General features: G+C 38.7%; 2 protein-coding genes and 1 long non-coding RNA gene across 3 annotated transcripts; 2 read left to right on the top strand and 1 right to left on the bottom strand.

Annotated features, from left to right (window-relative positions):
• The first annotated feature begins 49,887 nt into the window (after window positions 1-49,887).
• LOC126761523 (uncharacterized) lies at window positions 49,888-157,138 on the top strand. Its single transcript, XR_007667371.1, has 3 exons — window positions 49,888-49,930; window positions 108,330-109,149; window positions 157,066-157,138. It is a non-coding gene; the product is annotated as an uncharacterized LOC126761523 (long non-coding RNA).
• On the bottom strand, window positions 64,708-65,879 carry LOC126761521 (uncharacterized). The gene has a single exon (XM_050477810.1). The coding sequence runs from the start codon at window positions 65,810-65,812 to the stop codon at window positions 64,829-64,831; it is 984 nt and encodes a 327-aa protein (XP_050333767.1). The 5' UTR covers window positions 65,813-65,879; the 3' UTR covers window positions 64,708-64,828.
• Window positions 157,139-232,508: 75,370 nt separating the features above from the next.
• On the top strand, window positions 232,509-235,377 carry LOC126762120 (uncharacterized). Its single transcript, XM_050478643.1, has 5 exons — window positions 232,509-232,873; window positions 232,977-233,069; window positions 233,948-234,101; window positions 234,456-234,589; window positions 234,798-235,377. Exons 1-5 carry the CDS (start codon window positions 232,672-232,674, stop codon window positions 235,253-235,255), a joined length of 1,041 nt encoding a protein of 346 aa, XP_050334600.1. The 5' UTR covers window positions 232,509-232,671; the 3' UTR covers window positions 235,256-235,377.
• Window positions 235,378-253,022: the final 17,645 nt, after the last annotated feature.

Genomic DNA, 253,022 nt, shown 5'->3' with positions numbered 1-253,022 from the left:
AAGGTATTTCCGCATACACCAGCAACCAGCAACCAAACAACAGGCTAAAAACGAACAAAGCGCGATCGATGCTTCTGGCTGGGTGGCATGCCACAGTAATGATGGTGGGCCACTTCGCATTGCATCTATGAGGCCGGTAATAGATAAAGCAAGCGGTAAGCAAAGCTTGTGTCTCGTCCTGGTTGACCTTTGTAAGTGTGGGTACACAATTGAGGGAATGTGTGATTACTACACACACCGCGCAGATGATGCAACATTTGCTGCCAAAACAACAACTACCAAAAATAACTGCATTTTTCATAAATCTTACTGCACTGCTAACTAGCTTAGGCAGCGATTTCCAGTTGGCCGGCTTTGTTTGTTGCGCGCATGAAAAATGACATGTCTGGGTCAATGTCAAATTCGTGGCATGTACTTTACGAATTGCTTATGGGAGGCACTTAGTGGTCAAATTTGAACAAAAGCAAGTGGGCTTTAGCGTTACGCGAAGTTTTAACTGCGAGTGCCTTATGTTTCTGGGTTGGGAACACTTTCTTGATCCTTTGCATTGACTTCACCACGTTGTTCTACTTTGCCACAATATGCATCATAACTCATAGATTGTACAGTATGGGTGGCCGGTTTTAATTTATTACTATTTTTAAGCCATTTGGACGGTTGAATATTCTGATTCATGTTTATATATTCTGACTCACGCAATTTGTAATACCAGCTTAAACTAGAGCCAAAGGGACCAAAAGCCGTATTCAAATTTTTAAAGTCTCTCTGATTTTGCAAAGCATTTGTTTACGTTGAGTCGAGTCAAAAACCTTTTGTTCACATATTGTGTCAATGACTCCTTTGTTTACATTTTATGAGGTCAATGACCTTTGTTTACATTTTATCAAGATCAACGACTAATTTTTTACATAGGGGACAATAAACTTGTTGGTTACAATTAGACAAGTCCACAACTTCTGTATACATTTAGCCGAGTCAACAACCTTTATTTATATTTGAAGCCCCAGACCCTTTTGCTTACATTATATGGGGTCAATGACCCTTCTGTTTAAATTTTGTGAGGTCAATGACCCCTTTACGGACATTTTAAGTCGATGAAATTTTGTGTACATTTAGCCTTCGTTTATATTTAGCCAAATCAACAACCTTTGTTAACATTTGGGGTCACTGACCCTTTTTTTGACCATTGATCATTGGCCCCTTTGTTTACATTTGGGGTCAATGAACTTTTGGTTTAAATTTAGCGAAGTCTACAACCTTTCTTTACGTTTAGCCAAGACAACATCCTTCCTCTATTACTTACATGTATCACCCCATATTACCAGTATCAAGGCTTCAGTATTCTCAAAATGTTGTTTATATAGCCACAACTTGTAAGAGAGATTTTATGTTCCCAAACAAATGTGATTTTTTCCTAACTTGGCAGCATTAAAAGCCAAATTTAAAGCTGTTGTAAGTTCCTACTAGAAATTTTGAGCTTGATTATGTATTTAGGTATTAAAAGGTCAGCTCAAATGCTGCTCACTTGGCAGTTGCGCTGATATAATCATATTTAGTTGGAAGATCTCTGACACCAGTCGCAAGTTTGATCTCTCCAAACGATCTGGAGATTGTCTTTGCTTACAGGAAGTGCCTGCGAATTTCTACGCAATCTATTTCACACCACACCCAATCACTCAACGCAAAGTCTGCAAAAAACCTGGCAGAAATTGCGAGTCCATTCAACATAAAAATGGATTACTAATTACGGCTGTCTTGCAAAATCTCACATTACTAAGTATACAATTTCGATGAACTCGTTTGTTACCCAATAAGCCCCGGATTGATAAGCTGCACGCATACAAAGTGCATATGCGCACAGGCAACAATGCGTTTCTTTCATTTTTTTCAGTGTGTGTGTGTGAGTCACGTTGGTTGCGCACGAAATGCAGGTATCTCGTAACAAAAGAGACGCACATTCGATGACAGGTGCTGTTTAAGTAGAAAATTTCGCCAACTATTGCAGCGCATACATAGATTTACATTACAATAACAACAAAGGAGGCTTACTACAACATGTGTTGCAGCATTTGGAGGCAATTGTAAGCAGAGCAAAGGCGCATACAATTTGATAAGAATGCGAATGTAGAAAAGAATTGTAGCAGTAATAAGAAAGGTGTATGCAAAGACAAATAAAAATGCACACATTCTCACATACACATACATATACATACATAAATGTACAAAGTTGAGTTGTGTTTGCCAGCAGTGAAGGCAGCGCCTATAAATATTGAGCAAATGTGGAGATTTCTTTTATTTTTACGAGAATTTCGCAAAGCAAAAGGCAGGTAGTTAACTGTTATGTTAGAAAATGTTTGCATGTATGAGTGTGTGCCTCGCTTGCACACTGCATTCATACGAAATTGGCCTTTGTAGTGCATTGGCAACAATTACTTGCTTAAATAGCATTTACTTGCCGCACTTTTTCAACTCTCGTTTGTGCATTGTTGTTGTTGCCACTCAATTTCGGGCTTGCACAGCAGCGTTGTGCGTGTGATTGCCTGCATTTTTCTGCCTTGCTGCTCTGCTTTCTTCAACAATTCTTCAATTTCTAATCTTATCCCACGAGTAATCCATCAAAAAAACGTAAAAAAACGTAACAGCAGTGGCAGCTAGGGCTACATGCTAGCCATAGCCATCTTTTCTTTTTCAATTACAACACACACAATTTTTGGTTGGCATTGTTGCAACATGCTGTATTTGTTTGTGTCGTTTTTATTACAGAAAATCTTTTTGATTTCCTTCCAATTTTTTTCGATTTCAGCACAACAACAAGCATTTTCTATGCAACAGGAAGTAGCTTTGTTGCTGCATTCACTCGTTGTTTGCCGTTCTAAGTAGCGCAGCCCACATGTCAAATCTACTCGTGTTGCATAATGCAGAACAATGCAAATGGGAATGCAATGGCAATTAGAAAATTTAAAAAAAAAGAAAAAAATATTAAAAAAAGAATTTTAAAATTACAAAAAAATAAAATCAGGAAAAACGTTAACTTCGCTTGCAACAAAGCTATAATACCCTTCACAAATAACGAAGTTTCTATACAAGATCTTGATTCAGATGGTTCAGCTTGTATGGCAGCTATATGCTATAGTTATCCGATCTGAACAATTTCTTCAGAGATTGCATAGCATCCTTAGGTAATTATCTATTCTCAATTTCGTAAAGATATCTCATCCAGTGAAAGAGTTTTCCATACAAACACTAGTTTCCGATCTTCCATTTTGTATGGCAGCTATATGTTATAGTGATCTGATCTAATCAATTTCTTCAGAGAGGACATATTTTCTTTTGAAAATAACTCACCCACAATTTCTTTTAGATATCTCGTAAAATTAAAAAGTTTTCCATACAAACCTTTGATTTCGATCGGTCAGTTTGTATGGAAGCTATATGCTATAGAGATCCGATCTGAACCGTTTCTTCGGGGATCATAGCACTTTCTTGGAAAGTAATCTCTTGCTAGTTTCATGAAGATATCTCGTAAAATAGAAAAGTTTTTCATACAAAGACTTGGTTCCTTTTGTTCAGTTCGTATGGCAGCTATATGCTATAGTAGTCCGAATTTGGCGGTTCCGACAAATGAGCAGCTTCTTTGTGAAGAAAGAATGTGTGTAAAATATCAGATCGATAGCTTAAATACTGAAGTACTAGTTCGCGTATATACAGACAGACAGACGCAGATAGCTCAACCGACTCAGTTCATTTTTCTGATTATTTAGATATATATTTTTCAAGGTCCGGAGACGTTTCCTTCTTTATCTTATTTTAAGAACATCGTGGCAAACTTAACATACACTGTGCAGGGTATAAAAATTAAAAAAAAAAATAGAAACCAACAAATCCATAGCATTTACTACAATCAAAAAGACTTCTATTGCAATTCTAGCTGGGAAATTCGATTAGAATAGCTAAATGTTGCCGCACAAATTGCTGCTGCTATTCTTTCCGCACTTACAATACACTACATTTTCTTGTTGTTGTAGATTTTTTGCATTTTGTTGTGCTCTTGAATGGATAAGATACAATTTCATCCAACTTAACTTAGGCTTAGCAGTAGTAGAGCGGCGTGAAGGGGACCTTTGCATGCGCTATCAGCGCCAATCTCAAATCCAAGTGGGCATGGCTCGAGCATGTGCGCTACGCCCACACTTCCGTGTTGCAATGAGCGGCATGCGGCGGCACTGAAATAGTAAGACGTATGTGAAAGAGTAACGAAATTGTTGCTTTTGCTCCATTGTTCGTCAACTTCTATGCCAATTTCTATGGTAAGGCAGCAAAGTGCAGTTTCCTTGTAATCTCTGCTGTTTTAGTGCAAGTTATAATTAATTTTTAATGCATAGCGGATCTTTCTTAGTTCACCCTTTATATACTTTCCGAAAGCTTAATTTTGCAACTGAATGAAGAATTCAAAAAAATCTCGTATGCGCTATAGAAATTATGAAGAAAGTAGGAAAGTTAAAAAAATAACAAAACAGAGGATTGCGAAAATTATAAAAATTTCAAAGCAGCGTATATCGAAAAAAGTAAAAAAAAATCTCAAAGCGAAAGAAAGAAAATTCTGCTAATAATGCGTTTAAGCGCTCAAATTTCATAATGCGCCCTTGATGACGACTTTTCTGTGTGATTATGCATGCGAATCAGCAAAACTTGAATGCCATAAGTAAACAAGAATACTAACATACAACATGTGACTAGGTGTGTGTTCCTACACACATGTAATACAATTATGAAAATGCCCTGTAGGAATTATATAGAATTTTTTACGAACTTAGCTGATACACAAACCATTTGCCCTTTTGAAATTAAGGATAATTGAACCAATTTTAATGTTATGCGTATTCTCTTTTCAACTGAAGCGTAGCATAAATTATAAAAATACAAAGGAAGTATTAAGCTATCTGAATAGGAATTCTTGCAAATACATACTTATATCGTTGGTTTGCGACTTGGCTAGACTATTCGCAACTCTAGCATAAAGCAAAAAATGAAGGAATCGCTAAGCTATCAGAACAAGGAATATATTTGTGTATACAGATAGCCAGGCAGCTTTGAACTCACCGCAGTCGCTTAAGGTTTCGTCAAAGTTAGTGAGGGAATGCCTTGATCTTTTAGGGAATTTAACAACCTATGTACTATATATCCCGATAACTCTGCAGTGGGCTCCAGTACAGTTCCAGGGCCTCCAAAAGCCTAAGTGCTTCGTCAGACTGACACTCTACCTACCTACCTACCTTCCCATATACCATATCTCTAGGTTATGCGACATCTGAAATAATTTTCATATTTAGAAAGATTTTCATCATAAGATAGGCTTTGCCTCCACTTTCCTACCGGACAGCTTCGCTTAATTATGGTTTATATGCGCTTCTTCAAATATGCAATTCTTTTGTAGCTTTCTTTGCAAATTTTTCTATGACATTTAGTACGGCATTATTGTTGTTTGTTTTTGTAATTTTTCTTATATTTTTTATTCACATAATTTCTCATACATAATCAACATCTAAAAGTGCATAAGTACAATTACGCGAATAATATGCAATTTACTTTTGCTTTGCTTTGTTTTATTGTCTTCTAAGGTGACTCATGTTGCATGCCAAATAACTGCAACAATGCAACACTACAATTACAAACCGTTCAACTTAGCAATCCGACAAGTTTGTCAGCGCAGTTAGTCATTTGGTGGGCTACACAGTTGGGCGAGTGACTGACTGACTGTTGACTGTCTTTCAGCCGAACAGCTGGCTCATCAAGCGTGTGCGCTTACGTCAATGGCAATCGTATAGCATGTGGACTGAGGCTATAATAAATATAAATATATATTTATACATACATATATACATATGTATGTATGTATGCATCTCATATTGGCACACAACACGTATGACAATGACCGCCCGTTGTCATCGTCAAGTTGTTGCAATTTAATGGAAATTAACAAGTGTTTTTCTTTACGCTATTCTTCGTTTTTTGGTCATGACATTTTGCAAGGTTTGACGCTTTCGTTGTTGTAGTACGAAGTAATTGCACTTTTGATAATACACTGCAGAAAATATGTTGGCGATTTGGAACTGTAGAAGTAACCAAACTACCTGTACCCTCAGAAATATAAAAGACGGTAAAGTCTGCTGATTAAGCAATTTTCTAGTTTAAGAGAATTTAAGCGACTATTTTATCGACTTCAGTGAATGTAGTATGTTTCAAGGGTGCTGAGCCGTTGTTTTGATCGTTCAGTTTGTATGGTAGCTATATGCTATAGTAGTCCGATCTGAAATTTTTTTTTGGAGCTTGTAACGGTATCTCTTATAATAAATCATGCCAAATTTCGTGAAAATATCTCCTAAAATATAAAAGTTTTCCATATAAAGACTTAATTTTGTGCTCTCAGTTTGTATGGCAGCTATATGCTATAGTAGTCAGATCTGTATAATTTGTTCGAAAATTATACCGTTGTCTTGGACAATACACCATGCCAAATTTCTTGCTGATAACTCCTAAAACAAAAAAGTTTCCCATACAAGCCTTTGATTCCGATCGGTCAGTTTGTATGACAGCTATACGCTATAGTCATCCGATCTAAATAATTTTTAAGTATATTACGTCATTACTTCAAACAGTAGCTCATGTCAAATATCTTGAAGATATCTTTTCAAATGAAGAAGTTTTTCATACAAGCATTTCAATCCTCTCTGCTTGTATGGTAGTATGGCGCTTCCTTTCTCACAGTGCACCCGCAACTTTTCATTCCCAACAATTAAGCGTTTGCAATAAGCAACATGAGTTTATTTCCCTTTGTTTACCGTAATGCAATGAGTTCTATGAAAGCACAAAACAACAACAACAAAAACAATTAAAACCAAACTAAACTAATGATTGTCGCTGATCGCTTTCTGATTACAAGGAAAAAGTTGTCGCAAAAATTGCAGAAAACTGTAAAATAAGCCAAGTGATAAAGCCAGCATTGAACATAAGTATATTTGTATGTGTAGGTACGTTTGTGCAGTGACATTGCATGTCACAGCTTTGACAAGCAATCAATTAAAGCTAATTCGCGCTGAGCGCAATGACAAATTATTGCAAAATTGAAAAAATGGAAAGGTAACTGAGAAGAGTTGAGCGCACTAAGTGGTACTGTTCTTAGCTGTAAATGATAATGCGAGAATGCCAAAGAGTGCAATTTCACCTAAAATGGAATTTTTTCAATAAAAATTAGAGGAAAAAAACAAATTTGAAGGAAACGTCGGAGATCCTATAAAGTAGATATAGAAATGATCAGCGTAGTACCTCATTTTTTGAGTTATGTAACTGAAATTTTGCACATGTGTTTTCTTCACAAGAAACTGCGTATTTCTTGGAATTGCTGATAATGAGCCATCATAACAAATAGCTGTCTTACAAACTGACCCATGAAAATCAAGTGCTTGTATGGAAAACTTTTTCATTTGGCAAGATATCTTCAAGAAATTCGGTAATGGGTTATTGTTTATGGCAATTCTACAATATCCGCAAAAATTATTTAAATCAAAGCAATATAACATATAGCTGCCATACAAACTCTCCTACCAAGCGCAAGTCATTGTATGAAAAACTTTTTTATTTGAAAAGATATCTTTACAAAATTTGAAAAAAAATATTATATAAAAGACTACTATAATCTGTATAGATTTCTTTGAAATCAGACCGCTATAGCATATAGCCGCCATACAAACTGAGCCATCAAAAAAAAGTGCTGTATGGAAAACTTTTTAATTTTAAAAGATATCTTCACGAAATTTGGTAAGAATTATTGCTCGAAGCAACACTATAATCAGCGCAAATTTTTTTCAGATCGGTTTACTATAACATATAGCCGCCATACAAACTGACCCATCAAAACCAAGTTTTTGCAAGGCAACTTTTGTGTTTGTAAGCGTATTGTAGCTTCCTTGCAACTAAACTTAACTTTTTTTCCACTTTTTCTTTGAAAATCACATTTTTGTAGCTTGATCTTGCTTTTCTGGAACAGCGGGGTGCAATGACTCAGCTCTTTTATGCACCCTAATGCAGCCAATATGTGGGCTATCCCTTCAATTAACCATTGCATTTCTAAATTTTGTTTAACTTGCGTATATTCAGACAAAAATGTTGTTTGAAATAATTTTAAAACCGTCTTGACACGAAATCGTTCTAATTCGCTCGCTTATCGCGCTATTTAATTAGATGATTTAAGTGCAGTTTGCCGTTAACACACAGCCCGCTTGTGTGAAGCTAAGACTCTTGCTATGTAAGTGTGCGTATTTATTAGCACTATCTAAATATTGCCTCAATTTATTGTGTGTAATAAAAGAAAAGTTTCAATTTTCACTTATCAGCAACAACAAGCGCATGTGTGGAGTGTGGAGACAGACATACATACATATGTATATGGACAGACACCCCCCACATGCATGCAGTTCGTACTCGTCAGAGTGTACGCTAGCAAGTTTGTTTTTGTAAATGTGGCAAGGCATAAATATTTTAGTAATTGAAAACAACAACAAAATGCACTAGGAGAGATAGCTGGGGAAAACAGTATCCAAAGCGTTATTATTGTTGTTGTTTTTACATTATTTAAGCTTAAAATCGATATCGAATGCTATATCGCATGTTTTTGTTGTTTCATTGTATTTCACAGCTATTGCTTCAATTAGTTTGCTGATAAATCCAATTAATCCCTTGTTTAAATAAATTGTATTTGTAGTTGCCGCAACTGTTTGCTGTCTTAAGCTGTGTTTGTGCAAATAAACAAATAAGTAATTTGAGACGAAAAAAATAATTTTATCGAAATTTATTCACTCTAAGTTCGGAATGAACCAATACATTTACCTATGTATGTATATGCCCGCACAGTCACACTTGTGAAATTCTCTTTGTATGGCAGCTAAGTATATGTTTTAGTCAGCCGATCTGTACGATTTCTTCGGAGATTACCTTACTGGCATAGATACTAACTTATGCCAAATTTGGTGAAAATATCTCTTCAATTGAAAAAGTTTTCCATACAGGTACTTCTTTGCGATGGTTCAGTTTGTATGACTGCTATATGTTGCAATGATCCGATCTGCACGATTTCTTTGGAGAATACATAATTACCATAGGAAATAATACAAGCCAAATTTCTTCAAAATATCTCTTCAAATGAAAAAGTTTACCATACAAGCACTTTACTCCGATCATTCAGTTTGTACGGCAGCTATATGCTATAGTGATCCGACATCGGCTGTTTCGACAAATAAACAGGTTCTTGGGGAGGAAAAAACATGTGCAAAATTTTAGTTCGATATCGCAAAAACTAAGGGAGTAGTTCTCATATATATCATTCCTTGATCAGGGTATAAAAATGTGAGGCTATTTCTCTACAATTTTCAATTATTATCGTTTCAGGGTTCAGAACTATGTGTTTCCTACTAGAATGTCGTCTTAATTGTAGAAAAATTTCGAACTAAGTATAAACACCTAAAATGGTATAATGATGTCCCTTCTTTCTTGGTAAAAAGCTTTAGCTTGCTTTAGACTTTTATAGTTAGATTGTGGCTTGGAGAAAATTGAGGCATTGGTCAAAATTCCAAATGAGAGGTGTAAAAGAGATTAACTTACGGTATATAGAATTCTTATGACGATCAATATTAGAGCTATACGCATCATAAGAGAGCCTCTGAGAATGCTTTCATTCAAGTCTATGTTTGAATAGCTCAAGAATCAAGAGCTTCTGAGAACGCTTTCAATTCAAGCCTGAGTTTGGGTATTCCAAGTATCTGGAGTCTCAGAGAATGCTTTTATTTCATGTATTTTTGGGTAGCTCAAGCATCGATAGCCTCTGAGAACGCTCTCATTCCAAGTCCATTTTTGTGTATCTCAAATATCGACAGCCTCTTAGAACGCTTTCATTTCAAGTCTCAAGTATCGAGAGCCTCTGAGATCGCTTTCATTTTTTGCTGAGAGTACTTGTATGACTTTCGTTATGCCTAGTTGTTAATAAGCGAACATTAACCTCACTTCCTGACACTGATTCCACTGTTCCACTGTCTCTGATGCCACTTGGTAGCTCAGCTAGCGCTGCGAGACTCGCTGTCTTGCTGCTAGTCCACACATTTTACCACCGAAGTTGAAGTTTACAATATGTGCCTGCCAACACATGCAACAAAATCACTGCATTCTGCATTTATTTCGGTTTTACAATGCAGTATTATGCATATGCCATGCAGCATAACGGTAATATTTCAACTTTGCTTCAATGCGAGCAATGAAAAATGAGCAATGAGCAATTCGGTGAAGGCCCGGAATTCGGCGTTGTCATTGTGTCTGCCGAGGCACGCATAAGGTCTGCCAGAAATCAGAGCATTTACACACAAACACAAGTGTATACGGGGCAAGCGAGTTGGTGCAGAACGGCATCTTCTTCCTGTGGCAGCCGCAAGGCAAGCAGAGCGCGGAGACGTTGAGCCGGCAGCTGTGCTTGTTTGAGGAAATAGCCGAAATGCAGTGATGCATTGCGAGAGTGAGAGACAGCGACAGCGGCCAAGGAAACTCACATGCCACATACGCATATATGAAAACCTTAATGACGCGCTGCACTGCAGCGGATGGGTGGTGGGGAGCCGCAGCGTTGGCATGCAGGCGGCGCGGCTCAAGTGTTGCGCAGATCCTTTGTCGTTTAACGGTTGGGTGCGCGGCGCGGAAATATTAGATGCATTCATATACATATATAAATATATTACACACACACCCACACCTACATATATGCGCACACGCGTTGCAAGCAAATCAAATTTACTCTCGTTTGCCTTTTAATGGCTTTGTATGCCCCAAAAATAATTGTTTGTTGTATTGGCATGCCAGTCGTGCATGGCGGCAGCGTCAACAAATACAACAAAAACATATACACTTGATAAGTAGCATGTTGCAAGTAACCAATGTGATGTGCTTACATATGTTTCTCAGTACTTTGTTGCACAAGTGACGTGGCAACATTGAAGTGCTGTTTGTGCAACAATATAACAACATTAGTGCAGCACAATTGATTGAAGTGTATAAAAAACAACACAAACACCAAAAAAAAAAACTAAAAACACAACAACAACTTCGAGAAAAAATGATTAATTGCAATTTCGTATGGGGCATGTGTTTTTCTTAAATGTAGCATCAACTACTCCACTAACTAACAGCGCCAGGCAGTTGTTGTAATTATCGTTGTTCTTGTTGTTGTAATTGTTGCACCGTTTTGCTGTTTTGATTAATTGAGTTTTGCGCCGATTGAAAAACGATTTTTTCGACAGCAACTTTTTCCACTAAACGTCAACTCTTCGGCTCACACACACACACACACGCACATAACTCACACGTGTGTGTCTGTGTCCGCTTGCGCTTGCGATTTCAGTGTCTTAAGCTGGTTGCTGATAAATCTCGACGCATTACTCGCGTAATGGGGTGCCAATTTCAACTCGTTTGACGGCAAATTTCTGGTAATTTATTATAAACCCAAGCAGCCATGTGAAATGTGTGTTGGTTTTTCGATTCTTTTTCAATTTTTCTCCTATTTTTTTATTTAAACCTTCTCCTTACGCTCATTCTGCAACGCAATTGAATCGAATCGGTGAGCAATCGCAGGCAAGTACTGGTCTATTAAGCGTGTTTTCCTGGCTGCGAGTTGTGCCGCAGTAATGAATTGAAGTTGTAATTGAGTTAATTAAATCGATTTTGACTGATTAAGCGTATGAAAGTAAGTTAGTTTTAATGAATCTTGTTAGTTTATGAAAAATGTGAAAAATTTCTGGCAACTAGTTTTAATGGCTTTTCCGCTTTGGAACGATATAACGATTAGTACTTTATATAAAAAGCAAGTCAATGAAGGTTTAGCACTGTCTAGTGGAGTTACATGGACGGTAAATAGCAGTTTACTCCATGCTAATACTAATTTCAAACACCATTAAGAAGCAATTGAATTTCTTGTGAAAATAACTATGACCTGAACCTTGCGGTTTACAAAAATTCTTTAAAATCATAGGGACATATACTCATTACACCGCGAACTCGAGTTTATGGCAATAAACACTACTCATAAGTCTAAAAATTTACCGAGATGAAGTTAAACCTCAATTAATTGTAGATTATGGACGCGCTTCGTTGTTAATCATAAACATAGGCAGTCTTTTTCCGAGAGGGCTTCCCCCTCATGTGACCTTTGTCTTGACAGATTGTTGTTTCTTTGTCCTACCGACATTATCCCATCTCAGCGTTCGTCTGGTCCACTCAAGGTTGTTAAACAGATACTTCTCAGCCTGTCTGATCTTCAGAACTTTGATTGCCAAGCGCCGATTTTAGATTCCCAGTTTGTTTACGATAACTCGATCAATCCAGCAGAGGATGCTCTTCATAGTTTTGATTTCCAAGCGTCGTTCCGACTTTCGCTGCCTGGCTTGTATGTGTACCATGAATTTAGCAGAGGATCCTCTTCAGAATTTTGATGATCAAGCGTCGGTCTGACTTTCGGTTCTTAGCTGGTGTGTAACGCCATGAATCCAGGAAAGGATCCTCTTCAGAATTTTGATTGCCAAGCGCCGACCCGACCTTAGATTCCCAGCTTGTTTACGATTACGCCATGAATTCAGCAGATGATCCTCTTCGGAGTGTTGATTGCCAGGCGTCGGTCCGGATTTGGCTTTCTAGCTGGTGTGCTACGTCATAGAAAAGTAGCAGTTGTTGCTATTATTGTGACGACAGAAGTTATTTAGAGTAATAATGCCGAATTGACAGTCCTTGGTCAGATAAAAGTCAGGGTTCGTTCCAGTTACTTAGATTCGACTGTCGTGGAACCTGCTCGAAAGATAGTCGCCTTTAATGGTCCAAGGTTGACTCTCACAAGCACAAGGCGACGGTTGAGGTACCTCTTTATGAGACTTAACGTATAGAGCCGACCAGCGTAAAGCTGAAATCTTCTCAAATAACACCTAACACATCAATTTAATGATGACGTGGAGGCAAGTAATTTGAGGCGGTTTTAACGGGATGGAGGTAGTCGCGTCATTACCTACCCGTCTCCACAACATACATAATTTGTTAACAAAATGCCTCAACTTCCAATCCAGGGTTCAAACCGAATCCGAAAGGTTTTTATAATCATCTTCCATATCAAAGCTAAGGTCCAGTTGAGGAATCGGTAAAACAGTGCAGGCTATATGTCATTTCATGTTACCCAGGATACATCACTTGGAAGCTATCAGCGCTACATCCATAAAATAAGAAATAAGGGATCACAGTAAATAATCATTTAAGGTTTTTGGGTTTACGACGGTCCGTAAACTGCAAATGTAAAAGGGTTTCTTTCTCATATCACTGATTCGGTATTGGACTGTTAGAAAATATTTTTTATGAAATAATATTTGACTTATGTGTAGAAGAGTTGCTCTTTGCTACTTTCAACATTAAATGTATATCCAATAATACTACGGGGCAGATAGAACCCATGTTTTTCCTAATGTTGTTAGGTTAGGTTAAGATGTCGATCTTAACAGGAATCTCACTTTAAAGTTTAGAACGTCAGTCCGTTAAAAAACGGCAATGTTATTGTCGACTAAGTCTCCTGGTTCGCCGAAGAAAAAACTACCGAGTTGTTTCAGCCTCAGTCTTGTAAAGGCTAGATATTGGAGGAAAAAATGCCTGGATGTTTCCATCTCCCCCTCCTCCATACTATTTTGACAACTAGCGTCCGACAAGACATTTATCCTTACCGCATGAATGTCTATTTGACAGCGTCCAGCAAGAGCGATCCTAATGTTAAAAACAATAAATTATGAAATTGTTTGAAGAAAAATTTCGAGGCGAATGTTTTTTTCATTAAAAAAAAGTGAGGTTAGTTTCCCAAACGCAATTTTACATGTCACTCACGTACGTTACACCACTTTAATGATTATATTGAAGGACCTAGCAACGATAATCTTTAACAAATCGAAATGTATATGCCAACAGCTAACGAAATTATTGGCTTATCAACACGATCACACCTCTAAATTACAATTACAAAGTGCCAAAGGCGAAAGTAATTCCAACTCACTTTTCAAAGATCACTGATATGAGAGCGCCAAATGTCCTTTTTGTAGCGTAGTACCCTTAAACCGTTTATATCTGACCCAGCCAACAACATGCGTGTAAAGATAGCTGACCCTTGTTGTTGGCCATAAACACTTGAGTCGTTAGAGTCCCAAAATTCCTAATAATTAAGGCGAAAAATATTTAACATTTTCGTATATTTACTTTTACTGCAACAGTTAACCTGCTTTAGAGAGCCATAATTCATGGCGAAACAAACAAAAAAAACAACAAAAACATTTGTATCAAATAAGAGAATCAGTGCTGCACTTGTTCGATCCGGTATTTTGTTGCAATGTTGTTTTTATTGCGATCTTTTGTTGTTTTTGTTGTTTTGTCTTATGACATTTTTGTTTTTGTTGTATTTTTCATTTGTCATTTTATTGTTGTTGTTGCATTTTTCTTTTCTCATTTTGTTGTTATTTTTGTTTCTCGCCACTTTTTGTTGTTGTTGTAGTTGACTTTCGTACTTTCGTACTTTTGTTGTTGTTTTTGTTTTTCCCTCGTCATTTTTGTTTTTGCTGCTTTCAAGCAAATTCTATTTGGTCTCATTCGTTGCAGTTGTCCACTACGCCAAGCCGTTTAATTTACGACTATCTTGCAACACTCACCCCTCACCTCCGCACCCTTACTTTCTCCACATTTTACCCTGTCCGGTCGCAGAGTAGACGATTGAATTATGCCTTCTGCTCCAACTATGGAACACTTGTTGTTTTGTCTATCGCACTCACCGCCGCTGCAGCACTTCGCAGCATCAGCGCAGCACTTCTACCTGTGCGCATGCGTACCAGTTATTTTGATTTTAAATTGGATTTTAAAGATACACATAAACGTCGTAGATCGATGTAATAAAACTGGAAGATTTCCCTTTATTAAAACCACTTCAAATCGAACGGGCAAATAAATAAAATCAAGCAAACAGAAAAAAGGGGAAAAAACAACAATAGAGAAAGGTAAAAGTGCCGGGGTCGGGCGGCCGCGCAGAGTTAGAACAACAAAGATTGTGGCGAGGACAAAAACAAAGTATACAGAATTGATACACTCAACAGCACCAAACAAGCGATCATCTACATAAAGCGAACGATGATAAACAATAACAATGACTCAAATAAATTAGAAGCGACTTGAGCGCAACAAAGCGGGAGAAAGAGTTTGGGAAGAAAAAAATATCTATTTTTGGAGAAATACATTTAAATGAACGCAGTCATGGCAAAGAGAAGGGCAACCAGCATTGCATTGTTGTTGCGCTGCAAGTGAGTTGCACTTCGGTGCGCTTGTAACTATGTTGCAACACATTTCATCACGTACACGACAGACTTTTCGGACCGATTCATGCATTTCACGTGAATTTTGTAAAGAAAACAAATACTAAATGCAAGAGCGTACATATTTTAGAATGAGTTGTAGAACTTGTGATGCTGGAGCAGAGTATTTGGGGCACAGTGGTATCGTAGTGGCGCAAATTGCTGTGATTAAGTTTAAGTAATTGCTTAGATGATAAGTAGGTACTTGTGGATAAAATATCCAAAAAAGAAGTAAAAATGTTGTTAGCGGAAAGACGTTGATTCTTGGAACTGCATGGACCTCGCCAAGCGCTGGTCAATAACCAAAAATTGTACGTCCGTGAGACTCTTCTGGTCCAAAGAGGACCTCTTAGCAAGGTACATCTCGCCGACATGGTAGGCACACTGACCAGACACTGTCCACATCCCCACTTTACCTGACTATCAGACCGCTATTGCATTCATGTTAAAAAGGAGCTTGAGTGTGTTGTTGCTGCGAGATGATCGGATTACCGTTGACGATGTGGAGAGGGACGCATTACTATGAAGCCAGCGGCCAGAGATAATAAGGTCAGAAGTAGGTGGCAAGACCGTTGGAACAATAACCGAATACATCCGGTACTTAACTTTCGTTGAGAGCAACCCAGACTTCAGATTTTGTCTGAGTCTGGGTTTTCTGTTTACTCAGACATTAGAAATCTTGAGGGCTATGAGGATTAGATGGACTGTTAGACGATTAGATGTTATCGATGCGATCTCCACGGAAACTTATGTCTGGTATTTCGGGGAGTAGAAGTCTGTTGCTGGCACTGACATGAGTCGCCTTAAAACATTTGGATACATCCTCCAAAGAAGAGAAAGAACCAAAAATTATATATATTTTACCCCTAAATATCTGTTTAAATTATCTGTTACAACCTTTGTTTTAAACGTTTATTTTAACCACGTTTTCGCCCATCACAACCCACGGTGCCTACAGTGCCAGTTCAAATATTTTGGGCGGTATTTGTAATATATGACCGATGTGTGCGAACGATCGATAGTTTAATCAGTTGAAGAATAAAACTTCAACTTAATGATGCTCACCTTGGCGATAATACGCTGAACGCCAACAACAAGACCAGGCAGTAGATGGAAGGGGATAATAATAAAGCAACAATAAGCTACAATAAGCGCGATATCAACAGACAAATGCGAAGGTGATAAACGAAATCTCAAGCCAATATGCTTGTGGAGCATTCTGTGGCGCTGTTCGGTTACTATTATACAACAACAGCGTGTTGCAAGGAGAAAATCTTATTTATATGCGCTGTCAATGAAAATGAACGTTGTCTGATATTTAACTGGAAAATTGTGGCGCGGCCTTCCACTAACTGCTGTTAATTACCAGGCTTATACGATCGTCTCTTTCTTCTTTCTTCTTGTTTTTTGTTATTCTAAATTTTTTTTTGTGTACTGAAATTTAAGATGCCACATAGATTTGGCTGTTCTTATCGCTTTTCGTACAACTTTCGGTTTGTATGTTTATCCAGTTTTTTTCTTTTGTGTGGAAATTAAATTAAATTTGATTTTAAACAGCGAATTTAGTTTGAATTCGCCTATTTATATGGAAATTTCCAACTGCACGATATCGAATTGCATTTTTGGTGCCGGCAATTAAAGCGAATCATTATAAAAATGTAATTTTTATAGTCACTTGTATGAATTTGGGTGAAATTTAAAAGGCATAAATGCGATTTCTCTCTGTGTGGGAAAGTTTTTGAACGATTTTATGAGTTTTTGTGGAAATCAAGGCATTTCGCTTGTGCTGTTAGATTCTGGTGAGAACTCGAATGCCAAAAATATAGTATATATGAGAGTTAGAACCAGAGATTTTTCACCATACTTTTGAAAATATTTGGACTTGGCTTGACGTATTAAAATCCTGACCCCTCACATTCGTTCCACTTGCGCTGACGATTTTCTTAATCAATTTAAGTTTAAAAGCAACCAGGTTCAGGTTAAGAGACCGATCCTCATAGGAATCTCAATTAGACAGCTTAGAACTACAGATTATTGTAGCGATTTCCTTTGCCAATTTAAGTTTAAAAGCGACCAGTCTCAGGTTAAGAGATCGATCTTAACAGGGACTCGTTTAGACAATTTAGAACTCCAGTCCGTTGTGGTACTTAAAATTCCTATATAACACATCATAAGACTCCTACAAGTCGACAAAGTGCCTTGAGACTATCACAATTTTTTCGGGACGGCTGATGTCAGCAACGATTATGTCTCCTAGTTCGCCGAATGCAAGTGATGTCGTGATGTTTCATCCTCAGTCTGGCAAAGACTGGACAGTGGAGGATAATGTAAGCTAGTTGTTTCCTCCTCCATACTGGCTTTAACAACTTGCGTCTGTCAAGATTTTTAGCTCCCCTTCCAACGCTCCTAGCTTCGAGCCATACGTGAGAAGGCAAACTGCACTGAAGGGTTGTTTAAAGCCTTGGGCCCCTTGAGGAACAACTCAAGTCTTGAAACAGCAGCAACACATGGAATACCACAGAGTTACTTTGGAGTAGTATTGATGGTGGACAGACCAAAGCCTGCTTACGTCGAGGCAAAAGGCGACTCTTCTACAGCGACTCCTCGCCATCTTACTTCGGTACTTTCTAGTACTTCAATGAACAGTACATATTGTGAGTTAAAAAAAATAATTAATTCCAGTCTGGTATTTTTTGGCCGCTTAGTTATTCAAACTGCCTCTACAGCTGTTTACTTAAATAATATTCCAAAATATTATTTTCCCATGCGTTTAAGTATAACTAATAAATATCAAAACAACTTCAGACAAACTTTCTCACACAAAGGCACACGTTGCAAGGTAAATTTACAGATATATGCATAACTATGTGAACCAACGTGGCTATGAAGATTTTAAAGCGCTGTAAACCTGCTGTTAATCCTTTGCAGGTATGATTTGCATTAAATTCCCATTGCCGTATATGTTCGTCGCACACACTTACTTGCATCACTTGCATTTTATTACCAAACACATCCTTGCTGCGCTGTTGCATGTAAGGTGAGCGCGTGAGAAACCGAAAATGTGACAGCTTGTGCTTTCGTTCGTTTTACATAATCCTTTGCTTAAATCATTACATATGCGCCACAAGTGTGTGGATAAATTAATATTTGCAAAATATGTTTTTGTCATATGTGGCACGTTTGTTGTAAAAACATATGCAGTATGCTATTGTATATATGTGTGTGTAAGTGATAACTCAATATTGAGATTTTGCATGTGACTAAGTTTTTGTCTCAAGTCTTCTTCACTGTGTGGGGATTAACATCTTTTCTCACATTTTGACTTCTCAGTAAGGTTATGTTGGATTTTTTACTAAGGTGCTTGTTGATTTTTCATACAAGTTAGTTGAATGTTATCGTTTTGTATAAATAAAATTGGGAAATTTGAAAAATATTTCTTGGACACCTTTTTCTGTTTGAAAAATGTCTAAATTTTGACTTTGGTGCTGATAACGGGGATTTCCTTGAAACATTTTTCTGAATGCTAAACGAGTGGCTGTTGTTATTTTAATAAGAATGCATTTTTCAGTACGACTAAAGGGTTCCCACACATACGCTCATAACTCCGAAACTATTTGCCAGATCAACCGCAACTTTTCGAAGAATATTCTCACTTATTCTCGATACACATGCTAAGTGTAAGTCAAGCCATATGCGATAGCGAAGTTATGGAAATCGCACATCAGATCATTCAGATCCCCGACAGGGAGAACTTTAAGGTTAGCGGATGAACTTGGTGTCCTTTGTTCAGGTAAGAATCTTATACCGGCTCATAGAAAGGGAACTTCAGATCCTCGCCAACTGGGCGGAGGGTCACGGCCTAACAGTCAATCCGGAGAAAACAGAAATCTGTATTTTCACAAGAAGGACACAAATTTAAAATCAATCTTCCCTCTTTAAGGGGCAGAAATAGCTCGCGAGCTTTGTCAAAAATCTCGGAAAAGCAGCTTAGGAGAAGATATTGACGGCAGGGTTTCCAATGCTCTTCAAATCGGGAACTCCTGCAGAAAAGCAATCGCTTTAGAATGGGGTTTGCGATCAAAGGTTCTGTAATCGACAATTCTCGCATGGTCTACTGGCTCCACGCAAGTGTTAACCGCCTCATCCTAACATATGGTGCGGGTGCGTAAGGTGGAAGACCTTATCGAAAAAGGAAACAGGTGCAACGGGTCTGCTAGCTGGGTTTTATGGATACAGTGAAAACTACGTCAACTACGGCTCTGAAGGTTATCCTTGACATCCAGCCAATACCTATAAAGATAAGGTTTGAAGCAATTCTTACGGTCAGCCGGCTCATGATTTAAGCCATTGGGGTCAAACTCGGCATCCCTTCGGGCATAGTATCATACTCGACCCTGTTAATGCAGTCGTGTTAAGCAGCCGTTGCCATCGAGAAAAGGAAACACAAGAGAAAAATATTGGACCAGAGGTTCTGTAATCGACAGTTCCAATTGCGAAATCTACGTATTCAATGACGGATCAAAGAGTGAAAGAGGTACAGGAGCGGACTTCTTCTGCAGTAATCCGTACACAGAATGCAGATTCAAGTTTCATCACTAAAATTCAGTGAGCTTAGGCTATAACCCGCAAGTCTATATATCATAGTGGATAGCCAAACGTCAATTGAGGCCAAACGAAGCGCCGATACTATAGTATATCTCATTGCGTTAGATTATGCATTTCATAGCTAAACTTTTATGTAGTAAGTAAATTGGTTAATATCAACGGAGTAACCGGTCATGTAGGATTAGAAGGAAGTGAAAAGACAGATGTTCTAATCGGCTTGGGGCAGCTAAAGACACAATTCTACAATTCCCCAGGCCATTCAGCTCTTTTAAGTGTTGTTTGAAGCAATGGACGCTAGAGGAACACCTCAGGTCTTGGAGCACAAGCGGCACGGAGCATACCACGGAGTTACACTGGGATAGTTTTGATGGTGGACTTTTAGGTCTGTCTGCTCCTACTGCGAGGCAAAAGGGAGCTTAGTAACAATGTGAGGTTCATCATAGCGCACTTATCATTAATTTCCCATCTTCAGAAAATGGGAATAGTGAATTCTGCGGAAACATGCGCTTAGGATGAAGAGACGCGAATGCATCTCCTTCAGCAGGATAAGACCAGACATATTCCACTGCTGCCAATACTCCAACTTAATAGATGTTGGGCAGCAGGAATGGAAAGGTATCAGGATTTTAACAAATCCAATGAGCATAAGGCTTAATTGGGCTGGCGTTGGAGAGTTCAAAGGATCTAATGATCCATCTCTTTTCAACCAACCAACCGAGCTAAAAATAATTTGATCACTTAAAACATCTCCGTCTATCTCACCAAAAAAAGTATAGCGTGTATAAGGTCAGAGTTAATCGAGAGCACTATATCAAGGACACTATGCTCTTGTGAAATCAGATCAAGAAGTGTTCTAGAGTTTATATTTTACGTAGAAAGTTGCTAGATTTGACTAAATTGTGTAAAAAAGTTAGTAAAACTCTTTGAATTCTGTGGCTAAACGTACTAACAGAAGCGCCAACCAGCATTACCTTCAAGTAAAGGCTGAATAAAAGCATAATTGAGCACTAACAACGTGCAACAAACGAAATAAAGCGCTTAGCCTAGCTTAGCCCAGCTCAGCCTAACACAAGCCCCTTCAGTAGTTGCGCTTAATAGTGTGTTGTTGGAAATTATAGCTACACTTTAAATTCCATTAAACTGCAAATGTGTTAAAAGCGCTGGAAATTCGGTAAACATAAATTACAACTAAAATTGTGCAAAAAAACAACAACAAACAATAAATATAGGGTGCAAATACTAACGAATGATTTTATTTTTTTAATGTACTAAGCGGCAAACACCTCTATATAGCTGCATATGCCTCAAATTGATTTTTGCATAGCTTCCCCGCCCGCCGCCGCCGCCATTGCCGCCTAATAACAGGCAATATTTGGCGAGCAATTTTCACAGCACACACCAGTGCGAGTTCACACGGGGCGCGGTTCAATTATATTTTGTGCATAAATCAGTGGAAAAGTGCAAATACACACACTGATGCACACACACACGCACATATATATTTACTTAGCAGCGGCCAGGTAACAGCGAAGTGCAAATAAAAGCGCCGTGGCTCGCAAAAGCAGCATTCGCCAATTGGCGAAAAGTGGTTACTACATAAAGTACTAAGCAATAATAATAATAGCAACAGCAACAATAACAACAGCGATGCAGGCATTCTTTCACTGCGCGCCAATTTGGCGTTGAAAAAATTATGACGAAAATAAATTCGAAATGCGAAAGCTTACAAGCGCATGCGCGAAGTGCAGAAATAACGAGAGTGCTGATAAGGCACGGCCACAATCGCTCTCACTGTGTGTGTGTATGTGCGTGTTGTTGCAGGCAAACGTTGCAAAAGCCGCAAACAAGCAACTGGCTGCAGTTGGCAGCACTTACCGCTCGAAATTCGATTACAAATTCGATTATTATTCCTGTTGCAGTGTTGCAATTTTTTCTGTTGTCTCTTTGTATGCGTGTGTGTGTGTGTCTGCTTGCTCGTTGCATATGCGCTATTTTAGTGCTTGCAATTTTCCGCGCATGCGCAGTGGAATTTCTTCCATTTAACACGTTTGCGCATGCGCAAATCGTTTGCATTAGCATGGATGGTGGCACAGTGTGTTGTGGCGTCAATATTTAGCGTTTGAATTGAATTTTTACTTTTATCAAAGTTATATGAATACATTTAATAAATATTTTAAATAAAAAATGCAATGTCTTAAGGACATAAGAAGTTAAGTGTCTACAAAATTGCGTGAAAAAAATTTTTTGATGAAAAAAATCCCAACAATTTGGTTATGTGAATTTTTGGGAAAAAATTTGAGGTTATGTGAAAAAAGTTTGTAAAGAAAAGTTATAGAGCTTTTTATTACTCACAACATTGCCATATAACTTTTTTAAATAGGACTCGTAGTTTCGTCACAAATCAAGATAAGCAATTCCCAACCCTTAAAAATTCAGCCACGCCTTAGCTTTCCTTTTGCCGAACACCGATTGCTCGTAACACATTTTTCTCCTTGGTCTAGAATGAATAATAGTATTTAATTTCACAGTTTTTGCTGCTATAAAGCGCAAGTCCTCAGCACTGTGCGCCTTACTCCAAGTGTAGACACTTACAACATACATCTGGATACTTATACGAATATGTATGAGTATAAGCATGAGTGCCTCCTCACTAGCCATGCGTTCATGCGCAGTTGACCGCTTTTGTATGAAATTTATTGCGCTGCATGCCAACAATTTAAACTGTCCAACGGATATTTGGCCAATATTTCCAATAAATTTTGATTTTCTGCAACTAGTCAAAGCGGTGCGGCGCAATTGTCAAAGCTTTCAATTGTATGGGAGCGTGTAAATTTCCAAACATTTGCTGGCACAAAAGGCATTTTGATTTCATTACTGCAGCTTTCCTGCTACACATTTCATTTAAATGTCAATTTGCTAAACTATTTCAATTCGCTTTTTAAGTTGTTTACTCAACTTGGTTGTTTTCGGTGAAATGCTTGAGTTTGTTTTGCGGTTATGTGGTTAGCCATTTATTGGTTAGCGAAATTTATGAATGGGCTTACAGACATCAATTTACATATATAGATATATTTTGTGTTGAGCAACTAGTTCACAAATCTACATTCGAAATTTAATTGCATAACCCAGTCAACAAAGTTCTCATGAATCAGAGAAAATATGGTTGAAGAATACAACGAACAAAGCTGAAACTTTTTTGAAGTAAACCATTAAGCGTCCACATTAAATGTGAAGCCAATAACTGCTGGCTAAAGTGGTCTAAAGTTGTCTTAGGTAGTTTTTACAGTGGCCTGCAACAGCAGAAGCAATCTGCGGGTGTTATACAGTTGCTCAATTCAGGTATCACTGCTACAATTCCTGCAAAAACTACGCTACGTTTTTATAAACAAAGCAGGAAACAGCGCTTGCTTAAATTTGTCTTCTAAACTAATTTTAGTTTCCTATAATTCTGCTATAATTTTTTTTTATTTAAGGCATAATAAAATATAATTTATATGTTGGTTATTGTCACTTTTGGTCTTCTAAACGAATTTTAGTTTCCTATAATTTTCCTATAACCCTTATTTTCACTTAAAAAATATACTTTATAGAAAATTCGGTCGGAGTTTATGAATTCCCGCTGGTATTTAGAATATATTTTTGGATGCAACTTTAATTTTTTTCCACCAAAGTTCGCACTTCCGTGCTCTAATTAAATTTCATTCGCAAATCTTATTGAAAACTTCCCTCCAACCCTATAATTTTTGCTTGCTGCACATAAAACTTGCTCAAAATATCTATCGGCATCGAACGTCCTTTCACTTTTCCCAAAAAGGTAAACTCATAGAAAAACCTGTGAACGCAACAATTTCGAGTTTAATAATGAACAACATGGCTCATGCGTGGCACGCTTGGCTCTTTGCCACACACATTCGCTATAAATACATATGTGGCGGTATTTTTTTCACATGCAGCATACTTCGTTACGCTGTGCGGCACCGCGCCGCGTCGAATGCGATAAATCAAACATTAATCAAATTTTAAATTGATAATTATGCTGGGCGATTTATGGCAAACCATTGGCCGTCTGCGCTGCGATAGACAGCTGAATGGACGCTGCTTAAATATGCAAGCGCATATGGGTTTTGGCAAAATTTAATAAAATCATAACTTTATACCTATACCTCAATGTATCTGCATCGCTTGTATCTCCATGTGTGATTATGTACATACATATATATACGTACTATTAAATGTATACATATTTTGTATATAGCATATGCTTTGTTATTGTTTTCAGCTGCTCTTTAGTGTTTGTTTTCGCTTTTCACTTATTTATTGCCAAGTAATGGCTCGTGATTAAGCGCTGATTGAGCGTTGGCCATGTGAGTAGGCGCAGGCGGTGCGTAACTAATAGCAGAAAAATGCGCTTCTTTACATCAAGGTCCATATCAGATGTATTTTAATTAAAGCGAAATTCAGTGACTAAGGCTTCTAATTGGTTGGATCGGTTAGATAGAAGAAAAAATGTTGAAAAATTTAAAGTTTGGTTCTTCAATTGAATTATGTTACTTCTACTTTGAAGGAAATTTTACTATAAATTTTTTCGCTTTTATGAAAGCATAGTAATGCAGCTAGGATTTTTTGTGGCTTTATACTAAAGCTGCACGGAGTTGCAGTCCACAGGCAAAGTTAAGCCAAACAGGTTAATTCAAAACTCAGGAAGATGAAACCTTTTGAAAGCATCGCTCAGAAGTCTAGACATTGATCGGAAGTAATATAATATAACTCTAGTAACCGCACTTCGATTCCAAAATATAACATAATTATAATTTAATTGATAACTTTATTTAATTAAAGTGCCAAAACTAAGTACATATCTTATATTATATTATTTCTTAAGCATAAAAAATTATAGCAAATTTATAGGAAACTAAAGTTCGCTTAGAAGACCAAGGGCAAGTAAGACACCATAAGTTTTGCTTTTCACAAAGAACGCTTTTTCAAAAAATTATACACTATAGGAAAATTATAGGATAATAAATTATTTAGGCGTATTAGCCCTTTATATACATACATATATTGTAGATAAAAACTAAAAGAAAACTGTATTATAATTCGAATATTGCCTGAGTAAGAAGCTATAAACTCACTCTATCGCTCCTATAATATACTAATAATAAATATTAAAAAAATTATAGCTTTTAGGAAAATTATGGGCAAGTAAGGCGCCATAAGTTAAGTTTGCTTTATAAAAAGGGCGCTTTTTCAAAAAATTATAAATTATAGGAAAATTATATGATAAGAAAATTAAGGCACTATAGCCAATTATACGTACTGTAGATGAAAACTTTAGAGAAGACTTTGTTATAATTACACTCTTCGAATATTGAACGAATAAGAAGCCATAAACTCACACTATTATTCCTATAATATACTATCTTAATTTTAAGGTCTGATTTTTTGCAATTAGAGAGTACTTCGTAACAATAATTTAAAAAGTGCGCTACTATAATTTTTTTTTTATATAATAAATAATAGTTATGTGACCATAGGTACTATAGCCGACCACGCACAAATATTGTGTTTATTTATTTCTTCGCGTGTAACAAGAGATACGAGTAAGCTCAAATTATTTTCAATAAGGGACGTGTTTGAAATCAATTGTGAATTATGGGAAAATTATAGCATACTTAAATTAAAGTGCTACATTTTTTAAAATAAATTATGGATTATAGCACACTAAATTTAAGGTGCTCTAGTCAACCAGACAAAAATCTTAAAGAGAGCCAAATTTTATTTTCTTTTCTCGAACATTGGGCTTGTCAGACTCATAAAAACGTTCCTATAATATTGAATTACATGACATTTTTGACCACTTTATGGGTACATGTGACAAAAGAGGTAGTATTTCAGTCAGCATTGCTCAGTTTAAGGGTTCTTGGTTGCTCAAATGAGTAGCGATTATTGTCCTTGAAGTATTTTAGACATTTTTTGATCAAAATTTTTTATAGTTTTCCTCATTTTTTTCCACCAGAATTGCTTGAGTGAGCAGTCAAAAGTATTATATTTATAATTGTAACCTAAAAATTGCTCTCAACCATATTTGGAAATTCGCAAAACGACATACTTGTCTGAAAATATAATTGATTTTTTTCTGTTTCGCAATTTTGTTTACAACTTTTTGCAATCTGAAAGTTTTCCCACCGGGAAAATCGTAACTCCACAAATAACTATATTTATTTTGGTATGTATGTGAGCGCGCGCTCCTTTTTGTACGCCTACCCGCCATGGTGCGCCATGCCACGGCTGTGTCTTAGGCAGCGCGTATGTCTGGAATGCCAATAAACTTTTTTAATTAGACAGTTTTTGAAGTTGTCAAATGACAATTACATATGCGACGAAAGAGCAGAAAAAATTTTAATGCACCGCAGCTTGTACGCGCCACACACAAACGCACCCATGCGCCAGCAAAAAACGACAGAAAGCGAAAAAAATTGTCAAGCAGACACACAACGCACATTTGAGGGGGTAGAAATGGCCACAGCAACGGCACTTAGACGCCAGTGAGCGCCAGGCGCAAACGCAAGCGGACACAGTTGTAACAAACAAAAGACTTAAGCAACGAACTCGTTGCTGGCATTGTTGGCGCTGTGCTTGTATGCGTTGCTGGTGAGTGCGTTCGGTGCGTTGGCTGCAAATGCAGCGCATATAAGACAACAACAATGCATTGTAGGCAGATTAACAAGCTTTTGTTGTCGCTTGCTTGATTTGCTGGCGGTTGTTGTTGCATTTGTATGGCACTAACCGCGTTTGACTGATATTTTTCGCTTTTATTGTCAGCGCGTTGGCCACAACAATCAAAGCGCATGCGTACAGCTAAGCATACCTACAGCGCTAATGGTGGCGCTGTGCTTGGTGATAGCACTGTTTGTCGGCGGTGGTTGTTGCTGCTGCTGCAGCGCATAAAAAACACCCTTTCTTTTGTTTTTTGCCTTATTGCAGGTTTTTGTCATTTAACTTTCAACTTGACCGCTGCATTATGTTGCATGCAACAAATCTGTGTCATGTTGCCATAGTGAACAACGGCGACAACATAGACTGACAGCACAACAACAATTGCGCACCGACATCTGCGCTGAAAAAGGCGTTCGCGCGCTGAGCCATGCACGGTCAGGCAGTCAGTCACAGTCGATCACCCAAGTCACCGGCGAATTTTTTGCCGCGCCGCGCTGTGGTGCACTTGTTGGTGCGCACGCACAAATGCACATTTTTTTTGAAGCAACATTGTTGCTGAAACATTGCTGCTCTCGAATGTCGCGCAATCACTGATCACAATGTCAATAAAACAGATATTCCATAGGGAGCCGCATTATAAGCACATTTAAGCCACAACCGCTAACTTATCGGGCGTAAGCAACAAACGGGCGGGAGCCAAACACGCAGGCAACAAACAACAGCCACAGCGACAACACAAAAGTAGTCAACAATTACCGCAACAACAACAGCAAAAGCTAATTTCGGTTCCTACAAATGATGTACGCAGTGCAGCTCGGTGATCGCTCAGCAAAGCGTTCGTCGTTGATCGATGGTGTGCGCCGTTTTTCTGATCGAACGTCAAAATGTTTATGATGACGCTGATGCGCAGCGCCGTTACTCCGATCACTGTGCGCGTTGTAAGTTGTGCGAAGCTGCCTGAGTTGGTGAAAAACTTGCCGATCGCTGTGTTGATCCTCGCACCGATAATCGTTGTGATCAGCGCAAATCTGTCTGCGCTTATTTGCTGTGTGCGCGCCCAGCAGCGACTCATCAGTCTTAACTTCATAATTTCTTATATACTAAACGCGCCCACTTTTTGCCATTTTCCTTGTATTCTGTTGCTTCTTTTGGTATTTAGCTCGATTGCGCCGCTCGCTTTGTATGCGACGCATGCGCAATCGCCTTTGTGCGTCCGCTAGCGCTGCATTTTTCTTTTGTTTTTGTCCAAATCAATCTTTTTATCTTCATCTAACTGTGTCAGTTCTGTACCCAGTTTATTTATTTGCCGCCGTCTTCAAATAGTTGGTGATATTCACTTGTAATTTAGCGAAAATCGTAGTCAATAACTTAACTTTACTTAATTTAACTTAACTTAACTTAACTTAAAATTTAACTTAAGACTTCACATAAGACTTAACTTAATTATCTTAACATAACCTAACTTAACTTCTAAAGTCGAATTAAAGTATTGTAAAAACAATTAATTGCCTTAACTTAACTACTCTCAACGCAACATATCGTAAAATCAATTATTTGTGCCTAACTCAACCCAAGCTACATACATATGTACATGTAACTTAACTTATGTAACTTCTAGACTCGAATAAAATGTTTTAAAAGCAATCAGTTGTACCTAATTCGATCAGCTCAATTTAAATTAACACCAAATTGAGTTAAGTTAAATTAAGTTCACGTTGCGGTTCACGTAACTTAATTTAACTTAACTCAATTTAGCTTAATTTGACTTAACTTAACTGAATATAAGACCTTACTTAACTTAACTTAAGACTTAACTTAACTTACCTGAAGATTTAACTTAAGATTTAACATAAGACTTAACTTAACTTAGCTTAACTTAACTTAAGTTAATTTAACTTAACTTAAGACTTAACTTAACTTAACTGAAGATTTAACTTAAGACTTAACATAAGACTTAACTTAACTTAGCTTAACTTAACTTAACTTAACTTAACTTAAGTTAATTTAACTTAACTTAACTTAACTCAAGATTTAACTTAAGACTTAACACAAGACTTAACTTAACTTAGCTTAACTTAACTTAACTTAAGTTAATTTAACTTAACTTAACTTAACTTTACTTAAAATGCTCAACTCAACTAATCTAAACGTAACTTGGTGCTTAATTTTGCTCTAAACTTAAACAAATTTTGACTCTTATTACTTAATTAGTTCAAGTTAGTTGCTCAATTGTCTGCTTTCAACTGATTTAGGGGATATCTGATATATCAAATCCTGTATCACAGTGCTACAATTCTCCATAGTGAATAAGTATTTATGAATAAAACAACTTGTAAGAAATGTCTTTGGAATAAGGTGGCAGCATTGGTACACACATCGCCACAAAAATATTGTTTCAAATATTTCAACACTGCAAGTTCGTTGCTTAAGTCTTTTGTTACAAATGAGGCAGAACGCCTTCTGACAACACTCTTATCTAATCTCTCCAATCTATCGCCCTTGTCGACACCCACAAGTGCGTTAAATTCGAAGCTATGCAGCATTGATGCCGCACAAAAGCAACAAACACGCTAAGAGCTGATTTGCTGGCCGGCAAATAGAAAGCGACTAAACAAAAATTGAGCAACAAACAACAAATTGAAGCTACAATTAGTAGCAGCGCGCACATAACCAATACTTTAACCAAAAGACAACTTAAAGACGAAATGGATGAATAAATATGAATGCATTAATTAAGCGCCGTTTATTAAACCAAATCAACTCCCACAGACTGCTTCAACACAAAGCTGCATAAATACGGCTGCGAAAAAATATTAAATAATATACATATATATAAGTATCTTGAACTCAAGATGCCTGCAATTAGCCGCCGCTACAAGTGCTTAGCTGGACGCTGAATACAGCTCAACTGCGCGCAGCGCCCAGCAGCTGGCTGGGAGCGTGAGATTGGGTCAGTTAAATCCACACAAATCTTTTGTGATTGCCAGCACAGTTATATTTGTATACCCGCATTGTTGTTGTAATATTACTATTACTATTTTTAGACAAAAAATGCGCATCGATTAGTAAATTTGTACGCATAATGCGGCGTTAATCAAGGCGCTGCGGCAAATAAACCCGCGGTGGAGACCAGAAGGCCGGCCGACGCTGGTGAGGCGCACTTGAAAGCCCGCAATGACAGCAGGGGGCGCTGAATACACGGAAAACGCAGCAGAACTAGAAATTTGTATGGGCGGAGTATTTAGAAGAGAAATATGTATATGAAGAAGCGCAATTGGCCACTGTGTTGCAGCGGCACCAACGACAGCAGTGGCGGCTATTTGTGTAAATTATGAAAATCATTCGTTGCACTCGCTACAGTTTGATTGTGGCAATGATAGGCGCGTTTATAGCGCAATCGCCGGTGCGCATGCGCAGTGGGGGACACTTTGCGTAGAGGCGCGCGCGCGCGATGTAAGCGGTGGTTCGTTAGTGCGTATTTACTTAATTTCCTTAACCGTTCTCTGCCGCATTTCGTATGCATAATTTCGTGTGTTGCAATAGAAAAACTTAATTTGTTGCATTTCTATGTCGGGAAAACAACAACTGTGAAAAAGTCAGCGCGTAAGCAACGCGTCACAACCAGCGTGGCGGCGCGTAGCGGAGTTCGAAAATTAGCCCTTTTGCTGTTGGCGGCGTGAAGCGCTGAAAAAGATCTGGCGATAAAAACAATTCATTAAAATACTTCATTAACGCCTTTTTTGTAACAGTTTGCGTTATTTCATTTGTTTTTGTATTTCAGTTTTTGTTTTCAATACTTGCCGCACATCCATAGCGGCTCACCTGCAACAAGCCACCGCCATTGCTGCGGCGCGACTTCAAAGCTTTTTATCGACCGCCATTTGCCGCGCGTCATTTTACGCACACATACACCTACATGCAGAAATATTCGTGCAACACTAACTTGCCACATATGTGCACAAATATTTACACCTCTCAAGCTTGCCGCTTTGTGGCCATAAATGTGCTTTGTGCTTATAGTTTTCATGCCTTTCGCCAATCATAGCGGCTTTCGGTCGCCGTTGCATCAACATTGCTGCCACACCACATAATTTTTCGTAATTTCGTTGCCATATTTTTCATTATTAATTTGGGTATTGCATTTTATTGTCGACGCAGGAATGTGTAATGCGCGCGCATTTAAGGCTATCAGCTGCCACAATGCAACAGCGGCGACATACCACACGACAACCAGTGTTATTGTATGCTGGTTGTTGTTGTCATTTGCCGCGCGCAATTATGTCACATCTTCGGTGATTTCGTTTGAATGACTGCGGTGTTGCACACGCATTTCTGCAACAAATTGTTGCCTGCCCTTATCTTATTTATTTTTGTTGCTGTTGTTGCTGCTGCTCATTTTGCTCGCCCTTTAAGCGGCTATTGCGCTTTTAATTGAATGGCATTGACGCGCAGAAATATTTCATAAACGTTAAATAATTGCAAATGTAACGTTGTCGCCCAATCTCATTGATTAGTGTGTGTGTGTTTGTGCTTGTTGCAACACTTTAATGCTGGCGACAATGCGTTGGCTGGAATTTGCTGCGCATTCTGTGTTCTTATGAAATAATGTGCGCGTTGATGGAAAGATGACGTTGAAATGCGCACAGTCGAGCACTGGAAAAAATATTGATAGAAAGCAGAAATATTGAGTTCCCAACTTGCAACAAGCTGCGCGGACAATAAAGCTTGCAGATAAATAAATATAAGAGTAATATAGGCGGCGTTGAAGATCTCTGAAACTATTACTTAGCTGATTGAAAGTTACATTTTCTGTGGCACAAAAGTTTCAAGTCCTACCTATATCAAATGGAATTATTGAAAAGAAAGATGGTAGCACTGATAGCCATATAAAGAAACAATAAAATCATAGAAATCATCTCAAAATGTTTTGATATGATTAGTTTCGGTTATACTAACCGTCTGCCACGCCATATATAGACCTACTGGTCCTTCTTCTTCCTCCCCTTACGCGGTTATAGCCAAGGTTTTCTTCTTTTCCTTGAAGATCAATTTACGATCAATTTAGCAAAAACTTAATTCTAGTTACTGATTCATACCATTAATGAAACGTTAATTGATCGACCTTACATAAATGACCTAAAAGTGTGATGATCACCAGGATCTTCACGATCAGTTAAAAAAACTGATACTAAATGGAAACCTTATCTTTGATCTTTGTATGGAATAATGAACGTCACAGGCTTGTAAAACGATCGAATTTACAGATACCATATAATCTTTAAACTTTGAGGATCACCACGATCCTAACGATCAGTTCCGTTGAAACTTGAACAGTAGCATATTAGTCGATTTTTCGCAAAGAATCACATAACTTTATACCGCAAGGAGTTTTTTTTATATGGATCCAATGAGAAGATCATAGAGATTGAAGATCACCAAGATCCTCAAGATCAGTTTAACAAAAACTTGATACTTAAAGGCCTTCTGATCTTTGATCTTTATATTGTATAATGAAAGGTATGCAAAAGGAACGAACATACTATAGAAAAGAGAAATTTTTAAAATTTAAAGATTGCCACGATCCTAACGATTAATTCAGTAAAACCTTGAACCTTAACAAATAAGTCCAGTTTTTGGAAAAGGATTACATAGTTGTATATGCCAAATAAGTTTTTTATATGGATCTATTGATATCTGAGATCGAAGTTCACTAAGATCGCTGCGATCATTTTAACAAAAACTTGATACTGAGAGAAACCTGGTCGTTGAACGTTATATTGAATAATGCCCGTCAAAGGTATGCAAAACGATCTTGAATAATCAAAAATTGAAGATCACCACGAACATAAAATACCATAAATCTTCCTCTAAAGTTTTCACTCTTAAATCCGACTTATCAGATGATGTCCATGCCTCCGAGCCATATAGCAGGACGGGAATGATGATGGCCGTGTAGAGTTTAGTCTTCGTTCATCAGGAGAGGCCTTACAGGAGAGGAGTGGACTTACTTTTCAATTGCCTATTTTGATTTCAATACAAAGTCAAGTATGTTTATACCTTTTGGAAGTTTTTTGCATCTACAATCTTCCAATTGAATGCACTATGCCCGCTTGATCAACTTCATATTCGTGATCTGTTGATCTCGATGACACATTGCGATCTTGAGCCAACTTATTACCTCTAACAGTTAAACTAAAACTTGGAAAATTGTTTATGTTACCTCAATTTCTTTGCCGAAAACTTTCCTCATGAATTTCGTAGAGTTAGCCTCATAACTACTCGAAAATTTCTCACAGTGTTTAATTGCATTTCTCAAAATTAAATATCACACCATAAAATATCCTGCAAGTGTCAATATACAGCAGCTATATTTGTTTGCCACCTTAAAAATGGTGAAAAGAATTTGTTGGCGAGATTCTAAGAAAATTATTGACGAAGAATTATTTTTTGTGCGCAAAGGGCAGGTTTTAAATATTTTTCGTAACAGAAAATTCAACAAAAAAAAAATAAATTAAAAAATAGTTGAGGCAATTAGTGTTGAAGAAACTTGCGATTTAAGAATGAAAAAAAATATTGAAGTTAAAAGTCGAGCGCTTGGCCTTCGTGCCTAGGCTTCAGCGGACGATCGCGCCGAAATGTAACAGTGTAAACAAACTCTATTAAGAATCTGTAGCGAATATATGCTTTGCTATACTCTTTTCTAATATATTCGCTTTCATAATTATTTCTTTTCTTTTGTTGCTTGTGTAAAGTGGACGCCGATGTGATAGCTACTAACAAACAAACACTCTACTTCATAGAACCACACCTTTGTCTAACTACTTGAATCTTAAGTTCACATACATTAATATGTATAGTATTTATATATAGTATATATACCATATATATATAAATTTATATATACGCTATGTTGACATGCCGGTTTAATGGTCCTGCATTTTCCAATTAATTCATCAAAACAGCATTGCCAATAATTCTTAGATTTGTCGCCTCAACGCCGGTTTCTTACTCGATTGTACCGCACCTACTCGCGCCACCAACTATATATTGCCACTTGACATCAAAATGGAAGCTTTCTCAGTCAATCGTCGAGGCGCACGCAGATAGACAATCATTGTTGCTTGCGCGATCGATCGCATCGTTCGTCGATCGTCAAACGTCGTCAGAAATCACAAATGTCGCCAGTTTGCATGACACACAACGCTTTCACATCGTCAATCTGTTCATACTGTTGGCGATGACAAAATACTTAAGTGCGATTCGTGTACGAATGCATAGAAATCACATTGACGATTACGACGACGTCGTCGACGGGCGCGATCAGTCAGCGCCTCCACCAACGGTTGGACGTGTAGCAGGCGAGCGAGCAATGCTGCAACTTACGTATGCTGTCGGTACGTTTGTCCGTCTATAAAAGTGCCTGTTGCTGCGTCGCATAGAAGTGCGACTGTTGCTCTGTCTGCTGCCGTTTATATGCCTGGAGCTTGCTGGTGCTCGGCTGATGATTGGCGTGCTCGCTGCAATGACATTTTGGTCGACTTGTTGCCTCGCAAAAACAGCAGGAATTTCAAGCATTGCTGTTTTTGTGTTGCAAACTATTGCTTTTGTTGTTGCTACCACCAATAATATTTTCGTTTAATAGATTTCCTTAAGTAGATTGCAATGGCGTAATTGTGGTAAGGCAGCAGCAGGGCCGGTAAGCTATTAAAAGCGAGCAAGCGCTATACAGATCGGATCCTTCCAGACGCATAGTTATACTATGTGCTATAAGTATATGTTGGAACTGTTTGCATTGCCTATACATTGACTCGTTGATTGCTCGCGTTCGTTTGATTGCTGGCTTCACCATTGCATCTTGGCTCAGTGCTGTTTGCTTGCAGCGTCGTTTAGACTCTTATCATGATTATTCATAAAGATTGTTACGTACGTACGTGCTTCGCACAATTTACTACTTTTTTCTCATACTGAACTCACCGAGAACATCTTAGATTGTTTTCCCTTCAATCATACATTGCAGCACTGCTAATTATGTTTGCGCAATGTAGTTTGGCATAGCCAAGAAATGTTAGAGATTTTAGTTGCTAAATAAGGATCGAATCTCCTGCCTCAACTATGGTATTAACTCGTTGAGAATTATAAGCAAATAATGTAGTTGAAGAAAAATTTCAATAAATGGCCCGTTGCTCACTTTCAAAGTTTCTAGCACTCGAAATAGAATTCTGTATCTAGAATCAGTTGACAGTCCTATCCATTTGTATGTCTTGTTACACTCACTATATACCGGTCTGGGTTCACTCCATCCATAAGCAGGCCAGATACTTAATCTATCACGAAATTAGTAGTTGCTATCACTTTGTGTATAGGGCTGAAGCGAAAATATGGTTCGCTTAAAATATCTTTCGCATTTTACTAAAGAAGTGTCTGAAAAATTAAATTAGCTCACATATCCTGAGTTAGAAGCATGACTAGTTTCACCAACAGAAATAACTTGGATTTACTTAGATGCTTAAATACCAGGAACTGAATTTTTATGTAGACATTTTTACGGGGAAAAATAAGAGATTTCGGACAGAGAATGACAGAGAGTGAGAAAAGGTCAGTGGCAGTCGTGTCTGAAAGCGAGATATACGGGCTATGAATGAGGGAGTTGTGAGCAGGATTTATTGAATTGATAGAGAGGATCTATTACAGTTGTCTCTGAAAGCGAGATATGCGTGCCAAGGGTGAGAGTGATGTAGAATAGATATCGGGGAAAGAGTGGTCTGAGGAAGTCACTTCTGAAAGTGAGATATGCGCGCTACGAATGAGAGTTAAAGAAATGATTTATTGGAAAGAGAGAGAGAGGGAATCTGTTACAGTTGCCGCTGAATGCGAGATATGTGCGCTAGGATTGAGAGTGATGTAGAGATGAGGTATGGAAAGAGAGAGAGGAGATAAACGCGCTAAGAATGAGAGATTTGTGAAAAGCTTTAGTACAGAGAGGGAGAGGATCTGTTAGAGTTGCCTCTGAAAGCGAGATATGCGCGCCAAGAATGAGAAGGATGTAGAGATGGTGTATGGGAAAGAGGGAGAGGATCTATGACAGTTGCCCCTGAAAGTCATATATGGGCGCTATGATTGATAGAGATTTGTTTCTTCCAAATAATAGCCTTTCAGACCTAGTTTAGTTAGGCTTGAATTAAAATAAAATTAACCAGTATCACTATGACTGATCCAGAGACTAGCAAATGCTTTGATATATTGAGAATGATATTTGAATAGTTGAATTTTGTAACGTTTTCTAAATTGTATATTAGAAAAAGGTCCGCGGAATATTTTCTCGAATAAGGAACCTTGTTTGGTATAAAAAGAGTCTATCGAGTCGTACTTATAATTTCTATTCTTCTTTTGTAAGATGTTTAAAAATCTATAGAGAAGTGTCAGGCTCATTGTCAAGTGCAGAAGGGTACATACAAACATTTCACTGGTCAGTAACCCGAAACAATGTACATATATATAACAGTATGCAAGGAGTATTCCCTACTATACTGAGCTCGCATATCGTACGCATGCGCAGTATGGAAAGGTATGCGGATGAGTTGACGTTTATTTTGACTGATTGCGTGTCAGTCGCAGGCGGTTTGGGAGCACCGAGAATACGAAGCGTATCCCAAAAATGCATAATTCTTTGCATGACGTAATCAATGCGGCAGGAACACTCTTTTCGGCAGATAATACAAAAGCGTAGAATGTGTGTGTGAAAAGATAAATAAATTCAAATGATAAAGGTTATACTCGAAGCAAATGTGCACAATAGAACGCTTCAGTGAATCGGAAAAACGAAATGTTTCCACGCTCGCGCGCCCCGAAAGGGCAAATACTCCAACTGGACAATGGAAATATGGCTGAAAGCAAGCATCATTTTTCGAATGTTTCGATGATGAGTTTTTTCTGATGATTAGTTTTTGTACTTTTTTATTTTTATTCTTTTTTTATGAAGAGTTATGCTGTTGTTGTGTGCTGAGAAATTAGGTAAGGGCGCGTAGAACGCACAGGCAGTACGTCAAAAGCGCATCAAACTCAAATTTTTTATATAAATTATGGCTTGTACATATATGTATGTGTGTGTTGTTGAATGAAAGGCTCAGAACAAAAGCGAGAATTCAATAGAAAGCCCTTTTGAGCACAAAAAATATAAAAAATATAAATAAATTGTAAGCAATTGTTTTAATATCAAAGCAAAACGTCGAAAAGGGTAATGCACACTTGTAATTGCGCTTTTGATGGAAAAAATTCCGATTTCAAACAAGAATGTTTGGTTGCATGCAACAATGAATGAAACATTAGGGGGTGCATAGCTTGTAGACAAGGCATAATTAAATGTTATACAAACTGATTAGTTGGAAATAAAATGTTGAATAAATTGATCGATTGACTTTTGTGTGGGGAGAATGAGTCATGTAATGAAGAGTTTTTCTAATTTTTTAAACAATTTTTTCAATTGTTTCCTTCAATGGGTTTTTTATAATTTTTGTTTTAACTATTTTTCTATTTCCAAATTTTTTTTTAATGTAATTTAATTTTTTTCATTACTTTTTCCTCAGAAGAATTTTTTTTGGTGTTTTTTTTCAAACACCTTTTTCAGCAATGGTTTTTTGTAATTTTTATATTTATATCTTTTTTGTTCCGAAAGTACTTTTTCATTGCTTCGTTTTTCAGAAATATGTTTTTCTTTATTGGTTTCTTCTATTTTTTTAAATTTTTAAATATTTTTTTTTAAATTTTGTTTTTAATATTTTAAGGTTTTTGTTCAAAAAATTTTTTTCTATATTTTTTTATTAAATTTTTTTATAAAAATAATTAATTAAATTTTTTTATAATATCATAAATAAATAATAAATATTTTTATCATTATTAGTTTTTTCAACTTATTTTTAAACAAATTTTATTTTACTTTTTCTGATTATTTCCTTTTCAATTTGTTCATTGTTTTCTTTTTAAATATTCATTGTTATCAATGTTATTTTTAATTAAAAAGTATGTTTTTCAAAAATAGTTTTTTTTATTTTTCTATTAACTAAATTTCTTTATACCTAATTTTTGCACAATTTTTCCGAAAGAATTTATTTTCAAAAAAAAATTAATTTGTTGATATTTTTTTTTAATTTTCTTATGTTTTTGTTCAAAACTATTTTTTTGTAATTTTTTTATGCAATTTATTTATTTATTTTTTCATTATTTGTAGAAAGTATTTATTAATTTGTTTTTTAAAAATATTTTTTTATGAAAGGTTTTTTCAAATTATTTTTAAGTATTTTTCTTTTAATTTCTCCCAATATTTGCTTATCACTTTGTTCGTTGTTTTTTTTCCAAAATATTTGTATTTATAATTTTTTTTAATTAAAAAGTATGTTTTTCAAAAACATTTTTGTTCATCCATGATATTTTCAAAATTTTTTAAATATTTTTATTTTCAATTTTTTTCCAAAAAAAAATTTTTTATTTAAAAAGTATGTTTTTCAAAAATAATTTGTTTTTTTCTTCAATGGTATTTTCAAAATTTTTTATATTTTTATTTATTTATAAGTTTTTTACTACGTTTTTTCAATATTTTGCCGAACATTTTTTTTTTCGAAAATTTTTTTCCAAATAATTTGTTCATCAATGGTATTTCTAATTTTTTATATTTTTTTTCGTTATTTGTTTTCCAATATATTTTCCATTAATGATTTTCTATTTTCAAAAATATATATTTTTTAATTTAATTTTTTTGTTTCAAAAATATTTTTCTTCAAAATTTTTTTTTTGTTCTTTCCATTACTGCTCCTTGCTTTTGTTTTTCCTCCACATTCAGGTAGGTCTCACTAATTCCTCCATTCTCATTTATAATTACCTGTGTCACTGTTGGGGGTTGCACCAACCTGTCAGCTGCTCAATAACTTTCTAACAAATTTCCAAATTATTTTCAAAAACAAAAATGAAACGATATTTCCAGGGTAAAAGGGTTAAGCGAAGCGGAAGTTGTTAAATTGTTTAATAACTAATAAGTCGCTGTAAATGTCATCATCAGCACGACTGGCGGCGTGCAAGGGTTGACCGCTTAGCCTGCTATGTGTGTGAGAATAATATATTTTTTATTTTTTTGGAAAATATTTTTTGCTGCACAAGCAAAGCGGCACGATAATTGCCTAAAAGCGCAGTTTATGACACCAACTGGCAATTTGTACATTTTTTCCGCGCCACACTGACGGACACGCTGTGCCGCTGCGTAGGCGGGCGTTGCGTGTTTACGCTTTTATACAATTGCTTGCTGTTGTTGGTGTTGTCATTTTTTGTTATAACCCTTTTGTCAGCGCTGGCTTGTTCGCAGCTTTGTTGTCAACAAGACATGTGCACATGTTTTACGCTCGACACAACAACAACAACACAAGCTAAAATGAAGTTAATTAATTTTTTGTCACTGCGCTCTGCATACACACACATTTCTTTGTTGTTTTGCGTGTTTTTTTAAAACTGGCGTGTAGCGGCAGCACCGCGCAGGCGCATTTATATGGTTGAGTAGGCATGCGCAGACATATTTTTGTAGTTTGAGTACGGAACTGAAGGTGTATATGCGCTTATTTTCTCCAATTGTCTTTTTTACATTTACATATGTCTGCAATTTATTAAAAATACTTTTTTTCTTTTCAAAAATGTACGCGCATATTTCTTGACTGCCCGTGAACCAGTACCAGCTGCGTCACTTTTTGGACGCACAGCAATTATAATTGCTGTCTGTACTCATCTTCCTACACATTGAAAGTATTTTCACATTTTTGTACATTTTTTTCGGAATTTTTTGGTAACATTTTTTTTTTTAATTTTTTTCTTTGAAAATTTTTTTTTTTAATTTTTTCTTTCAAAATCTTTTCAAAAATAATTATGAATCACCGTGTTTAGACATATGAGCAGATACAAACATGCCTTCTAACATTCCCATATACAATGAACTCATGTGCTCGCGCTCATTCACTTATTTTGTCAGCTTCGCCTTGTCAACGCCTCGCGCCTGCGCGTTTGACAAATGAAGACAAATTATTGCTATACATTGTACTTAATGTTTTACTATTACTTTGTAGCTTTTTGCTTTTGTTTGCTTGCTTGTGTTTCGTTGAAATTCAATACTTGCGCGAATTCTTTGCTTTTTGTTGCTTTTTCTCACCCATTTGTTGACATTGTCACCTTTTGTGTACATTTTGTCCACGCTAATTTTTGTGTAATTCAAAACTCAGCGATTTTGTAGGCGGATTTCCATTAGAGAAGGCGTGGAAAATTAATTGACTTTAGCAGATTTCTATTTTTTAACTAAGTGAAGTAGAATATTTCATTTTGCCCTCATGAATAATGATGATTTTTATCTGACGGAGTTGAAAAATGTTTTTTTTTTCAACACAATATGGTTTTTTTTTCAACAACAGAGGAGCTTAAACGTCATTAATGTTTGATTTCTCTCGTGAACAAATTTTGTGGTGTTCCAGTAAGGCTTATTAGTTAAATAACTGGGTGGTCTCCTAGGTAAATCATTAACAAAACCAATGGAATTGATCATTCAATCAACTCAAACTGACCTACCATTTACCTTTACTTCACTCAAAACTCTTTTCAGTGTTTTCGATAGCTATGCGTTCTGACGCTAATAATCTAATATTTCTCCCGAAAGCCCTCAACGGCTGTACGATGTGTGTTCGATTCGCCACTTTTGAAGTTCCGATGATTTTAAATTTTATTAAAACCATTTGCCGACGTGGACTTTGCGTTCTTGAGCCCTCTTGAAATAGTAAGTAAAAGATAATATCTCAAAGCTACATATATGATATTCGGCTGGGTCGAGAAATTCCCACCGAAATCCTCCAATACTTCGATTGCATTCTTACAATTTGCATCACTGCATCGCGGAACCTTTTGTTGGCGTTTCGTCTCGGCTCATACACCTGCGAGGGATATGTGGACAGGGTGTAACCGATGGAGAAAAAACAAAAAAATGCTTTTAGAACAAACTCGTAACCGAGTTACGATTTGTAGAACAAACTATGTTTACAAATTCAGCCCTTGCGGAATTTAGACCATGATTTCTCGAGTATGAATCATCAAGTTCACTTGATAGAGTAAAAAAACAGCTGTCAAGCACACATTTATTGACATATGGAGATTAAATTTCACCACTATTAAATTAGCAATCCGTGAAAACTTTTTTATCGATTTCGTTTGCGATCCCAGTTTATAAGGACCTGTCCGGGTCAAATTTGATCATGAGTGTTTATAGAGAAATCATTTTCTTTATTTGCAGCACTAAGACACTACTAGTTTTATTACAAATATCGCGCTTCAAATTAGTTTTGTTGCAACAACCTACCTAAAATATGGCTGCAACAACGTCCGTTGTTAGCTGTCATCAAGAACTTGCGTTTTATTGTAGCCAACGCTACTCGTTACTTGTTTTCGCTGTTGTTCCTATGCTTTATATGTATTTACCAGTGTATGTTCGGCAACAACAACGCGCTAAATATGGCAGCAAGGCATGCAGCAAGCAGCATGAGTAGGTTTGGCGCGGAATGGCAAAGCAACAGCGGCAACAAAAGCAATTTTCACATCCTGAAACGGACGGCAAATGTAATAAAGAGCGACCGCCGGAGAAAAAGCGCACAAAACAAAGCGAAAAAATCACGGAAAAAATAAGAAAACGAAATCGGCAAGATTGATCAGGTTTGCCACGTACACGATCGGCGATCAGCGATCAGCAAGCGCGGCGATTGCGTTAATGTGATAATGATGATGATAACGATAATGACGTTGGCCGCTCCCTTGCCGCTTGCCATTGCTGCGTTGCTGCAGCAACAGAAATTGATTGCAATTATGCGGCGCGATCGCCAGCGAACACATGGCGTACCGTTGTGGTCGCTACAGTTGTGTGCGTGCACGTTGCTGTCTGAATGGATGGCTGCGCGAAAGAGGCGCAAATGTGTGTTGCGCTTACCACCGTTGCTCGCGAAAAAAAATTAACGCTTCAACTGCGAGCAGCAACAACAATTTGCGACAACGCCAGAACATTGGCTGCGCGGCGCGGCGGAAAAAAGTGATCGTTAAGAGACCAAGCAAATAAACAACGCGGAAAAAATTACACTTGTTGCCAATGTGAGTAATGATGCTGCAAGAAAATAACAATAACACTAGCAACAACACCGGCATTTGCCCATATCTGTTGCACAGGTGCATTCTTGCGGCCATCAACGTAACTTAAATCGTCTTTATGTGCCACACTCTCGCCTTCTATCAACGCGCAGCATAACTTTGCCCGCCACAATCGTCTCAGCGGTAGCACCTCGTCGTTGCTGCATGATCAGCGCGCTGGCTTACTGCCTGGCTTTCTTCCTCTATCATTTTCGCGCCTGCGTTCTCGAGGGACAAATTATGTTGCAATGCGTAGCAGTGGCAGCGCCCCAATCCATGCTGCAATCATCACGTCCAATGCAACCATAAATACATTCATACATATGTATGTGTGTACTGCGGTTGGTGTTTACAACATTTGGCTCACCCAACACCGGTTCTCGCTATTGGTTGTGTTGTGCGTGTTGCATTTTCAACAAGCACACATTTAGTTGTTGCCGTCACCTTGTTGTTACAATTCTTAAGCCGCAAACGCGATTTACGATTTATGGCAACGAAATTGTCGCATAATTTGTGTCAACAAGATCAACAATCAGTGATCGATTGGCTGCTATGTTTAGCGCTACTTAACTGATCGCCTGGATCAGCCGCTTTAGTTGATTGGCTGCGGCGGTTTTGGGTAAACAGCGCCGTGTTACTGGCAGTAAAGGGTTATGTGGAGTCTTCTCAGCAACTGTATTGTGTGAACTTCCGGTTTAGTCATTGCAAACATCAGCAAGGTGGGCGATAGTGTAGATTTACTTTTGTGTGCGTCGCATGAAAGATGTTACAGAAGTTGCTCCAAAACTGAGTAGCCGTATTTGAGTTAGCAGAAGACATACCAAACCCGAATAGCCATCAAGGAAATGCTGCTTAATTTTTGAATTATAAAATATATATATTACAGTTCTTTAATACCGAGACCAAAGCGGAGCCTCGGAAATAGTCTACCAAACTACTTGCTTATATAATTCGGAGAAAGCAGATTTAGTAAATGTTTGGATCTGTTCACTTATTGCGCTTTCCTATCGATACATCCACGCAAACCAAGAAAAATTTAAAATGAAGTTTTGGTAGTCTCAGTTCTTTGATTTTAGACCTATAACGAGCACTGATTGGTCAGAAACCAAGTCTGTTGGATGGTAGTCTTTGTATACAGTTTATTGCTTCATTTAATATAACTTTTGATTTTCTATTCTCAAGTATTGGATCGAATATTCTTGGTTGTTTTCGAAATTTGTTTTGAGCTTTGTCTAATAGACGATATTTTCTTCACTTGAAAGTTATTTAAGAGCTTCCAGAATGAGTTTCGCTTGCTCTACACTCACTATTTCTTGTGGGCCGGAGTTCTTATAAGAGAAAATTTTAGTTTTTCGATCAATGCTAAGCAAACCTGCTATTTATCGAAGAGCTCACAGCACTTTAACATTCGGAATTATTATGGCACATAGTCTTACTAAGCATGTCTGTTAGTCTACAAAGTGCTGAAAGCGGTTGTTCTCTAGAGAAAACTCTGGAATATGTGTTATAAAAAGAAGAATGTTTTGGACGACCGAAAGTAAACTGATAGAGCCGGAATATAGAGAGAGGTTGGAATATATCTTAATACTAATAGGTAGAAAGAAGATAGAAAAACTCCAGCGGCTCGTTTTGCATGCCCCACAATGTCACTAACACTCCTTTCACAATGATTCGAAGCAATTCTTTTCCGAGAACTACCGTTCAGTGACAGTGATAACGGTTATTCTTGTGTTTACTCTCATTCAGGGTCTGGAAATTCGCAACAACAGCAACAGCTAGTATGGAACTCACACTGTATTGGAGTTCGGGGCATAAATAATTTCATGAAAAATAACAGGTCGATTGAAAAGATCCTGACCTACCATAGTAAGACACATTTTTGTGACATAACTTCTTTTTTTGTATACAACATACATATGTTGTTCCATTCAAGGGTGATGCACTGCTTATAGCGACCCTCCAACTTTTAGATACCAGTTTTGTAGTAAGATTTGTTCTTTGTTTCGAAATAAGCTTCAGTTTTGGTGATCAGCTTTTCATTCGATGAAAATTTTCTCAATTCAGTGAGCATTCTTCTGAGGTCTGAGAACAGGAAATAGTTGCTGTGGGCCAGAGCTAAAGAATACGGTATATGCGGAAGCTATTCGAAGCCCAATTGATGGATTTTTGGTGAAACAGCACTTTATTTTTCTTCACTGTTGATGGTCCTTCATTTTCCAAGGTAATCAGTGAAAACTATTCCATAACTTCGTATAATCTTGCCAGCCGACTGCTTTGTTTCTTTACGCTTTGGAGCGGGCTCATGGTGTGCAGTCTATTCGGATGGCTCTAGATTGGACTTCGGAGCTTCTGATTCAGCAAGCAATCTAAGTCATATCTGACCGCTGCCTCACTCTCTCTCTTGTCTATTTTTTCACTTGAGCTCTCTTTCACTATTATACAAGTTGGTGAAATAATTTACTTGATTACTTGATTATTTATACCTGGCTAGAGCTCATAGTGATGGACAAGAACAAAAACTGTGACTTAAAGGGTTCCAGTCGACAATCCGTCAGTTTCTTCGCTAATTTCAAATAAATGGATTTCACAAGTTGTGTTCTGAACTTCTTAAATCCTTTCTTATGTTTTATATTCGAAAGATATCGCACCGCTCAATCTGACTACTTTATCGTATTCAAGGGAGTAACTCAGACTCTCAGACTAAGCATTAAATTTATAAAGGTACACACATGTCTATGTGCTTAACTTGTGAGCTCCTTTTATTACGCGCCTTGCTGCATTTAATGTGCTCACATGCAAATACTAAAATTCAGTTGTCATAAAAATGCTTCATCCTTCAACGATTCGTGGAAATGTGAAGTGAGGAATTGCCTTACGCCTTAACATACACGCACTCAGCGCTCTAATTCGGGTTTTCGTGCGAGTTTTGTGAGTTTTTATTGCGGCGTAGCCTAAGCGACAGGCAGGCGTAGAGATAAACCTGCTAACACAACAATAAAATCATAAATGCAGTTAACGAATGACTGGATCTGCGACTAATTTCACAAGGATTTCGGTTTTCGAGGTTCAAGCGCGGAGTGTATGTGTGTTTATGCCTATCTCCTGATATATGTGGCATAAAATATTTTTACGACTCAATTGCCGCGCAGAGCTCAGTGCTCAATTGATGTGCTCGCAAAGCAATTGAGCACTCAACGCACAGTAGCTGCAAGTAATGGCAACAAAGGCGGCAGCGCCCTTTCAACTGCGCCTATCTGTGACTTCCTAGGAACTGGCTAAGCGCTAGCTCTTTCGGATATTTCCGCAAAGTAGGCAACACCCAGCGCACGTACACAAACATATATTATTGGTAGAATGGCTACTCACTCCTTTCATGCGCTTGTGAAAATATCTCCTTTGTGTTTGTACACTTTTGGCTGCGTAATGACGCGCTCCTGTGACTTCTGACTAAACTTCGCTGATAACTCTGTGCGCGCCGTACCCTTTTCTTCATTTCTGTCCCCCACTTTGTGCCAGCGCGCAATTAACACCAGCGTATAAGTTGCATTTAATGGCGGTATGCGTCATCGCTGTGCAACATTTGCTGTCACTGCCAAGTATAGTAGACACTAACACACACACACACACACACAGCCTGACATTAGCACAGTTATTACTCGCTTGATGCGCCAAGGTCATGCGTCTTTATGTTGATCCGCTATGTACATACATATATTGAGTGGCTTCCATTTGCGCCTCATAAACGCGGCAGTGTTGCATGCCACAAAAATACAGCATATACTCGTATAAACACTGCTTAGTGTGGGAATGCTTGTATAATTGCTCAGCGCTTGTTGTTTTTGCTATTTCCAAGTCTTTTGTTCACTTTTGCCTTTCGCCATTCTATCAAGATTCAAGATATTCTCTGCTATTTTATGACTGTAGCTTCATTAAGTCACTTTTGTTCCACTAATCAGTTGTATTACTGTGTTCTTGCCGCATTTTCGGCTACTGCTTGTGGCAAGGCGCGGTTGCAAGTACGGCGAATTTGCGTTGGTTTTGTTTATACAATAGATATGTCTTAATCCTTTGTTGTGAGTATAAGAATTATATGAGAATTAGTTTGTCGAAGTGAAGGTAAATATAAACCTTCAGGTTTCAGCAGTTCTTCACTGTACATATATACATATATGTGTATGATCACCATTTTCTGTTAGATATGGTAAACCAGCATAATTAATTCTGGAAAATATCATGCTTTTACAAAATTTTTCAGATTTTTTAAAAATGTTGTGAATGCTTGGTTCTTTAAGATTCAAACCGAGCTCCAGTCGTTTTGTTCGCAATTTGCCGCCAATTCGAGATACCGAGCGCAGCCAGGTCCTTCTTCACCTGATCTCTCCAACGGAGTGGAGGTCTTCCTCGTCCTATGCTTCCACAGACGAGTACTGAGTCGAATACTCTCAGAGCTGGAGTGTTTTCATCCATTCGGACAACAAGACCTAGCCAAGCGCAGCCGCTGTCTCCGTGTTCGCTGAACTATGTCAGAGTCGCCGTAGATATCGTCCGGCTCATCGTTCCATCAGCTGCGACACTCGCCATTACCAATATGCAAAGGACCATAAATATTCCGCAAAACCTTTCTCTTGAACATCCCTAAGACCGACTCATCTCTGATGATGTCATTGTCCATGCCTCTGCACCATACAGCAAAACGAAAATGATGAGGGAGATGGACTAAAGTTTGGTCTTTGTTTATCGAGAGAGGACTTTAATTTTCAATTGCCTACTCAGTGCAAAGTAGCACCTGTTGGTAAGAGTGAAGAAATGACTGGACAATGGCTCATAGCAATGCTATATATAGTTGTGGTAGAGGCTTCGTCAAACTTTCTATCTTTTACTTCTTCTTTCAATGAAGAAACGAGGGACGAAAAAGTTTAGCCCAATTCAAAATGTTAGAGTATTTATAGAATAACCCTTTTCATTGCTATAAATATTCGTGAAGATTAATCATTATTTGTCAGGGAGCGAACGACAAGAGAGGGAGAGTCAGTCTCAAGTTTTATCAAATCCTCTGCTGAGTAATAGAAAAGTGTTCGACTAATCAGTGCGATGGCCGTTAAAGCGGCTTATTCAACCGAACTGTAAGGACCCGTAGCTCAGCTCTTTAAATACCCGATATACGACTCGTGTTTACAGTTTCACTAGAGGCTTCGTCATTCCTAGAGGCTTTTAATGCTTAGTTTTCCTTTCGACGAGATGAAGCACCGAAAAAGTTTAGCCCAATCTGCCTGGGAACATATAGAATAATTCCGTGTATAGCAGAAATATTTTCGAAGATTTACCGTTATTTGTCGGAGAGCGAAAGCTACGAGAGGGAGTTGATTGAAGACTCTCCTTTGTAATATTTATTGTAGACGGGTACAAAATGACGTAGGTCTAACAGATTTTAGTGGACAGATACAGCCTGGGGTTGCACCGCGCTAAAGCTCTCCAAAATCGCTGAAGGTAGTACCTTAGTTTTTGACACATCGATTTGAAATTTTGCTCAAGTCCTTTTCTTCGCAGGAAGTTGCTTCATTTGTCGGAATCGCCGACCATCGGACCAGTATAACATAAAGCGGTACTACAAATTGATTGATGGAAATCGTTTATTACTTTTATGTACTAAAGTGTCTAATTTTTACTAATTCTTTATGCTGAACAGCTTTCTTGTTACAAAAATATATTCATGATAGCATCTTCAGCCTTATTGGTACTGATGGCAATGGCATCCTCTCTGATTGCTTCACAGACTCTTGCTTAGATTTTTTCCACCGATTGTCGGTAAACACTCAAACATTTCCACCTAATTAGTAATACAACTAAGTCATTAACTAAGGATGGGCGGCCACTGATGCGCCGTACGTGTACCATTTGTTGTATGCAACATGATACAGCTGTCTTTTGTGGATATTTAGTGGCAACAGGTGTATAACTCAGAAGCATTAAATGAGCAGCATTGTAGATGCAACGATATGCTTGCTGCAGCGCCACAACACCAACTCGATGCATGGCTACACTACGAGCCTTTGATGAAGTGCTGCAACAACGACGTGCCACAACTGATACTGACCGTCATGTTGCGGTGGCAATGGAATCTTGATTTATTTTCGGTTAGCAATCATTTAATGGAAAAAGTTCAGATTGCGACCTCTGCTATAATTAAAGAAAATTTTCCAATTATAGCTAACCGAAACATAAAACGAAATTAGTAGGAAAATTAAAAAAAAAAAAATACAAAATAAAAATAAAAACAAAAGTAGAAAAGTAGAAATGTCTTAAAATCGTGTAAAAAGGTAGACTATAAAATATAAAAGTACGCGACCGACGCTCTCGGGTTGCATCCATGTTATGGGTCACTACGCGAACGTGTTGCAATTGCGGCACATGTAGCGAACATGCCACAAACTTACACTTTAAATATACATGTGTATGTACACACATAGTATGTGCGTGCTGTTGCATGTTAGTGGCAAGCAATTCACAAATTAACACATCTATGACGAGCTGCTGGCGGAATAGTACGGCAATTTTCCTCTCAGTTTTGCTTTGCAGCCTGTCTACGGCGCTGCTGCAAGTTAGCTGCTGGCTGTCAGCAGTCACCACCTTGCAAGGACGTGCTGAAATGCCTTGGCTGCCTACCGCTTTGCTATTTATGTTGCACGAGCGGCTATTTAAAAGAGTTAGCCGTGCAGTAGGCGTTGCACGAATTTCATTTATTATATTGAAATTATATAATTCGGACTAAAACTCCAACTTGCAACAAATAGCGTGTTATGTGATCCATTTTATGCTCATACATTTATGCAGAAATTTTCGAGCAAATGTTTTTTGTATTTTCAGCTGTATTTTGCCTAAAGGTGTTAACGCGCGAGCGGCTGACTTTCAACGCTTGCAGCCTCTTATTACTACAATTCATTGGCAGCAGCTGGAAATTTAGACCATTAGCGTTAATTGCGCGAGTCTCACACAAGTCTGCAATAATAAGTATTTGGCAGGCGTTTGTTGCTGATTAATTAGTAGCAGCGTTGAAAGAATACCCGCTCAAAAGTGAGCATCGATCTAAAGGAGAACAATCAGTCTGATTTTTCTATATTTTTTCATTTAAATGTTTGATATAAATTTGTGCGATGTTTGGGACCAGTTGTAAATTATTTTTGATCTTAAAAGGATCACTTTGGCAACGATCAGTTAACTAACCTATAGCCGGTAAAACAAAATGAACCAAAACATAAATGGAGAGAGATGAGAGTTTCAAATAGAACCTTATCACCCGTAACAATATTTTTTACTTCTTAGTTTTCGTTTAAAAAATTATATTTCGCGAAAATCGGAGGAAGAAAGAGTCTATTCTGATGACCTATCCGTTATTTCCAAGTTACTTTTCAAAACCCAGTATATTTTTAAACCTGCTGAGTACTTCTTCTGTGTTTTTTCCTCTGGCGAAGAGCAGCAGGAGCTTTTCTTCAGGAAGAACTTAAAAAACTAAGCTTAAATCGCGATTTAAAATTTCCAACTCGAGAAAAGGGAATTTTCGGAATCCATTACGACAATATCCAAAATATACGCAAAAATCTGTTGTTAAGCCTAAATAGGGATTTAAAATTACTATTCCCGAAAAAACTGTTTTTAATTAGAGGAAATTATCGAGTTTTTGGTAGTATTTCTGGTAAATTAACTTTTAAATCCTCAAAGTTCGAACAATCAATGAGGATCGTTATATTTTTTCGAAATTTTTTTGAGATTCTAAGGTCCCGAAAGTGGGTCGTTAAACTTTAATCGGGTTTTAAAATTACCAATCCCGAAAAAACGGGCTTCTTCATAATTTTAATCATTTAATGTAATGTTTTTTATTTCTAAACCTGCTGATTACCTTTTTCGTTTTTTACAGGTGTGATCAGCTGAAATTCACAAAAAAATTGAGCTAAATTTTTTTGTTTTCGGTATTATTCCAGGTAAGTTCACTTGTAAATTTCCAAACTTTAAATAATCGATTAGAATTGGAGAATTTTTGACCATATTTTATTTTGAGGTTTTAAAAATGCAAAAGTCAGTTGTTAAACCTACTAAGTCGTGTTTTAAAATTACCAATCCCGCGAAAACGTGATTGTTCGTTATTCAACGTAATATGTATTAATAATTTAGTGTCAGAACGCAAAAGTCAGTTGTTAAACTTAATACGGATTCATTTCGACATTTTCGATTTAGTTCATTTGCTAAATCGGGATTTAAAATTGCCAATCCCGAAAAAACGGTATAACAAAACGGAATTTTTTCGGGATTCATTGTAATATTAATCATGTAGTCGGTTTGCTTAATAATTACCTTACTAATAAAAAATAGTAAAACATTTTCGGGATCCCGAAATTTTCAGACTGCTGCTATAATTTTTGAGATCATTTTAAAAAATACAGCTTTTGTAAATGCAGCAACAGCCATACATTTGAATCAAAATCATCTGGATTTTAACTTTAATACGGAAAACGGAACTTTTTCGGGATAGATTCATAAATATTTATAATAATTGTCATTTTGCTAAATTCTTTACTAAGTAAAACAAGTTTTGGGATCCCGGATATTTTCGGGATCCCGGATTTTGTCGGGATTGATTCATATACATATTTATAAAGAAGGTTTGGCTATTAGAGCTGATTTATAGATTTCATAAAATTATATTTTTGAATAAGCTTTGAAGAGTTCTTTTAGTTTTTCCAATCTCTGCAATCGAAAAAGTTATGAATTTTCAGTTAATGTATAAGGAAATCAAGAAAGCTCGCTTTTTTGTGTATGAGAATCTTTATTTTATATCTATATGCATATAAAGGTACCAATAGTGTTGCATATTGAAATTTTCAGTGCATTACAAGCAATACTGCGCCATTTGCTACGCCTTGATCCTGTTGCGATTAAGACGATTACGGCGAGTGTGTACAATTTGTAATGCGAACATGACTTGAATTTTATTTAAAACCCCACCACATAACCTAAAAGGCGCAGTGCGAAGACAATGCGGCGGCGCAAATAACAATAAGGCAATCGCTCGCACACACACACATACATATGTGAAGTGGAGTAGTTTTTATTAGCAGCTTCGTAAGTGTTTGGCGGTTTATGGGCTTTGAACTGAATTTTATTCAAATTTTACATATGTACGTGTAGCATATGTAGGTCTGTGCGTGTGTTCGTGTGTGTTGCATGAACTGCTGACGTACATGTGTGGTTCTCATAACATATAAAGGCGCTGCCTGCAGACAAATATGCATGTGCGAGCGCGTAATAATTAGTTTGGAAAATGCGTCAGCGAAATGGAGCGATTTATTATCTGACACGTACACCTTTCAATCAACACACACACATATACATGCATATTTATATAGCGTTATAAAGTGTTGCTGCCTCAGCTGGTGATTTAAATACCTGAAAGAAATTTTACTTCAACTCAAAATGCCAGCGCTACAAAAGGTAAACAAACCGCATGCAACGTGCCACATACAAAACATGTTGCCGTCCTATTGTCTGTCCAAAAGCAAATTTTGTTGTGGCATTGATTTGCTTTCTTTTTTAATTTTGTCTTTTTTATTTTTTATTCTTCATGCTATTAGAATCAATTAAATGCATTTTATTAATGCTGTCAACAACAAAGCGTTCTGACGCGATTCTAATCGCCTTAATCTGCATACATACACAAAAACACATACCAAGCTATGCGAACACACACACACAAACATACATTTCATTAGCGCGCTGCACGTCATTCAGCCTGTCACCTAATTTCTTCACCTTCCTTTCGCTCAATATTCACTACGTGACTTTAATTTTGAGGCGCTTGCGGCCGCGGGCTACCAGGCTTCCACGCTGTCTCTTTTATCAGCGCCACAGAAAAGGTAAATCTGGTGCACGAAAATAAAAATAAAAAAAAATATTTAAATTTTATTTCCAATGTGAAGGATTAGGTCTACTGAATCGCACGCAATTAGTTATGGTGCTGGCGTCGAAGGCAGGAAATTCGCTTTTAGGAAAGGTCAAATTCACCGGATGCGCACACCTTCACTTCGTGCGTCCTTTAAATATTTTTTTCTTCTCAAGGAGACACACAGTCTGTAGCAAATAACGAATTTATAATTAAAAATCCAAAATTAATAGTGCAAAGGTCACTTCCGTTACGGAAAGTGCATATTTGTTGACTGCCTTGAGGAATAGAAGCGCGAGGAAATTAATTTAGGTTAGTTTTTGCTAAGAAAACATTTATTTGTAAGCTAAAATATTTTTTTCTAACGACGAAGACATGCAAATACCATAAACTTAAACCCGAATAATCGGGATTTGAAAGTAACGGTCCCGATAAAACGGGATTTTTTCGAGATTCATCATTGTAAAAATCGCTTATTGTTATTTGTAAAATAAAATACATTTTATACTTATCGGGACTTGAAAGTACGGGTCCCGATAAAACGGGATTTTTTCGGGATTACTCATCGTACAAGTCGTTATTGCTTTTCATAACCTAAAATATTTTTTTCTTACTATAAAAACAAACTAAAGCCCTTAATTTAAATTCGAGAAATCGGGATTTGATAGTAGTGGTTCCGACAAAACTGGATTTTTTTCGGGATTCCTCTTCGTACAAGTCGCTTATTGCTACTTGTAATCTAAAACATACTTTTCTGATTGAAAATATTCCCAAGCCATAAATTTAATACCGAGAATTCGGGATTTTCAAATTAACGATCCCGATAAAACGGGATTTTTTTCAGTATTCATCATTATTTAACTCGGTTAGTGTTATTTTGATGAAATATTTAACTTACGCAGAAAATATAAACAAAATGTTTCGGGATCCCGACATTTTTTACGAAACAATCACAGCATTTCGAAGCAGATTTTATATTTGACTCGAAAATGGAGAACAGCGCTGGTGTAGGGATATCTTGCCCAGATTTTAGGCATAGGGCAATATTTAAAGATGTCGCATCACTGCAGTATATTTGAAGTGGATGTGGAGCCAATGAGATTGCATCTAATGGATCAGCAAACAACCCCAGAGTCAACATCTACGTCTACACTCAAACAGCAATCAAAGCTTTAACCACGTTTCGCATATCGGCTAGAAGTGACTTGGAGAGCTGGGCAGCAGTGGAGAGCGCCGTCAGAAGTAAGTGGCTTCACTTCAGCTGGGTGCCAGGTCACAAAGTCGTCGAGCGCAATGAGATAATGGACAAGATTGCCAAGAGTGCTATACGGCTGACACCCGGAAACGCGGTCAACGTTGAAAAACTCAGGCATAGTCTATGCGACGATCTGGAGAGAAGCATGGTAAAGAACATCAAAATACGACGGAACGATCATTTGTAAAAGTAAGAAAGATCGGAAGAAAACAACTGTTTTGATTCAACTTCCACCGCTAATGCGACATGCGACTCTTGATCGAGATGCTCTGGTGTCTGTGGCAAAAATGCCCAGCATCTAGACACAATTATTGCATTGGCGCGACGCAACGAATTAGTGGACACATACGCTACACGACACGGCCGGCAGCAACGCTTTAAGTAATTCGCCATGTGGCAGGAATTCGTTGCATGTACGTCGGATGCCACAGTGCAGAACAATGGCCAAAGCGAAGGCAACTGAACTAAAAGTGCCAATATAAAAAGCGCGCACATAAACAGTGCGACACCGCCATGCTGCAACGTCATAGTACAACGCTGACCAAAGCCGCGCGCGGGGCAAGCAAGAAGCACTGCGTCGAGGTCGCGCGCCTGCGTGTGAAATCGCAAGTCAAGCATCAACGAAATCGAAATTCTTCGAAAATCATTGAACACAAAGCAACGGCGAACAGCGTTGCCGAAGATAGAGGCAGCATAGAAAGCGCGGTGACGCGGGGAGCGCATGTTGAGATTCTAAGAAGCAGAAAAAAGCGTCCAAATACCGCAGACGAAATTGAAATTGGAATTTCGTTGCAAGCCATGCTGTGTCATCGCGCTTTTTGCTTAGCGCTATTAGCTGGCGACGGCGACGGTGGCTATGTCGGTGTTGGTAATTTCTGCATTCATGCGATTCACTTTGTGTTGTGCGTCTGGCAACGCCCGGCACATCATCAGCATTGTTGCTGGCGTCGCACAGGTGGTAGGCATGCGTTCGCTGGTGGCAATGACAATGACAATGAAATTGTCACTCATTGTCGCACCTCTTGCAGTGGCGGCGCATGCAGTGGCGGCTGGTCCCCCTCAACGCGCTCTTCTCTTTAAGCTGTTCACAATGAGAAAATCGCTTTAGTAATTTAACATTACGCGTCAGAAAAATGCATGTACGTAAGCGCGCGGTCTCCGAACTACTCAAACTCCATCTAGCCTATCGATTCTTGTTGCACATTGCCACCTTTTCGTTTCAAATTTTAGCTTCTTAATTTATTGTTGCTGAATTCCGCAAGGCAGTTGTTTACTGTGGCTGGCAGCTGTTGCTGCCGCGACAACACCGGAATCCTTAATGCATTTCGCACCAGCATTTTTGCTACTTTTTGCTTGCTCCTGTTGTAACCTCCTTACCTCCTCTACTTGCATTCTGCTGCACTGGTAAATGATGGCCACGAAATGTTCTTATGTTGTAGTGTTGAGCTCTCTTCCAGCATGCGCCGGTCTCACCCGCCACTGGCATGCAAGTCGTTGTTTTGTGTGAGATTTTTCAGCTTCACATTGTCTATTTTTTCACTCTATTGAACTGTATGTTTGGCTACTGGATTTTCTGTGGCTTGTATTGCGTCTATTCCGACAATTCTCCTGCAGTCCTACTTGTGAGGATATGCCGCCTTTTGCTATGCGTCCTTAGTTGTTATTGTTTCCGTTAAACGATAACTCGATTTTTTGTAATTTGACCTTAGAGGTTTCCAGAAAGTTCTTACAAGCTCAGAAGATCTCTTACCAGTTTGTGTTGCTGTATCTCTTGGTGGCATCCAACATTTTCCTTAGAAACCTTAATAAAAGCCGCGGATGTAGCTGCTGCTACTTTCTTTCACTACTCGTGGGGGACGGCTCCATCTTCACTATTGCGGTCCTACACTCCGAACTCCATGCAGTCAAGTTTTTTCATTACGCTAAAAAGCGTTGCCGTACCAACCCGTGACTTCTGGACAAGGGAGGATTATTCTGCTTGCTACCTTTGCCACTTCGAAGAGGATTGGGTCTCGTTCGACCGTCTGACGCTTTTACATCGTCTAGCACCATTTTGATTACTCAAGTGTGCAAGCATGCTGCTCTGATACCTGACGGTCTCACTTCAGCTGCCATCACAGTGTCCTTAACGTTCGGGAACCCCATGCTCCCATTATTTCAGCAGAAGTTCTTCTACTAATGCTGGCGATTTCTCCTCTTACTTCCGTCTTACTTTTTGTTTTTGTGGGCACATGTATGTCTCCACCTGTGATACGTCAGCGGTTCCATGATATTGCCATCACCCGTCTCGGTGGACAGTTTTATCGCCCTACCATTCCACCCAAGAGACTATTCGTTGAGATCGGTTTCAATCCCCTATTTATAGTTATATTTTAAGTTTTTGTTTAAATTTATGTTTTTAAGGTGGTCGCCTTATATGAACGCGAATTTATCTTAGTTACAGGTCAAGGCGAAGGTTATTGAACGCTCTTATAAGGCAGTTCGTTCACAGCCGACCGGCACAAAGAGGGAACCGTCTCAACTGCACCTACCAGACAAATTTAATGTTGACGAAAGGAGAACCTACTCTAAGGCCTGCAAGGGTTTTCATGGGACAAAGACGTCCTTGAAAAAAACCCATCAGCCATTTCTGTAGAGTGTCACTTCATACTCAGATGGTAGAATACCTCGGCCACCAGCGCAGGTTTCAATCAATGCATCTAAGAGTTTTAATCAAGGTAGTTGTCGGGCAAAGGGTCTAAAAGTCAGTAGAAGTCGAAAGGTGGTAGAGATCACAGGTCATTAGGCGTTACCCCAGATGCACCACGTTGGCGAACTTGCTCTACATCACCAACCCTTCAGCGATACTTCGAGAAAAAAATTTTGGAATATGCCTCGCAATCACTCTAGAAATGTATTTTTTCTCCAGCCATTTTCGGGAAGTCGCTCGATTTAATGTTTTCCTTAAACTTTGGAACGTCAAAAACTTATGTTTTATATATCATAGGTGTTTTGAAGGGTTTGAACCTATAAGTACCTAAGTTTTATGCTCGAACATAGTGTCTTTGTCTAAGGAGTATAACATTTTCATGTTGTTGTTGCTGTAGTAGCGACAGAAAACATTCCTGAAGTAATTTGGAGGAGTGATGTCGAGTTGACAGTCCGTGGCCGGATAAATCCGGGTCCGTTTCGGTTACTTCGACCCGACTGTCTTGGGAACAGCTCACACTGCTTCTCTCTCTTCCTCTTTCTCTGCTTCTCTCTAATTTTCCAAAACATTTACGTGCACCAAGTCTTCGGCAATAATTAATTACCAAATAAATATTTATATTCGTGAAAATGTTAAATAGAATTAATGATAATGCAAGCATGTACCTTGCGTCTCCCAACAACGCACAAACAAACACTCTCTCATTGTATGAGTGAGTGTGAGAGTACACCGGCGCATATTTAATTTACACAACAATGCACATTTAGCATATCTTTGCCATTATAAATGCGCATTAAGTTTCGGGAATGCAAAGTATGTTGTTTGTTTGCACATTTCCAGGCACACACACATATATAGGAGGGTGAGTGTGTGTGTGCGTGGCAGCTTGTAGTGCGAAAACATATATTAAACATTAAAATCAGGTGTTGGACTAAGCAAATGCGATTTCAACAATGTGACAAAAGTGTAAAATTACCCGCAAAACAACAAACAAAAACAAAGCAAACACCAAAACAAACAAACACACACACATATGTGAGTATAAATGCATGTGAGTGCGAATGGCAGCGAGTGCTCAGGTGAAAAAATTAACATCACACGGGAACAAACAAGCAAATACAATTTAACCTTGCTGTTGCCGGTTTGCGGATACACAAATACACGCGCGCACGCACGCACACACACCAATACATGCAAATGTGGCAAGTATATAAATATTTATGCGTTCGTACGTGTATTTGCTTTTAGCGCGCCCGCGTGGAGGACAAAAAATTACCCAAAACAAAAGTGTTTGCTTGCCAAAACTACAACAACAGCAACTAAAGTGAATACGCGCAACACGTACGTAAGTGTATGAAAGGCAGCGCTGCTACGCGGCATAAAGAATTTTGTCAAAAAGCATTTGCAAGCTCATTAAAATGCCACGCAGCCAAGTGAGTAGCAAAGAAGTTGGGAGAAACGCCAAAGCAAACAGATATACGAATAAATGACTGGCGGAAAAAATTCGCAAAAAACAAAGAAAACAACAACAAGTGCGTCGTGCAAACATTTGAACGGCAAGCAGGCCCTTACAAGCGGCAAGCAAGCGAGCGCGGCAGGCAGCGCGCCAGTGAGTGAGCGCGTCGCGCCAGTCAGTCACTACGAGGTAATAAAAAAAATTCTTAATCAAATATTTAACACGTTGCATTTGCTGCAAATGAAACGAAAATGAGCGAACAGCAGCGGAGCAAGTAGATGGCGGACGCAGGCAAACGCAATGGCCGCGCGTTCACGGGCGCAAAAGGGCGCGCGGCGTGGCGCGGCGTAATGAAGCCGCATTAAATATTAGCGCGGAACTCAAAGGGGTGGGGGAGGATAGGCAGCGATACAGCTACGCGCACCAAAAAGCTGTACGAGCTGCAGCGGTTCCCAGCCGCGTTAGCAATGCAGAGAGTTGGCAACACCGCGCGCCACCAACCGACGCACGCAATCAATTGACGCATACGCGCAGCGAATGTCGCGAATTATTTGGAGCGTAAATGGAAAGCAGGTGCGAAGGCGCGTCAAAGGGCAAAGGGCGCAGATATTTCTATATAAAACTGTGTATATGTATATATATTTGTCTTCAAAATAAAAATCGCACTTTAATGCCGCGTCACTGTACGCGTTTATAGGGTTTAAAGGTGCCAAATTGCGTGCATTATGTGCAAGCTTGTCGGTTGGTTAATTTTGTTTAATTTCTTTGCTGCAACACTTTTATTTTACTTTTATTATATACTCGTGGTGGCACTTGCCACTTGTAGCTCAGTCGGGCGTTTTATTTGTATTATATCCTTATCTTTTATGCGCGCTTTTCAGCATTTGAATGAATTCGTTGTGTAAAAACGAAATGAATTGAAGCGACATTACATTTTATGGCAGCACATTCAGATAAGTGCGCAGAGAAACGTGCGAAATTATTGAATATAAAGCGATGAAAAGCTCCCAATTGAATGCAACAGTTAAAACAGAGGATTCAAGCGAGAAGTTGAAGCACATGGTAGACATGAGTTCATCCATTAAAATGTACAAGATTTCCTTCTGCTAAATGTTTGGTTAGGTCAACCGAGCTATCAAGCCGAAATTTACTTAGCATTCAGAAGCTTGCGGGATTGACCTTGTAAGTTCCAGGAATTTCTTTAGAAGCGTGAATGCCTAAAGCTTTCTTCGGCTACAGTATAGATAGCACTTCTTTTAACTCCGGTGGAAGCTTAGGGTTCTCTTTGTGGATTGTTATCTGGTCGCGTTGAGTGGACTCAGTAAGTAGCATGATCCTAAAAGTGATGCCGGCGGTAGCTTAGCTACTGGCAAGGCGTCCTAAGTCGGTAAGCTCGAAGATGAGTACCAAGCTAAAGCAATCCACATAACACAGTTTTTCTTCGAGGACGGTGGTAGCTAGTCTGTTACTAGCTTAGGACTCACTAAGCATTCCCTCGTAACTAGTTTATGAATGCCTAAGCTTGCTATAAATGGTATTGAGTCACTTTGTGATAAGACTAGCATGGGAGCCAGACACGAACTGCTAGGGAACTGTAGAGCTGACGAGCTGGCTGGAAAGTAAACTCACTTCCGCAATCAGCAGAATGGAACGGTTAAAAACGCCGCTGTTCTCGTGCATTATGCCACTGGGTAGCTGGGCCAACGCTGTAGCAAGATCCATTTGGTTCAAAGCGAAACGCCAGAGGATTGCTGTCCAGGTGAGATCCCCATATTGAGGAACAGTCAGCCATGGGATACGTTTACGCATCATCACCCCTTTTCAGAGGACTTTGCGAAAGCTTGGCCAGCGTTAAGCTATTATTAGTTCTTGTGCTGTCGCTGGATACAAAGGAGATCGCAAGAGGTCTAGCAAGTGTTTCTTTCCTACTAAGTCTAATCTTTTTGAAAAGTTGAAAATCTTAGCGTATTCCATTTGTTGGAATTCTCTGGAAGAAGTTGGTATCAATACTTGCTTCTTCATTGTCGTACCTTTCAGAAATCAAGGCTTAAACAGCTTGGAGCTCACACTTACAGGCATTCCTCTGTGCCCTTGGGAATAGAAACGCATAAGCAGAAATTTATTGGTTCCAAGGTCCTTTATAGACTACTCGAGATCTCATTAGAAGAGTTCTATTTCCTGGATTGACAAAAGATGGTATATTTTAGTTCAAATGTGGTCCTCAAGATCAGCCAGCCATGGGATAAATTGATACATCTGAAGCTCTTCTCTCAGTCATGAATACAGAGGCAGAGTGCTTTCCCGAAACTTTACTTTTCTACTACAGATGTAATTGGTAATTTTCGTAACAGCGAATCCTAACCATAACGAATTCACTCAATCGGAAAACTTATAACCTCTCAGTTCTTTTGAAGATCTCAGTAAAGGTTCTGACTTCTCCTTTAGATATCTTGGGAACAACCCGAGTGTCTAAGTACCGCCTTGTAGCACTTATTTCTAAAAAATAATAAAAATATCTGTATACTTCTGAGAATGCGTGAAATGGATAGGGCTTTCAGATGCATTCTGCGAATGAAAAACAAATCTTTTTCCAAATTTTTATTGCAACAAACAAAAATTTACATTTATCGCTGCCACTGTGGCTGCCGCTTGCTTGGCATTACATTCGCACGCCTCTGTGGCATACTAATGAGACAGCAAATGGGCAACACCCACCAACTAGCGGGGGACAAGCGCTGAAAATAACTACAATGCGGCAACATTAGTCACTCAGTAGTTGGCAGTTCGCTGGGCCAAAATTAATGTGACAGTTATTTTCGGTTTTACCATAAAAGAGGGCCTCGAGCTAAAAAGCCGGCATGTCTGGCGAAACCTCCTATATATAATATATGTATATTATATAGCGGTAACACAGTCCATATGTGAGCATTCGCAAGGTTGCCAGCAGATATGACTTTTGCATTTTTATTTGCAATAATAAAGTTGTTTTTCGTTGCTTGCAAATTGTTTAACGATTCCTTCAGCGTTGCCATATCGTCGTTCATTTGCTTTTTTAGTATTTCCTTATTTCTTTTAATCACCTTCATTGTTGTTGCAAATATTTCGCGGTAAATATTATTTGCGTTGGTGTTGGCGTTGGCTTTGGCTTTGTCGCTGCCGCTGCCCAGCCCACGCTTTAGCATTCATACATCATTGCACACGCTCGCTCACGCACGCCTGCCTTACAGCGCTGGCTCGTTGCAAGGTTTGTGATTTATTTCCCATATTCGTTGAGGTATTTTGTATTTGCCTTAGAATTCTTTGAAATATGCCACAATCTAATTTGTGCATCAGCACTGCTGTCAGTAGTCATAAAATAATTTTAAACAAGTTGTTGTTGCCGCATAATTTGAGTGATGAGAGGTGTGGCACTATTTAAGACATTTTACATGCCGGCCGCTTAGACCTTTCGCTTTGGCAAGAGTGTGGTATATGTCTCAAATACTATTATATTTCTCAAAATAACTATAACGGGAATCAAGAATAACGCCCAGGTGAGGTAATCTTCATTCAGCAGGTCATAGAAGGCTGTAGAGTGCCACTGAGACACTTCGAGTGACACTTCAACAATGAATAAACCGCTTCTACGGATTTGTTTGAAAAGTTTACTGGTCAAAGATCAGATTTCCGCTAGCTCCGAACTCCACCAAGGAGCTTAGCTTTTTTGTCTTTCTGAGTTTTCAGAGCTCAGTGGCTTTCAAAAGCTTTCGTATGTACTCGCAGAGCTGAAAATCTCGATGCAATCGTCAATCATGCACGCAGAGAGGAAAGAGTTCTTACATGTTTTGCAGCTGGAAGAGCAGGTGGAAGCTTCCTGCAATGAAAATTCCACTTTGTGTTTCTAACCATTTGTCAAATGACCTCGTAAAGTGAAGAGGGGAAGCTTAACACTAGTCAATTAGACTGAGAAACCGAAGAGGTGCAGGGAACTTAACCATCCTAAGACATCCACAAACCGTATAATCAGATGAATGAACTCATTTTAAACACCGAGTAAGGATAGGTCTCTTAACCCTACAGAAATGATATACATATATAAATGATCAGCAAGACCAGCTAAGTCGATTTAGCCCTTCTCTCCGTCCATCTGTATATATACGAGCAAGCCGGTTATTTGTTGGAACGGTCGATATCGGACCACTATAGCATACAGCTGCCATACGAACTGAACGATCGGAATCATGTGCTTGTATGGACAACTTCTTTAGTTTAAAAGATATCCTTAAGAAATTTTGCAAAGGTTATAACCTAAGATAGTGCTATAATATCTAAAGAAATTGTTCAGATCGGATCACTATAGCATATAGTTGCTATACGCACTGATTGAGAATCAAGTGCTTGTATGGAAAACTTTCTTATTTTAGGAGATATCTTCAGGAAATTTGGCACGAGTTTTTATTTAAGACAGTACTATAATTCTCAAAGATTTTATTCAGATCGGATCACTATAGCATATAGCTGCCATACAAACTGTACACACTTGTATTCTTTTGGAATCTTTTGTATTTAATAAGGTGAGCGCAAATGCTAAATGTGAACCAAGGCAAATAGAATTCTCATTTATTTATTTATTATTTTTTTTATTTTTGGCTTGCACGACGCTGACAAGTGGGAAGCGCAGCTGCGTCATCACGACTTTTGCACGAAAAATTTATTTTTTCCACATATTGCCGCGAACTGCAACAGCCATAAACAGCGTTTCTTGCATTTTGTTGTTGCTTTCCTGCGAGCCTTGTTGTTGCCTGCATAGTTAGCAGCAATTTTATTGTTGCCGCCGCCGCCACCGTTTCGCCAATCGCTTTTATTTTTCGGTTAAATCAATTCTGCACGCGGTTGCATTGAACCAGAAAACAAACTGTTTACTGTTGTTGTTGTTGTTCGCTGCCGCTTCGTTGACAATGAGAAAACCAATAAAAAGTACTGCCACAACACAACAATTGTTTAAGTGGCTCTGGCAACAGTTAAATTGCATTTACGTTACGTTTACGTTGCTCTGAATTGTTTGCGCGGCACGTTGAATGAATGAAGAATGAATGAAATTATTGCAAACACGTCGCTTTGATTTATTGTTGCAATGCGCATGAGTAATGGCGCAAAATGCGCAGCTTATGCAAATTGTCACACACACACACGCACACATTATATTTGCATGAATATTTATCGGTTTATACTAAAGTGGAATTGTCAAGGATTCTTACATACTTCATCATATACTTATATGTATCTGCATACATACTAATTTTCGTGCTGCAAGTGTTAAGAAGCCGCAGGCTAGGCTGTCGAAAAGTAGGTGACTAACTGAAAGTTCACAGTGGTTGTGACTTTTTGACAGTGTTTAGTTTTTGGGATGACACTTTGATGATCTGGAAGCCTAACAACTTTGTTATAAGAACGGAAATTTCATTCTTCGAGAATTTGTTTCATAATTCTTCACTAACTTATGAAATATTAGAATAATAGCTCGCTTTTACCCCCACAAGCAACGAGAACCACAGAGGCTGTCAGAACATATCGCCTTTCTTTCTTTTTTTTGTACTCTCTTTCCTCTATGTAATAAAATTGACAGAGGCTGTACGACCAGAACGTCTATCTTCCTTTCCCTATTCTCTCTTTTTATTCTGAGTATTAGAATTGACCGTTTCTAAGGACCTTAACATGATTTCAAAAGCCAATGAAATGAAATCACAACCTCTTTTTCAATGATGTCTCATTTACCGTCAATTTAGCTCATAATTCTCCCTTAACTTATGAAATATTGGATCAATAGCCGGCTCTTTGCCCACAAGCAGCGAGAATCACAGAGGCTGTCATAGTAAATCGTCTTCCTTCTTTTCTGTATCTTCTTTTTCCTCTCAGTCAATTACAGTTTCCATGAGCTCAAAAGCCAATGAGATGAATTCTCATCCTTTTCGAGCGCCAATAATTTCTTCCTTCTGACAATCGGTACCGGTTGGGAATACTAGGTGAAGTACAGTTCTAAGATCGCTATGAAAATGTTCCTCAAATGTGTAAGTTATTTCCTGAGCATCAGCATTATGAATCTGAGACTAAACTGTACTTGCTTCAACCTCAATATATCTGACTTGGGTTCAAATAACTGTCTGTTGGAAAGTTTTACAGCCAGAGTACACATACGGTCCAGGTACGGCTTATCCAGTTTCATCGAGGAAGCTTTACAGCCAGAGCTCACATAAGGCATATCCAGCTTCGTCGAGGAAACAACCTTCGAAAACTCATCTCAAGTCCTTACACTACTTATAGCCTTCTTAAGATAAATGCTTATGCTTGGTATTCCAACATTTTCAAACAAAATTTTGTTAAAAATTAATGGAATTTGCTTCACTGTACAATCAGTTGTAAAAATTGCATATGCAAAACGGTTAAATGCCATTATCTGTTTCTATAATGTCACATAATAAAATTGGCGGAGCTTACCGAACCAAAAAAAGACACAGAATCAAGGCGTCCATCAATTGCCGGCTGGCCAACTGGCAAAGGTAATGAATGTGTTTGTTTTCACGTTCGATAATTTATGAGCGCAATTGCACGAAACGGTTTTATTGATTAAGACAATACCGAATTGCAAGACGCTACAGATGCAAATACAAAATTGCATTGCATACCTACAGACCCTGTTGGAATTTTTTTTAGAAAAGAAGGTATAAAGAAAAAATGCATTTAAAAGCAATCAGAAGAAACAGTACATGTCCCATAGCTTTTAGACGTAAATAATTTTACCGAACTCAACCGAACCGTGGTTATGGAAAGCATGCTGGACCCGAGGCTCAATTTCAGGCATCAAGTCGACTATCATAGCGTGATAATAGCCGTTATTGACGGTTACGGTCCCACCGGTATCGTTCTTGAAAAAATATGGACCGATGATTCCACCGGCCGACAAACCACACCAAACCGTTGCTTTTTCTAGAAAAAATGGCAGTTCTTGAATCTCTTCATATTACTCTTCGTCCCAAATGGGACAATTTTACTTGTTTTACTTTACGTGGCTCTCACCGATGTCCCTTTGGAAGGTCGAGGTGCTTCTGTTCTTTCTCAAGTTTTATTTTCTACGCTTTCAATTTAAGATCTCGACGTAAAATGCGCCGAGTCGTTCCATACGCCAGTCCGAGTTGCTGCGAATGTTGTCGAATCGACTCTCCATGGTCTTCGTGTACACTCAGCTACGGCTACTATATTTTCTTCACCGCGGATGAACGTGGTCTGTTTGACCGAATATTATCCAATAAAGGATGCTGGGTCTCAAGATGATGTAGGAAGATTGGACGATGATCGTCCTAAATCCTAGATTTGAGTTCATTGGGTATTCGTAGCGCTTAGGAATGGAATCAGGACCATTCAATCTCACTTATCTAAGCAGCATTATCTTATCATCATTTTTATTTCGGCCTTCACCTTTATGTTGAATTTTCAAATTTTTACATATAATTTACAAAGAGAAAACAAAAACTAATACTATTTGTACATAGTGATGCACTACAGACCACTAAACCAGCAACGCCATATCGCTTATTATGATGCTTTTCGTCAGCTTGCCACTCTTCTTCATGCCAAAGACTTGCATGGAGTCCAACACCTTCGTGCCACTGCTGACCACACCGAAAGCCACACGTTTGCCATTCAATACCTGCAACGGCTTCAGACTTATGGAGAACTTTAAGGCGTCCTTATGCAATGCATCCTGATTGTCCAATGAGAAGGCCAGCGTGCCTGGCCGATTATGATCCAGTGCACGCATGTCATACTCAATGCGTTTCGGTTTGATTTTCTGCTCTTGCGGTATCAGCAGGCAACAGTCCAGCCAGAGTCCGGGAAAGAGCCGGTTAACTAGTATGCGATTTTTGTCTCTGTTGCGACAGGCGCGCACAAAAGCCAACACCACTTGCGGGCAGGCCTCCGTGTACAGCTGTATGGTGATGCGTCCAGCCGGTCGTAGACCCTTCACGTAGAAGTCGAAATAGATAACGGGTCGCAATAGACGCCGCAACTGTGAGTAGGGTGGCATTTGCAGTTGGCTATACTTGGCCAAGATCTGTGCGGGCACGACGAACTCTATGGAGTTTTTACGCACATGACGCAGCAAATGCGGTGCCACGTGTGTGTCCAAGGTGGTGCCGACCGTCTTCAGCATTTGTCCGAATTTCGCATTATCGCGCTCGATATAACGGTTGCGCAGCACTATTAAGGGTATGCGCGATCGCGGCGTATGACCCATGCGATTTTCACGAAATGTATCCAATTGTCCGCCAATGCGTGAGATCATGTTAACGCTGCGCAGCAATTCGTTATTCATGCGTCGTATGCGATCGAAGGCATTCAAGTCGTCGCGCAACTTCGATGCGCGCAAAACGTCTCTGATATTGAGTTTCGGCGAAACGTCGTCCACGCGCGGCTTCACCAGCAATATCATGTTCTTGTAGTTTTCCAACTGCAGGCGGCGTTTCTTCTCGGACAATCTCATGCGTTGCATTTTGGAAAATTATAAATTTATTTATTCGAAAGCGGTGGAGATTTGAGAAAATAAATTTAGAAAACAAATGAAGTTCGTCTAAAATTAAAAGGGTAATTTGCTATTTGATTGAGTCAAAAGTGAGTTTTTGAAATATTTTCTTGCCTATTGATTGATTTTGCTGACAGAGTTCCATTTTGAAGGCGTTATTTTGTGTTTTAGGTCTTAAATTCAAAATAATTGAAAAATATACACAGGGAGATGATCCGTGATTGTAGTTGGATAGAAGAACGTCAGCATATCTAGCTATAATGTCATTATAATTAATATAAGTATCGATATTGTTGGCTTAGTCAGAAGGTTGGGCTTCTGGACTTTGTTCTCTTAAGTTAACTTGAATGGGTCCACTTTAAAAGTGATAAAGGAGCTTCCAATTCCAAAACAATTTCCCTATTAAGTTAGACTTTCTACTTTATATTTCTCTTCCTCTTCCAATGAGTTCGTGTATCTTCTAAAAGACTCTTTAAAAGCCTTCGTCCTCTTAAGTTAAGTTAAGACTATCGACTGAATGGGTCTGATACTGTATTTTTCTCTTCCACTTCCATAGAGTTCGAATAGATTCCAAAAAACACTTGAAAAACCTTTGATTCTTTAAGACTCTCGATTGAATGGGTTCGAAATTACATATTTTTTTCCTCTTTCAGAGAGTTCGAGTAGTTCCCAAAATACATTTCAAAACCCTTTGTTCTCTTAAGTAGAACTTTCAACTGAATGGGTTCGAAATATATATAAGAGACATTTTCAAAACCTTTGTCCACTTATAATAGACTGTGGACTGAATGGGTTCGATACTATATATTCCTCTTCCGCATCCGCTTCAAAGTCTTTGTTCTCTTAAGTTCTCTCGACGGGATGGGTTCGAGACTATATATTTCTCTTCTTCGTTTAAAGAGTTCGAGTGCGAAGCAATTTCGAAACTTTGAAGAAATTTAAAATTGTTTCAGTAAGTTCCAATAACTTAGGGCTCTAAAGAAAGCTTTTACTGATATAAATAAAGATCTTCATCTAGCAATTCTCGTCGGGTTCCAAAAGCTTATGGGCCGTTCTGAAGGAAGCCTCCGCCGTTATAAATAAAATTATGCATCCAGCAAGACTCAGCGGGTTCCAATGGCTCAAGGGACGCTCTGAAGAAAGCCTTTGCCCAACAAAAACCAGGAAGTCATTCAGAAGGTCCTTTACATTGTTTTTTATTTTATCTGGAGCATTCTCTTGCTAAAATTTCCGAAAGACTTCTTGTGGTTGCATTCATATTTGTAGTTTATAACGCAATTTTCGAGCTGTGATGAATTCCGAAAGTCTCTGCAAAGTCAAAAAATAACATTCTTTGCACTTCAGCAAACCTAACATCCTCTAAAATATTTAGAAATCTCCAAAGGGTTCGTAATTATTCAATAAATACTTAATAGCTTATTTTCAAGCGATTAACACAAATTAATGACTGTGACTTTGTCGCACACCTAAAAGAATTCATTACGTGCGCCGACTTTTAGCGTTCTGCCCGTCGCATATATCACGGCAAAAGTGGACCCATGTCAACCGTCGCTTTATTGTTTGTTTAGCGCGTTTCTTGGAAGGAAGCGCCGCCAGTTTGGGTCCATAAAAAAGGGGTAAAAATTCATTCGCGCTACGTCAGCGCTAAAGAACGGCGACGTGAGGCGCGCTTCTGTGCTAAGCATGCTTAGCATGATAAATGCGAAGATATCGCTGATTGGAAGATAGCATCAAATCGCTGCAGCTCGCCAAGCTACAGCGCAATACAATTGAGCAATTCGCGCCCGGCTTTTGTGCAGGCACTTTATCATCTTGTCGCGACGTGCGAATTTGAATAGCATAACTAGATTGCGAACTTTTTTCGGCGATTGGCTTCTTAATATTTCGCCAATGCTGTAACTATGTATGTGTGATTGTGTGCCTTTTTATTTGCGTTTGTTCTCAACTTTATGCCGTAACCGCCAGCATTTTTCGGCGAACTCACCAAACATTTTTTTGCTAGCCACAAATGTGCCAATAAATTTTATTTTATTGGCGCGAAAAGCAAACAACAAAGAGCAGCAGAAGGTTAAGTAAAGCAAACATGTGAGAGAAGCAGCGTGAAGAGCGTGTGTAGGAAAGGGTTTAAGAATGAGCGCGAACTTATGGCATGTAGAAGGTGGGAAAATATGGCTGATGAAGGTGCTGCAGTGCGCATATGTGTGTAGTAAAGGGTGGTCCACACAATGTGCGAATATAACTTGTTTCTTTTTAATTCGGTGGAAAAAACAGCAGCTCTCGACGTAAATCTGCTAAGAGACAGTGGTTTGGAGGACCTCTTACGGTTCACTCTGGTCCAGAAGAATCTCACAATCACACAAGTTCTGGTTGTTGAACAGTGCTTGCTGAGCTTACTGGAGGTCAAAAGGTCCAACGGCAGAATGAAAGAAGACATCAAAAACGAATTAGGTTTCAATCGGATGAAATAGGGGGAAGGATGTCCTCCCTACCTTCCAAACCAGCTCATCGGCCTTAGAGTCTTTGGTGATTCCGTTGTGATCCCGTACCCATACAAGTGTAATATTCAAGAACTTGAAGCTTTTGCTTAAGACTAGTTTTGAGCACACAGTCAACGAGCTCAGGGCCAATATAGCCGCTCGATTATTGGTGTTTTTTTTTTTTTTAATATAGTAGGGGGCAGCATCGAAAGCCGGAATATAGAACTTTAATCCGCTAAACCCAAACCTGCTCCCAACTCAAGACTCTCCCACGGAACCACCAGAAAATGTATTACTTCGTGGGAGTGACAAGACATTTTACGTCGCCTGCATAGCACAGACGGAATGTCGACTATTCTTGAAGTGAATTTACTCCTCTCTGCGGCAAGCTGCACTTCGGAGCACTACCGTTACCTTGATGACAGCCACCTCCGCTTGAAAGGTACCAGAGTGGTCTGTTAGTCTAGAACTAGAGCTGATGGAGATCTACCGACAGAAGACTCCACCACCCACACTACTTCTTAACTTCGATACGTATGCGAAAACTTGAGATTCAAAAAAACTGGAATTTTCCAAATGTTCAAACAAATATGGTTTGCTGACAACAAAATTTTTCCTTGGGTGGTTCATGGCTCACTTACAATTTCGAACATTGAAGTATTTTTCCAACTTAATAATATTCTGCTGAAGTCTAAAATCTCTTCTTCGCAGTCTATTTTATAGGAGGAATTAATGTCTTCTCAGCTCAGGCAATGTCTTAGCAAGTAAATCTGCTTAGTACCTGATTCTAGACCGCATAGGTTTATAGGATTAAGGGCCTTTGATCTAGATATGGTTGTATATGTACAGAATATGAGGGCTCGATAGATCTTACAAGCATCATATATATATATTTTCTCGACTTCAGAATCTTTTTTCAAATAAAATAAATATCCAGCCAATTGAAGAGCTTTTGTATCTATCAGTAAAAATCTAGCTGGATAGCGAAAATTTATTGCTATCATCTGACAGAGATGAAAACTTCCATTTCGAATCCAATCAGAATCTTCCAAGCTGGTTTACGATATTGTCGATGTCGATGTCGAAAACCTGTCTGGTAGCAGGCGTCCTGTTGGAGCACTTAAATAGAAATCGCTGGCTGCAGATAATTCCGAAGACCTTACTGTCCTTACCTCAGCGTACTATAGTCACAACTCATTTAGTTATCTGTGGATCATATTCTTAGTAGCCTTAAAAATTAGTCAGTAACTTCCCATTTCTCGGCAGACCAAACCTGAGTACCAGCACTACTATTATCTCAGGGGTTCTTTAAAAGTAACAAGACTTAACTAACATGAGCGTTTATTACCTGAGAGTATGCGTTTCCCCTCTTACCTCAAGTTAGTGAAGTGTTCTAACTGATTAAGAACCCTTGTTATAAGAGACGTCTAGATACTTTCGTTTGGATGGACTATTATTATCACTGAGTAACGATTTGAATCCGACTTACTTCTCGTCCTTATCCAAACGTGATGATTTAGGTACTTAACTCCATTCAATATCTGACTTTGTTAGCATCACCCTAATAAGAACACTGAGAAATAAATACAACAGCGTCGCCACGCGGAACTACCAATAAATGAAATGGGATTTTATTTGTTTATTGTCTGCCAAATGATTTATACTTTTCGAAATACGTTCGTGTTTGTTGAGGGTTTTAACGGTTTCTTCTCATTTGTTTATTTCTTCATGGCAATACTCCATTTTTGCATTCACTTAAATTCGACGCTAGCCGAGTGTTAAATCGGTACGTACAACAGGACGGCAGCAAGCGTGTAGCCAGCTTTACAATGCAGCCAATAATAAATAAATAAAATTACGTTTTTTGGCAAAAGAAAGAAGGTTGCCACAACAGCCAGCCAGCCAGCCAGCTGTAAAGAGCAAAGGCTTAATAAAACTGAATTCAACGATAAATTGCAAAATAAATTGGATTTAAAAAAGGTGCGCGCACGCGCAATTCTCAGACACAAAGCGCCAGCGGTGACCTGCTAAGGAGCGCACAGCTTCTCCAGCCACTCATCTGGCAAGGCTGTAGAGGTGCGTGCGTATTTTTTATTTGCTTGAAATTAAATTTTGTAGCAAACTTATTTCTGTCATTTCCCTTCATGCTTTGGACGCACATCCTCCAGCGCAGCAGCCTTCGCATCATCTTCCGCTATGAAGCGCTGTCTGCTACTAGACGAAGGCAGCGCGGGTTGCGACCACGCCAAGTCAATAATATGTACACACAATTCACTTTTGAACATTTCACACTTTTATTGGCAACATGCGTGGCCGTGGCGCTGCAAGCTATTCATTGCGCGCTCCAACTCCAACTCCAGCTCTGGCTGTGGTGGCAATTGTCGTCATTGACGTCGTTGGCGACGTTTCGTTGTTTAAATCAAATATTGGTGACAGCAGCGCGGCTTTATAGTGGCTGACTGTTGGGTTTGGTGCGGCAGCTGGACGCGCGACCGCAGAAGCTTGCTGCTAGAGTCGTTTCGACGATTTGTGCCATGTGCCACCAGCACTCATATAAGAATATATATTTGTATATGCATTCTCAGATTTATTTGCACTTTCGTATTGGCAATGTAAATCGTTTTGATTGAAGTTTAAATTGTGCTAGACCCATACACAGTCCTGCTCGATTGATGAAATATGTTGTGAAAATATGCGCGGACATTTCTCGCATTGCAATTCGTCCATTTACTTTTTTATTGCCGCAATGGTAATGAACATGTAATTTCTTTGGAAAAACTGCCTCGACGATGGCAGCAAGAAAATCGATAGACTAGAACGTCTTCTGGGCGTTGACAAACGGCGCTGGGTGCGTACAGTGTGTCGAACAGGTAGAATATCGCCAAAATAATACGGAGTTTGAAACAGATCTTTCGAAGTTGCATGGAAGTGCTAGAAATACTTTCCAATAAAAATCATTTTTTCAAATCATGTGAGTTATTTAGAGATGGTAAGTTTCAGGTTTTCAGCAAGGTCACCTAACGATAGGCCCAGGATATGTACTGTTTCGACGGACTCAGTCCATAGAGAGAGGGGTGTAATATGACTGAGGTTCGTTGGGCTTGCAAAGAGGTGGTTAGAGTCATCTGGGAACTCGTTGCGTCCGAAGTCTGATCGGTCTACTGTCCGATGTCGTCGTCGTAGTTAAGGAAAAACCTCTTGATGTTCCTAAAAGAGAGCTCCGCTTCAAGCAGGCGACAAACACTCAGTAACTGTTGGAGCAAGTTCGTTATGTTCTTTAACCGGAAGCTTGCGGGCCTCGCTATATGAATGTTCGACCGGAGACAGAGGCTTCCTATTAAGATCCGAAGTGCGGTGTTCTAACAAGCTTGGCTTGAGTAGCTTTGTCTGCTATCGAGTCAGCATATTTCTACCATTTCAAAGTCCCGTCTTCTTCACTGTAGTTTCGTGAAATGCGTATGCGTTGTTACACTCCTGCCTCTCTCAGCAACTGTTGTCCAAATAGTCGCCTAGACTGCCTCACGCATAGCTTGTTAAGTGCCAAAGCTAGCATCACGCGCGTACATCGAAACACACACACACTGCAACACTCACGAAGAGTCACTGCAAGCGCCAATTGAATAGCACTAGTCAAGACGTTAGCGGCGCGCAGACGCAGTTACTGCCAATTTCAAAATTGCACTTCGGCAGGAGCAACAAGGCGCGTCGTCATGGCGTTTAAGGCGTCAGCGTGCACGACTCGTCGCCAAGTTGTTAGCACAACGCAACGCATAGTTGGCAACACGCGGCCACCTGCATACATACATACATATGCATAGTGATTGTGTCTACGCGGTATGCCAGTGCGCCGTGTGTTGGCCCACGCGACCCCTCAGCCAATATGTTCATCTTTCATTGCATTTTGCCACTGGCATTGAGCTGTTGTTTGCAGATTGGATTCGTTTGTTTTATTTTATTGCCGGGTTTATTATTATTTGTGTTTGCTTTTGCCTGTTTCTTTTGTGTGCTTTCTGTTGGCGCGAAAGCCTAGCTTGACTTGGGCTTAGCTGGTCGCTTGGCTGATTGGTGCGTGGCGTTGGCTGTCGCTGTCGTTGCGCAGGCGCGAATGTGTCTATTTTAATTTAAATAAAAACGCCTTGAAAATGTCTGTGGCGACGAGAAGAAATATTGTTTTCAGTTTCTTCGCTCTGCGTTCCTCCACTTGTCATGCAAATTTCGTTTGCTAATTTTATTTTAAAATGAATTCTTCGCTTTTGTTGTATATTTTTTAGACAAAGTGACAGCGTTCAACGCCATATCCTGTCTTTTGACTGGCTGTCAATATGTTCCTCTGCCTATTTCGTTGAAATATTGCTTATTGTTTGAGGCACACACACATATTATATTTTGGGTGTGAAATCATCGGAATTCTTTCGTGTGACCGTCAAAATTGTATTTACGAGACTTTTAGAGGACTCAAAATCACCTGGAGAATCAGCATCAGCTCCAACGGTGATCTCTCTAGTACTATACTTGTATGTCAGTCTCCATCGCTGCTGCCTTTCTAACCCTTTCAACATTTGCCCCCTTTCATAGTTTCTTTTAAAGATGCAGAAATTGTCCGATCGCTTCAGGACTTGGCTGTTGAAGACCAATATTTGTTGTATGAGCCCGACCATAGTTTTTGGAAACTAAGTCTAAAAGTGACAGCAATTAAGGCAGCTGCAGATGTACTACAACGAAGTGCAGCTACTTTTAGGAAGGTATGCATCCACTCCGATAGCACCGCTGCTATAGAGGCCTTGAGCTCGCTGACAGTAAGCCCAAGGCTAGTCAAGGAGTGCCTCACCAGCTGCTAAAACTTTTGTGGGTGCTTGGCCATAGCAAAAACATCGGAAACTGCAAAGCCGATGAGCTCGCTTGAAGGTTCACTATGGCACAAATGCCTATGGAATGGGAACTCGCGTGTTGCGCTGTCGCTCGGACGCTGGATCTAAGCGCTTCGCATGAGCTCAGTAGGCTTGGGGGTCAGCAACCAGCAATTGTGGGTTTGCGAAAGCCTTCTGGCTCGGAGTTGAACGCAAAACGTCCATGGAAATACTAGCTCTTATCAAGGTTCACATGGCTTCAAAGATGGGTGTCCACTGTCCCATTGGAAATCGCGAGGTCAGGCTAAAGATTTTGGAGTCTAGCTTCCGCCAAACATAGGCTGAAACGACTTTGTAGTTAAACTTTTCGAATTCACTGGAATGTATATTATTTCATAAGGTCCTAAGTTCATTAAAGGGTACTGAAGCTCAGTAAATTCCAGACATTTATTTCCACAACATAAGTGTTTCAGAAACAATAATTCATTTTTCGCCTACCGGTTCTTCCAAACTCATACGCTATACTCTAAACTGGATCCTTTTCTCAGTAGAATTACTCCACATTTTCAATTACCGTTACTCCCCTCGTACACTATACTGATAAGGAAGCCAACAGTTTTCCCAGCAATGTCTCCCCGATGATCCTATGCTAACAATAGCGGCAACAGATTCGCTGAGGGCTCTGCTAGCAACTCATTTAAGATTTCCAATCTCACGCTAAGCTCACTTTGTTACTCCCAATTCGAACACGCACACGTTTGAGTCAATTGCTAACTGTTAACTTACATAAGCGTTTCCCAGCGCCCAAGAAAGAAGAAGAAAAAATGCGCCAAAACTCATTCAACATTTTCGCTAAACACTTCCCGACGTGCATGCCTGCCCAAATATAAATAAAATCGCGGAAAATAAATGCGTTCCGAGGCGCTGTGTAATTTCGCACATAATCACGCCAGCCCCGCTGTCCGCCCACCAACACAATCAACAGCCGCAACAACAATAACAACAACAGCGTGGCATAAGAATTGCGCTGGCCTCGGGGTCATTGGTGCGACGAGCAGTGCGAGATTAATTTTATGTCTTGGTGACGCCGCCGCCGTCGCCATCGAAGAGCATGTTGACGGTGTCGCACCGTGGCTTGCAATGGCGGCGATGATGCAACAACAGCCAACGAAATCACAGAAACCAACAAGCCGGCCAACAACTGGGTGAAACGAAGTCAGCGATCGAACGAATAAATGGACGACTAACTCTAATCGATCGAGTAGCCCGCTGGCGGATATCAATAAAATTTATAGTAGCCGCTCAGCAGACTAGTCGGCGGTTGGCGGTTGTCGGCTGCCGATTGGTGCGACCAAAAGTGGCAAGGAAATTGTGTGTGTGCGGCAAGCTGTGATCGCGTCAATCGGTTTTCCCAATTTTCCTTCTTTTACTCTTGCAGGAAAAAATAATGAAAAATCGCTCAACAAGCGACACGACAGCCGAAAACAAATTACTGTAATTTATTTTGCACAAAAGTGGGAACGATTGAATGGCGGAGAGAAAAATATCGATGTAATCAAGCAATTTCGGGCGAAAAAAATCAAAATGTCGAAACCAAATAAATATTTTTGGGTTTAGTTGCAAAATTGGGACATTACTTACTTATGATTGTGGTTTTTTTCAAAAAGGTAACTTCAAAAAACATGGCTGAGTTTATTTTATAATTTTTTTTATCGATTTTGGTAGAAATGTATTCTACGAGAAATTGTTTATCGATTTAAAATTTTTAACGATTTACTAACAGCAGAAAATTGCTTAAAAATATTCGAAAAATAGTCAGAAACAAAAATAAAACCAAAAGAAAACTTACACCTTTTCAAAGTAGCTTTTTACTTTGGCAAAAACCATGACGAATTGATGATTCGGAGCAGTGTTTGGAGATGGTCAAGTATAGTAAACCCGACTTTTTCATTCAGATAACTTCGGATATAGCCTTAAAGTATCTACCAATCTTCTAAAAACTTGAATCTTGAATCTGTGCAAGCTGTGGGACTCATATGTATGTGCATTGCTCTCAAAAAGATGGTTTCATTTTTAGTCCAAATCAGTTATCATTCGTGGATAATAAGAAACAGATTCAAAAATTAGTATGTGTATCGCTATGGAGCAAATCAGAAGTTAAGGAGCTTTCTGTGGTTATATGTATGTATTTAACATTCGGATATGCGTGTGGTGTTGAAAAATATGTTCCGCTAACATTTTAGACAGTAAATGAGTTATATTTGGAAAACTGGATAAAACGGATAAAATTCGGATAACACGGATAAACTTAAAACTTACATCATTTAAGTCTTTTGTACTTAACCGTAAATATTGTCGATCATAAATGAGTTATATTTGGAAAACTGGATAAAACGGATAAAATTCGGATAACACGGATAAACTTAAAAACGATAACATTTAAGTTTTTGGTACTAACCGCAAACATTGTCGACCGTAAATGAGTTTTGTTTGAAAATCTGGACAAAACGTATAAAATTCGGATAACACGGATAAACTTAAAATTTACATAATTTAAGTTTTTGGTACTTAACCACTAACATTGACGACCATAAATTGGTTAAATTTGAAAATTTGGACAAAACGGATAACACGTATAGACATTAAAAACACATAATTGCACAGTGCTCATTTACGCTACGTTCTCATACGACTAATCTGTATCAGCAGATTGAGTCTACGGTTTTACGTCAGACACTATCTGCTTATAAGCCTGCTTCAGGCCTAGTAAACCAACTGACAGTGTTCCTCCACAATCTCTGCTGACCAACACGGTTGGTTGATGCTGACGCGGTGCTGCAATTGGTTGTCTATTTATTAGTTGCATGTCAATAACAATAACAACAAAAATATTTTTAATGCTGGCGTTTCATGCAAAATTGTAGCTGAAATTGTAGGGGCCGAGCGCATGGGAAGAGAAGAAGAGCGCAATCAAATCGGTAGTAAGCAAATATTTATATATAAACAGCTATATTTGTATGTGTGTATGTGTGAATGTGTGTACTTGCAACGACCCATCGACCGACTGACTATTGGTCGCAGTTATAAATTTTGTGAGCCGCCAAATTGCGCAGCTTTGCAGCGCTGAGATTCCATTTGCATTTCGCCCTTCGGCGGCGTTTCGCTGCTTCAACGCTGGATTCGTGTTCGCGTTTATGCAAAATATTTGCTTTTTAATTTTACTTAAATTTTTTTCGGATTTTATTTTACATGTAGTTGTTGTTGCTGTTTATTTTGTGTGGATTATGTGGCAACATTGCGGTCGGTGCGTGTCACATGGCCATCAATTGTGCGGCATTAACGGTTTCTCGGTTTGTTGTCGCAACAGCATTGTCAGCAGCAAATTACAATAACAAATTACAACAACAACTATGTTGGTTAAACACTGTGAGCCATTTTCAAAATGCATGCGCCAAAGAAAGCAAACATCGCCGCCGCTTAGTTTGAGTTTTTACTGAAAAACGCTGTTTGTTGGCTTGCTGTTTTCCGTGTTGTTGTTGTTTTTTCGTGCTGTTGCCCACAGGACGCCGCAAAACATACAACAAACAACGAAATTCCAGCGTTTATTTTTATGCTGTTTCACTATTATTACTGTTGTTGTTGTTGTGCTTTGTATTGCTGTTGTTTGGACAATGTCCTGCCGCCGGCCGCTAGTCAAGCGGCCACGCAAGCGCTGCAACCAGCCGCGTGGCGCGTGTGTCTGTGCACGCGCATGCGCACATGTTTACGTCAAGCGTTTACCGTTTGGCATTTCGCGTTTTTGGGCGGCGCATACTTGCGCACGTTGCATGCAACGGGGCAAGTACATGCATGCATACACACGTTTGTTGCACGAAATACGGAAAAATGCATTTTTTGCATTTTTTCGTCGCCTTTCATTTGGCTGCATTATTTGATTTTTCGCTCACCAAATTCACATTGTTGTTGTTGTTGCTTTTTTTCTGGTCACCAGTACAATCGCGGCAGCATTTCGCCTGCTTTTACTCTGCAACTTTTTTTCTTTTACTCATGCGCTTCAACTTTCCTGTTGTTGTTACTCCCATTGTGGCTGTTGTTGTTGCATTTGTTGTGGCTTTCAATAAAATCCGAAATTGGTAAAAATCAATGCATTTAATGCGTTGCCGCTGACCGCGCCACATGTCAATTGTAATTGTGAAATTGAGAAATTGACGGCAAGCGGCGCGCAACGCACTCGGCCGCGGTACGGCAGCGCGCAAAGCAAGCATGAGGGCGCAGACAGTGAAAAAATTAAAGAGCTTCATCGCGCCTAATAAGGTTATTTGGAGCGCCCAAGCATGTCAACGCCAGCCAATTGACAGTTAAGCGAATGACAAAAGGTAAGCGCGTTCGCAAGCCGATCACGCACGCACGCACGCGCACATGGGGACAGGCTGGTCGGCGTTAGGACGTGGCGAACAATAAAACTTGGCAGTTGAGTGAGGTTCGTGCAGCGCGCTTTGGCATCGTACACTTAACTGTAATATCTGCCAGACTTAGAATTATTGAAGCTTGGTCAACGCGGTCGGAACGCAGGTAGCTACTGATAAAGCTATGAGAATGTAGCGGTTTTGTTTAATATTTCGGTACATACATACATATACTATATATCAATTCTCCAGATTGCGAAGACTGTAGCAAATGTCTGGAGCAGGGTACGAGCGAAAAAAATGGAGCATCTCTTGTTCACTTGTCCCACATTGGGAAGACTATGCTGTAAGCATCTGGGATCCTCACTGTATGATACACTGGAGGAGGTTTCGATAGTGAGGTCGGAGAGTCTGTTAAAATTCGGGTCAATCGCGATGACAACTCCTCTTGGGCCTAGCAACTAAACTCCATCTGGTATCGTAAATGACCAAAACTGGTCTAAGCGCGGCTTATTGGCCTACCAGATTAACATAACTTAACCTATCAATTCTCATCAATAATATACAAGTATATTCGAACGACTTTCTTTAACTTTTTCTGCAAGTGGATTTGGATAAATCTCCGCAAATCTGGCTGAATACTCCCTTCGATTAGAAATTCGTTAATGGCTTTAACCTTTCTTTGATTTCTGAGATCTTCGTGGACCTAGTTTTAGTAACGTTTACAAAGATTCGAGTGAAGGAACATATTCAAGCGCATGCTTTCGCACAACTACGAGACCTTGAAGGGGATGTGTTCTCAGTCGCGCATCTTCCTCAATATACTGCTAGAAAAGTGATACGCGCTGCTAGTCTGAACCGCAGTGGCACCGTCTGCTCTACAAGTATATACAATGCTACCGGGATTCATAGATTATCTCTTGACATCCGAGGTCTTAGCAACAGAGCCATCGACGCAGCCATTTCAATACTAGAAAAAGAAACAAACGAGGTTCGTCTTGTGTGGAACGAAAGCAAGACAGAGTTCCTGTAGACTGGATATTAAAATTTCCCGCCTTGGGAACCACTGTTGGCAGCTATAAATTTGAAAAGGCTTGGGACTTTGTGGACCAGCATAAATACAGCCAACAACATTAGACAGAATACTTTTTAACAACAGTTTCTACTTTGAGATCGGTAGGAATTTGAGAAGCAGGTTGAAATTTCGACGAACAAAAATTACACTATAGAGATGAGAAAACCCGTGAAGCATTATAGCGGATGTTTCGGTACTACTATGCAGCACAAAAACATGGACGTTGTCGAAGCGAGATCAAAAAACTTTTGACGTATTCAAGTGAATTGTTCTCCACTAGATCTGTGGCGCCGTCCGAGTATGCGAAGAGTATCGTAGGAGATGAGAGCACGTACTGTATGAGCCCTACATGGAGACATGGTAATCCAACGAATGCGCTGGTTAGGCCGTATCACAAGCATGGAAGTTGATGCTCTGTATATATCGTATAAGATCACCATTGTGTAGAAAGAGATTGTTAAGATTAAAAAGCTCCTATATATATTTTCTTAATAAATTTCCCTTAGCTTAAGTCTCTGAATTCGCAAAAAGCATCAAAGCTTTCAAAAAAGCTTGTTATGACTTTTCTTATTTAATTTCCTTTAGCTTGTGTTTCGCAGCTTACGACAACCACCAGTAATTTGAAGGTTATGTCCGAACATTGATGAAAATTCAATTTGTGAGCTAAGAGTACATTCAATAAATTGTGAGAAGACCAACTCTAAGCAACCTTGTCTTTATGAACACTGAAGCTGCCACCAATGAGCACCCATCACAACTTTGAACTTTGATCAAAAGTGGAGAAAATACCACAAATTTACTGCCTTTTAACGAAAGCAAGAGTAATGAAAAGCCAAAAAAATGAAGTCAATAAAGTGACAGCCGAATGTTCACGCTATTAATACACCGGCATTTATATAATTTCTCAAAAATTATTATCTCTACTTACGCGGCATATTAACTCACCCTCGAGCAATAAGTAGAAGCTGATGCGAGTAAACGGTCATTAATCCGCAGGCATGCCGCAACGAAAGTTCACACGCAACACACGTAAGCGTTGCGTATTCAATGCGGGGTCACATAAGTAAAGAAGAACACAGAAAGCCTGTCTTCTTACACGTCGCGCTTTTAATATGTAATTTTATGACGATTTCATAAACTACTTACATAACTGCTTTGCATTTAAGTAGCAGGTACTTACACATAAAATATTTTCCACTGCGTTAAAGTCGCGTAGCATTTGAAGTGCACGCAGCATTGTTGCGTTTGGAAGAACAAGGAAAGTGCGCAGCGCAGGGAAGGTCGCTGCGCATGCGCACTCTGGCTGCACGTTGACTTCAGTGCTGCTGCAATTGCTGTCTGTGCAGCGCATTTATTGCCGCCGCATCACACACGCCTTGCATTTCAATTATTTTAATTTAGCGTTTTTTATGTTTATTAACTTCTAACCACCAAATTCTCCACACAATTACCAACTTATTTACACATTGTCGGACGGTTGTGGCAACACAGGCACCCAACTGCAGTCGTTAGTCACTCATTTAAATGTGTTTCTTATGAGTTTTTATGTGTATTTGATTTTATGGCCGCAACGCCATTTTCCGCGCAGCATTATTGCGGTCAATGTTTGGCAGAGTTCGACACACCCGCTTGTTTGGCCATTAATTTGTTAATAAATATCAAACATTTTCATTGCGCTCTGAAGCGTGTCAGCTTCAGCTGCCTCCGCTCTATCCTTTTCTGCTGATGCTTCTTATTATTATAACCTCTTTTCCTGCTTCTCCATCTTCTCCTTCCTCTATTTCATCTTTAATGCCTCCTCACTTTGTGGCAAACCTCCAATCAACTGTAACGTTCATGACTTATCATCGTCAACAATTTGCTACTGTCCTCAGTGTTTGTGTCTGTCATCTGCGCTGCCACCACTACTCAGCGCTTATATATTTACCGCTATTGCAGCAGGTGCATTTAAGCGTGACACTTTACTGTTTATTTCACCTTCTTCGGTTTAATTTCATTTAAATTTATTTTTTATGCATTCCTAAGTATAAACGTCAGCACCAATCGTCACTTATTTTCAGTTAACCTTCCGTCGTTGCTAGCTTCCCAACGCTACTTAGTGCGCTGATGGATTTGTTGAGAATTCATTTTTATTTCGTCTTCAATTTAGTAGCTTCTCAGGTGGGGTTGCATTGATAACCAAAAAATTTTCTCATAGTTAAATTGATTTCCTGGAAACTGATGAAGAATTTTATGGCTTTAATGACAGCTTTGGACTAGCAGAGTTTAGCTTTATTCTGCCAGATCTTAGTTATAGGCTACCGAATGTTATCTTTAGGCTACCAGACCACTGTAGTGCTTTTCAGGCAGAAGTGGTGGTGGATATACTGCCATGAAGGGCAGCTGATTTCAGGGAGATAAGGATTGAGACAGCAGGTCGAAGACGAGCATCTGCGCAACTATGAGATCCTTTGGCTTAGTGTAGAACGCAAGAGATCTACTGAACTACTTGCCTTTAGTAAAGTTCATCTTACCACAATCGTAGGAGGAGAAAATCTATGCGGTAAGGCTAAGAATATTTGCAGACGATTATTGTCAAAGTTGAATGGAGGAGGAGAGGTACCACAACGGATCAGCGTTCTAAGCTGTTCAAGTGAGATTCGTGTTGGGATCGACCTTGTTAACTAACCTTTTAATGCTTAGTTGGTCGGGGAGGTGGAATCACGCACTATATGAGCTCTACATGGAACGTGGTTCTAGTTAAGCACATAAAAATCTAACAAATGTGCTGGTTAGGTCATGTCATTCGCATGGAGGATGGTGGGGCGGCCATTCATCCAACTGCATAGAGACCAGTTTGCATTTCAGATGTACAACTGACTGGAAGATGTCACGTTGAAGTCAAGGACGTCGCTTATTATTAATGATACATCCACATTTATATTTGTTGGATACCTTGGACTCTGTATATACCAGTCTATGGACTCACTCCGTTTTTGGCTGTCTATCAACTAGTCTTAGGTGCTATTAGATCCCTCAATCACCGACCAATTAGAAATCAATCGACAAATATTTCCTACAAAGGGTTATGTTGATCATTTTATTTGCTTGTCTATTAATAACTGTAATTAAAACTTGCTTCCTTCGAGCAGCAAGTGCGCACAAAAACCCTAATAGAATGATTTCCCAAGGCTATACCATACAGAGCATGAAAAAAGCATATGTGTTTATGTATAGAAAATCACATTACAACTCGAATGTTGCAACATGCCGCCGAGGCGCATTAAAATCTCGCACAACACGGCCAGCTGTTGCATTTATTGCTTGGCCACACCATAAATGGGCGCCCGAGGCAACCATAAATGGTGACAAACGCAAGGAATTTATGTGTGGAAATGCGTGCGGACACATAACCATACACATAGATACATATTTATATGGTTTGTCATGTGAGTTGATTGCTGTTGTCTTGTTGTTGCTGTTAGATACTGCAAAGGTGGACAAGCAAATTAAAATCGTACGATGCCTAATAAAAATGCCGCAATTTTATTGCCATTGCGAAAACTATGATGACACTTGAAGTTAGTTGTGTGTGTGTGTGTTTGAGAGTGTGTGCGTTTGCGTGGTAAACAAGTGCTGTGTCTGTGAAAAAGTAGAGGAAGCATGCGAAATAAAGTCGGGTGAAGATGCAGAGATTTCTATACACTTATGTACATATACAAATGTATATCTTTAAATTAATATTAGGGTAATCCTTCATGAAAATTAATACAGCAGAAAATTTTACAAGGCGATGCTGTAGTTCGGGCCAACAGGCATAAACTAGTATTAGAATAGTCCTTTGGAAACAAATATTAAATATTAGAATTTTACCATAGTATTAAACCGCTATAGGGTGGTCCTTAACAGTGTAGTTAAAAATTAATATTACTTTCCTCATTCGTTACCTTGTTTTATTTTTAATATTTTGATAGAGATTTCTTTGTTCGCTAAAAAATTGTTTAGCGTTCTAATCGTTAATCTTGGCCTTGACTTCTCTTTGACCCACCTTACCTGTCTCAATATAAAAGGTACATTCATTTACAATATCTTCACTTACTGTAGTATCGATTTAATATAAAAAATTCAAGTAAAAAATTACTTTTAGTATCTTAGAACCACCCTAATACACATAATATGCACACTTAAACAATAAGAACAACTAAATATTGCCAAAAATAACCACTAAATTTTTTGTAAGCTAAAAAATTTCCATAAAAGTATTTAATTTGCATCGTAGACCTACCCTAATATGTACACAAATCTTAACTCAAACATCAGCAAAGCCAAAATGTTTGGGAAAATAACCTCTAAAGTTGTTGTAAATTAAGAAATTTGAATAAAAATCTGCAAACAACAAAACCTCAAACTTGTAGCAAAAATAACCACTAAAGTTGTAGTAAAGTTAAAAATTCTAATAAAACTCTATTTCCGTCATTTTAGAGCCACCCTACACAAATGTACACTCAAGCAACAAAACGCTCAAAATTTCAGCGATAGTTAATAAGTTAAATAGTGAAAAATTAGAAAAGATATTTTCCCGTATATTAGACCTACCCTAATAAGTTTAAACAACCTCAAACACTAAATTTTACCGAAAATAAGCAATAATATTAGAGTTTGAAAAATTCAAATAAAAATCTGTATCTAGCATTTTAGAACCACCCTAATATATACACAAATATTTACTCTAACAACCTCAAACACAAAATTGTTGCGAAAATAAGCAATAAAATTGCAAACTGCTGACGCATTCAAGGCGTCACCATATAAATAGTGCTCAGAAGACGACCGCAACTCCGAGAAATTGCCAAGATTTCCAAAACTCACAAGACTTTCAAGTTGAATAGCTGAAATACCTAAGTTTTTTGAAGTGGAATTCTTGCTTTTATTGCAAACACAAATTTTTAAGCGTTGAATGAATCAACTGTCAGACGCCAGCGTCGAAGACGCAATGAATTTCTCACGAATTTTTTGGCAAACATAAACTTTGTTGTTGCCAACGATTTGCCATATTTTTAATTAAAATATCCAAGCAATAAAAAGGCACAATTATAAATTTGAAACAAAAACCAAATGACTTCAAAATCAAAGCAGCAAAATCAGCAAAGTGAAAAGGCCTTCAACGGGCTGCAACAAAAGAGGTGTGGCAGCAGCGTGGACAGCTGATGAGGGTCAATAGTAAGCCAGATAGCAGCGACTGCGCACTGATCGGGCGCTGATGCGGCTAATGTCGATTTCGGCGACTGGCTAACCAGACAACCGCCACTAATTCGCATTGCCACTTTGGCCAAATTCAAACTGGGCGTAACCGAATACAAACATAAAGCCAACATCACCAGCAGTGGGAAATCAATTAACCCACGATATGAGTGGCTAAACGAAAACACTATTTCGTTGTGTGCATTGCGCATGCGTAAATGGAGCAGATTAATCAAGGCAGATCTATTAAAAATTGTGAAATGGCGCCGGTCTTCACTGTGATAGAAAAAAGTTCTTTGCAACAGCTCGCTAAATGCCACTTTGGGTTTAAGAAGGAGTCGGCAGGAAGGACAAAAAGATGATGAGGGGTTGAAAATCATAACTGAAGCGTTGAATAAGCTCGCAAAACCACAGAATGCGGACTCACTAGACGTCTCCAGGGATTTATGTATATAAGTGATGGCTTCAAAAGAAATTCCAACAAAGAATCACAATAGGCGAGAGATGTTTTTGAGAAGAATTCGTTCAGTTCGCGATTTCTATAGTATGCTTCAGCCACGTCAATTCGATATTGGTTTATCCATCCGATTCTATAATAGCGATAATAAAGTTATCCAAGGATTCGAACTTGTACCTCAAATATGAAGGATCTGCTATCTGATAACTTCTCAAACTCGATTCTAAATCAAAATCTTTCTATACTCTTTAGAATCTCAGACACGAACACGAAATATTAGAAATTTCTGTTAAAGGTTCCTTGAGGAACCAACCGAGTAGGAACAATCTTAGCGACAATAAAACCTTCTAGGGTCAATATTCGTCAGTAGCTCATGCTGAGACTCTACATATCTACAATTTAATGCTTGTTTTACAGAAAATTCTTCTAGGACCTTATAGTTTGTTTCCTTAATTTTTACTGTCTAGGGTCTAGGAATGAAGTTTCAACGGGATTTATTTCGTACTGCTGAGTTAAAGCAGTCACAGATCTGTCCAATCACAAAGTAATCACATATTTAAGAGCAAGTTTGTTACCCAACAAGTCGTCAGGGAAGAATACCACGCTAAGACTAGAAAGGTAGCGATCTTAGCAACAAACCCCAGAGAAGTCGCATAAGGACTTTTGAAACTAAATACGGACGACATACATACGTATTGGAATTACCCGATAATTTTTTTTTTATTACTGGTAAACTCAAACTCTATCACACGCCAACTCTTCTAGAAACATATATGAACATGTATTATTATTCAAATGCTTACCTTTGAAAAAATTTTTACAATTTATTATCAAACTGCCAAGTCATGTCTTGGCATGAATGCGAATTCCCAGCGCAGCAACAAAGCGAACCGCCAAAGCGACACGCCGCCCCAACTGCCAGCCAAACATCACTCATACGCCCGACTATCAATCCATTTGAATCTTAATAGCTACGAAGCGTTGGGCCCATGCGTGTAACTAATAAAAAATAATCATAAAAAAATATTTCTAAAAACTGCCAACATTTTTGCCAACTTTCAATTTAACAAACAAATAAAGAATCGTTATGTTATGCCCTGCCCATTTGATGTCGGTTTCTTCGCTCAATATTTGCTTTTTCGTGTTCCTTCGGTCTCTTTGTGTGGTTTTTAGATTTGCCGACGCTGATAATCACACTGAAATTGGCCATATTAGATATCATTAAAGCCATTGAAGCCATTAATGGTCAGGTGGCTTGATGGGTTTACAATGCCACGCCATCTAATACATACAAATATGTGTTGCTGTTGCTATTTTTCTATAGCTTATTTGTTTTGCTGGCCACACGAAAGTTCACGTCTGTTCATGCATTGATTGACTGAGATTAATTTTACATTAAAATGTGACTAAATCGATTTGTATTTTTTATTTCTTTCAAAGCGGAAATTGACTGTGTTTTAATTATTTGAAACGTTGTAATCGAAAGGAAGTAGCAGAGTTGTTATCTGTTGTATGACAATAAAAGTAAATAGTAAAATAAATAATACATTTTTCTTCCAAGCTTATTAGTAAAATTTAGTGGTCAAAAGGGTGCTATTATTGAGTGAGCACAGACCAGAAAGAGCAGAGTGGCGTAGTCTGTTTGCCACGGTTTTTCATGAAGCATTTTTTGGTCCATTTTCTTATCTTAATCGTTCTTGTTATATTAATTCTTTGTCACCTCCAATTGAGTATCGCGCTTTTCCCACATTAATTGCTATAAACAGCAACAATAAAGCAACAGGTGGCAACAGAAACGTGTAAAACAGCAACGAATTGCCGATCTAGCAGAAATTTATAGCCGCGCCTGCGTACAAGCTGTGCGAGCGCTAATTTGGTGACACCCTGTCATTGCCGTTGACCTGCTGCTGCCGCAGATACTCGTACCTGTAGCAACGACATTTATTCATTCGACAATGTTGACAAATTAATAGATTATGGCTGACACAGGTAACTGATGCGTAATTGCAATTTTTCAGCGCCCTCGGTGTGCTTATAGTACTGCTATGCCATGGCGGGCCATGAACAACAAGCAAGCTCACCTCTTCTCGCTCTTTTCACTCTTCTGCCAAAGCTTACTTGTGCTTATTACTGCAGCAGACATTGAAATGCTTTTCTTTATATTATTGTTGTTATTGCTGCTTGTTTTTTTATACCCTGTACGGAATATATAAACGCTGCCACGAAGTTTGTGACAGCCAGAAGGAAACGAGGGAGATGCTATGAAGTGTGTATATGTGTGAACCTAAGCTCTTAGTTTTTGAGATACATATCTGAAATTTTGCACACGTCTTTTTCTCCTGAAGCAGCTTTTAATTTGTCGGAGCCGTCGATATCGGAACTCTATAGCATATAGCTGGCATACAAAGTGACAATCAAAATTCAAACCTTTTTAGGAAATCTTTTTAATGTGAAGAGATCACGAAATCTAACACGTATTATTGTCTAAGGCAACGGTACATTCAGTGATGAAATTGTTAAGATCAGTTCACTATAGCATAAAACTGCCATACAAACTGAACGATTGCAATCAAGTGCTTGTATGGAAAACTTTTATATTTGAAGAGATATTTAATATATATAAGGACACCGCTACAATCTCTATACAAATTGTTTAGATCGGGGTCACCCTAGCATATAGCTGCCATACAAAGTGACCGATCAAAATTTAATACTTTTAAGTGAAACTTTTTCATTTAACGAGATATCCTCACGAAATTTAGCACAGATCATTGACAAAGACACTGCTGCAATCTCCATAAAAATTCTTCAGATCGGTTCACTATTGCGTATAGCTGCCATACAAACTGACCGATCAAAATCGAACTAAAGCTCTATTTATCGCTTTTAAGTAATAAAAAATGCAGCCGTGTAGGGTATTATAGCAGCCTGTGTTAAGGTTTCCTTGTTTTTGCCACAATTTTATTGGCCGCCATTATCAGCCGCAGTCGTAGTGAAAAGCCACCGTTCACTTAATTCGCCGGCTGAGTTATTGGCTGCGGCAATTGTTATCCCGCATGTTGTTGTTATCATACTTTATGTGTAATTGTTATTGTTGTTATTCGACGCTTACCAGCAACTCTTATTTGCCGCGCTGATAATTCGCGCTGCCAACATTTTATTTTCAGCTGCTTAACAGCTCATCTCGCCGCGCGCGTTTGCTTCAAGCGACCGCCAAATCTCCATCTCTTTCCGCTGCTCACATCTTCCCTTGATTCGCCACTTAATATTACCTTTATTGTTCAACCTTTTTGTTTAACACATACATACATATGTATGTACATACATACTTATATAAGCGCTGCAACATTTCTGCGCGTTGTTGCAATTTGTCTTCTTGCGCGCTGCAATTTTCTCGTTCAATACAATTGTGCTGTTTCACTTGTACTTGTTGTTGCTTAAAATTGGATTATTACAATACATTTGTAATCATTGTACGCGGTACTTGTCTTGCTGGCCATACTCAGGCCGTCGGGTTGTGCGCCTGATTAAATGTATAAATGCTTACATTCGCTAGTAAGTCTTTAAGCATGTGTGTGTGTGTGTATGCAACGCGTTGAATGAATGAATCAATGAATGCACGAGCGAATGCTTAAATGGGTGAATGTTTTGCGCGCGCTGCTGCCAGCAAACGTTTACTAAAATTGAACGATTTATTGTTGGCAGGTGGAAATTTCCGCCATAGATTACCCCTCTTGTATCTATTATGCTGGTAAGTGGTGTGCCTTCACCGGCTGTACTAAAAAACAAGATGTATTGAGGTGTTCAGTATGTTGTTGAAAGCCCTGTATTAAGTCGCTGAGAATTAGTGTTGGAAATGTTGGAGGTAGCGAGCATTTTTTCGAAAAAGAAAGGGTTTGTATGCCTTCTTCAACATTGGGGTCGCGGTGGAAATAAAAATTAAAGAAAGTAGCCTGTTATAACTGTATATAATAGCAATAAAATGCGGATTACATATTTCCCCCGGCACTTTGGTAGTCTTAATCGGTATTGGTGAACTACGGTTGCCATGAAATCTCAAAAGACCAAAAATCAGAAAATCTGGCATCCTCGCACATTTTGTTTACACTCCAAAATACTTGAGTTAGTAGACAGTAAGCCTTTTTTTTTTTGAGGATGGATCAAAGCTGGCAGGAAGAGCAGTACACTGTCAGAAACTTTCCATCAGCTCCAGATTTAGGCTTCCTGACCATTGCAGCGTCTTCCAAGCGGAGGTTGCTGCCATAAAACTAGCAATAGATCTGCTGCTTCGGAGCGCAGCCTTCTTCAGATTGCTGGGTATACTCACCGGTAGTAGAGGAGATAGTAGTGACTGTGCGCTCAGGTGAAGTGAATGAATCTCTAGACTTCTTATCTCTAGAATCGAGTAATTTTATGATTAGACTGGTTTGGATACCTAACCACCGGTACAGGAAGAAACTGTAAGGCTGGTGAGCTTTCTAAAACCGGTACGTTGTTCTCAATAACTGCGGAATTCATTATTGGACTCTTTGTTCTCAACTACCAGCAGCTGTGCAGTTGCAAGATTTTTCTGGCCCAGGGTAAATCATTAGGGGTCTAGGGAACTCTGCGCTTTGAGCAAAATCCACAACTACATGGTTGTAGGAGTTCTAACTTGGCACAGTCCGTTCGGGATTCATGTAGTAAGACTGAGCAATTGAACATCTTAATGGATGCCAGCTGTATTAGATCTTTGAAAGAAGAATGTTCCGCTTTTGCCAGATCAAGGCAAAAACAGTCATATGTTTAGACATCCAAGTAAAGTAGCAGAAATCAAATAAAACCCCTGTGAAGATTTGTGAAAAGTTCAGAGTGTTTTTGCCGATAGTTAGCAGATATCCAACTACAGGTGTTTTTCGCATGGCTTCACAAAGGACTCTGCATAATAGTTTGAATGTGATCCACCGACTTGCTAAGGAGCCAGCCATTTAACTTAACCTAACCTAACTTAGTCACCAAAAAACGAGCTTCGAATTTTAAAAGAAATCCCAAAGCTCTCACAGCTATTCGGTTAGTGTTCCGACAGTGTATAAGAGTTGAATTTGCTGAGAATCCAGTCTGATGAGGTGGGAATGTTTGTACAATATAAAATATTTTACTATGTAATATAAAAGTTCTTATGAAAAACATAATTTGCGATTTAATTTGGAACAATTGTGCAATTATCGTAATATTACCCAGCACAAGCAATCGCAAATTCATAAACCTCGTTAACACCCAAGACATAAAATTTTTTACCAAGCGGAACATGTAATTATCAAGCGATTAGTTGCCACTACTTCTGCGCTGCTCATGCAAACTCGCACACAAATGGCTTGACATGGCTTTGATGGCTTGCATACGGTGGCTAAATTACGAAGCAAATTAATTTGTTAAGAATCTGAAAATTCCAAAAGAGTTGCCAGCCACTGCAATGAAAACAATGAACGATGCAGGTCAAGTAGTGGACCAACAGCACGCTATGTGCTTAGCCTTAAGTGGCTGTACATTTACGACGGAGTACGAGTATGTGCCCGCATGTGGCAGTATTTACTGTCGCATGGACGGACGAAGTTGTTGACTGAGTTGTGAATTGTTGTCAGCAATTATTTGGCCAATCAAATTGTATGAAATTATTTGAACCAAAATAAAGTTGCAAGGGATATTATTATTGATATTTGCATGTATATATGTATGTATATGCTTACAGATATTACTGTTTATTGCGAAAAATATAAGTCACAAGCCAAAATGTTAGTATGAAATGATGGCGGAACCTCGGTGACCCGACGAAAACGTGTTTTAAGGTTAAGAAAGTTTTGCTGTATACTTAATAGGATTGGCGGCGAATTGTATAGTCTGAGCTGCTCTCCTTTGGCCAAAGTCTTAATTAAAATCTGTACTGTCAACTAGTGGTCCGTCTGAAGGAAGCAATAGCACTCAGAATTGGCCAGCTTTGCTCAGAGAAAGTAATTGTGTTTCAACAGGTCAAAGTCAGGGCACCCATGGTGATAGTCGCGCGCCAGTAACTCTGAGAACTTGCTTCAGAGGATTTTATGCAATCATCCTATAGTCCCGACCTGTTTCCAAGTTATTTATATCTGGTTTGAGGGAAGCAAGAGCCCAGAAGTGGGCAGCTTTGGTCAATAGGAAGGAATTGGCTTCCATCAAGACAACGCCAGACCCCACACATTAATAGTCAGAAACTCCGGGATCTCGGTTTCAAGGTTCTTATACTTCCATCTTATATTACAGACTTGTTGCCAAGTGATTACTGCCCGTTTCTGTCTACGGCGAATGACGTTGCTGGTGAAAAAATCGCTTGAGAAAAATAGAGCTTTTATTCTTATTAAATCATCGAAAAATGCAGCTGAAAGTAATGACATGAGGCATACTAATGAAATACAGTAAAGAATAGAGTACTTAAATAAGGCAGAGCCGAATGGGAACAAAAGATAACCTGGATACCACCCACTCATCTAAATCGTCTTCCCTTGACCATAAGGAAGGTGCGATCCCTTCGCAATATCACGTTTATTGGGCGCAGATGACTAAGATGGCTTCGATGACAATCAACGAGAACCTTACCAACCAAGCGGGAATTAGATAGTCAAAAGAACCGTTCCGAGTAGGTTAGAACGTCCGAAATTGAGAACAAATAAATTAAAATGAAATTCGAAAAATCTAATCTAAAATAAAATCAATTGGAATGCGTTAAAAGTTGTTCAACTAAACGAAATACTTCGGAATTAATTATAAAGTGAACAAGTGGAACACTTCATTCCAGCAAAGTAATTGAATTCAAATCCCCAGCGACTATTTTAGCTTGAGTGTAGCACATTTTAGGAAAATTCACACGTACTCGTGTATGTGTATGCGTGTAAAAAATCAGCACAGCATTGCCGCCGAAAGCTGCACAGCTTGTGGCAGCTGCAACAACTTTGTCAGGAAGCAATTAACGGCGCAAAATGCTTGGGCAGTCCGGACAGCTCAACTATTTCAAATATACACACTCAATTTAGTGGAAAAAACTTACATGCATACATACATAGGACTGCTAAATAAATATACGCATTCTAATAGAGTCTGTGTGGCCGCCGAATTTTCAACAAAAAAGAATAATAATTCACTAACAATTCATCTTATGCCACTTTGGAGCCGGGTTATGAGTTCTGTGTTGAATATTTGAAAATTATGGTCCACTTTGGGGCGGCTCCAAGAAAAATAATCACGTCCGTTGCAACTAACAGCCAAGCAGCCAGCAAACGCGCCAACACACACTACAACCAAGGCACATACTCCACCGCAACAGCAAAGCTGTGTGTGTGCGCGCCAGCAGTTAGCAGCCAGCAGCAATCAAACAAACGATCCAAATTTACGTAACAAGCCGCTAATAACACAGCAGCGCCAATAAACATGCATACACAGGCATAAACATAACAACATATGTGTGTGTGTGTGTAACATATGCGCACGCACACATGCACGCCGAAACAGCCGACAACGAGCCAAACGATTTGGAGCGACAATGGCGCATGCGCATTAGACATGCGAGCACTCTTAGCGCAAGACCTGGCTGCGGCAGTAGTTAGTCAGCGCGGCAGTGGCTTGGCTGCTTTGGAAGGCGTAGCAGCGGGCGGACAGGCGAAATGTGTACTGCACGAACGGACGTTCGGAAACTTGGTGAACAAATGGCTGGACGCCGTCGATAATTGATTGATTGCAGCCAGCCAGGCATTCAACCGGCCAAGCAGTCAACCAAGCGCAATGTGCACCACTCCAGACAGCCAGCGCGCAAAAGTGAGAGGCGAGCAGCAGGCAGGCAGGCGCTTACTGCGCACGCCGTCTAACTAACTTTGGCGTTGGGTTCTGGCTTTCTGGCAGCCTGCAGACCATGTCACGCCGCCGCGCCGACTCACCGTCCGAGCGACCGCAGTCTGGCAGGCGGGCCGGCAGGAAATTGCTGGTTTCAACAGCCTCTCGAAAGTTGATTTCTAGGCAGCCAGCACACACACGCACAGCCGAGTGCATGTGACCATAAATGAATTATGTAGGTACAATGAGGAACCTACATACGTGTACACCGTTGTAGTCTCCTACTTGCGCCGGCGTTTTTAAGTATGGGAATGCACGACATCCGTGATTATTAATGGCTCGAGTAAGGTAAACGTTTTATTAATAAAGACATGTGCGTATATGCAACAAATTGTGTACATGTGTACCTTCTATGTGGACGTTTGTGTATGTATTTGTATTAACGTCGAAATTGACGTGTATTTTTATGAGCTTGGAATTTCTTAAATTGAGCGCTAATTGTAAATTTTAGTATTAAATTGTATGTGGCAAGTTGAGCTACACGCAAGCTCTTTTGGTCCTTATTAGGATTGCCAAATGTGCTGTGTTCTCTACCCATAAGCCTTGAAGTCTTCTAAAGGTTCGGAGGAGCTAGTATTAAAAACCGTCTTAGCTGTATCCTCTTCGCGGCTGCTGACAGGGCTAAGTATTGAGGAAAATAAGAGGAAAAACGGGCTGAATTATTAGCCTAAAAGACGGTAGGAATACGGACTGCTACCACTGATGGGCATAGAAAGCCTACTCGCGAGCAGCTCGCGGTGGTTGTATTGTTACTGCCAAACCAGCTTTACAACGCAGAAGTATCACGGTCCTTGGAAACTTGGACCTCGGAGGAGTTAACACGATATAAAAGAAGCTTTGCTGCACTCTCTGGAGATGCCAAGAGTGCTGGTTCGGTAACAAAGACTAGGCCCAGGGCAAGACTCGGCAAGGAGGAATGGAAGGCGAAAGCTACTAACAAAGCGGCGACAAAAGACTTTGCTGTAAATCTAACAGAACGAAGGAAGATGGGAAAGTTGGGAAAATGGAAGATAACTGAGGGTTCTCGCCGAAGGTGCCGAAGTTAGCTAGCCGAATAGAGCAGGCGATTGCGAGCAAAAAACAGCTGTCCGTTGAAAGCGAAGCAACGATATTGCCTAAACGACCAAAGCGAAAGGACGAATCTGTAAAGTTTAAGTCTGGCTCGCCCCAGAAAACCAACAACCTCCAGGGTGTAAGCAATGCCCAGCGAGCCGGACATTGACCTGAGCAACCCTCTCTGATATTTCATACTGGACCCCGCTGGTATCGAGGCAATAAAGATTATGCTTGTGAGGCTTCTACGCAACCATCTTTGTCACATACTGGGAATAGCAGCCAATTCGGTAGGGAACAGCTTAAAATAGGGGCCTAAGCAGACATGAAGGCTTATTTTCCTAAGCGGTCTTTGCGGAACTAATTGACAAGGCTTAGTGATCAACGTAGCATCCAAGCTCTGGCGGATGAAGCTTAAAATGTTTCGCTATCTAGCTCTATCTATAAAAGGAATGTTTAGCAGATAGTCTGCAGTGTCTTTTATGGAGTCGTGTTTTGATCTAGCGAGCATTCTTTTCAGATATAAGAACATGAAATGGTGGATAAAGGTCAGCTCTGGAGAATACGATGGATTTATGAAGCAATATGAAGCCTAGATCATAGTTTTTTCCATCACTTTCACTGACTTGTGGCACGGTGAATTGTCTTGTGATAAAACAACAGAGTTTACTTTACGTGCGATTTTCTTTCATTTCACTAGCCTCCAATTAATTTTAAAATTAGTATTCACAATGTGCTCCATAGACAATCAAAGCTTTGCCCTTCCACCATAAACTACCTGCAGTAGGAATAAGAATCATAATCCCACACAGTTACTCTGAGTAATACAGAAGAACAAGAAGAAGAAGAAAACAATTACAAATGAGGAGTCATAAGAAAAATATGAATTTGTGATTGACAAATTTTGCGCCGGCGCGGCGTTGCTGAAGAGAAATCAAAGCGCAAGCGGCCGCCGAGCAAATGGACACCCACTCGCACGAATGACATGACAGTTGCATGCCAGCGATATTGACGTTTGGCATAAATCTGCAGCCCTACTAGGACAGGCCAAAGTGAAGTTGCAATGGCCATTACCCACGGGTGCCGCAGCGATGATGTAGCGTGTGCTACAGTGTAGGTATGGGTGTGTGTGTGAGATGACGGCGGCGCATTCGAGTGCACTCATGTTGTACGCCCAATAAACTGTCAGCAAATGGCGGCATGCCACTTTGACTCACATTCGGATTTTCGGGTCGAACGATGAAATCTTATTGTCAGCGGACATGCGGCGCGCCATTGAGCAACGCAAAAGAGCGAAAAAATGATTGGCTATTATAAAGCTTTTATTTTCTTTTTAATTTTTTTGGTTGACTTTGCGTCATTTCTTGAAGCATTTCATTCTTAATTTTAATTTTGCGACCCACAAAGCATTGAAGCTGACTGAATCACCATTATGTTGGCATAACGGTGCTTGGTGGCAGACTTATCGCAAGCGCAATAAATTTTGCGCCAATGAACGGGAGCACGCGCAAGCGCATTAACATGTTGCACGAGATTGGCGAGTGGACGCTTGGCTGGGTCGACGCTTAAGCTTTCTAGGCTGGCGCGACGGATTGGTGGCAGAAGAAGGTCAGCAAAACATAAAAGACATTGTGGGCACGTGTTGTAGAGGACACGTAAGGCACGACTTGATGGTGTCAAATGCAGGGTTTGATATGAAATTAATTCGTGCAAAATAGAGAAGTGTTGAGTGCCAAAGAATTGGTGGACAATTGGTGATTAAGTGATATATGTATGTGAAAAAGTTTTGAAACTGAATAAAAGTTATAATTGTTTATTTAAAAATTGCAACTCTCGTGTAGATGTCTCGTTAAATAAAAAAGTTTCCCATACAAGGACTGGAGTTTGATCGTTCAGTTATTATGGCAGCTATATGCTATAGTATTCCAATCTCAATAATTTCTACACAGGAGATAGCAATGCTTTGTATAATAATTTGTGCCAAATTTCGTAAAGATATCTCGTCAATTAGAAATGTTGTTCATACAAGGATTGGATTTTGAGCCTTCAGTTTGTATGACAACTATATGCTATACTGAGCCGATCTCAACAATTTCTTCGGAGCTTATATAGTTGTCTTGGATAATCTTCAATGACAAATTTCGTGCAGATATCTCCTAAATTACAAAAGTTGTTCATACAAGGACATGATTTTTTTCGGTCAGTTTGTATGGCAGCTATATGCTATAGTGCTTCGATCTAAACCATTTCTTCAAAGATGGTAGCGATGCTTTAGATAATAATGTCTGCCAAATATCATGTTGATATCTCATAAAGTAAAAGAGTTTTACATACAAAGACTTGATTTCGATCGCTCAGTTTGTATGGCAGCTATATGCTATAGTCGTCTGATATCGACCATTCCGAGAAACGAGCAGCTTAATGCTGAAAAAAGACGTATGCAAAGTTTCAGATCAATACCTCAAAAACTGAGGGACTAGTTCGGGTATATACAGATAGATCGGATAAACAGACTGACAGACGGACATGACGAAATCGACTCAGCGTCACATTGATCATTTATATAGATAGTTTATAGGGTCTTCCACGTTTCCTGTTGTTACAAACTGCATGGCAAACTTAATATACCGCGTGCAGGGTATAAAAAATAATTAACTTTCTACTTTTAATTTAAAAAATTAATTCACTTTTCAGTTTGTATTAATTTTCATTAACAAAATAATTTTATACACAATTTCACACATATATCTCACACACATTCTGCCAAGCGCCGCCATTTCACTACTTCTTTTTCACGCAACAACACATTGTTGTACACTTGTTAGACGGCAGGCAGTTGTTGCATGCCACGCAGGACACATGCATTTTTCTACATGATATGCGCATAAAAAGATTGCAGCACAAGCTACACCAACGCATAAACAGCAATTTCATTTGCAACATTGCACATTTAAAACAATAAGAACAACAACAACAGGCATGTGCTTGTCTTGCAAAAAGAATCACGTGGCATGACATGCATATTAGTGTTGTTGCTGCTGCTACCATCACCACCAACTAGCAACAACAACGCCAACTCGCAGCAAGCAACAACAACAAAAACTCAGCAAATGCTTATGCTAATGTCATACGGACGGACATACAGTTGTGCTGCAATCACCGCCGCAGACAGCGGCAGACGTTGACTGACTCGTCAAGTGTTGGACTTGGCGGTGTTGCAACAACATGTGTGTATGTAGATAAGTAGCTGCTTAAAATTCTCATGTTTAACAGCATAACACACCGCAACGTGCCACTGTGGCAGCAATAGTAACGAATATAAAATGCAACCAATGCGCTGCTGTTTGCGGGGAGAGGTGAAGAGAAGCAGGAAGAGCAGAAGATGGTCGGTGGCAACGTCACTTACCACATGCACATGCTTGGTGTTGCGATCACGTGCATCTTCTTATATACCCATAAGTGTAGTTGGCGTTGTTGCACATTATGGTATTTGTATGCCACAGCGGTGATGTTGCAAGTAGCTTGGCAATTTTTCGCTCATTAACAAGCATATTATTTCTTAGCGCATTTTTATGGCTGTTATAGCAAAATATTAGTTTGGTCGATAATTATTTGCCCCCAACTTTTTTGTTGTAGACAAAATTTGGTGGAAATGCATCATTCTTACTTCTTATTGTCGTTCATCTTCTGCCAATTCCAATAAAGTTAAGAAATTTTTGTCTCAAAGTACTTTCACTTTAATGATCTTCTCTAAACTGCTCACCAAAATAATCATTTCCTGAAATCTCTTCCTTATAACCTATGGATAGGTTAGCATGCTCAAAGCCTTTGATTCACACGACTGAAACGCCTCTAACGGTAATAGCGATTGCGATCGGAAAGTTCAGAAAACCGCTTCAGTTTTAGTACTAAAGGAATTAAATTCCAAAACTCTGGCGTCCAGCCGGCAAGTGTGTGTAGTAAGCTCAGAAATAGGCTGTGACCGTCAATATAAAAGGCCAAAACAGTGAATATTTGCTAGAAATAAGTAAAATTCGACGGTCATATATACTGCTGGGTGCCATAGAGGCAATGAAATCCCTTTTCGAAAACCTGAATCCAAGAGCCTTAGTCCGGCGTCTGCAGACTGCCCTGAAGTATATCAACAGGTGTTCTGGAGTTTCTGGCTTCGTGTCACAGAGCTGGCAGTTTGCATAAAAGGCTTGGCTCATGTTAAATAAGTGCAACTTGAGGTTAAAATGGGCAGTATAGAATGCGATAAATAGTTGGAATTTGTCCCTTGGGAGATTGATTACGTTTTTAAACCATCCATTAGCAACTTTGCCTGGTGCATGTCAGGAAGTTGTTACCAATAATGCTACCTGCCTACTTTTGCCTTCTTGCAGATTAGCTTCTTTATGGTATTTTCGTGGAAGCTGTAGGGTGGGCGTGTTCGTCAGTCAGTTCATGCCCGGCTATAGTCTTATGATCGGGCACCCAGATAAGTAATTGGTTACGAACTGATAGACTATTCAGTCGTTCTATACACTCTTGCACCAGTAGCAATTTAATCTTACAGCAAAGATCACTTTAAGTGCCGCTTGACTATCACTGAGTATGGCGAAATTCCGTTGTTATAGTTGCGTTGAAGGCTTATCTCTACACAGCGACTTATAACAAAGACTTCTGTCTGAAATTTGAACAGAAAAGTTCTCATGGGTATGAAGAGTTTGATACGGGGTCCTACGACTCCAGCACCAATTCCCTCCAAAGTTTTCGAGTCGTCGGTGTATCTCTTGATTATGCTATTCCTAAGCAGTAGGTGGATAATGGTATCATTCCATGCAACTTTGCTGCTAAAGGAAACTGTGAACTTCCTAGTGGAGTTTGTCCTTTTGGTAATGCTGTCTCTTGGGAGAAGAGCCAGTGGTATTTCAAGATTTAGCACCTTCACTTGCTGGGACATATTACCCAAATACAGACAGTTTACCTATAACTTTGCCAGCCGACTGTTGCGTTTTTCCACGTTTTGGAGCGGGTTTATTGCATACGGTCCTCTCTTATGACTGGTGATTGGACTTCGGAGTAGAATTATGTAGCCATGTTTCATCCGTTATCACAAATCGACGCAAAATTGGAGTTTATTACGCTTCAACTTCTTCAAACACTGCCCCGAATCATCAACTCGTCGTTGTTTTCGGTCAAAAGTGAGCTCGCGCGGCACTCATTTTGTGCAGAGCTTTTTCCTACCCAAATATTCGTGAATGATATGATGTTCATATTAAGTTGATAACTTTAGAGTGCCTACTATCTCGAACAACTTCACTTTACGGTCATCCAAAATTATTTTGTGGACTTTTCTGATGTTTTCGTTGGTAACAACAGCTTTTGGGCGACCACTGTCTTTATCGTCATCGGTGCTCATTTCGCCACGTCTAAACTTAGCATAACATTCCTTGATAGCTGTTTTTCTTGTAAAAGTGTCCAGAAACTCATAGTCAAGCAATTTTTGGATTCAACAGTATTTTTCCTCTCCAAAAGGCAATTTTTATCAACGCGTGAAATTCCTTTTTATCAATTTTTTTCATAATAACGAAAGTTGCCTCACTCAAAATGATAGAATTTACGAACGAATGGTCTGACAGCTGTCAAACTCTTACAAGCGTCTTTTGAAGGTTAGGGCTAACTAAAAATCATGCAGATTTAGTTCTAGTAGCGTCATCTATGTGTCAAATAACTTTTCATTTGACCTGTTATGATTACTCGCCTAATTGAGGAAGAGAGATAACCAGATTTGCAACAACAAAGACATTGCCACAGTACACCAGCGCGCTTTATTGGTTTAACTGCTCTTTGTAACCGTGTAAGGTATTCTACAAGACAAATCTTGTTGTTGTTATTGTTGCAATTTCAACTGCTTGTATTTATATATTGTTTGTGGCTCTTGTTTTGGTTTGCTTTATCAAGATAACTGCTTATCTGCGGCAGTGTATCTTGTGCGCTTACGCGTGTGCGCAACTTTTGAACTTGCCACACAGGCCACAATATAAATAAATATTAATGTGTATACAAATAAAGCCACGGCAGAAGTAAGATCGACAAATTTACACTTGTAAAGTGTAATCAAATAAAAACAAATTTATATACACACATTCATACATACACGGCAAGCGGCCTGCATGCGTGTGAAGTAGAGTAGCCTTGCCGCGCGGCACTTGCTTTTGTTGTAGCTTGTTTGGCAGATATATATCTGCACATAAATACATACAAATGTACATGTGTATGTGGGTAAACATGTTTTCAACTGTGCTTGTGTTTTTGTGCCACAAGTACATGCGTCAGATGCGCGCACGTTGATAACAGCGCGCTTTTGCAGCGGCGCATTATCGCCAGCGTAATCGCAATCGCGACAATCGCATCGCCACTTGCATAGCACGGCATGCCACAGCATAGCTTGGCAGCAGCGCGGACGGCAGCAAACACGTAAGGAAGCGTACATTAAAATAACAAGCGGCAAGAACAAGAAATACGTGCAACTACAATGTTATGCACTTGGCAATGCAGGCAAGCGGCTCTTATTATTGTTGTTGTTGCTGTTGTTGCTGGTTTGTGTTGCATTTGACCCAGCAGACGCGTTCTAATGTTGTTAATGTTCAACTTGCAACACATACGCACCGGCTAAAAACAATATATTCAATCAATACCAGCGACAAGCGTCATATGCTTGCGTGTCTGTGTGTGTGCTTGCTGCTGTTGTTGCAGCGAAAAAATTGCTTGCAACCACGCTTATCTTGCGCTGCCATCTGCAACTTCTATAGTGAGCGCCGAAAAGCCGCCACCTTGAGCGCGAATGCTGGCTGCAACAGCGCCGAGCAGCAGCCAGTGTTGCAACAGCAACACAAACAACAAAAGGCGCAGTGTAGCGCCAGACGGCAATTTGTGGTAATGTGTTGCTGAGGTGGTAATTGCAATGAATTGCCTGATTTGATTGTAATTTAGTGCGCCTGTTGCATGCGGCAGACTGCCACGACGAAATAGCGGCAGCGGCGACGCGCTAAACCATACATACAAGCGAGTACGTGTATGCAAATGGCATTTCGTTGTTGCAACGCGCGCAACATCACGCTGCCTGCTGCTGGTTTTTCTTCGCACCTTTTGCTTTGGACGCGCTGTGGCACGTTAATGCCGCTTGCTGCATGCTACATGTGCTATGTTGTTTCATTAAAAACAACAACGTTAACAACTATTAGAAGTGTTGCTGATAATCGATGAGATTTTTTGTTGAAACCCGAGATAATACTCACATGCAAACGCCAATAGGTATATATGAGTGTGTGTGTGTACATTAGAGCGGGTCTATTTTTACCATAAAATCGCGTTTGCGGGAAATGTTTTAAGGACAATTCTGTACAACTTTGTTGTTGTTGGAGACCCGACTGTCGTGGGAACTGAATGATTCCTTTGCCTTAGAGACTATGTAGACAAAGCCAGTCTAAAACCTTCGAGCCCTCGATTTTTAAGGCGAATTTTAAAAAACAGAATGATCGATTGTATGGGAGATATGTAGCTTACCATAGTTGTCCGATCTGACGGATTCCGATTAACAATGAATATATTATCAAATGCTCCTGCGTATTAATTTTCATTTTGATATCTCAAAACCTGATGAACAAATTTTTATGATCCCCAATAAATTTCGTCCAACAATCGCGCGCTCCAAACCCGGTTTAGATCCTTGGTCTCTCAGGCAAAGTTGTACAGTTGTATTCCTGTAAATTAACCCGCTCTAATGCCCACACAAACACAAACACAATTACATATAGAACCCAGTTAGCTTAGTGCAAGTTGAACCGTTAGCTGATTGCGCGAGATATGGCATTAGGTTATAGGCAACCCCCTCTCTCTTCGCATTGCAACTAGTACGAGTTTGAAATACCTTTGATTGGAAGTCGATAATTATCGTAGACATCGGTAATTCGTTTTTTGTTTGCTTTAAGTCCCGGTAGCTAATTGCAAATGCGATGAAATATAATTTCGTGCTTGATTGGAAAGTGTAGGATTCTTAAGTGATTGTGATTCTTAAGTCATTGTGCGATCTGTGCCTGTACCCGTTCGGATGGCGATTGAAAGCGGTCGCTTTGCTGGAAAGTATTGCCAAATCCAAGTAAAGCTTAATAGGTTCTGTGGTACTCAAGTTAATTTTATAACGAAAGAATATAACCGACCTCGAACTGTCAAAGTTATATGGAGGAAGTAAAGGTTGCAACATCCAGGCATTTTCTACTCCATTTTTCAGTTTTTGCAAGACTAAAGTTTAAATGTCTTGACAGTTATATCTTCAGCAAGCCTGATGAAGTAGACGGAAGCGATATTCGCCAGTTCAACTAATCTGTGGCATGTTCAAAGCGCTTTCTATGGTAGCTTCGAGCAATACTCAGGAGTATTTAGGTATCACAATGGACGATCTGTCCAACTGGAAGCCGTTTTTGGATCGATCTTTTAAGCTTACCCAACCTAATACTGGCCGATATTGACAAACTGGTCTTTAGACCGATTTTCGACCTATATTATAACTATTCGAGCTTTACTAGTTTAAAAGGAAGTAATTTTTGATCTGGAATACAACCGAGCTCACAGTCCTTTGCCTCATGAAAATCCAGGTTTGTTGCTGATCCGTTTTCATTTCGAAGAACCGACGATTGCGGTAATGGTGGTAGCTTCGTTGGCAGAGTTCTGCAGCCCCAGGCATATTCCTTATGCTCCAAAGCTTTGCTAATATTTAAGGTCAACGAATGTAGTGCAGTCTTAGTCGGTCTACCCTTCGCAGTTTAACTTATAAGAATATTTTCCCTAATGTAGGCATCTAGAATCTTCCGAGTGTCTTCTGAAGGAATGAGGTTCGATTGATTGGTCTACATTTTTCCGAATAAAAGGGGACTCCTTTCTCCGCCTTTGGTATGAATATGATCCACACTCACTATGAATATGATCGTCTCACCAAAGAATAGACCATAGTCAAGCCTTAAGTAGCCGAGACTGTTGATACGTTCCGCAATATAGCTGGGAAAAAAGCGTCCATACAAGCGAATTTAAACAATTGGGAGCCGTTAAGTGCCCAAAATAGTTTGTCCTGCGTTATAATACCGGAGGGGACATGCTCTACTCCATTTTCTAGAGGTTGGAAGTAGATATCATTTGTATACGCTTCAGACGATATTCTCACAAATCTCTTACGTTTACTACACCAAAAGAAAGCCGCAGCTTAAGCTTGGGAAAAGGTCACTGAAAAATCGATTTTGAGCTTATTTATTTGACATTTCTTTAAAGTATTTATTTACCATGCCGTTATAAGAACAATAATTAAAACATTAAGCCAACAACTCCCACAACACCAGCTGCCATTAAGGCCAGCAAAGCTCAGTTTCATGCACTACACGATTTTCGGTTAATTTCGTGAATTTATGCGATACATGTACCCACTAATGCGCATATTTAGAGTAGAAATTTAAGCGACCAAATGGCTGTTGGCTACAACAAAAGCAGCGCGTGATTGTGGCAATAAATGACGCCTCACAGAACAACAAGCTAGCTTATACATACATATATGTATATATGTACATATGTATATAGGTTTGTGTGTGAACGTAAGCATTTGGGTATGTATCAGTTATGTATTTACCACAACACTTTTAAGTCGCTGCAGCCGTGTTGTTGCCACAATTAATGACCGCCCTACTACCACACACTACACACTGCATGCATACAAACAATAACAACTTTTGGTGGCAACTAAGTGGATTGAATGTCAATGCTTTAGTGCTTCGTAATATTTATGGTTATTGCGGTCACTCGAGCGGCTATCCGAAACAGAATTGCGGCAATAAAAAAGTGAGCGGGTGAAAAACTGAGAAAATAATAAAATAAAATAAAAACTACGCTCTTTCGTCTGTTTTTAACTTTTGCTCGAATTTTATTTTACTTTTAAAACAAACTTTGATTCTTTAACTGTAAGCTCTGGATATATATATTTTTTTTTCGTTGATTAACTGATTTTTAATTCGGTTAAAGGTGTTACGTGAGTGGGGCGCAAATGGCTAGTCAATTTTATGCTTAGATATACATATATACATACATATGTGCGTATATCCGCGTTCACTTGAGTGCGTGTGCCTTGTGCGTAAGTTGCTTAGAAAGAGTGATGGGCTTGCTATTTGAGCAGACAGTTTTATCGCTGAAAAAGTAGTACAAGTTCGCGCCAGAAGTAAGCTCAAGAAATTAATCTTGTGGCATGTACAAAAAAAAAACATAAAAAAAAATAAAAAAAAAATTATTTACACAATTTTATTCCCCTTAAATTAGGTTAGCTTTAAAAAAATACTTCCAGTATAACAGTAAATCGTCACCTAAAATGCAAAGCAACGTATCATCAAAAAAATCGAAATTGATTTTTTTATTGCTTACGATTCGCTACATCATGTTAAATATATGTAGCATTAATTTTCAGCTGCCGCTTTCAGATATAACCAATTTATAACCATATATATAACCGACTATAACCAATATATAACCAATATTATAACCGTTTTATAACCAAATTATAACCAAAATTATAACCATTTTATAACCAAAACTCAAATTTTCTTTCAGTAATAGTGGTTTCTATTCGGTAGTTACTGGGTTTGATTCAGGTACAGTTACTATAAACAGGTACTGTGAGTGGCAGAGAAAGACGGTTTGTTGTCCTCACAGCCGGTTTTAGATCTGAACAAGGATAGAAAAAAGTATGCCTTTTGCGCTTTCGAAAGACTATATATAGAGAAACTCTCTTGTAGAGGAAAAAAGTTGAGTGCACTCGGCCAGAATTCCTAAGGTGTGCCTATCGTCTGCTCTAATGAAGAACTCACGGTGTGTTGGCATAAAGATGAGGTAGCTTTTTTAGACGAACTAGGTTCCAATACGAGCAGAAAGTCTTTAAAAATGAAACTCGCAGTCTGTGACTTTACTTTATCAGCTGAATTAACAACTATCATCCATTTACCGACCCTTCTTGCTTTCTCAGCAGTTATTGGCAAGCGGAGACTTGCAACAGTCGAAAATTTATGATCTCAACTTCGTAGAAATCCACAATTTTTGAACAGAATATTCAATTTTTCTACAACAACATGAGCGCTACCGCGCCAACACACGTTGCGAACGTGGCGGCACGTTGCACATAACGTAATACCTACGAAATGCTTGTCGGCTTCCTCTTACAGCCATTTAGCTGCTGGCTGAGGTTGGTAAGAAATCCTTTAGAAAATTACTAACATCCATTACCACAGCGAAGGATGTACACACAGCTATAAGGACGCGAAAAAATTGAGAATTTCTGTGCAGCAGCCATACGCCACACCACCAGGTGAGCGGCATACACCCTTTCACACTTGCTACAAGCACGTACGGCATGCCGCAACACCGTCTGCGATGCTTGTGGCTGACTGCTAAGTAGTTGGCGGCCAAAAAAGAAAGCAGGAAGATGGCGTAAAATTGTGCAACTGAAGATATCAAATAGCCACTTTGGCATATTCGACGCGACTTCAGTTTCCACTCTGCAATCTGGCAGCGACGCTGCTGACTCGTTTAGCTCATTGCGCGCAGGTGAAATATGGTAAAATGTCTTTGATGAAGTTCCTGTTGTTTTTGTTGCTGGCAACTAATACACAACCACGAGTCAAGCAGACGAGCGCGAGGCGCGGGGCTAAGACACACCAGTCAAGCTCAACACCATACACCATAGAGCAGCGCGTATAGTGAGAAATTGAAAATATGTTATGCGGTAGGTTAATGGCAATATCACGGAGGAAATGCTCTAAAACGCAACAAGGAAATTGTTTAAAAGCAAATCTTAAGTTAGCAAATAAATGACAATGTGCGCCCGGCGGCTGTGTACGTGAGCGGCATGCCAATGTGGCAAGTGTTGGAAGGAGCAACACGTGTGCATGCGAGTGCTAGTTTTAAGAGGAGATGCCTGCGGACTAGTGCAATTGACGTTGTATTGGTATAAAGCATACCAATTGACAGCTCTTATACTTATAGGTATGTGTATGACTATGTGTAGATTTCTTCTCACATATTGCACTTTTCTTCAATTGACAGCTCTTGTGCGCCGTTCTACATATTAAAAACTCAGAGACACGCACACATTTGTACAAAGAAGTACTCGTAAATTTAAAAGAAGGATATCCGATAGACAAGTCGAATGCTGCTTGCTCAACTTGCACTAATCAATTATGCAAGTAAGTTATGCAGTACTGTGATGTGATAAAATGGTTAAGAACGTCACAGGCTGCGATCACGCCGGAAATTTAAAAACAAATGAGATATAAATAATTTTTAATAATTTCACTTTTATTGCTAGTGCTATTATAAATCATTACTATGCCTAATATACATTTAAATACCATTGCGATTGCCATTACCATTACCAATACTTATATTGTACCAAATATGAAAAATTAGTTATATTTTTTGTCTAATCAGTACTTGTCCAGCATTACTTTTTCTAGTACAATTACTAAACCATTACCATTACTATTACCAATACTTGCTATTACCATTACCATTATCAATACTAATATTATTTCAAATAAGCAAAATTAGTTATATTTTTCGTCTAATCACTACTTTTCCAGCATTACTATTCCAAGTACAATTACTATACCATTACCATTACTATTACCAATACTTGCTATTGCCATTACAAGTACTAATATTTTTCCAAATAGGAAAGATTAGTTATGTCTTTCGTCTAATCACCACTTTTCCAGCATTACTATTCCAAGCACAATTACTATACCATTACCATTACTATTACCAATATTGGTATTATTAAAAATATGGAAAATTAAATATAGTTTTCTTCTAATGTTTACTCTTTTCCTAGCAATACTATTCCAAGCACAATTAGTTTACCATTACCATTACTATTACCAATACTGCTATTATGGAAAATATATTAGTTGCTTAATCATTACTTTTATTCGCAATGCTGTTCCAAGTAAGCTTACTTTAACATTACTATTAACATTACCATTACAGGTATTATAGCGCATAGGGAGGATTAAATAAAATTTTTTGTCATACCATTACTTTTATTCACTATTATATTCCCATTACAATTACTTTACCATTATCAATACAAATACTGGAATTATTACAAATATGTAAAATAAAATTTACAATTTTTCTTATCCTAATCGAAATACTATTCCAAGTATAATTACTTTACCAGTAATCTTCTATGTACAATTTCTTTGCCATTACCATTACCAATACTAGTAATATTACAAATGTGGCAAACACAATATATATTTTTGGCCTAATAATGAGTAATGGCATTATAATTACTTTACCATTACTAAACCATTACTCGTATTATTGCGGAAATGGAAGATAAAATATAATTATTTACCTAACCATTACTATTCTATTTGCTTTACTATTTCCAGTACAACTACTTTTCCATTACCTTTATAAATACCAGTATAATACCAATCTATTCCGAATATGGAGATATGGTAAAATATAAAATTTTGTCCAATCATTACTGTTTTAGGGGTTATCTATCCAATCCAAAATATGGTTTTTAACTTACCATTACCAGTACGAACTCCCATACCTAACCTATAAGGATTTCTATACCATTAAAATACCACATATATTTACATAGCTTAGGTTATGATTACGATTAGGAATGCCAAGACCTAACTTAAAACAATTACTGATACGATTACCATTACTACAATAAAAATCGGAATGAGATTACTAATGCCATTACCAAAACCATTACTAAGACAAATACAAGTACAATTTATTTTTAAAATTGGTTTGCCTTGAAAATATAATTCGCATTATCCTTTCATTTACCGGTCCGAGAGATCTCGCCCCTTTTCGATTTTCAATTCTCGAAAGTAATTCAATCTGAACATATGTATGTATTGATAACTGAACTTAAAAAAGAAAACATTACTATACTTAAAATTTTAGCAAAAACTCCATCAGTCTTTAATACTATAAATCAATACGTTGAGGGGTATAAAAAGCGCACTTCCTTTCTACGCCTCAAGGACGCATAGAAATTGAATTGAGTTAGCTAAAACCGTTAGCTAACTGCGCTATAAATCACACTGGTGCTGAAGAGATGCCAGCAATTGATTTGGCTAATGGGTTTTTATTTCAGATTATCAGCATATTTCTAGGAGTTTTCTATGTGGCGGTTATCAATCTGCTTATTAGATTATTGATAGCGGAAGTGGCGAAATAAATTGCTCAGCCAAATGGGTATATTAGTTGTGATTAATGGTGGCCGAAATGAGTGTGCTTGAATTTTCAAGTAGGTTTGGATAAATTCTCAGGATACTTCCTTGAATTATAATGATTTTTTAGAAATACAGTGAATTCGTAGCAGGATTTTGTTTCAAATACAAAAGCAGTAAATCAAAGGACATGTGTTGGTAGAAAAGTTGGTTAATGCAGCTATTAGGTAAAATTTGATTTCGGCATAGATATCTATTTTCTCAGCTGAAACTAGACAAGGACAAATGATAAATATGACTAAGATCAAGTTCAAAGGCTTACATCGATCATGATGATGATTTTTTTTAACACTAATGATTACTATCTCTGATTAGCTGATCTTTTTGGCTTTTCTTATTGAATATTGCAAGCTATGAAGTAATTCTCACATATTCAGCTATTTTTAAATCTCACCTTTTAATAAGACCTATTACTTAGACCCATTCTGAAGCACAAAATATCTTTCCCTCTTTCTTTTTCAGTCTCTTTTTGCTTTGCGAAAGCTCAGTGGCCTCCTTATAGAATTCTAATTTTAGTATATTCTTACATTTTATTATACACTTACTCTTCTTTTTAGGTATTATCTCAGTATTTATGTATGTAGTTCTCATTATTATACATAATTCTCTCCTACTGTATAAAATAATTAAATTCATTCTCCTTTCATGTAATGGTATTTTACATAAAATAATATTAAGGTCTTAACTTCACTAAAATTTTGATCTCTTAACATTTCTTTCCAACAGGCATCCTAAATCTGAGACGGCAGAACTTCCAGCACCATTGCATTTCCATAAGTTCACTTGCGCTTTGAAAGCTCTCTTCATCAGCTATGCGTTCTTACTTCAATCAATGTTACACCTGTAAATGAATGCTGTGCAAAGGGCTCGCATACACACACTCATACATTCCTAAGTACATGACTAAGCTGTGTGCTCCGGAGGGATATTAGCTGCATGCGCATCATTGAGAAATGGAAATGAGTGACGCTTTGATTGTGTGCATTGTTGTTGCGAATTTTTAATGTTCGAACATCGAAGCTGACCTTGAAATATTATGCATATAATAATAGTTAATCAATAGTTGTGACAGATCTAAGAAGAGTTTCGAATTTTCGAATTTTCGAGAATACTGGAATGCGAAATTAAGGGAAATCAACTGAATAATTCCAATTGAGGAATGCAATATTAGTTACAAGTGGTAGTGAGTGAGAGCACACGGGATGCTGGACTGAAGTCGCGAATATTTGTTAAAATTAGTAAAAAGTATTTCTTAAATTGTGTTTTTATTTAAAATAAAGTTAGAATCGTTAATAAATGCAAAAAATAGTGTCGTGAAAGTCGTAGTGCGTTATATTCCTCGAAATTATGAATATATAGTATGGTGCAAATACCTTAAGTGAGTATTCGGGTTAGTTCGTGAGTGTGTGTAGAATGTGCGTCGGTATTTTGTGCGGTTCTCGGTTCGCTTGCGTCGCGTGTGTCGGGTATTAAGTGCGATAGTTTTATAAAAAAAAGCGCGTCGTGTAATACATATGTATACGTAGCCAAGGCATGTTTAGAAAGGGTGAGTTTGTAACCAAGTTATTTCAAATTTATATATACATATGTACAATTTATTTTTGTTTACAATACATTGCTGTCTGTATGTAAATTAGAGCGGGTCGATTTTTAAGATGGTGTTTAAAAATTTAAATAATTGTGTGGGAAATAGTATATGATGTAGTTGTCCGATCTTGATGATTCCGATAAATGATCAATATAATACCAAATCGCACCTATTAATTAAAATTCCTTGAGATATCTCTAAAATCCCTAAAAAACAGTTTTCGACCCATATTCCTAAAGCAAAGTTGTTCAGAATCAGCCGTAAAAAATTTCCCACACACACGTTTTTTTTCTGTTTTATGGCTCCCTGTCAATCGACCCGCTCTAATGTACATATAAAAAATATATTAAGCAAACTGAAAGTGCAAATAATATTTTAATTAAATTTTCTTGAATTTATACAATTAGAAAACATTTTCTTTTGTATAGCAGACGAAAATGTTTAGGTTTTGTGATATCATTGATTATTAATATAATACATTTTTGAATTAAATATATAGGGTATGCAACATTTCACGCAATCTGAAGGAATTTTAGTAACAACTTATGTCTAAACAAATTCAAAATATAATTATCAAAGATTTTTATACTCTTGCTACCTTTTGCTACAGAGTATAATAGTTTTGTTCACCTGAAACTAATCACATTAGATAAAAGGTTATATATGTATACATGGCCAGGACGGCGAGAATAGTTGAATTTCGGGTGACTGTCTGTCTGTCCGTCTGTCTGTGTTAACTGTAATAATTGAGATATCTTGATGAAACTTAGTATGCGAGTTCCTTGGTACAAAAAAAAAATTATAAGTTCGTAGATGGGCATAATCAGACCATTGGACGATTTCTAAATTCTATTTGAAACTTTCACTATACAGAATACAAAACAAGAAGCAATTGACCGTATGCATAAAAAATGGTCCAATTCGAACTAAAACTGTTCAAGCCCTTAGGTACTGACCTCACAAAGGATAGAGGCAAGTGGCGAAGTTTTGTGTTCTCGGCCTATACCAGCCAATGGTAGTAGTGCCAATGAAAAAGCAGAGGTCATAACTCTTTCCATATCAGATTTTATTTTATGAAGGTTAGCGCTCACTAAAAATCTTATGGATTTAATTATAGTAGTGGCAGCTCTGTGTCAGGCAGCTTGACCTGTTATAATACCTCAAACCGATTTTTATTTAATTCTTATCTCTTCCTGAAAGGCTAGCGAGCACACTGCGGTTAATTAACTTGCTGCTAATGGATTAGAAAACATCGTTTCCTTACCAATTAGTGCGCTATATCTTTTTCCTTTCCCTCCTTTTGCTCCATAGTGAAAACTCGTTCTATTTACTTGTAAATAGTCCCGGAGTACATTTAACAGCATTTCCTTCCTATCACAAAGTAGTGCAACCAGTTCACTCCACAAACTAAGCATAATTTGTTTATCTTTATTATTTTAAACTGTTTGCTATACAAAGAATAATTTTTAATTTGAATTTACACACAAATGACTGGTGATTTCCGAACCGGCTAACATTTCTTTTCCGACCAACCAAATTTATGCATTCGATAATTTAGTGTAATGTGGCCATAAGACTACGCAACATGTACGTAAACGTATGGGTATGTAAGTGCATTATCTAAATCTTAATGTCGGAATTGTAGCGCATAAAGGATAAACTAGAGATAGGACAGCGCATGTGACTCCAACGCGTCTGCGCAGGCGCACAGCGCATAAGAGAGCTATTTATAAAGCGAAAGAGGTAGGTGTTTGGACGCATATCCCAGTGGTTGCATACATGTAAATATGTATTTTGAAGTTGTATATATGGCCGACATGCAGTCTGCATGTGTCGCACACCGCAAACTTGCAACAAACAAATTTTTCACTGTTTGTTGCATGTGTGTGAGGCGTAATGAAATGATTTCCATATGCTTCGCTTTCATTGGATTTGTAAAGCCCTTTGCTAGCCGCCACTCTTGCCATATAAATAATTGTGTATGCTTGAATGTATGTGTGGGTATATGTGTATAGCATATGCGCACCCTTTTGCTGTCTGGGCCCACATGCTCGTTCCGTTTGACATTTTAGTGTGTCAGGCTTTTAAAATTCCACATAAATTCCTTGAAATGTTTTCTCCCCCCGCACATTGTTTTTGTTGGCTGTTTTATGCTTGCCTCGCCAACAATGCGTGGCAATGCTCGTCTCCTTTGCATTGATTTCGTTTTATTCCTTGCGGCAGTTTTATACACGAAATATAGTCAATTTGAATTCAATTAAAATGCAACCCAACTGTGCCGAGTGTCACCGTCGCCACGCACAAACAACAACAACAACTTGGCGCAGCCAGCAGCGACATTCAAACGTGTGCCGCCTCTGTAGCGCTCAGCTTTGCTGGACCACCAGAAGTGTTGCGGGTTTATTGCGTTTTTGCGCCGCTGTCTGATAGGTGTGCTCAGCTCACGCCTCGCGCGTCTGCTCACCAATTTCTGAGCTGGTCGGACGCGCATATCGACATCTTTTTAATTTTGTCGTTTCGATACTTCATCGCCAGATCCTTATCTTTTGATGATATGAGTGTGGTGTTGATGGCTTTGGTGACCAAAGTAAGAACGCAACGATCCACGAAAAATTTATAACTGCCGTTTGTGCCTTATGTTGCCGTTGCAGCGCTGTTGGCCGATAATTGCGCTGGTGTTGCGCCAAACAGCGGTTGTGTTGATTGTGGCATATCGGTTTGATTGAATTTTTGTGTTTGTCTTCAATTATAATTCTTGTCTTTTTTTTAGGGAATTTCGTTTTTAGTAGCACTCTAAAGTGCTTCTGGTGGCGGGACACACGCTGTTCTCGCCGATTTTTATGACTTTCGACTTAGGTGTTTGGGATTTTTAATGTACCGTTAATACGCACCTAGTCTAAATGTATAGCTAACAATTTGGGCTTAGAAAATGGTGCGATTTTTTCTATAAACATAAATTGGGGTTTATAGCGTCTGCTGGGCCTTTATGAATTATAAAAAGTTGAGTTGAGGAAAAGTGTCGCCAGATTTTGAGCGCCTTAGATTGCATTTGATAGAAGGCAGTCAGTGTAATCGATAAGTAAAAATAAGAGAGACGGACAGATATGATTAGCATGAGGTTTCTTATCAATTCTGTAATCGAAATCTCGAATTCAAACTCGGAACAGATTTGTCGGAGCTTTATGGAGTCAAGTTCTGTTGGTTCCGGTGGTTAGGTTAGTTAAGGTTAGATTTTATTATCTCAAACTGGTATATAGTATATCAGATCATAAGACCTTTACAAATCGACAAAGCGCTTGAATTCTATCATAAATATGATGAGACGGCTAGTATCTGTTTCTGTTACGCCTCCTGATTCGTCGAAGGTAAAACTACCTCAGTCATGCAAAGGCTGCACAGAGCAGAAGAAAGTACCTGGTTGTTTCCACCTCACCTTCCTCCGTACAGTTTTAACTAACGTACGTTAAGATTTTTAGTCTTACCGCATGAATGCCTTTTGGAGGATGTTCTATAAGAACCCCTATGATTGCGGAAATATAAACCTTGCTAATGGCAAGTAATTCAGAAAAGCTCCTGCGTTCTACTGTAAGCCGAAAGGATCTTGCGGTCTCGACCAGCTCAGCTAGGTACAACCGAGGTCTAGTGCTAGAACTAGGGTAGTCAATCGATGGGTCGTTGTTTTGCACTTAATTTTAGAAGAGTTTTACGGGTAGCATACAAGTTTCTATATTGAACATCACTTAGAGAACCCTGTTAGCGTTTCAAAGACGGTCTTTCGCTATGGAAAACAATCCAATTTTTTGGTTCACGTATAAATATTGATTCGAGGGTCTCACAATTTGGTTAATAATACTGGAGTCGTTTTTTTCCTTACAGAATATATGTATATATGTCGTTAACTCCATATGCATCAAGATTATTTCTACTTTACAACAAATACTGACTTGTAGACATATCCCACTGTAAAGCCTAACAGGCCGCCCTTCCCTTAGCTTCAGCCATAAACTTCTGCCTTACATCTTTCAATTTCCTTTATCCTTTGCGTTCGCAAAGCAATTTGTATTTGTAATTTCAATAGCAGTTATTTACCATTCCACCTTTTCACAATTACATAACTTATCTATTTCCTTTTGGCGCTCTGTTCAAGCGGAAAAACTTAATTTCCATAAACAATAGTGAACGCATATTGATTGCAACACATAAATTACAAGCAATAAAATAAATTGAGATCTCATTTCAAGCGCGCATATACAGCCAGCATGTGTGATTGTGTGCAACACGTTGCAAATGAGGTAATGAGAGATGTGGCGAGTATAGAAAAAATGGCGCGGAAATCAAATATTGCATTCGTGAAGCTGTGAACACATGCCACCGCATGTCGCAACATCCGCCGACCTTCAATGTGGCGTGAACTTTGTAGTATGCAACTCTAGATGAGTATACCTGACGCTGTTGTGTTTGTTTTTGCAATGTTACACACTCGTATATACAGTTGGACTTGCATTTCCAATTATGCCCTTCGCCACCAATGAATGATAGGAAATTACTTGTTTTATTGCTAAATGTACACTGCTGATGAAATCTGGTTGTACATACATATGCACATAGAGCGCAGCAATTTGTATACGCTACTTTAACACAGTGGAACTAAACGTTAATAATGCTCGAACCGAATTTCGGAATCCCGAAATTTTGTGACTACAACACTGAAAATGTTCGACTAATTATTTATATTATTTATAAAGTGAAATAAATAAAAATTATAAAATAAAATAGGGATCCCGAAAAATTGTGACTACAATCCCGAAATTTTTCATCTTGTTATTTTTAAAATTTTGTTATAAAATATGTTTAATGTAATGTGTTAAAAGTTAATTATCTCCGTACCGGATTTCGGGATCCCGACATTTTGTGAAACAATCCCGAATATTTTTTACTTAAACTTTTCTTCATAATAACCACTTATTTAATAATATATATTAATATTATAAAAATATTACGTGGTACCGAAATTTAGAGAACGCAATCCCGAAACTCCTCGACTTAAAATATGTATGTACATACATTCATATGTATATCTTGTACTATTTTTAACTAATTTAAATTGTTAACGTAAAATTACTTAGAATTAATATATGTATGTATGTATGTACATATGTAAGTATGTATGTATATGTATATTTTTTTTAAATAAAAATCTACATACATACATATATAGTAATATAAATTTCATTAAAAGCAATTTCGGGATCCCGAAATTGAATATGTCTAATCTGAAACTCTTCGACTTACTTTTTATTATTATACTTTCAATAATCTTAGTGACGAACTAAACAATAAAATAATTTCGGGATCCCGAAATAAAAAAATTACAATCACAAAAATTCTTAGCAACATATTTTTTATTTAAAATAAAAAATAAAAATTATAATCTCTAAAAAATTTGGCAACTCTTTTTTAGTGAGCGTAAAATGACTAAATGATAAATTGTTATATTTTCTTATATAATTTCGGAATCCCGAAATAAAAAACTCATAATCCCGAAATTTCTTGACAACAATTTTTTTTCTAGTTAATGTAAAAATACTTATAATTAAAATATATACATACATTTTCTTGTTGAGCTTTCTTTTGCCGCTCCTTTCACATTTCCGCATTTTTCACGAATTAACTTCCAGTTCAGTTTCCACGCGGCTCGCAATCAATAAAAAATAGAAATATAAAGTTATAAAAATGCGGGTTAAATGCAAAGCGGCACTTAGGTTAAATTTTTTTTTCAACCCAGCAATACGACGCCATGAATAGCAGCATTAGCCGGCAAAAGCCGACCAAGTAGCTTACACTAACTAACTCCGTCACGGCGGGCACACTCATATAGCCGGGCTTATTGGCTTTGGCATTAGCTGGAGGTCAATGGTGGCAGTCAAAGGAAGCCAGCAATGAAGTAAGCACTAAAATAAGTAGGCAAATATCAATGTGTGTGTGTGTGTGTGTGTGTCGCATGGCGGTCGGTTACAAAAGCGTTCACATGAATTACGAGCGCACTGCGACCAATAGATTTTGTGCGAAATTTGTTAGAATTAATTATGTTGACACGACTGCGAAGGCATGATGGCGGTGGTGGCGCGCGCGGTGGCAATGGCGATGGTGGTGGTGGCGAAGGTGCCGATGCCGACTTTAAAGGTGAGCATAGCGGCAGCAATAGTTGAAAAGCGTTAAACCAATAAAAATATTTTTTTCGAATGTGACAACAGCAACAACAAACATGTGGCATGTACCTAGTTAGTTTTTGTTGCACCAAAACAACAATAACAAACAAAAATCTTAGCATGCAAAATGTCCGCATAGCAAAAAGGCTTACATGCAGCTTCCGCCAGCAGGCAACAACAATACAGGCACAGCAACTTGCAACACACGCCACGCCAACACAAATGCGGCATCAACAACAACACAGCGGCGTCCAAAAGTTCGGCATGTCGTCCGAAACTGCGCCTTCACTGCACTGAACGCTCGCACGGTCCGCGCTAATGCGAATTGGTGTGCGAAAAGATTTCCGTGGACGGCTATGCGAATTTGCTGTTGCCTTTATTTGAGTGGTGGCGCGGCACTTATGTAGATACTTCCAAATGTTTATATGTTTGCGCGAAAAATTCTATTTGGTGAGCGTTTGGCGAGTGCCCGCGTCAGACACGAGCGCCATTTATCAGGATTCAAATCACGATGACAATGTGAACGGACAACAACAACAATGCAAGGGGACTCTGCACCAAGCGGCGGTGTCTACAGCGGCTGGGAGCACATGAGGCTATATTTAGCAATGCTGGCCACTCTATTTGCTGCGCGCTAAAAATTCATGGAAATAAAATTGAAAAAAAGTAGCAAAAATCCGAAACTGCAATAAAATTAGAGAATCCCCGAAGATATACGGGCGATTTTATTGGAGCGCATGTACGAAATTCCAAGTCGATTTGTGGCATTACTATATTTGAATATGATTGTTATTGTTGTTGCGCTGCTTTGGGTCGGAAAACGTATTAATTTGTATACGATGCTTCGTTGGCCGCACTTACGCTGCGCTACAAGCAGCTTTGACACATTCAAATACTTTAGCAAACGTTGCACTGTTGCATGCGCTGGAATGAGCCAAGTGTCACAATAATAAATTCAAGTACCGAAATCTTGCAACCTCACTTGGTGTAAGAGAAAAAAAATAGTTGGACATGTGGAACACAAACAGTTATTGCGGAAACCTTTTATGTGGGCTCTTGCAACACATTTTCCTGTTATGTTTAGAGGCAATGATATTTATTTTTTTGCAAAAATGTGAGTGTCAAGGTTAACTGGGGTCCAATATTATTAGTTGACAATACAAAAGCCATGAATAATAATGTGAAATGCTCCAATATGGTCGCCTGGAGATACAGAGCTGCCAGGACACAGCATTCCAAACTATAACAGGCGGGCTTCTGATATCTCCTATCGAATATATATAGTGAGGTTCGCATGCTTTCTTTTAAGGGGCACAATATAGCTCTCTACAGACAGTTTCCCAAAAATCATTCAATAATCCCTTCAGGCACCTACTCGAAACAGATCCACTTCCTAGAAACATCAGTGGAACATTCCTCCAATATGTCAACGAACTAGAACCTTATACCGACCAAGTTTTGGACGCGACCAACTTCCGACCGGCACTGAACGCCACTCACAGTGAAACTATTAACACCTTCATTGACTCCCTTCTTGTGAATGGAGTGCTTGGTGTCCAAACTCCACCAATAGTAGTACAAGAGCTCGAATAGCCGTGTGAAACCGAACCTGAGACCCCATAATAAACACTGAGTCCCCGCAAGAATCTACTCAACTCTTTGAACTTCGAATGAAACCAAATCACTTACCACCACTATGGTCCGAACCGTTGTAACAGCTCGTCTCCTGGGCTTACTGTTAAGTGACTTCGCAAATACAGCTAATTTATCGCTTTCCCCCAAGCAGGTGCTGCATAATCGCTACAGCAACAACAACAACGCTTCAGAACCATTCAACAGCATAGACTAACCGCCGATATAGCCGTGTTATGGATTATTAGAGAATTATTGCTCTAAAATGGACCTCTAAGATACTGTGATATATTCAGTACTTGGCTATTCTTCCATGCGAAGAGAACCAGTTTCTTTTAGCCTTAAAAGTCGTTTCCTGTAGTGGTATCGGTATATTTTCTAGTGAGTTGGTCATACAACCTTAAGAGCCTCGTATATCTCATAAAGGTTGGCTTCAAAGTGGCCTGCTCTCTTGCAGTGAGGTATAGTTCTCTCAGTTCGATAAGGCTGGCAATATGAATCACATCATCATTACGAATTTTGGAAGCTCGTAACCTCTTCGCCACCTTAAAATCATCGGTCTTGTGTCCTGTAAGCCAAGAGAAGGTGCTAGGGTCGTTAGAAACTTATATAGCGAAAGAAAAAGCTGGAAGCACTTTAATCCTTTCCGGAAGAGTCATTTCATTACTCTCATTTCTAATAAAAAATGCCAAAAGGCAACTTTGGACTCTATCGCCCTTTCTGAATCCGACCAAATTATCTAATCAAATGAGTTCACTGAATTCCAGCTTGTATACAATACCCACCGAAATGCAACCCAGCGTATATCCTGTTTATTAATTTTCACCAACACCACTGCGTTCCATTGTGCTCTTAGTGGATTGTGGTGGCATAAGGTGAAACTTCGGTTGACACAAGCAAGACATTGAAATATTACGCTTACAATGTGTGGCAAGTTGTTGTACGATGATGACACAATTACATTGCGGTCTGGGCCAACACCGACGCACACGCACACACACACGAGTATATCATATTTTGCGTGCAACATGGTTGGAGTGGTAATAGCATTAGGCCCAACATGACCGCAACAACGAGAGTAACAGCGACAGCGGCAGTTGTAATGCCAAAGGCTGAAACAACAATGGCGACAATTCAGCCGAACGCAATCAATACGGTACAAATATGATTACGGACATTTAAGATAGCCAAACGATGCGTAGAGGTGGGCGGAAGTGGCAGGTGTGTGTGCTTCTGTGTGTGTGCCATTAATTGTGGATATGCTCAAACAATCAGGCACACTTCAGCAACCACATCATCGTGCCACATACACTCCATAATGCATAAAACATATATTATTTGTATGTATATGTGAATATTCTTGTGTGTATGTGTTAATGTGTGTGTAGATTGATAATTATCTGCGCATTAAGTGTAGCATTGAGTCGCCATTTAATAGCTAGCCGCTGCTGGCTGCTACGACCTCCGCTTCATTGCATGGCTTGGGCAGTCAAGTTGTCCGCAAATCCGCAAAATTCATTTTGCTTAGCGTTTTGTGGCAAATGAACATTCAATACATTGATTATCATGCCACAAACTCAGTGCGTATAATGTGTGTGGCAGCCAATGCCTGCTTAGTATAATCACATGTTTGTATCTTCATGCCTGTGTCACTGTTGACCACAAGTCAATTTGTTGCGCGTGCGGCACATAATCGAATTGAATAGCACACATGCAACCGCCTTGGCCAACGCCATCGGTTAGTGTTTGCTCAGATGTTGCACATTAACGGCTAAATTCTCGTGTTTATGTAAATGTACGTTTATATGTATGAGTGCAGAATTATGTCTATGAATATGGCATACCATTGAACCATAACAAGTTAGAGCAGAAGTTATAGAATTTTGTAATAATTTTCTGGTATATCCTTGTATATTTATATATAAGCCTAATGTACTTAGAAGCAGGGAGGTAGTCGATTTAGTGACTGCCGGAGGGGGGCAAACAGGAATTCCGTATTCGAAGCCACAAAAGAATTCCTGAAAACGAAAAAGCTGATAAGATTGCCAAGAGTGTCAAAAGATATCCAATGAAATTTTCGAAACGCAGACAGGCGGATCAGGGCCAGATAGAATGCCTTAAAAACATGCAGGATTACAAGAAAAGCGTTGGAACACCTCCTATTACCGTGTCCAGTACTATTTAAGTAGCCCCGGACGTTTTTCTATTAAATTCGCGAAGTTCGCCTTAATTGGTTTGGCGAAGGATCAAGATTCCTCAATTATTCAGATTAGGGTATTGCCATGGTAATCAAAGAACAGAACAGATGTGGATGAAGATATTACGGGCGTCCCCTGAAATCTACTATCAGATGTTAACTTACAGACATTGAGAAAACGGTACTTTGATAATAAAACAAATTTCTTCAGCTACAAAGAATATAACTGACAACGTGTCGTCAGGTGTTTTCAAGTGAATGATGGTCTAGAAGTCGTACCATTTCTTACTGCAGACCAAAATCTCGAGTAGTCTCACTTGCCGCGCTGAATCTTTGGTTAATTTCAGTCTGTATAGATGTCCAGACCTCTTGACTTTGCACAAATTGCTTTGACATACCGAGCACATATCTGACGAGCCTTCGTTTCGTCTTTAAGTAGGTCTTACTGAGATTTCAACTTTACCTACTAACCATTTCTTGCAAAATGAAAACCTCTCCAAAGTAGTCGAAACCTTAGCACTATAGGGAAACGAAGTCGAACATACCTTACTCTCAGACTGTAGGGAGTGAGATTAAAGTTTGAATACAGTGGTCGGGCTGTACAAAATTAACTTGGATTCCAACTATTGCTTGTCAACTCCTTTAATTATTCCAGATATTCTACTCTTTAAGTTTTGCCGTCTTTTTTAGCTGAATTCTCAGCTCTCCTATTTTTATAGTCTAGTCTAGAAAAGCCGAAAAATTGATGATCCATTTCACTTAGCTTCTGGGTTCTCTAAAGTAAACTTTCTAATTTTTCCTGTTGTTGTTATAGCGGAAGAATGCTGCCAAGTTCACAGTCCTCAACCGGATAAATAAATCCTAGTCCGTTCCTCTTACGTAGACCCGATTGTTCTGCGAACAGTTCTAATTTTCTCTCTTCCTCTCTGCCTATGCAGTTCTTTTTCGATGGTCAAAAGTGGTTGCTTTATAAAATAGCTCTTTAAATTGAGTAGAAAAGCGTGTGTGAGTTGAAAAATATCTAAAATTTCTACCTTTCAAATATTTTGCTTTCATATTTCCTCTAAGGAAAAATATAACTTTTGTTAAGTAATTATTTGATAATAATTTATTATTTCGCACATTAAATTTGCGGACTACAAACTGCATACCATTGTGAGCGAAACAAAGTAGCCACTCGCCTTTAATCATATTTTACTCTTTACTTAATCTCCTGAGATTTAAAAATAGGCCGAAGCGCAGCGCATTAAATAAGCTCAGGAACACTTAATGAAGATAAGTATAGCATTTTTACGAGCCTTCGAATGGAAAATATTTGCATAAAATTAATTTCATAACAACCTTTCGCATTTTTATTCGCTACGCGCTCACCTTTTTTTTCTCAGCGCCTGTGACCCTAACGCTTAGCGGCGACAAAGACTCGGCTTTGCAGGTTTTTTCCAGATCCTGCCAAATAAAACAGTTTATTACTAATGGCTACGCAGCACAAATTGCTGGCCTATGGGTGCGGAAGGGATGTAAAAGACGGAAATTTAATTAAAGCATATCTTGATGCATTTTATGAGCGCTAAGCCGCGTGTTGAGCTTCTAAACGCTTTCCATAAATTCACATGGCCGGCAACTTGTCTGCAGCCCGCACTACTCCAAATTACTTGCACGGCTCGGCGGTATGGCGTTGCGGCAAGTACCTACACGGTACGGCAAGGGCCAACGGATTGCAGCGCTGCGTTGTAGCTGAGAGACATTCCAACTAGCCGCCACGGCTGTAGTCGGACCTGTTGTCCTAACGTAAATTCAATAACTTCTGACATTTTATTGCATTTTTATTTCAACTGTGACATCATTAAATGCCTTTTTGCTCTTCCATTTCATCTTCGGCTGCTTCGGTTGTTGTACTTTTATTATAGTTGTTTATTTGGCCTTACCTTTTGTCCAAGCGGATGTCGTTGGGCCAAACAGTCAGCCAGTGTGGCAGCATGGACTGCTGCGCCTATGCCTGTAAAATGTTATACACTGGATCAATGAATATTTATCGCCGTGTGTGTGTGTGCGAGTTTCTATAATAAAAATTTGACCCTTAAAAATGTCAGTCAATAACAACAATTACAACAATGGCATGTTGTAAAATGGAATAACATTGAAGATGTATTCTTTTGCTGGCTTCAAGCAAATAAAAAAGGCGCCTCGAGACTAATAGGCGCAGTGCTGTAGCCTTTCGGTCGCCTTAGCGGGTCCGGTTGCTCGCTACATATGTATTTTTAATAGCCATGAAATGAGTGCAGATGAGCGTTCCGCCATGCCGTGGCAGATGTGATGGCCCGGTCTGAACGCGTTGTTTAATGACGCATAGCGCGCAGCGAAAGAGTTTATGTTGTTTGTGTGGATAAGGGGAGGGAAGTAATAAACTATTCGTCGTCTGCAATTGCTGTTAAAAAGAAGGTCAGTGTGGCTCTATAAGCGGTACTAACATATAAAGATTTACAGAAAGAATGCGGCACTATATACTTCATAGGTAGACACCCTGTATTTGATGTCAAAACATTGAAAAGTGGTTTGCATTGGAGTCAGTTTAACCGAGGAGACAACGCAAAGACTGATAGGGTCATGTGAACTCTGGTGGCTCCAAAGGCTCTGAAATGGATCATCTTAGTTCTCTTTAAGAGCAACAATGGAGCCTTGCATCAGCTTTAATTTTATGTCTGCAGAAGAAGGGTCTTTTATTACAAGAATCCATATAAAAGATCTTCTAACTCTAATCGGTAGATCATTGAAAAGCGGATCTCTCTCTCGACGAACAAAAATTACGCTCTATAAGTCTTTAAGATGATAATGCGCTTGGAGCATTTGAGGGAACTGTTCTCTGCAAAAACTTAAGAACCAACCGCGTGAACGATGGACATCGACAATGATAGAACCGCGAACTAAGATCTAGCTAAATCCTTCTTCGATTTGAAACTCATGGGTAACAACAGAAGGAAGAGCGCCCACGTATCCGAAGTAAGAACCAAGTGCTTAGGGATCTGATTGACTTGAGACCTCGCAAAAGATAGAGGCAACTGTCGATGTTTTCTGTTCTCTGCCCAAACCGATCCACGGTTGTAGTGCCAAAGAAGAAGAAGAAGAAGGATATGCGTAACCCGCAATAAGCTTGTACGGATGTGATGTGGAACTTTTCCGAACTTCAATCAAACCTATTACATTACATCCTTAACTTTATCGTACTATTGCTAAGTTACTTATATAACTTATTTCTATCTCCCGCGAGAGAATTTCTGTAGTGCCCTGGGGGACATAATAACTCGGATTAGAGCTGAAGAGATCGCCTAATTAATTCAATTCCATTTCTGCAGTGCCATTAGAGACTCAGAAGAGCTCGGATTGGAGATGAAGAGTTCGCCCGGCCTAATGAATTCCTCATGATTAAGGAAGTCGCTAGCGCATGCTGTTTTTGAGTTAAATATAGTATACAAGTTAGTGAGAAGGTTGAATAGATCGATAGAGAGAGAAAAAATAGAGGCAGGTAAAAGGATAGAGATAGAAATAGAGAAAGCAAAGGAAACGGGGCTATACAGAGGTGTCGGAAAAGATATAGGAAAAGGGATAGCGAAAGAACGATAAAAATGTCAGAAAGCTCTGATTTATACACTTTTTTTCATTTGGCTCTAACCTGCGGCGATCTGGAGATCAGTCACTCATTTATATCTGCTTACAATACAAAAACCATACACTAGGACTGGCTGTCATGCAAATAATGCCTCGCTTTTTGCGACCATATATGGCATAGCAACAAAACCGATACACACATACATATGCGTCGTGTGTCATATCGAATCCATTGTCATTTATTACTGTGTTATTACTCACAACAATCATAAATAATCTGCCACAAATTTAATAAAATCACGCGCCCTATGCCGCAGAGCTCCTACAACTCCTTGCTTGCCACCAGTGACAGGCCTCACCCCATTCGACGTCGTAGACACAATCAGTTCGCGAAGTGTTAGATATGCAAAAGTGTGAATAATAATTCCCCAAACACATAAACATGCGAGTATTCAAATCACACATTCGTAAGAGTCTGCAGGGAAAAATAGATTCAATTGTGTTCATTATATAACAAGCCTAACATACATACGTACAGTTGAACATATGAAACGCTTTCGTAATACACGCTTCCATGCGCTCGCCATTGTCGCTTGCCACTCAGTGTGTCCAAAAAGTGTCAAAAATAGCGAATTGTTGTGTTAATCAAAATGACATTTCGGGCCTGAAAGCACGATGACGACAACGACTTGGTAGCAACTCTATGCAACCGCGCATACATATTTACGTACATAAATATTTACATAAGCATATAAATTTCATTATAAAAAGCGCTGGAGTCGAACGTTAACGCAGTAAACTGTAGCAAAAAGGAAAGCCACAACAAAGGAGTCGGTATCAGTGGCACTATTAACACCCAGAATAATTCCATTAGCGCTCTTTGTTGCTGGTCGAAAACTACAAAAGACATAAAGCTGCTATTTGCCTGCCAGAGAAATATAACAATTGTCAAAATGCGCTGGGTCTCTGAGTCTATGCATTTGCGCTGATTGAATATATGACCTAAGAGCACAATGGCTGACGCGCCACGCATGAAATATGAATCATCGCCTAAGACGGCCAATTCCTTGGGGTGAATGGGTGACAAAAGCTCTAATATATTATATTTTTATCGAATTTATGTGAACATTTTCGCGCGGAGTTAGCAATACATTTGAAATGAGGGAAATAATTTGAGTTTGAGAGAGAGAGGATGAAACAAGGCTTCACCATTTCACTTCGAAGTGCAACCGATAGTCATCCGAGTGAACTACACACGATAAACCCGCTCCAAACCGTGGGTAAACGGAATAGTCGGCTGGCAAGGTTATGGCGTCTGTATTTTGGGATGCGCATAATTGACCGGCTTGAGAAAGAAAGGATCATCAGTATCATTATTGGACCATTTGAAGGACTAAATCACCGAAAATCTGACGCAACTGGCGAAAAAGAAAGTGCTGTTTCACCATGACAACGCACCGTGTCACAAGTCAGTGAAAACAATGACAAAGCTCCATGAATTGGGTTTCAAATTGCTTCCGCAGCCACCGTTTCCTCCAGATCTGGTCCATAGTGACTATTTCCAGTTCTCAGATCTCAAAAGAATGCTCGCTTGGAAGAAAGTTTCGTCGAATGAAGAGGTGATGGTCGAAACTGAGACCTATTTTGAAACAAAGGAGAAAGCGAACTACAAAAATGGTTTCGAAAAATTACAAGGTCGCTATTATCAGTATATGAGCCTTGAAGAGAACTATGATGAATAAAAAAGCGAATTTTGCACAAAAACAAAACTCGATATCCATATATGCATACTGTTTTCTCTATCTCTCTTTGTCACTGTTTCTATACTATTTTAATCTCTGTATCTATCTCTCTCTCATATCTTCCTATCTTTGTACACCTTTCTATTTATCGTTGAATTTGCTCTCTTTGTATCACTATCTCTCTCAATCTCGGTCGTTCTCTCTGTATGTCGGTATTTCTATCTCTCTTTGTCACTATCTTTACCTATTTTTACCCCTCTATCTCTCTCTCTGTCTCTAAATCAACTTCTATCTCTCACTATCTCTGTGTTTCCACATCAATATCAGATACTCTCTAAATTTTCGAATCTATCTATATATCTCGCTCTCGCTCTCTCTTTATCTCTCTTAGCTCTCTCTCTCAAGCTCTAATAATCTTTATCTTCTATCAATTTGAATTAACGCTTGATGAAGTTCACCTAATCGATAACAAACCTATCACTATGCCTCATCGGCATAGAGAAAACTCCACTAATTCATGAAATAAACTTTGTTAGCAAAATTAATTAATTAAATTCAATTAATTTAATAGAGAGCGCGCCTTAATTGAAAATTCAACGCAAATGCAGACAGCTGAAAATTTCAATCATTCAGTAATCAGCTGTAAATGCCACAAAACAATTGGGTATTTATTAAATTGTGGTGCCACATGTGGCACAGCTTACCATGCAACATGCAATTTTAGCAGCAACACACACACACATACGGAAATACAATAGCTTGGATGGAAAAAAGTGGCCATAAGTAAATTATGCCACCGCATATCCTGCCACAGCACCCATGCCACACAAATACCTTGTGCTTTGAGCTGTCATTCAACTAGCGCACGTTAAGCCGCAAAAGCGCTAGCCACGCCCACTTTTTTCTCGCGCCTTTGATGCGACCAAATGCAAATACCGCACAAAATTAAACATAATTTCCTAAAATATTTTATTATTGTGTGTAATTGTTGTGGCGTGGTTGTTGTATTTGTTTTATTTGCGCATTAGCCGCATGTGGCATTGCATTTAACGGTTTCTACAGTTGATTGATAAGCATCAAATAATGCCAACCACATTAATTTAATGTGAAATTCACTACGGTTTTTGGCCGCAGCGCCTGATCGCCTGCAAAGCGGATTATGTTGCACCAACACATGCATGTGTACGGAAGTAAATATATAGGCAAATATAAAAATATATATTATATATAGTTAGCTATTGCATAAACGATGCAAATTACCAATGGCACATAATTAGTTTTGGCCGTTGCAATGAGCTTTGTAGTATTTTAATTGCATGTTGCATGTGGCATGCTACGCTCAAATGCTAACTGACGTGACAATGTTTTGTTGGTTTATAACATATATATTGTATGCTTGTTGTATTCATTGTTTTTGCTTTAGTTGTTATTGTTGTTGTTGCTGTTGCCGTGCCACAGCAGGATCTATAGCAATTAAATTTGAGCCTTTTTTGCGCTCGCGCTGTGTTTTTTCACCAGCTAGTTGCACTTCTGCTGACTTTTATGTGGCATTTTTATGTTGCATGCAACATACACAGCATATGTTTGTGCCGCAGTGTGCCACTTAAGCACATCTAAAAATATAGACATTTGTATTGTTTTTCAGCAATTCAAGCAAAGTATTTAATTGAGTTGTTTTGGCGCGGACACGCAATAAAATTTTTATGGCGGCGAGTGTAAAATTCTATTAGATTTGTTATATATAGTAAATACAATATGGCAACTGTGTATGCGGGCAGTTATTTTTAACTATTTAAAATAATTGCACAGGCGCAGTAAAAACTTTCTAAAATTAGCGAAATTAATTTGAAAACTGCAGATTTTTGTTAGGCGACAAAAAATTTAAGTGTCACTCAGGTCATTATCAGGTTATTGCTTTAGGTCAGTTATTGTACTTAACTCCGCTTGATTCGAAATATTTGGCTACCTTTTTATGCCGTTCGGAATTAATCCACACTAAAGTTTAAAGCTTCGCTTAAAATAAGGCACACTTATATCGGGGTGGGGGGCAATGAAAGATTGTTTTCTATATATCAATAACAATAGCAACATCGATACCAGTTTCAATATCAATATAGAGTCCCTTTCCAATACTACTATCAGTATAAATATCATGTCCGTACCAATACCGTGGTCATACCAATATAAATAGCCTTTCAATACCAATAGCAATATCATACCAATACCAATATCAGTACCAGTACCATACCAAAAATCAATTTCAAAACCAATATTCATGGCAATACTAATTTCAATACCAGTACCATTACCAATATGAATATCAATACCAGTACCAGTACCATTGCCATTACCATTACCATTACCAATACCAATATCAATACGAATATGAATACCATAACAATACCAATACCAGTACAAATGGCAATACCAATGCCAAAGGATAACGAAAACCAATATCAATACCATTCCATTACCAACCAATATAAATATCAATACCATTACCAATACCAGTACCAATACCGATCCCAATACCAACATCGACATAAATTCCAATAGCATTATCAATATCAATATCCATATTAACACTAATACAAGTCCCAATAGAAATAGCATTACCAATACATAAATCAGTATCAATACCTATCAATATCATTACCATTATCAATACCAGTCCTAATAACAGTATCAATAGTAGTACCAATATCGATATCAATACTCAATACCAATAGCAATCATTATCCATAACAATACCAAAACCAGTACTAAAGCAATACCAAAAGCAATATCAATTCCAATACGGATACGTTACCAATTCCAGTACCAATGCCAATATTAATCTCAGCATTACAACAAGAGTATTTTTTCAGTTACCCACAATTATTATTACCATTTTGACTTTCTTCTTTTATACCAACTTATTTCTCATTGTCTTAACCATATTGCCTGGACTAGTTCACCACCACTGAGCAATTCGAATCCTGTGCATTTCTGGTTTTTCCGTTTTTTGCCCTGTCACCGCTTACGAAGTCTTTCATGTAATTCTCAGTTCTTAAAGTAGTACCCCTTGCTTAAGTACTGAACCCGTTTAAGTCGATTTTTAGTTCAAACCTGATCAGCGTGATTATTCGATTTAACTCTTTCAGTCATATTTTATGGAATACATATTGTCACATATCTTACAGGTTTGAAGTTTTTTTGCTACTTTCTCAAACCTACCCTTTACTACCTTCTAGGTAACAAAGAAAGAAGCTAAACAAGAAAGTAGATACTGCTGAGTTGAATTGAAAAATAGTTCTTCTACTTTGCATTAAGCTTTTAAGGGGCGTATAAAAAATAGGGAGTAAAATTATGGATACAGAAAACCCGTCGCCTAAATGTATGCTTTGCTAAAGTACATTTAAGTGTGTTAGGACCCAAAATGTATGCTACAAATAGTTTAAAAACGCATCACCTAAATGTATGCTATGAAAAAGTTAAAATTGGCATCCAACTGATTTTTATTAGTGGGAAGTTCAATCAGTACCACCATATTTCCGGACCAAATTAAAGAAAAAAGTATTTTCATAAGAAAAAAAATTCTAAAAGAAATTCTTTACAGATATATTATCAAAAATAATGCTAAAATTACAACTTCACTCAAAAATAAATAAAGATTTGATGCTCTTGAGCTAGTTTCAGCAAATATAATTAGGGGAAAAAAACGTTAGGTTAGGTTAGGTGAGGTTAGGTTGGATAGCTGATCAGAGATCGCACTTGAAAAAGCGTTGCGGAATAGATTTTTATTCAAAATAATTAATATAAAATCATAAAACTGCTTTTGACACCAGCACACCTATCAATAAAAATCTATTATGCAACGCTTTTGCTCATTAATTCGCTGTCAAATGGGCACAGAAGAAATTATAGAAGAACTGTGAGGCATTAGCTGTTTCATATATGTTTCCAAAGAACTTGGCATTCTCAGAACTGCTTGGTGTATGTAGGTGCATGGATGCATATTTCGGACAGTTTTGAAAAATTGTTCTCACCAAACTTTGTGGAATTTGCTGGGGCTAATGCTAAGCAATGCGGTGACCACCTTGAATGCGCGCATAATTGAAACGAATTTCGAGGCACATTTTTCAGCATAGAACTACGCACGTTTAAAATTTAATTAATAATTCATATGCATGTAGAAGCCTCATATTTGTATGAGTGTGTGTGTGAAGCCTTACATCTGTGTGTGTGTGTGTTGCATGCCTTGTTTTCTGCTTGCTTGCGCCTGTCCCTTCTAATGATTCTGCATTTCTTTTGTTTTGGAGGCGCTACACTTTAATCAAATGCAACAAGGCCACTTGCAACGCCACTCCAAAATTGTTTTTTTTTTTTTCATTCCTTTACATATTTTTTGTTTTTGTATTACTTTACAACTTTTCGTTTTTGTTATTTCATTAGAGTATTTGCTGTGTTGTTTTTGTTGCTTAGCTGGTGGGTCCGCCCTCATTTCTACGGCGTTTGTTCTACGAATTAGAGATTTTTCTACTTTTGTTGCTTGTATTGTTGTTATTAAAATTGCTGTTGCTCTTAAGATTGCCAGCGTCTGCTCATTAAGGTTTTAATAATTTAATTTGCTATTATTTTTGTGGGTTCTTTTCTTGCTGCTTTGCTTCTAGCTCGTCTTCGGTCGGCGTTTGATGTGACGTTCGCATTGTTGTTGTGGTTCTAATTAATTTTCCACGCCGAATGAATTTATTTAAGAAACGTTTAAGCAACGAGCTGACAATGGCGGCGAAACAAAAAAAAAATTTAGAAAAAAATAGAAGAAGAAACCCAAAAAAAAAATACAAAAAATCATGACGTGGCAGACACAGCGAATTGCAGCATAAGATTTGAAATAAATTAATAAGCATATAAAAACTTGTGGCTGCTTGACAGGCGCGCTGCAGTGACGCTTTGGCACATTGAGTGTGTGGCAGGAAGCAACCGATCATTTTTTGACGAAAGACGCACAGAACTCGCAGCGAAAAAATCTCAATTTCTAAAAGCGTCAAGTCACCATTTTGCTAGCTTCAGAAAACAACAGCAACAACATTACCACAACAACAACACTTAACAATAGCCAACTTGCAACACCGGCTCATATACACGCTGTATAATTTAATTAGGCTCAAATCAAACGGGTGACCGCCTAGCAAAGCTGACGAGCTGACAGCGTGGGTTCACGGTCTCGGGCAAGCTAGGCCTTATCATGTTCAATGTTGGTATGTAAATCATAGAATACATATCAGCAACATATGCGCTTACATAACAACTGCTGATATGACTGCCCCATAACGCTGGTACCTTCGATGTTGCTGCCAGCTAGCCGCGCGGTAAAGCGCAAAAAAGGCTAACAATGTGCGTTTATCTGTTAAATGCATCTTGAAAATTGTTTCGTGCTTTTTTCATTTATTTTCCGCGTTGTGTGACTGGCGATAATTATAATAAAATTGTTACGAATGGTTGCACTTGTCTTTGCACGGTGCGAGCACGCACTCTTTTAGTGCACTTGCCGCAACGCTGACTGGGTGTTTGCATGCGTAGAGTCACTGTGTATGTGTAGTGGTACAGGGTGGTTCGTGAGATGTGCCAAATTTTCTAATTTTTACTCTAGATTTTTTTGCATACCGAAAAGAACACTCGCCTGAGGTCTTCCATGGCAGGAAATGGAGTATACCGTAGTCTCCACCAGGTTTCAGAGACTTCTGGAAACCCGAAAATATTTCCTTTATAGGGAAATAGCTCATTATAAAAACACTCATATATTGGTAAAGCAGGGTTTCTCGGAAGTTCTGTTTTTTTAACTCAGTTCATCTCTTTAAGTCGAATGATTGCAGATGTACTAAGAGATGTCAAAAGTTTGACCTAAACTAGAAATTTCGATTATCTAAACATTGTGAAAATCATAACCATTTTTACCTTACTATGAATCGTGTAAACCTGTGTACATATAAGACGACAATTATGTACTGAAAACGACAAAATATTCCACCGCATTTGGTCTATCTTTTCAAGACCGTCTGCGCAATGCTCCATCATTTTGAACCAATATTCAATATGCCTATAATTTGTTAGTCTCTTCCTCATTGACTGCAGTTTTCTTGCCCTAGAAACCTGTCTGCAGATAGCTTACTCTACGAAACCAGTCTGTAGATCTTGCTCTAGAAACCAAAGAGAAGACATCTTAATGATTTTAGGCTTGGATTCCTAAATATTGAAATCGCAGCTTTATCAAGAAACTGCAGTTTTCTCTAGAAAAGATCTTGAAGTATTAAGGTGGGCATTCCCAAAGGTTAAAACAGCAGCTTTATCAAGAAAACCAAAGTTTTCTTTACAAAACATCCTGAAGTTTCAAGATTAGAATTCCTAACGGTTTCAACGCAGAAGCTAACGACACATATTTCTGTGCTCTGAGGTACTTATATACTCTTAACTCAGTATACGCTTTGAAGGGTTTGCGATAAATTCCTTAAATATCACTTTTTTGCTAAAAAATCATTAAGTTGCTGCAATAGCAGCGGATCTTGACCACAGAACCGTCCGCTTCCTCAAATCTGTGTTTAATTTCAGTGGTTTGCGATAAATTCTCCGAATTCCGCGTGTTTTCTGGGAATTCAGTCGTAAAATACAACGAAGCCCTGGATAAAAATATGTATATCAGCTGAAAAAGTGTGTCAGAAGGCCATTTTATGCTAAAAAATCATTAAGTTGCTACAATAGCAGCGGACCTTGACCTTTAGAAGCGGCCGTTTACTAAAACCTGCGCCATATTTGAGTTCAGCTACGTCCAACTTTCGTCCTTCGATTGCTGAATGGCGAACTGCCGAAATCACATCGACTGTAAAGAAGCTTATTGGACTTTGCTGTCATGTCAAAACCTATACGTCCATCCCTTTGTCAGATAGAATCCCAATGGGACTTCAGCGGCTGTAAAAAACCAAGTCTATTAGACTTCGGAATTCTCACAGGTTTTGGAGTCGTTCCAAAACTTTTAGGTCATTGCATTTATCAGAAAAAATCAATATGGAAGCTCCAATAAACCCACTTCTAACGATATACAGCATCTCAGCTAAGCTCTAAAGAGCGAATATACTATATAGGAACGATATTTTTATAGCTTCGAACCCATAAAGCAGAGTTATGACCTTCTTTAGTATTGAAAACTGTTGTCGTCAGATTTTTAGACCTCGACAAAAAATATCAAACGATGCTACTGTTTGTCGTTAACATCATACAAAGAAGTGTGTTTGATCAGAAAATTATCTCGGAATTCAAATATTTTCTACTCAAGATGAAACCTTTAGAAGTGGTAGTCAGAACTTTTATGGCTCCGCAAAAAAATGTGCAGTAATATCCAACAAAACTTATATATATTCTCCTACCTTCAGGTTTGATAAGTCTCAAATCACGTTAAACTCAACTCAGAACTTAGACTTGAAGCACTGCTTTGAGTAATACTATCTGTATTTGAAGAAGTAGATGTCTGGGTCGCCATATTCTCGTCTAAATTGACTAGTGCCCCCTCTCCTTGTCCAAAAACCTGTTCTCCAATCACTCAGTTTTGAACTCTCGAAAAGAGGTTCGGTGGACACGACAACTCAAACCACCCTGTAACGCCATCACCTCTGCAATACCAACAACAACGAGCCCACCAAGAAAGGAAATGAGCAGGCAATTCGACCAACCAGCGTTCGGGCCACAATCTTATCTACGAAATTATATGTACTATGGCTAAAACGCATGCTTGTTAACGCGCCGCGCATTGCGACAAGCACCCTCAATCTACGCGGCCGCTTACCACACACAGCAGAAAGCATAATACGCGAGAATAAGTGCGAATACGCCCCTTTTACAGCCATTTTTTCTTAAAGTTGCTGTTGTTGTTGTTGCTTTACGAAAATTCTCCGCTTATCGCGCACATGCGGAAATTCAAATTACACAAAATAAAGAAAACTAAACTCAACAACAACATTAAAACGAAACGGACATTAAGAGAAATGTGCGCACGCATGCGCGTTAATAAATTCACCTGTAAATTATGTGGCACTCGGTGAGCGGGTGGACGCTCGCTGTGTGTGTTTGTTGGTGCGTCTTTAGGCAGGCACGAATATGTGGCATTTTTCCCATAGAAAAATAGTATAGCATTTGTTGGTGCAGCACCTTTTATTGTTGTAAAATGAAACTACAACAATGCGAACAATAGCCGTACATTAATAACAATAACAGCGGCAATAACAATAACAAAAACAATAATGACAGTGTTAAACATTGTGTGTGAGCTCAGCGCATCCATTTACCTTTCAACTCGGCCACACCAGGCCGAACGCTCGGACACCCACCCTCGCCGACCGCACAGCCGCTCGCAATTGCAACGCTGCATGTGCGCTATAATTCATTGTCACAGTCACTTGCCGTTACATGCGTGTGTATATGTTGTTGTTATGAGTTTTTGTTGTATTTTTTTCGTGCACCACTTTTTTCTTGTTGTAATTTTTCTGACAGCTCGCTTGATTTTTATATTTATTTATTCTTAAATGTTTATAAAATTTATTAGCGCTTTCAAAATGTAAATTCTAACAATAACAACAACACTGCCGACACTTCCTGCCCGTTGCTTGGGTCTAAAAATAGGGTAAATTTTGCCGCTGCCAAAAAAATATTTGAAAAATTAATTATAAATATCTATAAATTTTAATTACATAATTGCTGTATAGGGAGCACAAAAACAATAACAATTACAACAACAAAAACTATAATAGTAGTACAAGCCTTAGCGTTTGCGTCGTAAATTTGTCAATTTGTCTGGCCAATGATTTATTTGTCCGCACGCACATGCCATACTATATATATATGTATGTATAGTATATGTGTGTATGTTACCACTACAAGTGACCGCATTATAATTCATCTGCACAAAGGTCCTGTAGACGCAGTGTCGCACCGCAAACTCACTGATAATAATATATAAATTGCATTTCAATGCTTGTACTTGCCACAGCCAGTTGTAAGCTTGTTGTTGCACAAGTAATTAATCAAAATTTTGTTGTTGCATTCTCATTAGCAGTTAATTAATTGAAATTTATTTCAAAATCGTAACTGAAATTGTGCATACGGGACAAGTCTAGCTTAACTTTAATATAAAAAATAAAAAAAAAAAAATAAAATTTCAATAAATAAAAATTGAAGCGCAGTCATAGGGCAAAAGACCAGATTGTAGCGATAACTCGGGATATCTACAAGTATAACACTTCAGTCAATCCCTGAAGATGATTAACAGCGAACGGGCGTGGTGGCTTTGTGAACAAAGTCCAGCTTTCAGAAAGTGTCTGTATTGAAAATTTCTCTTCAAGAGTATAACTGTAATAGTAGTAAATAAATCAGACGCTAGACCAAGCTCCTGCTTTTATTTCCGCTGAACGCCATTTAAAATGAAAGTTCATGAAGTTAGAGCTTTCACCGACCGAACTAAACTCACCTTCAGTGAGCTTTCACCGAAGGCTAGTCCTAGATGAACTTTATGTGAGAGATTTTCTCTGGAGGATGAATACATTTTGTGGGAAGTTTTCATCTGAGAAATTTACTAGACGGATTGAAATCACTTACAGTAGCTTTCAGCGAAAGCTGGATAGACTTTATGGTAAGCTTTCAAGTGAGAATTCTACTCACGGATTGAAATGATTAACAGTAAGGGGAGTTTTTAAGGTCTTGAACTAGACTGCCCGCGTTGATAATCGCATACTCAGCTATTGTAACCAGCTCAATATTTCATGGAATATTCAGATTAAAAAGTCTTAAGTTCGATGTATACCAACAAGTATGAGCCTTCTCCTATATATATCCTCTTCTGCTTCCAAGACACTGCAATCAGGGGTCGGTGTGAGCAGCGAACACAAAACTTCGCCAATTGCCTCTATCCTTTGTAAGGTAACGCCAATTGTACAATCCAAATGCAGACAGGTCGCTATGTACTTGACCCTTCCATTGGATGTGTGAACGTCTTGCTTCCATTGTTCACTTATGGGTCTCGAAACGAAGGAGCTGTCCGCTGGATCAACATCTTCGTTGAAAATGACATGATCCAACAAACGCAATCGTTACGTTTTCACATGGTTAACTAGACAAGACTCGAGGAATCATTGTTTATGATCTCTATATACTTTGTCTTGCCCTCTCACAATACTGACGTCTTTCATTTCTTTTTTATGCTGGAAAACCTGTAGCATTGTACTTTTCAAGTAGAAATTGCCACTGCGGTTCAGATTAGCGGCACGAATCACTTTTTACAGCATTATATGGAAGAAGACACATGAGGGGGAATCACCCTACCTAAAACCTCGCTAACTCTCGAACGGCTCGGAGTGGTCTTTCTTGATTTTAACAAAGCTGACGTTATTCTGCATATTCCTATGTATTTTTCAGAGACACCAAATTTATACATGATACCGTATAGGCAGCTGCTGTCAATGCTATCAAAAGCAGCTTTGGAATCGACAAAAAGATCTTGGGTATCGATCTGCTTGGTAAGGGCCTTCACTAGGATTTGACATATTGTCTAGCCGCGAGCTATAAAGCTACACTTGATAAGGTCCAATCAATTTTATTTACAATGGGCTTAAATCTTCCCCCCAATATTGATGAAAGTGTCTTATATATCAAGATTTCCAGCTTTCTCACCTACATTCGGTTTTCTGTATCGAAAGCCAACGGAAAATTACTTCGTGCACGACTGTGAATGCCAGAACTGGGTTGCAGTTGGACGATCCTCGCTAGACTAGTTTAACTCATTTGTGTATCACCTCTGTAAATAACGAGAACTTCGACAACTCCATAAGTGTTTAGAGCATAAAAAAATAGTAATTAAAGCATAAAAATGAAAGTTTTCGCTTTATTGCGGGAAGATTTACAGCTTTCTCACCTACATTCGGTTTTCTGTACGAAAGAGTTAAGAAATAGAACTGGGATGCAAATCCTCGCTAGCGCTGACTTTTCTGAAAGTTGCAGTTCACTGTAGTATAAACCTGTATATATCATAAGCTGGCAAGGCATATCAATTCTATTCATCACTTCAAGTGTTTGGGACCCTACAAGTACTTCAAACTAAAAACTAACTGTTAGTTTAGACACTTCAACTTCAATTAAAAACTATTCAAATTCGTATTAGATTTCGGGTACAGATCAACTATAGTCCCGTATGCATAATAAGTGCCTTTTCCCCTTATTTTGCAAAATACGTAAGCAATCGTAAATCTAAAAATGAAATAATTAATTCAATGAGACAATGACGAAGCGGTCCGAAAACAAGATGCTTCTTAATGAGTTGTGCGTCAAATATATTTATGCAAATGTGTGCGACGGCATAAATTAACACCTGACAGCTTACATTTCGAATTAAATAAATTCCAAACACACACACGCACACGCAGGTAAATACACCTTTTATTGCAACAACTGTGCCGCAGCAACGCCAAGCCAATTGCCCAACGGCGGCCAAGCGACCCAATAATACACACTTGCGCCAGATATTGAGTGCGTCCGAAACTGACCCGGCCGTTAATGAGTTAGCCGTTGCTGTGCGCCTTTGTGCCCCAACCATTTTCCTACCTTTTGCCGGCTTTTTATGGCAGCGCGAGCGAGGTTGCCGCTGACCGTGCAGTGGCCCAGGCGGCAGGAGTGCGTTGCGCACAAAATTAAATCGTCAAAAGATCAAAGTTCCTGCCTGCCGGAATGTGTTGAAAAACCCTCGGCGTTGTGGCTAAGCGACTGCCATAACCAGAACAACAACAGCAATCGACTAAAACGTTAAACGACTGGCCGCGCAATGAAATGGTTGAACCCTTTCAGCTTTTTTGATTATGCCCATACTATTTGTGTAATTCTCATTCACTACTTTATTGCTATTGTAAATGCAGTTGTTGTTTTTGTTTTTGTTTTGAGACTTTTCTTACATTTTTATGGCATACAAACGAAAGCATGGGTCGCCAGCCTGACTAAAACGCGCAGCTCAACTTGAAACTTGGGCGCTGGACACTGCACATGACAAGCGATAGCGGGGGGTTAGAGAGCGGGAGCGAGGGTACGAGCAAATGGCACTGCACAACTAATTTATGAACTATTTCAATTGCTACGCATTGTGGCCGTGGCAAAAGTAGGGAGCGCGACTACGCAGCTAACCCTTTGACCGAGCTGAGCCTAAGGATGACAGCGTTGAGCTGAGAATTTCCGAACTTTACTCATTCATTTGCATTTGAATGGCAGCCGGCGAGCGCTACTTTTTGTTGTTTTTCCCTGCTATTTTCCATTTACTAGCATTAAGCGCTAGTAAAGGCACACAAAAAAGAAAGGTCGGGAAAGAATATATTTGTACTTTTGTGCAGCTCCAGGCGTTAGCGTGGCTGAAGAGCCAGTAAAGCGCTGCACACCTGCGACGCTTAACTATTTAATTATACAATTTCTCCACTTACGAGTTGTCCAACTGCCGCGAGGCACTCAGTTGTTGACAGTCAACTCAGAGGATTAAGCGGCATAATGGCGCAAATAAAGGTGAGAATAAATTGAGGCAGCAGAATAATGTGTAGAATAGAAGTATACGTAGCGGTGGAGGCGAAAAAAGGCATAATTCTCAAGCGTACAAGTATAATGGATGACTTCAAAAGGCAACTGTCCAATTCATTTGGATTAAGTCCCGCACTACAAGCAACCAACAAAAGAGAAGGTGTAAATATTTTCGATAATAAATTCAAGAATCACAAAAAAGGAAAAGAAAGGAGAAATAAAATTAAAATACAAGGCTTGTTGAGCGCAAGTAGTTGTTGGGAAGAAGAGTGTTAAAAAAATAAAAATATTTTTTAATAAAAAAAAATTGTAAAAAAATATTAAAGAAATTAAAAAAAAAATTTAAACAAAAAAATTTTTAATTAAAAAATATTTAAAAAAATTTAAAAAAAATTAAAAAATGAAATAATTTATTAAAAAAAATATGAAAAAAAGTATAAAATAGAATAAAAATAACTCAAATTATGCCTACAAAGCCATCTTCATTCAAGCGCTAGCCAGTCAGCTCCCATAAGTATCAGCAGCATTGAAAAAAAATTACAAAAAATCTCACAACAAACACACAAAGTATTAACGGTTTGTGAGCAGTGGGAAAAAATTCTTGCCGACTTTACACCACATGTAAATTTATACATAATACCCGCTATTGACCACATAAATGTTTGTCTGAGTCTTTCTCTAAACCCATCACATGCCGTTAATATGTTCGTTTCTCATTTTATTTTCGCTTCCCAAAGCGATTATAATTTTATATATTCTTCCTTAACAAGTCTCATTGACGCCGAAATTTATTGGCACTTAACTTCCAATTTTGGTTAATTTTATTTCATATTTATATATGCTTTAGTCGCTTCTCATCTTCGATTTTTATTTCTCACCATTTTTGGCTGGAGTGTGCTGCTGCTAAGCGCGCTGAGTTATGGTGGGCGTGTTCCTTGCTGAATGAGTTGATTTGGTTTGCTAATTAAACCGTGGTGAGCATATCTGCAATATGAGCACTCGAATACTATAAAAAGACGTGATATGAAAAAATTACAGGGTGTTTCTTGAGAGATAAATATTTTGGCTATACAAATTTGAAACTATATGCTAGCTCTATATGATTTCAGGCCTTTAATTGTGACCAGGATGACTAAGAATTCATTGTTTTGAATGAATATATATATTTTTTCAATAAAAGTTAGCTTCCATTTGGTCAGTCACAGTAAGCCAACTACCAGCTTATACCACTAACTTAACATAGCAGCAATAAAAAATAATCTGCCGTAGTAGAATCCCATCGTAAAATGGGCAAATTACCACCATTATGTGAGCAATTTACAGGTCTATATATTGATACGATTTGATCATCTGCAACCTTCCAAATTGCAAGGATTTGGCATATATGTATAAGTTTTAAATCCCAAATACTTAATAGTATCTGCTTGGCCAAGATGTACGAAATTATATACAGCTAAAAAAGAACCCTATAACCAGCATAAGTACTTTTGAATGGGTCTACGAAATCTAAAATGACGTCATTTCGGAACAGCTGTGCAAGCTTTGAACATTTTGCCACTAATAGATACCGAAGCATTAATATTTCATAAATCATGATGATTCTGTATAGAAAAAAAAACTAGTTTAAGCTTATAAAGCGTTAACTGTTAGGAGAGTAAATTCTATGCATATCACTAAATTATTATTGTGATACACAGAGCTCTCATAACTATACTGCTATGTATGTAAAATTTACTATAAGCTAGGTGCGAATTGCAGGCAACATTCGTAAGCAAACGAAATAGTTATGGCTATTGCAGGACGTGAGAAAAAAATGAGGACTCATTAAAGCACATGTGGTTTTTAAGATCAGAGTAAAGATTATGATTCACTATATTTGTCTATGATTCATAATCTTTACTCCGGTCTTAAAAAACCAAATGAAAAACCAAGGACGGAATGGAATACCTTAACGAAATGCAAGATTGCCAAGATCATGTGCAAGGGCCGCGAGGAAAACACGTATGTTTTTTACGCACACGCTTTCGAAAGGACTGCAGGACGATTGTTGGCCTAATGACAGGTCACAATCTACTGGCATGTGAGCTGGATGGACGTAGGTAACGACGCTACAAGCAGGAAGTACAGCGATGTGGGCATGAGTGCAACGCTGGAACACTTCCTATGCTTTTGTCCAGCCTTATCTAGAAGAAGGCTCAACACCAACAGAACTCCGGAACAGCTCAAATTAGTAGTGTCAATTTATAAGTTAAAAACTTCTCTATTTGCCTTGTTCGCTCTCGAAGTAAATGTCAAATTAACAACTTTACGAAAGAATTTTAATTAAAAGAAAGCTAAGAAGTTTTAGCAGAGGGAAAAGAGAGATCTTTGGTCGAATAAAAGTGAGTGACAGAGTGAGACAGAGAGTGAGAGATAGCTTTTTGAAGTATCCTCCGATTGCGGCTAAAAACCCTCACCGCCTGTGTAGTGGTGTTTATTTACCTCCACCTGCAAGAGTTGTCGTGCATCCTCTGCTAATGTTTATTGCTTCTGTTCTCTGCTATATCATCCAACATGAAAATTGGTACTAAACCAACTAATAAACCAATGAGTTTCATTAGCGACGCATGTTGCATGCAATAAATAACGTAGCGCAAATGTGTGCTTGCGTATAAAATTGAGAATGTTGCAGCTATATGTATGTACGTATATAGGCAGATGTGTGGCACAGTGACTGCATTGCTAGTGCGGCTCTTTAACTCATTCGCTGCTACTTTATTTTTATAGCATTCATTTGAAAATTGAAAAACTAATTCACTTTAATGATAAACAATTTGTTGCATGAATGAATGCGTGTTGCATGGCCTTGAGTGGAAATTAGCTACAAATGTTGCTTTGAATGTCTCGAATCGATGGTGGAAACACATATATATGCTCCTGAGTATAACCTCACCACACTTGCCACCTTGCCGTTGCATGTAACCGGCGCAACGCACTCACACGCACACTCACTTTATGGGCGCTAATTTTGCTTGGTTGCACAACTGACAAGTGGCAATTGGCCATCATTACTTTTGCATTGCTCTTCGCGTAGTTGCATGCAACATGCGTAACTTGCACTGGTGTTGTAAATTTTTTATTTTGCCACAAAAGTTGATAATTGCTTGCAATTGACTTTCAAATGATTGCGTATATTGGCGAAAAGCGCAGAATTGGCCATCCTGCGGTCATCAATGCGGTGCATACATACATACATATGTGTGTGTATGTGTATGTGTTGGTATTACATAGCCAAGTGGCGTCACTTTTACGAGCCCCATCGATTGTAGCTGCCATTATTGAAATTAAGATGGTTAAACTTTCAACATTACTCCGGCTAAAGGCGTTTGGTAGGAGCAGCTCTTTGTTGGAATATGAGCAATTGCAGGGTTTTGGCTTAAGACCTTCTGAGAAAAATACGCTTTGCACTCTGAATACCCGAAACATGAACTCTCTGCTATCTTGACGAAATAATCTCTGCCTTTAGACGATAGTTTAGGAAGATTTCTCATCAGTCTATTCCTCTGAGAGTTTTATAGTTTAGCTTCACCACTTCTTCTTCTTCTTTACTGCTGTAGACACTGTTTACGCAGTTTCTAATTGTCCAATTGGAGATTCCAAGCGATGCTAGGTCCTTCTCCACCTGGTCTTATCAAGGAGTGGAGGTCCACCTCTTCCTTTGCCTCCCCAGGCAGGTACTGCGTCGAATACTTTCAGAGCTGGAGTGTTTGACATGACTTAGCCAGCGTATCCACTGGAGTCGCGAGTGCGGCGACTGTTTGTTTGATGTTATATATTTCGTCTTGCTCTCGTTCACTACTAGACTCATTTGCCTCGCTTCTTTATCCATTCTGGAGAAAGCAGAACTAACGGCTCAGTTGTTGAGGCTCGGCGAGGTCATTCCTGATCCCGACAGAGTTTTTGTTGTTGCTCAACGTCTGTTCTCACAGCCGTATTAGGTTTGCGGGGATACCAAATTCAGACATAGCGGCACAGAGGCAGCTCCATTTCATGCTGTCAGAAGCAGCTTTAAAATTTGACGAAGAGTTGGCGTGTTGAGGAGGCTTATCCTACGGTAGTAGGCGCACATTGTGGGGTCTCCCATTTTGTGGATTGTGCAGTATACCCTTAAGTTGCAATCGTCGGACATGCTTTCATCCGACCATATTCTATAAAGAAGCTGATGAATGCTCTTTATCAGTTTTTGCCGCCGTGTTGGAATAGCTCGGCCGGCAATCCATCGGCCCCGCCACTTTGTTGTTCTTCAGGCGGGTAATTGCTATTCGAATTTATTCATGGACGGGCAATGGAAAGTCTGTTCTATCGTTATCGATTAGGGAATCGGGAGAGATAGCTCGTTGCCAAATTATTTGACCCAATCATAATATAAAGATTTCTGTTTCCTCGTTTATGGTGTCTTGAAGTTTCTTTCAGTCCAACAATATCACGGTTTCTCTTTCTAACTCTCTTTGCATACAATTTTTGTTCATAAACAGCGACATTTGAAAGAAATTCAACTCAATATAGACATATGTACATATATGTAAATAAATAAAACGAATTTTTTTGGTCACTCTGCGAACCAACAAAGTTTCAAAGAGCCTTTAGATCATTTGACACTCTCCATTTCAATGAATATGCTATTACTTTGATTACTCTCTCCAAAAGCTTTCTTTTATTTTTTGTTGCAATTAAAATTGTTTTTGTACTCTACAACTTTATTGACAATCAAGTAAAAATCATTCATTTGGAAAATTGGGAATTCGCAAAACTAATTGTAATTAAAATGGAGTGTCACCAAACGACATTAATTACAATGACTCATTTTCTCCGGAAAAAATTAATTAAAGTTACATTGCAAATAGAAATTTTATAAGCCAATATGTCCTCATTGAAAGGCTGGTTGACACATTCAGAGTTGAATTGTTGCCTGACAACGGTAAAGGCAACAGCAAAACAAGCGAAAGCGGCAAGCGGAGAGTGACAAATGTCAAAGCAAAGCAACAAGGTGTCACACCACTGTAGTGACGAGTCTTATTTATGACTTAGGAAATGTAGAGAGCGGAGTGGCGCTGGTTTTACGAAAGCAAATTTAATAAATTTGCTTACCTTATTTCTTGCTGACAATCACTGTCGATCTTAATTCAGATTAGGCTTGAACAGGCTTGCACATCTACGGCTGGTCTTTGAGACCACACCCAGTGCTATAAATGACTAGTAGTACATATGTATGTACTCCCATATAGCTATCAAGAGAGCGCCCCCACAACAGTCAATGTCACAAAACGGCAATTTATTTGCTATGCTTTGGCATAAATGTGGCAAGCAATCGTGCAACTTTATTCAACTTTATTTGCGGGAATTTCATACAAGTGCATTGACATAGTTGTCAGTTTTTCATTCATACCCTGAACAGGTTAATTTGAGTTTGTCACAAAGTTTCTAATACTAAAAAGGAGACATTGGAGACCCTTTAAAATGTATACATATATAAATTATTAGCCTGACGAGCTGAGTCCAATTTAGCTTGTCCGTTGATCTTTCAATGTATAGGCGAACTAGTCCCTCAATTTTAGAGATATCGTTCTGAAATTTTACACATGCTGTTTTTGTCTTAAGAAGCTGATTACTTGTCGGAGCCGTCGAAATCAGACCACTATAGCATATAGCTGCCATACAAACTGATCTATCCCAAACAAGTTCTTGTATACAAAACTTTTTTAGTTGACGAGATCTATTAACGAAATTTGACATCGATAATTATCTGAAGCATTACTACGATCTCCGAAGAAACTGTTCAAATCGGATCACTATAGCATATAGCTGTCATACAAACTGACAGCTCGAACTCAAGTACATGTATGGCAAACTTTTTTATTTGACAAGATATCTTTATAAAATTTGGCATGTATTATTTTTCAAAGCAACAGCACATTCTCCGAACATATTATTCAGATCGGAGCACTATAGCGTATAGCTGTCATACAAACTGACAAATCAAAATCAAGTTCTCGTATGGCAAACTTTTTTATTCGTAGGGGGTATTCGGTTTAACCAAACTTGTTTTTACTGTTTTTGTTTTTATTGTTTTTGTTTTTCATGTTTTGATTTTCAAGCTGCAAGTGTTGTCATTTTCGTTGCTATTCTCTAGCCAGCACTCATATGCCACTAGACATTCATGGCGTTGTTGTTTGTGTGATTTTTGCAGTCCATAAAAAGCGAGTAGCCAACAATGCTGTGGAATGCAAAATGCAAATGTTGTTCATTTCGTCTGCTACTAGCTTTCAAACTATTTTTTTTCTGCTGCAACACACTTCAATTCACACCAAATGCTTTGCAGCCTCTTCTAGGCATTGCATTTACAACTTGCTGCCATATATTGCCCTGGTTGTTGTTGTTGTGTAAGCTGTCAATGCAGCATTGTATGTTACATATACATATGTCTACAGTCGTAGCAATTTTGTTGCAAACATTTGTAGCTGCCATTGGCCAACATTATTTCCCATTTCACGGTAATCGACAGTGCAACAAAAACCAAAAACAAAGTGTGGCGCAGCGTATAGTAGCTAGCTCTCGGCAACAAAAATCGTGGCAACACCATGCATTAAGTGCAATTGCAACAAAATTGGCAGCATTTGGTTGTGCTGCCGAAGTTTGCAACTGCAACAGCCAAGCTGTGGCAGCGATTGCTGCCAATTTTCTGTGCGCCTGGCTGTGCGACGCCGCTGTAGGCCTCTATTTGCCTCTTCTTTGGCAGCAAATTAATTCGGTTGCTTTTATGTTTGCCTTTGTTGTTGCTGTTGCTTTTATGCGATTTGTCTGCCGTTTGTGCTTTTCTTCACTTTACCGTTTTTTCTTGCCGCTATTTGGTGTGATTTTTTGTTTTCTTCCCGTTCGGTTGGCTTGTGTCTGGCCATGTGCAACTCGTCAGCGTTGAAGCTTTGGTATGCAGCTTTGAAGGCATAAGTAATGTACACTGTGAGAAAGCTTTTGGCAAATTCTAGAAGCTTTTCAGTATCGTTGGAGGTCTGAAGACTTTGATTTTTCCGAAAACTTTCATTTAGTTGCGTTAGGCTATACTGACTGTCTGTCACGCCATACATAACCCTAATGGAGCTTAGTAACGCCAAATGGAGGTTAAATTTAATTTCAGCTGAAGTACACGTGATACCGATTGATATTTAATTTAGTCATTTGAACTGCGAAACTCTTAAATATCTACAACGGGTTCTAGATAATGCTGGACAGAAGCATATAAGTTGTTCTAGAGTCTCTCCAACAACTGGTCCAACAACTGTCCTGCAGTCCTTTGGAGACTGAATGTGTAGAAAGGCATGTGTGGTTTTCTTCGGAGCCCATGATTCTGCATGTCCTCCTGAGTGGAGGATCTCACCCATCTCACCCTGATCTGCCTGTCAACTCTTGTGTATCGTTTTTGGTGACTGCTGTATTTCCTTTATTGATTCCGTAGTCAGACTCATAGGACTTTTACCAATCTCATCATTATTTATTTCTTTGCCCGGAATTCCTTTGTGGATACGGGGTTCAGTACATATGCAGTCGCTTTCCGGCAGCGGTTACATCTACAGACTTCCTGCTTTTAATGGCATTCTCTAACGTAATGCGATGTGAGACTTTCGCCTTAGTTTACGGCTGAGATCCAGCTCCGAGCGTTAGATCCCGGCTACCACTCCATTAGTCAACCTTCAGCGTTGTAAGTTCCGCCAGCAAGTCACAGCCTTTGGAGTAGTTCTTAGCGTTCCCGAACAGGGAGTCGTTGTACTCGCTCCAACGGTTTTCTGTATGACATTTGGTTGACTGTATTCCACCAACCCAGGCAACGCCAAACAAGATTGGCTTGACTACTACTGTGTAACATCAATGCATGAGTACAGTTGATGAAACTTGATAAAATTATGAGATATTAGGAGTTTATGGGATCTTTATAGAGCCTAGAGTCTTTTTTATACATATATGTATAGCACCACTCACTTCTTTCTCTCTTCCACATTGAGTTCCCACATTAGTTCGCTCTCCAAAATTATTCTCAGTTACTTAGTCTGCTACCTAAACTCAACCCCATTGAGACTCGGTTTACATGTTGGGATTTCATACCTCCTAGTAAATAGTACCATATATATCAGTTACCTCCAGGTTAGCTGATATTGTGTGACGATGTATGACCCTTAGAACTATCACGTTGCTGATTGAGTCTAGCAACTTCCTCGTCACTAGTCGTCCGCATAGACCATCGGTTTGGCTGCTTACCTTTCAAAAGTTCATTTCAGCGCCTCATTAGCAACAAGTGACGATAGTAGTGGCAACAGCACACCCCTCAGTAGTTTCTGCTCGCGCTAATCTGAGCAATCTGTCTTCGTACCACACCGAATTGCTATCGCTTGCATCGGTTGATATTCGGAAAACACAACACGCTTCGCGAAATTTTTTCACTGTAGAAATACGCTTACGCCTCAAAAGAGCATCATCAACAACATTTGAGGCATGCAACAACTTGGCAAAAAACTGCAACGCATGTTAGAGCGTAAGAAAAAACTGCATAAAGAAACATGAAGATGCTTTTAACGAACTGTTATTGTTTCCAGCCAACCGGTGCGCTAAATGTCAGACCAAATCAGAAGCTAACAGCAAGCACAACAATAACAGAAAATCGCACAAAGCAAAAACGCAAAATAACTAACAAAATCTACAAAGTGGCATGGACGATCGATCGCTCAGCTGGCCTTGGCATTGGACGAATGTATGGTAGTTGACTGTTGCTGTTGTTATTGTTGTTGTTTTGTGATTGTTATTGTTTTTGTGGCAGCGACGTCCAACATGACTGCTTGCCAGTAATATTGAGCGCTTTACAGCCGCCAGAGCAACGAGCCTTGAAGTCCATCAGCCTGCCTGCGCAGCGCGCTCTATCGTGCGGCATTCAAAGCAGTTTTTAGGCTGGTCAGCAATGAAGCTTTGACAGCAGCAACACAAAGTGCAGCAAAGGCAGCAAATCAACAGCCAACTAGCTTTGGCACTTGCGGCAGGCAGTGACGTATATATGCCACAGCGCGTTGCACATGTGCAAATGTGTATTGGTATGGTTTTTAACTGCGTGATGCATGGCACACTCACACACACACCGTTAATCATACATATGTATGTATTTAAATTTCAAATTGGTTCGTTAACATGAAAGTTAACATTGCTGCTAATTGCTGCCAACAAGCATTGCTCAGGCCATTGTAACGATTACAAATACCAGCAACAACAACAACAACAATGCGCAGTAGTGTGCTAAAACCAAGCGCAGACACACACGACGTGGCAGCAAGAACAATCAACACAGTAGCATTTACGCATATTGATGAGCCTGCGTCGCCTTCATCGCCTTCGGCAACGCTTCACTTGCAATTCGACTACGGTTTTTCTTGCTGCTGCTACTCCTATTGCTGTTGCTGGCTACATTTGTGAAGACTCACAACTTGGCCACGTCAACAACGCCTCGTCTCTTGCCACATAATTTTATGCAAAATCAATTCTTTGCCAATATGTGGCGCACACAAACCCACAGACATGCGGTAGCACATACACACACACATACAAATACCAATACCATACATAAATAAATAAATTTGTCGAGTTCATTCGGCAGCGCAAACATTTACAACATTTGCTTTTATTGTTGTTGTCATACAGCTCTGTGTGTGTGGCCTTTTTTCGGTACTGACATGTGTGTGGCAGATGCCATGCTTAGCAATGTTGCATAACTTTCCGTTAGAAAAGATAATAACTTGTGTTCATAGAGCATTTTTCTTCCTGAGCTTTTTCCTAGGCGGCTTCATAGACTTTCATGCATTAATTTATCAATAAATTGAAGATAACGGATTAATTGGAAAGTCCCCGACTTATCATGATAAAAAAACATATTTTTTGGCAAAATTCAATTCTTTATTCAACATAGTTCCCTTTAACTACAATCTCCCTCCAACTTTTCGATACCACTTTTGTAGTAAAATTTTTCCTTTGGTTCAAAAAGTCAGTTACGGCGATCACCTCTTGAATCGACGAAAACTTCTTCCCAACGAGCATTCCTTTGATATCTGAGAACAGGAAATAGTCGCTGGGGGCCAGAACTGGAGAATGCGGTGGATGAGGAAGCACTTCGAAGTCCAATTCATGGATTTGGTCATCGCTTTCCATGACTTGTGAAACGGTGCATTGGCTTGGTAAAACAGCACTTCTTTTTCTTAAAATGCATTGGTTTTTCGGCGACCTTCGCATGGTTCGATAACGCTATGTAATAGTCTGTTCATGGTCCTTCCTTTCTCGTGATAGTCAAGGAAAGTTGCGATTCCAAGCTCAAGCCAAAATACAGACGCCATAACCTTGTCAGCCGGCTGTTGATTTTTTTACACTTCGTTTGACTGTCGATTGGACTTCGGAGTGAAATGGTGGAGCCATGTTTCATTCTTTGCCACATAACGACGCAAAAGATCGATTTTACTACGCTTGAACATCTCAACAGCTCGGAATCATCAACTCGTCCTTATTTTTGATCAAAAGTATTTCAATTAAACCTTTTCAAAAGTCCTAAGTGATCGTTTCAAAGATTTTTTTCTTATTGGAAGCCAACTTATCGATTTTGGTTATGAACTTGCTATCTCGCTGGCATCCGCTCTTCTATCTTCTTTCTATCACTTTCACTTTCAATCCTATTTTTCTCTTTTACCCACCTTACCTCTTCTTCTGCTCTTATAAGGAGTTAATAGCCAACCTCAAAAATATGACAGTTATGAATAATTCTGTCTCAGTAATCAATAAAGCCTTCATGGGCTTACTAACTGGACTATATATAGTCACAATGTGGATAAGGATTAGGAACTAACTTTTTTTTGGTTGGGTTGGTGCTTGCATTCTGGCACTAAAGTATACTGGCATGAACTCAGCAGAAACGGCTGGTTCGCTAAAAGCATGGCAGTCCTCACAGTTATTATTTGGTTGGGGTCGTAGGCGTTGGTTAAGAGGAGTTCCTCTTCACCCTAGACGGGTCTATATGCATTTCCCCAGAAAGGCATGCGTGAATCCTCGTCTTGACCTCGTGAGAGATGAAATTGTGACCATTAAAGAGAAATATTTTGGGCCGCCCAATAGAGGTTCTGAGTGAGGCCCGTTTAGCATTGAGTTTTTCTTATACACTTAACGAGGACAAGACGTAAGCTGATGGTGAAGGAAGCTCAGAACTGACACTCAGATCTATTTCTGAGAATATAGGATCGAAGCGACGGAACCGGAGCGATACGGTGACCGCCAGGGTATCAGTTCAGCATGCCAGTACACTCGAGTACGCCAAAAAAGGTTGAGCGAAGGTAGTGTTAGAGGGACAATCGAACAGGATGTCAATTAGGCATTTAAAGTTACATGAGAAAGAAGTCCACATACGGCAAAAGTCCAATATTTGGCGAAATCGTTCTGTAAACACCCAATCTATGACAAGCTTATCGTAAAACCTGCCCGGTATCTCTTTAATATTACATTCCATTTGCCGATAAGTTCAAGTTCTATGTTGGAGCCGATTATCTGAAGCAAGTTTTCATTTAAGAGCTTCTTCTATACATAAATATCTAACACTCCTTATGAACTGCGGAACTAAGCTTCCATACTTCACGTCAATCAACACCCTTGAAAACTCCGAATCCATAACTAATGTGCAACAAACTTTGGCCACACCAACGAAACAGTTGCACTTCGCGGTTCGATAAACTTGTCTAGCCAAGTTGAAGATGTTTGTCGTGTTTGCAAATGACTACAGGTTTCGCAAATCACATGCAATGTCAACAAACATAGTTCAACCAAGCAGTCAGCTGTAAACGACGTAAACGACTAACGACCACAAATATGTTGCAACAACAAAATTGAACAAATAACAAGTGCTACTGCAATGCCGCATACGAACGAACGATGGCGTTGGTGATGACGATCGCGATGGCGATGATCTACAGCATAAGGTTGGGCAATTGTTGAACTTGAAGATGCCACAAGCATACTTGCAACAGATACACTTAGCGTACAACGTACAAACAATCAGCGCTGAGCGATTGCAACACCGATCAGCGATCGTGTAAAATAGCGAATAAAGAAAAAGGGTAGATCGGTTGGGTGTTAGTGCCAAGTAGCCGAGTCCAAGCAGATGCGCAATCAGCGACAATAGCAACAACTTCAACGCCATCGTCAACGCGATCGCCAGCGCCAACACATGCATATATGTATGTATAGCTGTATATATAGCAGCTGCTTACGAACGCCGCTAAGTAGGAGTCAGCGCGCTTATGCTTGGAGGCGCGGCAGCGCTTGTGGCACAGTGGCAGTAGACAGCCAATATTAACAGCGTTAATGGGCGGTGCATAATCGGCGCAACACATGTATCTACATATGAAAAATCACCTCATATACATTTGTATATATGTATATATGTACATATATATAACGTGATATCGTGGCTTGTTTGCCTTTGCGGCGCTCATTATTGCCCGCAAACGATCGATGGCTGGCGCGTTGCTACGCTTGCATGGCACTCATCTTCACATGCCTGCCTTCTTGCTGCAGCAGCAACGCCGTGCTGCCGTTCTTGCCACAACTTCGTCGCCGGCTTGCGGCGGCAAATGCTACTTGCCACAATATTCTATCAGTTGACAGCAATCTTGTCGCTACAATGATTCCAGATGCATATCTGTGATTTATTTAATGCCAAAGCAGTCAACAACGATCGACAGTCGATCGTAAATAGCAAGGCAACAAGTTGCAGAAATAAATACAAATGTGCCACATATGTGCCCGTGTGGTGGTGTGGCGGCAAAAGTGCAGATTCGATGTCTGAATGTGAAGGCAACAAGCTGGCAATGCTGCCGCCGCGCCGCCATTCATTGCCAATGTCATTAGCCAAGTTGCTGTTATTGTTCGTGTTGTTGCTTTTGTTGTGTTGTAAGCACATTTCCAGCTTGCTGCACTCCTTGTTGTTCGCTCGCCGTCGCTGCCATTGTCGCATGTAAAGCAGCTACTGTTGCCACAAATGTTGGCGGCGACGACGACGACGCTTATTGCCACCATTTGGCCGCCACTTACGGCCTGCCGTTTATTTGCGTTTTTGTCATTAAAACAATTGGCTGGATTTTATGTCATTGTCAATAAGCGCTTTAATTTTATTTATTTATGCTTGTTTGTGTGTGCCACTCGGTAACGGTAAATTGATTTCTATGCACGCAGTTGTGTGTGTCCCAGCTTGTGTGGCACTTAATTTGTATAACTTTACTATTTGCTATTATTTGGGGCACATGAATCTGTTGCAAGTGCGAAATACTTGAAATATACGCAGACGGTGGTCCAACTCTGTTCAACAATTCTAAAATATTGAAAGAATGGCATGTGTAAGAGCAGGTTTTTGAGGTAAGACTGACCTTTGTGAGGTTAAGTTACTTAAGCGAACACAAATTAGTTTATTGCTCCACATTTAGGTTAAATTATGTCTCGTTTTAAATAACTTTCGATAAAATTCAGTTGTTTCGGTTGAAAAAGCAGATATATTCTCGGTTAGTTTATGATACGCGGAACAGCCATGTCGATTTGTCGGTTTGTATACACCCGAACTAGTTCCTCAGTGTTTGTGAAAATGGTCTGCAACTTCGCACAAATCTCTTTTCCCCAAGAAGCGGCAGAAGGCACCGATGTTGGGCTACTTTAAGTTATAGCTACCATACAAACTGAGTGATCAAAATAAAATAATTGTTGTGGAAAATCCTTTACTTGACAAGATAGCTTCGCAAAAGTCAGCTCGCATTATTGTCCAAGACAGGTCACCGCGAAATCGCCAGAAACTGCAAATGCGATGAGCTCGCCACAGCTGGAATTTGCAAGAGTTGGATCTTTAGACCTCTTGTGAGCTCGTCAAACGCTGGCCAATAACTATACGTTGTGCGGTTGCGAGATTCTTCTGACACAGTGTAGACTGTAACAGATCCTCTGATTTATTTGTTCTTAACAAAGTCCATCTGGCCGCTTTTCTATGTTTTATCACTGAGTTCTGTTTTTTATATTTATTTTGGCTGACGCTTCTGAAGCCCATTTTCGACGTACTTACCGAAGTGGCAGAGGTTGAGATTAACTGCCTTAACGAATTTGTGATTAGCTAAATACGATGCGTCGATCTATTAAGATCCGGTTATCAACCTTATGGGGTCGTTTAGTATCCTAAAGACCAACGTTCACAGCTGTGGAACTGAGATCCAGCGCTACCTTTGACGTGAGGATCGTTCCCATGACAGTCGGGTCTAAGTACCCGGGAACGGACCCGGATTATTATCCGACCAAGGACTTCTGGAATGTTTCCTGCCGCTACAACAACAACATCGTCGTGAGTATCATCTCTATGACCTTACAGTACTCAACACATTGTTCAAGTTAACGCCACACTTTCCGTACGAGTTATTCAGATCGAACAATTATAGCATATAGCTGCAGTTCGAACATAAAGTTGGTACAAGAAATGCTACTGTAAGGGGTATTATAACTTCAAGATTAAAATCAAAGACTTAAGCTGGCTAAAAAATATCTACGAAATGAGCTCAGAAGTTCCTAAACTAATTTCTTTGGCGCGACATCTGCTGGTGATCGAACACAGTCTGCTGCCGAAAAATGAAACAGAAACTGTCTTCGATTCGCCATTTCTCTGTTCGTTTCTGCTCTCTTGTTAAACATTTTTTGTATAAAAGCAAAAATAAGGTTATCGAGCTGAATTCATGCGAGAGAGCTTAAGCACATCTCACTAAAGTGGAACGCATGCCTGTCTTCAACGATCTCTCGACCGTCTTTGAAGGCTTTGTACCACTGGTAGGCTAGTGGTTTTGATGAAACTGAATCACCGTAAGCCTCTTCGAACATTCGCAACAATTCCGCATACGAAATTTGGTTAGAAATATAAAATTTGAGACACGTTCTATCTTCGATATTTTTACATTGCTAATAATTGTGCTTTCTACTGGTCGAATTTCGATCACTGGCTACCCCACTCTTTATAAAATCATCTTGAAATGCTCGCTTATATTTGTGTCCTTGCCAGATTGGATTATTTTTCCTTAGCGCTGCATATAACTGCAAAGTTTTGTCCACAATACACTAAAATACATGTCACTACATATTTCTCTGAGGCTACTCTCACCTTCGGCAGAAATTTGTTTCTTTCTGCGCTGTAATGAAATCACGTACAGCAAATGTGCCACACCAGCAACAATGCAAAAACACCAATTTCGTTTGTATGGCAGTTATTACTATTGTTTTTTCCAAGTTCTTTCGCTCTCTCTAACTGCCGCCCGCTTTACTGAGAGTGAGAAGCGGACCTACTTGTTATTATTACTATCACATTTAGTGCGACTAACTTGGCGGCACTCGCACACACGCACAGCGAGACACGTGCGAAATCGATGCAAACGTGTTGTGGCATGCAAGTTGCCACAAAAAGCTATAAAATGTCGCAGGCGGTTGCCGCCACAGGATAATATGTTTTGCTATGCGCAGGCATACATACATACATACAAATGTTGCCTACACACATACATATGTGTAACCTCCACACACATTCGTGCAATTTGCGTGCGCACCCGCGTACGTGGCGTGTGGCATACAGCACGCAACATATTGCAGTTGGCGGACAATCGCGTCACGGCTTGCCGTCGTTGCGTCTATTGGGGGCCGTGGCGCTCTGGTTGTGTTCGCTCTTGTTTGCCCTATTCCATTTGCTGTTATTTGCACATTTTGCATTTATTTCCTTATTTTGTGTTGCGCGAATATTTCCAAACGCTTCATGTCGGCTGCAGCATTTGCGCCAAAAAATATTGTTGCCTTGCTGCTGCTGCTGCTGCTGCAACCGGCTGTTACTGTCACTATTTGCGGCAACAATGTTTGGGCTGTCGCAAGTAATAAAATTTTTACGCCACTTTGGTAACGCCTGCAACGCCCTCGACGCATCAGCGCACAGCTTATTGCTGACGGCATTGTGGCAACAAATTGGTAATGCACTATGTTGCAACAATACACAACAACTCCCAGAGTATGTATTGGTTTTTGTGTTTATTTTGTGTCCGTTGTTGCCCTAGCTATTAAAATGTTTGTAGCTGTTGTTGTTATTTTTGTTGCAGCAAGTAAATGGAGTTCACATAAAATGGTGCGCTGCAACCGGCTGCCAGTGTGTGCGTGTGGGAACGCAAGCTATCAGGCTGAAAATTAAATTACCAAATACGTGTGTTGCAACAATGAGCAGCAGCAGTTTGGCGGGAGAAGTGTGGACAGAAAAGTGCAGAGGGTAGCACTTTCGGTTATTGCGCTGTCGGTGTGTGCAACATTTTCAGAATTCATTAAAGTTGTTGTGTTCAAGTGATGTTTCAAAGCAATTATATAGGTGATCGTGTTGTCTTACTTTGGCGAGGTTGTTAGTGATACGTGAAATATTGGTTGGGAGAGATAAGCAAACTTTGATCAGTATCAGTTAGTATCTACAAACTACTGTAAGCTATGTAAAGCTGAGGAGTTGGAAACATCTCAACACTTCTTTCTTGTCACCCATTCGCGAGATCAAAGCTTACTTGGTAGCCCACATCACACAGCCACTAAGCACACTTGGTAGCCCACAATTGCAGACATACCAACCAGCTGTTCGTATAGAAATTAGTAGCCTGAGTAAATTTGTATTGGTTATAAGACCCTTCGCTGACTTATAGGATCAAATACAGGCATTCCGTTTTTGTGGCTTCACAAAGGTCTGTATATAGTAGCCCACGTGCAATTTCTGGAGTTGTCATCGGAACTTACTTACCATTCGAAGAGTATATTTATGTAGCTTAGTTGGCGTATGTGTCTTTCATTCATAGTGGATATATTGCATAGTTCTAAGGTTAGATCGGTTCATCTAAATTATTTTTTTCTGCTGTTGAAAGAACTTATGGCATCAAAAATCGATCACATCTTTCCCTTATGATAGTAGAAGAGGTCCATTGTATCAAGAACGTTGTTTTAATCCTACTGTTAGAATATACCAAACCAATCAGGACTCAAATGTACACAACTTAATTTAACATATCCTACTTTGCCTTCCTATTAACATCACTGCAAGCGTCTTCCTTGTCTGATAGAAAGGGTAAGTCGAAATGGCGCTGACATTACTCGAATATATTCGTGAAGAAGCTTAGCGTATAGGTTTATTAAGTCTTTTAGGAAGGAAAACTAAACACTTCCCAATAACTCGATTGGATTTATTTATTGATTTAGATATCTTATTTCTCTCGGCTGAAAGCTGAGCATTCGCAGATAGACAATACTGTCCTATCGTCATCCTAAACGCGTTCTCTGTTCCCCCTTGTTTCTGAAGTAACTACTATTGAATAACTAAAGTAAAGTGTCATGGTATGCACTTTATTGCACTTGAGGAGAAGTCTACTTCTGAACCCTTTATGCGGGTTCTTCTTCTGTTCAGCATTTAAAGAAATTTTCTGGTACATCCTGTATCTTTCTGACCGGCAACAGGTTTTGTTCCACACTAAATGTCTATCTAATCGCTTCGTATCGTCTAAAGTACCATTATCTACTAGAAATCTAGCGATTTTCTTAATTACAGCCGAACCGTACTTGATATCTTCTTCTGTTGCAGCTATAAAGACGGTCCGAAAATCTGACTTGATGTCACGGAAATTGAAAGTAACTTCTAAGTTTGTACTCGTATTGTCTATAAGGTTACCGTTAAAACAGTAGGTCCAAAATACCCATTTTTTCGGACACATAGGCCAGTTAACCCGAGTTCCTGTGAAAAGATCTAGTAGAACGCTTTTAAAAAAGATTGTACCTTCGCTATTTAGCGCTACAGCTCGTATTATTTTCTCCAGCAATATATTGACGAAGTCCTTGTCTGAAACCTCGCTTGGTATCGAACGGCTCGGAGAGGTTCGTCCCGATCGTGACGGAGCTTTTGGTGTTACTCAACATGAGCTTACACAGCCATATTAGCTTTGCGGGAATCCGAGGCTATTGCACCTTTTTCTTTGAATTGGGAGTGGTTTCTACGAGGTGGCTCCCAAACCCGCGCGCAACATCGCTAGGCGAGTAGTTTAGAGTTTACTACACATTTATATAGTGAGACGCTTGATACAAGACCGACGCTCGCTCGCACCCGCGTTTAGACTTCAGATTATGAACCCTTAAACCGATTATGTCAGAGTGGCTCCGTTGAAGCTTCCTTTCGCTTAGCTCAGGCTTCAGCCTCCACATATGTAGGTCGGCTACCGCACCCTACACATGAGTTGCTCACGCCAGAGTAGGAATTGGGTATAGCTCTCGACTGTAACTGATTATCCAGCAGGTGCTTACTTATGTCATAAGCCGTGGTATTACAAAATTTAAGAGACCTAAATCGAGGAAAATATAGTGAAATGTAAAACCTTTTCTTGTTTAGCATTCATCTGAGTTCCAACTGTATTTTTTGCGACTCTTCAAAATATTTTTCTAGAATTTAATTTGCAATGCGAACTGTATGAACTCTGCAAGGTTTACGCCACCATAAAATGCCAACATTAAAGCGCAGCTTTACAGCTTAAATCCCATAGATAATGCTGCACATTTGCAGGAATTCCATTATGCTTTAATTAATTTGTGTGCAACATCAATGTAATTATGAAGAAAAAGCCTCTTCTAAAAATAATTAAACCGACCAACATTGAATGCATTCATTCATGGGGATTATGAAGATTTGTGGCAATAAAAAATGTGCCAGCAAAAAGCAGAGACTACGCAATAGAGACAAAAAGCCTGGCAAAGCAATGCCAGAGAGATAGAAAAATATAGAAAGAGCGGGAAATGGGGAGAGTGCAAAAATCAAAGTTGAAAAAGCCACGCGGTTGGAAAAAATCTTGGTTAACCAGGAAAACTAATTAATTTAAATGAGGTTTCCGGTCGAGCCTGCGGTTATGGACTAGCCTAGCCCCCCCCAGCTGGCCGGCCGGTCAAGCCAACTGCTGCACACAAAACCACTGCAGCAGCAATGGCAAATGGCAAAGCGCATGCTAAATAATACAACGCAGCATGCAACACGCGGCTGTCGCAATGAAACTCAGAATTTTTTAATTGCAATGAAATGAAAAATGAAATTATTTTATTTATAACCATTTTAATTGATGCTTAAATAAGTAAGTGTGCAACAAAACATAAAAAATATAAAAAATAGACAAAAATGAAATGCAGCAAGAGATGTTGCAAGTGAAATTGTAATAGAAATGCAAAGGCAAAAACAACAAAAACATGTGTAAAAAGTGGCAACTGAGTGGCCGCATCCGTTGCTGAGCTGCGCAAGGACACAGGCGAGGCGGCAAAGAGCACACAAGTGGCTAGGGCGCAGAAATTAGAGCAACAAAAAGCAGATGGGGGAGCGCGCGGGTAGTGATAAGGCTTTGTTGTTGTTGTTTATATATACTTTTATATGCTTTTAGCTTTTATATATTTTTTAGTATGTTTTTCATTTTAATATTTTTGTTTTGTATTTTTTGAGTTTTATTTATTACTCTTTACTTTTATTTGTCTACTATTCATGCCACACTTTTATGTTGCACATAAAATTTGCAAAATTTTTCATATACCATACATACATACATATGTCTAGTTTGGCAAGGGAGCTGAGTGGCAGCGTTAGACCAGCACAAACTTTAAATGGGCGCCAGCGCCATAAAATCGCTCAAAAGTGCTATAAAAAGATAACGCCATAAAATACGCAATTCCTTTGCTTTCTGTTGCAAAACCAGCAATCATTTGTTGTTGTTTTTCATACATTGTTCTATGCTTTCATTTCATTTTTGTCTAATTATGCGCTTTCTATTTTTAGTTAACTTCGCGCGCTCGAATGCTGCCGTTGATCGCCTTGCCGCCGCCCGTCATTGAGCGCGCGCCTTTTGACGTTATCCCACTTCCGTTATTCGGTGAGTACTAAATGAAAGTAAATTAAATTTATTTACCGCTATACACATATATACACCTAAATAAATGCATAAGTGGGTGGTTGAATGAGTGAGCATCCTCGAGCGCTCTAACTACGCTTTGAGCCCTTTTGTTTATCCGCGGTTGGCCGGTCTTTGGGCTGCGCTGTGGCTTTTCACGTCGCCATCCTAGCCGCTTAGGCCGGTAGCGCGCCTCTGCGTGTTGTTAGTCATCAAAGCGGGTTGGCAATAAAAAGGATTTTTGGCATTAAATAGGCTTTTATTGTGCTCCAATTCAGATTTTTTTCTGCTCTGTTTATTTGTGCGCTTTTTTGTTATTGTTGCCTCGTAAATGAGCGCTTTTATGGATTTCCTGGACAATAAGTAAGTGCTAAGGCCGCAGCTTCGTGTTGCTAACGAAAGGGAAATGAAGCAAATTTTTTGGTCAACAAGTCTTGTTATATCCTTCTAAGTCAATGAGCTGAAATTAAATATTAATTTAAAGAAAATCTTATCGGATTTAAGGTACTAAGACTAAAGCAAGAATCTTTGAAAGTGAAAAAAGTCTTTGTTGATGCTAACCATAGACACAAACCTAACCTGTAGATTTTAGATGCTTCGAAAGTGAAAAATTCTAAGTTGATACTAAGACTAGGCACAACCTAAAATATTAAAACCTCATGCGCTTGAACGCGATCTTTGAAAAATCTTTATTTTAATCATTTAGATGCTATTAAAGTGGAAAAAAAGTTCTATTATTGGTGTTAACCCTAGATACAAACCTTAAGTATTTGAGAAAACTCTCTGAAAAATCGATACTTCAATCATTTTGAGCAACTGCCCCTACTAGGTATAGACAATTTATCTTTAGTAGGCTCTATATGTTCTCGGATAGTAATAAAACTACAGACGGCAGTTTAAGGGTGAAAAGGGTGGCTTTAGTAACTCTAATCTTGGATACAAACCTTAAGTACTTAAGACAAATTTTGAAAGACTAGAAAATACTATAAGTAACTCTAATCCTAGACACAAACCAAATTATGAGGGGAGAAAGTCTGTAATACTATACTTTAATCGCCAAAATTTAATATTTGGTTCCTGGAGACGAACTTGAAGCCGAATTTGGAACTCGGACAGTAATCAAAAGAAAACCATTGAGTTATCCTTCTTTTCATAGGTTCAGAACCTTCCCTCAGCCATATGAGCGACGGTTTATCAATAAACTTTAGGATTTTGACGCTGCTAAGTCATCCCAGACCATCAAATGACGGCTTGGCTGTGTTGGTTCGAGAAAAGGGCTTCCAATAGCTTTATCTCTACAATTTTTCACACCTCCTGCGACAACCGTCATAGCGGGTTATGCAATCTATGAGCGCCACGATCAGATGTCGTTGTTGGCTTGTCGTCCGCCTACTTGACGTCTTCTCAGCTACGTCGCTCAAATTCAATATTTGATTTGCGCAGAGCTGAGACGAATTTGGTGACTAATCTGGAACTCAAGAGGCAATCAAAAGAAAACCAGTGACATTCTAAAAAGAAGGTTCAAGTTTAAGCTTTTGAAAAATAAAATAATATGACAAAGGCTTTGAATGTTTTTGAAGAAACTGATGTCCCGATTTACAATTTCAGAAAAGTCCATCGTATAAGGCAATAATAGATCCTACAAAAGATATACATAGATCTAATGCCATTATATCTGTTAGTAGAGCAAGATTATTCACTATAACTTCTCATCAAAGGTCTACAAAGGTTAGAAAAACATAATCAGATTAAAATCTAGAAGATTGTAAGCTGTTTACAAATTACTATCGTTAGTTTTATAAGGTGAAACTAGGAAAAAAGGTTCATACATTGGCTCATAGTTCGAAAAGTGTACTTAGTGCATTTAGTACTTTATGATTATAATTGAGAAACCAGTTTTTGCCTTTCGCACAGCCGGCTACTCGATCAATGATAGGCTCGATTTACAATCAGCTGTGTGTTCTTCATTTTGTATTTTCTGATGATTCAAATTCATCAGCTGATTACTATTTTAGCAAGGAACACAACCAGATTTATAGCCGGGACAACAACCCGCAGAGTTAAACACAGCCAAATTGAAAGTGTGGACAATAACCCGCAGAGTGATATTCCAGTTTCAAATCGATTTCAATTCGATTAAGAATTAATGTAGTAAATCTTTATTTTGTCTGATAAATTAATCTTAATTAGCACTTTAATCGAGCAAAGACCGGTTAATTGAGCAATTAACTCCTGTGCGAAAAGGCTACAAGAGCAAGTTCTGTTAATGAAGTGAATCAACTAATTACCACAATTTGCCGATTCCAAGCCACTTCCAAAACGTTCGTGCTCATTCCCATATTTCAAGTGCAATCTGCATATTTTAACCTTTCGCTTAGCAATCTTCAAAGATTTATAAATTAAATCAGTTACTGCAGTGCAATTCGCCGACACCTCGTTAACTTTTATAACTGCAATGGCGCACATGTACTTGTATGGTTATAAAAAGTAATTGAGGTCAACTATATTTACAATAAATATCGCACCTTCGAACAGACCGCGGCTTGTCGGCCGTCGACGGCCAAACTGATAAAGATATAATAAATGCCAATGGTAATGTTCAATTTAATAGCTTACACTAAACCAAAAAAAATAAAACTACACTAAAGAACAAAAACAACAATTGAGAAGCAACAACAACATATATTTCAGAGCGCATGAGTGACAGCTGCAACACGGCAACAAGACCAAGACCAAGACCGACTGCTAAGCAAAAGCTTCAGTGCACTAGCTGGGAAACCGCACCCACTGCGGCAGAACCTCGAGTCGAAGCCGAAGCAGCAGAAGAAGAATGAAAATGAATGAGCGCGAGTAAAAAAAAGCAGGTTGACAACCATTCATGCTGAAATAAATACCGGCAAAAATTGCATATTGAATAGCTGCGCTTGCTTATAACCTTCTGACCGTAAACTTGCAGATAGACACAAATCGCCGCGGTAGCGTTGCAAGCAGAACAAAAAAAAAATTTTTTTTCTTTAATATTTTGAAGCTAAAATCAATTGAGGTGCTCGTTTGTAGATAAAAAGTGGTGGAGGCGTTGGAATTACAGTTGCATGTGTTATTGTTGTTGTTGCATTTGGCAGCAGAACCGCAGAATTGCACAAAAATTAGCCTTGAATTTAACAGCTATATATATTTATATACCTTCGTATGCCGCTGTGGTTGCTCAGAGTTTTAGCGACTTTTTTATTCCCCGTTACATTTAAATTGTTATTGTTGTACTATATATGGTACTTTAGTAACATATGGAGTTGTAAAATACAAGCCTAGCTTGTTAAATTTGTTTTTTTATATTTTGTAGTACCTTTTCATAGTTTTCCGTAGCTAAAATAATTTCAAAGCGGAGTCAAAGAGAATAAAGGTTCACTTGGAAATCCCTAGATTCTAAAATTAATTTGTTAAGAACTCTAAGCTACACCTCATCTAATATACCCATACGAATCACGTGCCCGTCGCTATATTCCCAAAAGTGTGGTTAGACTGTGAGAATGATTCTCTGCACTGCTGTTAGAGTCAAAACTTGAAGAATGGCGAATCGAACACACTGATAGTTTGATAGGTTGGAAAAATGTCCTCCTATGCATTGACTTCAGAAAATAAGGCGGAATACACTTTTTTTCGGCCTTAGGAGAACATTTATAGACTATCAATAAGTTATCTGAAGTCTCACGCCATCTTCCCGATCTCGCGTAGAGAAGATCTTCGACCGTCTTATTGATCTGGAGGATGTAGCTCTGGCCTCCATCTTCGTTGATGGATTTCGTCTCGCTTAACACCCTTCAGTCGCTAGTTGACACGTCCGGATTCTGCCTTTGTAGCAGCCGCAGAGCAAGTTTCGGGTCCACAACGCTTCCATGACGGCATGGGTCCAAGAGTGCTTCCAATAGCTTCATTTTCACTATTTTCTACTGCTCCTGTGACATTTGTCCCAGCGGGTTACTGCGGTGTACGAGCGCGACGGTCACATACCGTTTCGCAATCTCGCTGGCCGCCGCCGCTGTCGTGGACGTTGTTGGTTTGCAACCGCGTGCTTGACGTCTAGTGTCTCCGCTACGTCTTTACACTTCCTCTTTTTCGAGGGCTGAGCGCTGCCTCTTTCCAGCGATGTGCTCCTTAATATAATTAGAATACGCTGAGTCCGAGGAATTGCACCAATTACGAGCGGCGAAGTATGCCCGGCCGTACTTCACCTCTTCTTCCTTCAGGCTGGACTTGCCTTCGAGGCAGTTACATATTCCGACCGCCGCCTTCTATCTCGCTTTTACCTTCAACTCCTCCTTGCTTGGCTTCTTCCAGGGCCCTCTCTTGTAACCAGAGTGAGAACCCTCGGCCTGCACAGGAGAGCAAAGAAGTTCGTTTTCCTTACGATTACATTTGTCGGAACCGCCAATATCAGACAACTATGGAATGTAGCTGACATACAAACTGAACGAACGGCATTATGTGTTTGTATGGCAAACTTTTTTATTCGAAAATATGTCCAGATGAATTTTGAATTAGTGATTCTTTGGACTATACTTGGAAGCAGAGATTTCTCTATATCATGTGACTGCACTTTTTTCATTAAAAAACGACCGAAAATATAGCATATAGGGATATTTGCGTCCATCTACCTTTTTGTGCCAGCAAGTCTACGAATTTATCAAAAAAATCGAAGCTTGCTCATTGACTCTTCGATTTACTGCAGATCCGCGTCTTCGTACGCTATCTTCAAACATACATCCATACCTACATGTGTACATACACATGCACTGACCACACAGCCGTTCGCGCTTGTCCGCCCAGTTGGCTCGCTGCGCTACTTAACCGCAGTTTGTCTGTGCCGCGCGCCGCTCACTCGTTGCCGCCTCGCGTGAAGGTGCGAAAAAATCGATTTTATTTTTTGTGTAATGCCTTACTGTTGATACTTGATGGCTTAACCAGTGCCACAGTATTTTCAGCTTTTGCCATTGCGGTGATTATTTTACTTGAATTCTTTTTTCCGCATCGGTTGCAATATTTGCAGCTTTGGTGGATTTCCAGCCGGCGCTGAGTGCACACAGAAACCGCAATGATGCCATTACTGCTGGCAATTCGCGCTGGTGAGGAGCTTTTGTTCACTTTTGTTTTTGTTATTTCTGTTGTATTGGCCGTCGCTGGTGTGCCATGGTTTTTTGCATATCGCATAAAATTTAATTCGCATAGTATTGACCTTTTGCTGTATATCATTTTAAATTAAAGAAGAAATATGCCACACTTGATGCGGCGCGCCAACATGCAAATGCCTTTATGGCAAGCAAATTCCACAGAAATGATTTTTGCTGTTGTTGTCATTGCATGCTTCTCTGTGCTGTTGCCTTCGTCATGCGGGCAGTTAATTTTCATTTTATGATTACTTCGGTTTAGCGCGTTTGTTGGTGTTGTTACCTTTGCGCGCGGCCTGCATGCTGCCTGCTGCCCCCTAACCTGCACTTAAATATTTTTCAATAAAAAATGTTTCTCAATTAACTTGCAGCCATTTTTCACCTCGCTTTCGGCTACTTTTTTGCGCGTGTTATTGGCAGTTGTCGCCTTCTGCTCGCCTTGGCGTCGGCCGTGCTGCATTGTTGTGTGTGGCATGTGACTGGTGGCTGCCGCTGCTGCTAGGCTTTTGTGTTGCACCTTCGGCGCATGCAAATTTGTTGCGGCTGTTGGTCGATCTGCAATCTTCATTATTGCTGGCACATCACCGTTCGCTGGTGCCCGTTGGTGGAGTTGGTTCAAAGTGTTAACCAACAAATTGGTCGTCTTTTTCGACACTTTTTTGCCGGTTTTTCATTATAACCCTTTTTTTTGCAAAATCTTCTTCTCGCTCTTCTTTTTATGCTAGTATTTTATGCATTTTTCCGTTGACTCGTTTGCGGTTGCATTTTCGGTTGATAATCAAATATTGACACAATATCGGAGCGATAGTGTAAAGGGACGCCTTGCGTGTTGTGTCTCACCGTTCATATATACATATTTTCGGTAGAATGTTAATCTGGCCGTTCCAGTCTTTCCAAATGCGAAACGTTAAAACTACCGGATCCAGTGAACTGTCAAAGTCGTGTAGAAGAATTGCTCTCTTATTTCCAATGACAGGAGAGTTGGGTACGGCAATGAGAGTGTTTTAAGAAATTTCTCGGAAAAATATTCTCTCTCAGATATTTACGTTTTCGTGTATATGGCTTGCCAGCGATTATTCAATATTATTTCTCTAGTTTTAGTATTCTCCTAAAAAAGTTCTCTATTAAAAAATATGTTAAAAACTGTTAACTATAAAATATGTTCATAGTTCTACCTCCTACCTAATTTTCTCATAAATAACTACGCTCTGAATCATTCTCTCACTGGATGTCTATATACACTAGCAGTTCATTTCCGTTTCCTATATGCTCTTCTTCCGCTGCCCGCTCATCTATTCCAGCTAATTTTCTACTACTTTCCACATAAATAACTACACTCTAGAATGTAATCATCATTCTCTCGCTGGAAGTTTATATATAACTACAGTTCATTTCCTCTTTCATTCCAGCTAATTTTCTCCTACTTTTCTCAAAAACAACTATACTTTAGAATGTATTCATGATTCTCTCCCTGAAGCTTCAATACACTTGCTTGCAGTTCATTTCCGTTTCCTATGCGCTCTTCTTCATCTACACACTCCTTAAACCCTCTCTTCCTAAAAATCTAACGAACTACCCCTTCCCTTTAACCTCACATTCATTTACACATGTATATGTAGGTATGTAGTCATCTAAGCAAGCAAACTAAGAGCGTTGCGCAATATGCTCAGCAATGCGTACAGTACAAAGAGAGAGTGGGAGTAGCGGAAAAGAATTAAAAGGGTAACAAAGCTTATAAAATTGAGTTAGTATAGCTCTTTAGTGCATGCAAATTTTAAGAGATCAGGTGTGTATCTAACATTTAAATTGCTATTCTTTTTTGAGAGTATCTAGCGGAAGAGCACATTTAGGAAACGGAAATGTACTTCAAGCGCTGGAAATATAATTGGAGAAATCTGAGTATTTTTAGCTAAGATACAGAGATCGAATGGATAAAAATGAGGTGAAAGAGCACACCTAGGAAACGGAAATGAACTTTGAGTGCTGGGAATGTAATCTAACTGGGAAAACAAGAGTTTTTTTTGCTAAGATGCAAAGATCAAATGAATAAAACGTCTAGCAAATGAGCTCTTGAGGCTCAGTCAGTGGAATTACCGGAAGTGAACAGTCGCAACATAAAACTCGGGCGTCGAAATGTATAACATAGAGCAAATGTATTATATAAAATTAGTTAATGTGTTAATTTTTGTAAATATGTGATAAGTGTTTTGTAATGTGTTAATAGTTTTAGTGAAAAGTGTTTAAAAATAGTAAGCAATTTCAAGTTTTATAGAAAAAATAAAAAATTTAAATGTTACATAAGCCATTTGCTCGTGTGTTCGGTTCGGTTAAGTTCGTGTGCGTTCTCTATAAGCAATTTGTTGGTCATAGCTATGATAAAGTGTGAGAGGGAGAGGGGAGAAGCGAAAAGTACACAAATCTTTTTGAATTGGAAAGTGTCGCTCTCCTGGTTTTGTTTGCCAATATGAAGAGATCAGGTGTGTATCTGTTTTTATATTTCTATTCGCGTAACACTTCAACAAAACTAACTACTCCTTTAACCTCTCATACATTTATAGGTATGTATTCATTTATGTATGCGTCGGCAGTATGTTTAACAATGCGAAGAGTAGAAATAGATAGTAGGAGAAACGGAAACGCATTGAAGCGGTGCGTATTTTTAATTTTAATTGCGAATCTGTTTTAAGAGTATCTGGCGGAAGAGCACACCTAGGAAACGGAAATGAACTTCAAGCGCTGGAAATGCAATCTACCTGGGGAAATTTGAGATTTTTTGATAAAATGTAGAGATCAAATGAATAAAAAGTGTAGCAAAAGAGCTTTTGAGGCTCAGTCAGTGGGATTAGTGGAAGTGCACGGTCGCAAATTAAAACTCGGGCGTCGAAATGTACAACATAGGGCAAATGTATTATATAAAATTAGTTAATGTGTTAATTAGTGTAAAATATGTGTTAAGTGTTTTTAAATGTGTTAGAAGTTTTAGTGAAAAGTGTTAAAAAAAAGTAAGCAATTCCAAGTTTTATAGGAAAAAATATAAATGTTACAATGTGTTAGACATTTGCTCGTGTGTTCGGTTCGGTTAAGTTCGTGTGTGCTCTGTATAAGTAATTTGAAGCTCATAGCTTTGATAGAGAGAGAGAGAGAGAGAGAGGAGAGAGAGAGAGTGGGGAAGCGGATGTAAATTGAATGCGCACAAATCTTTTTGAATTGTAAGAAGTTACGCTCCTGTTTTTATTTGCCAATATGAAGAGATCAGGTGTGTATCTGTTTTTATATGTTCTATTCCAGTAACGCTCTTCTCATACATTTATAGGAGTATTCAACTATGCAAGCAAACTAAGAGCGTTTTGCCATATGTTCATCAACGCTTAGAGTGCAAAGAGAGAGTGGAAGAAACGGAAATGCAATAAAAGCGTCCCAAGGCTTATTAGATTGAGATAGTATAACTCTTTAATGCTTACGAATTTTAGGAGATCAGGTGTGTATCTAATATTTTAATTGCGAATCTGCTTTAAATGCTGGAAATTTCATCTAACAGGGGAAATCAAGTTTTTTCTAAATATTATAAGCAATTATAAGGAATTTGATGGTCAAGCAATATAGAGAGAGTGGAGTAGAGGAAGTGAATTGAAAGCGCAGAAGTGTTTTTGAATTGTAAAGAGTTCATCTCCCGGTTATGTTGGCGAATATGAAGATATCAGGTGTGTATCTATATTTTATATATTCTTGTTTTGTGGGTAAAACGTATTTGAAATTCCTTTGAGAGAAAAAATAAATGAAGGAGTGAGTAAGAAATATATATGCATGTACAGATTTACATAAGGGTGGGTCAAAACAACAAATGTTTGTTTCGTTTGATGCTCTGAAAAATTGGTTGATAGATACCTTTGAGAAAGGCTCTCCATCTACATATGAGCCCTTAATTTTAATGAAAAAAACAACAACAAAAATACTAAAAAAACAACAGATAAAAAATATGTGGTATAGTAGTAAATTTTCTACAAAATTCGGAGTTTTTCGATTTACAATAACTTTTTTTGTTGAATTATAAAATTTATAAGATTTTATTTTTGTTTAAAATAGTCAAATTTTAGCCATAAATATCTTTTAAACGGTTAAGTTTGCAAAAATACCTGTTTTTAAGATCATTTAATTTTTTAGGACATTCGAAAAACGACAATTTGTTCCAAAAAAATGGAAGAAAAGAGAAATTTGTATCTATTCTCTATCTGATAATAGGCCGTTAGTTGAAAGGCGTTCCACTTTTATTATGAGCTCATACTTTATAAAAAATGTCTATCAATCAATTCGAAACAACAAAGATTCGAATTCTTTTGACTCACCTTAATACATATTTATTCTTTTTGTATACCCTATAACGATTCGATTTAAGCACTTTCTTCGCAGATTTACTTATTTATTAATGATCCATGTGAAATTTCGTGAAAATGTCAAATTTCGTGATTTCCTCAAATGAAAGTTGATATTGCAGCAGTTTGTATTGCAGCTATGTCTTATAGTGGTCCGATATTAGATGTTCCGACTAAAGAACGGTTTCTTGGTGAGAAAAGAAAAACTAAAAATTTTCAGATCGATATCTTAAAAATTGAGAGACTAATTCGCATATATACATACAGATAGTTATAATTTATATATATTTTAAGGGCTCCCCAACATTTTCTGTTCAAAGTATAAAAAAAAGTTCTTAAAAATTTACCCTCCTAAATTTTAGGCAAATCGTTTCTGAGAATAAACATTGCTTCAAGCAACTGTTGCTGTAACAATTTACAGTGCAATGTCAAGGCATTATTCCAAAGTAGATTCCGCCTGTCACTTTTGTCAAATCTAAGTGCACAAAAATGCCAATTTTTCTCACAAATTACATGCATGCCACAACATGAAAAGCGGTGTCTTCCATTCTTTTAAATACCATTGGCCATATATTTTATACTTACAGCTAATGTGCGGCAATAATGAAATGCATTTTTCACAATCGCCACCCAAAAATGGTGGTGCCAATAAATCAAGTGCGCTGCACCAACTCCTTGCCGTTAGGGTGTGTGTAGTGCAGCGGCTGTGCGGCATACTTTCAACTTTCTAACCGCGCGACTTTCGCTGCAACCTGCAAGTATTTTGCAACACCAAATGTGTATGTGTGTATGAACATGTTTCTAACTCATGTATTTGCCATATAAGTATGTACCTTGATCCGTATACACATTTATATGCAAATAAATAAGCTTACAAGCGACATTTTTTTTAATTAGCTTTTTTATGGCTATAAATTGCTGTTAATTGACAAAAAACAGCTGCTACTGCAAGACATGGCCGCCTAAATGTTCAAGCAAAGCTGGCAGCAAAGTGTCAATTAAATTGCCAAATTTGTTGCAAGTCCGCTTTTAGTGGCGTGTGAATGTAGTCAAAACAGAGTTCGAACACATAATCTGCTGCACACACGTGATTATGGAAGAGACAAGTAATGTAAGAGGACTTTTGGCGATTTTCTAAAACAGTATAATCAGTATAGAAGGTAGTTTAGTAACTGGAAAAATGTCTTGGAAATTACAGCTTTAAAGAAAGATAGATTTTTTACTAATTTTTTTTTTTTTTGGTATTTTTTTTAATAGTACAAATTAAACATTTTTTTCTTGTTTCTATATATTCGAATAAACCCATTTAAACTGTTTATTGTAAGCTCATTCTGACTAAACTGTTCGATATTTCAAGACACTGAAATGAAAATTATGAATTAAAATATTTCGAATCTCGAAAAGTTCCTTTATATTTCAACTAACGGCGATTCAAACATTCGAAACCGTTTAGGATAGTTCAGCGCGCTATACTTAGTTTCCTTCTGACTAAACTGGCCAAGTTGCCACGACACTGAAATGTCCTTACAATATTTCGAATTTGAGAACGATCTTTCCTAGAGATATTTTTAAATATTGGGTAGTCGAAAAGTATTTTCGTATTTCTAATCAAATTTCAACATATTTTTTTTATTTTCTATAAATTTTATTGCACCAAATATACTAGATACAATTTTGGTTGACCACTTTTTGCCGTTTTCCACTAGAGACATTATTCTGCATTGACAGAAACAAATAATAGTCCGATGGTGCAAGGTCAGGGCTATATGGTGGATGCAGCAAAACTTCCCAGCCAAGCTTTCCCAGTTTTTGCCGAGTCATCAAAGATTTGTGTGGTCTAGCGTTGTCCTGATGTAAGACGAAGCTCTTTCAGTTCATCAGTTCTGGCCGTTTTTTCGATTGCTTGCTTTAATCTCATCAGTTGTTGACAGTAAAATGTAGAATCAATCGCTCGACCAGGCTGGAGCAGCTCATAGCGGATGAATCCTTGCCAATCCCACCAAACACTCAGCATAACCTTTCAAGGCGTCATTTCTGGCTTTGCGACCATTTGTTGAGCTTCACTACGCTTGAACCATGATCGTTTTCACACATTATTGTCGTATTTGATCCACTTTTCGTCTTCTGTTACCACACGCTTCAGAAATGGCTCGATTTCATTTAGTTTCAGCAAAGAATCGAAGATGTTAGTTCGGTCCATTGAACTTTTCACAGACAATTAATGTGGTACCCAAACATCGAGCTTCTGTTTGTAGCCATCCTTTTTTAAATGGTTCAAAACCTTTTGATGATGAATATAAATTAAGAAATGAGTGCAACAGCTACTTAAGTCGAGCGCGTCGGTTACTCACTGCAGCTTGGCCACCTCACATACATGTATGTATGTACTTAGTTGGAAAATAAAAAAATTTTCTTAATTTCAGTGGTCATGTGACAAGCAAAAACAACAACAACTACAACAAATGTGCTAACAGTACACACTTATGACCACCAAGTCAACAAAAGCAGCTACTAGTGACGCACACAAACGCATGAACCAGTGCCAAGCAACTTGCAACGTGCAACATGCGACGACAAGTAGCGTATATCCTTACCAGTAGTTATATATCACACAATATACAAGCGTTTGTTTGAAATGTCCGTGCACTTGTTTGTCTGCAAGCTGCAGACGTGTAAATTGCGCCTCAGCTAAAAGCACGAACAATCGGGGGCTTGTCCACCAAACAGAAAAAATACGAAGAAAAAGCACATCACCGAGTTGGTCGCTCAACAGCATGAGTGTGTTTAGGCCTTCATTTGCTAACTGGCTGGGCAAACGTTTTAACGCTACGATGTGGCATGCCACTTGGTCGCTCTAATCCAACAGTTGATATGAAAATTTTGTTACTTGGCGCTGACGGTGGCGGCTTCTCTTTTAGCCAACAACAACAACAGCTACAAAACATGCGGCGGCACTTGTCGCGCTGTACGTGGTACTTGCCACTTGCAGCGGTGTCGCGGTGGCTGTTGATTTGTATATTCGTGGCGAATAGTTGCGTAGTAGATGCATGTCCAGCGATATGGCGAGCTACATACGTACTCAACTCAATGGTAGACGTCCGCATGTCGCAAGCTGTATACTCTGCATTTTTTCTCTTTGTTGACCAGCGAAAGGCTTGGCCTTTGTAATCCAGCGCAGTTGACACAGTCTCCTTTTCACTACTGTAGCTGCCGCTCATTACCTCCACCATCCTTACGGCTTTATTAATAATCCATAATTATTCCTGCCGCATACATTGTGGCACGTAAGCGCTTGTCTACTCTGCGGGCGAGTTTGTCATAAGTACGTGTCGGCGTTCGCAAGCGCATTTTAAGCGCTGCATTTGCGTAAAGGATACCATTGTTGGTCCGTTGTTGGGGTTGTTGGTCGCCAGATGGGTGTGGGAATTTTTCGGTTGTGGTGAATGTGTTGATTGTAATTGCTTAAAGCAGTTGTCTTGTAAATTATGGCACTGTGTGGAGTGCACTCTTTAAGAATACTAATTACGAAACTTAATTTGTTATTTGTGTGACAAATTAGCGCTGGAATTTACCTAAAATCTGGGACTTGCTTAACTGCCTCAACTGTTTGTTATCAGATTTTCGATTAATTCCTGTTGGAGGTTAAATATAGATTGATGGAATATATGTTTCCACAAATTGCAGTCCGCTTCGGTAAATATTTTCTTAAGCTTAAATTGTATTTCTTTACTGGAAATCTGCTTCCAAAGTTCTATCAACCTTTCGAAGACGATTTGCAGCTTCACTGATCTCTACTCCCACAAAATATAGACGAACGCTGTTAAATTTCACCATATAAGTGACTAATTGCGAAACCCATTTTTCTTTAAATTCGCTAAGCAAAAGTTCATCACAATAATGGAAGATAATGTATTGACTTGGGAAACAAAAATATCGCCAGTTGTTGCCAAAAAGCCACGAGTATGGAAAAATAACAGCTTCGTTATACAAGCCCGGTCTCTGATGTAACTTTATCTGGAGATTTCCGAGAGTCTAATGAAGGGATGATTGCTTGGTTCTACTAAAACGATATGAAAAACGTTGCGAATTCTTAACTGTAGCGTTATTCAGTATGGTTACGTATTGAATTTGTTAGATAAAGCTAGTGTCTGTTGTAAAGTTTTCTCAAAACAAGGCAGCTTAGAAAGTCTTTACAAGTTTTTTCGTACTTTAAAGGGTTAGGTTAGGTTAGATTAGATTAAATGGTCGATCCTGAGAGGGATCACGCTTGGACAGCTTAAACGCCGGTCCATTGCGGCACCTAAACAACTCCTACATACGAGATCATAAGAGTCTTATAACTCAATAAATTGCTTTGAGCCTGTCCCAAATTTGTTGAGACGGCTAATATCAGTTTCGGCTATGACATCTGGTTCGCCGAAGGTAAGACTAGCGAGATGTTTCAGCCTCAGTATTGCAAAGGCTGAACAATGAAGAGAAAGTGTCTGGATGTTTTCACTTCACTTTCACCCTTCTCCATACAACTTTGAAGACTGCCGACAAACAAGATTTACGGCCTTATCGCATGCCTATTGTACAGTGTCCAGTAAGAACCCCTACGATTGCGGCAAGATGAACTTTGCGCAGGGAAAGTAGTCCAGTATATCTGCTGCATTCTAATCTAGACCAAAAGGGTCTCGCATAGGAGCTGGTCTAAGTCCATTGGTCCTAGGTTAGTACGCAAGATGTGAAACTTCAACAGATAATTTTATATAATTACGTATAGAATGTTTGATGCACATAAAGAGCGTTTTTCATTACTAAATGATAAATTCCAATATACTGCTAGGTGCTATTGAGGCGATGGGATCCCTATTTGGAAACGTGGATGCAAATTCCATTATCTTCTGTAGTTTCAGACTCCAACCTTCGCCCAAAAGTTGAATTTCCAATCAGGATCTGCATGCTCTATTAACTCAATGCTGCCAATATTGTATAATACTTTCAATTAAGATCAAAGAATAATTTCCGTTTCTAAATTCCTTGCGCGTGAGAATCGCTAGCTTCACGAAATATTCTCTTTGGAAACAGTCGGAAATACTGAAAAATAAATTGTAACAATACGTGCCGCTGTTAATCAGTGGGTCACAGGCAAACGAAGCCAGTGAAGCAATTTCGCTTGATTAGTATGTTGCCGCTGTGGCAAGCAGAGTTGCGTTCGCACCGCGAAGTGTTGACGATGCATCCATCATTGTGATGTGACACCAACACATCTCAATTAGTCAACCCAAAATTATTTAATTAACCGTTTGTGTCACTGCACAGCCAGCCCCTTGACTACAAACACACACACCCAAAAGCAAAATGCCGTGGGCTTAACAACAATTAGTTGTATTTTTGTGCACTCGTGCGGCAGCGCTTCTAAGCGTTTGTTGCAACACAAGCATTGTCAAAGCGTGGAATTTCGTCAGCGCAGCAAATAGTAAAATAGCAAAAGTATAAAGTCGTGGCAGGCGGAGAAGCTGCTACACTCATGCGCTGGCTGATGATCTGCCGTCAGCGCACGCATGCGCGACCTCATACGGTCATGTGTGTGCCATATAAATGCTGCCTGTTGGCGTTGCAGCTCCCTGTTACAATGCGTTGACGGCTTAATGAGCGAATCAGTCAAAGTGTCAGTCACTTAGACATTTAGTTGGCTTGATGCTAGCAAACTGATTGCCTTTAGTGTCTTCTTTACAAAGCGACATTAATATTTATGCAATATTTTCGTATATTTTTTAGCTGCGTTGGTGATTTAGAATATTTGAGGGGTTATGTGGCGGTGATTGATTGCTTGCTACAGCAACTGCATTCGTAATCCAATGCTATGCTGAAGTGGATGTTGATGTGTTATGACAGAAAAATAGGGTGGTAGCTATGATCACGTGGTACACAGCGCAGATGCTGTTGCATTTTGAAAAGATAGCTTGAAGCCGGGCTTTGAAAGTGTCATATACCATCTGTTTTGTCAATTTAGATGGGTAAACTAGTCTAGAAATTTGGAAAAATCAAAAATTTTCTTTTCATTAAAAATCTACTTTTATTTTGAGGTAGCCGCCATTTTATGAAAAAAAGTTTTTTCTTCAGTTTTCAATTTCTTGAAATAGCGACGTTCGTACTTTTCGAAACCTCTCCAAAGTTTTCAAATATATTTCTTTTAACCACTCGTTCAGATATCAATAGGCGGCATCAGATATTAACTTTTCTTTGATGCTCAAAGTCGTATAACAATAATCCATAAATGAAAATTTTAAGTTATCTTATGTATATTTTGGTAGTCAGCATTGTTTTTTTGTAACTATTTTGACTTATAATTTTCAAACAGGTGGCAACGCTGTTAATTTTCCGCTGCTTACAACGTTTAAACCGATGAAATTTGACTTTATAAATGATTTTGAACCGATAGCAGACATTGCCAAACATATTTTCGATACTCAGCCTTTTTTTGACGCTCATATTGCCATATTAATCATTTTTAATAATAATTTTAATAGGTTGCAATCATTGTCAAAAATATATTCGACTTACAGCTTTTTAAAACTTCAGCGTTTTGAAATTATAGCCTCATTAAGAATTTAATAGCTTCAAAATTAACAGATGGCAACCCTAAAACAGCAATATATCCAACTTAAATTTTTCTTAGTTACTTTTTGGTAGTTTGTGTTATTTTTCGAAATTATTTTGACTTTTAATTTTCAAACAGGTGGCAACCCTACACAGGAAATATATGAAATTTAAAGTTTCCTTAGCTATGTTTTGGTAGTTTGTCTTGTTTTTCGAAATTTTTTTGAGTTATAATTTCCAAACAGGTGGCAACCCTGTTAATTTTGTATAGAAGTGGTATAAAAATGGTTATTTTAAGTAGTTTTGGGTATAAAAAATGGTTATTTACATAGGTAGTTTTTCCTACGATATTTCTATTAATAAACTGTCTCTAGTTCTTATTTGCTATTCAAGAGACTAGTACCGTGTTGACCCTTTTGAATCGCAATATGGTATTTGATATCAGCTGTTATGGCAGATTTTTTGTTCATTAAAAAACTGTTTAAGCCCTCAGCTCGTCAAATTTATCAAATAAGAAAGACTTCCGAACATTTCTGTATACTTCTCCTGCGCTTATATAAACTTTGTCTTTTCTGACGGCATAAAATATTGCAAATATTAAAAAACGGATATACTTTTCAAATTAGAACTCAATTAGTTGCAACATGTTTTGACGTAGAATTATTAAAACGATAATTTGAGTGACTACATGGTACTTCATAAAACCATAAAAGCATTTAGAATTTATGGCAAACACGCACAGAGCTATGCAATTCAATTTACAGCAAGGGTGTGGCTGTCAGTTGCACTAATAAATTCATTAAAATGCGCCAAGAGCTTTGCTCTGCAAATTGAGCGGCATGAGAGGCCATGTAAGTCTAGCGTACATACATGTATTTGCATGTCGTGTGTAAGTATTTGTTGGTGTTACCTTAAATGCGGCTATAAGCGTGCATATATGGCGTTGGTAATACTGCTGGACCACCCGCCCACGCAGCGGCTCTGGAAGCCAGCGCACTGGCTGGCTAGCTGACTTTTTGTATAATTGAACCCTTGCCACAAACTGCTAAGCTCACCTACAACATTGCAGCAATTTTAATGAAGTTGTATTGTTGGGCCAACGCAACAACAACAGCAACAGCAAACAAAAGCAACTATTGCCAGCTATTTAGCAACACAATAGCGCTCGAGTAGCAGCAGTGTTGGTAGCTGTTGGCATTTATTTAAATTATCTTGCCAATACACATACACACAACACACACACACTAGTACCGCGGCGCACCGCTTAATTGATTTATTAGCGCTGAACTTGTGTCGAAGTTGTTGAGACATAAAATGACAATGGAATTGCCGCATTTAAGGCGTGTTAGCGGTATAACAGCGCGCACTGAGAAAGAGGTCAGCGCTGGCTGGCTAAAATATGCCTGGCATCCAAGTAAATGTACCACCATAAAGGTAATAGAGCGAAATTTTTAGTGTTGCATGCCACATACCCAGCAGCGCAGCAATCGAACGCTCGTCTGGTGCAGATAATAGCAAAGTCGCTTTTGGCCTGCGTCTAACTTGGTTAGGGAATACAGGTATGGTTAAGCGCCAAGCTGGTATACCGTAAAGTACATAAAGTTGCGTCTAAGTTGCACAGTAGCGGGAGCAAACTGCCGTTCCAGTTGTTCAATTGAAGTTGCAAGCCATAGCTACTTGTCATACACACGTGGCGGGATGGCTGGCTGCCTCGCTGCCTGGTTGAAAGTTAACCAAAACTACAACAACAAGAAAGCAGTTAATATCAATGAAAACAAAAGCAGCGCACATCTGCCACACATACACGCCATGCTTAATAACAGCGCGCCTTGCCGCACCAACCCATTGTTGTTCGGGCGCTGTGGGCAAACAAAAGGAATTTTTGCCTTTAAGCCCATTTAAGGATAAGGATGATGTCTATTGTTACATAAGCTGCACGTAAGCTTACTAATGTAATTGTCTGGTGTGTTGCAACAATTGTTGCAATTGTTTGCCACACGCATACACACACGCGCACACGTTCAAGGAAGCTCGGGAGAACAGTAAAGGAGACGGTTGTTGCAGACAGACACAACTTTTATATATTAAGCGCAGTGTAGCGCACTGCAAACGGCTTTTTTGGCAAAAGTTTGCTGCGCAGACAATTTTTGCCTGCTCTTTGTGGTCGCTGCAGACAGCACTAGTCGTTTGCTGGCTCGTTGTTGGCTTGTTTGCGTATTGTACGCACCTGAAAGCCTTCGTCCGCATGCTTTCTCCACGTAAAATTGCAACAAAGCGTGCAAAGCAAAGCAAGGCTCGAAGCTCACTACAAGTTTAGCTAATAAATTCACCTATGATCGCACACATTTCCGTTCGGCAGCCAAAAATTCACTTATCCGCCCATCGACGCATGTTTTCTATTCACTAAATACACGGCTTACGCTCCCGCAGCGCTCTCTCCCAACTCGAGTTTGCTGCCAAAAATCCACACAGCGCCGCTTTGTGCGCCAAATTCAAGCATTTTTGCACTTTTTGTGGTAGTTTTTGCCCCAATCTCCGGTAGTTTTGTCTTTGTGGAAAGAAGTTCGGAAACTCGCAAGCCGCAACAAGATACAAAAAACCCCAGCGTAGTAGTCAATTGTTCAATGCCTTGCCTGTGCCGGTCGGAAGCGCAGCCACTACTCGAGATTACCTTTGTTTACTCCGTTTTTTAACTCTCTTTGCATTACTGCGTCGTACGTAATGAATTAAATTGCAAATCATGCTACTGCGTGTCGTTTCCACGTATGGCAGCTTCGAATGTGCATTCTACTTCGTTACTATATTACTCATTGGCTGTGAACAATGAAATTTCTCTTTTGGTTGTGGGTTTTGGTAGGTACGGTGAATTTGAAATCAGCATTTTTTTCCATGGGAAGTATAACTTGAAAGTTTACTCGTGTTATATAAAGCTCTGAAACTGTCGTGTGTTGGAGTATCTAGGATGTTAAGGGACTAAGAAAATTAATAAGACTAAGAGTGCAAAGTGAGGTTAAAGGCTTAAATCAATGTAGGAAGTGGATTTATGACATTTAGCTGTAAGATGTGTACGCAAAAAAGCTTAGACCTAGTTTCATCGTTTTTATTTATTTATGTCAGGGTAACCCTCAATTCGAAGACCCCTCGAATATGAAAAATCTCAATAAGAAGAATGTGATCGTTTGTTTGTACCTAACTGCTAAATGGTATATTGTAATACTGAATTGGTATGAATATATCTAATCTCCGATGGCGACTTGACTACTGCAGCTAATCTCAAAAATTTCGAGAACTATGAATGACAGGGAGCGGATACCGGTATGAATATATCCAAATCTCCGAGAACCCATAAGGGACTCATAATGAGCACCGTTTTATCACGAAGTTAGGTGTGGCTGATAATCAGCCTGACCGGAAGTTCCTGGAAGTCTTGACAGCGATTTCACTACTGGTATCAGCCACTTCGAAGGGTGTGAATTGGTCAAGCAGTTGTTCCGGGGCAAGCACCAGTCCTTTCGGCCTTTCCGGAATTGGTAAAGCGAAGCACAAACCGCAGAGAACTGGGATAGGAGCATTGTCTCCGAGAATGCACGTTCTTGTCCATTTCTGAAGAAAACTTATGTACTGGAGCATAAACTGATAACATACCGCAAAGGTAGCAGTAATATTTACGACCTAATAATGAGCAGTGGCACCCAAAAACCTAGTAGTAGTAGCAGGATGTCGATCACTAGCGGAGTCAGCGCCGAAGTTGACCTTTTTAAAGGTACTTCTAGACTGATGCGATTACCAAAACCGATGCTTACTGTAGAGAAGACTCCAGATCTGAAAGTATTCGACGCAGTACCCGCCGGAGGACGCAGAGGAAGAGGAAGACCTCCACTCCGTTAAAAAGACCAGGTGGAGAAGGATCTGGCTTCGCGTGGAATTTTTAATTGGCGCCACATTTCGAAAAGAAGAAACGACTGGCGCGCTAATGATATCTTGGCTATAACCGCGTAAGCGGTGTCTACGCCAGTAAAGAGGAAGAAGCCGGCAGAGAAGACTTCGGTAATTTGCAAGATATTTTTCCGTAACTTTAAACACTGATATTCTAGAAAAAAGACAATTACATAGAGAGTCGTTAATTCCTTTTCATCATAAAAGGGTTAGTAGGGTTAGTAAAGAATGACCAATGGAAAGAGACGCTTAGCAATATTTCTTTTGGGCTAATTTCTACAGTATTCTTAGAACAACCAAAACCATTCCTAGAATCCTCTGCAATCAATACGTACATATCACCGACTTAATTAGCTCACAGAATTTAAGTAAAACCATCTCAAGTCACTGCCAACTCCACGCTCGGCGAACGCAAACCCGCGCTTCCCGTGCAGGCAACAAGTGCCGGAAACCACCCACTGTGGGTCGTGCAGCAGGTTTCTAATAGCAAGTAAACCATATGAGCTTACAGACGTTCCGGCAGGCAATTAGACAAATAAATTTATATGCAACGGCAGCAACAGTTACCAATATTGCCGTGCCGTAGCCAGCGCTGTTGCCGTTGCACTCGTTTGGGCTGGAAGAAGCGTGAAAAACTTGTAATAAATTTATTTATGAGCAACCACCCACCAGGCTAGTTGTAAATGGAGAAGCGCTGCCAACTGCGGCACTGTACAGCAAATGCAAGTGCATCGCGACAACAACAACATTGTGTGGCAACATTAAAATGTATATACATCGCGCGACTTTCGAACGTTCAATGTTTGCATAAGCGGCTATTGCTTTTCAGCCGCTAATACCGGCCATGTTGCCGACGTTGTTACTGATATGTTGCAGCAGCAGCGCGAACAACGTCAAGCGGCCACGCGCAAATGCGACAATTTTTCAAATGTTCGTGTACCGCGCGGACAGCAAACAGCGTGCATACATATAAGGCGCGTCTAATTGTTGTACGCGCGCTCGTTGTTGCTGTTACTAAAACGCCGCTGTTGTTTGTCATGGTGCGCGCTTGTTGCGAAATTGTCAAGCAATGTGCGGCAAATCGAAGAGAAAATATCGAACATGTTGTTGAGTAAAATTTATGATCACAAGCGCTGCAATAGCAACAATGTAGACGGTGACAACGGCAACGTTGACGATGACGATGAGGTTGAGGATGACTTCAATGGAAATGGCGGCGCGCTGACTGAAGCGTACATGCGCGCGGCTTAGTGAGGACTGCCTGCGGTTGGCGGCCAGCGGCTGGAAAGGAGTGCGCGTGAATGCGCGTTACATGATGCCACAATCACGATCCCTCTTGTCACCAAAGCACAGAGACGCGCGCAATTGGTTGCTGCCTCGGACAACGCCTGAGGCGTCAACTCCATTTACAGCGCGCGCGTTGCGGAAGACAGTGTGAGTCCACCGTCGCAACGCTGTGTGTGAACTGTTGAACGATTAATAAATGCGCTCGGACATGTGTGGAGCGGCGCAACAAATGGACTATGTCCGCAGAACTGCGCGCTAGTTCACTGCCACTATCATTGAATGCGCGCGTGAATATGTGAGCGTGGCAACAGCGTGTATGTAACGTGCAACATGCGTGCTGGAGCAATGCAAATTCATATGAGTGCGCACAATTGTACGTGTACACTGGACAGATGCAGTCTGACGTGCGGAAACATATGCCTGCATAATAAAGAAGTGACAAAGACAGCCATCGTTGGCATCAACGATGTCGCCGCGTCGTCATCCGACATCGCAACGTCGCTGAGCTGGAATGGATTGGTATGCCGTGGCATGGCAGTTATTGGCGTGAATTCATGTGGGCACTAACTGCCACGCCAATAGGCGATGTACCGTCGTTGCGCTGTGCCATGCAACAACGTCTAGTAATTCCAAGTACCCTAAACATGCAGCTTGCCGCGTGAAAACTTGACCACAAACTCCCTTGGCTGTGGTATTTTACACCGTGCGTCTGGTCGTCAATAACTACTACTCATTACGAGGCTGCGGTAGTGGCGAGAAAGGAATTATTGCCTTCGTAGCCCACTCACACATGCCACATACTCACATTGACGCGAATACAAGCTTTTTCTGTTCGACGCTATATATTTCCTATGTAGATATGTATGTATTTGCCGCTGTTCCCACCTCCTTGTTCGCTGGAGCTGTCTGCCTGTGCAAATGCAAATGCAATGCGACATTCAACGTGTAAAATTAGCATTGAATTAATTAGTGCGACACTTGAACGAGTGTTCACTCCATGCGATTGATCGCTTAGCTAACTCGTTGCATTTGTCGTTGCCACACGTAAAGGCCATCGACACCTCGTTGTGACAGTGAGCGCGCGAATGAACTTTGATTGTGTGTTATATGTTGAACTCTGTAGTTAGGGCTTTCGATAATTTAAACTTCTATGAATTTCAAACGAGAATGGTATGACTTTTTTTTTACTGAAGAGCACCGCAACTTTGGATTTGAATGTAAGGCATCCATTTAAATTTACTGAGCCTGACAAAGCACCGCTCTAAACAATGTGAAACCTACTAAACAGCGCTAATTTTATTATAATTAAATAAGCTTTCGGTTTCTTGCAACAGAAATCACAGGCAACCCACTTTAGCAGTTCTAAGACCAGCCCACAGCGATGGCAAAAACGCCGCGGAATATTTTGGAATGTGATCATGTATCGACGAAGCTCTTTGAACTTACATATAATAAATATGTATTTTAGAACACCTTTGTTTAGTTCCGGCAAAATCGTCTGGTTGGCTGAAAATATAATATCTACGAAGATCAGTCAAGCGAAATCTTGACAATCACGCAGAAACTGGCAAACCTTTCTTCCTCACCTTCTCCCAAACAACTGTACGCCCATTGGTAAAGAGCATCATGGTACGCATGCGAAATCCAGTCTTCTAGGGTAGACCTCAGGATTAAAACTGCGAATTGAGCGTCGAGCCGTTGCCAGTTTCATGATTTTAGAAAAGCGGTGTTCTGCAGTAAAGTTAATTGGTTTTCCAAATTTCAGGTAACCGTTCTATCGGTTAACAGTACTTCATGCACCGTAATAGCTTTGGTTTGAAGAAGACGGTGGATATGTGAACAATTCTTTCAGATTAGGCAAATTTTAGACGAAAATCTGCAAATATATAATAAATCGTCAAGGAAACAGGTCAAACGTTTTTTACGCTCGATAGAACCTTATATGCGATATTGAGGAGACTTATCCCACTATAGTTCACGCAGATTATGGGATCTCTCTTTTGTGTATTGGGCAGAGCATACCTGAATTGCAGTCGTCGGGTATGCTTTCGTCCGACCATATTCTACAAAGGAGCTTATGCATGCTACTTAGCAGTTCTTCGTCGTGAATATCTCGGCATCGTCCCCCTCGCTTTGTTGTTCTCCAGAACTCCAGAGAAGTGATCCCTTCTTATTTTTAGTATGCTCTGAGCATCGGTTACTAGATAACCTCTGGGGGTTATACAAGAGTATGCTCCACACATTATGTTAGTCGGCGCTTTTTTTCGTAGAATCAAAATGCTGTTCCACAGTTCAATTACGAGTACATCGAGTTGCTGATGAGAGCTCTCAGAACGCAGGATTGCAAGTCGAGTAGAAAATCGTTCGGCTGTCTGTTGTGATTGCAGCTTCTTCCAACCTTCGAGTTATGATATGAAAATTACAAAGCCAGTTGTTAGGAGGCTGAACAACTTGTATTGAAATATAATCGGTTACTATACCGGTTACCCGATACTTGACAGTATTAGTTCTTAAGAAACGGTCTTTGTATTCAGAGTTGTGAATGCTGAAATATATCGAGTGCTGGATAAAACTATCCACCATTTTTTACTGACCAAAGCTTAGCTGCACAACTATTCCTTATGAATTCTGAGATCTTTAAGCGGAATATAGCAAACTCTTCAATCCAGTTGATTAATTTCATACTAGCATACTAGAGTACGCAGCTCTATTTTGAAATGAACTCATTCATTAACCATTCCTGCGCTGCATACCTTAGTTATCGTCGTTTACAAATCGATTCGTTTCACAAGTGAAGCGAATGTCACTCAAGTTTAATTTTCTTAAAGATTTATTGAGCTACAAATGACGCAACAACAACAAGCAGAGCCATTATGAAACAGTTCACAGAAATCCACAACAAATGCGAACGGAAAAGGACAATTTCGGGGATGCAGGCTTTACGTTAAGCTCGAGCCTAAAAATACGCAGACCGAAGGTGAGAAAAAGAAAAAAAATAGCTTGCTGCCAAAAGGCTGACAAGGCAACCAAGTCATCAACTTCATAGGTGAGCACGCTGTATGAGCTGAGTTGCTCAAGCGCCGACATACCGCATACGTTCCTGTGTATGCGTGTACAAAGTGTGTGTGTGTGTGTGTGTGTGAGCAGTAAAATGAATTTATAACCTGCCAACACGATGCGTTGACACTGGCAACGACGACGGCAATTGGGACGCGATAAAGCGACTGGGCTCTAGAACACACCAATGCCCCACAGCGCTGACAGCATAAGCTGCGGCAACACGCACACATACGCACATACATATGTATGAATGGGAGCTGTGTGCCACTTGGCACTTGGCATTTGGCAATACGCAGTTCAATGCTCGCGGCCATAAGCGACTGTGGTGACAGTTAAATTGCACTCGCTGATGCCTGCGTACGCCACAACAACACACACACACCTACTATTGTTGTAGTATTTTATTTCATTTCGACGCCGTTGTGTGCTTTGATTTTATAGAAAAACAGTTAACGGCAACATTTTAACGTTTTAGCCTTGGGGTGTTAGCTGTTTGACGAGCTGCCGTCGGTTTGGCTGCCAACACCGCGTGAGTGAATGGCTCAGCCGTCGACTGACAGACAGTTATCAGCAGCGCACGGTTGCTGTTTCACTGCGTTTGTTGCCACACCGATTGCTTTTCGTTGTTTGTCTATTTTATTTTATTTTATTGTTGTTTTTTTTGGAGTCCGCATCGCTTCCTCACTTTTCCTTGTGTGCGTGTAGATTTAAGATTTCAGATTTCTCAATCGCGATAGCTTCCCTCGATTTCATTCAATTTTATTGTGACATTGCTGTCTACGAAATTGCCACAGTTAGCTAGCTGTCTGCCGCAATACACACACATACACACTCAAACTCACAGCTCTTGTTAAATCTATGTATGTGTGTGTGTTTGCTAGGAAACATCGCTTCAAAATGAAATTCGTTAAAATGTCTTTTTCTGAAGGACACAAAACGTATTGCCTGTGTGCGTGTTGTCATTCTGTTGCTGGCGTTCCATCCATCCTCGCATCCATGCTCGCTGTCGTAGCCACCATCTCGCACACTTGACTCTTGTCTATGGAGAATTGCAATCGTTCGCCTTTGCTTGTCAAATTGTTGTCCATAAAGTTGCTGTGTGTTGCTCTTGTGTCGATCCGCTGACATTGATAGGAAATTAAGTACTTTAATTTGATGGCCGAGATTTATGGCCTATTTATATGTTCTGTGCTTAACCTAAAGGGAGTCGCTTTTCGTTGCTGTCACTTAAAATAATCAGCATCAGCACCAAGCGATTCATGTTTGAGTGTGTTTTCGATTTTTCATTGCACGATTTTTGAATTTGTTCTAACAGTTGTAATTTATTGATATCAGAAGAAGAAGAAGGTATGCCCTTGAAGTTTTTATAACCTCAGTATTGCTTCTCAAACTCTATTTTTGGGTAGTTGAAAAAGTCTTTTCGTATTTCTAATCAAGCTTCAACTTATTTTTTTTATATTTATCATGAACTTTAATGAACCAAATATGCGCCATTTTGGTCGACGACTTTTTGCCATTTTTCCACTAGAGACATTATGACACCAGTGTAAAACTTTTCTGCTTTCTTAGCGAAAAACTGCGACAAGTAATTTTCACATTCATCTCTTGAAGCCAACTTTACTCCGTTAGAGGAGCTCGCATTGACCGACGCAAGTGGTAGTCCAATGGTGGAAGGTCAGGGCTATATGGTGGATGCATCAAAACATCCCAGAAAACCTCTCTCAGTTTTTGCCGAGTCGTCAAAGATGTGTGTGGTCTAGCGTTGTCCTGATGTAAGACGAAGCTCTTTCAGTTCATCAGTTCTGGCCGTTTTTTTCGATTGCTTGCTTCAATCGCATCAGTTCTTGACAGTAAAATGTAGAATCAATCGCTCGACCAGGCTGGAGCAGCTCATATAGGATGATTCCTTTCCAATCTCACCAAACACTCAGCATAACCTTTCGAGGCGTCAATCCTTGGCTTTGCGACGATTTGTTGAGCTTCACCACGCTTGGACCATGATCTTTTTCGCACATTATTATCGTATTTGATCCACTTTTCGTCTCCTATTACCATTCGCTTCAGAAATGGTTCGATTTATTTCGTTCTAGCAAAAAATCGCAGATGTGAATTCGGTCCATTAAATTTTTTGCAGATAATTCATGTGGTACCCAAACATCGAGCTTCATTTTGTCGCCAGCCTTTTTTTAAATGGTTCAAAAGCGTTTGATGCTGAATGTTAATCTGGTCAATCCTTTCCATAATTTTATCGACTTTTTCAACAATAGATCGACCAGAGCGATGTGCATCTTTCATATCGAAATTTCCAGAACGGAAGCGAACGAAGCATTGTAGTGCTACACGAACTGATACAGCGTCGTCTCCGTAAACTTCACAAATTTCATAGGCGGCTTGAGTGGTATTCTCATTTTTTAATACAAAAATATCAAACTATGGCGAATTTCTTCATTATTTTCACACGTTTTTGAACAGCTGTAACTTTTTTTTCAACTTCCCCGAAATTTATTTAAATGAAGTTTAATATCTCACCTTTCCAACACTACATATATGGTATTACACAATGTGATTGGTAGCACTGGAGATATATGAACGATTGCCACGACATCTATCGGCAAAATACGAAAAGACTTTTTCCACCGAATGGTTTAACCTGTATTTCTATAAAATAACTTGTAATAATCCTGAGACGTCTGCTAAAGTATAAATTACGCGATTTGATGAAAACATGATGTTGTGATGTCACGAGATCGTGTGGTGACCAAAATAAAATCACATGATATGAAATAAAATAATAGAGGAAGAAACAGAGGATGTGACGGTAGACCTGAAATTTATCATAAGAGCAAAAAATGTCATGATGTGACGTAATAAGATATATAGGTACAAAAGTATGATGTGACCTTAAAGGGAAAAGTAGCTTAATTTGAATTTTTATTAAATAATTTATAATAATTCTGAAAAGTCTGATCACACGTCTTTTCTGATATGATGAAAACGTGGTGCTATGATGTCATGATATGGTTATGTGATCTTAATAACATCACATGATCTGAAACAGAACGTGCCATGAAGAAAACTGTTATTAAGCATAAAATCATATTCGTATATATGTACGTATTTTGCTACTATAAATTTTGATGTGATGTCATATGACATCTATCTGTTACCTAGCAAAACACAATCGAAAGAAAACGTTTATATTACAATTAATACAGATTTGAATACACAAGTTTTGCGCTCTAATACAAATATATAAGTACACACAATTATCTAGAAGTTGGTCTATCTAACTAGTCCATCGACTATGGAGTAAGCACTGTGCAACATTACCACGCTGCTTCGCTGCACTGGCGTTTGAAAGACTTGCTGGCAGATTTGTCCACCTAAGCGCATGTCTATCTGTCTACCTGTGTGTAGTACATGTCTGTCTATTTGTGTGTCTCGCATGTCTGTCTGTCTGCCTGTGTGTGTCTGTTTAACCGCCAGCCTGCCAGTTCGCAGTGCGGCTGAGTGGCAGGGCACATGCGCCACAGCTTGTTAGCCTCCCACACGCATCACACACAATATGTTAGTTGTTAACTACGTAAATATACAAACATACATGCAGGCATATATATGTGTGTGCAGCACAAATGCTGTTGCAACATAAACTGCAATTGCTAAACTTGCAATGCAGCTAAGTTGAAGATGTACAGCCGTAGGCTATTGACTTGTTTCATTTCGTTAGCGTATTTCTGCGAAATGTTTTCCTGTACACACACATATGCATACATGTGTATGTGTTTGTGTGCGAGTGAGTGTCTGTCGCAATGAGTGTCTCCACATGCCAGTGTTTGTGATGACTTGGCTGCCGCTGCTGTGGCCTTAAAGCCGCGCGTTGGTGTGGCACTGGTGCGGCGGGAAGGCGGTTGCGCTGAGCCGACGAAACGGTCGAATATTTATGAGCAAACAAGGATTCGGGCACGACACCTTCAAATTCATTTCATTTCACTTCATTTCATTTGGCACCCGCGGCCAGAGAATTCGTGTGCGGAGTATTGAACATTTGCGCATGCGCGCGACTCAATTTAAGCGCAGCGATAAATTCGCGCAACAACAAAACCAAACAAGAATTTAGGCAGAAAATACGAAATGTGCAGAGGATGGCAAATGACAGAGGTACGGCTACAAGCCGAGTTGCTTTCGAGCATGTGGAAAGCAGCAACAAATGTGAGGACAACAACGTAACTAACAACTCAGTCTAATATCAGTTGGACAACGTAATAACAACAACAATGCAGTATGCAGTATGAAAACAATTGAGAAGAAGTTGAAAAATTGCCCAAACGCAGCAGCAAAAACAACAATACATGTGGCATACACTGAAAGGCGATTGCTGGCAAATGTCAACTGATATTTGGGCGCATGTGAAATGCCTGTTGTTGCAAGCTGGTTTCATTGCAGTGGACGCGTAAATATAGCGCCTGACAGATAGAGGATATACATATCTGTCTCCTTTCTTGCCGAACCCTACAACAGATTTTTATGCAACCAAGCATATGCCCCGAAATGCATCAAAACTACAAAGCTTCGCAAAGCAATCAACGCACTCACACATGCTTTCCATGCAACAGCGTGTGACTGAAAGCTGCCTCAAACGCTGCGCTTTGACCACACTCTCAAAGCACACCACTTCGTGCGCAAACTACGACTCCAAACTCCTCACACAACCAGCCGAACCTCCGTAGCTCTCCTCGCGCTTCCTTTACTCTTTGTGCCACAACACTTGGCCACGTCATTAAATGCGACCATAATTTATGGCATGCAATCAAATAAAAAACATACAAGTGTCAATGTTTGGCAGCACTATTGAATTTTGCTTTTAAAATTGTGTTCCTTTTTAACTTTTTCGGCGCAGCAAACCTTCTACTCCTTTGTTAATGAAGTGGACACTGCGGCTCGCGTATTTATTGCGCTCGGCAGCACTGCGCGCGTTCGTGTGTAGTTCTTTTTGCAGCGAAGTTCTTTTGGCTGAGAAATATTGTAATTAATTGTTTTTGAGTGCAACACGCAGCGCTAATTTGTAAGCGTACTTAACCGCTGGTATTGTTGATGTCCTCAGTGCTTTATTTGCCGTTCTTTGTTGGTTATCGAAGTCTTGAAAAAAGCGCGATATTGAGTCGTGATGACACTAAAGGTGGTAAATGACACGATTAATAACAATTTGAAAGGAAGGTTTTGAATAAGTCGAAAGGAAGCTGGACAAATAAGGCTTGGGCTTTAAGTCAATTAAAATTTTTCAAAGTGATTGGGCTTTCGCCTTTATAATTATTTTTATATTTTGTTTTTTAAATTCTTCGAAAATCGTTAATAAGAAACTAATATTTTTTAAAAGCTTTTCAAAATCGAAAAATTAGCATATAAAAATATATATTTTTTTTAACCAAAACTACAGTTTATAAAGTTTTTAGAAAGGTCATTGAACCGAATCTTAACAAAGACCGGACTGTTGGCGGCCGTCTTAGGCCACCATTAGGCTCATTATACTCTTGAAAACAATATAAGGATATCAAAGCGATTACTGTGCACTTAAAGAACTACTTCATTGAGCTTTCACACATTTTTTGTTCATTCTACTTATTTATTATTTCCCTGCTTATAAAGCTTTTATTACGCTTCAAACATTATTGTAATTCCGCTTCCTTTTTGTCTTATCTTTTATCACAGCTTAGGAAGCGCTCTATATAAGCCATAAAATCACTTCACGTCCTAAATATTACCAAACTTTTGCTTGAGCTGAGCACGAAGCTTTCTCTTCGCTCAAAACTATGATTTTTTTACTGATTTGAAGCATTGATCGTTTTTCAGTACGATAAAATAGTCGACTTTACTTATTTGAGACCAAAACTAAACTTATTGAGCTTTCGCAAAGCTTTTAGGCTAGCACTCTATAAAAGCTTTGCAGACGCTTTCATTTTCATTGTTTTATGAAGCTAACATTCCCTGAAACTGAATAAGTGCTGGAAGCTAAATGGTGTGAATCATCTTACTTACAGCTTTAATTCAATTGAAAAAGCTAACGGAAACTTTAATAAAAGTTCACTGACTGATCTCACTAAAATCTCACTTAATACTAGAAATATAAAGTTGAGTTTTGGAAATATTGTTAGAATGTGTGTATGAATTTAATAATATTAACTAAATAATCTTTCGTCATGCAGAGCTTTGAAAAATGAGCTTTCACCAAAAATTTGGAGCTTTCGGATAAAAATTACTTTAATTCAACTGAATAAGCTGTAGAAATTTTTTATTACATCTCATTTGAGTTAACATATGTAAACTTTTGAAAATTTTTGTAGGATATGAAATTGCATGAATTTAATATTATTAATTTAATAAGCCTTCACTATGCAGAGCTTTCAGGCAGGAATTACTGCTTTTGTTGCAACTTAGTACTAATAATATGATTTTATGTTTTGCTGATGAAACATACAGGAAGCTTTCACATTTAGATTTAAAAAGCTTTCACGAAATCTCAAATATTTCACTTAACATTTTAAAAGTACTCTTACGATTTATATATGAATTCTGAATGATTAATTAACTAACTTTTTAACTACACTCAGCTTTCACCATAAAATTACAGCTTTCATACAAAAATTACTGGCTATCACACAGATCAGTTTTAGGAGCATTATTTTATGCTTTTTTGATGAAAATTACATAAAGCTTTCCCCTTTAGCTTTAGAAAGCGTTCATTAAATATAAGAAGTGGAAAGTGGAGGAAAATATTTTTTATGGAGTTCGAAAGCTTATCTAACCTAAACTTCAACACAGTCTAACTTAAGCACGGCTTGAACCGATAAATATTCAACTTTGTTACTAAGTATTCTTAACCGCGTGACCTTCATTGTTGTTTTATACAAATTTAATCAAATGCAAAACTAAACACTAGAAATGAAATTTTTATTGCGCTTGGACGTGCGCGCTTGATATAGAAAATAAGCTCAAAAGGATATACAAAAACTCAAATAAAGAAGAAAACTTTAGCGCAGCGCACATGCAACAGCACGCAATACAGCAACAAAATACGACTAAAAAGCTTTAGTAAATACAACAAAAACACATAATATACAAGTTTGTACTGTGTCTATATGAATGCTTAAATATGTACATATGTGTGTCTGTATGTCTAGTACAGCCAACCATTTCACTTTCGGGAGCATGCCGATGCGTTTTGCTTGCTTTTTTTCTTTTTTTCTGTAGCCAGCATTATCCTTGACAGCATTGTAGTACGTATAAAATAATTAAAATGTAATTTCAAACATAATGTTGCAACGTGTTGCCATTATTTCCGTTTCCGCGCAGGAAACAACAGCAAAACAAGCAAAAACTACATTTTCAGCTGAAACAAAATGGCAAAAAAGTAAAGAAAGAAGCGAGAGAGCACGCACAAAACTAACTACACACTACAATTTTATGTTAGCAACAACAACTACTACAACAAAAATAAAGTGTAGAGAATATACTATTGCCATACATAAGCAAACGTGCCACATTAAAATTGAATGTCCATGGAATGTGGCAACTAAGAGTCAGTGAGCCGGTGATCTGCATGCGGGCCGTGGCGCGTTGGCAAAAAGAATGATGCTGCAAAGTGCACAGGTTAATGAAATTTTTCGCTTGGCGCACAGCGGACCCTACCATTTCCCATATACACTACAATATACATACATATTTATATGTGTATGCCACACAGTGTTGCCAGCGCACGCACTTACAGCCGCACTTTGTCAACGCTTGGCAGTAAGCATTTTAAATAGAGGATTACAAATGCTAAGACCTTAAATTCAAATAAAATTTTAATGCCGTGTAGTATGCGCGTTGCAAGTAAATGTGTATGTGTGTGTTTGTGCCCAAATGTGCGTGTATATGCGTGTTTGTACCGCCACCAAGAACTGTAAGCGACCCTTTTGCATATTCCATAACTACAAATACACTTTGAAATTTATATAATACCTACAACATACAACTCTATAGTGCTTGCCACAGCGCTGTGGCAGCACCAGCAGCAGCATCAAGAGGCTAGTAAATCATTTAGCCAATTTGACATTTCCGTTTGGCCTTTTACTTTTGCAGCTTTGCAGCTTCTTCTTTAGCCTACACTGCCATGCCACCATATTTGCCAATGAAGAAGCCTCCGGCGAACCCCACTTCATTCGTAAGCAAGTAAGTGTGTGTGTGTGAGCGTTTGCTTTCTCCCTTCTTGAAATTTATGCGCGTTGAATAATTGTAAATTTTATTTGACTTTTGGTATTCCCAAAGTATGCCTGTCCTCATATATACACATAAGAGTACCTAGGGCCTCTCCACTGCCTGTCCAACAGCAGGCAATCAATTGCAGACCCTCTGGCAAATTGAGTGCCCACAGTAAGACTTCAAATATCCTAAGTAATATATATATATTTACACAGCTTTTTGGCTTATTTTAATGTTCTTTGTATTCCTTCATAGCAAAGCACTCAACGCAATGTCCTTTGTGGGTAGGTAGGTGTCATCAACTCCTTACCAGCTGTTTTGATAATTGAAAGCATATTTTAGACGCTTTTGAGGCTATATCAAGCCGTACATGGTTTCTCCACTCAAACTTTGATAAATAAGCCTGGAGGCAGCCAGTTGTCTAAGTTTCCGAGAACCCAAAATTCCCGCTCCTTAAAGCATGTAATTCGTACTTCTCTGCAACTCTGCAATTTACGCCACGTTGTCTTCTGTTTCACGCTCAACTTCATATATTTATAATCACCCATCGTATTATATACATGTATATACTACTTACATCCATAAATTAAAGTAAAACCAACATACAGCTTTATTCCTGCTAAGGATTGCTCTTTTGCATAATCCAAAATTATGTATGTCACTCTCTTGGTTCAAGCGTGTTTTTGTTTTTCTTTGTCCCAACCACTACGCGAATAGAGGTTAATAAATTTCGAGGTTAATCCTTTAATGCCGACAACGACGAATGGTGCTGAATGTTGAATTTTTGAAACTATTTCGCTGTCGTGCGGCAGGCGACAGTGTCTAAAAATGCTGTTAGAGCGTGACAAAAAATACACTGAATAATTTATGCTAGGCGATATTTCTTAGTTTAACACGAAATGACTACAGAATTGTAAGCTAAAAGTTTTTTTTTCTATTACTCTCAGCTTTTCTTTGCATACTTTTAGACAGTGCTTATTTTGTAACTATTTCGTTCACAGTATATGACAATTAAGCAATTCTCCAACGGTTTATTAAAAAAAAGATTTAACTACTACTCAAACTAGGCTACTTGGTTTAAGATGATATAAATGAACCAAGCGCTTACCGTACAGTCTTCTTCGGTTTAGGCCCCATTTTATCAAAGTTATTGACTAGTCGTCAAATCTGGAACTCGGCAGAAATAATCTTTCAACCAAAAAATCAGACTATTGAAGTCACGCGATGTTTTTGCACACTTTATTGGCCTTTATTAACCGTTGCCTACGGTGTAACCTCAAGATGTTCTGGCTTAACATTATGACAACGGCGATCCATAAAAAAATGCAACCTGAAACCCATGGCCAACTAAGGTATATAAAATTTCAAAAGTGGCGATGGATTGATCAAATACTGCGAAAAATTGCTACAGAAGTTTGCCGACAAGCTCCGAGTTGGAACCCTCAGAAAAGTCGTAAGAGAAGAATGCGGAAAAACGTGGAGCGATCAAGAAATGCTGGCGCTATTTGTTTTGTTTACAGTAACTGAAAATATTCAACTCAGCCAAAAAATTTAATTAAACTGCGAACATTTTCACTGGATAATTTTCGTATATCTTCGTTTCGGAAATGATATACGGTGTTAGATCTTCTTAGCAGAATTTTTCTTGGTTGAGAACTTATTGATGACACCAAAAATCAGCTGACTGAGTACAGCTTTCTGAAATAAAAACACATAATTGGGAGAAGATTATCTATAAAGTAGACTCCTCATGCATTTGGTGGAATTTTTTAAGATTTAAATAGCAAAAGGCAGCATTATCAGAAAATTTAACTGAAGGTTTTCGATGCGAGGTCGTAAAAGGCTTAAATTGCTGTCTTCTATCTAAGCTTTAGTAGGGTTAAAGATTTTTACAGATTGGAGAGCATCTCCTCCATACAACCCAACAATCCAACTTAAAGGACTCAAAGCACAAAACGCATGTTCGCTACCAAGTCCGGTAATTATAGCCCGCTCTCTGCACATGCCGTCCCACTGTGCGCTACAAAAAGTAACCCGTAATCATTTGTTTGCCCTTTCACCTGCTGATTTTAAATGCGTGTGTATGTAAATTCGCGTTTTTGGTAGCAATCATGAAAAGGAATTCACAATTGGCTCCTCTTATCCGTTAAAGCTCATAATTCTCATATTGGAATCAAGTGAATTATGTTCAGGTGTTAAATGTGAATTACAATGTAAGACCATTTTTCGCCAATGAGAAATGTGAATTTTATGCAAAAGTTCATAAATTTAATGCTTACGTAAGATGGCAGCAAACGAATGTAAATGCAAGGAAGTGAGTTTGTTAACGAGCGAGTAAATGAGTGCTGCGCCAATTTGTAACGATCAACGGAAAGAGCCGAGCAATAAAGCAGATAAAAATCATATTTAAAGAAAGGAGCAACGTATTGTAGTAAAAGGAGGAAAAGTGGGTTTATTTAATGAAGGAATTAAATAAATAATCTTAAGGGATAAGAGTGGTGTCAGTGGAGTTGGTGTGGATAGAGATACTTCTTCAATATTCACAGTTTCATGTAGTGCTTTGCTACCGATACTTATTGACAAAGTCAACTACGAAGGCCTCATAGTTTTTTTCATGGCTTACTTTTTTAGAGAGCCTACAGAGTGGACTCAAAGACTTGGAGTCTTTACCTGAACCATTACTCTGACTTTTTTCACAAAATTTTGTGAATCTACTTATACAATCTCTCTCTCACGTTTTTCCATTTTGACTAGCTTACTTTGTATACCCCTAGCGTTACGCAATGCAAAATTGCGTATTATTGCAATATGCTTAAGGGATAGTTATTGTAATTGTAAGCATTCGTATACACTAAAGAGCATCCTGTCAATTGTCGCTTGTATCCGAACGTAATTGGACAGCGCACGTGACAAACGGATGAACTTATTCCAAAAGCATACAACTAACCAACGGTTAGCGAACACTGTCGATCAACGCGAATGTCCACAGAATTTTTGAACTCTCATATACGTGGATATACTCTCTCATACGAGTATACATATGTACGTACAAGGTATATAGCTGAAGTAGCCAATGTGCTTGGTTCGGGTGGGATGTACGCTGAAGCGCGTATGTCCGTTGCTTCAGGCTGTAACAGTTAATTACGCAACATTTCCGTGCACTCAAATTACGCGCCAAACGCCGTTCGACGCATCCACGAATTGAATGCTGGCGAGAGTCAGTAGCAATTTGAGACTTCAGCAATGGTCGAAAAAATAGAATTCAAAAACACCCCATAGGAATAGTTACTACTGTAACACAAGACTGGCTTCTCTGCTTTGAAGCAATTCAGTCTACATTTATATTTTACGGCAATGCAACGAACGTATTTGCATGAGAATGAAACAACAGTCCTAACCAGTTGAATTGAAAGAGTGTGTGCATACCTGCTTAAAGTGATCTTGTCGCTTTGTATTCTATATATATTGTTTATGCCAGTTTATGCGACTTATACTAATTCGTTTTTTAATCAGTTGAATTGAAAGAGTGTGTGGATACCTGCTTAAAGTGGTTTAACCTTTTTTGTATTTTAAGTATATTGTATAGTATTATATGCCAGTTTATGCGACTTATACCAATTTTTTGTTCAACCACTTGAATTGAAAGAGTGTGTGGAAACCTGTTCAAGGTGGTCTAAACGCTTTTTATTTTAACTTTATTGTTTATACCATTTTATGCGACTTATACCAATTTGTTTTTTTCGAGTCGTCACTCTCCATCGTTTGTCAAATCAATGACAACTGATATCAGCATACATTACGGCCTTCCCAGCACCTGTATATAAACCCAAAATCACTCGAACTAAAAATTAATATACATACATACTTATATTATTACCTCATGCAAATACATACTTATATTATTACCTCATGCAAATATTACATATAATCATACCCAACGTTTTTCCTACAAGACTAAGGGGAAACATTTTTATAACATAGTATGTTGATACCTCCTCAAAATGGTCTAACGTCTTTCTTTATCATCTATATTGATTATACCAGTATATGCGACTTATACCAATTTGTTTGTTCGATCCGCCACTTTTCATGGTTTGTCAAATCGATATCAACTGATATTACCACACATTACAGCCTCTTCAGAACGAGTAGATAACCCAAAAGTAACAGATTTCCGCACTAAACGCTATTAGATTACCTGTTGCATTACCGAAAATTACCTTTTCTCACATCCATCATTTTTCCTACAGGCCTTAAGTGAGAAACTTTTCTGCCATTACTATTGCTGTGAAATTTTCGGTATTATCTATTTTGCGAAAAATGCCGCACAGTCATTTCGCTTGAAACGTGTCACACATGCGCCAGCTCGGCTACTACCACGCAGCTATTAAAGAGCTGATTTGAAAATTGTACAACGTACGCGGGTAATTAGAGTTCTGAGAGCCAGCAACATTTCTATTGTTCTGTTTATTTATTTTTGGTAAGCGTGTGGCATGCCTCGGAGGCGTTTACGTGCAGATGATTTTACGAGTAGTTTACGTAATCAAAATTTTCTTTATTGGTAGATTACATGGTGGTTGCCGCGCTCAGAGTGAGCTAATGTTACAGCAGATAAATAGCGGTTTTGAGTTTTAAAATTTAATTAACTTCAATTGTGCCTTGTACTGTGCAAAGTTTAGTGTTATCGGAGAAGTAGTTTTAATATTATCGCGATTGATTTTCTATTTAACATTAATTAATATTTAATTAGTGAAACTCAGCTATCCGGTTCCAGATAGCCTACTTATCTTTATATTTGAGTGCCTTTCTATTAGAGGAGCGATCATATTGCCAATCTTGCGTGTTTTCGTAATAGAAAAAAGTGTTCGAGCTAGGTCAAAGATTATAAAAATTGAACTTATACCCAATACTTTCTATGCGGTTGTAGGTTAAGAGCCAACGCGGACATCCGGAGGCCGCTAAAGTTAAGGCTCCTAGTGGGGGACATTCCGAAATCCTCTCTCACTTCGACTACATTCCTTCCTAACTTGGACCACTGTGCCGCAGAACCTACTCTTAGCGGTTTCTTCTCTGCGCACACACCTTCGAGAGATATGTGGATGTGGCGGAGTCGCTGGAGAAGAGGTGTTGTGAGGTTTTTCTTGATGTATCGAATATTAAGGAGGTATATTCCGTCGGGAGCTCTCAAGGAACTCTCACTTCAGTCTGCCAGACCACCGTAGTATCTTTCAAGCAATTGTGGTTCTTAGGAGCGCGCCTTTGGAATCATATGCATCCAGTCATTATTCCCGAAAGAGATTGTCGAAATCGAATGTCTTCAGGCTTCCAAAGCCTTTGTTCACATATTATTTTTGGCAAGCAAGTAATCCTTTCAACTCCATCAAGTTATTTGCCAATTTTCGATTCACCAATTAATTGTCAATGACATATTTCATTTGTTACCCACCATGTCCAACTACAATGCATACATTTTTCTAATACAAGACACACACACACACACACAAATACTAATAAACAAATGAAATTGCCTTTCTTTGCGAAATCTAACTGCGCGATTCACTTGCAACTCGTTAGCCTTGCAACATGACAAACACTTGTAGGCGCACGAAACCAATTGCATAGCTGAAACGCCTTGCCTCAGCATAACTTGTCTTACAATGCTATGCTGACACTGCTCACCTCTTAAGTATTGTATTGCCGCCGTTTGAACTATTAGTCTATCGCGTGGTTCTTTCTAACAACATGTGAAGACCGCCCCCGCAGTTATTTGTCGATATGTAGGCGCCCACAGGCGTTACAAGCGTCCACACTTAAGTTTTTGATTGCAAACGAAATGAGTTCTTAAGTCGGCAAAATTATTTTCATTTCGTTACGCTCACTTCTCTGCACACTTACAGCGGCTTATGTAAGCGATTTTTCGTGGATTTCTGCAGTTATTGGAAAGGAACAAGGAGTACGTGCAACGCGAACAAGTTGGCGTTGAAATTTAGCATATAAATCTGTTAAATAAGTGGTGGTCATTGACAGGTTATTTGCTATGCCGTGAAGTCCACCTGTGGTCGGTAGGGAGCTACGAGGAGTTATTTTAAAATTTGTATTTAATAGAGAGAAAACTCTTTTAGGAAGAGCTTGTAGTTAGTTGTAACTCGCTGTACCCGGAAAAAGTTCGAACAGGATAGAGAAGATATTTGAGAGAAGGGCTCAGCATAAAGCTGCTGCATGCTTTCAGTCAAAATAATTGTGCTTTCTTATATCTGCAGAGCCATGTAACATCTGAGAAGATGACTTCTGAAACTTCCTTCGCCATGAATATTTAAGAGAACCAGATTATTCAAGGGAAAACCATAAATAGTTGATCTCGTTCCTTAGAAATCATAAACTAACACAAAAGTTAAGAAGACTCTCTACAAACTTTTGTTGGAACCGTTGAAAAAGCACACAAATTCTCACAGAGCCCATCGTGCTAGTAGACCCTCCTAACCTAGGTTTCTAATGAAGTGAATAGGACCTACCTTCTAAACAAGACCTACAAAACTTCCTGGATCAACCTGAATTTTCAAGAGAAACATAAATAGTTGATCTTGGCTCTCTTAATATTCATGGTCAAAGCATAAATAGTTGATCTCGACTCTTAGAGATCACACCGCAACACAAAAGTTAAGAAGACTGAGCCAAAGATTTATTCAATATTTTGTTCGACCCCTTGAAAAAACACACAGAAGCTCTCACAAAGCACCTCATGACAGTGGACCCTCCTAACCTAAGTTTACAACTGTTCCATCGCTCTTCGGCGAAGAAGACTTAACTATCTTCTAGAGATGACCTCCGAAACTTCCTGAACCATCCTGAATTTTCAAGAGAAAATCATATACAGTTGAACTTAACTCCCTGAATATACAAGAGAAAATCATAAATAGTTGATTTTGCCTTTTAGAGATCATAAAACAACAAAAAGTTAAGAAGACTGAGCCAAAAATCACTCCAAACTTGGATCTCGTGCAAAACCACTTAGAAATTCTCACAGAGTGTCTACAGTCTAGAAACCGTCCCACCTAGGCTTGCAACTTTTCTCATCTCAGCTCATCACTATTCTTAAGCTCTTACTAACACCTCCACTAAAACCATCTATGCCTACACCTTAGGCTTAAGCCATTCTCACCAACGCATCCACAACTATGACTCAATTTATGGTTTACATGCAACGCGCATAACTTGGAAAATTTTTCTCGTTAACTTTGCCATTAAGCAAGCCAATAGGAGGAAAACGCCGTGGAAAGATTTCAATAATAATAACAACAACAAAGCGCATTGCGCAGACGCAGCGGCAATAGAATATATATTCCGCACTTAGTCCCATAAACTTTGCGGAATGGCGCACGAAAATTTCGCTTGCCACGCGCAACACATTCTAGCGCTGATGATGCAACCGAGCCAGCAACAATAACCGCCAGCTAAATAGCACATAAGCTATTATAACTTTTTTGTTTTGGCGACGACGTGGACGAAATGCCGGCGCAGGCGTTGAGTAAGCCACGCGGTTGGACGAAAAATATATATTCTGTGTATATAGAGACAAAAAAATTGTTATTGTGGCACATAATTTGCACGGTAATTGCTTACAACATGGAACGCGTTACATGTGTGGCATGTGCTTTGGGTGTGATGGCTGAAATGGAGGTTGTAGGACGAAATTACAAATTTTTTTAGAGAAAATTAAAGCTAAATTGAAAAAATTTTTTTTTTTTTTAAATAATAGTGGAGTCAATAGAAAATTAATAAAAAATTAAAAAGAAAATATGTTCAACAAATAAATGTACCAAAACCGTACACGTCCGCCACGCGGACAAATAGTCCTTCGCACTAATGAGTTACCACTCACGCTCGAAAGAGTAAGCGCGAAATGAGTGAAATAATTTGCCAGTCGCACGTCGCGCTCTCAAAGGAAAGGATGCTGCTGCGCCTGCGCAAATTAGCAATGCAGCCGCGTCCAACTGCAGCCCGTCGCTACCAGCACAAATAGCTGCTTATACACACACATATACAGGCCAGCAAAACCGCCGCCAATCCATTTGTGTTAATTTAAGACGACGGGGGGTAACAAGCTAATAAACTGAAAAAAAGCACCAACACGACTGCAAAATTCACATGAAAGTCGCATAAACACCAGTCGCCGCCACCGCTATCCTCAACAGCGAGCGCGCGCGGCAACATCAACACATTTCAGTAGCGTCGAAAATATTGTTGCACACTGCGGCGCGTAGTCGTCGCACACTTGTCATGTTGGCTTTTTTCGTGTACGTCTACTCACGCCTTGTTGTTGCTGTCACGGTTGCATTCTGCATGACCTTGTTGTTGTGTTGCGTTCGCATGAAAACGATTTCATTTATAATTTATACGCACATAAATTGTGATTAATAAAATTTACACAAATGTCGCTGTGACGGCGACTCGTCGCTGCGTCGTTGGCCGCGCTTCGGCCGCGTAGTTTCCGCGCTTGTGATGCAAAGTAGGCTGATGGCGGGTAAAGAAAAGATCTGTCATAAATGTGGCAATACACTGAGCGGTTATCAAGCGAAGGTTGGTGAGGTTAGATTAGGTAAATAGGCTGATTACGCGTGAACCTACAAGTCGACCCAGGAGGACTACACATGCTTGTCGGTTGAGATGAGCCACTAGGTATGGATCAAAAACTCCCAAAGTAGGATACGACAAAACGCATAAAGCCTACCACATATTTATTGAGGCGGCTAATATCTATTCTTGCCAATTCGCCGGGTTCATAAAATGTATGGCAACCCAATGCTTCAGCCTTAGTATAGCGAAAGCTCGACAGAGGAGGAGAAATCGTTTGGATGTTTCCTTGTCGCAAAGGACCTTTTATATTCCACACTGGACCAGAAGGTCTTCGCAAAGCCACAAGTACTGATTGCTGACTAACGCTTGCTGAGCTCGCGGAAAGCTCATAGATCGAGCCGCCGAATGCAGAAGGCCTTCGCGAACCCACAAGAGCTGATGGTTAACCAACATTTGCTGAGCTCGCACGAAGCTCATAGATCGGGCGCCGGATTGCACGATGACTGGAGACCCCTGCTCACATTATAATTAGTATGGAGGCCTTTTCTTGCCAGCTCATCCGATTTTAAACTACCGACGATTCAGTTGTAGTCAGATACCCAGGGAAGTTTAATATGGAAGTACTTGAAGACTTGACTTCACTGTTTTCGAACTCAAAGCCAGCTTCGAAGTGGACGCATCTCTCCCTCCTCTCCCCCTCTCGACTCTGATCCATCTACATATCTCTCGTAGGTATGTGCGCGGACAAGATGTCTTCTGCGGCGCAGTGGCCCAAATTCTCAGAGATGTAACCGAAGTGAGAGAGGATTTCGGAATGTCTCTCACTCGGACCCTTAATGTTTCCGTTTTCCCAGAGTCTGATAATAATCTTCGCCGCAATGCATCTGCCGGCTTAATGCCATTAATTTCAGCCAGCTTCTGCGTCCTCTCTCTGTTTTATGCATATTGTTTGCAGTGCACAACTTTGGCCTTCTCATTTTAGCTGCAAACTCCGTGAACGCCTTCATCTATTTTTCGCTTTTGTGACATTTCACGCACTCTTTACCGACGTCTTTAGCGCGCACACCGAAAGTACTGCTGAACTTAATGAGAATTTTACCATATAAATTTTTGCCAATTGTGCCATGCAAATGCCAACTGGTTGGAGACGTGCCGTGGCACATTTATTGGAGCTCTCGATGTTGGCTTTGTGAATCACAGTGGCGCGCAAGCGCATGAAAAACGGCGGCGAACAAAAACTCAAACCATGCAAATTATGTCACTCCTACCCTTCACCTGCAACCGGCAGTTGGCCTGGCAGCCAACCCGGCAGCAAGTACCGGTTAGCTGAGCCCTTTTACGCTCCGCTAACATTGGCGTTGCACTTTGTTGCGAAAAATTTATGTGCTTATGAATAAATTCGCACGACAATGAGTAGCGGCCGCCGCCGCCGCCGCATGCGCAACTAGATCGTTTGTCCGCAACTGTCAAGCCGCGGCAACAACAGTTGAGTGGCGCGCATTGCAGCCAGCCATCGAAGGCAACTAAGCGCGGCATTAAGCGCAAGCGAGAACACCCACTGCTACCGTTAGCAACGCCAGCGCGATTCGCGTATTTGTCACGCTGCTCAACGGCGGGTGTTCAAGCGGGCGTTGCTCAACCAGCCGAGCGGCGCACAGCGGCTGGTGGCAGCCAACGGCCACCAACTCAAAACCACTGCAACGACGCGTCGAATTGTTGTCGCAAGTTTTGGGCGACCACTCGACTTGGCCTCGGCTGATGGACTGCAATGCCGCAGCGCGCATTGTTGCAACCGCAATTCATTCAGTTGCGGTCACGGTTGGTTAGACGGCGGTGGTCGCGTTGGCGTTGACGTCACACCTCGCTTTGTTGCAACAGTTGCACCACACCTGTGGCGAATCGCTTACGTTGCGGTCAGTAACAACAATGAATTGGTCGCTGCGCGCAGCTCATTGCGGCTAACTGCTAACTGCTGCCGGCTAAATTTGTTGCCGCTTGAGTGCTGTTGCTTGTTGCTGTCCGCAATTGTTGTCATTTCAATGAAATTTATGTGCTAAATGTTTGGGGACCTGGGACCTTGACTGCAGCAGCATCTCTTTGCGTTTCACCGTATATTTTTCTGTCCTTTTTTTGGTCAACGACGAGCGGATGTGGCATGCAGTGCGCATTTTGCATTTTGCGGCATACAGCGGCTAACTTGGCTTAATGAGCTAGCATGCCAAATGTTTAACATATGAAAATTATCGCCCGGCTATTTGTGGTTAATGAGCGGAGACGGCAACGAATATTCTTCCTCCGAATATTTGTAGTGAACCGTTTCTAAAGAGAAGTTATATAAGCATTATTCAATGAGGTATATGTGTGTGTGTGCATAATAGCTGAGCGTTGAACAAATTAGTTACCCTTGACAGTTATGTAATTAGCAGTTTGAAGAACTGCCATTTAAGTCGCAATTTATTTTATTTTAATTTGCCAAGCCATAAATGAACTTTTCAATAGTAAAGTACGAGCTCCGCGCGTAGTCCGAGGTCATATTTTGTTGTTGTTTTATTTTCTCAGTTTAAAATTGTATGAGGGCCATTCCATCCAAAATTTATATTCAACATTTTTTCTCGTTCAAAAAAATTTGTTTGTGTCCTTTGGGGCAAAATATTGGACAGGTATTTTTTTTCGTTCTGTCAGCTCCATTCTGAAGGCGCGTGGCGCACCACACTGCGACCAATGAGTATTTCAATCACGTTCTTACAGTCCCTTCTATCGAGTGCCTGCAGGAACTTAGTATACATATGTATTTCCAATCTACCGTTTTACACATGACTTTTGCGGTTTTACATCCCCTCAGTTCATTCCATCGCATTTTGATTTTCCCTACTATGCTTCTCTCCAGATCGTAGCATGAACAATGCATGGGTTTTCCAATGTCGATCACGTTTTCGGATGACAGCCACTCTTCGCAATCTCGTCCACTGTCTCATTGCGATCGATGCCTTCGTGATCTGACACCCAGTCGCTTACACTCTTCACTGTTGCCCAAGTTTCCAAGACAGTGTGACCCGGCAACAACTCCGTTCTCCATTTTAGAGATATCCATATTAATGCTTAATGTGTTGCGTGAAGCTATCATGCCTTTATGCCAACCATCTTTTTGTGTTAACTCTGAATCTTCTTTCTCAATTGAAACGTGGGTCAGTACCAACCGATCTACACCCGAAGGTTCTAGTCAATTGTCACTTGCCTATTTAGCCGCAAAACTTTCAACGAAGAGGACTACTATAGATGGTAGGTTTGTCACTAGTACAAGAGCCGAGGTTGGAAAGGTTCTTTGAGCTCCCGTTTTGCACAGCGCAGAGAACCTCTGAATCCTTCTTCCAGTCAAATTGGCACTTGGGTATGAGTATCTTTAAGGCATTTGCTGTGGAATTTATTGATCAAAAACTGCAATCTGGTTATCATTCCCGAAAAGCTCTCAGTTTTAAGCCCTTCTAAGATTTATACGTATCTCTTATTTCTTCTTCTAATTTTGGGTCCTTGGTATTCTCTAAGTTGTGTTGAAGCTTCAGAAAGCTATGTGCAAAGAAGGTGCCCCGCGCGAACTCACTTTGGACCAAAAATAACGACGAGTTGATGACTCGGGGCAGTGTTTGGAGATTTTCAAACATATTAATCCGCAGTTTTTGCGTCGATTTGTGACAATGGACGATACATGACTTTCTCATTTCACTTCGAAATCCAATCGACAGTCATCCGAGTGGACCCCACACGATGAACTCGCTCCAAAGCGTGGAAAACCGGTACAGTCGGAAATTTTATTGACTACCTTAAAAACGAAGGACCATCATCGTTATTAGACCGTTTGAAAGACGAAATCGCCGAAAAAAGGCTGCATTTGAAGAAAAAGGAAGTGTTGTTTCACCAAGGCAATACTCCGTCTCACAAGTCCGGGAAAACGATGGCAAAAGACCATAAATTGGCCTTTGAATTGCTTCTGCTTCCGTATTCTCCGGATCTGGTCCTCAGCGACTATTTTCTGTTCTGAGATCTGAAAAAAATGCTCGCTGGGAAGAAATTTTAGTGGAATGATCGCCGAAACTGAGGCCTGTTTTGAAGCAAAGGACAAATCGTACTACAAAAATGATATCAAAAAGTTGGAGGGTTGCAAAAAAAAAACGAATTTTGCCAAACGAAATGTGTTTTACTACGGTAAGCCAGGGATCTGTTTGTTTAGTTTGAGGGCCGAGATTCTTTTCTTTCAAGTTTAAATTCCTTGCCAATGCTTGAAAATTCAGAAACGGTTCGAAGAATTTATCCAACTGCTTACAGATCTGCATAATGTCAATTTACTTGGGATGATAAGATCTGGCACTGAACTATCTCTATTTCATAATCATTAAAGCTTAAACAATATGTCATCATTTATTATAATTAGTCGCTTAGTCGAACTCTATAGCTCGCAAATGCTTCCATTTAATGCTGGGAAAATCAAATTCATTTGCTTCACATAAAATTTACACGTGGTAGTAACTTAAATTACTAATATAATTTCTAATGTCGTGACAAATTACTAATTAATTTGGGAACATTAATTCATTTCCTTCCCTCCAACACTTTGGCATTCTCGCAGCACCTTAACCGCACAACAATAAACAAAAGTTTTAGCTAAAGCCTTTTAAGCCTAACAATAACCACACAATGTAGATAAATCCCCAGTACATGAGAATCGCTGGCAATTAGTTTTTCAATAAAAATACCGCATTTAATAGTCACAAAAGGAGGACCAAGTCTGGCGGTTAAGGAGGAAGCTGTGCCCAGAAAACATGCCAAAAATAGTGTAGCGGGATTTATTGAGACAGTCAACGGCGCATACGGCTTATATATCTGTGTACATATGTATGTATGTATAGCAATATATGGAGTATGACGTTACAATGAATCAACCCCAATTATAATTACGCCGCGCGACCCTAAATTAGCTACCAAATGTGCAAGTCGCGCCACAACGGCAGCGCGCATACATGTGCAGCCACGCAAGTACCCGCATAGTGTCGCATAGTAGACGTTGTCGATGTCAAATGCTGGCTCCTCTCATAACGCAGCGCTGCTTGTGCTCCTTTGCTATGTATTTCTATGATCGACCAAGCGTGTGAAGATGCGGGCGGCTGCCGCTGTCACTAAACTGCGCGTTGTCGCCGCCGCGCGCATACTCTCTCTAGATACATATATATACAAACATATAAATGTATGTTTCACTCTCATTCACTCTCGCTCCAACCGCACATTTGGTGGATCTGTCAGCGCCTTATTTGCGGGACGCGTTTGCCTAAACTTCAAATGATTGCCATATGCGCCACTAACATATTTACCATACAGACATAAGCGCGCGCACAATCACACACACATTTTTGAAAAATCTAGTTGAAAGGCTGATTGTCAGCATGATTCGTTGGCTCGTTGGCTGCCAAAAAGCAGCAGCAGCGAAACCGCAAGGGATATGTCGTTGCCGCGCCGCGCAGTGTTGCGTGCGCGCTCGTCTTTTCACTCTCCGCGCGCTTCCCCAATTACTATCACCACAATTGGCTTTTGCGCCAACTGCGCTCTGTTGCGGCTGCGATAAATTCAAAGGATTTCTTGTCGAAATTTGTCAAGCATGAAATGAGTGTCGCGCTGTTGTTGTGCGGCAACATTACAATTGCGCATTCGTTGTTATTGTTTTCTGCATGCTCATTGCTCTGGCTGGCTGACTGGCTGATAGGCTGGTAGACAATTGCGTCAAAAATAGACACAACCAGCATACAGCACACATTACGCGCTCGACAGCGGCGGCGGCTGAGCGTTCGCTGCGGAGTGTTGTTGTCTGCTGCGCCACGTGTTCTTGCTCGTATACGTTTTTTATCCGCTTTCAGTTTGCTGTTTCTCCAAAAGTTTTATTTTTATTTACTTACAGCACTTATTTCCATATAAACCTCTATATCTCAAGCATTTTATCCCCTCACTTATGCTCCAGCGCTGATGATTTATATGTAATTGCCGTTTTACATGCACCGAGCGATCCAATGCTCGCCTAGCTGCTCGTCCGCGCCACTCACAGCATCCATCATTCACCTACTCACACACATACATACATGCATATACTATATTCGATGTCTTCCTTGCTTCGCTTATGCCTTTCCGCTTAACCTTGCGCCTCTTTTGCGCTTCACTTCACTGCACATCATTTACCGGCAAGCGCACTTGAACTCGTAATTGGGGAAAAATGAAATGACATAAAAATCTATGGGAAAAATGAGTTCAAAATGTGGAATAATAAATACGAACGCGCAACATCTCATTACGCGACGACATGCGAGTACACTTACACCGCACACTTGTCGCGCCCGCGCTGCACCGCCACCGCAACACAAACACACATCCGTATCGGATTTTACTTTTCCTTCTTGCGCCACAGAAATTTACATAATTTCACTTTGATTTGCACAGACGAATGACAAGACCATCACAGACGCCTGTCTCGATTTGAAGCAGTATTTCTTCGCTCGCAAATGAATGCAAAATCATGAGATACACGACACAGTGGTCTCAGATGGAGTTCAGATTAATGGGGGAATCTTCTGAAGCAGAACTTCAGTGAAAGCTCGCCAAGTAAAAGGAGCTAAGGTTTATAGAAAAAGGGGATGTTCAAGATAGCTAGATTGTCTTTATCTAGACTTCATGGATGATATTTACGCATGAGTACAAATATGCCAATATATCTAGCTTGCTTAGAAACTATGTCATTCAGAGTATGCATCTGGGATTAGTCTTATTCTACAGACATTTGAGGAAACGGTTACGACTTAATACAGTACACCTATTTGGTTGGTTTGGGTTCAGATCCTTGCAAGTTGCTTGGTTTGGTCCACTGAACTGATAAGACACAAAACTCGGTTGTTTCGGCTAGATATTTTCCAGGATACGACCTCTAATAAGCCCATCTCAACAGTAGGTACATTTCAGCTCTTGCTTAGGTGTAGGTTTTGGAAATCTATCGAACTTATGTATCGGATTCGTGCAAATTTAATCGAAATGACAAGCTACTGTATATGTGGATAACAAGATGATGGTTTCACTGGGTCCCCTTCTTCGACAATGAAGTTCCACTTAGAACTTTGAAGCTGCCGATCGCAGCAATTCCTTATGCGTTCCCAAGATATAGCTTCGTAAAAACCTTTTACATCCGATTAGTCTTGGTTATGAAATTATGTAAGGTTAGAGTTTCTCTTTGAGATTTTCTTCATTTAGAGACATTCTAGTTCTGATCTTATATCACAACATACTATGCTTATACCAACAAATGTTCAGGAATCCAAACTTCTCGCCGGGACTATCCCGTCTACTCCTTTACCCCTGTATGTCATTAGTTTGGACCAATGATATAGTTTTGCCCTTGGGTATCTAAAATTTGAAGGAATAGTCACATTTGTCTTCGAATTTACGGTTCTGCTGCTAAACATCTGGGATGGTTTTTTCAAAGCAATTAGGGCTCATTTTCTAGAACTCCGACACGGATTGCGGTTTTGATCTTAGTTATGAAATCATCTAAGAATATAAAGTCTTCCGAGGCCATCTTTTGATCAGGAAAATTTTAGCTCACATAACATATCACAACCTGGTATCTTCTTACCAGCAAAAGCTCTGACATCTAGTTAAAACTTTCGCCTGAACTTTCACGCCTACTGCCTTTCTAACTCCTTAAGCCGAGTATTTTATTATTTCAGACCAATGACACAGCTTTGCGCTTGTCTACCGGAGACGAAGTAGTTCTAGCTCACAACACATATTACAACAGGGTAACTTCTTTCTCACCTACTGCCTTTTTTAGCATTCAATCCACTTTTGAATGATGTTAGATGATCTCAAGTGGTTGGTTGACTCATTGTTTAGGGAAAAGTACTGTGGATCGATTAACTATACTTAAGAGCTCCAATCTAAGATCGTTTTGAAACTAGGCGTGGCTCTGTTGAATAATCTTTATTATTTTTGATCGGTTTTTCTATAAAAGTTGTCTCTTGAGGAGATATCTCTTGGGTCATATTGCGTCTTCTTTACTTTGCCTTAGGAAATATTCCTAGAGTTCCTCTTGCCTTCCTAATAGTATAGACAAATATACCGCCAGTTAGTGGAATGAATCTCTTTCTGATTTTCACTACAACTATTTTGATTCCAACTATATCCATGTCACCGAGTGCGCTGGTTAGGGCATGTCGTTCCCATGGAAGATGATGCCTCAGCTAAAAGCACCTTTGACTCGAGATCCATGGGTGGACAACGGAAGCAAGGACGACCAGGCATCCAATAGAAGGACCTAGGGCATTGAGAACTGTCCACACTGGGAATGTACAACTGGCGTGACCTCGATACGATAGAGGCAACTGGCGAAGTTTCGTGACCTCAGCCCAGACCGACCACGGTTATTGTGTCAAAAACAAAGATTCGGATTCTGAATTCAAGTAGCATAAGAGATAAGAGTGATATTCAAAATGTTTTTTGTATCGGTTAGTTAGTCCCTTTTAGAAAAAATTGTGATGACTTATAGACCCTGTAAATCAGTGATTCAATAATCGTACTCGCGCTGCATACTTCCTTCACCGCGCTCCAAGTTTAAGTTCATCAGAACCCATTACCTCAAACTCTGGTACGAATTTTAAGAGGCTTCAACACACAGTGCTGTTATTACGCGCCCTTCTGCAACGTATAGACACCCCTCCCTGCTGAATTGCTGTTGTTGTTGCTTCGCCAAGCTGCCGCCTCATTTAGAATGATACCAAAAATTTACGTTGCCACTCATTTATGGATGAAATTAATAAGCCAAAAAATGTGACATTTATGTCGTTGCTTTTCCTGTAGCTAACTTGCAACAGCAACAACACAAACACTAGCACTTATGTAGGTGTGTGTGTGCTTGCAACGTGCGCGGCGACAAATGGCAACCGGAAAAAAATAAATAACAATAAAGGAGCAGAACCAGCACAAGTAGCCGGGTGTCGAGCGTCTTGCTAGTGTGTGTCATCAATGTGTGTGTATGTGTGTGTGTTGAAATGCAAGAAAGCGTGAAAAGTACGCCGATTTATAACCATACCAATTTCAAACAGCCAACAGCAACAACAAACATAATATACGAGTGCAGCCAACTAGCTAGTGTACCAACAACAACAACAACGTGCGTTGCAAGTGTGTTGAGGCGAAGACGGAATCAAAGCATCTTGCACGACATTTGAAAGGCGGAAAATTTATGACGAAAATTTCATTGACAATTGTCGCTGCCACAAATGCGCCGCACCACAGCCCTAGCTAGCTGTGGCTGTGTTGCAAGTAGCATACTAAGCGCGCGGCTGGCAATGAATGTCGAGGATTTCATGAACCAACCAACACCGCAATGCTATTGACTTAGGATATAAAACTTGCATAAATCTGTATATATGTACACGTGTGTGTGTGTGTGCTTCAGCTGCGCGCTAATGCCCGCTATCCATATTTGAATTCCTTTATCGCTTTTTTGTTGTTTTTGCTATTTTTCTCATTTTTTCCTTTACCCGCTGTGGGGAAGGAGTTATTTGGTGGCACATGCACGCCAAGCGAATTCTGCTGTGCGGCACATACACACATACTTGCAACATGTCGTGGCAAATGAAGAAATGATGAGACAAATAAAGCATTGCACACAAAGCCAACAAGCGTGAAAGACAATAGTACAAATAAATAAATAAACAGACGGACAGCCAAACAGACGCACCAGCAAATGAAGCTGCTGCGTTGAGAGTGCGGCGCTGCAGTGGGAACGTTGCGGCGGCTGCCACATCACAGCGCGGCACGCAACGCACGAGGGTACATCATTCGTTGTCAGTTGACATTAAAGCAAACACTTTGTCAACGCTTTGATGAATGCAATACGCGCGCAGTAGCAGCCGTGCAACATGCAACAAGCCAGCGCTTGATGTGATTTTTATTGGCTGTTGCGCGCTCTTTTTTTTATTTCATTTGATTTTACTTAATTTCTGTCGGATTTGTTCTTTTAATTCAGTGTTCGGTGGATATTTTTCATTTCATACCGGCTGTTGGTTCTTGTAGCGCGACCATACTGCAGCATGTCATTGAGTATATGTAGAGAAATCAAATTTGTAAGGACGTGCTTGGCGGCGGTGTTATTTGGGTTGGCTGCAGCTAATGTCTCTGAAAGTAATTTTGGGGAAAAAAGCGGTTTTGTTGGAATTAAAAACAGCGTTATGTCTTTAATTTGGTAACATGATTGGCTTACTGGATAAAATTAGGACGTATTTTGATTTTGACGTCTTTGAAAAATATGCTATATAAAAATAGTCGGATGATTGAATTAAATTCTAAGCTTGAACGGTCAAATCTCTTAGAAAGCTGAGATCAATTTTCATTAGCTTGACAGAACATTTATTTAATTCCTCATGTTTATGTAGTGTAGACCACGACCTTGACATCGCAATTCCAGATACTGGAGAGTACCGTACAATTTCTTATATCATATCAGCTAGTAAAAAGCTTACTATATGAGTCAAAGGCGGTGAAAACTCCATACTAGAGATGACTCCAATAGAGGTTGAACTTAAAAAGCTATTATACAATTCAAAAATGCTGAAAGCTTTATACTCAAGATCACTTCAACTGCCGTTATGCTTGTCGTTCTTGAAACTACACACCGCATACCGTAAAAAAACTATACTATGAAGACTTTCCAGTCTTTTCGAAATATTTACTACCTTACTGGAATATTGTTGCTTCGGTGAAAGCTCTGCTTGACTTTACTTTAAATAATCAGTATTTTCAGTAATCATATATTGAACAACTTGCCTTAAAACTGCCTTTCTGTACTGTACTGTTATATTGAGCGCTGATAGAACTACTTTATGTTGTTAAATGAGCTCTGTTCTGTTTAGTTATTACCAATTTTGTTTAATTTTACCAATTGGTTAGCGCTAACCTTTGATTTGGAACATATTTCTCTAAAAAGAACCTCCACTTTAATTGAATCTCTCCTTAATCTATAATACTTCAAAGCTTTTAGCGAACCCATATGGATCTTGCTTGGAACAGTTTCAAGCTCATCAAAAATGTCTGAATAGTTTCAACATAGGAGTAATGTCATAGATATTTTCGGTTTGAAAACATTTACAGAAATATAAGACCGTTTTGCTCAAGTGTTTCACAAGTTCAACAGTGCCAAATTCGTAACTAACAGTGGGAAAATTAATCAATGTGCCGTGTATTTTTCATGCTTGAAACGCTAATGTCTATAGAATTCGGAAATATCTCTTTTAGGGTTTCATTTCTGAAAATTGTACTTAATTTGTGTCGGTCTGAGCTAAAAACATAAAACTTCCCCAGCTACCTCTATCCTTTGCAAGTTCACACCCGATATACTTATATCCCAGGGACCTTGCGGAGTATTCTTCATCGTACATGCTTCGTCAAGCTTGAAGTTATACTAGTTTCGATTAAACATATTATTCACATATAGAACTATTCTTTACTAGGTTAAGATACGTGAGGTTAGGTTGGGTTAGGTTTGGTTGGGTAATGTTAGTTTAGGTTAGATTAGGTTAGGTTAGGTTAAGTTAAGACGTCGATCCCACTCACTAGCTGTACAATTTACGTTCGATCTCAATTGAACCGTTTAGAACGCCTTTCCGTTGACAAAGCGTTTCGAGCATATCACAAATTTGCTCAGACAATATGTCAGTTTCGGCTATGTCTCCCAGTTCCCCGGATATAAGACTGCCGAGATGTTTTAGTCTCAGTTCCGCAAGTGTTGGACAATGAAGGAAATATCCATTTTTCCATACAACTTTACTGTTACATTCCCCTATGACCAGGTACCAAAACGAGTCTGAGATAAAGCAGCTTGATGCTATTTCAAGTGAGGAAGGGCACTGCTTGAGTAACTAAATACATTTGAAAAACTTTAGCGACTCTTAGATAGTTGTGAGGTTCACGAGTCCGCGAAAACCTATTCTAAGATGCTTCTTGAGATTATTTGATAACTTATGAAGGGTATAGTTAGCAGCAACTGCTATTTTTGTGTATGGTATACTCTTTCTCTGTTCATTGCACTGCCCGCCGAATATTTGTGGGTAATGAAATTAGAGCTCATTAATATGTGTGGGGACGCGGATCAGCGCGTAAAAAAACCAAACAAAACGTGATTGAAAAAAGGACAAGGCAACAAAAATTCCGCTGACAAGTCTTCTCCCCACTCAAAACGAATTAAACACTTAGGCAGCGGTGGAGCAGATTCATTGACAATAACTTCAAATTTCTTCTCTCATACAATCTTCCAACTTTTTTGTGAACTTCGTTGTGCCCACTGCTTGGTTTTAGGAAATTCTTTAACAAATTGCGTACGCATGTTGCATGTCGCACATACATAGCAACAACATATGGGCATGCTTAGCGCGCTGCAAGCGTCCGTTCCGCGCTACATGTGTGGGGGCAACGGAAATTGATGCTGTCTGCACGGCGGCACAACTGCAACTAATCAAAACGTAAACAAATGACAACTGACAGCAATAACAATAATAACAACATGCAAACAAAAACAAACAATTGCAGTGTGTAGACAACAATCAAAGTGAGGAGAAGCACAAAAAAAAAGAACAACAAACAGGCATGCTGTAAGTTGAACAACAACAATATGTTGAACATGCAACAAATCTGACAAAATAAAGTACGCTCGAACATGAAATTCGAGCTGACAACAAAGTGATGCACTCAAACACACGCGCACACACACTCACGCACTTGCGGACTTAGCTAATGCTTTGGACTTAGTGAATGTTAAATGCTAAATGCTGGCAACTAAAAGCTCTTGCGCCGCAAGCTCCCTTCCTTTGCATGCTGCCAACGGCACAGCATGGCGTTTGGAGGCAATAAATTAATAAAACTACAACAAAAATGTCTGTGACATTTGGCAGTCCATTTGTTATTTGTCCTCCGACACACACTCAATAAATAGTTAACACTAATAGTACCGTTATAAAGTTTTAGTAGGCGCACATTTATAATTTGTTTGAAATTTTTCACTTTTATTTGCCTGATTTATGAACTTTTTCGATTTATGAAAAATTATCGCACCATTTCGTTTGTAATTTGATATTATTTTCAAATGATTTCAGTTTTTGATTTATTTGCCATCAATTTTAAGAACTCACAATTTGCTAGACTGTTTATGGGACGAGCTAAGATGAGCTCAACTTTTTTTAGTAGTCAACAAACGGCAACAATTTCAACAAAATTTTAGAGCGTTAAAAGTCAATTTCATGAGTTTAGGTTAGTATGTATACCCTAATTAGGTCTTTCCGGTGCTTTGTTCTGCTGCCAAAAAGAATGAAGAGCCCATAAAAAATAGTACAGAGCTTGTGAGATATAAGCAAGCTTAACACTGTGGGCGATAAGGAGCGACCAAAGCTATAGATTTTGACCAGCTTTTTATCGAATTCAGCTTCGGTATTCGCGAACGGGATCCGACGAACGGCTCTCATTAGCAGCAGTGATGCATTACGTAAAACACCAAAGATGGGATGGCACTTAATGTCATTCTATATTTGTAAGAGTAACTGTAGACACACTCCTCAGATGCTTTGCTGCGAAGGTTGCTATCAGACTCCGGGAAACTGAATAAACTAAGGCTACCAGAGAGGCATATTCCGAAATTTCGACTTCATCCCCGATAAGTTGGACCTCTGCGCCGCGGAAACTACCCCTAGTGGCAACTTCTTCGCGCACATACCTCTAGAAGATATTTTGGTGGGGCAAAACCGCTGGGGAAAATGCGCAGTGAGATTTTCACGGTTGGGTTGAAACTCAAGAGGAAGGTTGGAGGGAGTCATTTTTCCGGAGCTCTCAATCAACTCTAACTTCAGAAGGCCAAACCACTGTAATATCTTTCAAGCAGAAGTGACAGGCCATCAAGGTGGCAGCAGATGTACATGGTTCTCCGAAGTGCGACTTCGGTGGGAAATGTGGGAAATAGGCATCCACTTCGATAGCTGAGTTGCTATACAGGTCTTGCTTGAGCTCAAAGAAGTTGAAGGAAGCTTGTCTTGGTCCCTGGGCATAGAGGAATCGTGGGAAGTCGTAAATCCAGCCGATTAGCCCAAATTCAGGATGGGAACGAGCAGAGGTTTTTCTATCTTCGTGTGTTCGGACGCTGGATCTATGAGCATCGCGCGAGCTCAGCAAGAGTTTGCCAGCAAGCAGCACTTATGGGGTTGCGAAAGCCTTCTGGTCCAGAGTGGAGCGTAAAACGTTCTTGGGACTGCTTGCTGTTAGCAAGGCTCATATTGTCGCAGTGATAGATATGTATACTAACTGGACTCTGTTACATTGACACTACCGCAGTGAGGCCAGAGATTTTGGAGAACGCAACCTGACAACCTTCGATAAAAAGGTCTTATTTTTCAATAGATTTAAATTTTTTAGTTTATTTTTTATTTTTCGTATTTTTAAAGATCATTAAAGTAGTTTTTATTTATTAATAGAATTTTTTCTTCACAAGAAACTCTTTCTAATCACTTTCAAATGGATATAGGTTATTAGAACCTCCAATGTGAAAACTAAACTAATATTTTCTTTTCTTTCGGTCTTAGAAGAAGAATTGCACTTTTTGCGTTGAAATATTTTATCTTTTGCGTGTTAGAAGGTAGTTTATTTTATTTTATCAAGTACATCAAGCGTATTTGTAATTTATATATTAAGCACGTGAGTAAGATTTTAGTTTCAAAATATGACAAAAGCCTCTGCCTCGTATTTATTTGAAGAAATTATGGTTATACAGTCCTTCCTCACTTTACTTCTTTTGTAGTTTAGTAATATAACTTTTAATTCATTAACCGTTTGAGAAGTATGCGCGTTGCATGAACGAAATTACGCCTAAAAGTATGCAAGTGGGTAGTATAATATACGTATATGGAGCACTTGCCTGCAAAAAACCTTTACATGAAAGTGCTAGGCAATTAAAAGGTGTTAATAGGGAAATGTTTTAAATGCATGAAAGCTCGTTCTTAAAAAAAAAAAACTTTTTTTCTTTCAAATATATTAAATACAAATACGTCGGTATCAGTAAACAATGCAGGTCATTCGTATTTACTCAATTAGCAAAAGTGCAATTCCACGTACTTAAATTTGCGCCGTGAAATCCTTGTAAATACACTTTCCACCAAATTATTCAGTTCCATTACGTTTTAAATCATCAATTTTTCATTGTATTTCCTTTTGATAAAAGCTTCATTAAAATGTATTAAATATTTGTATGCAGTTTTATGTTTTTATATACCCGCAATCACATACATACATACACATATGTATGTAAGCTATATACCAGCGTCAACGCGTCGCGCAACCGACAGCCGCCGAAGGGAATCGATTATTGTCACGAGATAATGATTGCCAACGCGTTAATGCAGTGTCGACGAAGTGCACTGATAACCGAATAAAAATGGTAATTTGAATCAAAAAGATACCGTTACTATGAAAAACAACCTGCGCGTGTATATTTACATATATTTTGTGGTATTAAAATACAGCCATATTAATATATAGTATATTATTCCGCTATACATATACATATGTGCACTTACCGTTATTGGCGTTAATTAAATAAAAATTTCAGAGTTAATGAGCTACGCGTGAAGTTGCACACGCGCTCGCAACCAAATGCTGTTAAGAAGCGCGTAATGAGAGCTGAAGAGTCGGCCCGCAGCTTTTTTGTGGAGAAGTGTGGGTTTAAATTTTGTTTTTATTCTATGGACAGGGTTTGTTTGTATTGTGAAACGCTGCAGGCAACGTCGAGGATCCTATAATTGAATATTATTCATAGTAGTATTTATGTGAAGGAGCTTTTCTCCCCAAGAAGCCGCTCAAGTCCTTGTATGGAAAACTTTTTTATTTGACAAGATATCTACACGAAATTTGGTACAGATTACTTTCCAAAACAGAGCTACCATCTGCCAATAAATTGTTCAGATCGGATCTATAGAATATAGCTCTCATACAAACTGATCGATCAAACTCAAATACTTTTATGGAAAACTTTTTCTATTAGACAAGTTATCTACCCGAAATTTGCTAGAGAAAATTTTCCAAAGGGAGGCAACAATCCTGGAAAAAATTGTTGAGATCGGACAACTAGAGCATATAGCTACCATACAAACTGATTGTTCAAACTCAAATCCTTGTATGGAAAACTTTTTTATTTGCAGAAAAATCTACATGAAATTTGGCATAAATTATTTTCCAGGGCAACGGTACATTCTCTGAGGAAATTGTTCTGATCGGATCACTATAGCAAAAAGCTGCCATACAAACTGACCGATCCAAAAAAACTCTGTATGGAGAACATTTTTATGTACGAAGATATCTTCATCAACTTTGACAAACATTATTTTCCAGAGCAGGACCATAATCTTCTAGAAAATTTATCAAATCAGAAAAATCAAAATCTAATCACGCGCTTGAGCTCTCAAAAATTTTCCGCCCATCCGTAACACCCTGCAGCGCTGCCTCGTGCCAACCATAAACGAGTCGAAAACAAACCAAACGCTCTTCATTTGATTACTCACCATTATCGCTGCTTTGCACTTCAATCACTTTCAACACATTCCATATCTCGCGTGCCACGCACTCGCATTGTTTGTTTGCTGCACATTAAATTAATTGGAATTAAGCAGACACTGGCAATCAACGCTGTCGTGTGGCAACGCTTTGATGCTATTTATGCGCAATAATTTTTAAAACAAATGATAAATGTTTATTAACATTAACGCAAACGAACGCCAACTCGCTCTTCCACTCACCCACGCACATCTATACACATATACAAACACTTACTTGTTATCAACACAGGCTTTAGTCGCAATGCTGGCGGCGCCCAACCCCCGCTTGCTGCTCATTGAACTCAAATTATCAATCATTTCATTCATTCATTCATTTATGCCGTTATTTGTGCGCTCATTTGCTTGTTTGCACATTTGTAATTATATTTTTTGTCGCTGCCACATCTTTCGCCCTTTGTTTTTGCTTTTGCTTTTGTTCTGCATTTCATGCGACTTTTATTTAACTTCTTTTCGGTGTCACGTGCATTTGACATAAATTTAATTTAAAATCAATAAATTTCACAACTCATTTGTCATGTCAAAGCCCCTACCACACACACATTTCATTTACATTGTTGGATTGCGTACGTGTGTGTGTGTAGCGCTTATTATTTCGGCATTTTTTTTATTCTCTGCTGACTTTTTAAATAAATTTTTAATTAAATTTTTTCACCGGCTATGATATTTTATTAATAAATATTTGTTATTTTCTAGTTGAATTTAGTGAGTTTAATGTTTTTCTGTTTACATAATACATTTTTTAAAATAGTTTTCATATCAGTAGTTAAATATTTGGGTCAGTTTGCATTTGTAAATGTAATATTTACATAGTAATTCATATGTAACATATAATATGAACAAAAATATTTATTGTGAACAAAATATTTCAAATATTGACTTACTTTTTACATCCCAAATCTGTGAGAAACAATTAAAATATTGACAACTCTGGCATATCGTTGATTTAATCATTTGGTTATTGAATTTGAAAATCGTTATTGAATAATTTCTAATAAATATATTACTTAATTTATATAGTTTTTATGTTTGTAGTAGAATAAAAATCTTTATCTCGATAGAACAATAAAAAAAGTGCTCCGATTAAACATTTTTATGTTGACTTCACAAGGTTAAGCATTTCTCGTGATGATAACTTATGAAAATAAAAATATTTTCTCAATTTTGAATATTCAGTTTATATGGCAGCTACATGCTATAGTGCTCCGATCTGAAACATTTTTATGTTGAGGTTAGCTCTACTTAAGGTAATAAGCCATGCTAAATTTCGTGATGATAACTTATGAAAATAAAAATTTTTCCTTACAAAAACTTGTTTTCGAATATTCAGTTTATATGGCAGCTATATACTATAGTGGTCCGATCCGGAATATTTCTTCGGAGATTATAGCCTTACTTAAAGCAATAATTCATGCCAAATTTCATGATGATAACTTATGTAATTAAACATTTTTCTTTACAAAACTTTGTTTTCGAACATTCAGTTTGTAGGGCAACTATAGGTTATAGTATCGAAATCTAAATCTAAATTTCAGGGATTGTAGCTCCAATTTTGACAATAATCCATGCCAAATTTTGTTACGATATCTCATCAAATAAAAAGTTCTTCATACAACAACTTGGTTTTGAACGGTCCGTTTGTGTGGCAGCTATATGCTATAGTGGCCCGATATCAGCGATTTCGACAAACGAGCAGCTACGTTAAAAGAAAAGAATGTGTGCAAAATTTCAGCTCGATAAACCCGTAGCATAGTGCTGAATCGTAAGTCAGTTCGTATTCGACGTCTACCAAAGTAGTCCACCAAACTTCTGTTCCCACCCGAAATTATTGCATTTAAAAACACAACGACTAATGCCAGTTCGTCAAACTTGACTTTTTCTTATATTCTCACAATAAAACAACCAAAATTTCCGTTTCCTCTTTCACTTACCATTCATTTTTAACTTCCCTCGCTTTAATTCAAGACGTATCGCACTGTCAAAGTCGGAAATACCTATTTTTGGGCACTGACAAGCATTTTTTGTAAGAGTCTTAATTCAATTTGGCTAGAAATGAGCATTTTTGACAATTTATGCAGTTAACGAGTTTTCGGTTTTGGGTATTAGGATATAGGTAGCTCATACGCTTACGTCTTGTCTAGGAACTTTTCATGGTTGGGATAAGAACTAACTAAAATTTTTTGCTCTGTTCTCAGTTCCAGGATTCTGGGCTGATTTCATGACTGTTTAGCATACCTTTGGGATTGTAGGCTGATTTCTTTCTCATGATTCCCAACCATACCTTTGAGATTGTGGTCTGTTTGTTGGACTGATTTCTTTCACATGATCCTTAATCTTACTTTTGGGTTTCTGGGCTTATTTCTTTCTCATGATCCCTAGGTATGTTTGTTTCTTTTCATGCTTTTGGGATTTTGGGCTGATTTCAAAATACTTTTGAATGTCTAGAATGAATTAAAAAAAAATGTATGGTATTTCAAAGCTCTTGGAACATTATTTATCCTGTCGACATATATCTTTAGCCACCAGTGTGTAAAATATACTTACTTATCTCTCATAAACCTATGTAAATTAATTTTAATTAATTACTTAATTGTCAACACAACACACTGGCCACAGCCTTATTATCGCTTAGTGAGCTCAGTGTCATTAACCCGTCGGTGGACCCCTAAAGCGTGTTACTAAAAAACCCATGATAAAATGTGGAATAACTATGTGTTTATTACCGTAATAATCACCCATATGAGTATTATGACAGTTATATAAACAACAACACACGCACCGTTAACTTGTTCTACTAAAAAAGAGCAATTAAAGAGCGCTTATCAAACAAAGAGTATAATATAATACACCCACAGGAAGCAGAAGGGTGGCAATGCTGTACAGAATATACACACTGTGGCATGTAGATTAGCACAAATGGCTTGGCTAACTAGAAAGGGAGTTGAATATGAAATTTAATGACCTGCGTGTACAATTGGCAAATGACTTAATAAAAGTCGGCAACAACAGAAAAATGTATACATATGAGCCTCGAGTATCACATGAAAAGCGGCACACCAAACAAATATTAATGTGTTTGAATTTATGTATTTCTTGCTTATATGCATTCTAATTACTGTGTATGTGTTCCATATCAATCGCTTTATGGTCATATGCTTAGCATTCAATTGATAAAATTATATGCCGCTGTAGACAAGCGCAAAATTATGGGCACGCAAACGCCAGGCAATGATAATGAGCGCCAGGGTGAGGATAAATAAAAGTGCTAGAGAAAGTAAGGAGAATATAAGGAGGAAGCATTACACCAAAAAATTAGACTATAATTTGTAGCAAGTAATATCTTGAAATATGTGGTATATCTGTCGTTCATTATGGGTTTTACTAATTGTGAGCATGAGTGAGTTACTAAGCAGGCAGTTGAACTTAGTTTATCAGTACAACTAGTTCTTTTTTGGTCACACAGAAAGCCGAAATCGTTTAGAACTTCGACTGCAACGAAGTCATAAAGCCATAAAGTGGTCTTTATCTTGATTTTGATCATTCTGTTTGTATGACAACTATATGATATAGTGATTCGATCCAATCAATTTCTTCAGATATTGTTGCGTTGCTTTGGAAAATAGTCCTTACCAAGTTTCATTTTGATACCCCATCAAATACAAAAGTTTTTCATACTAGGGCTTACTTTTAGACGTTCCGTTTGTATGACAGCTATATCATATAGTCATCCGATCTTCAAAATTTTCACAAATATTTTAGCATAGCTTTAGTAAATACTTCGTACCGAATTTCGTAATAATATCTTGGGAAATAAAAAAGTTTCTCATACAAGTACGCTTAATTTTGATCGGTCAGTTTGTATGGCAGCTATAACTTATAGTGATCCGATCGAAACTATCTTTTCGGAAAATATACCGTTGCCTTGGAAAATAATGTATGCCAAATTTCATGAAAATGCCTCTGCAAATGAAAAAGTTCTTCATACAATAACTTCTTTTGGGTCGTTCAGTTTGTATGACAGCTATATGCTATAGTGATCCGATCAGAACAATTTTCTCGGAGAATGTTACGTTGCCCCGGAAAATAATTCATACCGAATTTCGTCAATATATCTTGTCAAATAAAAAACTTTTCCTATAAGAACCTGATTAGCATCGGTCAGTTTGTATGGCAACTATATGCTATAGCGGTCCAAAATCGGCGTTTCCGACGAGTAATCAGTTTCTCGGCATGAAAATGACGTGTACAAAACCTCAGCGCGATATCTTCTGTAAAACTTCTGCTTTTTCGCCTGAAAATATGCTAGAAAATCTAGTTGAGTCACAGCTTTCACTGGGTTGGTTAACAGTTTTTAAGCGCAACAAATCCCAAAAGACCAGCCCCAAGTCATGCCGCAGCTACTACCATATGCGCCTGCAAATAGATAACACAATTAAGCATATGTAAATAATGGTTTCTTAGCGTGCATATCAGCGCAATAGCAACAATTTTAATAACTCGCTTATAGCCAATATGCAACATGTTGTCACCATAAGCTAATAAAGTAATTACAATGTACATGCAACAGCGCTCTTACTTTCGTGCGCTTACTTACTTTCTATATTACATACACCAAATATACGCTACAGTCGCGCCATCATGACATTTTTAATTTCATATTCAATTTCCTTGTTGACCCTAATCCCTACATGATGGCCTCGTGTTGCATGCAGCAGGCGGCTTAAGTGCCTATACTATTAGTGTTTCAAAGGCAGTAGTGAAAAAACTCTTGATGCCACATAAATAAATATGCTAACATAAAATAAATAAGCTCGGCAGAAGTGTTAGTCCAAGACACACTACAAACAGCCCTAAGTACAATCAACCCATTTTGGCGCGCTCTCAACTCTTATATACGCCACTGCAGTCCTTACGCCCACAATGCTTCACTTAGCCACTGCTCCTCTGCAATTCAGTTCAGTTCCAGTTATAAATTATGTCAATTTTTCAATTTCCATGCTTCAGCCTTAAAGTGGTGAAATGCATACACTTAGGCGTCGAACAAAGCAATTTTCTCTCGAGTTATAACTCCAGTCCGCAGCGTGTTTTTTTCTGAGAATTTCTACGAGTTGTTGCACTACACACTTCTTATATTTATTTATTTGGATGTTGTTGTTATGTTTGCTGTATTTTATATACTTTTTTGCCGCACGGAAATTGATGTTTCATTCGCAGGAAGTGTCAAACCATTATGGGCGGTCGTAATGTAAATTGCCCGACTGACTTATGGGCGGTTGATAAGTTATCGCTGGGATATTTTATATGTCAGTAGTGAGTTGAAATGACGGGAAGATTGCAAAAAGAAGTAAATATCAGCATCTAGTTGTCCGTTTACGATTTTCAGAGTGTTAAGCTTATTTGTGGGCAAACGATTTTCGAATCAGAATGCTCGAATGTTAAATGAGTTTAAAGAAATTTTTATAAAATTTGTACACAGGATTGTATTTGCTTTGATATAACGTTTATTGTGGATTTTCTGTGGAAAAAAAGATTTCTGATAATTTGATCATCTAAGTTTTGAGTATGCTTTTTATGCCCGGACCGCCTGGATCTGTGCTCTCACATCGCTTAAATTCACATTTCTCAGTGAGTCGAAGCACCTCTAAAGCCCTCCTAGAATAACAAAAAGTGCTGGGAATCTATATTTTATAATATCATATAATTAGTTCTTCGTGAGCACTGTAATTCGACTTGGTAATTACTCGAAGTCTCGTACAGTCGCTTATAATTTATCCAGGTGCTCTTGGTATATCCAAATGTTTCTTTCGTGAGACTCGCTTGCTTTCATATGTAAAGTTTAACCTTTTTATAATCTAAAATAGTCCAACTTGACTGACTCTTTTGACTTATTCTCTTTTATTGATTCTTCTGACTAATCTCTATTTCTCCAAACCCTGGTGGCTTCGGGAGCAATATATGCGAGGTCGAAATAAAAACCAAATTGTAATAACCTCTTCTAACTATTTTTTCGATTTTGAAAAGGAACGAACTCCGAAATGATATTAATTTTCCTCTGCTGTTATGCCAAGTTTCCAGAACTTTATGTAGGAAGGAAGACCTGCAACGGTCTGTGGAAGGATCTCTAACTGAACGCAGTATCTCCTTAAGGGATTAATAATATTCTAGCCTACGAATTTAGTGCACTTATCTTAATTTGTGTAAAAATATATTACCAAGGGAACTAAGTATGTAGGGAATTTATGTTATTCTATGTTATATTAAATTTTTGGGTATCTCATGTTTTATTATTTTGTGCTGTGTTCTGTTATGTTGTTTTGATATGCTATAATATGCTATTCTATGTTTTTCTATGTTATGAAATTCTATGTTATGTTAACTTTTTAAGTGTCTCATATTGTTTTATGTTATGCTGCGTTCTGTTATATTGATTTGATATGCTATAATATGCTATTCTATGTTTTTCTATGTTATGAAATTTTATGTTATGTTAACTTTTTATTTCATATTGTTTTATGTTATGCTACGTTCTGTTAATTGATTTGTGTTATTCTCTGTCATTCTTAATCTGATATTTATATTATATCTTATGTTTTGTAATGTCTTGCTATATTATGTCATATAGATTTGCTATGTATGTTGTGTGTGAAGTGCCATGTTATGTATGTATGCTAATAGCGTTCTCATGTTATTCTATATTGTGATATGTTCTTTTGTACTGTTTTTATATATTGTGTGTTCATGGCCGAACATGCTATGTTATGTAATGCTATGTTATGTTATGTCATTTTATGTTATGTTAACTTTTTAAGTTTCTCATAATATTTTATGTTGTGTTATACTCTCTCTTGTTGACTTTCCATGTTATGCCTTGTTATTTAAAGCTATGCTATGTTTTGTCATTCCATGCTATGTTACCTTTTTTAGTATCTCATGTAATTTTTTGTTATGCTATATTCTCCCATATTAAATCGCGATTTTATGCTATGATATTCTATGTTTTGTCGTTCTATGCTATATTAACTACGTATCTTATGTTATTCTATGTTTTTTCATTTTCATTTTCATTTTCCAAGTTATGCTATACTATGCTATGTTATTTTATGTTTTATGATTATGTGCTTTGTTAACTTTTCTACATATCTTATGTTATGCTATGTTTTGCTATGTTCTTTAATATTTATTTTCTAAATTATGCTATACCATGCTGTGTTATGCTATGTCATGTCATGTTATACCATGCTATGCTACGTCGTGAAATGTTATGCTATGCTGTATTATATCTCTGAGTCATCATGACACACGCAATCTTATTTGATACCGACATGATTCTCTAACAAACAAAGCTTTGAGATGCAAATTGCCGACAGCCACCCCAACCTGACTTATGAAACCGCTACAGCGGATCTCAGCAACTCGCAATCGTCCACTTTCATTATCCTTGTTGGCAAATATTTGCACTCATTTAGAGCAGTGCCGCCTGCTTGAGTTGCATTTTCGCGCCGAACAAAAAATCAGTGACGGACTGCGCACTAAGTTAGGCATAAAAGCCAACAAAAACACAACAACACACAGCGCTAGCGTCAATTACAAGCACGAAAGCACCTGATGGCTGTCTGTTTGCTGGGGAACTTAGGTAAACTTAGGTAAAGCTAAACGCCGCGGCAGATAATTGATGGTCGACGACAGGCAGACGCGAAGCAAAGCAAACAAAAACAAACACACACACACACATGCTCGGCTGTGGCAATCAAACGCATGCTGGTTGCTGCAACATTTTTGATTTGTATACGCGTGCAAATTGTGACTTTTATTGGATTATTAATTGCCGGCTGGCAGTTGCAACAGCGCACAAGTGCCGCTGACGGATGAGCGTACCTGGTGTAGATGCCACATACGCGTGGGTGTGTGTGTGTGCGTTGGCTGTTGTTTATGGCAACAGTCTACGGCCGTTTGCTACAGTTATGCCGCGCATACGCCAAGGGAACAATCAAAAATTCAAACACACTTGTGGTGTGAGTTGCACAGACACATACACACATATTTTTGTATGTGCGTATGTGTGAATGCAAGTCTGTGTTCGCTTGCGCCTGCATTCGTGCATTCGTTTGTCCAGCATTTGGTCATCCATCCACGTCAGGTGCGCCAATTGTGCAGCTATGGATTGCTTTGTTGTTGTCGTTGTTGCAGCAAATTTCCAGCTCGTTTTTCAAAATGTCATTTCAACTGCACGTCCAAAGGTGCGTGTGCAACAACTCTTCTACTTGCCGCATTTCTGCATTACCGCCGCATCTGATTCCTCACATTTCTCTCTCTCACTCCCACTCTCTCTGTGTGTGTATACACGCAGCTATGCACTTGCTGCGGTTGTTGTCGATGATTGTGTTTGCCTGCGGTCACCTCATCCTGCGCCACACACTTCCTTTTGCTGACACGGCCTTATCAACGCTGCTGTGATTGCTGGTTCCTACTCTCACTTAACTCCATTTCACCGTCGCACTGCTCGCCGCTCACACGCATCTTCATCTGCTCGCTTGGTATGCCAGGCTACGGGCTGCTACAAGCCGAAAGTCATTTTGTTGACTGTTGATGAATTTACGTTTGAATTTGCTGATTTGGTGAATGACTTCATTAGCAATGCGCACAGCAGTGGCGCTCAGGCTTTCCTCACACACACACACAAACACCAGCTCACTATTTTCCCACTTCGTTCACTTAGTCTACTTATGTATGTGATGGTATGCAGGGCTAGTGCTTATGCCGTTAATTACACACATAACTGTAACTCTCTCACTCGTCCTCCCTCTCTTGCACCCACCTCTCTCATCCGAAATGCTTTGATGTTTAGTCGCAGTTATGATTCCTAAAAATCTCCTTTCATGTGCAACCATAGAGATTTGTATCTCTAATTACTCGTTGCGAGTTATCTCGTCTTGCCTCTCTCGCTTTATTAACACTGTAAACATTTGCAAAATGTCTGATTTGTTGTCTGCATTGATTTTAATCAGTTGACTGCCACTTGTTTGCGTTGAGTGCATTAATTACTGACAATTTGCGCGCTTTCAAGAGGCCAATGAATTAATTTTCAGACTTTTCATAATTTTTCAATACGATAAATGACCACTCATTGATTAATTGACTATTTAATGATAAATAAATTACTGACATATACGAACGTAAAAGCATATAAAAATTTAAAATGGACCTGTAGCATCATTCAGAGAGCGAGCGGGTTGGCTAAACCGCAGGCTAATTAAAATGGGTTTTGAGAGAAACTATTCAGTAATTTCACGTCAGATAGGTCCTACGAAGTAATACTAAATCGGATTTGAGTTGGGAGTAGGTTAGGGTTAGCGGATTAAAGTTCCGCACTCCGACTTTTATTGCCTATATTTGAAAGATTTGGCAAGCTTTAAAGCTCTGAAAAAGTTCTCTATCCCAAAGTTTCCCATATTATCCTTTCCCTATCTTAGTGATCTAAGTCCGTTTCAATATCATGTCCAATATTTGATTTGAAAATGGAAAAATGAAAGCCAGCACTGTAATTGATCTACCAAAGAGCTTTCTAAAGAGCTTTTCACTTTGTTTCCTTTTTTTTAACAAATTTTCTTCATTAAAGCTTCCCAAGTACAGATAATTTTTAGTTATTCTACTATTTACTCGAACTTAGAGCTTACTTTGACTATCTACATATTCTTAGATACAGCTTATGAAATGGTAGAACTTCCTTAGAGCTTTTTAAAAAAGAGCTTTCATTTAAGGTACACATTTGAACTCCCCTGTTTTCAGTCAATGTAAACGATAAGGTACAAATAATTAAATATCGGTCGAATGACCTTTGAAAGTCTTAGGCTTTTCACTATTTAAGCTTTCTAAAAGCAGATATTTTCTAGTTATTCTGAGCTTTGAGCTCACTCTTACTATCAATATATTCTTAGATAAAACTTATTAAACGGCAACACCTCCTTAGAGCTTTTTTAAAAAGAAAGGTTTTATTCAAAGTACATGTCTGAAGTCCCCTCTTTTGAGTTATTGCTAACAATTAAGTACAAATAATCAAAAAACGTTCGGATGATCTTTGAAAGTCTGTTACTATTTGAGCTCAAAAGCTTTATACCATCCGTCAACCTCGACGTTAGGCGCGAAATTAATTGTGACGTGTCTGGGGGCACTTTTAGAAGATGGAACAGTTTTAAATAACTATACTTTCTTAAACAAATATCATTTTTGAAGCGTGCTAGAAATTATAGAACCGAAGTTGTCGAGCAAAGACTGAAGCTTCACAAGCACTAGTATCCAAAAATATAAATTTGCAAAGGGCATAACGGGTTGAGAGTTGTTTTAACATTTTGCTAAATATGTCTGAATTGATCAAAATTAATACAAAAGCTTTGAAGCTTAAGTAAGACGGAGCCTTCAACTGAAAATCATATTTATTTTGAAAGGGAATATCGTTTTTAAAATTCAGCTTTTTCTCTATTCATAAAATTGAAGTGAATTAATCTAAAAACAAAATGCTTTGTAAGCTTTTAAAGTTCTATATGATAAATCAATCAAAAATAATTTATTCCATTTCTGAAACAAAGCAATACTCCAAGTATTTTTTTGAATGTTTTCCTCTGAGCTTTTTTTAACATCTTGTCTTATCACGAAAAATTCAACAAATTTAATTAAATTAATCATTATTTAGTACGCCTCAAGGCTTTGAAAGCTTTTCTATGAGCTTTTCTTCAATCAAACATTATTTATTACGCTATTAAAACTATGGAATCCTCAAAGCTTTGAAAGCTCTCTTATGTGTTTTTTTTTTCATTTATTATTTTATGATAAAAAATATAATTAATTTAATTCAATCAAGCATAATTTATCTCTTTTATAAAGCTATGCAATCCTCAAAGCTTTGAAAACCTTAAACTGAATTTTTTAAAAACTAATTTAAACATTGCATCATTATTTTTGTTTTTAAAACTATGTCAAAGCTTTAAAAGCCTTCTACTTAGCTTTTTTTAATTTCTTGTCTTTCCATAAGAAACACAAAATTTTAATACAATCTAGCATTATTCCTCTTCAATCCTTAAAGCTTCGAAAACTTTCAACGGAGCTTTTTTCAACTTCTTGTTTTATCATGAAAAATTCAACAAATTTAATTCAATCAGTTATCATTCTCCTTACTTTTCTAATGAATATTTAAACGAATAACGGTACATTTTTACTACCCATACCTTAAAGGAAAATAAATGGCGCTCATAACCATATTTTCAGCCAATATCTCGAGTATCAATTTTAAGGCCATTAAGTATCGTGATATGAAGTCGAAGAGAAAAAAGCAGAATGGCAATGAAATCAAATCGGAAATATGAGTATACGATTTACCATTTGCCCAGCGCAGTCTTCGGCAAATTGCAGGAGCGCGATAACAATTTAAGTTGATTTTAATTAAATGCAATTGATAAGTTTTCTCTCTCACGCACCGCGCATATAAACTAATGGCGCCAGCAGTGAAATGGAGTGAAAGTGTTTGAGTGTGATTGCCGGAGTTTGCGCTATCCTACGTCCGTTGGTCCATTGGTCCGTCTTTCCCGGCATTCCGCCCGAACACCAACCCACATTTATTCATAATTTAAGCAACGCGCTGCGACGATCATAAAAACCAAAGGCAACCACGCCAACGCACGCAGCTCATCAGCAATAACAGCAACAACAAAGACAATCAACGGAATGGCAAAACCAATAACAAACAGTCAACAGCTTGGTGTCGGAATGGCCAATCAGGCAAACAGGCATATTTAAATTGCGGCCGCTCCGAAGCTACTTGCCTGCATAATGCCGATGATGTCGGCGAGGAGTTGAAGTGGAAGAAATTGCCGCCCATGTGCTGCTCAACGGCAGTTCGCGCGCTAAGACTGAGGTGAGTCTGAGGTGTCTGGTCCATTCGGCTTCGACTGTTGTGTGCTGGTGTGTGTTGCTATGTGCGCGAACGCGCCAATTGCCACTTTATTGCAATTTACGATGGCATTACGTTGCGACTCCACGCAGCTGAAAGCAATATTTGCGTTGAACTGTCGTTTTATTTTTTTTTTCGAGGTGGCGCATTGCGTGCAGAGGGGAAGTAAGTGAGTGTATTGCTCTCGAATGGTTAAAGCAAGATTTGGTTTGAGTTGGAGAAAGAGTCTGGCTGAGACTACGGTGCTTATGTGATACGGATGGACGTAGAAGCTTAGAGGATGAGAGTGAAGCTGCACTGTAACCAGAGGAACAAGTTTGAAGGGCGCATCAATTAGCAGAGTTGCCATAATACATGAAATATATACGTAGATAAAGCAAAATCTCGGTTTTACGGTGAAATCTGCGGGTGTTGAGCTTTGAAAACTCACTTAGGTTTGATTAAGTTGGGTAAATAGGCTGATATTCGTGAGACGACGAATAATCCCACTTTGACTGCTAGAGACGCTTGTCCGTTTTGACGCACAGAACTCCTAAGTACAAATAAAACTGACCATCGTAATGGAAGATATCTACAAAGAGCCTAGAGACAGACACAAATTTATTGAGCTGGCTGATAACTTCTCTAACCAATTCGGAATTGTAGAGAATATGGCAACCAAGCTCCTTCAACCTTAATCCGGCGAAAGCTGGACAGTGAGGGAGAAAGTGTCTGGGGTTTTCTCCCTTTTTTTCCAATCAAATGAAATCCGACAGCAGTTCTTTTTTGCGGCGGCATCAACTACTTCTGCGACTAGCCCATTAAATTTGATCCGACTAATGGCAATTTTGACTAAGGCAATTTTCCACTACAATTTCTTCGAGTGCAGCGAGACATTAACTCAACGACAACTGGCTATGTCAGAACGACCAAAAGAGATATGATAACGACATGGTGGCAGCAATAGTCAACGCAAAGCGCGCCAATGGCAAGGCTGCACTCGTGCTGCTTCAAAGGAAGTCGTAATGGAAGATGTGTGGTGTGCCATCAGAGTCATTTCGCGCAATCGAAAATAGGTTGATAGCTATTGGCCACGCACCAGCGACACAGTACCCCTGCACCGTTGGCTTACCGGTCTAAGTGGCCCGCACTGTACTCTACTACCGTTATTGTTGTTGTTGCACTTGTGCGAAAGCCTGTCTCCGTTCAATTGATAATGGTGCTTTATGGAAATGCCAAAGACAGCTGGACGAAGTGTGCACCGGCATGTTGTTGCTTTGTTGTTGTTATTAAATTGTCAAGCCAAGTGAAATGTGGCGCGTTTCATTATCGCAAGCACCATTTAAATTGGTAGCACTTAGGCACGTGTATGTGCGCGCTCGGTGGTGGACTCATTGACGATTGGCGCCGACTCGCAAGTGCCAAGGAGTGAGCCACTTGTTGGTTGGCGGTTAGTTGATGATGAAGCTGTTCCGTTATCAGTGGGTAGCTAAATGTTGTGATTTTATGATTTTCACTCGGTGTGTCGGAGTGGTGAAAAGCCTCACTTCAGTTTTGTCCGTTTGATAGTGCTTATTTTTAATATATATTCATACTTGTAGATTTTATTATTGGCTTAACGTAAATGCTTGTCAACTGGTTAATGGTATACTCTTATTTGATATCATTCTCGTTATTGACCAAATTTTCAGCTTTTTTACTCTCTGACGTCATATCACGGATTGATACTCCAAGTGTTTTGTGAAAAGCTGAATATTACTTATGATTAGTCAAAGAGATTTAAAAAGCTGTGAAAAGCTTTCAAAAACTCTGTGAAGAGCTTTCAAAGCTTCAGGGATTGAATAACTTAAGTTATTACCAAGCGGAAGTATGTGTGCTATAAAAATGTGCTTGAATTCTACAAAAATATTGTCTTTAACTATATATAATTTGTGTTCATACCTCTTCCAAGATATTGGTTGAGCTTTTTGTTACATATAGGTACATCGTGCGTTTTATGGTTTTAAGCTTATGAAAGTTCCATTCGATTGGCTAGTCATTTTTTGAAAATCTTTCTCATATTAGAGATGAAATTGAGGGCTGAATATTGAAGGGTGACCATCCTCTCCATCCTTAGCATGTAAATTGAAAGCTTCGATTCTGTTAAGCTCGAAAGCTTGTAGCAATGTGATATTCTGAGTTGGGGGAAGGCAGTATTTCATAAGCGATATTCGTTTTTTGAAAAGCATATTATTCTAGTTGAAAGCTTTTTGAGCTTGAAAGCTTTTATTCAGAATTGGGCAAAGTCTGTGGTTCATAATAGAAATCATTTTTAAAAATGCGTATTATTTTAGTTGAAAGCTTCTTGAAAGCTCCAGCTTAAGTAAACTTAAAAGCTTTTGCCACTTCTTTTTATTAACTATCAAAAATCTTCATATTAAGTTTATTTATATTAAGATTGAACTAGTTTAGGTGCATCTTAATGAGCGTTGAGTGAAAATTGAGCTTCATCGGAAAGCTTTCACATAAAAACTACGAATCATGCGCAAAAGCTCTCTCATTTAGTCTCAAAAGTTCTATTCGCAGAAAGTGTCTGTAGATTTAAGGATATATTGATATAAATGTGTGTAAATAAAACTATATAGTATGAATGTGTATATATCTGCATTTATTAGTAAGTACTTGTATTAATTATTATATTAAAAATTAAAATTACCTGAAGTTTTCTTTAGTCAAAGGCTTAATGCACTAATAGTGCGCCATAATTAATTTAAAGGTGCGTTAATTAAGGCTTAAATGGCAAATGAACAAGGCAAATGTATATAACACACATATACATATAAATACATATATTCAATTAATATTGTATTTCGTTGTATATTTAACTGTTGCGGTATATATATAACAATATTCTATCATACCATATGTATCTAGATTGTTCTGGTGGCATATTGTTACATATATCCACCGATACTAAATATATATTTACCTATTTATATCGCCACTTAACCGCTATTAACTATTTATAAAACGATTCTCTCCACAACTCTTGCTCGCAAACATAAGCTTCATACATAACATAGTGTAACATTTTATTTATACATATGTATGTATATGTATACTATGTGTTTATATGTGTTTGCAAATATTAAATCTTACACAGTTTAAAGACCTAATGTACGCAAATTAATGCAATAAATTAATATCAAACACATTAAATCATTAAATTTTACATACATTTGATCAGAGCTTGAACGCAATGACCTTTAATGACCTCAATCGACTCATGACTCACCTACTGGAGTAAGCATTTAAGTTTCGCGAGCAAAAAAGTCTCAAGCAAACTAATTTCATGAATAAAATGTATTTTTTTTTGGACCTTTAATACGGTCCATACAGTCCATTCCAGTTGGAATGAAAGGATTTTAAACTAATAATTAACAGGTCAATAAAAAATGACCCCAGCCTGGCACATAGATGGCGCTACTAGAATTAAATTCATACTATTTTTAGTAAGTCCTAACCTCCAAAAAACGTGTGTATAAATTTGACAGCTGTCGGTTCATTACTTTGTGAATTTTATCATTTTGAGTGAAGCAACTTTTGCTATTGTAAAAAAATGGATCTCGTGTTGAAAAATTATTATTTTTTGATGGCAGTTGAAGTAAAAACTTGGCTTGATGACGAGTTTCTGAAAACTGACCCAGGAAAATCAACCTTCAATTATTGGTATACTAAATTTAGACGTGGTAAAATGGGCACCGAGGACCATGAAGTCAGTGGACGCCCAAAAGAGGTTGTTACCGACGAAAATATCAAAACAAGTCCACAAAATAATTTTGGATGACCGTAAAGTGAAGTTACTCTGGATAGCAGGCACTCTAAAGGTATCAACGGAACGTGTACCTCATATCATTCACGAATAGTTGGGTATGAGAAAGCTCTGCGTAAAGTGAGTGCCGCGCGAGCTCACTTTTGACCAAAAACCACGATGAGTTGATGATTAGGAATAGTGTGTGTAATGTTCAAGCGTATTGAACCGGGTTTTTGGGCTTTGAATTGCTTTCGAATCCATCGTATTCTTCAGATCAGTCCCTCAACGATTATTTCCTGTTATCACATCTCCAAAGAGTGCGCGCTCGGAGGAAATTTTCGTCGAATGAAGAGGTGAACGCTGAAACTGAGACCTATTTTAAAGCAAAAGACAAATCAAACAAAAATGGCATCGAAAATCATACAGACGTGTTTATGATTAAGCAACAAGCAACATTTTGCACTTGAACTGATCTTGATGTAATTATTCGGTTCACATTTCAAGAAATTTTAGGTAAACCCGTGAGAACTTTCGATGACATTTTCTAAATGGTTCTCTTCTAGTCGAGAGTACAAATAGTCCTGTAACATTGAACCAACTCGGAAAATAGTCTAATAACAGTATTTGTTGAAATGATGATGATCTAATAACATTATCTAATTGATCTGTGGCGTATGTTTACAGTCACTGTAAAAGCATTGAGCGCCAGTTTTCATGGCTTTTCTGCTCGCTTCACTATGTGCTTAGCTTAAAGCTATCGACTCATAAACATTAAATTAATGCAGTCAACATGCTTGATGTCTGTCAAAAATGCTTAAACAGTCAGCGTTTACTATTTTTTACTTCCTCTTAGAGACTCATAAAATTCTAATTTAAATTTACTTCCGAATACGCGCCAAACGCTCTAATTAATACAACAAAACTTCCTGTTGCATTTTTTACAACTGTACATGCCAGGTGGAATTTACTGCTTAAAGAAACTGAAACTGGTTTAGAAAAAGTTTTGCTACAACAAAAAGAAAAAACAAAAGAAAACAGATGTTATGTTGTTCTAATCACTTAACGTGTGATGGAAAGTAATGGAATGAGGGAAGAAAGCGCGAAGGCTGTGAAAAATAGCGCGTGTAGAGACAAGTTGCCGGCGCAAGTTGTGCAAAATGTCTGAAAAAACTGCAAACAAACAACTTCTGTCATAAAATTGTTTGAAATAAAATAAAATACGTTAAGAATCTCTGTAGAAAACGTGACCTCAACGCAACGCCTCGCATTACGTCGCGCGCTTTTTATGTTTTTTATGCGCTTTTAATTAAATAATTAACTACAACAATGCAAACAAACACACACACGTACATATGTTTCTCACTCAAACAACAACTTAACGTTTTACTTGCAAATTTTGCACTCACTTTCCAATAAAAACAAAGTTTTATACGAACACTCAATCAGTTGCAAACTGCAATCCGACGTGTGAACAGCATTTAATCCAATTTTTTTGGCGAAACGCAGCAAAAACGAAAGTGACAATCAATAAAAAAGTGAAATATATCAAAAATAAATCGAAAACTTTTGTTTTTTAAACAAGAAACTTTACAAAAAATTTCAACACATTTTTTTTTTTAAACAAGATTTTTTTATAAACAAACTACTTTTCTTTATAAACATTTTTTCAATTTTTTTTTAATTAAAAAAAAAATTCTTTTATTAATATTTAAATTTTTTTTAAATCTTTTTAATTTTTTTCTTTCAAAATTGTTAAAATTTGTTTTTTCAAAATTTATAAAATTTTGTTTTTTAAAATTTTTTAAATTTTTTCTCGAATTTTTGTTTTAAATTTTTTTTTTTTTTTTTTTTTTTATTTTTTCCAATTTTTTTTTCAAAATTTGACATTTTTTCCACCAAAAAATGCACTCCATAAGCATTTTGTGCACTTTAGTCGCATTATGCGCCGTGCTGTTGCCAACTTTCGGCAGCAGCAGTGTGGTGAGCAACTGTCCTGCTGGTGCAACATGCGCGATAAGTGGCAGCAGCACTACAACCAGCACCACCAGCGCTACGGTAGGCAAAAATACCGAAAACAACAAACACACTTTCTTGAAAGAGAAACGTAAGTTGCGCGGCTTTTGCAAAAAACAAAAAAAAAAAAACGATAAACAAGTTTTTGTTGTTGTTTTGGAAATAACTGTGTCTTGTATTTCTGCCATTCACAGCAAAAGATCTGCAAACCTGTCAGCGTAAGTCAGCTGATTTTGATAAATGCATCGTAAATGCCTATCAAAATATATTCAGCACCTGGAAGCAAGGTAAGAGGAGGAGAGGCAGAGTGGGGAAAACTAGAAGGCGTAATTTTTGTTTTCTGTAACACAGTTTAAAAAAAAAAAAAAACAATTTAAAAATCGTTAAAATTATTTTCGGGATTTCGGGATTTTATTGTGATGATCCCGAAATTTCGGGATTTTGTGTTCAATGGCATATTTCATTTAATTGAGTAAAGCTACATATGTTAATCAATTTTTAACTAAAATACCGAAAATTTCGTTTTGAGAATTTTCGGGTTTGTAATATGATGATCCCGGAATTTCGGTTTTTTTGTGTTCAAAGACATATTTAATTTAGTTGAGTAAGACTACAGATGTTAATCAACTTTTAACTAAAATCCCGAAACGTGGTGCAACACAAAATTTTTTGGAACGTTGCAAAAGCTGTTTTTTTCGGGACCATGGGTTATATAATAGCTTTCTCATACAGAGTTGAAACAAATTATATTCAAATTAGTTTTGAAAATTTTCGGGATTTTGGGATTCCATTACGATAATCTGGACAATTCGGGACTTCAGAGAAAAGCTACGACTTTAAAAAGTAATTTAGCTCAATAAAATTTCATATGTTAATCAACCCTTAATTGAAATCCCGAAAAACGACTCAACAATACAAAATACAATACAAAATTTTTCGGGACCATGGATAAAATTTTTTTCGTGAGGAAACATTTTTGTTGCCTACGTTTCGTACATTTTTGGGATTTCGGGATTACAATATGCTGATCCCGAAATTTCGGGATTTCGAATTATTCGATTAATTTGCACTACATATATATTTTTCCAATTTTCATTTCATAGGTATTTATCATAAAATTATATATTACTTATACATACCATATTTTTTTTTTCAATTTCCATAGGTATCGATGGCGTACCACATTCCACACCCATCGATCCGTTGTTCGTACAAGAATTCGAAGTTATCGAAGATCGTGAAAACATTACACCGATTGCAGTGAAGATTAATAATATAACAGTAACCGGTTTGAGTGAGGCGAAGGTCAAGAGTGTCAAGTAAGTGAGAGTATGTTATATTTGTTATATGTTATAGATATAAAGTGATTACATAAACTTAATTTACATTGTGTTTAAATAACTGAGTAGTATTCGATTATTCGTAATTAACAAGTAATTGGTATTCAATTATGGATGAAATGATATGAGAATGATAATTAAGCGCATAAAATTAATTATAATATTTACGTAAATAGAAACCAGAACCAATTGACATCAAAATGCAGTAATTTTCTTAAAGTGCTAGTATTATATGGCTTCCATCTAAATTTTATAAATAAATTGAGTACTAACGGTTAATTGCTAATTTCTTTGCAAAATATTTTTCGCTTTCAAATTTTTTCGCACCAAAAGCTTCAAGGATAATGAGTACGATTTCAAAATGACCTACTTAGTACCGAAAATACGACTTAACGGTCACTACACCGCCAAAGGACACGTGCTGCTGCTCAAACTCGACACGAGCGGTGAAATGTTCATGGAAATACGTAAGCCAAAATTAAAAATTAATTACAAAAAAAAAAAATATAATTCCGCTAACCCTAAACGCACTTTTCCACCACTAACTACAAAAAAAAATAAAAAAATCGCCATATTTCGCACAATTTCACTCACATTCTTTACAAACTCGCCACAAAATCCATTAAAATCTTTTATTTTTTGCCGCTCCCTCTTTTACCACCACCACCACCCCAGTTGAAGGCCTCTACACCGTCACGACCAAGGTTAAGTTGGACACTTTGGAAAATCATAAATTTTTCAATCTGAAGGCGCTACAATTCAATGTGGACACCATAAAGGACTTGAATTTGCACTTCGACAATTTGTTCAAGGACAAAGTGTTGAACGAGAATACGAACGCCGTGTTTAATGACAGCTGGCGTGTATTTTTCGACATATTCAAGCCGAAAATCGAAGCGGAAATCAATAAAGTACTATTGGCGCACTTCCGCAGCGTGTTTGCCCAGGTGCCGGCCGAGTTTTTCATCGCCGACGTTGCAACAGCGGAGGTGGCGTCTGCCGAACATGACACGGCCACTAGTAGTACTGCACATAGTCGGAACATCAAAGATATTACGCATTTGGAATTGCAGCAGACGCACACCGCACACGGCAGCGGAAAGGCAGAGGAAAAGGAACACAAATTGCATTGAATTTAATGCTTGAGCGATTAAATGGTGGTTATGCGTCTTGAATGAAGTATATTTCATTGATTCGCTTTGAAAATAACAATAAAAATATACTTTATATCTTTGAATAGTTTAAAAATGTTTAATTTTTGTAATTTTCTTAACAAAGTGGACAAAGCAGCTGGTTGCGCATGCGCTGCTGACACGCGGCTTCTTTAAAGCATAGCTACAGGGTGTGAAAACTGGCGTACAAAATTTTGTTTGCTGGTGTAATAAGAAATATCTTCTTGTTGCATACTTTTGGGCGAATTATTAACGGCTAATTCTACTATTACAGGTGTATCAAAACTGTTCGTTTTCCAGCTGATATTAAAATATTTAGCATACTTTTAGGCAGCAAATAACCAATAAAATAACTTTAACCGAAAGAAGGTGTCTGATGGTTGCTAATCGGGCATTGAGAAGGCGGCCATAAATATGTATACTGTTCGAAAACAAGCAAAAAAGACAGAAACTTCAAACTTATTGGGAAATGTTTATTATCAATCGAAAGAGCATTCTTTGGCATTTATTTTGTGAAGATCATCTCTTTCAAATGTTGGCCGTGGCTAGGTCTCCATGGTCCATCCGTTGAGTTCAATTTTCTATGTCTAATTCGAACATTTCGACTGGTAACTAGCGAATGACACGCGAGATGTTTTGCTCCAAAGCCTGAATTGAAGCGAAATTGTTTGCATAAACTTTAGACTTTACATATCCCCACAGAAAAAAGTCTTACGCTGTGATATCATACGACCTTGGTGGCCAATCGACCGGCTCAAAACATGAAATTATCTGCTCACCGAAGTGTTCTCTCAATAAATCCATTGATTAATGCGATGTGTGGAAAGTGGCGCCGTCTTGTTAAAACCAAATGTCGCCGAGATCACGAGCTTCAATTTCAGGCAACAAATAGTCGGTTATCATGGCGCTATAAAGGTCGCCATTGGTGGTTACGTTCTCACCACCATCATTTTTGAAAAATATGGACCGATGGTTCCACCAGCGCACAAACCACACCAAACTATTGGTTTTTCTGAATAAAATGGCGGCACTTGAATCCCTTCAGGTTTCTCTTTATCCCTTTTTCTTACTTACGTACCCATAGAGCCAGAATTGGGCCTCATCGCTGAAAAAAATTTGGCTCGAAAGCACCGGATCTCATTGGAAATTTTCAAGAGCCCATAGAGCGAAGCGATGTCGCTTGGGAAGGTTGAGCGGCTTCAGTTCTTCCACAAGCTGTATTTTGTATGCTTTCAATTTAAGATCTCGACGTAAAATGCACCAAGTCATTCCATACGTCAGCCCGAGTTGGGAGATCTGTCAAATAAAAGGCTATTTGAAAAAAGTACCTCTACTTGGATCACTTGTTATATATTGCATATTACACTCCGATTCCACTTTATTTAATACTCCACCTGACTGAAAAGTTTAGCTACTCAATAAAGTGTACATATGTAGAAAAGTCGCTTACAAATTAAGCTACAGACCACATATGGTTTGCATACAGAAACGTTTATGAGCTGAGATATAACGGAAAAATCAGAAAAAACCAAGCAGTCAGACACAAAAGCGCGAGGCACAAGAGCGAAGCGTTGAAAAGCAGAGAAGCATCAGCTTGTGTACGCTCGTTGACTGTCAAAATGTTTTCAATTTTCCACTTAATTGTTTTCAATTAACCAAAAGGACCACTTCAGGTCCATTTGCAAGCCACGCAAAACGAAGAGAAAGCGACAGCACACATACACACACAAACATATATATAAACACTCATACAGAGATATGGGCAGAAGACAAAGGAGAGTGAAAATGCAACAGAATGATTGTCTGGCCGCTTGAATGCCAGCTGCTGACCAACAGCCATTATGTCCATTCAATTAAATTACGAATGTGGCTGTTAGCGCTGTTGTTGTGGCCGGCATAGAGAGATGGTAGTGTGCAACAACAACGCAAAAACAACAACAACAACAAACAAAGGGACAAGCAATATTAAAACACCGCTTTATACAAAGGATGTGACGCAGGTTGGAGAGAAATGGCGCTGAAGTTGCAGCTACAATGGAGTTGGAGTTGCCACAGTTTGTCGTGGTGCGTGCAACTGTTGGTTGCACATATGAGCTGGACGGCTGACTGAGCTTTATTATCATATGCTAAATTGTAGCAGCAAAGCGCAAGTGGCATGTGGCATTGAAGATGCAGCAGTGCAACTGAAAAGCAGCATGTCTATGAGAAAAAGCGCGTGTGCCTGTGTGGTTATGCGTTATACCGTTAGTTCTCGTAATTGTGCTGGTGCATAGCACTGTTGCATCTGCCACATGCATACAATGCACTTTGACTGTTCTGTGTTGTTGTTGCAAACAGCGCTGGCATGTCAACAGCATGCCACATACCGGCAAGACAGCAAGCAAACGGGCAAATAAACAAACAACCAAGCCGCTGAAAAACAAAACAAATCAAGCGGAAGCCGAAATGGCAGCTGACCAGCCGTTGTTGTTGCTTGTAGGCTGTTTTTCTTTGTATTTTTGCCTGCTTCGCGTACACAACTCCTTCAACTCCAATGGTTTTGCTGTGAAATCAACAAATTCTTGTAATCAACGTCAAGGAATGTCTGATATGCAATATTCGTTGGTTTTTTTTTTGAAGCCAGTGAAGAACGATTTGGCCCATATTATGTCGAGATCTTAAATTGAAAGCGTACAAAATACAGCTTGTGCAAGAACTGACGGCGCTTGACCTTCTAAAGCGACATCACTTCGGTCTATGGGGTTTTGAAAAGTTTCAGGAAGATCCGACGTTTCCGAATTTGATTTTGTTCAGGGATGAGGCCCATTCTTGGCTGAATTTGGGACAAAGAGCAACCTGAAGAGATTCAAGTGCCGCCATTTTATTCAGAAAAACCAATAGTTTGATGTGGTTTGTGCGCCGGTGGAACCATCGGTCCATATTTTTTCAAAAATGATGGTAGTGAGAACGTAACCATCAATGGCGACCGTTATAGCGCCATGATAACCGACTATTTGTTGCCTGAAATTGAAGCTCGTGATCTCGGCGACATTTGGTTTCAACAAGACGACGCCACTTCCCACACTTCACATCAATCAATGGATTTATTGAGAAAACACTTCGGTGAGCAGATAATTTAATGTTTTTGTCCACCAAGATCGTGTGATATCGCACCGTTAGACTTTTTCCTGTGAGCATATGTAAAGTCTAAAGTCTATGCGGACAATCAAAAAGAACAAGAACGTCCTCTCTCTCTAAGCTACAGAATTGGATATTTTTTATTATTAGATAAAACATGATTCTTCACTTTTAATTAAAAATTCTGCTTTGCGCCCAGAACTCACCAAGAATACCACATTGCGCAACCCACATAGAGCCCGCTTACACTTGTGGCGCTCTCATTTACCTGCCCCATTTTGTTTTTGCCGCTTTTATTATTTTTTTCAGATTTTTTAATTAGTTGCCACTGCCACAACAAGCTGACTGCGACTAATAGAAAGCTGCTAATGTGCGAATTGTTGCACAACAGCGTAATGGCGCGCTAAATGGCAGCTGCTGTTGCAACAGAGCCCAACGCCACATGGGCCACACCGCTGTGGCTGCCAACCGATGGACAATTGTTAACTTTTAAAAGGTTAACAAACAAAAAGCACCGTTAGCGCACCGAGCCATTTCGCGTCCGTTCGACAGACGACAGGCGCAAGGCACATGTTGCAACAGAGCGCTTTTGCTGTGCATGCAACCGCAGCACAAGCCACAAACATAGTTACAGTCGCAAACAGGAGTCCACGCAGTGGCATCAGTGGCAACAGTGACAGCAGCAAACAGCCAATAAACAATATTTGTGCCGTTGCATGCTGGCGCTGCCACATTTGCACATCTGCAACACAATAAACAAACGCCAGTGGAGTGGCAAGCGGCGCAACAGTAATAGAAAATGGCGGCTGGGGAGGAAGAAGGAAAAAAATTAAATGCGTAAAAATATACATTTCCACAAACAGCAAATGTTGCTGCTGCCGCTGTTGCGGTTATTGAAAGCAATGTGGCAACTTGACAGCGCACTGGCCATGGCGCACCGAAGTGGCACCGCATTTGCAAAAATTAACGGAAAATTGCGCAAATTGTATGCGAACGCGCGAACTATGCCATTACGCTGGCATGCATGCATGTGTGCGTGCATGTTGCAAGTGGCAAGTGGCAAAATGTTAAATTGAAAACATTAAAAGATGCAAAAAATCAGGTTTTTTGCCGCATGCCGAGCGGTACTTGCCAACAATGTGGCAATTGCATTTATGCATGTTGCATGCTTGAGCATGCATGTGGCAGCAATAGTGGCAGCAATTTCATTGCACTTCAATTAATTTTCATTTTCATTCGCTTCTTTGGCGGCAGTGCTCAAGTGTGGACAGCGGCAAAGTGATGCGCTGTGGAGCAGGGAGGTGATGTTGCAAGTTGATGTTGCAACATATATAAACATTATTATAGAATATTATTTTAAAATACATTTCATACGAAATTTGAGTAATTAAGGTTGAATTTTCGAAATAGAAAGTGTATGAGCTGGTCTAGAGATCCCTGTATCCTTAACGCCTAAATTCTAGCGGCAAATGGTTTTAGACCAGTTTTAGACTAGTTACGAAACTCACATTAAATCAGGATCTAAAGCGGATACGTTTAAAGGATAAGAGATGATCCTGATTGAATTTTTCGAAGAGAAGATCTCGAGATCTCTGGATTCTTTACGCCTAAACCCCAGTGGCAAAGTGTTCCCTGTTAAGAGTTTATTATTTTTAAACCAATTTCGAAACTAACATTAGATCAGGGAGTAGTTCTAAAGAGTAAGGGATGACCCCTATATTTCTGGATCACTTACTATAATACCTTAGCTTGAAGCTTAGGGTATATCAAAATGCTAAGGATGACGACAAAAAATCAGTGAGGCCACAGAGTCTGTTAAAATTCGCGTCAAGCGCAAGCATTCTAATGTATAACTGCTCCTTATGGACCTAGTAACTAAACCCTGTCTGCTCTATGCGTAACTTATTGGCCTACAATCTTAACCTAACCTAACCTCACCTTTCCAGAGCCAACTCAAGTTATTGATATAAGGAAGAGTCGCTGACCTTGATCTCTAGTGTTTTAGTACTAGTGTGTTATATATATTGTCCAGGCAGAATCTCCCGTTCGGGGTTTATTCAGTTGACACGAACTTTGTAATACCCAGTACGAAACGTCGGCACCCTATAAATTATCAGACTGACAAGCGGAGTCGATTTTTTGAGATATCGAGTTGAAATTTTGCTGACATACTTTTCTCTCCAGGTAGCTCCCAAGACAACTGTATCGTCGATATTGTTTCACTAGAGCATATAGCTGTCAAACAAACTGATCGGTCAAACTCAAGTCCTTGTATGGAAAACTTTTTTATTTGCCAAGATATGTTCACGAAATTTGGCACAGACTATTGCCCAAAGCAATGCCACAATATCCGAATATTTTGTTCAGATCGGCGCACTATAGCATATAGCTGTCAAACAAACTGATCGGTCAAACTTAAGTCCTTGCATGGAAAACTTTTTATTTGCCAAGATATGTTCACGAAATTTGGCACAGACTATTGCCCAAAGCAATGCCACAATATCCGAATATTTTGTTCAGATCGGCGCACTATAGCATATAGCTGCCATACAAACTGAACCATCAAAATCAAGATAAATATCTTTTTTTCACTTTTATGTTCCAAAAAATGCATGTGTGAAGGGTATAATAGCTTGGAAGCAATCTAAATTAGCGATTTTTTTTATTTGTACTCTTATTACAAAAAAAAAGTATCTCGCGATGTCAAATGTGCTTCAGTGGAAATTTTCCGCATATAAAAACATAATCATTGCATAAACATGTTTAATATCGACTAATGCGTGTTTGTGTATATATATGTTTGTACATATGGGGGCACGTAGCCTGTATTTATATGATTGAATTGCTTCGCTGCTTGCACTTCACTGCGTATCAAACGGAAATTTGCATTTCAAGTGTTTGGCAAACGGTGAACCGCGTGCTGACACGCGCACTCGAGCCGCTTGAACTCACACATGCACAAGCATACACACGCCAATACACGACAGTACAGTGCCTACCAGCACAAAGTTGTGAAAATGACGCTTTGAGTGCGTAGCAAAATACAAAGAGTGGGTATACCAAGAGTCGTACGCGGCGTATACGCAACCAAAGCCGGCAAGCAAATATTTCCATACGTTGAAAGCACGCGGAAAAAAGTCAGGGGCATGTGGTCAGCTGGTGGAGGTAGCAAAGGCTGCTGCTGAAATGATGCCATTAACGGTTTATTAAGCGCATATACAAACAAGCGCACACATACATACTCACACCGTTACTATAGCAAATGTGTATGTAAATTAGCATGTGAATAATGTGCTGATGCGCTGTCCTTATTAGCAGCAACAGCGCCGGCTGCTGCTGACCAACCATTATGTAACGGTACAAAGCGCAGTCAATGGTATAGGCAAAAGCAAGGCAACAACAAAACCAAACTAAAAAGGGGCACATAAAAGTGTACTGCAAATATTTGCAACAACTGAAGGCATTAAAGCAACAACAACAGAAACACAAAAACAACAAACTTCGAAAGGCAACAACAAAAAGGAGCAAAGCAACAACAAACACGGCAAAGCAGCAACCAAACAATAAGATAACAACAACAAAAACAGAAAAATAACAACAACATCAAAAACTGATGTGCAACAACAAACCGTAAAAGCAACAACAACAATAGCAAAGTAACAACGGAAGCCGCAATAAGGACTGTGGTGCGTTGGGCAACAACAAACTGCGACTCTGTTTGCAACATCGATTGTTCTCTCATGCCACTACAACAAAGCAAGCAACAACAGCAAGCGCATAGAAAACACATTCGAATAGCTTTGCTTGGACGCATCTGTTTGGTTTTTGCAACTAACTGTAGCTATTGCCTTGTTGCTTTGATGCCCTTTTGCTGTAACTAACAGTAAAACGCAAAAAAATAGAGCGAGAGAGTGGGAAATTAGAGTTCTAACAAGTGTTGCCTGCAACACAAGCACCCTTTGCCGTTGCAGGCACATGTGCAGTCATTTGATGGCGCGCGCGTGTATGTATGAATGCCCGTGTGTGTTCGCCTGCTCATTGGAAAATGTTAATTTAACCATTTCACTAGCAAAGTAAGGCATATTGTTTAATTATGTTGATTATATTGCTGCAGACATTTGCGCTCAGCATCGACTCGTTGCGCATAAAATTCTGTATAAATTAATTAAAATTGCAAGCAGGCATTTGGTGCGGCGCTAATGATGCCATTAACAGTATCGTTTCTATTAAAATGTTAAATAGATTTTGCTTTCATAGAGAATATTTGATTCAGGGATAAATTTTATAGATTTCTTAGCTTGAGGTACTGTTTTAATTTATGAGAAACACCGTACTCCATGCCCTTAGTCCTTCGCTCTTTCTCTTAGTATGTATCTCCCGCTTCTTTGATTTGCATCTTTCTCCAGTTTACTCATTATATATCTCTCATTTTCAATAACTGCTTCTTTTTCTTTATCTCTATCTTCCTCTTTTTCCATTCTATCTTCTTTTTCTCTATCTCTATGTTCCTCTTTTTCTATTCTATCTTCTTTTTGCTCCCATTTTTATCTTTTTTTCCTATATGTGCATCTTTTTGTGTCGCTCTCTTTCTCTCTCTCTTTGCCTCTAATTATTTTTATACCCTTTCAACATGTTGCTACAGAGTAAAATAGTTTTGAATACCTCACGGTTATGACTTCTTTTGTAGGCACGAATTCGATGTACTCAATTTTAAAATACTTTTTCCACTAAATCAAGTTCTATGTTATGAATAGAACGTTAAATATTGATTTATAAAGCTAGAAGAGAGTCTGTTCTATTGCTAAAGATCAATGGATCAAATAATCCCACAAGAAGTAGTTTAATGCTGGTAAGACACAACTTCTTGGAGGCCTTTCAACGTCAAAATTTCTTGTAGTAATAAAATCTTCATACTTTCCTCGCAAAAGTTCGATTGTTGCCAGATGTTGTCAATATCAAATTCTTCCAATTGAGGTGTATCTCGTGCCTTGACGTCGATGTAACAACGTGACTTGAGGGTAAGCTGGTTTCCAGCTGACTCTATATAAGTAAACCAGGCTTCGAGTATAGCCAATGCTTAGGTGACTGTTACGCCACGATGTTATGTCATTTGAATCAAAACAATTTCTTCGAAGAATGCATTATTTCCTTAGACAATATCCCATGTTAAATACAGAGAAAGGTTGCGGACTGGGCTAAAAGTACATAAAAAAGCTTCATAAAATGTGAAAAAAGATTTCATTCACCTCAAAAAATGTATACAATAAGGTTCTAGTATTGTGAACAAAGTGGTCATTGACCCCATGAAATGTATCTTAGCTAAATGAAAACAAAGGTTGTGGAATTGGCTAAATGTAAACAAAAAAGTCACTGACCTCATAAAGTGCAAATCTGTCGAATGAGTCGTTGACCTCGGCAAAATGTAAACAATAAGGTCATTGATCTCATAATGTAAACAAAGGAGTCATCGACCACAGTTTCACTTCAAAAGAAGTATGGACCGATGATTCCATCAGACCAAAAACCACACCAAACTCTCAATTTAGGTTAATCTAATGATTGTTCTTGAATAATTTGTGGACTTCAGCAACACTTTCCTGAACAGCAGCAATATTTTCATTACTATGAGTGGTTCCTCGTCTTATTGGCATTTGAATATTATTTAAAGAAAATGTGCGCTCGAAATTTTTAACAATTTGACGAATAGCGAGCAAAGGTAAACGATTATTACGACCATAAAATGACAGAAACGCACGAAAAATTGGAATTGCAGAACGAACTAAATTGAGGTTTTTATTGCTTACGATTCACTACATCACATTAATGATTTTATAACCAAAACCCAAATTTTGTTTAACTACGTATATTAGTGGTTTCCATATCGTTTTTTCTTCTCCTGTAAATGCATAAAAAGTGATGTTATGTTATTTTGCATTTTAAGAGGCGATATGTGAAATCGGCCCATTATATATGTATTTTTAGCTGCTGGTAAAAATCATATACGTATATACCTTAAGTTATTCTTAGGTGCGATTTTATATTAAATATGTTTTTACGGCCTTTGTGCGCTCAATTGTTCCATTTGCTACAAGAGACTCTAAAATTCCGAATACATACATATGTATGTATATACTATATTCATTTTCACAATTACCTTATTGACTTGTCCTACTATAATATAAAATTGACGGTCAACGCACTTTGAATACTCTTAACAACTCTGCAATTTCGATCTCATAACATTTCTTCCCAACACATATACTAAATCCACCCTCTCACCAAAACTTCCAGCATCCTTGCATTTACATAAGTTCATTTTCGCTTACAAAGCTCTTTTTGTCAGCTATGCGCTCTTACATTCAATTGTGTAACACCTGTATATCATAGCTGCGCAGAGCGCTCGCATACATTGCATCAAAGCTCTCTTCATCAGCTAACAGTGACACTTGCATATCAATGCTGCGCTAAGCGCTTGCATACACACGCTCTTACGTGCCTATATGCGTAACATAAGCTGTGTGCTCAGCAGAGGTATTAGCTGGGTGCAAATCATTGAGAAATGTTAAAGAGACAATAGGAATGTTTGCATTGTTGTTGCGAATTTTTTAATGTGCAAAGTTGACCTTCAAATAGAGAAATGGTAATGAGTGATGCTGTGATTGTTTGTATTGTTGTTTCGAATTTTTTAATATTCGAACTCGACCTTCAAATTATTATGCATATAATAATAGTTAATGGAGAGTTGTGCCAGATTTTGGAAGAGTTTCGAATTTTCTAGAATCGTGGAATGCGAAATTAAGGGGAAATTGGCTGAATTGTTCCAATTGAGGAATGCAATGTAACAGTAAAAATATTAGTTACAAGTGATATTGAGAGTGGACACACGTAATTCTTGGCTGATGTCGCGAATATTTGTTAAAATCGTTGAAAAGTATTTGTTTAAATTGTTAAATTGTGTTTTTATTTAAATTAGAGTTAAAATCGTTAACAAGTGCAAAAAATAGTGTCGTGAAAATTGTAGTGCGTTAAATTCCTTGAAAGTCTATATTGTGCAAATTCCTTAAGTACGTGTTCGGGTTAGTTCGTGGGTGTGTATGTGAGTGTATGTATGAATGAATGTAACAAGTGCGTTGGTATTTTATGCGGTTCTCGGTTCGCTTGCGTCGCGTGTGTCGGGTATTAAGTGCAATAGTGTTGTTATAAAAAAAAGCGCGTCGTGTAATATAGCCAAGGCATGTTTCAAAAGGGTGAGTTCGTAAACAATTTTATAATATTATATTATTTCAATTATGATAATATTATAATTAATAATATATAATAAACATTATAATACATTTCTGTCTGTATGTGCACTAAAGCGGGTCGATTTTTTTTACTAAAAAATTGCATATTTAGGAATTTTCTATTCGTCAATCTGAATAACTTTGCCTAAGGAGGGGCTATAGTACTAAAACTAGATCGAGCCAGCGTTTTATAAGGCGAAGTTTCTTAGGTATTATAATAATTTGTGCGGCATTTTTTGAGATATCTGAATGAAATTTAAATCTTTAGTGCTTTTTATACTCTTGCAACAAGTTGCGACAGTGTACTAACTATATAATAGTTTTGTTCACCTAACGGTTGAATGTACCACCTAAAACTAATCGAGCTAGATATAAAGTTATATATACACAAATGATCAGGATGACGAGATGCGTTGATATCCGGTGACTCTCTTTCTGTCCGTTCGTGCAAGCTGTAACTTGAGTAAAAATTTAAATATCTTGATGAAACTTGGTATACGCGTTCATTGGCAAAGCAGTAAGGACAAGTTCGTAGATGGGTATCACCCCGGTTTTAATCCTTCAAAGTTGCAAGAGTATGAAATGTTCGGTTATACCCAAACTTAGTCCTTCCTTACTTGTTAGTCATACATTTATGAACGATAAAGTTTATCTTTATAAACCACCCTAATATGTCTTTCTAAATTGTCACACGGTTTATCCTCGCTATTTGCATTCATATTAGCAACGCCCACGCCTCACAGCTTTCATGTCAACCGCAAAAATTCCAAATGGAAAGCATTAATGCCTAATCGACGCTCTACGTAATGTCAAAGGCAAGGCTTTTCATGGCGTTGGCGAGAAAAAAAAAACGAAAACCAAATATTTAACGAAATTTCCACAGAACCGAGACATGGCGAAATGCTTCATTTAATTCACTTTTATCTAGTATGCAAATAAATTAGCCAAAAAGAGAAGCAATGCCAGCAACAAAATATACTAATGATTTAAATATTTATGACGCAGGCACTTCAAAAGCAAAGGATAATGCAAATAAATGCCAAAATGTATGCAAATACACACAAAAGTGTATGCGTGTGTGTGTGGCTTATTTGCATGCAGTGTAGACAGCAACACAAGCAAGCAAGCAAAGGTTATAAGTAAATGCAAATATTTTATTTATGGTACATACATTTGTATGAAAGTGTGTATGCTCAGAATTTTGGTTTTTTGCTTCCACATTGAAAAATTATGACAATTCGCTTCATTAGGCTGATTTCAAGATGAATATTTTCGCAATATTTATATCTCTGCCACAGTGTTTGCTATTAGTTTTTGCTCTTCGCCACGCCTGAGCAACTCTTGCTGCAAACTTAATGATGTGGAAAATTTGCCAACACTCCCACATACACATAAACAGCTGTTGGACAAGCCATACACACACAAACGCAAGTTTTGCAAGGAAATCTGCCAGAAAAGGGTCAAAACCGCTTATGAATTGAATTAATAAAAGCAAAAAGGATTCACAGCCACTTATCTATGTGTATGTGTGTGTGTGTTTGCCATATGCTTGTATGCGTGTATGTCTTGGGATTATAATTTTCTACGCTTGATTTCCTGGGACATATCAACTCAAGTGTTTACAACCAGGCGATACTTAAATTATTATATGCCTTGCCCGTGACCCACGCCTTGCCGGGCTTGTATTACAACCTTTTCTTACAAATATTTGCTTCGCTTGTATTGTATGCTTTTCTTACAAATGTTTTCTTAAAGTATGCCTGTCAGTTTGTTTATTTATTTGTTGTAATTTTATTATGCCTTCTGGTAGGTTACAAGATTTTATTGAGTGTAAATCACCAACATGCAATATGTTTTCATTTGCCACATTCGAGTGGCTGTGTTTATGTATTTGAGCAACATTTCGGGTCAAAGGGGTAACCGAGCGCATATTTTTGCTACGGAAAGAAAATACTGGTGTCGATTTGTAATTGAGAGTGAAATTTTCGGGTCACTTTGTATTGGTAAATATATGCTTTACAAGTGTTTATAAATGTTATGTGAGCATATTGTAGGTTGGCAGCCCTGGAGATGAGGTCGAGCTTGGGGCTTGTGCTCTAATTTCGGACAAGCTAAAAGTTCAGCAATTAAATTTTGTAATTAGAAGTAGATATTGCAACGCGAGTATGAGTATTTTGGAAGAATTAATTGAAATAATTAATACCTAGATTTTTGAGAAAAAATAGCTGTACAAGTTTTTGGTGCTTTGAAGCAATATTACGTACCTGGAAGTTTGGTATATTGAGTACTTGTATTAGATGAACTCAATTTTCACGCAATAAGTTATAATTGAATATTTTTCTCTGATGCTGAAATTTATGTTCGCTGTAGATTCATACTATATGGTGATATTTATCTGAACTATTTTTCTCAAAAATAAAAAAGTAAAAAATTTGATTTTGACAGCTTAGTTTGTATGGCAGCTATATGCTATAGTGATCCGATATGAACAATTTCTTCTGAGATTATACCGTTGTCTTGAGCAATGATCCATGCTGAATTTCGTGTTGATATCTTGTCAAAAAAAAAAGTTTTCCATACAAGCACTTGCTTTCGATTGTTCAGTTTGTAAGGCAGCTATATGATATGGTAATTCGATCTTAACCATTTCTTCGAATAATGCATATTTGCTATAGCTAGTAATCTGTGTCAAAGCTCGTGAAGCTATCTTGACAAATAAGAAAGTTTTCCATACAAGGACTTTATTTTAATCGTTCAATTTGTTTGACAGCTATTTGATATATTGACACGAAATCGGCGGTTTCGACAAATAAGATACTTATTGGAGAGAAAACGAAGGGCTAGTTCGCCTATAAACTAAGACTTAATATCTGTCGGTGTTATTTACGCAAAGAGACGGTGCGCTGAGAAGTCTGATTGTCACTTTGACAAAGATTTCTCGCGTCAAAAACGTGGACAATGACGAACCGAACTGAGAAAGCATTAGAGCATTCGAAAAACTGTTATTCGCAATATCTTTGGAGGAGGCCGTGTGAGCGATGAATATCTAAGATGATGAAATCACAAACTGTTTGAGCTTTATGGCGTGATCGCGCAAAGGATGGACACAACTGGCAAAGTTTCGTGTGCTCAACCCAAACCCCCCGACCATTGTAGTGCTAAAGAAGAAGAAGAAATGCAGTTTAAGCGGAGCTTGATTTGATACTGTTATTGAACAGCTTAGTTAATTGTAGGATACTCAAGATTATCATGACTCTTATTAACTACTTTGAAACTTGCGCTCTCTAAAACTATTATTTTACCTCAAATTGAATCGATTAATCGACTTTCAAAAGATTTCTAATACTTTTTCAAACATTCCATGCTCTCTTTGAATTAGCTGTCATTTATTACTAATTGCTTTGAAAAGTTCGAAATTTTTAGGTAGCGGTGCCATAACCCTCAAACGCTTTTCATCAATTACTTTACAATTTCAGACTGCGTCACTCTAACAATTTATTTCCTGCAAGCAAAGAAAAAAAGTAAAAACCCACTATAACCCACCTGCTAATTTATCACTCAAGTGATGAACAAAGCAAATCGTAAACCTTTTCATCTCTTATGTAAACAGAAATTTCATTAGACGAATATCAATTTGCTGGCTTTTCAGTCCATTTTACTTAATTTCATTCACACCGAACTTTACGAGCATTTTGCGTGCGCCTCTCGTAATGCTTGAGTGGATTTCGCAGTTGGCTTGAATGCTTTACGCCAATTTGGCAAGCAAATTAAGTTCATCGGCGGTCGCTTGGTCGGCTCGCGGGCTACTTTGCTGCTTGGTCGGGTGGTGGCTGGTTTGATGGCTAGTGGGCTGGTGGAAACTTTTTAAATCCACTTGCTTGTCGAATTACTGTGCGGTGAAATTAATTAAGCAAAAGGATAATGAAGATGGCAAATGGCAGCAAGTTGTATGGCCTGAAAAATGGGAAAAATCAACAATGGTATTAAGGCAATACGTACGTCTACTTTCGGCTTTCTTCGCCTGTTTGTAAGTAATTTAAAACAAAGACGATTCACAGCGAAATGCTGTTCGGCGCACGCTAATTGATATTGACACTTTATTTGGCAGACGTAGTTTGGTCGGCGTCGGCTTAATTTTCATCAACTGCTTCCGACTTTTCTTGCCTTTAGTCGCCTTTTCTTTTCTGCAATTGCCTGCGGCGCTGTCGCATTGCATCATTTATTTGCTTAAGGTCCCTTCATTTTTTTTTTTAACTAAGTTACCCAACGAAAAGTCGTCAATAGCAATTAGTTTAAGTCGGCCACAAAAGATTTTGGGCGTCCAATTGAATTTAATTGTTTTAATGTTGAGTCCCATTGTATTTAGAAATTTCGTTTGAACAATGGAATGACGACTGAAAGTTTAAAAGGATTGATGAAATTAGCAAAGTCTACAGAAAAATGTCAATTGTAGAGAGGAAACTTTATAAAAAGTTACTCGCGACACTCTTTACTCCTTTTTGCTCTCAGATGAAAGCTGAAAAAGGTGAACGGCGCACGCAAAGCTGATTCTACTAATTCAAGAAAGGATTAGTTATTATATTTAGCTTCTTTTTTAAAGAGAATATCTTTCTCCAACCCTCTTTGTTGTACGTCTTATTTTAGGTTTATTGTATCGTAATACTTTGAAATTAACTAATCCTATTCGATAGCTACCATAGTCCTAATTCACTTTTAATTACTGTAAGTAAACTATGTTATTATATATTATTGACCTCAATAATAAATAATCATTACATGAGCATGCGTGATCTAATTCCAAAGAATTACGTATAATTTCATTGTGTAATGTAATTTCATATTCATCTTACTTGGCCTACTGTAATTAAGTTAAATGTAATCTTATTAATTTCATATTCTAGAATTTAATTTCTAACCCTTTGTGTAATCTAATTAATTTGATAATCTAATACAGTCTAACTAAAAGTAATCATTACATATTTCGCTTGCAAAATCTACCATAATTCCAAACAATCATTACATATGTATCACATCTAATGTTATTTCGTAAAAGTCGTACTTAGCTTAATGTAATCAAATTTAATGTAATCTAGTCTTAATTACTTTCAGGGCCATGACTATATATTTTCTAACCACTTTATCCCATCTAATTAATTACTTAGATAATCCAATATAGTCTTTATTTGGTATAACATAATCTAATTAAAAGTAATCATTACATATTTCGCGTAAGTAATCTAAATTCAAATAATTCTTACATATATAATCTAATGTAATTTAATAGCAATTAGACTTAGCCTAATGTAATGTAATTGAAAGTAAACTAATATTAATTAATTTCATTTCATCCAGTACAATTTCCAAACTGGTGATATTCTACCCTAATACAATTATATATCACTTCGACCTTGTGAAATTTAGTAATCATAATGTGTAATTTAATTTTTATCTAAGTAATCTAACAAAAAAGTAATGTAAATGTAATATATAGTGTATATATGTATATATACTAATGATTACATACGGTGATAATGTAATCATGAGTAATCTAAATGTAATCTTAAAATGCTCGATTATTTTAACATGCAAACTCACCTTAATAATCTCCACAAATAGAATCTACATTGATTTGAAATATAGTTTAAGTAATCATAATGTGTAATCAAGTTTTAATCTAAGTAATCTAACAAAATAAAATGTATTGTAAATTATTTTATCTGAGAAACAATTAATGAAAATCGAATAGTATAATAAAACGTATCACCCTATGTAATCATGAGTAATCTAAATGTAATCTTAATATGCTCAATTATTTTGAATTAAATTCAAAGTAAAGTAAAGTTGCAAACTGAAATAAATAACCCACATAAACTGAATTTACTTTACCCTAAAATATAGTTTGAGCAATCATAATGTGTAATAAAATTTTAATGGAAGTAATCTGATAAAAAAAAGTAATGTGAAGTACAATTAAAATTATTATATCTGAAAAAAATAATTGAATTGTAATACTATATTACTGAGCGTGTTCATGAGTAATCTAAATGTAATCTGAATCGCTTCGATTAATCTAAACTTCCACTCTAGTTCAGTGTAATGTAATTTAAGCCCTTTCATCTCACACACTCTCTGCAGGGTATCGAATATAATTATTTTCACACAAAACCAACACATATGTAAATGTGAGAGTGTGTATGTGTGCGTGAAAATTATATGTCTTTGCTACACCTCGACAAAGTGATCTAATTAAGCATATTACAACAATGGATTTTAATTGCTTGTATAAATGCGGCAATTACACAGCGATTCCACCAAAAACAAATACAGCAATAGAAGGGCAAATAGAAATGGAAATGCATACAGACAGTGTGGATAAAGCTGCTGCATAGCAAAGCCAACACAGTATGTGTGCTTGTGCTTATTTGTGTTTATGGCAATTGTATTTACGCCTACAACTCAATCTGCCACATCAATTGCCGTTGCCACATGTATGCTTAGGTATTTAGTTGACGATATTTGAAGCTGCTAATATGACTGCTTATAAACATATATATGCACGTATTATTTTGAGGTATATATATATATATTTATATGTTATATTGAGGTTCAAATGCCAGTATGTTTGTGTGTGTGTTGCAACTTAACATTATAGCCTCAAAGCCAACATCATTACTGCAGCCAATACAATACCTTACATACATTTGACAATGGACTCGATTAATTTTGCATACAACAATGCTTTGTTGCATGCCACATGGCTCGATGAATAGACGGCTGGATGGATGGATGCGTTGCTTTGCTTGGTTGCAGCGCTTTAAGGCTATTACACTGCCGTACAAGCCAATTGACATACAACTGAATTGCAGTCAATTAAATAACTGACTTATTGAATGACGGACGCATCGACTGATTCTTTGACGGATTGGCTGTGTGGCTTGCTGTACTCGTGTGCGTTAGCGCTAAAACAATGTCAGAACGTAATTGTTGCCTTGGATATATTTTGCTGACAAGACAGGAGTAAGAGTGAGAGAGGGGTTAATGGCGATATATATATGGGGGGGGAGTGAAGTGAATTAGGGAGCGCAAGCCTTAAACCGACCCAGATTTCAGATGATGGTTTGGTGGTCCATTGAAATGTGGAATTGTGGAAATGTGGCAAGAGCGGAAACTTCAAGCTTCTACTCAGCCGCTTATCTGTAGTTTTTTACAAAAAACCCAACTTTTAAAGATGCTCTGCTTAAAAAAATATTTTTTTGCTGGAAAGCGTAGCTTTCATTGTGTATGGCTCCAACTTCCTGTAGACTTTCATATATATTTATATATTTATT

The sequence above is a fragment of the Bactrocera neohumeralis genome, chromosome 6, assembly GCF_024586455.1.
Source record: "Bactrocera neohumeralis isolate Rockhampton chromosome 6, APGP_CSIRO_Bneo_wtdbg2-racon-allhic-juicebox.fasta_v2, whole genome shotgun sequence".
Taxonomy (NCBI): domain Eukaryota; kingdom Metazoa; phylum Arthropoda; class Insecta; order Diptera; family Tephritidae; genus Bactrocera; species Bactrocera neohumeralis.
Note: the sequence above shows the minus strand (reverse complement) of the source record. Positions and strands in the feature narration are given on the sequence as shown.

Coding starts and splice junctions, on each gene's coding strand:
- LOC126761521 (XM_050477810.1), bottom strand. CDS start 65,812: ATGCAACGCATGAGATTGTCCGAGAAGAAACGCCGCCTGCAGTTGGAA.
- LOC126762120 (XM_050478643.1), top strand. CDS start 232,672: ATGCACTCCATAAGCATTTTGTGCACTTTAGTCGCATTATGCGCCGTG. Junction 232,874..232,976: donor CACTTTCTTGAAAGAGAAAC/GTAAGTTGCGCG, acceptor TGCCATTCACAG/CAAAAGATCTGCAAACCTGT. Junction 234,102..234,455: donor GCGAAGGTCAAGAGTGTCAA/GTAAGTGAGAGT, acceptor TCGCACCAAAAG/CTTCAAGGATAATGAGTACG.